At 37.6% G+C, this 252,792-nt stretch overlaps 2 protein-coding genes and 1 long non-coding RNA gene across 5 annotated transcripts; 1 reads left to right on the top strand and 2 right to left on the bottom strand.

Moving 5' to 3' along the window:
* Positions 1–110,920: 110,920 nt before the first annotated feature.
* On the bottom strand, positions 110,921–119,574 carry LOC115837499. Its single transcript, XR_004032527.1, has 3 exons — positions 119,564–119,574; positions 117,109–117,114; positions 110,921–110,992 (listed from the first exon to the last, which is right to left on the bottom strand). It is a non-coding gene; the product is annotated as an uncharacterized LOC115837499 (long non-coding RNA).
* Positions 119,575–130,216: 10,642 nt separating this feature from the next.
* Positions 130,217–241,109, bottom strand: PLPPR5 (phospholipid phosphatase related 5). Of its 3 annotated transcripts, XM_030825011.1 has the most exons (7): positions 240,543–241,092; positions 193,942–194,074; positions 190,449–190,699; positions 159,383–159,559; positions 152,444–152,563; positions 150,560–150,622; positions 130,855–130,937 (listed from the first exon to the last, which is right to left on the bottom strand). In XM_030825011.1, exons 1-6 carry the CDS (start codon positions 240,777–240,779, stop codon positions 150,605–150,607), a joined length of 936 nt encoding a protein of 311 aa, XP_030680871.1. In that variant the 5' UTR covers positions 240,780–241,092; the 3' UTR covers positions 130,855–130,937; positions 150,560–150,604. The 3 variants fall into 3 exon arrangements, with proteins under 3 accessions (XP_030680872.1, XP_012355858.2, XP_030680871.1); XM_030825012.1 differs by lacking the exon at positions 150,560–150,622 and having other exon boundaries at positions 130,217–130,937; positions 152,429–152,563; positions 240,543–241,109; XM_012500404.2 differs by lacking the exon at positions 150,560–150,622 and having other exon boundaries at positions 130,217–130,937.
* Positions 241,110–244,202: 3,093 nt separating this feature from the next.
* On the top strand, positions 244,203–244,667 carry LOC100579802 (60S ribosomal protein L5-like). The gene has a single exon (XM_012500316.2). It carries the CDS (start codon positions 244,341–244,343, stop codon positions 244,605–244,607), a length of 267 nt encoding a protein of 88 aa, XP_012355770.1. The 5' UTR covers positions 244,203–244,340; the 3' UTR covers positions 244,608–244,667.
* The last annotated feature ends 8,125 nt before the right edge of the window (positions 244,668–252,792 follow it).

Here is a 252,792-nt window from a genome sequence, read left to right as displayed (position 1 = left end):
CTACAGCAATTTATGCAGCCATTTTCTTGTTTATAGGTATTTACTTTGCTTTCACTTTTTCTTCACTTCTAAAAGAATCCCCATCCCTTTTAACTGTCACTGACTTAGCCCTCAACCCCCATCTCCCAAGGCCTAAGGAATCTTCTGTCTCTATAGATTTGCCTATTCTGGATATTTCATATTAATATAATCATATGTGATATTTTGTGACTGGCTTTCTTCACTTAGGTTCATCAATGTTGTAGTATTTGTCAATACTTCGTTATTTTTATGGCTAAAAATGCTCCATTGTGTTGTTATACCACATTTTGTTCATCTATTATGTTTATCCTTTCACTGATGGACATTGAGGTTGTTTCCAACTTTGGCTATTATGAATATTGCTGCTATGAATATTGATATACAGGATTTTGGGTGGACATATGTTTTCATTTTTCTTTGGCCTATACCTGAAAGTGGGATTGCTGGGTTATATTGTAACTGTTTAGCCATTTGAGGAGCTGCCCAATTGTTTTCCAAAGTGGCTGCACCATTTTACATTCCCTCCAGCAGTGGATAAGGGTCCTAATTTCTCCATGTCCTCACCAATACTTGTTACTATCTGATTTTTTTATTGTAACTGCCCTAGTGGATATGAAGTGGCATCTCATTGTTTTTTACTTGTATTTCCCTGATGCATCTTTTCATGTGCTTAATGGCCATTTATATACATATTTTTGGACAAGTGTCTATTCACATATTATTCCCGCTTTTAAATTCAGGTTTTGTGTGCTTTTATTATTGAGTTGTAAGAGTTCTTTATGTATTTAATATACAAATCTCTCGAATTATGAATTTCACTTTCTTGATTATACCATTTAAAGCACAGAAGTTTTTCATTTTGATGAAGTCCAAATTATCTATTTTTTCTTATGTTGCTCATGCTTTTGGTATCATATTCATTGCCAAGTATGAGGTTATGAAGATTAATTCCTGTTTTCTTCTGAGAGTTTTAGGGCTTTAGTCCATTTTGATTTAAAGTTTGTAGATGGTGTGAAGAAAAGGCCCAATTTTATTCGTTTGCATGTAGGTATCCAGTTGTCCCTGCACTCCTTGTTGAGAGACCATGCTTTGTTTCAGGATTCTTATCAATGCACTTGACAAAAAGCAAATCAAACTGCTTTAAAAAATATATATAAAAGGAATTGACCAGTTTACATAATGAAAAAGAAAAGGATATATTTGGGCATGACTGGTCCTAAACAGATATCTTTTTCTTTCTGTCTATTCACTACTTCTCTTGAATGGTTGGCCTCACTTTCTCCTATTGCTGCCTTTACGTGACGCTAATTCTGTGGTTCTCAGCTGGCACAATGTGATCCCCAAGTGACAATTAGCAGAGCCTAGAGCTATTTTTCGTTGTCACACTTGAGGAGGAGAGTGCTACTGGTATCTAGTGGATAGAGGTAAGAATGCACAGTAGAGCTTCCAACTACAAAGAATTTTTTAACCCCAAATGTCATTGCTGAGGTTGAGAAATCCTGGGCTAGATTAATGTCTCTAGTAGCTCCTGGTTCTCAAGTGCCCAGCTTTGCTACTAGGAAGGAGAGAGCTATTCCCTTCCACCTTCAATTCAGTTAAAACTCTTGGGAGAAGAACTGGCTTGGGATACAGCCAAAGCCCCTCTTATCCCCACCCCCAGGTCTCAGGTCAGTCTTTGTGGCTAGGAGCCAGTGTGCTATTATTATCATAGCCAAGGTCAGTTCCTACTTTTACACAAATTACAGTAGGCAGAGAAGTTATGACCAAAGGGAGATGGCAGTTTTCATTCAACCACCTTATGTGTTCACTATCTAAAAGAAGGGGCTGCTTTATCCAGAAGAAAGAAGAGTACTGGGGAAGATAGAGTAATACATGTCCACATGATAATTTTAAATGAACATACATTTTTATCTATCTAGAATTATATTAGTTCTATATATTTATATAATTAACACTTCTTACGCCTAAAATTCTTCAACAAGCAAGGACTCATGTAAAAATAGCTCTTCAAAGAATATCTATTCGAGATTACAAGTGTGAATAAACCATTAGTCCAGCACATATAATTACATAGGAAGTCAATCATAATTGTATTAGCTAAAAAATAAAACGACTGTGAAATTAGAGTTGTTAGTGCATTCATCTGTATTAAAAAATCCACCTTTACGTTAGAATTGATTGAATAAGAAGTTCAATATGTAAGAAATATTCTTATGTGGGAATACTGAATTCAGATTCCATTGAAACACATGAGTTGTTAGAACTAAATTCTGAACATACTGTAAAAAAAAAATAGTCATTTTAGCATTTAAAATTCTGAGCTTGTGAGTTAACTATTCTAGGCCCCAATTTCCCATCTGTGGAAAGGGGGAATTAATCTGCCAGATCTACATTGCTGGAAAGTGTAAGAATAAATTAGAAACAGCTGACTTTGACTACTTACTTTGAATTAAAAAACTTAAGTTCTGCCTCAGCTTCCCCTTGTTACCTACTAAGTCTTTGAAACTCCAAATCCCTTCATAGGTGAATCCTGAGATAAAGCAAACAATAGTCACATTTACCAAGGCACGTCATAGTAAGATATGTTCAGAATGTCATGCATATGTGTCAATAGAAATATAGATGCATATTTAAGCTCATATTTATATATATGGTATACATGTGTTATGTGGCGTGTTTGTATGCATGTGTGGTGTGTGAATGTATATAGTGATCAGTGGAAAGATGGGAATAAAAATCAATGGAGCAGGAAGCCAACTGCATGCCTGCTGTTACTTATCTCCCAGTCTTCATGTGTTACAGTTCACCTAGGTTTGATTATGTATTTATGTGCCTGTTCATAAGGTTATTGTGCAGTGAGATCCCTTAAAATGGGACAGCTATTTAAATGTGTTTGCCGTCACTTTTGCTTGTGTAATTCTTCAAGGCTATAATTACATACGTTCAAAAGGGAAAATTTGTACTTCTGCAATTCCTGTTTATATTTCTCTTAATGTAAATCGTGAAGATTGAAGAGATTGTTTGTGCTTTTTATCTTAAAACATGACAGGGTAATCTTTCGTAAGATCAGAAGAACAATGCTTTCCCATTTTAAGGGGAATCATCCCACAACATGCAATTTAATAACTAATCAGAGCTGGTTAAATGAAGTGTTTGATAATTATGCATCAGAAATTTTCTTTTCCTACTTGAAGCATTATGATTACTGATTTTAGGGTTAAATTAGTGTTGCTTTTAAGTGGTTTATTTGAACAATCTGAGATTCTAAATTCTTGTGAAGGACCTTGCATTAAAATATTATCCATGCATCCACTTATTCAGTAATTCACGAATTCCACAAATACTCCACTACTAATAGGTGCCAGACACCATCCTCTGTGTTGCTGTAAATAATTATGGTAAGTAAACATAGCCTACTCTCATAAAGCTAAAAGTCTAATGAGACAGACATCATACAATAAGAAATAAATCTCAATTAATGCATGTATTATTTCCTAGGGATGCCTTGTAATAGTATCAAGAACCAGGTGGCTTACAACAATAGACACTTGTCTCACAGTTCTCAAGGCTAGAAGTGGGAAATCAAGGTGTCTGCAGGACCGTGCTCTCCCTGATGGTTCTAGGGGTGAATCCTTCTTTGCCTCTTCTAGCTTCTGGTGTTTGCCAGCAATCCTCGGCATTCCTCGGCTTGTAGATCATCACTCCAATTGCGTGGACATCTTCTCCCTGTGTGTCCTCACATTGTCTTCCCTCTGTGTCTCTGTGTCCAAATTTCCCTTCTGCACAAGGACACATGTCTTACTGGATTAGGGCCCAGCTTAATGACATCATTTTAATTTGATTGCCTCTATAAAGACCCCATAGTGAAATAAGGTCACGTTCTGAGGTATTGAGGGTTAGGACTTCAACATATGTTTTTTTTGGAAAGGAGACACAATTCAGCCCATAACAGTGCTTAATTACAAATTGTGTGAAGTGCTGTGATGTAAGAGAGGGAATAATATGGAGCATCTATTTTAAATTGAGTAGACAGTGAAGCACGACTTAAGACCCAGAAAGTAAGAACAAACCAGGCAAAGGGGAGTAGATTGTGGCTGAGTGAAACAACACATGCAAGGGCCCAGAGATGGGAAAAAGCTTAATGCATAGGAGGAAGTGAAAGAAAACCAGGGTGTCTGGGCTGTAGTGAGCAAGAAAGAAGAGCTTCCAAGATGAGTTGTTGAAACTTACCGGAATTTGTTGTTGTTGTTGGTTTTTTTTTGTTTTTTTTTTTAGGAATTGTGAGCGATTACCAGAACTTGGTTGGGGATAGTGTGAACTTCTAAGGGACTCAATCAATATGGTTTTTGTTACCTCCTTTATAGTGAGTGACAAAGGTGGGGATATTGGAGGACATACGAAGCTAGGAACAGCAGAAGAATTAGGAAACCTAAAACATAAGTAAGAAAATCAGTAGAACTAATAGAAATTCAAGATACCAGGCTTCAAATTGTCATAAGTAGTGTTCATATTCAGGGAGGTTTGCACTAGTACAGCCATACTTGTTATTAAACTATTTGATGCTGTCTAGAGACATATGCCAGTAGGAAAAACAAATCATTTGAATGCTTTGATAATAATTGCTAAATAGCTGCTGGCATAGGCCTCCAATCACCCCACTGACTCGTCTTCTAGAACTGTCCCCAGATTGTCCCCAAGTTTCAGAAATGAAAACGTCTCATGAGACAGCAGGGGCCTAGGAGACCCCTGTATCAGCTCTTTATTCAGATTAGTTCTTTATTTAGATTAGTTCACCTGTGATACACTGGATTTATCATAGTAAGAACTTTCAAATGTGATATTCAGACATAAATATATAGAAAGGCATTTTTCTCTATATAGATATGTCTCTATGTCCATATATATGTGCATGTGTGCAAAAATATATATGCAAATATGTACACTTGCATATATTAGTGAAAATTAGCAGAATAAGCTTAAAAGTTAATTATTTTATATGTCTGTCTTTATATGCCCATGGTCTCTGAAATCTTAACGATCCACGGAGACGCAAAAGTGTTAACTGACAGGGTAGTTGTAGGGGCTAGAGACAGAAATGTAGCTGGGTAAATAAAGAAGCAGAAAGTCCAATAAACGACCAGGTAGAAGACTTTGATTCAGGCTGGTATTCACGTCCAAATTGGTCCCTTTCCACAGAGGAAATATAAGAAGTGGGAGGCTGAGGCAGAGGCAAAGCCCAGCGTCCAGATAAACAACTGCATGCCCATTCCAGGAAAGTAGCTGAGACATAAAGGACAGGATCCACTGCACATGGGAGGGAGCTGGGGCAAGGTGGATTCCAGGCAGGTTCCAATGTAAGTGGAGGCACGGAAGGCTAACACTCTCAAGTGGGATGCATTTGGCCGTGATAGGGAACTGACTCTAGCAGGTTTAAATGGAGAGAAAATGTATCCTCATTTAACTAGGAAGTCACTGAGTAGAGTGGGCTTTAAGATCAGCTTAATCTGGTTGCTCCACCCCTGTTTCTCTGCAGTTCCCTGGTCTGTGAGCATTTTGCTTATTGGCTTCCTTTCCTTACAGTATGAAAGTGACTTGGTGGCTTTTAATTTTGTATCCACATACATGGTATAGAAAGGAAACAGGAAGTTATCTTTTCCAATGGTTACTTTTTTAAGAATAGGAAAACTCTTTTCCAGAATACCCAACATTCTCTTTGTGTCTCATTTCTTCAAATTGAAATTTATGCCTATCCTGAACCAATCCCTGTGACTATTTTGTCACACAGTTGGCCTAGGCCTGAGTTTCTAAGCTAATTCCAAACTAGGGGAATGAGATTACTTTTACTCTGTTTAACTTACTCCTGGATGTATTACCAGTTTTTAAAATTATTATTTAGCAAAGGATCTTTTGCTTAGATCCTCTCTCAATTTTGTTGAAAGTAAATAATCAGAAAAGGATTTGATGCCCTGGTATTAGTGTGTCTCAGATTGGGAGGCAGACTCCAAGACAAAATTAGAAATGTCAAAGATTGATAGAAACTATGCGTAGAAGAGATAAAGAAGAGAGGGCCAGAGAAAGGTTTCAGACTGCCATGCAGGTCTGGATCTATGAGGGGAGAGGTGGAAGGAGAAGAAAGTGGGTTCAAAGGGCCTCAGAATACAGCACAATTCTCAAAAAGTCTTAGGCCAAAGAGATTCCCAGAGCAAAACTTTTCTGTTATGGATCCTGGCTTGGCAGAAGTGACCCCCAGCTCTGGTACCTCTGCCAGGCTGTCACTGGCTGAGAGCAGTCTGGGGGAAAGTAGGATGTTTGCATGGAAATCGCAGTGGATCTGAAGATGTGGTAGTCGGGGGCTGCCTGCTAACTACACCTCTTAGGACAGGGTCTCTCCTGGAAGAAGAGCTAAGCTACAGACTTAGCTGCTGTCTAAGTGACTGTCACACAGAGTTTTTCTTCTCTTTTTAGTTCCTGGAAAATAGCACAGAGTCTACCAAAACTTATTCAATGACAATGACTCATCTTTTACTCTTTCACTTTAGAGGCACCTTGTTTAACAGAAAAGGTTAGGGAAATTTAAATATTGCTAATTTTAATAAACCTTTGCTATGACAACAATTTTTGATAAAGTGCTTTATTCTTACGTAGTGTAAGTTTTTTTTGTCGAAACTTTGGAGTTAACAGACTTAGCTCATGAAATTTATAGAAAATGTCAGCCATATAACCTATTTGATCAAGCCAGCCCTCATTGTGAAGTCAATCATTATATTTCAGTTTAAATAAACATACAAATTCATATTTTCATGAGAATCATCTCCCTTCTGAGTTTTAAGATCATTACATGGACAGATAGGTGATAGCTGGGAGGATGGGTGCACAGATAGGTAAATAGATAGATCACCCTTGCTGCTAGCTTGTCATTTGCATAAAATAAAGCATCACAAGTTTTCACATTTCTTAATAGACTCATTGCTTTGCTCCCATGAGACACAGTCACTGGAGTAAAGCATTCTTTGATGATCAACCAGAGGCAGATGAGATTGAGGTCACTAAATGGAAATTAAATAAACCCTACCTCACCCAAAATTATTCTGAACATTGCAACATTGACAAGAATGCAGCATTTTTAATTACACAGCACACACACACACACCATATATATATATACGAGAAATATTTTAATTTTGTTTAGCGACTGGTGGATTTGCCCTCTAGGCAATTAGCCATGTAAAATTCCAGATGTGTAAGGGCTATGCCTCTCTTTTTTAAAGTGAGAGAGCATCTACTGTAAAACGGAAAGAAAGAAAATTAGGTATGACTTCTAGAAAGGAAGAATATTCTCAAGTGGACAGTTTTAGAAAAGAATAGATTTAGGAATTTAGTATCTAGAAACTGATAACCAAAAACACTACCCATACCAGAGTACTTTCTGGAAATTTTCTTCTGTAGCCCCAGGCTAGTTTGAAGACTACTGGTCTGAATGACCTTCCATACTTTTCACCTCCTCTAAAGTCCAATCACATAGCCTAACTTAGCATTCTCCAAACACAGTTGCACTTTCATTTTTCTATAATTGTGCTCATGTTTTTCCTTCTATTGATGAGTTCTTCCTGCCTGCCTTTCAAACTCCTACTCATTTAAGACCCACCTTAATGTCATCCAGTCGTTGATGAATTTTCCTATTATCTCCAAGAATCACTTCCCTCCATCCTCCTGTGGCACTTTATAGCTACGTTTATCTATTGTAACGTGTACCACTGTTCCTGAAGTCTACCTGCCAGATCATTCTGGGAATAATACAGTCACAGGAATAATAATTATTCTCTAATTCTCTGTGTCATATTCTCAGCCTCAAACTGTACTAGTTCTATGCCATTAGAGAAAAATATGAAAATGTTCAGTGTATAACAAACCGAAGAGCTATATTTGAAGCAAAGGCTGAGATGGTAATTTAGAATTTATTGCTGTAGTCCCCATTAGAAATTACTGAGATCTTAACCAAACTTGTGGTAATAGATATTTGAAAAGAGTGGCTAAAACATTAGGGGAAAAAAATCAGAATCTTATTTTGAAAGCTAAGGAAGGACAGAGTTTCAGGATACATAAAAAGTAAAGTGAATTGCTCCAAAGAGAACTTACAGGAAATGGACCTACTGAACTAAGCAATTAGGAATTACGTGCTAACTATAATGAAGAGTTTTGTTTATAATTCAGTGGCCAGATTTCACCACAAATTCAATAGCCAGTCACATAGCACACCTACCTTTAAGGGATACTGGATAATTTAATATTTATTTTTACACACAGCTTCCACAGAATAAAATTAGAGCTCCATTACTAGGGGAAAATGGAAGTCTAGGTATAGGGTGGATAACCTATCTGTAATACATCTGTGTCTGTAATACATCACAACCTGCGGTGGACAGTACAGAAATCCCATTTCTCACTGCTGTCAGTCTGCTGCAGTGAATTGCCGACCTGAAGACTGAGTCCTAGGAGATGTCTTCAAGCCTGATCCCAGACTTCATGATTGCCCAGAGCTCCTCTCAAAGGTCTTATAGATTCTTTCCCCACGGTTTATTTCTTCTGAATCATCATTGCAGTCACATAATTTTACTTTTGAATATTCTTTAATATAAAATGTAAACATTCCTTAGAATATCATCACAGTAACTTACCTTTTCCCCTTCCTTTCTCCATTCCTCTTTCCCCTTTATTTTCTTCGTTTCTTATCATCATTCTTTCTCTTGGTATTTCATGCTCCTGTATATTTCTGTCATAATGTAACACATCCCCCTTTAAAGGAATTCAGATTCTAATATTAGAGAGAATTGTGCTAAAATCAATACTTCCCTGGAGAGAAAACCTTTTAATTTAATTATCATATTACAAAAACATAAAAAACTCAAAGTGGCTTGATGGCATAATTTGTATCCTTTAATGAAGGCTTAAATACAACCAAAGAACTATAACATCTGCTTTTAAACTTTAAGATTCAAAATACGTAATAGCTGCATTTTCTTTTTCCTTCTGGAAGGACTTACGCAAATTCTTTCTAACAGGCAAGATTACTTTGTGTTTCTTTAGAAATATGTGATAGAAATCATCAAAAATTTCATTTATGAGATTATTATTTTTTTCTTTAAGGCAAGGATGCTATAAATACTGGAAGATATTTTAGTGAGTAATTCACTTTTAGAGAAAAACATCATCAAATTCTGTTACAGCAAGTGAAGGTTATAACCTTCTCCATATAAGAAACATAAGGTGTTATACTGTCATGATGTGGAATTCTAAATTCTGGATGGGACCATGGAGACAAGCTAACTTAGCAAATCAGTTCCTGAATTCACAAATAAATTGTGAATCCAGGTCGTTGGACACAGTATGTGATCTGTTTCGTTATGCAGGTTCCTAGGCTTACCAGGGCCCAACACTTGGTTTAATGCTCTGCTGTCACAGTCTTGGAAGTGTTAGTAATTTTTGAACAAAAGGCCTAATGTTTTCATCTTGCGCTGTGCCCCACACATTATACAGTGGGCCCTGGTTCCAGTTATTTGAAAACAGAGTCAGAATTAGAACTGTTCATCCCCTCTCTTCGTACTCTCACTTCCTTAGCGAAATATGGTTTCAAGTGAATCTCCTTACTCCTTGAAATAACTCTCCTCCTAATATACCATGTCCAGCTGCCTTGCTCCAGATAGTATACAAGCATCTAATGCCATCTTTCTTAATTACATCAAGTAAATGGCCAAGAGGTAGGAAGGGAGATGCTTTATTTACAGTTTCCTTGCTCTATATAGGAGGCATTTCCTTGCTCTATATAGGAGGCAACCCCTTTGTTTGTCGTTCATCATCAGCACAAGCTCAGTGCAAAGTACACTTCCACAAAAAGCTTTTAAAATTAAGGATCAGGTTGGGCATGGTGGCTTACACCTGTGATCCCAGTGCTTTGTGAAGCCGAGGTGGGAGGATCACTTGAGACCAGTTGAAGATCAGTCTGAAGAACATAACAAGACCCTGTCTCTACAAAAAAATACAAAAATTATCTGGGTGTGGTGGTATACACCATAGTCCCAGCTACTCAGGAGGCTGAGGCAGGAGGATTGCTTGATCTTAGGAGGTTGAGGCTGCAGTGAGCTATGATTGTGCCACTGCACTCCAGCCTGGGTGACAGAGTGAAACTCTGTATCTTAAAAAAAAAAAAAAAAAAAGTATTGCTAGTCTGATAGTAAATAGGAAATTTTATTTTTTAGAAAAATACAAGTTAATTTTTTTTATATATATTTTTTATTTTATTATACTTTAGGTTTTAGGGTACATGTGCACAATGTGCAGGTTTGTTACATATGTATCCATGTGCCGTGTTGGTTTGCTGCACCGTTAACTCGTCATTTAGCATTAGGTATATCTCCTAATGCTGTCCCTCCCCCCTCCCCCCTCCCCCCACCCCACAACAGTCCCCAGAGTGTGATGTTCCCCTTCCTGTGTCCATGAGTTCTCATTGTTCAATTCCCACCTATGAGTGAGAACATGCAGTGTTTGGTTTTTTGTCCTTGTGATAGTTTACTGAGAATGATGTTTTCCAGTTTCATCCATGTCCCTACAAAGGACATGAACTCATCATTTTTTATGGCTGCATAGTATTCCATGGTGTATATGTGCTACATTTTCTTAATCCAGTCTATCGTTGTTGGACATTTGGGTTGGTTCCAACTCTTTGCTATTGTGAACAGTGCCGCAATAAATATACGTGTGCATGTGTCTTTATAGCAGCATGATTTATAGTCCTTTGGGTATATACCCAGTAATGCATTGCTCTACGTATACAAGATGGGTGGGGAAATAGTCAATAATACACGAAAGATATTCAATATCTTGGAAAGATATATGTGTATATATAGTATATTTATAGCTTTATGTATTATAGATTATAAATATATGTTATATAATTGTTTAGGGAGGGATAATACCTAATTACTCTTTTCAGATATAAATCTTCCCTCTTTCCCACTTGATATCGATTGTTTTTTACATTTTACATTCTGAATGAAGATGCTTCTCTTCTTCTTTAGCTGTTCTCCGTCCATTTTGAGTAAATTACAGCCCCAACTATTACTAAGCTGAAGAGTTTTCCAAGGAAACATTTGCCAAATCTTTTAAAAAGAACTCTTTTCTCAGAGGGAACAAATGTGTGAAGCTGCCCTGACCTCAGCTAAGAATCTGAGGCACCTTGCTCCTGAAACGATTCAGAAGCACCTGGAGATTTTGTTTTTGCTTTTTGCACTGTTGACTGGTGGATACACCTCAGCCTCAGCACATGGGCCAGCTTGGGCTGCTAAGTCATTGGAAGTTTTCAAAATTTTCTTCGTAAAGTAAAAATTTTCTCGAAAATGTTCTCTACATTTTATGTCACTCAAGAAAAGAATGCTGCATAATCTCTTCCCTCTTACACGTAGAACAAGTATTTTTCTTTACAGCTTCATGCCTCCAAGATATTAATTTGCTTGACAATCCTTGAATAGACTGGTGAACAAATTTATCACCAATTATTAATTGTTGACCACCTAATGTGCCGAGCATGATCAAAGCCACAGAAGTACTTGACATTAGTTATGCAGATAAGGTAACTGGGTGCTCTCTTAACTAATGGTCAAGAATGAGGGCTCTGAGGTTAAGAATTAATCATTTATTATCTGTGTTACTTTGGGCAAATTTATCTGTTTTTCTGAGTCTCAGGGTTTTTATCTATCTAGCTAGCCATCAAAATAGTGCATTAGTTTGCTGGGGCTGCTATAACAATAGACCATAATTCTGGAGGCTAGAAGTCCAAGATCAAGGTGTCAGCAGGTTTGGTTTCTTCTGAGTCCTCTCTTCTTGTTTTTGTTTTTAAGGATCGCCACTTTTTCACTGTGTCCACACATGGTGAACTGTTCGCCACCATCCTGAAGCAGCTGGCTTGATAGAATAGTGGAATGGCCTTTTGAAGACTCAGTTACAGCAACATCTGAGGGGTGGTACCTTGCCTGGCTGGGTCAATATTCTGCAAAAGGCTGTACATACTCTGAATTAGTGTGCAATATATCATACTGTTTCTTCCACAGCAGACACTCAAATGTCCAGGAATCAAGGGGTAGAAATGGGAGCAGCACCATTTATAACCAACTAGCAAAATATTTGCTTTCTGTTCCTGTGACCTTACGCTCTGCTTGCCTAGAGGTCTCCGTTCCAAATGGGGGAATGCTTCCACCAGGACAGATAACAATGATCCCATTGAACCAGCAGTTAAGATTACCACCCAACCACTTTAGGCTACTCATGCCTCTGAATCAATAGGCAAATACAGGAGTTACTGTGTTAGCTGGGGTGATTGATCCTAACTATTATACCAAGGAGAAATTGGACTGATACTAAGTAAGAGTCGGTCTAATACAAGAGATCCCTTAGGGTTTCTGATAGTATTACTATACCTTAATCAATGTATTACTATATTGTACTACATTACTATACATTGATTAAGATCAATGGAAAAATAATCCAATCCAGATAGAACTGCTAATGGCCCAGACCCTTCAGGAATGAAGGTTTGGGTCACCCCACCAGGGAAGGAACTATGACCAGCTGAGGTGCTAGAATGCAGAATGGGCAGTGAAATAAGGTAATTACAGATCTCAGCTATGACCATGTGACCAGTTACAGAACTACGTACTGTAATTGCCATAAGTATTTCTTCCTTATTTTGTTATCAATATGTTTGTATGTATGTACATACATATGTATGTATTTATATATATATACATAAAATATATAGTATCTTTGTTTCCTTCCCTTTTCCCCTTATTATGTGATTATAAGATGTATTGACTTCATGTCATAGTATTAAGTATTGTTGACTTCATATCATAATATTTAAATTACAAGATATCTAGAAGAGTAAACACCATGTAAGGACTTCACATCCTTTTCTGGGAAAAGAGTTAGTGCATTTTCAGTTGTACGTAGGATAGTTGTGTTACACTAGATGGAAGAATGACCTTGTTATTGTCTTTATTGGAGATTAAAGTGCAGTAGCCCCCTTATCTGTGGCAGATATGTTCCAGCACCCCCAGTGGATGCCTGAAACTGAGGATAATCCCAAACCTATAAATAGTATGCATGAATTTCTTTTTACTTCTTCACAATTTCACAGATAGAACATTCATTTTCACTGCAGATCTTAACAACCTCAGCATATGATTTTTTTTTCTTTCCTTATTAAGTCAAGAACTTCCACTTTTTCACTTAAAGGAAGTACTTTATAACTTCTCTTTGGCATACCCAAATTGCCAGTATCACTACTCTTGCTTCTTGGGACCACTATTAAGTAAAATAAGGGTTACTTGAACACAAGCACTGTAAACCATGACAGTCGATTTGATAACCAAGTTAGCTACTAAGTGGCTAATGGGCAGAGAGAATAGACAGTGGATATGCTGGACAAAGGGAGGATTCACGTTTCGGGGTCAGAGTGGGACGGTGTGAGATTTCAGCACACTACTCAGAACAGTGTGCAATTTAAAACTTATGAATTGATTATTTCTGGAATTTTAATTTAATATTTTAGGACCATGGTTGACTTTGAGTAGCTGAAACCAAAGAAATCAAAACAATGAGTCTGGGGGGATTACTGTATGGTTAAAGATGTGTGTGGGCACCAAGTTCACATGGAGTGGACTTGTGATGATTAATTTTATGTGTCTACTTGGCTGAGCTATGGTGCCCAGATAGTTGGTCAAATGTTATTCAGAATGTTTCTGTGAGGATATTTCTGGATGGCATTTACATTTAAATGCATGACCTTTGAATAAAATATATTGTTCTTGGTGATGCAGGCCTGGATAGAACAAAAGACTGACTTGCCCTAGGCAAGAGGAAATTCTGCCAGCAGACTGCCTCGGACCTTCATCTGCAACATTGCCTCTTTCCTAGGTCTCAAACCTGCTGGCCCACCCTGCAGATTTTTTTTTTTTTTTTTGGCAGCCTTCATAATCTTGAGAGCCTTCAAATAAATCTCCTTGACTTACAATGGGGTTATATCCTGATAAGCCCATCATAAGTTGAAATATCCTATGATGGGCTTATAACCTACTAAAGAGGATATCTTAGTCTAGTGTACCTTAAATGCACTGAGAACACTTACCTCAGCCCACAGTTAGGCAAAATCATCTAACACAAAGCCTGTTACATAATATAATATTAAATAGCTCATATAAATTATTGAATATTGTACTGAAAGTGAAAATCAGAATAGTGCATGGCTACACGAAGTATGGTTTCTAATGAATACCTATTGCTTTTACACCATCATAAAGTTGAAAAACCCTAAATCAAACCATTGTAAGTCAGGCACCATCTGTATATAAAATCCTATTGGTTCTGTTTCTCTGGAGAACTCTTAACTACTACAATGCCTCATAGTCTGTGTGTTGTCTGAGTCCTAATCTGCTCTTCTTAATAAGCACGTTGGTCATATTGGATTAGAGATCACCTATATGAGTTCATGTTACCTAACTCATTTTTTTAAAGACCCAACTCCAAATACAGTCACATTCTGAGGTACTGAGGTTAGAAATTCAACATATGAATTTTGAGGGGGACGTAATTCAGCTCATAACAAATAGCGTGATAATAGTGCCTCAGAGAGCTCTGAAGTGAGAATTAAATACGTTAATACATGTCAAGTACTAAATACGATGCCTGGCACATAGCAACAGAAATACAATCACTAGAATTTTTTTTCCCACAATAACCTTTTGCGTTCACTAAAATTTTTATGAAAAACTTAATTTGCAAGGCTGATGAGTGTTGGAATTGTGGGGCTCTGTATATCTCAACATTTCCTGGGTTAAGTTAACATAGTAAATTGAGGTATCCCTTTTCTCCTTAGGCAAATCCATAGCAGTGATGAGTACTGGTGATCATTTTTGCAAAATATTCTCAAAATATGTCTCAAGAAAGTCAGAATTAGATAGACCATTGTTTTGGAGTTTTGTTTGTAATCTATAATGAACTAAGAAAGTCCAAATGAATTTATTCATAACACATGTAAAATATATTTTTAAGTAAATAAGAGCAACCAGTTGAGTCATTTATTTAAGAAATACTTATCTACTTATTGAATGATACTGTGTGCCAGGCACTATTATACACCGGGAGGAGCCAGTGGTGAAGAAAATGACAAAATGACAAAGTCTGCTCTCTTGGAGCTTATATTCTAGTGGAGAGGGATCTAGAGTAAACAAATGGGTGAATATTTAATATAATGGCAACAAGTACAGTGAAGAAAACTGTATCAAGGCAAGGGGCTAGAGAGTGGGGCAGCTATATGATGCAGGGTAGTCAGTGACTGTCTCTTTGAGAAGACAATGATATATATGAGGTAGTGATGAAGCCAGTCTTGCGGGTACAGAGGAAGGAATATCTCAGGAGAGGGAACAGTAAATACAGATACCCTAAGCCAACACTAAACTTGGTGTCTTCAAGAACAACAGGGAAGCCAGGATGATTGGAGCAATGTGAATGAGGGAGGGGAAGAGTGCTGGGGATGATATCAGAGTGGTCACAGGTAGCAGATTGCGTGATATATCCTCTGCCTTTCTGCACAAATTATGTTAAATCATTTTTAAATTGAAAATTTAAAAGATATTTTAAAAGTTTCCTTATCTTCAAATCTTCAAAGTGATCATGCTAACATATTATTGTGTATTTATGACTTTGAAAAGGTACGATATACATGGAAGCAGCCTACCCATTGAGACTATTCCAAACATTGTAGCTATTATTTAAAATATATATTAATCTCCATAATTCACAGTTTATGATTTATGTACTATTTGATTCAATAATAAACAAGTATGTTTTGAGTATGTGTACCAGTCACTCTCATTGGTGATGGAGTTAATGTTGAAAAAGACGAACCTCTCTGCTCACAGGCAGTCACCAGCAAATACCTTTCTACCAAGTGTGGGCACAGGGATATTAACACTATAACAGCACTTAGAAGAAAACCTAGGTATCAGATTATTAAAATCTGAGAAATTTAAATAAAATGGTTTTATTTGATTTTGCATTCCTGGTTTGTATTCTCATTATATTTGGAAAGATTTATTCTAGTAGTTATTTTACACCTGGCTATTAGATACTATTATGATATTTAGTCTAGAGCAAATGTGGATATATAGCTCCAAGAATCAAATGCATTTTATATAACTTTCAGTGTCCTTCTTTTAGGATAATGTAAACACTCTTGTCCTTGATGAGGATTACTGTACAATCATGGAAATATTAACAATCAGATAGAGAGAACAACTTTATTACAGATTTGGCACAGTTAATTTATTCCTTTTAGCATTCAGAAATCCTTCATAAAAGTAGATAACAAAGAGTCTAATGTATAATCTTGTTGTGAGTGGGTGGTTATGCATTGAGATATCTGACACCCAGTTGTTAGAAGATCAGAAAAATGCAAAACCCAACTGAAAGTTTAATTGTGTTTTCTTGTCACATGTGGCACAGCAGAAAAAGGGAGGCACACTGTGCAGGGAACACTCTTTCTGAAGGCTGAGAGCCATTCATTTTGCACCATGTCCAAGCAAATCTTATGGGGAAGAATAAATTTGTTTATATCATGCTCACCTTCATTCGATAATTTAATAATTCATTCACTCAAAGTTCTTTAAACAGAAATAAGAGAAACGTAATTTATATAAGTGATTACTATTCCAACATACATTGACTCTAGTTCTAGTACAGGAAGCAAAGAGACACTTGACTGAATTAATTCAGTGATTCTCAAACTTTTCTCTTTTACCATTTCATTCTCTCCTATTACACTGCTACACTGAGTTTTCAGGAGCTGTTACCAACTAGCCACACGGCTCTCAGCCCTTCTTTGAATCCAGCCTGTTTGAGGAAAAAGAGGATGTGAAGAGGGTAAAGAAGTGCAGAAAGACATTTTACCCAATTCCACGTTTTTTTTTTTTTTTGAAATGGAGTTTTGCTCTTGTAGCCCAGGCTGGAATGCAGTGGCACAATCTCGGCTCACAGCAACCTCCGCCTCCTGGGTTCAAGTGATTCTCCTACCTCAGCCTCCCAAGTAGCTGGGATTACAGGTGTGAGCCACCACGCCTGGCTAATTTTTGTATTTTTAGTAGATACGAGGTATGATCATGTTGGCCAGGCTAGTCTCAAACTCCTGACCTCAGGTCTCCAACTCCCACCTAGCTTGGCCTCTCAAAGTGCTGGTATTACAGGCATGAGCCACCACACCCAGTCCCAATTCCAGAATCTTATGGGTCATTGCCATCACCATTGGACTGGCATTGAAGCTCCATTGACACTATATTTTCAAGCCCACAGTTGTTTGAGAAACCTGTGACCCCAGATAAATATGAAACAGAAGTTTGTAATAATATGGTGTTGATTTCATTATGATGTGTTTACAATACTTCACACTTGATGCGTGACCATTTTTTCCATGGCTGACCCAATACATTTGTAATCTATAAAAATGTCATTTTCCCCCGTTGTGAATCCAGAGTAAAGTAAGGGCCTACCAGACAACAACGCTCTTCCAGGAAAAGAAACATAGGGGATGGGCAATCCTGTTTTATTGTGACAACGGATAATATTTTTTGACAGGTACTGGATTAAACACCTCACATGTGATTATTCCTTCTCAGTATTATGAAATTGGAACAATTATTGATTTATTCACATCAGGAAAGTAAGCCTTGGAGAAGTAAAATAGCTCGTACAATTTCACAAAACAATCAGTGTGATTCACACCTAAGTCAGTGCTCTTAACCATGCCCCTAAGTTCCCTTCCCCAGTCTAAGGAATCAAGAATTTATGTTGGAAGCATCAGTCACTTTGTGTTTCTCTGAAACATTAGATCTACAGTGATGGGAAGCAGTGGAGCTTTCTCAGCAAAGTCCCTTGGAAGATAGAAAGAGTGCCAGCCACACTATGTAGAGGCAGAAAGAAGCACTGCGTGCTGCCAGCCACAGCCAGCCTCCCTCACCTTTAGAAACCCTGTTGAACCTCAGGGAGGAGGACCTATCAGTGTTCACAAATTTGGTGATCTACCTGGTAAGTCTCTGAGAACTACTAACAATCGATCTGCTTGGGTGGACTTTTATCCTGTCTTCATGTGAAGTCGCTTCACTTCCTAGAATATCTGCAAAATTAGGGAATATATGAGCTGACTGTTGAACTATTTTCTAACTCTAAAGTTAATTGGATCTGTGAGATATCACATTTGGATAGTCATTTACCCTCACCTTTACCTCAGCCCTCATTTTATATCATGATATTTCTTTTCTAATGCTCTCAGTCCGGCCTGCATTCTTCTTTCTTAGCAAAACCACTCAGAGTTAGGAAAGAAACTAAACTAGTGAATGTGCAATTGTCAACTCAGCTTTAAACTACAAGATTTCAAAGAAAATATACTATTCTTCCCAGTTAAGCTTTGTCTAAATATTTTAATCCCCCAAATAACATCCTAAGCAAAAACCTCCTTCTTTTAGGAAGAAGTTTTAAGCAGGTCTATTGGTAACTGTAATGCTTACTGACTTTTCGGTGACAAGAAGTGCTGAGGTATACTTTGTAAATCTAGCATGAATATACTAATCTATTTATTGAATGCCATTTGAGGTTTCTGTTTAAGCTTTTCAGTGGTCCTTGGGTAAAGATTGGGCCAGTTTCTTGCTGGTGCATGTTTAATTTAGTTATAACAGGTGTTCTATTTATTGTGTAAATGGGATAATTCTAAGTTCTAGCTGTGATTTCCTCTCATTTACTATTATGTCTATAATACATGCCATGGACAATTTGCAAGTACCCAGCATCATTTCTCTAATGACATAGACACCTTAGATTTAAGGAGATTAATACTATTGTGACTTCAAAGTCCTTTGATGAAAAACAGCATAATTATAGGATAAAAAATATTCACAAATGTTTTCTTAGTTCTTTCTAGTACCCTTAACACCCAGCATGAGACTACTATTCCCAGATTCATGTTATAGCTCCACATACAGCCAATTCAACCATCTTTGATTAAGCAATCTGCCAGTTTCATACTATGTAATGATCCAACCAATTTAACTGAATTCTCAGGGATTTTGAAGCAACCAAGCAGTCAATTCAGGCCAAATAGCTCATTTTACCTGCAGGTATAGTCTAAGTAACTGATTTGAAGGTTTATAAGTTAGTATGTTTTCTCCACACAAAAATTATGTGTTATTAGAAAATATTGCCATTGCTTTATTGTGCTTTTAAAAAATATTCAAATATTTTTCTAAAATTAAGTTTGCAGAGAAGTATCCTAAATTTCAAAAAGAATAAAATGTAAAACCAGTAGTTTCTGAATTTATCTCTATAGTCTATTGAGAACAGCTTTAAGTTGGCAATGAAAAATCAAAATTAATATCTAGTGCTTTAATAAACATAGCTACTCAAGAATAGTATTAAAATATTAATTTTAAAAGGCAATTTTTCAAAAGATAAAGTGAGAAATATTTATTCAAAGCAATGCTCCTTAAACAAAAACAACAACAAAAAAAGCAATTCTGGTTGAAGCCATCTTTTTTTTTTTTTTTTGAGACGGAGTCTCACTCTGTCACCCAGGCTGGAGTGCAGTGGCGCTACCTTGGCTCACTGCAAGCTCAGCCTCCCGGGTTCATGCCATTCTCCTGCCTCAGCCTCCCGAGTAGCTGGGACTATAGGCGCCTGCCACCACGCCTGGCTAATTTTTTGTATTTTTAGTAGAGACGGGGTTTCACCGTGTTAGCCAGGATGGTCTCGATCTCCTGAGCTCGTGATCCGCCCGTCTCAGCCTCCCAAAGTGCTGGGATTACAGGCGTGAGCCACCGCACCCCCATCATTTTTTTTTGTTTTGTTTTTGTTTTTAGATTTTCTTATGTGAAGTATTTTACAAAGGAATATTTGGGTCTACGTGGTTGGTTAGACATAACAGTTGCTATGGGAATATTTTATTCATTATTTAGAATTTGAGGCTTACGAAGTTATCATTTAGAAGCAAAATGAATACACTTAGGGACATACACTTCACCCAACCTGAAAAATAAACAAATTGACAAAGTATTAGAAATAAAAGTTATCAAAACACTAGCATCGAGCAATGTAGGACAATGATCTCCGAGAGACAGGGGAAAATGACATGAGCCCTGTTATTTTCCTATCTTATTGCCTTCAAGAGTTTTTCAGGACATAGTATATGGAGGCAGAATCTAGGCAGAGCCGGACCAATTCTCTGAGTTGAAGAGACAGAGCTGAGAGTCTCTAGTCTGCTGGAGAAGAGAGAGCTTCACAGAGCGAGAACTCCGGAGGTCAACATCAAGCCCCTCCATGTCTTTAGCAGAGTGCTACTGAGTGCCCATGTATGAGGAGACCACCCAAGGACAGAGGAAAAAACTGCCTAAATAGACTAAAGGTGGCATTGCCTAGAAGTGACTCAAGGCTGGACATAGCACCCATTCCCACCAGCCAAACTGGAAAAATCTCATGTTTCATGGAACACTGGGTAAAGCACACTGACCTATCTTCAATAGTAGGAAATAATTAGGCTAAAACACCTTTCCAGTCATGCATAACAAACCTTAAAAGCAAGCTCCAACAGTATCCAAATAAATTACTCATGTATCAAGAAAAAAGCTCAAGAATATCTATAGGAATCCAAAAACATTTAACATCCAACAAAGTAAAGTTTGCAATGTCAGGAATTCAATAAAATATTATAAACGGGCAAGATAGTACAAAAATATGATTTATAATGAGAGGAAATATCAACTGAAAACCAGAACCAACATAGATATTACAATTAGCAAATAAAGACATAAAACACTTATATAACTATTATATATGTTCAAATATTAAGTATAGAAATGGAATTTATAAGAAAGACAAAAATGGGATTTCTAGAAAGGAAAACTAAAATGTGTGAGGGGAATGATATATTGGATGGGATTAATGACAAATGCAACATTACAGATGTAAATATTGGTAAACATGATGACATGAAAATAAAAACCATCAAGATAAAACACAAAAATAAAGGATAATTTTTTTTTAAAAAATGGACTATATAGATATGAGACAATTTCAAGTGGTCTAATATGCTTGTAAGTTAAGTGGCCAAAGCAAGGAGAGAGACAGAAAAAATATTGAAGAAAGTAAGTTTGAAAATTTTCAAATTTGATAAAAACAGTAAACTCACAGATCCAAGAAGCACAATGAACCCCAAATTCAAGAAACATGAAGACAGTTATAACAAACACAGTTCATCATAATCCAATTAATTGGGTGTTTTAATTTAAATTTTTTTTTGAGACACCCATTTTTTGTTTTTTCTCTCTCTGTCACCCAGGCTAAAGTTCAGTGGCACAACCATAGCTCACTGCTGCCTCAAACTCCTGGACTCAAGTAATCCTCCCACGTCAGCCCACTAAGTAGCTAGGACTACAGACATATGCTACCACACCTGGCTAATTTTTAAGTTTTTTGGTGTAAACCCAGTCTCACTATGTTGTCCAGACTGATCTCGAACTCCTGGCCCCAGGTGATCCTGCCTCCTCAGCCTCCCAAAGCACTGAGATTCCAGGTGTCATCCACCAAACCAAGCCTATAATCTAATTGTAAAAACCAATGATAAAAAGAAAATTTAAAAATATATTATTAATTTATATCCTCCCCAAACTCAATAAAAGAGAAACAATTTGCTTATTAAATATAGTCAAAAGATTTGAACAGATACTTCACCAAATAAAATATACCTTTATGGCAAATGAGCAAATTAAATAATAAACAATGTTAGTTATTTAAAAATGCCAATTAAAACCACAATTAAATAACACCACATACCTATTAGAATGGATTAAACTAAAGACCAAGCATATCAAGTGCCGACAAAAAAGTGGAGGAACTGAACCCTCATATACTGCTAATGAGAATACAAAATAGTATAATTGGGGGTGGAGCCAAGATGACCTACTAGAAACAGTGGTGTTCAGAGACACCCATCAAAAAAAAAAAACCATAATAAGCATGTGAATCCTTCACTAGCAACCAAAGAATCCAGATTCTCTCATCAGAACTGACTAGGAGGCTGACGTGACCCATGAAGAGAAGGAAGAACAGTGTGGTGCAGTGGCCCACCTGAGAGCCACATGGGGTGGGGGAGCCCCTTCTCCACAGCCAAGGAAGGTGGTGAGTGAGCATGCTACCCAGGCAGGGAAACCATACTTTTTCCACGGAACTTTGCAACCCATGGAGTGAAGGATCCCACTCGCAAACCCACACCACCGGGACCTAGCGTCCCAACCCTGGAACGTGCAGACTGTTAGCCTCTCAGCTGGAATTTGCTTAAGCCTACTAAACTTCTAGGCAGAGGGGTGACCAGCATCATGGGACTGTGGCTGCCTGCCATCTAAGCCATTTGGGCTGCTTCGGGGAGGGGCAGCAGCCAGCACTGGGACTTGCAACTGCCCAAGCTCCCTGGGCGGGGGAAGGGTGGCAACTATCTCTATAGTCCCAGGCTGTGATTTTCCCCTGCTGGAGCCAGGGAGGCTGGATGGCTTGGTCCTAAGACTTGTCCCCCACAGCCTAACACACCAGTTGTGGCAGTCTGTGGCCAGAGTGCCTCTTCGGGCCTGACCCTGACCCATCCTTCCCATTGGATGGGGCTTCCCTGCAGGAACTCCAATAACTCCAGCCAGAGGCTCAGGGACAGAACCTGGATCCCCCTGGGCATGAGCCCTGAGGGGGAGGGTGGCTGCAGTCTCTGCGGACCAGCAGACTTAGCCTTTCCTCCTGGTAGTTCTGAGGAATCTGGGCAGCCCAGATGAGTGGGTTTTCCCCCAGTGAGGAACACACCAGAAGCCATCCTACTGGCATCAGGTTGGTGCCCCTTAAGGTCAGAGGTCCCAGAACAAAGAGGAGGCACCCATCTTTGCTGTTCTCCAGCTTCCTTGGGTGACATCTCCAGGCTCTGGAGCGAATCATATGAATAGAGCCTGAAGTGAACCCCCAGAAAACTGCAGCAGCCCTACAGAAGAGGGACCTGATCATTGAAAGAAAAACAAATGAGCAGAAAGCAACAATAGCAGCATCATCATCATCATCAACAACAACGACAACAACAAATCCCCCACAAAAACCCCATCCAAGGGTCAGCAGCCTCAAAGACTGAAACTAGACAAACTCACAAAGATGAGAAAGGATCAACGAAAAAAATGCAGAAAACCCAAAAGGCCAGAGTGCGTCTTCTCCAAATGATCACAACATCTTTCCCTCAGGGGTGCAGAACTGGATGGAGGATCAGATGGATGAACTGGCAGAAGTAGGCTTCAGAAGATGAGTAATAAAAAGCTATGCTGAGCTAAAGGAGCATGTTCTAACCCAGTGCAAAGAAGCTAAGAACCTTGATAAAAGATTAGAGGAATTACTAACTAGAATGACCAGTTTAGAGAGGAATATAAATGACCTGATGGAGCTGAAAAACACAGCACGAGAACTTTGTGAGGCATACACAAGTATCAATAGCCGCATTGACCAAGTGGAAGAAAGGATATCAGAGTTTGAAGACCATCTTGCCGAAATAAGGCATGCAGACCTTACTAGAGAAAAAAGAATGAAAAGGAATGAACAAAGCTTCTAAGAAATATGGGACTTCATAAAAAGACCGAACCTATGATTGGAGTACCAGAAGGAGATGGGGAGACTGGAAACAAGCTGGAAAACACTCTTCAGAATATTATCCAGGAGAACTTCCCCAACCTAGCAAGACAGACCAACATGCAAATTCAGAAAATACAGTGAACACCATTAAGATACTCCATGAGAAGATGAACCCCAAGGCACATAATCATCAGATTCTCCAAGGTCAAAATGAAGGAAAAACTGTTAAGAGCAGCAAGAGAGATAGGCCAGGTCACCTACAAAGGGAAGCCTTTCAGACTAACAGTGGACCTCTCAGCAGAAACTCTACAAGCCAAAAGAGATTGGGGGACAATATTCAACATTCTTAAAGAAAAGAATTTTAACCCAGAATTTCATATCCAGCCAAACTAACCTTCACAAATGAAGGAGAAATAAAATCCTTTCCAGAAAAGCAAATGCTGAGGGATTTCATTACCACCAGGCCTGCCCTGCAAGAACTCCTGAAAGAAGCACTAAAGCCAGGTGTGGTGGCTCACACCTGTAATCCCAGCACTTTGGGAGGCCAAGGCAGGTGCATCACCTGAGGTAAGGAGTTCGAGATCAGCCTGGCCAACATGGTGATACTTTGTCTCTACTAAAAATATGAAAATTAGCTAGGTGTGGTGGCGGGCCCCTGTAATCCCAGCTACTCGGGAGGTTGAGGCAGGAGAATCGTTTGAACCCAGGAGGCAGAGGTTGCAGTGAGCTGAGATCGCACCATTGCACTCCGGCTTGGGTGACAAGAGTGAAATTCTGTCTCAAAAGAAGAGAAAAGAAGAAAAAAGTAAAGAACAGAAAAGAAAAGACTAAATATGGAAAGGAAAAACCGGCATCAGCCACTGCAAAAACACACCAAAATATAAAGACCAATGACACAATGAAGAAACTGCATCAACTAGCATGCAAAATAACCAAATAGCATCGTGATGACAGGATCAAATTCATACATAACAATACTAAAAATGTAAATGGGCTAAATGCCCCAATTAAAAGACACCGACTGGCAAACTGGATAAGGAGTCAAGACCCACTGGTGTCCTGTATTCAGGAGACCCATCTTACATGCAAAGACACAAATAGACTCCAAATAAAGGGTTGGAGGAAAATTTGCCAAGCAAATGGAAAGCACAAAAAAAAAAAAAAAAAAAAAAAAAAAAAAAAGGGATTGCAATCCTAGTCTCTGACAAAACAGACTTTAAACTAACAAAGATCAAAATAGACAACGAAGGGCATTACATGATAGTGAAGGGAACAATTCAACAAGTAGAGCTAATGAAATATATATGCACCCAGTACAGGAGCACCCAGATTCATAAAACAAGTTCTTAGAGACCTGCAAAGAGACCTAGACACCCATACCTAGACTTTAACACCCCACTGTCAGATCAATGAGAACGAAAATTAACAAGGATATTCAGGACTTGAACTCAGCTCTGGATCAAGTGGACCTAGTAGACATCTACAGAAGTCTCTACTCCAAATCAACAGAATATACATTCTTCTTAGTGCCACAGGGCACTTATTCTAAAATTGACCACATAAGTGGAAGTAAAACACTCCTCAGCAAATGCAAAAGAACTGAAATCATAACAGCCTCTCAGGCCACAGTGTGATCAAATTAGAACTCAGGATTAAGAAACTCACTCAAAACCACACAATTCATGGAAATTGAACAACCTGCTCCTGAATGACACCTGGGTAAATAATGAAATTAGGGCAGAAATCAAGAAGTTCTTTGACACCACCGAGAACAAAGAGACAATGTACCAGAATCTCTGGGACACAGCTAAAGCAGTGTTAAGAGGGAAATTTATAGCACTAAATGCCCACATTAGAAAGCTTGAAAGATCTCAAATTGACACCCTAACGTCACAATTAAAAGAGCTAGAGAGGCAAGAGCAAACTAATCTAAAAGCTAGCAGAAGATAAGAAATAATTAAGGTCAGAGAAGAATTGAAGGAGATAGAGCCATGAAAAACTCTTTAAAAAATCAATGAATTCAGGGGCTGGTTTTTTGAGAAAATTAACAAAATAGACCACTAGCTAGACTAATAAAGAAGAAAAGAGAAGAATCAGATAGACACAACAAAAAATGATAAATGAGATATCACCACAGACCCCACAGAAATACAAACTACTGTCAGAGAATACCATAAACACCTCTGTGCAAATAAACTAGAAAATCTAGAAGAAATGGATAAATTCCTGGAAACATACAGTCTCCCAAGACTAAACCAGGAAGAAGTCGAATCCCTGAGTAGACCAATAACAAGTTCTTAAATTGGGGCTGCAATTAATAGCCTACCAACCATAAAAACCTCAGGACCAGACGGATTCACAGCTGAATTCTACCAGAAATATAAAGAAGAGTTTGTATCATTCCTTCAGAAAATATTCCAAACAATTGAAAAGGAGGGACTCCTCCCTAACTCATTTTATGAGAGCTGCATCATCCTGATACCAAAACTGGAAAGAGACACAACAAAAAAAGAAAACTTCAGACCAATATCCCTGATGAACATCAATGTGAAAATCCTAAAAAAAAAATACTGGCAAACTGTATCCTGCAGAACATCAAAAAACTTATCCACCACGATCAAGGCAGCTTCATCCTTGGGAGGCAAGGCTGGCTCAACATTTGCAAATCATTAAATGTAATCCATCATGTAAACAAAACTAAAGGCAAAAATTACATGATTATCTCATAGATGGAGAAAAGGCCTTTGATAAAATTCCACATCCTTTCATGGTAAAAACTCTCAATAAACTAGGTACTGATGGAACATATCTCAAAATAATAAGAGCTATTTGTGACAAACCCACAGCCAATATCATACTGAATGGGCAAAAGCTGAAAGCATTCCCTTTGAAAACTGATACAAGACAAGGATGCCTCCTCTCACCACTCCTATTCAACATAGTATTGGAAGTTCTGGCCAGGGCTATCAGGCAAGAGAAAGAAATAAACATATTCAAATAGGAAGAGAGGAAGTCAAATTGTCTCTGTTTGCAGAAGACATGATTGTATATTTAGAAAACCTCATCATCTCAGCCCAAAAACTCCTTAAACTGATAAGCAATTTCAGCAAAGTCTCAGGATACAAAATGAATGTGCAAAAATCACAAGCATTCCTTTATGCCAACAATAGTCAAGCAGAGAGTGAAATCATGAATGAACTCCCATTCACAATTTTTACAAAGAGAATAAAATACCTAGGAATACAGCTAACTAGAGATGTGAATGACCTCTTCAGGGAGAAATACAAACCACTGCTCAAGGAAATAAGAGAGGACACAAGCTAATGGAAAAATATTTCATCCTCATGGATAGGAAGAATCAATATCATGAAAATGGCCATACTGCCCAAAGTAATTTATAGATTCAATGCTATTCCCATCAAGCTACCATGACTTTCTTCAGAGAATTAGAAAAAACTACTTTAAATTTCATATGGAATGAAAGAAAACCTCGTATAGCCAAGAAAATCCTAAGCAAAAAGACAAAGCTGGAGGCATCACACTACCTGACTTCAAACTATACTACAAGTCTACAGTAACCCAAACAGCATACTACTGGTACCAAAACAGACATATAGACCAAGGGAACAGAATATAGACCTCAGAAATAACACCACACATCTACTACCATCTGATCCTCGACAAACCTGACAAAAACAAGCAATGGGGAAATGATCTCCTATTCAGTAAATGGTGCTGGGAAAACTGGCTAGCCATATGCAGAAAACTGCAACTGGACTTCTTCTTTATGCCTTGTACAAAAATTAACTCAAGATGAATTAAAAACTTAAATGTAAAACCCAAAACCATAAAAACCCTAGAAGAAAATCTGGGCAATACCATTCAGGACATAGGCATGGACAAAAGTTCATGACGAAAACGCCAAAAGCAATTGTGACAAAAGCTGAAATTGACAAATGAGATCTAATTAAAATAAAAAGCTTCTGTATAGCAAAAGAAAATATCATCAGAGTGAACAGGCAACCTACATAATGGGAGAAAATTTTTGCCATCTACCCATCTGACAAATGTTGAATATCCAGTACTTACAAGGAACTTAAACAAATTTACAAAAAAAAAAAAACCATGAAAAAGTGGGCAAAGGATACAAACAGACACTTCTCAAAATAAGACATTTATGTGGCCAAGAAACATATGAAAAAAACTCAACATCTCTGATTATTAGAGAAATGCAAATCAAAACCACAATGAGATACCATCTCTTGCTAGTCAGATGGTGATTATTAAAAAGTCAAGAAACAATAGATGCTGGTGAGGCTGTGGAGAAATAGGAACACTTTTACACTGTTGGTGGGAATGTAAATTAGTTCAAACATTGTGGAAGACGGTATGGTGATTCCTCAAGGATCTAGAACCAAAAATATCATTTGACCCAGCAATCCCATTACTGAGTATATACCCAAAGGAATATAATTCATTCTGCTATGAAGACACATGCTCACATGTGCTTATGGCAGCACTATTCACAATAGCAAAGACATGGAACCAACCCAAATGCCCATCAATGACAGACTGGATAAAGAAAATGTGGTACATAAACATTATGGAATACTGTGCAGCCATAAAAAGGAATGAGATCATGTCCTTTGCAGGGACATGGATGAAGCTGGAAGCCATCATCCTCAACAAACTAACACAGGAACAGAAAACCAAATACCGCATGTTCTCACTCATAAGTGGGAGTTGAACAATGAGAACATGTGGACACAGGGTGGGGAACAACACACACCAGGGCCTGTTGGTGGGTGGAGGGTGAGGGAAGGGAACATACAGGACAGGTCAATAGGTGAAGCAAACCACCATGGCACACATATACCTATGTAACAAACCTGCACGTTCTGCACATGTATCCTGGAACTTAAAGTAAAATTTAAAAAAAATACCAAAAAAGAAAAAAATATTTATAGGTCTATTATATAGTTATAACTATTATTAATATTTGGCATAACTTACCTACTTTTTTGTACATAAGTACATGTTATAATAATACTATGTAAAACTGTGTATCTTGCTTTTTTCACTTGATATTAAAGAAGAAATTTTTGTACTAAATATTGATTTTAATAGCCATTATAAATTCAATCATTTAGACATACCATAATTTATTACCAATCTCCTGTTGCTGTATGTTTACATAGTTTTAAATGGTCCACTATTATAAATAATATTGCAGTATTCGTCTTTTGAATAAAGCTGCTTTCCTGGGAAAGTTTCTCTGAGTTGGAATTATTTTCGTAAGCATATCTGTAACCTAAAAATGTCTCTTTCTAGCATAAGAATTCATTATTATCTACTGAGCACTTACAATGCAAGATACCAAGATACCATTATGGCATAAATTATGCTTTGGGTGGTTGCATATCTACATGTGTTAAGTTGGTGCAAAAGTAATTGGTTTTACTTTTTGCAATTACTTTTGCACCAACCTAATATGTCTCTCCCATCAGACTATGGGAGTCTCCCGTTAGACTATGTCCTGAGGGCAGGACATTTGTCTTTCATCCTTGTATTTCTGACACTCAATGTAATATCAGGAAAATGGATTATAACCAATACTTGAACTGAAATTAAAATAAAAATGTGGACTATTATCAAACTCACACTTCACTTTCATCATAATCTCAGGTGAGGCCAGTAGTTCTGATAGGAACAGGAGGCAGGGAAGTTCTTGGCAGAAGAGAGTGGGTCCCCAGTGAGGGCCCCACCCTCAAGCCTGGCACCGCGGCCCAAAATGAGAACATACATTTCTGCTTTCCTGCTTCAATAATGCCTTTTCCAAAACCACCCGTGGCCTGCCCTGTCCCCCATCCTGTGCCCATTAAAAACCCCAGGCTCTCCAGCAGAAAGAGGAGGAGAGGGGAAGCAACAGAATGTCAGAGATTATGGTTGGATGTCAGAGAGAAGAGGCTTGACTTCAGAGGGATAGATTGATGGTGTAGCTTTGGAAAGTAGTCCCTCTGAGTAGGACTGGACTCCAGGAGAAGGTTACCTCCCCACTCCATCCCCTTTTCATCTCCTCTTCCTGCTGAGAGCCACTTTCATTGGCAATAAACCCCCCACCCGACATTTACCATCTCCAATTTGTTCCTGCAACATCATTCCTCTTGGACACTGGACAAGAACTCCAGTGCAGGTGCAAAAGGCTGTCACACTGACCCTCTGCTGAGCTGTTAACACTTAAGCCATCTGCAGATGGCAAGCTAAATGAGCACTGAGTGTAACACTCCTTCTGTAACACTCCTTCTGGGGCTTCAAGAGTCGCAGGCGTCCCCCTAGATGCTGCTGTGGGGGCAATACGGAATTAATTCCTGCTGGCACCCAAAAGTGCTTGCCCTGGATCCTGCACCTGCTCACCTGTGTGCCCCCTCTTGTGAGGGGTAGAATGTAGTGAGTTCAAGTGAGTGGAGTTCGTCCCTGCTGCCACTGAAGCACTCAGCTAGGTCCAGCGCCCATGTACTCCAGTTCCTGCCCACAAAGCTGTCAGGGAGGTTTCCTGCTTCAGTTAAGAGTTTTACCTTCACCCATATTTGACATTTTCCAGTCACTGTGAATTTGGCTCTTATATAGTCTGTGTGTTTTCATCCAATTCTATGGTGCTGTTTATTTAAAACACACACACACACACACACACACACACATAAGATATTCTCTAAATTGTGTAATAATATGCCTGCATTTTACTGGAGATGGCTCCCCACTGAAAACTATTAATCCCATCACAAATATGTTTACTTTTTGAGATTCGAAAACCAAAAATAGTGATAGGATCTTTGACTTTATCTTTGTGTTTGGTCTTGCTACCAACTGCCAACTGATTTTGAGATTCCAGAGGAAAATCTTTTCATATGTGCATTCTGAGCATTGTATACTTTATGTCCTAAGAATTTAGGATTCAACTAGCTCTGCTCTGAGGGTGGGGTGTATTGAGGCAGCAATGCATCAGCAAGTTTGTATTGGGAAGAGAGATGAATATTTCAAGCTCATATTCATCCTGCCTTGGGAGGAATTTGTAATCTGGATCCCACAGCTGTTGCTAAGTGAACCAATGGGGTCGTTTTCCTCTGGCTAAGCCAGTAGGGGGTTCCCAAAGCCTGTCTCTACTGCAAGATGCTCTCTGCATTTTTATTGCTTGCTATAGCCCTAACAACTGTGTTTGGAAATGCATGATTTTTTTAAAAAAACCCTCATAAATTATGTATGTCTCTATTGACTTAATATCACACTCATTCACAGGTTCTGTGGGAGAAAACAAAGAGCATTTGGATGGGGCTAGATTCTTAAAACATTTCTCAAGAAAGGGAGCTAAAAGGAAAGACTAACTTATCTGAGTATTATATGTGAGGGTTTTTGAGGTGATTTCATAAAATCTAGGGAGGGGGGAGTTGTGTGCCTAGCATGCTGAGATGGGATCCATCCGTTTTATCTGCCTCTCCTTGGTAGCACTGTGCTGCTTCAAAAATGGACTCTAGATCTTAAGGCTGGAAGGCTTTGTGATGGCATGAGGCTGTCAGCTAAGGGACAGCAGAAGGGATCACGTTTTAGAGGAAAGAATTTTTTTTTAAAGTAGACACTGGGGACAAGCAGTTTGTGCCAAATTTTCTATATCACTATGCAGTTCACAGCAAAACAGTGCTTTGCATGTAGTAGGTTCTCTGCAAATCTTTGTTAGTTGCTATCGTATTCTTTGGTTTTAGCTTTGAGGAATTCTTTGGGTCTGTTTAATTAGTTTACTTTTGAAGGATAAACACATAAAGCTATATTAGCAAGATAAGGTTACATAATATAAACATAGCAGCCTCTGAAAACACTTGCTGTTTTTTTGTTTCCATGAAACATGCTTTAGAAAGAAAAAAAAAATCAAGATTTTCCCTGATATTGTTCTTGTTTTTAGAGTTTCTCACTTTAATCTGAAAGGAGGCATTGAGTTCTTTGAGTCACACTGTTCTTATCCTTGACCCACTTGATTCCTAAAGTTGATTTCTTGTTTTTAAAATGCACATTACATCATCTGTTTGTATGAATAATTGCAAAAAAATGAACTTATGGTTAAAAATCCCCTGCGATTCAAAAAGCTGGTTTTTATGGCTTTTAAGTGTGCAATATTGAGTTGATGAACATCATAAGTCTTTTTTTAATTTAACAGCAATATGTTTCCCTCACTGAGCTTTGACTGGGCCTTATGAAGAGGATTCTTAAGTGGAGCCTCAGAAAGCAAGGCAGTCATTATTGACTTTACTAAAGGTTTTGTGAATACATGTTGCCACATCACCAACACTTCCGTGATTTAAATTCAACACTACATTGGCTCTGGTAATGTTAACCAACAGATTGGATGCAATTCCAGTAGCACATATTCTGACATCTAACGGATCTTAGCTGTTCTCCTGCAGAAATAAGTTTGGAGCAGGGCTGCAATGCAACCTTAATTATGGGGTAGATGGGCCAGCTACAATAGGATGTTCTGCTGCTAGATGTTCTGTTCCAGAGAAGGATGCAATCAGTTCAAGCTGTTTTTGACTGATGTTTCAGATTATGGTCTAGTAAACAGGTCTGAAAATAGCTACTTTTTTAAAGACTGTAGATTCCTGTAATTAGGGTATGATTTAAAAATTAACCCTAAAAAGAATAAGTGTTGGAGGATGGAGCAGCTTTCAGTTTTGAATTACTAGCTGGATGCAGTAGTACTCCATTCTTTAAAGACAAGGAAGCAGGTCATTAGAGGGAATGCATCTAAATGCTATGTGTCAGAAATGAAAGGAAAATGGAGTTTCTTTACTGCTGAAGAACTGTGTAATTAGCTGAGATAACAAGCATTGATATTTATTGTTGTGGAATGCAAGGAAGAAACTGAAAAACAAAACTCCTGGTGTCTCCAATCCACATCTGCTGAACTAATTTGGGGGTAATTTTATCATTTTAATCTGCATGTTGCTCTTCCCCAGTTGCTAAAGTACCCTGGTGCATACCAGATGTCAGACATTTAATGAGGCCTCCGAGGTTTAGGATAAATTTGATTGCAGGTGTTTAATGCCTGTCAGGCCTTTGGACAAACCCATAAGCTGGTGGTTCCTAGTTTGCAGTGATTCACAATACTCAACTCTTTAGTAAATGTTAGTGTCCATTTTGGCCACTAGGAGGAGCTGGAGGCTACTCCATCCACTTCTCAACATGCAAGACTGGTCCAGATGTAAGAGCAAAAGATTTTATTGTAGTAGGGTACTACGAAGTCAGTACTACAAAAGATGGAATTAGATCTCAGCCCATAAAGATATGACTTGAAGGAGCATATAGTGGTTAAGAGTGGTGGTTCCTAGGGTCTAGGTTTTAAATCCTGCAAAACAGCAAATTTTCCTAAGTCTCAGTTTCCTCAACTTCGAAATAAAGTTAGTATTAGTATCTATCCCATAGGTTGTTTTGAGCAAGAAATAAGAAAATCCAGGTAAAGAACTTAGCTACAGTGTTAGTACCGCCTCATTAAATTTATATATATATATATATATATATATAAAATGATCTGATGCTTAGGTGTTCACTTTATCTTGGGGAATCCTCTTCTGTAGATCTTGGATTCCAGCTAAGGTAGATGATGACTTGATCACCTATGCTAGGATCATCAGTTCCCTTCCAGAAGTTGTTTAGCCTAGTAGTTTGAAGCACAGATTCTAGAGGCATAGAGCTCTGAGTTGGTGTCCTGGTTTGGACCCTTAGTAAGTCTGTGACCTTGGGAAGGTTATTTAATCTTGTTAGATCTCAGTTTTCATAATCTTTATATGAATAAAACAATAATAACTTAATTACATAGTTGTTAGGATTACAATGAAATGACCCTTGGGACTATGTTTTCAGTAGTATCTGGTGCATGGTAGTACTCAATAAATGTTTGCTAGTATTATTATTCCTTACTCCCAATACTTTATTTACTTAAAAAAAAATCTTCTGTGCTTTCTATTATACTTTACTTCAAAATTTCAGACATCGTTGGTTATAGAAAATTTTTTTATAAGACAAGTAGGTCTTCCCATTTCCCCTGAACTAATTACAACTTTGATTCTGATCATCTCTACCTCGGTGACTTTAAGATTACAGACTGTTGGATCAAATTATATAGTGTTCATTTTCTTATTCTTAGATGTCTCACTTTTTATCTAATATACCTGGATTTGAAGACCTGTTAGATGTGATAATGTGAGAAAGAACTTCTCAACATTAGTTTCCTCATCCTTAAAAAGGGACTAATAATATCTAATTTATAGCATTGTATTTTAAAATACTCTTATTTGGGTAAAGCACAGTGCCTGGCACACGGTAGGCACTCAAAAAATGAGCCAGATTGCTGGCCAGGAAGGTGGGGGTTGAGGGGCCGAGGGGTTCACATACATTTTCACCTGGCTTCTTAATTTAATCCTTTCTCTTCCTTCCTTTGGGATAGATGTTTTCTCCTTTGTCCATTTTTATTTCCATTACTTTCCATGCCACTAGATCCAACCTCAAAATCTACCAGCCATTAAGTAAGGAAATGTAAGCTGGTGCCAGTTGTACTGATCACTGATGCTTTGGTATTTTCATTGCTGATGGGAAACAGTAAACAATAACTGAATACGTTGTTTAGATTCTCAAGAAAGTCAAACATTAGGGGACTGTCAGGCTAGGATGGAAATCCATGGACCATTATGGTTGGTAAAGGGCAAGGAGCCGATGGTCAGAGCCAAGTAGGAAGACACTTGGTGCATCGATGTATAAGGGACTCTAAAACAACTACAGCCCTGGAAGACATGGTGCCATTTAATTCAGGTTTCTACATGCAACTCCCTTTGTAGCTGGCTTCTTTCATAGTTTGGCTTCTGCCAAATTGAAGTGCACTTTGGAGTAAAAGTTAAAACAAAACAAAGCATTCCTTGCCACCTGTGATGGATCTCTGTTGAGATTTTTTCCAACAGGTGACAATCACTCTGAGAACACCAGTTTACAGCTGCCTGAAGTCAGCAGTTAGAGCTGAAGTTGAAAAATGCATGTGATAGTGCTGTTTAGTGAGAACTGAAAATTTTACCCCTAAACTTTAAATGCTCTGATATACCTGCCAAGATGTTTTCTGATTTAGGATATTGCAAAAGAAACTAAAAAGAAAGAACTACCGAGAAGGTAAAAATATTTTGCTGACATAAAAGAAAATAGAAAAGAGCTTTCGATGGTACTTTGAGCAGAACTTTGTAATGTATCCTTATAAGTTACTTCTATATTCATGCATATAAACTATGAATAAAGAAAACTACAAAAGAAAAGAATATTCCAAATTAAGTTAGAATATTACATTAAATACAGTGCATGTGATTATCTTAGTTATCGGAAATACAATAAAAGAAGTATAAGAAGACACTTTGTTTTTAAATAAATAATTGTTGGATGGATATTTTGGAGATAGTGGTTTAGATGTGCATGGAATTACTAGCTAGTCCAATTTATCCATATGTCTAGATGTGACTCTCGTATAGAGTACAGGATATTCTGTTATGAAGTTAGATGAGCTATCTCTGCTTTGATAAGAAATGGGCTACTAATATGTCTAGTGGTAGAGACGCTGAGAGTTAATCCTGGATAACAAATGAAGGGGAAATTAAGTGAAAATGTTAGCAACGCTGGACTCGACAAGGTTCATTTTGCTATGTCACATTCCGTTAAGTGTTGACTCATCATCTCTAACATATTCTCCAAATTTGGTGAAAATCCTTTTATCTGTTTTTAAGGGATGTGATCACAGACAGAAATTTTATTTTATGTATTTGCTACTTCTAGCATCTACAGCTAATTACTGGAATCTCTGTATTCCAATTAAAAGTTTCTGGGAATAAATGGGATGGGAGTGGAGAGCAGAGAAAGTAAAATGCCCTGTACGGATCAGGTTGAATAAGGCATGGGGCCATGAGTTAAAGTTCTTTAAGGGTAACTCATGGGTGGGGGAGGGAGAGGGGTTAAGAAGATGTGGTAGGCTGCGCATCCAACCCCAAGTGTGTCAAAAATACATTCCCTTTACAAATGAGGAAATGAGGCTCTGTTTTCCTCACTGTTTAGGATCTGAGTGCGATCTGAAGGCTCTGAGCTTTCAGGTAATTAAAAGGTAATTCAAGGTAATTCAAAGTGAGAACGGTAGTCATCGTTAAAATACATGTGGCAAAGTCCGTTAATGTGTTGATAACTACTGTGATACTTTTTGAAATATTAAATTCTTTCACATGTATTTTTCTTATTTTTGTGTGTGTCTGTTTTATTGTTCTCTAAGCATATCAACTGGGGAATAGGCAAGTCCTTCACCACTCAGAAGAAAATCCTATGCTACTCTGAAGGATGAAAAATGAAGGCACTGACTTTTAAGTTCTTTGTGGTTTCCTATAGACTTGGTCTTAGAAGAGGTCTTGTGAATTGGGGAACTTTTTTCCTAGTAGCATATGATAATATGGAGCTTTTTGCTTTCTGGTATGTAATGCCCCAAAAACCGTATTTAATGAGAAAATATAGCATGATTTATAATCCATTCGAAGACATTCAAACTCAGATTTATTTTTTATGTTAATTGAAGTTTGAAAACTTTTGTTGCTTAGATTAACAGTAAGCAGAGCTCTCAAATAAACTACTTTTGATGTATTGAGTTACAAATACATGAGGCTTGCCCTTATTTAAATGACCTGAGCTCCCTTTCTTTTTCTTTGGATAGGGGACAACTAGATGACATTGAACATAAGTGAAACATATTCAAAGTTAATTGTCTTTCCTTTTCTGTGATGACCAATCTTTCCTTTTTTGTATTTTTATTGATTTACCATAGTTGTACATATTTTGGGGGTACATGTGATATTTTGATACATGTACAAAACATGTAGTCATCAAATCAGAATAATTGGGACATCCGTTATCTCAAACATTTATCTTTTCTTTATGTTGGAAGCATTACAATTCTTCTCTTCCAGCTATTTTGAAATATTCAATAAATTATTGTCAACTACTATTTCCCTATTGTTCTGTCAAATACTAGAATGTATTCCTTCAATCTAACTGAATTTTTGTACCCTTAACCAACTTCTTTTTATCCCTTCCTCCTTCCCTTCCCAGATTCTGGTGACCACCGTCCTACTCTCTCCTTCCGTGAGATCCATTTTTTTTAGTCCCCACATATAAGCAAGAACATGAAATGTTCTCTTGTCTTTCTGTGCCTGGCTTATTTCACTTAATGTAAGGACCTCTAGTGACATCCATGTTGTTACAAGTGACAGGATTTCATTATTTGTATGGCTGAATAATATTCCATTATAGAATAATTTTCTGTATTCATTCATCTGTTGTTGTACACATAGGTTAATTCCATATTTTAGCTATTGTGAATTGTGGTGTAACAGCCATGTGAGTGTAGATATCTTGTTGATGTACTAACTTCCTTTCTTTTTCTTTTTTTCTTTTTTTTTTTTTTTGACAGAGTCTAGGCTGGAGTGCAGTGGCAAGATCTTGGCTCACTGCAACCTCCGCCTCCCAGGTTCAAGCGATTCTCCTGCCTCAGCCTCCCAAGTAGATGGGATTACAGGTGCATGCCACCACGCCTGGCTAATTTTTTTTCTATTTTAGTAGAGACGGGGTTTCATCATGTTGGCCAGGATGGTCTTGATCTCCTGACCTCATGATCTGCCCACCTCAGCCTCCCCAAACTAACTTCCTTTCTTTTGGATACATATCCAGTAGTGGGATTCCTGGAGCATATGGTAATTTTATTTTTAGATTTTTGAGGAACCTCCGTACTGTTTTCCATAATGGGTGTACTAATTTACAGTCTCACCAGCAGTGTACAAGCATTCCTCTTTCTCTCCATCCTCACCAGCATTTATGTTTTGTCTTTTTGATAGTAGCCATCCTAACTGGGGTGAGATAACATTTTACTACAGATTGCATTTCCCTAATGATTAGCAGTGTTGAGTTTTTGTTTTTGTTTTTTTTTCAGTTACTGGTTGGCCATCTCCTTTTTTTTCAACTTTTATTTTATATTCAGGGGTGCATGTGCAGGTTTGTTACCTGGGTTACTGACAGATGCTGAGGTTTGTGTTACAAATGTTCACATCACCCAGGTACTCTGAGCATAGTACCTAATAGTTACTTTTGCAAACCTTGCTCCCCCTCATCCTTCCTCTGGTAGTCCCCAGTTTCTATTGTTGCCATCTCTATGGCCATGAGTACCCAATGCTGAGTTCCCTCTCATAAGTGAGAACATGTAGTATTTGGTTTTCTGTTGCTGCATTAATTCGCTTAGGATAATGGCCTCCAGCTCCATCCATTTTGCTGCAAAAGACATGATTTCATCCCTTTTATGGCTTCATAGTATTCTATGGTATACATGTACCATATTTTCTTTATCCAGTCCACCATTGATGGGCACCTAGGTTGATTTCCTGTTTTTGAAATTGTGAATAGTATTGTGGTGAACATGTGAGTGCATGTGTCTTTTGGTAGAATGATTTTTTTTTTCTTTTTGATATACCCCAATAATGGAATTGCTGGGTCAAATGGTAGTTCTGTTTTAAGTTCATTGAGAAATCCCCAAACTGCTTTCCACAGTGGTTGAACTAGTTTACATTCTCACCAGCAGTGTACGTGTTCCCTGTTCTCTGCAATCTTACCAGCATCTGTTATTTTTTGACTTTTTAATAATAGCTGTTCTGATTGGTGTGAGATGGTATCTCATTATGGCTTTGATGTGCATTACTCTGATGATTAGTGATGTTGAGCATATTTTCATAAGTTTGCTGGCTGCTTGTATGCCTTGTTTTGACAAAATACATGGTTCCACATGTATTTTGCTCATTTTTTAATGGGGTTATTTGTTTTCTACTTATTCAATTAAATTCCGCATAGATTCTGGATACTAGACCTTTGCCAGATGCACAGCTTGTGAATATCTTCTACCATTCTCTAGATTGTCTTTTACTCTGTTGATAGTTTATTTTGCTGTGCAGAAGCTCTTTAGTTTAATTAGGTCTGACTTGTCCATTTTTGTTTTTGTTGTAATTGTTTTTGAGGACTTAGTCTTAATTTCTTTCTCAAAGTTGATGTCAGAATGGTGTTTCCTAGGTTTCTTTCTAGGATTCTTATAGTTTGATGTCTTACATTTAAATCTCTAATCCATCTTGAGTTAATTTTTGTATATGGTTAAAGGCAAGGGTTCAGTTTCATTCTTCTGCATATGGACAGTCAGCTATGCCATTTATTGAAGAGCGTCCTTTCCCCATTACTTGTTTTTGTCAACTTTGTCAAGATCAGATGGCTTTAGGTGTTCAGCTTTATCTCTGGGTTCTCTATTCTGTTCTGCTGGTCTATGCATCTGCTTTTGTACCAGTACCATGCTATTTTGGTTACTGTAGCCTTGTAGTATAGTTTGAAGTTGGATAATGTGATGCCCTTTGTTTTTTTGTTTTTTGTTTTTTTTTTCTTATTGCTTCAGCTATTCAGGCTCTTCTTTTGGTTCCACATGAATTTTTGAAAAGTTTTTTCTAGTTCTGTGAAAAATGACATTGGTAGTTTGATAGGAAGTATGTTGAATCTGTAGATTGCTTTGGGCAGTATGGCCACTTTAATAATATTGATTCTTTCAATCCATAAGCATGGAATATTCTTCCATTTGTTTGTGTTATCTGTGATTTCTGTAAGCAGTGTTTTGTAGTTCTCCTTGTTTTCACTTGCGTCCCTGTGAAGAGACCACCAAACAGGCTTTGTGTGAGCAACAAAGCTTTTAATCACCTGGGTGCAGGTGGGCTGAGTCCAAAAAGAGAGTCTGCAAAGGGAGACAGGGGTGGGGCCGTTTTATAAGATTTGGGTAGGTAAAGGAAAAAGGGGGGTTGTTCTCTGGCATGCAGGAGTGGGGGTCACAAGGTGCTCAGTGGGGGAGATTTTTGAGCCATGATGAGCCAGGAGAAGGAATTTCACAAGGTAATGTCATCAGTTAAGGCAAGGACCGGCCATTTTCACTTCTTTTGTGGTGGAATGTCATCAGTTAAGGCAGGAACAGGTCATTTAAATATCACTTCTTTTGTGATTCTTCAGTTACTTCAGGCCATCTGGGTGTATAGTGCAGGTCACAGGGGATATGATGGCTTAGCTCAGGCTCAGAGGCCTGACATTCCTGTCTTCTTATATTAATAAGAAAAATAAAACATAATAGAGTTGAAGTGTTGGGGCGGCAAAAATTTTGGGAGTGGTATGGAGAGATAATGGGCGATGTTTCTCAGGGCTGCTTGGAGCGGGATTAGGGGTGGCGTGGGAACCTAGAGTGGGACAGATTAAGCTGAAGGAAGATTTTGTGGTAAGGGGTGATATTATGGGGCTGTTAGAAGAAACATTTGTCATATAGAATTATTGGTGATGGCCTGGATATGGTTTTGTATGAATTGAAAAAGAATGGAATAAGGCCAGGAGAAAAACAGGTATTAAACGACTAAGAATTGTGTTTAATAGCAGTGTTCCATCTGCTATTCTACTAACCCTCAGGGATTATTCAGGCTCCCTCCCTTCCCTAAAGATCAAGCTCAGGGATTTGCCCCTGCCCAGGACTGGGAAATCGACTTTGCTCAACATGCCCTGAGTCAGGAAACTAAAATACCTCTTGGTCTAGGTAGACTCTTTCACTGGGCAGGTAGAGGTCTTTCCCACAGGGTCCAAGAAGGTCACCACGGTCATTTCTTCCCTTCTGTCAGACATAATTCCTTGGTTTGGCCTTCCCACCTCTATACAGTCCTATAACAGACTGGCCTTTATTAGTCAAATCACCCAAGCAATTTCTCAGGCTCTTAGTATTCAGTGAACTAATGGTCTTTTAAAAACACACCTCACCAAGCTCAGCCACCAACTTAAAAAGGACTGGACAACACTTTTACCACTTGCCCTTCTCAGAATTCAGGCCTATCCTCGGAATGCTACAAGGTACAGCCCATTTGAGCTCCTGTATAGATGCTCCTTTTTATTAGGCCCCAGTCTCATTCCAGACACCAGATCAGCTTGGACTGCACCCGGGAGGACCCGGGATATCCAACTAGAGAGTGCCTAAGGAGGTTCAGCATAGCCCTGCCAGCAAAGATTATTTATTTACTTTAAGAGTGGTGGTTTGGGGATAGCACCAGGAGATATCAGCTGCGATGGCTTGGAGAAACAGTGTAAACCAGCAGTGTAAGCAAGAGCAGGGCATTAATGAGTAGTTGAGAATGGTAAATAGGAGTATGACTAGACAGAAGATAGTAGGGATGACAAGTTTTTTTTTTTTTTTTGGTGGGGGATAAGAGGGTGCAGTCCAAGCTGATCTGGTGTCTGGAATGAGACTGGGGCCTAATAAAAAGGAGCATCTATACAGGGGCTCAAATGGGCTGTACCTTGTAGCATTCCGAGGATAGGCCTGAATTCTGAGAAGGGCAAGTGGTAAAAGTGTTGTCCAGTCCTTTTTAAGTTGGTGGCTGAGCTTGGTGAGGTGTGTTTTTAAAAGACCATTAGTTCACTGAATACTAAGAGCCTGAGAAATTGCTTGGGTGATTTGACTAATAAAGGCCAGTCTGTTATAGGACTGTATAGAGGTGGGAAGGCCAAACCAAGGAATTATGTCTGACAGAAGGGAAGAAATGACCGTGGTGGCCTTCTTGGACCCTGTGGGAAAGACCTCTACCTACCCAGTGAAAGAGTCTACCTAGACCAAGAGGTATTTTAGTTTCCTGACTCAGGGCATGTTGAGCAAAGTCGATTTCCCAGTCCTGGGCAGGGGCAAATCCCTGAGCTTGATCTTTAGGGAAGGGAGGGAGCCTGAATAATCCCTGAGGGTTAGTAGAATAGCAGATGGAACACTGAAAAGTTATTTCTTTGAGGATAGATTTCCACGATGGAAAGGAAATGACAGGTTCTAAGAGGGGGGCTAGTGGCTTGTACTATAGCATAGCCTGCCTTTGCTGGTGTGTGGCGATTAGGCCTGGTGAAACTGCCATCAATAAACCAAGTGTGATCAGGGTGAGGAACAGGAAAGAAGGAAATATGGGGAAATGGGGTGAATGTCAGGTGGTTCAGAGAGATACAGTCATGCGGGTCAGGTGTGGTATCAGGAATAATGTGGGAGGCCGGATTGAAGTCCGGGCCAGGAACAATGGTAATTGTGGGAGACTCAACAAAGAGTGAGTACAGCTGAAGGAGCCGGGGAGAAAGTATGTGTCAGGTGTGAGGAAGAAAATAGATTTTGGAAGTTATGAGAACTGTAGAGAGTGAGTTGAGCATAGTTTGAGATTTTAAGGGCTTCTAAAAGTATTAGGGCAGCAGCGGCCACCACATGCAGACTTGAGGGCTAGGCAAAACAGTAAGGTCAAGTTATTTGGACAAAAAGGCTACAGGGCACGGTCCTGGTTCTTGTGTAAGAATTCCAGCTACACAGCCCTGCACTTCAGCTGTGGGTAATAAAAAGGGTTGGGATGAGTCAGGGAGAGCTAGGGTGGGGGCAGTCTCTAAAGCTGTCTTCAAGGAACAGAAAGCAGAGTGGGGAAAGGATTTAGGATCTATGGGGTCAGCTAGGTTTCCTCTTGTGAGTTTATATAATGGTTTTGTTAGGATGGCAAAACCAGGTGTCTAAAGTCAAAAGTATCTAACCATGCCTAGGAAGGAAAGGAGTTGTTATTCTGTTGAAGGTGTTGGGGTTTGAGAGATCAGTCAGACATGGTCAGCAGGGAGAGCACGTGTGTTTTTATGAGAATTACACCAAGATAGGTAACAGATGAGGAAGAAATCTGGGCTTGACTGAAGTAATGGGGGATGAGCCTTGCAGCAGTACAGCCCAGGTAATTTGCTGAGCTTGATGGGTGTCAGGGGCAGTCTAAGTGAAAGCGAAGAGAGGCTGGGATGAAGGGTGCAAAGGAGTAGTAAAGAAAGCATGTTTGAGGTCTAGAATAGAATAATGGGTTGTAGAGGGAGGTATTGAGGATAGGAGAGTATATAGGTTTGGCACCACAGGGTGGATAGGCAAAACAATTTGGTTGATAAGGTGCAGATCCTGAACTAACCTGTAAGGCTTGTCTGGTTTTAGGACAGGTAAAATGGGGGAATTGTAAGGAGAGTGTATAGGCTTTAAAAGACCATGCTGCAGCAGGTGAGTGATAACAGGCTTTAATCTTTTTAAAGCATGCTGGGGGATGGGATATTGCCATTGAACGGGGTACGGGTGATTAGGTTTTAATGAGATGGTAAGGGGTGCATGATTGGTTGCCAAGGAGGGAGTAGAGGTATCTTATACTTGTAGGCTAAGGTGGGGAGATCCAAGGGGAGGATGTGAAGGAGGCTTTAAACTGGGTGAAAAGGCGGCAATGAGGTGTGGCTGTAGCCCAGGAATAGTCAGGGAAGCAGATAATTTAGTTAAAGTGTCTCGGCCTAATAAGGGAACTGGGCAGGTGGGGATAACTAAAAGGAGTGCTTAAAAGAGTATTGTCTAAGTTGGCACCAGAGTTGGGGAGTTTTAAGAGGTTTAGAAGCCTGGCCGTCAATACCCACAACAGTTATGGAGGCAAGGGAAACAGGCCCTTGAAAAGAAGGTAATGTGGAGTGGGTAGCCTCCATGTTGATTAAGAAGGGGACGGACTTACCGTCCACTGTGAGTTAACCCAGAGCATCTGTGATGGTCCTACAGGCTTCCAAGGCAATTGGGCAGTGTCAGTCTGCAGCTGCTAAGCCAAGAAGCTCTGGAAAGGAGTCAGAGAGCCTTGCGCCAGAGTTCCGGGGTGCTGGGAGTGGCTGCCAGGTGAGTTGAACAGCCCAATTTTCATTGGGTCCTGCATAGATGACACACGGCTTAGGAGGAATCCCTGGCTGTGGGCATTTCTTGGCCCAGTGGCCAGATTTCCGGCACTTGTAGCAAGCTCCTTGTGGAGGAGGTTCTGGGTGAACCCCTGGCAGCTGTGGTTCAGGCATTTGGAGTTCTTATGTGCTGGAGATGTGGCTGGGGTTTGTCTCACAGTGGAGGCAAGGAATTGCAACTCAGAAATGCATTGCTACTTGGCTGCCTCTTCTCTATTATTGTACACCTTGAAGGTGAAGTTAATTAAGTCCTGTTGTGGGGTTTGAGGGCCAGAATTTAATTTTTGGAGCTTTATTTAATGTTGGGAGTGGATCAGATAATAAAATAAAATGCATATTGAGAATAAGACGGCCTTCTGACTTTTCAGGGTCTAGGGCTGTAAAGTGTCTCAGGGTTGCTGCCAAATGAGCCATGAACTGGGCTAGGTTTTTATATTTGATGAAAGAGCCTAAATGCTAACTGATTTGGGAGAGGTCAGATAAAGAAAAAGGATCATTAACCTTGACTATGCCTTTAGCTCCAGCCACTTTTTTAAGAGGAAATTGCTGGGCAGGTGGGGGAGGGCTAGTCGTGGAATGAAACTGTAAGCTGGACCGGGTGTGAGGAGGGGAGACAATAAAAAGATTATAGGGTGGGGGAGTGGAGGCTGAGGAAGAATTGGGACCTAGCTTGGTCTGGTGAGGAGCAGTCTGGGGAGGAGGGGAGAGGTCAGATGGGTCTGTAGAAAGGGAAGATTAGAAAGACTCAGCGAAGCTTGGGGTTGGGACTGAGGGGACAGGCAAGAGGGAAAGAAGGAGGATTTGGGACGAGACTAGGGAGGGAACAATGTGTAAAAGAATGCCTGGACGTCAGGCACCTCAAACTGTTTGCCTATTTTATGACAAGAATTATTTAGATCTTGTAGATGGAAAAATCCAAGGTGCCGTTTTCTGGCTATTTGGAACCACTGTTGAGTTTGTACTGGGGTCAAGCAGCATTGCAGAAGAAAATAAGGCATTTAGGTTTAGGTCAGGTGTGAGTTGAAGAGGTTTTAACCTCTTCAGGCTAAGGGAGAAGAAGGAGGAATGGAGGGTGGAAGGCTGCCCATAGTGAAGGAGGCAAGCCCAGAGAAAAGAGAGAGTAGAGACGGAGAGAAGGGATGGGGGTGCTTGCCCCCCAGGAAAGTGGAGAAGGGATAGAGACATGGAGAGAAGGGGTGGGGGGGGGTTCTTGCCCTCCAGAAAAGCGGAAAAGGGGTAGAGACACAGAGAGAAGGGATCGGGGGGTTCTTGCCCCCTAGAAAAGCAGTACTTGCCGCTAAGGGTGAAGGAGCAAGGCAGGCTCCTTCATGTGGTCAGATGCCTCAGAAATGTGGGTGAATAATCAGGCAGGCGTCCCCGTGGTGATTAAACACTGAGGGAAGTCTGTCTTCCTGAGTCTGTGACGGCCAGAGTTTTGGGTTCATGGATAAAACGCGTCTCCTTTGTCTCTACCAGAAAAAGAAAGGAACTGAAATTAAGAGAAGGGAGAGATTGAAGTGTGGCGCCAAGATTGAAAGGAGAACAAAGTTGAGGGATAGTGAGAGAAGTTGGAGAAGAGAGTAAAAAGAGGCCGCTTACCTGATTTAAAATTGGTGTGATGTTCCTTGGGCTGGTCGATCTGAGGACCTGAGGTCGTAGGTGGATCTTTCTCATGAAGCAAAGAGCAGGAGGACAGGGGATTGATCTCCCAAGGGAGGTCCCCTGATCCAAGTCACGGCACCAAATTTCACTCGTGTCCATGTGAAGAGACCACCAAACAGGCTTTGTGTAAGCAATAAAGCTTTTAATCTCCTGGCTGCAGGCCGGCTGAGTCCGAAAAGAGAGTCAGCAAAGGGAGATAGGGGTGGGGCCGTTTTATAAGATTTGGGTAGGTAAAGGAAAAAGGAGGGTTGTTCTCTGGCATGCAGGAGTGGGGGTCACAAGCTGCTCAGTGGGGGAGCTTTTTGAGCCATGATGAGCCAGGAGAAGGAATTTCACAAGGTAATGTCATCAGTTAAGGCAAGGACCAGCCATTTTCACTTCTTTTGTGGTGGAATGTCATCAGTTAAGGCAGGAACAGGTCATTTAAATATCACTTCTTTTGTGATTCTTCAGTTACTTCAGGCCATCTGGATGTATAGTGCCGGTCACAGGGGATATGATGGTTTAGCTTGGGCTCAGAGGCCCGACACTTGTACAGCTCTGTCACCTCCTTAACTAGATGTATTCCTAATTTATTTATGGTTATCATAAATGGGATTGCATTCTTGATTTGTCTGTCCGGTTGAACATTGTTGGTGTACTGAAATCCTACCACAAAAACACACTTAAGTACATAGCCTACAGGCCCTATCAAGCAACTGCACAATAGAAACTACAAAGCAACAAGTTAATAACTTCAATATAGGATCAAAATTTTATATATCAGTATTATCGTTGAATGTAAATCGTCTAAATTCTCTCCTTACAAGGCATAGAGTGGCAAGTTGAATAAAGGAAAACAAGGTCCATCTGTCCACTCTCTTCAAGAGACCTATATTACACATAAAAACACCCATAGACTCAAAGTAAAGGGTTGGAGAAAGATCTACCATGCAAGTGGGAAACAAAAAAGAGCAGGAGTTACTGTTCCTAGATAAAACAGGATTTAAATAAAAAATAGTAAAATAAAAAGGACAAATAGGGCACTACATAATGATAAAGGGTTCAATTCAACAAGAATACGTAAACTAAATACATATGCACCCAACACCGAAGCACCCAGATTCATAAAACCAGTACTTATAGACATACAAGAAGACTTATACAGCCACACAGTAAAAGTGAGAGACTTAAAGACCCCACTGACAGCATTAGACAGACCATCAAGGGAGAAAAGTAACAGAACAATTTTGGGCTTACACTTGATACTTGACCATTTGAACCTAATAGACATTTAGATTACTAAACAAGTAATAGACAATAGATTACTCCACTCATCAACGACAGAATATACATTCTCATCTGCACACAGCAAATACTCCAAGATTGCCCTCATGCTAAAAAATTTGGCCATAAAGCAAGTCTCACTAAATTCAGAAAATTGAAATTATACTAAGCATACTGTTGGACCATGGTGGAATAAAACTAGAAATCAATACCAAGAAGCTCTCTCAAAACCACACAATTATATGGGAAATTACATGGAAACTAAACAACTTGCTACTGAATGACTTTTGGGTAAACAATGAAATTAAGGCAGAAATAAAAAAATTATTTTAAATAAATGAAAACAGAGATACATCATACGAAAATCCTTGGAATGCAGCAAATGCAGTGATAAGAGAAAGGATTATAATGCTAAACACCTACCTCAAAAAGTTAGAAAGATCTCAAGTTAATAATTTAGCATAACACCTAGAAGAACTAGAAAAACAAGAACAAACTAATGCCAAAGCTAGCAGAAGAAAGGAAATAATGAAAATCAGAACAGAACTGGACAAAATTGAGATCCAATATTTCATTCAAAAAATCAATGAAACCAAAAGTTGGTCTTTGGAAAAGATAAACAAGATCAATAGACTGCTAGCTAGATTAACAAAGAAAAAAAAAGAAAAGAAAGAGGTTCCAAATAAGCACAATCAGAAATGATAAAGGTGACTGCATTAGTCTGTTCTCATGCTGCTAATAAAGACATACTTGAGACTGGGTAATTTATAAAGGAAAGAAGTTTATTGACTCACAGTTCCTCAAGGCTGGGGAGGACTTAGGAAAGTTACAATCATGGCGGAAGGGGAAGCAAACATTTCTTTCTTCACATGGAGGCAGCAAGGAGAAGTGCAGAGCAAAGGAGGGGAAAAGCCTCTTATAAAACGATCAGATCTTGTGAGAACTCACTCATTATCACGAGAACAGCATGGAGGTAACTGCTCCATGATTTAATCACCTACCACCAAGTTCATCCCATGACACATGGGGATTATGGAAACTACAGTTCAAGATGAGATTTGGGTGGGGACACAGCCAAACCATATAAGTCCACCCCTGGCCCCTCCCAAATCTCATGTCCTCACAATTAAAACACAATCACACCCTTCCAACCGTCCTCCAAAGTCTTAACTCTTTTCAGCATTAACCGAAAAGTCCAAAGTCTCATCTGAGACAAAGCAAGTCCCTTCCACCTATGTGCCTGTAAAATAAAAAACAAGTTACTTACTTCCTAGATACAATGGGGGTAAAGGCATTGGATAAATACACCCATTCCAAATGGGAGAAATTGGCCAAAACAAAGGGGCTCTGGGCTCTGTGCAAGTCCAAAATCCAATATGGTAGCCATTAAACCTTAAAGTTCCAAAATGATCTCCTCCTTTGACTCCATGTCTCACATCCAGCTCATACTGATGCAAGAGGTAGTTTCCCATGGCCTTGGGCAGCTCTTCCCCTGTGGCTTTGTGGGGTAAAGCCCCCAACTCTTAGCTGGTTTTATGAGCTGGCATTGAGTGTCTGTGGCTTTTCCAGGCTCACACTGCAAGCTGTCAGTGGATCTACCATTCTGGGGTCTGGAGGACAGTGGCCCTCTTCTCAAAGCTCCACTAGGCAGTGCCCCAGTGGGGATGCTGTGTGGGGGCTCCAACCCCACATTTTCCTTCCACACTGCCCTAGCAGAGGTTCTCCACGAGGGCTCTTCCACTGCAGCAAACTTCTGCCTGGACATGCATGCATTTCCATACATCCTCTGAAATCTAGGTGGAAGTTCCCAAATCTCAATTATTGACTTCTGTGTACCTGCAGGCTCAACACCATGTGGAAGTTGCCAAGGTTTGGGGCTCTGAAGCCATGGCCTGAGCTTTACCTTGGCCTCTTTTAGCTGTGGCTGGAGCAGCTGGGATACAGGGAACCAAGTTCCTAGGATTCAGAGAGAAGTGGGGCCCTGGGCCCAGCCCAGGAAACCATTTTTTCCTCATAGATATCCAGGCCTGTGATGAGAGGGTCTGCTGCAAAGCTCTCTGACATGCCCTGGAGACATTTTCCCCATTGTCTTGGTGATTAACATTCAGCTCCTTGTTACTTATGCAAATTTCTGCAGCAGACTTCAATTTCTCACCAGAAAATGGGTTTTTCTTTTCTATTGCATCATCAGGCAGCAAATTTTCCAAACTTTTATTCTCTGCTTCCTCTTGAATGCTTTGCCGCTTAGAAATTTCTTCTTCCAGATATCCTAAATCATCTCTCTCAAGTTCAAACTCCACAGATCTCCAGGGCAGGGGCAAAATGCTGCCAATCTCTTTGCTAAAGCATAATAAGAGTCACTTTTGCTTCAGTTCCCAACAAGTTCCTCATCTTCATTTGAGACCACCTCAGACTGAACTTTATTGTCCACATTACTATCAGCATTTTGGTCAAAGCCATTCAACAAGTCTCTAGGAAGTTCCAAACTTTCTCACATTTTCCTCTCTTTTTCTGAGCCCTCCGAAATGTTCCAACCTCTGCCAACCACTGCCTGTTACCAGTTCCAAAGTCTCTTCCACATTTTTGGGCATACTTATAGCAACACCCCACTCTACTGGTATTTTGGGTTTACTTATAGCAACATCCCAGTTTACTGTATTATTCCATTTTCACACCGCTAATAAGGACATACCCAAGACTGGGTAATTTATAAAGGAAAGAGGTTTAATTGACTTACACTTCTGCAAGGCTGGGGAGGCCTCAGGAAACTTATAATCATGGTAGAAGGGGAAGAAAACATGCCCCTTCCCATGGTGACAGCAAAGAGGAAGGGGAAAGCCTTTTATAAAACCATCAGATCTTGTTAGAACTCACTTACTATCACAGGAACAGCATGGAGGTAACCACCCTCATGATTCAATTACCTCCCACTGGGTCCCTCCCATGACACATGGGGATTATGGAAACTACAGTTCAAGATGAGATTTTGGTGAGAACACAGCCAAAGCATATTGGTGACACTACAACCAATCTCACAGAAAAATGAAAGATCCTCAGAGACTATTATGAACACCTCTATGCACACAAACTGGAAAATCTAGAGGAAATGGAAAATTCCTGGAAACACACAATCTCCCAAGATTGAATCAGGAAGGAATTGAAACCCTGAACAGACCAATATTGAGTTCTGAAATTGAGTCGGAAATTAAAAATCTACTAACCAAAAAAAGCCTTGGACCGGATGGATTCATAAGTTCTACCAGATATACAAAGAACAACTGGTACTAAACTCTACTAAAACTATTCCAAACTCTACTAAAACTATTCCAAAAAATTGAGGAGGGGGGACTCCTGCCAAACTCGTTCTATGAAGCCAGCATCACCCCGATACCAAAACCTAGCAAAGACACAAATAAAAAAGAAAACTACAAGCCGATATCATTGATGAACATATACACAAAAAATCTTCAGCAAAATACTAGAAAACCAAATCTAACAGCATATCAAAAAGCTCATTCACCATGATCAAGTAGGCTTCACTCCTGGGATACAAGGTTGGTTTAACATACACAAATCATTAAATGTTATTCACCACATAAACAGAATTAAAAGCAAAAACCATGTAATCATCTCAATATTCATGTAAAAAGCTTTTGATAAATCCAACATCCCTTCATGGTAAAAACCCTGAAGAATCTAGGCATCAAAGGAATACACTTCAAGATAGTGAGAACCATCTATGACAAATCCACAGCCAATATTATATTGAATTGGAAAAAACTGGAAGCATTCCCCTTGAGAACTAGAACAAGACAAGGATGCCCACTCCTATTCAACACAGTACTAGAATTCCTGGTCAGAACAATCAGAGAAGAGAAAGAAACAAAAGGCATCCAAATAGGAAAAGAATTCAAACCACCTCTCTTTGCAGACAATATGATTCCGTACCTACCTAGAAACTCTAAAGACTCCTCAAAAAGGCTCTTGGAACTGATAACTTCTGTAAAGCTTCAAGATACAAAATAATTGTGTCTTTTTTTTTGAGAAATCACTGATGCTGAACACCATTTCTAAATACCCCACGCTTTCTGGTAGGTCAGCTGTCTGGCTAAGTGCATCAGTTTTCTACAGAGGAGTTCTTGAGGCTAAGTTCAGAGGGAGTATGAAAAGATGGCTCTTTCCTTACTTTCTCAATATGCTCATCAAACAAACAATTTTAGGCCATACCTAACAGTTTGAGGGATCTTGGACTCATTTACTTTTGTTATGTCTAGTTTCTACCACAACGTCTCACACACAGTAGGTACTCAATTGTTATTTATTAAGTGAATAAGATAATTTTTTCCTTAAGAGTTTACCTGAAATAAGACATTTATTTGGAAATTTCTGTCATTGGAAGGTGTTCAGACAAGGCACAGTAGTCCAAGTTGAAAATAAACCATAAACTAACCCAGAATGAGCACAATTCTGAGTGACCCTAGAAACCATCCAGTATTCATCATGCCCTTTTTTTCTGGGATATTGTGACAGATGCAGTCTTCCATATTCGCTCAAGGCTGATGTGATTCTAGGCCAACTCTGCTCATATGTGGCCAGAATATAGGATACAGAATAAAATAATTCATTTTCCACTATCTCTCTATATTTGTATTCTCTCTCCTCTTCATTCCCATTCTCTCACAGAATATTAATGATGTCAACAGTGTTGTGGGCTATGGGAACAGAAGTAGGTACCTACCTTCAAGGATCTTTCAGTATTCAAATTATAGTGGGAATTAATAGCTCAATGAAATATTATAAATCCTCTGATTAAGAGGTTATGGTTGGTACAATGCTTGTACAGAAAAAATGAGGTTGTTTTCATCTTGAAATTTGTAACGTGGCATCATGATATCTTTGTAAAGTTTGTAACACGTTAAAAAAGTCTCAAAATATGAATAGTTATTCTTTAGATATTTCTTAAAGTTTATGATTGTGTCACTTTAGAGGATAAAGAAAAGAAAATCAGGTGTTAACCTGTAAATGAGAACTTAGAAAAAATGAAAACAAAATATGATGACAAAAAATTGAAAAATATGAAATTGAAAACAAAATATGAAAAGAGAAATTGAAAACAAAATGTTTAAGGTTGTCTCCTTTTAAAGAGTAGTGCATGTCATACTAAGCCATCTGCTGCAGACATTTATCAGGTAGGCTGTGAAGTAGGAGGATATTCCCAAGCACAGAGGAGGCAATCAGCATGGTGTGCTTGGTGGGCACAAGTTGTCCACTACGAAACCCAGGTTGGAGGTACAGATGAGGCTAGAGATATATCTCTCATTTGCTGACATGGAAAATGCATGGCTTTCTTCTCTCAAATGTCTTTACTGCCTATCTGTATCTGAGGTTTGAATTCTGGAAGTTTTTGAAGATATTTAATGGCCATTTTCTAAGGTATGGCTATATAAAAATATAAGGAAGGCAGAAAGGAGAGAATACAATCACAAAATGATAAAATAAAAATTATAAGAATATATTTATTAGCTCTAAGTGCTATTCTCTAAATCTTAAAATTTCTAATGGGGTTTCAGATCATATGGGTTTTTTTTCCCAAGCAGATATTCATAGACAATTTCTACTTGCAAAAAGCTGTGGGAAATGTCCAACCAAAAGGATGCTGGAGTGAAAAATCTGTGGCAGGTTTTTGTTGATGAATTTATTCAGATTACAAATACAATTTACATACTTAGATGCTTATTTTTATTGCAAAAGCCTTTGGAAAAAAATATTTGATCTACTATTTAAGGCCTCTAATATCACAGATGTCTTTTAAATTGACCTATATCTAACCCTGCCTGTCATCTCAACTCAGCCTGTTCTATTAACATCACATTTTCTAAATCCATTGCATGGAATTTAGAAATGGAATAGTGTTCAAATAATATGATGAAAAGGGAAAACAAAGAGCCTTCTAAATTGGGTTTCCCAAGTGTTTTTTTATTTTTCTCATTGTGCTGTCTTTCTCACATTTGTAGAGCCAGTAACACAATGACATGATCATAGTTCATTGATCATAAAGACTGACTCATACTAACCAAATTTAAGTAAACTGATTTTTATTTCATCAGTTCACAATAAGGGATTTTCATTTCCAGCCATTAAGATATCCTTTTTCTACCCAAGTAAATTCCTACCCAGTTATAGAGTCTGGGGTTGTTGAATTGGCTATTAGGATGTTCATTGATAGGCACAGAATCAGAGAAAGAGAAACAGAAAGTTTGAGATAGGTTTTACTCGTCCATGGTGAGGCTCTTCAAATCTTCCCTGCTTCACAACTGGTTCCACCTCTCTAGTGAGTAAGAAATGTGTTTGTGAGATTTCATATCTGTTTTCTTTAGCAAGTGTTGAAGAACTACTGCCAAACTCATTCTCTGCTTTTCATTTTTCTATGACTCATAAAGATTGTTTCCACTTTTCTTAACACATTTCTTCTTTATGAAGATTTTTGTCACCCAGACTTGGAAGTCACATGGTGTAACTTCCACAGTACTCAGTGAGTAGAGGCAGTCACAGAGCCCTACCCATGTTCACTAGAAGGGGACATAGATACCACCACAAAATCACAGGAGACTCAAGATGACATTGTAAGATCACAGAATGAGAGATGCTGATGATGGGCATCTTTGCAAATACAGTTTGCCACAATCCAGGCTCTGGTCACAACAATTCACATTACTCTTATAGGTAAAATGCATCCACCCCTGCCCCAAGACTTCCAAACTGTAATTCATTACAGCATCTGCTCAAAGCCCAGTGTTTCATTATTTAGCTCAGGTCTATGTTCCTTAGATGCAGTTCCTCAAGTACAGCTTCTTCAGTACTTGAAGGAATTCAGTTCCTCTCAATCTAAACACTTTTGAACTAAAAGAGACAAATTATCTGTTCTCTACCTTTCTCCTCACTGCCCCAACATATAATTCTGGGACAGGAACAAGATAACTACTCAAAACCAGGGGATATAATAGACAGTATTCACTGGTTCATAGCAGCTCTAATATGCAATGGGACGTATTTTGCCAATTCTTTGATCAGTCCTATTCCTTGGGAGTTGTTCTCGATATTTCTCAGTTGTGTCTTCTGAGTTTCTCCTTTTCCACAAGAACAGGTCTTTGGTTTCATTTGAGGAGCCTTCTCAGCCTGCTCTCTGCCTGTAGAATATTGTGAGTACAAAGGTTTCTTCTCATCTTGTACTGTTTCTGCTCTTTTCCATGTGTGATCTCAGTGCTTGTGCCAAAACATTTTTTTTAAATGTTGTGACTGTTTTATGAATCTTATTACGGTTCACCCCAATTTTAAAAAGTCACAAGTGGAAGTATCTTTAAGACTGGCCCTTGTCTATCTTGGAAGCACTGAGGGCAGCTACCCACCAAAACACAAGCTTCATATTTTGGTGCAGAGGATCTGCAAGACATTCTCTTAAGCACTTGAAAGTGCTCTGTTTGTCTGAAAGCTTTTATGAGGCACTATATTAGAACTTTCTAAAGTTTTAACAAAATAGCTTATAGTCCCATCCAGAGTTTGACCTTTGGTGTGGTCTTTTCTTAATGTGAAAATCATTTCCAACCTGGAAACACTGGCAATGAAAAATAGTCTTATTTTCAAGCCCAGCAAGTCCTTACTCCTTTATATTTATTATTTTCTTATTCCTCAACTTATTCCTTTCATATTTTATCAAAGGCTTGGAAAGGAAGCCAAGTGACAATTGCAATATTCTGCTAGAAATCTCCTTAGCTATATCATTATATTCAAGAAGCACATGAGGTACATATTCTATTTTTTTTCACATTACAGAGGGCAATGGTGTTGATAAACTCTCCATCATTATGTAACAAGGAACACATTCCTGTATTTACAGTAGTTTTTTTTGGTTTCTGTTTTGTTTTTGTTTTTTTTCCATTTAAGCCTTCACTTAATAAGCTTCTGGGCTTGAGACCTTCTAAGTGTCTGTTAAAACTCTCCTCAAATCCATTTCACACATCACTAACAATCTTCTCAAGTTCCTTCCAGTTTCCGTTCACCACTGCACCCTCAAACCAATACCAGGTGCTGTAGGTTTTTGTCATGACAGTATCCATTTACAGGTATCAAGTTACATATTAGCTGCTCATTGTTACATAACAAATCACTCCAAATCATAAAGGCTTAAAACAACAAAAATCATTTATTTGGTTAACAATTCTATAATTTGGGCAGATGTAACTCCTTTTTGCTCCATGCAGTGTCAAACGGGACAGCCATTGTCATGAGGATTTACTCACTGGAGGCTACTGCCTGCAAGCTCAACCACAGTTGTAGGCCAGGGACCTTGGTTGCTCTTCACATAGGTCTCCCCATGTGATACTGGGTCTTCCTCCCAGCTGGGTTCCAAGGCTAAGAATTCCAAGAAAACAAAGTGTAAATATGTGACATTTTTGTAATCCTGACTCAGAAGACGCATAACATCATTTCAGCTGAAATCTATTGGTTGAGAAGTTTCAAGGTCATATTGTTGGAAGAATATGTGGAATGAGAGATAATTATACTGCCATGTTTGGAACAAAACTGCCTGCTACAATGAGTACTATTGAGAAAGGTCCTGTTTATGGGCCATTCCTGAACTACCTATTCATACCCATTGCCCATTGTAAAATCTTCATTTTTGACTTTTTATTGATTTGTATACATGCTTTGTATATTGAGAATATATTAACCTGTTGTCTATCATATCTGTGGCCAATATATATTTTTTTTCCTGAGGACATTTATTTTAATGTGGATTCCAGTGGCTTCTTAATGGGGCTACACTAGGATAGGCATCTCCAGCACATATGCTTGAACTGTGCTGTGGCTAAAATTTCTAGGAATATTCAATTCCATAGAGCTCCTATTACATATTTGAAAATAAATAATTTATAAGTTAAAATAAGAACATTATGCTTGCTTTGGGGTGGGGAAACAATATCATTCTGGGAGGACGTTAAAGGGAAGTATTTCCAAGAGTAAGTAATAAAATATATTTCTTATGTGTGAAAATTAGACAGTGCCTAGCACCTAGTAAGTGCTTGTTTAATGGCCAGCTTCCTTCCAAGTTCCCTTTCATCAGCATTATCTTAGTTTGGGTTCTCCCCAGATGAATCTCCCAAAAGCATTCACTGGGAGAAGGAGGTGGGTGTAAGTAGTTTATGTGGGAAGGTATTCCAACAAGCAGAGTGAGGTAGTGGGAACAGGAGACAGGGAAGAGAGGATAATGTTACACTGGGCTACCCATGTGGACAAGAAGGACTGTGTCCACTGAGGCTCTTTATAAAGTTAAAAAAAAAAAAAACGAACTCAGAATAATTGTATCAAGTGATGAGAAAGCTGGAGTACCAGACCATCAGATGTAGCCCCTCACTGGTTGTGTTACTCCTGGGATCATTAACCTATTGATACTTCTACCCTTCCATAAATGCAAGTGCTTGAGATAAGAAGTCATGGGCATGGACAGGAACTGCTTATGAAGCCACAGGTGACCTCTGTGGCAGACACAGGTATATGGGCAGGGCTGTGGCAGCATTTATTGCAGTGATATATTGGATAAAGTGAAAAAGGAAATAACATCTATAAAGATGAAATAACAGAAATGGAGCAAGGAAAAAAGGAAATTCATTTGTGGAGGAAAGATTAATTCTCCTATAACCTCTAAGAATTATGTAAAATCAAATACTTTTACTATAACTTTGGGGATCAAATAAAATAAAGATCTTCAAAAAAAGTTTTATATTATCTGAGATGAATGTGTGAATGGGTACATTTCTAAGTCAAAAGTAATGACTTTACTTGAGTTATCTACTTAAAAGCTGTCTTTTTGAATGAAATAGAAAAAGTATTAGAAAAGAGAATGCTGATTTACTACAGAGAGATGTGACTGACAAAACGAAAACACAAAATGAAAAAAATTCATCCTTCCCTTTCCCTCCCTCCCTTTCTTCTTTCTTTTTGAGAATGTGCAAATCAAAGAGAATGTTGTTGAAAAATGTATACAAAGATAGATTTAACCTTCTATAACTTTACCTTTAATTTATAAAGGACCTCTTAAGATAATAACATTCTTATGACTAATTGTTGCCAATCTTTTAGTATTTATTTGGCCCCTAGAAACTGTATACTGTTTACATTAGCTGCAAGCTGCCACAGTTTGATCATCATTCAGTGAAGATCTCCCTGTAAACGATACTAGAATTAACTTAACAAACATACAGAATAAAATTAAATGTCAACTTTTATTCCATACTTTTCTTCCATCTGCCAGAGTGACTTTAAATGCCAGCTTTAAAAAGTGCAGAGCAACCAACCGGCCTTTCAGCGGGGCTTGCACATGGCTGCCTATGGCGTGTGCTGTTCGGGTGTTCTTCTGCACACTGGCTCCCAGCACTGCTGAGCCCTAGCCTGGTGGTGGCACTGGGCTGCACATGGCAGTAATCCCTTGTCCATCTGTGCCCTTTCTCTGCCTGGAATAAGATGTTATGGTTGAACAGCTCTGTTTTGTCCTTCTTTTTCTGATGATTTCTTGAATTTTGTATCTTGCCTATTACATTGGCAAAAGTTCTGCTTTCCTCTTTCAAGAGAATGCTGTATCTTCTCTTTCCTTCTAGACTGCTGTATTTGTTGGTTGTGAGCCAGCATTATACAATGTTATCTTTTGGGATTTGGTGGTAATTATCTGATGAAATATGGAAGCCTGTGAGCTAGATCGTGGGAGGAAATGAGTTTAATTTTTAAATTTCTCGGTATAAATCAAATAGCCTAACCTGGGATATTAGTAACCTACCTGGAATAAATTACTCACTTCCATCAGATTCTACTGTAGCACTGTGCACACCCCCTTCACATTACTAATTGATACTTGCTTAATATATATTTTCCCCACTTGTTTATTTTTTAATAGTCGCATTAGAAGGCAAGTTCTAAGAAGACAGGGACTCTGAATTTCTTCTGTGCAGATATACATCCAGCATACCTGGTACATAGTAGGTGTTCAATAAACAAACCTTGAATAATTGAGTGAATGTCATCTTGCTGCCTGTTGATCTCATCCACCTCAAAGTGTGTTGTGTTAGGAATCAATAAAATGCAAGAACTATGCCTACCTTTTGTAAAAATATATCACTTGGAAGGGTCACTGCAAATTTGCCTCAGAACAGTTTTTTTTTAATCAATGTAGCATATAAGGAGTTTAAAAAATGAACAAATTAGAAATAATACACTATCTATTTCTAGTTAAAATATGTGTATTTTTCTAACAGCTTGCACCTACGTTAATCTGAATTTGTGGCTGGGAGGTACATGGTCACATTGCTTAAGGCCAAGTTTCACAAAATAATAGGTAAAGAGCCCCAGAAGGTAGTGATGTAGATATGAAAGCAAAACTGTTGAAAGAGAAAAAAATGCTAGCTAGAAAAGCCAGGGTCAAAAGCTGTGGGAACCAGTGAAGGGATCATTGGAAGGATATTTGGGAAGCTAAGGAAATTTGCCAGTTCACCAAAGGTGGTGGTGAGGCAAGGTGAGGGTTAAACTGCTTGGTCACAAGAGGTGGCTAATATGTATATTCTTGCTGCCATTTGAGTCAATAACACACACCTTCCAAGCAGCCTTGCTGGAGGTCATTCCTCTTCTTAAAAACTACTGCTTCCTCCAGGCTCTCTGTTGACATCCTGGCCTAATCACCAATGAAGCACTCTAATGCCTTCTACAATGTTCTCATAGTGACCAAATACCAGTAGTGCTCATTTTTTTAAGACCCCAAACCATCTTGGTATAGTTCTGATTGTTAAAAAAATAAAATTTATCTTTTGGTTTTAATTCTATTCCTTAGGAACTGATAGATCATATCTTGTTACTCTTATATATGACTGGCTTCTTAAAATACTTGAAGACAGTCATTATTCCCTGTACTGGTTTGGGTAATTATTGACCATATCAGACAAACCCTGAAATCTTAGGGTCTTAGAAAAATAAAGGCTTATTGCTTTCTCATGTGGGTCAGGATGCCTTTCCGAATCCTGTGCTATGCTTTCTGGAACATGTGGCCTTCAGGATTACTTTTCCAGAGGAAAAGAGAGATGGAAGCAGCAGAGTAACTGTTAATTGCCATGTCCTCGAAGTGATGTATCTCTCTGCCCACTGGCCAGAACTAGTCATGTGACCATAACCCAACTCTGGGAAATGTATGAGAGCACTTGGATATTTAGACAACACTAAATGTGTTGTCTGCTATGTAATACTCCCAGAGGTTTTTTTTTTTTTTAATTTTTTCAACTGGCTAGATTTCTCAGAACCTTTGATGAAATATTTTATTTTCTCTTTCAATTATTTCTTATAGGACAGAATCTCAAGTAACCTAATTCCCCAAAACCTCTAACATATTCTATATAGTTATTAACTGTACTTTAGTACAGTTTTTACTGTCCAACATTGTATCCAAGCACTTTCCTTCACATAGCTTAAAGACTACTGGGACAAGCAAATAGGAAATTCAAGTAGGATGTAAGAAGTATATTGATGATGTAAGTACAGAGGTCATAGCCACACACACACAAGAAATACCTAACCTCAACCTTGCCTGAATGAAGAGATCTAATCTGAAATCTAAGAAATTAATTGGAGTCAGCCAGGAGGGAGGAAAACTGAGGCTGCCAGTGTCAGGGCAAAGGGAAGGGCATGCATGAAATCCAAGGCCCAAGTGCACAGTGAACATGATGCATTCAAAGAACTATCAGAACTTCATTTCTACTGGAGGATGTAATGTGAATGGGGATTGGGCAGGGATGAACTCAGATTTAAGCACTGGCCCAATCATTCAGAAGCCTGGAAAATATACTTATGGTTTTTATTTTATAATAAAAGCAATGGGATTCATTGAAGCTTTCAAGCAGGGAGATGGAAAGGTCAGACATATTTTAGAAAGATTTTTTTGGCTTCAATGATCAGATCAGATTCAGACTAGAATGGGCTAAATTTAAAGGTAGAAAGATCAGTTAGGTGACATTCATAACAATCTCAATGGGAATGTACAGTATTCTGTAAGAGGATTTAAAAAAAAAAGATAATGAGGAGTTTAGGCAGCAGGTTTCCAAGATATCTTCAACCTGCACCATCCAGAACCGAAATCCACTCGGGTTTCTGACTCAAAGGAACCACATCCAATTAGGTGTTTCTAACCCACTGATGTTGTAACTAGCCACACTTTTAGTCTGAGTTTAAATAGGACACCTGAATAGATGTGTATTTATCCCTCTTTCAGCTAAAATTTGAGCTTATTTGGGGATCACATTTTATACCTCACTTTATTTCTATTTGCAGTTATAGGTTTATTATAAATAGTTTAATTAATGTTAATTTAAAACACATATATAGCATAACATATAAAACAAAACCAATTTGAAATCATTATTATTATAATGCACTTGTACATGTAAATATTATTATAATATATATTAATATAAAGCACATGTACAATGATGTAATGTACATGATTATGATAATGCACACATACATGTGGTTGTAACAATAAATAATAATGTCTTTCTCTGTCAAGTAATCAGAGATTATCTAATGATTATTTATTTATCCAATAATTGCTTGACCTTTCAATGCTGCTCTGGAATATATTTACAGTTGAATGTCTTTATTTACCAGCAGGAAGAAAAGTAACCAAAATATGGGTTAAGTTGATGAAGGAGACCCCCGCAGGAGTGATTTAGCTTAGAGGAAGGTTTGCATGTGATTATCTCTTTAAACTACTAATCTGGCAAGGAAAAAATATTCAAAATATTTAAGCTAGTTCATTCTTTGAAAATGGATTAGAAGTACACATCTTTAAAAGTAAATGAAACACATTTGTCATAGGAAACACTGCAAATAGTACAGTGTCTTTTTGATGTGAACTGGAAAAGAGGACAAATATTTACTTGATCCCCAGACCTCAAGGAATAAAGTGCCAACATCTAAGACAGGTATTGTTAACCACACCTTTACCACAAATATGGAGCTTCCTTGGTCATAAAATATCATGAAACACATGTAAGAAAATATTTGTTAAATTTGCGAAGCAGGTATGTGGCATATATGAGGCAGCCTCTTTACACACGTATCTGCAAGTGAGTGACATTCACCATTTGCCTAAAAAGAAGCCAACATGTTCTTGCATAGTGGAAGCTGATCACTCTGTTTTGGCAAAGAAATGAACGTCTCAGTGGGAGCTGAGCAGCACCACCACAGAGTTGAGATTCTTGTTAAATTAAGATTATCCAGTCTCACTGAGGAGAAAAATAATTTACATATTTATACCTCAAGCTCTTAATTTTCCAGACAGGTCTTAGTAAGAACTGTGCTTTATATAAGAAAACAAGGAAACTAAATATTTATCGCATTCTTTAATTTTTCCTACCTAAATTGTATAGTAAATACCAGAAAAATGTGGCCACTAATATTCCTAACAGGCTTCAATTTCCAAAGCATTTCATTTCAAATATTTAAGCTTCTTGAAGAGAACGATCTATTAGCATTTGTTATATTCTTACTACATACAAGGAAAGTGTTCAGTAAATATTCATAAAGTGAATATATGAATGAATGGTTTACATTGATCCTATTTTATATTTTGTTCCTAGATAACGCTAACACTAAGTAGTTAATTTTATGATGCTCTTATTCTAGTTAGGATTAGGTTTATAAAGCCAACACTATGTCTTATAATTAAGTACAAGACATAATTGTTTTAATTTTGAAATATTAATAAGGTCAGTTATAAAAAATCTATACTTTTTGCATCGATAAATATTTAATGGTGCTAAATCATTCAAAATGCCTCTTCACTTGATATTTTAAGGAAACATGTTCAAGGAAATGTTACTCCTTTTTTCTTTTACTGATTTATACATTGGCTATTGACAAAATAATAATCCCTATCATCATTATAAGAATTCATTTCCATAGATAGAACAATTCCATCGGTTTCTTAAGATTAAGAAGAGACTTTAGGTAATAGATTCTTCTTTGATTTTCACAAGGTCTGGGTGTGCATTGCAATATTTACTTTTAGGGACCCAAGAGGACAGGAACGTGGCATGTGTAGTTACATGTTCTGATTGAAGAAAGTTCCCAATTCAGCGCCACCAACCGAACATTTAAAATTCTGTCTGCCTAAATCTTCATTGTGCTAGCAGCTCTGCACCAGTGATTTAGTAGCAAATTGGCAGTAACTTTGTACCTTTCTTTGCTTTAAGTATAAGAATAGGAGACTCAAATCTATTAGCTATGAAAGTAAGCTGATCTCTTTTGAAAGCTACACTTATTGTGAAAATAATAATTATAAAGATTACTAAAAACGTGAAGTAGGATGTAAATATTAAGTGGAATAAATTTTATTAAAAATATAGAGGCAAATACACAAGGATTGGAAGCTAACATGCAAAAATTAAAATACCTAGTTAAGGTTTAGGGTTATAGGTAACTATTTTTCCTTTTACAAAATTATATTCAAGACTGTTGGAGCACTATCTTTTTTATTTTTAAAATGATACAGCAGGACAATCTGGTGCCATTATGGCACAAAAGATTATTCTAGAAACATCAAAAACATTCTCAGATTTCTTTGTAATAATGGATATGATGCCTTAAAATTGTTACAGTATTCTGTGTTTCTAATACAGGCTTTTAGTTCATACTACCTTTGCCCACTTGTCCAAAACCAAATCTTCTTCATTCATGTTGTAACTAAACTACTAAGTCCTGGCAAGTTTAATTGATAATAATCGTAAGCAAAAAATAAACTATGGGCAGTAAGTATCCAGATAAATTAGAAGATTAAAAGGACTCAAATAAAAACAATCATTAATGAAAAGGAAAACAAAATTGTCATACTCATATCAACTATTAATCTAAACAAATACTGAATTACGTTTTGAAATTATTAAAAAATTCTTAACCATTTTTATTTTTAAATCTTACACATTAACATGTTATTACTCATGGAATAGTTACCAGTTAGTGACAGATATAAATAATAATTTTTGTGATAATAAACCTTGAACTCATGTCTTTTGTATTTGCAACAGAGAAAAGATGAGTAAGTGGTATGTGATTTATTTCATAAGTGGAATAAAACTTCTTTTTCTTTTCTTTTTTCTTGAGACAGAGCCTCACTCTATTGCCAGGCTGGAGTGCAGTGGCGCGATCTTGGCTCATTGAAAAACCTCCTCCTCCCAGGTTCAAGCAATTCTCCTGCCTCAGCCTCCCAAGTAGATGGGACTTACAGGCGTGCACCACCACACCCAGCTAATTTTTTTTTTTTTTTTTTTTTTTGAGATGGAGTCTCTTGCTCTGTCGCCCAGGCTGGAGTGCAGGGGCACAACCTCAGCTCACTGCAAGCTCTGCCTCCCAGGTTCACGCCATTCTCCTGCCCCAGCCTCCCGAGTAGCTGGGACTACAGGTGCCCGCCACCACGCCCGGCTAATTTTTTTTGTATTTTTAGTAGAGACGGGGTTTCACCGTGTTAGCCAGGATGGTCTGGATCTCCTGACCTTGTGATCCGCCCATCTCGGCCTCCCAAAGTGCTGGAATTACAGGCGTGAGCCACCGTGCCCGTCACCCTTCTTTTTCTTAAAGTTATATTTCTTTTAAAACAATATGAAATAGTTATTCATGGGAAAAAAAGGCAACTTTTACATGTAAAATTACCTTGACATTTTTTTTCTGCTTTCTTATCCAGACAGAGATCTTTAATTTTAGTCAATACGGTAGTCCTGTCATCGTCTACAGCCCAAGATTAACCTGAGCTTTCATTCTCAAGAAAATTTGCAAATCACTTTTATATCAAAAATGAGAAATTGTTTCCTCTATCTCACACCACCAAATAACATCATGCATTAAAATTGCTGTCACTGATCAATTGAGATATATTGTAAGAGTTTACACAAGGAACAAATAGAAAATGACAACTGAGTTTGATGTATGACTGCTTAACCTGAAGAAACCAGGTCCTGCAAAGAAGAGCTCTTCTATGAAACACACACACACGCACCACAGCCAGTTAGAAGGAAATATTGATATTATTAAATACACTAGGGTGCCAATCTGCTCATGTAATACTAAGCATCAGAATAACATTCTGAGCATAAAAGATTTAGAAAGAAAGGGAATCATGGCTCTGGAATGAACAGTCAATAATATGACAACTATAAAAGGCCTATTTGGAATTCAGAGATCAAAAAGGAGCTGTAGTCTTTGCAGCTCCATTAGGAATTAGGCCCAAACCACTTCCCTTTTTTATGACAGTATTCAACTGCGCACTTCAGATCTTCCCAACAGAAAGCCTAATGAGCCCTGTGGAGGCCACACTACCTGCCTCCAAAAGCCCCGGTGACAGTATTTCTCAATGCTCAAAAAAAAACCTGCTGAAATGTTGTCACTCAAACGACTTTCTACCATCCTCCCTGGCAATCCTATAGAATGAAATGAGTGAAAAGCCAAAGTACACAAAAGAATCATAATTTCCAAATTTAGAAAAGAATAAAGTGCCTTAAGTCAGAAAATTAACTACTGACTGTCAAAGATGACCTTCAAGAAGCGTCAAACAATTCTGTCGTGGCTTCTCAAATTAGCCTAGCAGGAATGCTCAATACCTAAGATGAGGCCACAGTGATTTCACTCACTGTCCTGCTAATGTGCAACCTGTTCTTAAAATTCTTATTGCTGCTTCATTTTGGAGATATATTTTAAGACAAAATAATCTAATCCCTAGGTCACCGAGTGAGGAAATTTGGTAACAGCAATGTTACAAAAAAGAGAGCTTTCTTTTTCCATATTTTTTTTCTTTTTTTTAACCTCTTATTGGCCATTTTTTTTTCTTTTCGTTTAATCAAACATCAATATTGTTTTTAACCTTTATGTATGAAAAAAGAACAGACTGTCCTCTGGGGTATTCAGGAATCAGTATTTATGACCCTGATAAGGCTACCTCTCTAGATTGCCATTATAGAAATAAATGGAAATGCATCATGAGTAAGGCACCGTATCTACCCTCAAAAAGCTCGTATTACAGTTATTATATGACAAATATAGGGTACTAAGTGCTGTAGTAAGTCAATAATAGAGATCTAAGTAGTCCTATAAATGTATACCACGTTTAGTCTTGGAGAATTCAAGAATTTTTCTGGAAAAATGATGACTAAACTGAGACCATAAAAAAGAGTATGATATGGGAGGCTGAGGCAGGAGGATCACTTGATGCCGTGGTTTGAGACCAGCCTGGGCAACAAAGCAAAACCCCATCTGTACAAAAAATAAAAATAAAAAAAAGTTATCTGGGCATGATGGTGCCTGCCTGTAAGCCCTAGCTACTTGGGAGGCTGAGGCAGGAAAATTACTTGAGCCCAGAAGTTCCAGATGCAGTGAGCCATAATCATGCCACTGCACTCCCACCTCCAAACCAGATGACAGATGAAGACCCTATCTGTTAAAAATAAATAAATAAATAAAGGGGTGGTAGTTGCCTCTTAATGTGTCAGCCTTTGATTATACAATAAAGAACTTAGAAGATCAAAGTTGTGATTTCAGCTGGCAAGTCACTTAAGCTCTGTGTCTTGATTGTCTCTACTCTGAAAGTAATTTTTCCAAACTTTCAGGATTATTGTAAGCATAAGGAAGTCTGAGATTAGGAAACTAAAAATGAGTGCTCAGTGTGATATGGTTTGGATGTTTGTCTCCTCCAAATCTCATACTGAAATGTGACTCCCAATATTTGAGGTGGGCCTGGGAGGTAATTGGATCATGGTGGTGGATTGTTCATGAGTGGTTTAATAATATCCCCTTGGTGTTTAGTGAGTTCTCTCTGATAGTTCATGCAAGATCTGATTGTATAAAAGAGTCTGAGACCTCCTCTTGCTCTCTCTCTTGCTCCCTGTCCCAACATGTAAAATGCTGGTTTTCCTTTACCTTTCATCATGATTGCAAGTTTCCTGAGGCCCTCACCGGAAGCAGATGCTGGCACCATGCTTTCTGTACAGCCTATGGAATTATGAGCTAAAATACACTTTTTTTCTTTATAAATTACCCAGCCTCAGGTATTTCTTTATAGCAATTCAATAATGGATTACCATAGAAAATTGGTACTGAGAATGGGGTACTGCTATAAAGATATCCGAAGATGAGGAGGCAGCTTTGGAACTGGGTAACAGGCAGAGTTTGGAAGAATTTGGAGGGCTCTGAGAAGATAGGAAGATGATGGAAAGATTTCAGCTTTTTGGATAACTGGTTAAATAGTTGTGACCAAAATGCTGATGGAGACATGGACAGTGAAGGCCAGGCTAACGAGGTCTCAGAGAGAAATGAGGAAGTTATTGGAAACTGGAGTAAAGATCACTCATGTTATGTCTATCAAAGAGCTTGGCTGCATTGTGTCCATGGCCTAGGGCTCTAACGGAAGGTTGAGCTTAAGAGTGATTATCTGTGGCATCTGGTAGAAGAAATTTCTAAGCAGTAAATCATTCAAGAAGTGGCATAGCTGCTTCCAACAGCCTATCATTAGATACAGAAGCAAAGAAACACCTTAAAGTTGGGATTCTTATGTAAAAGACCAGTAGAGCACAAACATTTGGAAAACTTGCAGCTTGTCCCTGTGGTTGAGAAAGAATCCAGCCAGGCTGTGGAGCAACCACTTCCTAGAGAGATTTTCATGACTAAAAGGGAGCCAGGTGCTAATATACAAGACGATGAGAGAAAAGTCTTAAAAACATTTCAGAAATCTTTGAGACAGTGCCTCCCATCACAGGCCCAGAGGCCTGGGAGGAATAAGTGATTTTAGGAGCTAGACACAAAGCACTGCTGCCCTACACAGCCATAGAACACTGATCCCTGCATCCCAGCCACTCACCATTGCTCAAAGGGCCCCAGATACAGCTTGGGCTCCACTTTGGAGAGCACAAAATGCTATAAGCCTTGGCAGCTTCCATGTAGTATTGAGCATACAGGTGCCCAGAATGCAAAAGTAAGGGAAGCTTAGCATCTCTCACCTAAATTCCAGAGGATACATGGGAAAACCTGGGCACCTAGGCAGCCTGCTGCAGGGGCAGACCCCCACAGAGAAAGTCTACTAGGGCAGCGCCTAGGGGAAATGTGGAATTGGAGACCCCACATAGAATCCCCACCAGGGCACTGCCTATTGGAGCTGTGGGAGGAGGACCACTGTCCTCCAGACCCCAGAATAGAAGATTTACCAGCAGCTTGCCACCTCAGCATGGAAAAACCATAGGCACTCAGCCCCAACCCATGAGAGCAGCCATGAGGGTGGCATCCTGCAAAGCCTCTGGGGTGGAGCTGCCCAAAGCCTTTCACTAGTGTGCTGTGGTTGTGGGACGTGGAGCCAAAGAATATTCTTTTGGAGCTTTAATATTTAATGGCTTCCCTGCTAAGTTTCAGACTTGTGTGAGGCCTATTGCTCTGTTCCTTTGGCAAATTTATCCCTTTTGGAATGGAAAAGTATTTATACCACTATTGTATCTTGGGAGTAAGTAACATTTTCTTCTTTGACCTCACAGGTTCATAGGTGGAAGGAATTCATCTCCAGATAAGACTTTGGACTTGGGACTTGGGATTTAGTTAAGGCTGGAACAAGTTAAGACTTTGGGGGACTATTGCAAATCCATGATTATATTTTGAAAAGTGAGAAGGACATGAGATTTGCAGAGGACAGAGGTGGAATGATATTGTTTGGATGTTTGTTCCCTCCGAATTTTATGTTGAAATGTGATTCCCAGTGTTGGAGATGGGGCTTGGTGGGAGGTGGTTGGATCATGGGATGAATCCCTCATGAATGGTTTAGCACTATCCACTTGGTAATAAGTGACTTCTCGGTTAGTTCAAGTGAGATCTGGTTATTTAAACGAGTTCAGAACTTCATCCTCTTCTCTCTCTTGCTCCCTCTCTTGTCATGTGACATGCCGGTTCCCCTTCTCTTTTCACCCTGATTGTAAGCTTCCTGAGGCTTTCACTAGATGCAGATGCTGGAACCATGCTTCCTGTGCAGCCTGCACAACCATGTGCCAAAAATAAACTTTTTTTTCTTATAAATTACTCAGCTTCAAGTATTTATTTATAGTGATGCAAGAATGGACTAACACAATCACAATATGTCACTATATGTTTTATTAATTATAAAAGCTTACATGGTAAGCAACTTTTAAGATGACCCCTAAAAGTCCCACCTCTTGTATTCACTCTCTTGTATAATTTCTTTCTGATTAAGTATGGCCTGAATTTATTTACTCAGTTGTAAAGCAAGAATATAGCAGAAGTGATGGTATGTCATTTCCAAAATCAAGTAATAAAGACTGTGACTTCTGAATTGGGGTTCTCTCTCTCCTGCTCTCCCTTGGATTTCTTACCCCAGGAAAAGCCAGCTGCCATGTGATGTGGCCCTTTTCAGAGGCCCATGTGACAAGGGAACAAAAGGTCTGACAGTAAGCATGTAATGGTTATGAAATAGATGATACCTTCTCATATATCCACCCAGCTGAAACTTCAGATAAGACCACAGCCCTGGCTGACAGCCACCTTAATCAAAGATTTTGAGTGAGTTGTAACTGTTAAGCTGTGCTTGGATTTCTGACAGGCTTGTTAAACACTTTAGTGTTTTTATTGAAAGTCCAGAAGGACTATGGGGATTAGAAAAAGAACATGACCAGAACTAAAGGAATAATGATAAGATTAAGGGCAAAACTAAAATAGCTCCTTCCTAACAAAGCATAAAGTGAATGGCCTTCACTAGTTCAAGGTAATCAGGTAATAATTTACAGATAAATATCAATACTCTTCAGAGGTATATAACAGAATTCACACACTCCGCAAGTATTATCTAAAGTTTGCAGTCTAAAATTTTGAAGAAATTGTGAACATGGAAAAAACAGATAAGTAAGCAAGAACTTTAAAATAACTATGGCAAATATCTTATCATGTACTTATCATGTACATTTTGTACATGAAAAAGTAATATAATTATTGAAGTCCTGAGAAATTTCAGGAGATATCCAAAGCTACAAAAAGGAATCAAATGACATTCTTAGGACTGCAAAATGCAATATCTGAAATAAAAAATCCATTGGATGGAATCAACAATGGACTGGATAAAAACAGAAAAATGCATAAGTGAATTTGTAGATAGATCAATAGAAATTATTCAGGTCAAAACAAAAATATTGAAAAATGAAAGGAGCCTCAATAATCTGTGGGACAGCATCAAGCTATATAATGAACTTGTAGTCCAGAAGACGTGGATAGAGTGATGTACCAGAAAAACAGTTGAAGCAGAAAATTGGATTATAAAAAGCAAACTAGAAAATCAGGAAGCTAAGAAAACCCCAAGAAAGATAAAAATGAAAAGAAAGCCATATTTAGTCACTTCAGCATCAAACTTCTAAGAAGCAATTATAAAGAGAAAATTGTAAAAGCAGCCAGAGGGAAAAAGACATATTACACACAAAAGAAAAAGAATATAAGTAATTGCTGACTTTTCATCAGAAATAACAGAGGCCAGAGGCAATGTGACTACACCATTGAATAGATGTCTGGAAAAAAAGCCTGTCAACTTCGAATTCTATATCCAGTGAAAATGTATTTCAAAACTAAAGGGAAAACAACAAAGCTATAAGAATATGTCACCAGCAGACAAGCAATACAACAAATGCTAAAGGAAATTCTTTGGGCTGAAAAAAGTGACACCAGATGGAAATATGGATCAACAGGAATAAGTGTAGAGAACCAAAAATGGTAAATATCGAAGACTAATTTTATTTTTTCTTACATTCTTCTTATTATCTTTTTTGCTTACATTACTTAAATGTTTTTATTTTTTACATTATTTCTTACATTGTTTTTTCTTACATTTAAAGTAAAATAACTATTTACAAAACAGTAAGTGAATCTTTCAAAGTTGAAGAACATGAGTCAGTATAAAAAACAACTAAATTCCTATATTTAGTATAAGTGGAATATAAATAAAATGAAACAATATTATTTTCAATACTATCAAAATTATAAAGTATTATGAATCATTTAATAAAAATCTTCAATATTTCCACAATGAAAATTACCCATAAAAATTTAAAAATATTTAAATAAATGGAATACTATATCTATTATATTCATGGATTCAAAAATTTTATATTGTTGTTGTCAATTGTTGTTAATTATTCTCATATTGATCTATAGATTCAGTGCTAAATAATGAAAATATCTACAGGATTTCTTTTTTAGAAAAAATTGACCGTCCGACACTAAAGTTTGTATCAAAATACAAAGAAAGTAAATTAGCCAAATCCGTCACAAGAATGAAGTTGGAAAATATATACTTCCGTAAGACTTTCTTTAAAGAGTTAGTAATATATACACTGTGGTATTTAAAATAAAATAAACAAATAAATAAGCATACATTTAACTGAACAAGTAAATAAACAGGTAAATAATAAATGTGACACACTAGAGATTTCAGAAATAGACCCACATGTATATAACCACTTACATAGGTGCCCAGGTAATTCAACTGAGGATGGATAGTTTTTTCAACAAATGTTACTAGAATAAGAAGATATACAATTAAAAAAATTAAGTTTTACCCATACCTCACACCATACACAACATTAATTCAAGATGTATCATGGACCCAAATATAAAAGCAAAATCTATACAACTTCAACAATGTTGTAAATTCAAAAACATTATATATATAATTTCAATCAACATTATATGTACATAATGTTGATTGAATTAATGCAGATACAAAAAGACTCTACAGGTGTGTGTTGGAAAATTCTAAAAGAGGTTTTAACAACTAAACTGAGGCAAGTAAGAATATAATGCTACAACATTCAACTGGTGTATTGTAGAATCACACTCTCTTAACTGAAAGGAACCTAATAGATCAAATCCAATCTCCTTCTCCTACCCCTACTCCTCCCTCCTCCTCTGCTTCCTCCTTGTCCTCCTCCTTCTCATTCTTATTTGCTTGAATTTCTGCCTCCTGGGTTCAAGTGATTCTGCTGCCTCAGCCTCCTGAGTAGCTGGGATTGCAGGCATGTACCACCACACTGGGCGAATTTTTGTATTTTTAGTAGAGTTAGGGTTTCACCATGTTGCCCAAGCTGGCCTCCAACTCCCAGCCTCAAGTGGTCCACCCACCTTGGCCTCCCAAGTGCTGGGATTCCAGGTGTGAGCCACTGTGCCCAGCCAATTATTCTTTTTTCAAATGAAAAAACAAGGACCTAGAGAAGCAAATGATTTGGGCTGTCATCCAGTCCATACTAAATAACTAAATAATTTAGACACACACTAAAACATTCTATGTATATGACTTTTACAATGGGCAAATCTATACTTATGGTGATAGATATTAGAGCAGTGATTTCCTTGAGAAATGGGAGTAGATTTATTGGAAAGGAGGAGCAGGAAGATACTTTCTGTGATGATGGAAATATTCTACATCTTGCTTGCAGTATATCTGTTGAGTAAAACTCAGCAAACTTGGACATAAAATTATTTTTTTCATTTAATCTAAAAATAAAATAAGAGGAAGAATCAAAACTTCACATGTTAAAAATAAACATTTTTTATTAAAGAAAGGCTTGAAATTTACAACAAAGTTTTGTGTTAATCTCTTTGGGATTGTTTTATTATTTGTTTACCTTTTTTGCTATACATCTGTGTCCTCAAATTTTTCTAAAATTGGAATTCATTTATTTTTATTACCAACTAAAAATTTATTAGATTTTAAAGACCTAGGAAGAATATTTATTAAACTCATTCCTCTTGTGCAAAAGCTTGACTGGAACATCATAAATGTGAATGCTTATGAGTAGGAAAGAGTGAAGACCAGAAAAGAGGAGAAAGAAATAGGAGGATTAAAAATACAAGTGTGTATTATTAATAATATATTTTGAAGGTGTAGATATGATCAACCAGAATTTCGAGTTTGGTAAGGTGGAAACTAAAATACCTAATTATGAAAAAGTATCATTAATATATCCTCCAAGATCAAAGAGAAAATAAATGAGAGCATGTTGCAAAGTAAAAATATGCATAACAATGTAAAGTTTATTTTTTAAATGAGAATCATGAAGCCTAGCAGTTTATAAAAGAGGATGTGTCCTGATCCTAGGTGAAGTCTATTAGCAGAGGTACTATCTGACACTTTTACTCAGAGAATGAGGTAATGGCAAGGGATGCATTCTGTTGACAGCAACTAGTATTCAAAATCTTTTATCTATACTAATCAAAATTGTGTTTCACCTGGGATTTTTAGACTTGGAAATCAATGAAAGCAAATGTTATTTAGCTTCTAATTGGATCTCCTTCTTCATGCTGACTGTAAATGAATCCGATCTGGCAAAACAAGTATTTGGTGTAATTTGTGAGCAAGAAGAGTATATTTTTACATGACTTCAGGAGAGCAGCAGATCACTGCAACTTATTCTGCAAAGTCTCTAAACATTATTGACTAGTACTTAGTATTGTAATAATACTATGCATACCAACCTGGAGGTTTGTAACTGTCTTTTTTCTCTAATTTCATTACCCAATGTGGTATTTCTGCAATGAAAGTGAAATGCCTAATTTGTTATTGAAATAACGTACTGTGTAACTTTATTATAAACAACTGGCAGATTCTTACCAGTACAGGCATACCTCAGAAATATTGTGGGTTCAGTTCCAGACCACCACAATAAAGGAATATCACCATAAAGTGAGTAATACAGTTTTTCATTTTCTCAGTGCATATAAAAGTTATGTTTACCCTATACTACAGTCTATTAAGTGAGCAATAGCATTATGTCAAAAAATGTGCATAACTTTAATTTAAAAATACTTTATTGCTGAAAATGCTAATGATCATCTGAGCCTCAGGGAATCATAATATTTTGGCTGGTGGAGGGTCTTACATCGATGTTGCTGGCTTCTGATTGGTCAGGGTGGTCACTGCTGAATATTGGGGTGGCTGTGGCAATTTCTAAAAATAAGAGAACAAGGACGTTTGCTGTATCCTTTGACTTCCTTTCACCAAAGATTTCTCTATGATGGGATGCTGTTTCATGGCATTTTACCCATAGTACAACTTCTTTCAAAATTGGACTCAGTCCTCTCAAAGTGTGCCACTGCTTAATTAACTAATTTTATGAAAGATTCTAAACCTTTGTTATCATTTCAACGTTTGCGACATCTTCACCAGGAGTAGATTTCTTCTCAAGAAACAATTTTCTTTGCTCATCCACAAGAAGTAACTCCTCATCTGTTTATGTTTTATGAAATTTCAGCAATTCAGTCACCTCTTCAGGCTCCACTTCTAATTCTCTTGCTGTTTCCATTACGTCTCCAGTTACCTCCTCCATAGAGCTCTTGAATTATTTGAAGTTATCCGTAATGAATGGAATCAACTTCCTCCAAACTCCTGTTAATGTTGATATTTTGACCTGCCATAAATGTTCTTAATGGCATCTAGAATGGTGTATTCTTTTCAGAGGATTTTAATTAGTTTCCCCAGTTTCATCAGAGGATTCACTAGGTGGTCACAGCCTTACTTGATGTATTATTTTAAAGAATAAGACTTGGAAGTCAAAATTAATCCTTGACCCATAGATTATGGATGCTGTGTTAGCTGAAAAAACATTAACCTTATACATCTTCATCAAAGATCTTGACTGACTAGGTGCATTGTTAGTGAGCAGTAATATTTTGAAAGGAATCTTCTTTGAGCAGTAGATCTCAAGAGTGGGCTTAAAATATCCAGTAAACCATACTGTACCCATACTGTAAACAGATGTGTTGTCATCTAGGCTTTGTTGTTCCATTTATAGAAACAGGCAGAGGAGACTTAGCATAATCTTTAAGGGCCCTAGAATTTTTGAAATGGTAAATGAGCATTAACTTCAACTTAAAGTTGCCAGTTGCATTAACCCTTAACAAGAGAGTCAGCCTGTCCTTTGAAGCTTTGAAGCCAAGCATTGACATCTTCTCTTGAGCTATGAATGTCCTAGATGGCGTCTTCTTCCAATAGAAGGCTGTTTTGTCTACATTGAAAATCTGTTGTTTATTGCAGCCACCCTCATGAATGATCTTAGCTAGATTTTCTGGATAACTGGTTACAGCTTCTACATCATCACTTGCTGCTTCACCCTGCACTTTTATATTACGGAGATGACTTCTTTCCTTAAACCCCATGAACCAACTCCTAGCTCCAAAAATTCCTTCTGCAGTTTCCTCACTTCTCTGGGACGTTCATAGAATTGAAGAGAGTTATGGCTTTGCTCTGGTTTAAGCTTTGCCTTAAGAAAGTGTTGTGGCTGGTTTGATTTTCTATCCACATCACTCAACCTTTCTCCATATTGGCCATAGAGCTGTTTTGCTTTTGTATTTTTATATGTTCACTGGAGTAGCATTTTAATTTTATTCAATACATTTTCTTTTATAATCATAATTTGGCTAACTGGCACAAGAGGCCTAGCTTTTGGCCTTTCTCAGCTTACAATATGCCTTCTTCACTAAGCTTAATCATTTCTACCTTGCCAAGATAGAAATTGAGGGCCCAATAGGAGGTTTTGCAGCAATGCAAGTGAGACATAACGGTAATTTAGACATTGTTGTAACAGTGAAGGTGGTAAAAAATAATTAGATCCTGGATATATTTTAAAGTTAGAGCAAACAAAATAAAAACAATTTGGATGTGTGGAATAAGATAGAGATATCCCAGAGTGACTCTTCGTTTTTTATTTGAAGAACTGGAATTTCAGAGTACTTAATAATTGAGCCTCAAAATACATGAAACAAAAACTGATCAAACTGAAGGGGGAAATAGACAAATTCACAATTATAAATGGAGACTTAACTCTCTCCTAAAAATAACTAATAGAACAAGTAGACCAAAAATTCAATAAGGATACAAAAGACATAAGTAACACTATCAACCAACTTGACCCCATCTACTATTAATAAAACATTATGGCAAACAATTGCACAATACCATATCTTTTCTATTGCATCTCAACATTTTAAAAATTATTATCTGCTGCCCTGAGAAAAATTAAATTTAAATTCTCCCTAATAAGGTAAATTAAGTCTCAATTGTCTTTCTAATGAGAGAAATTAAGTCTTACATAATACGTGTCAGATAAGGTTGAGTTTTGGAGTGCCACACATCATTGTAATATTCAAGATTTTTTCACTTATCACCAATAATCAACTTTCATCCCCTTGAGGCCAATATCACCCTATTAAGAATATCACTCTATTAAGTACCCACGTACTGCAGAGTTGCAGTCATAAGGACAGTACAATTCCATGTATAGAAATTCTAGAATGAGCAAAATTAATCCTATAATGATAGCAATTATTTTAAAAAGTGGTTGCCTACGGGGGGTGGAGACACAGGTAAATTTCAGGAGTGATAGAAATATTCCATATCTGCATTGTCCGATTGTGATACTGGTATCCCATTTGTCATATCTCATGAAACTTTTTACTTGAAATCACTATATGTAGATTTTTCCTCAATTTAAAGATTGATTATAAATATCCTAATTTAACTTAAAAGAATATATTTTTATAAATTTGTGTTCCAACTAAATATGTACAAATTTTTGTACATAAATAAAATGTTAATTACATGCTAGTAAGCATATAAGAACTCTTGTTATTCAGTGATAAAATATTTTCACTCTGCTTTCTAAATATTATATGAAGATTAAATCCAAGAAAGAAGAGATGGCATAGAGAATAGTATATGGAAAGTGAAAAACAGAATGGCTGTATGGGCACTTGAAGCATGGTTTCTACTGAATGCATGTTGCTTTCACACCAGCATAAAGTCAAAAAATCGTAAGTCAGAGACTATCTATCCTTTTTGGTTTAGACACTTCTCAGGGATGGTGCTGTAAATGACCTCTTAGTTCATCTATATAGGAGCAGGGTTAGGTGAAAACATAGAACGATCTAAATTTCTTAGGTTCAGATGATTTAAGAGTTTCTTTTTTAATTTATTCATATATACACTCATGATGAGTTCATTCATCAGTCATTTTTCACTCCTTTCTCTAGGAAGCAACAGGAAGTTGCTTAAATTAGAATACCCAGATTCTAGTTCTATAATTTCAGTTTATATCAAAGCTCTTATGTAGGAAAAAAAAATTAGCTTGATGTGGTGGTAGGCACCTGTAATTCTAGCTACTCGGGAGGCTGAGGCAAGAGAATCACTTGAACCTGGGAGGCTGAGGTTGCAGTGAGCCAAGATTGCGCCATTGCACTCCAGCCTAGGTAACAAGAGTGAAACTTCATCTCAAAAAAAAAAGAAAAGAAAAAAGAAAAAGAAAAAGAAAAAAACCAAACCAACACACACACACACACACACACACACACACAGATCAGCTTTGAAGCTTGGAGGGCTGGCTGGCTATCACCAGTGATGCCGGTGACTGGACAAAGGGTCCAGTGATTTAGTGCCTATCTGTCATGCCTAAGAGGAAAATGCTGAGCTCTCTGACACTTTTGCCTGTTTTCTCTGGACTCTGCAGATTCTTTCGTCTCAGAACAGAGCATGGGCTGAAGGCAAATAGAGACAATGAATGCTATGAATGTGTAGTTTTCATTCAGTCTATTTGCTTCAGCCTCTTGAAACATGTTGAATTGTGGAAGGGGCAGCGGAAAGGGAAAATCTATGAGCAGAGACTTTATCTTGAACTCCACTATTGATTTTGGAATGGGAGCTGGAAAATGCTTATTTATGACCACCTGGATTCCATCATTAAAAATGAATTTTAGAGTGGAATAACTATTTGTTTAATTTTCTTGGCTTCGACATAACAATGCATTTGGTACATATGAAGTCATATTGCTTTATCGTGCAAGAGAAATTAATATAACCTCAAATCAGTCTTTTCAGACTCATTTTTCAAACAAGTATCCTGGTTTTGTTGGAAACTGATGTCCTATACATTAGCAATGTGTAGGAAAACTGTTAGTTTTTGATTGTGTGCAAAAGTAAATGAGATGTCATAAAATCAATCAGCTGTGTAAAGTATTGTCTGTCTTCTGTAATGAATGGTTTCCTCTGAACATTTGGTTAATTTTTCTTGCTGTGATTAAAAAGTGTCTCTTAAATTCAAGCTATAGATGATATATGAGATTAGCAGCCACTTATAATAATGTCACCTTGCTACTCTGACTGCTTTTGAAGTTGATTTTGGGCTACAACATATTTTTAAAAGGCCTTGTTTTAGTGACAACGTTGCCACCAGCTGAGGTTTCTTCTTTTTCATTTCTGGAAAATAACTGCAGGATCTTTGGGAAAACTCAAATTGCTGGTTCAACTGTAGTTTGAAGGAGGTACCACTTCCCTCTTCATATGACTGAACTGGGAGCCCTAGCACTAGAATAATGAAATAGAGACCTAAAATAATGGAGCAAAGAGAAGATAGACTCATCCAACCTAATCCTTTGTTTTATATCTCAGGTAACAGAGGTCCGCAGTGTGTAAATGGTTTCCCCAAAGTCATACATTGTATGTCTCCAGACTTAGCAACCAATCCCCTTTCCATAGGCTCTACTATTAAATAAATAAAAGTAGCACATAGAAACTTTATGTTTTCTTTGAGTATCATTTGTCCCCCAGGCTTAATAATATTTTCAGATAAAATTACAGATGTACCAATTTTTTATCATTACTTACAAAAAATAGCCTTTGAAAGAACATGAGTGAGGAAACTCTTCAGCCGTAAAAAATGTGTGTGCCACTTTGTTTTTTCATCACTTTCCATTCTTTTAAATAAAAGAAACTTTCTTTTGTTTAAAAATTAAAGCAATTTGGAAAGTCAGTGATATAAAATGTGATAACCATGAAATTATTATGCTTAGCTCTGTACTACTAGTTTCTGGGCCTTGATTATTAATTATAATATCTGGAGCTCTTGGGATAAGCTACTGGTTATAGCTCTTATGAACATGTCTACAGTTTATTTTGTTTCCCCTCTTACCATTGGTCAGGCAATTCATTCCTAAACCTTATGTTTTCCTCCTTGGAATTTGTAAACTATCATGTACTTTTTCTGTATTGGTAAAAGGTCTTCTTTTCCCTGCCATGGAAATGGTGGCCTTTCACTAAATGCTTAGAACCACTTAGATAGGCTCCTGTTTTACTGCCAGAACCTATTTCTTCCTAAATACGTAAGTCTTTGATTGTGTAACAAACAGGATTAAACAAACTGGACTCATTTCATCTGACTTAGCAAATAGAATGGCTAGCCATTGGATGCAACTGCTAAAACTTCAATAAGCAATTTTCTCACACTATAATTATTTCTGGTATACCAATTCTCATCTATTACTAGTTACCTTTTTGTACTAAATTATAGTGCTAGTGCTTTTCTTTGATGAACTTTAATGGAATTTTTAAATAGATTTCGAGCTTAATACTGCATTTTTAAGAAGGCTCTACTATTAAATAAATAAAAGTAGCACATAGAAACTTTATGTTTTCTTCGAGTATCATTTGTCCCCCAGGCTTAATAATATTTGCAGATAAAATTACAGCTGTACCAATTTTTTATCATTACTTACAAAAAATAGCCTTTGAAGGAACATGAGTGAGGAAACTCTTCAGCCTTAAAAAATATGTGTGCCACTCTGTAATTTCATCACTTATGATGGATATTAAAAAAGAAAAAAATATATATATATATTTGAGACACCCAGGCTAGATCATGCAGTGGCATGATCATAGCTCACTATAGCCTCAATCTCCTGGACTCAAGCAGTCCTCCCTCCTCAGCCTCCTGAGTAGTTGGGACTACAGGTGCACACCAGCATGCCCAGCTAAACTTTGAAAAATTTTGTAGACAGGAGGTCTCCCTATGTTGCCTATACTGGTCTCAAACACCTGGCCTCCAGCAGTTCTCCTGCCTCAGCCTCTCAAAGTGCTGTGAATACAGGCATGAGACACCACACCCGGCAGATTATATAATTTTAAAAGTTACCCAGGAAATAACATAAACTCTGCTCTTCTGTTAGGATAATATAATTTTAAATAAAAATTAATATAGTAATACAGTGAGTTATTTTCATATTGAATCCAAGTCTAAGTCCTCTAGCAAAGCATTTTCTATTGACTTACTTTAATACAGAACATTTAGCTCATAGATAAATTAATGCTGGCTATCGCATATTTCCCTTTGGATAGTTCCCCCCGCCTCGGTCTGGGACCAGCTATAAGTTATTTGGTTGTGTTTATTAGCTCTTAGAAAATGCTTTCACAACCTGGCAGATTTTTTGCATAACTGCATGCCATGCATTGCATCTCAATGAGTGACATTCTCAGCACTGAAATTTAGAGTTTCTTATTGTGCATTAACAAATTGTACAGTCGTGCTGCTGACCTAGCTAATTTGAGGAAAATGTCTTCTCTAAAGCCAAGTGCTGCTACTGAATACTAACTTTGTTTTAATGATCTTCTATCGAGCAAAATAACAACAACAACAAAAAAACCCCCAGAAAACTCAGTCATACCTCATAAGGTCAGACCCATCACACACGGAGTCCACATGTATTATTAAAGACTGGCTGTGCCAAGTAATTATGTCCAATCTGATTTGTAGCCTTAAACCATCAGGGATAAGTGTAAATAGAACCATGTGAAAACTCTTCACCCATGTCTAAATTCTTTCTTTAGAATATCGCTCTGGAGTACTATAGTAGTCACCACGTTCCTGAAATACAGTTTAGTAGCATTTCCCCTGCTTATTTCTCTCCTTCCTCTACCACCAAGTAGGATTTTCTACTGTTGATTACATAACAGACAGTGGATTTTAGAGTAGCCCAGAACCCCAGAGAACCAACTTGGAACTTTGAGAATGGCTAGTTTTACACCCAGACTATACTCTGTACTTCTTCCCCATTTGGAGCTTACTCCATTTTGTTGCTATATGTAGGTTTAGCTCTGTGACAGTAACAGATATGGCTAAGCTACATCTCCTCCTTTCATAGAATGAAGTTGTTGCTGGAAGTTCTACTGAGTTAGGACCTACATGTCCTGACCCTTACGCATCCAGGTTAAATAATTTTCATCAATGGAACATGAATGGGATGGTCACTTTTGGACCAGGGTTCCTAAAAGTTAGTTATGTCTTCTCCAATGTCTCTCCCACTCTCTCCCTTTTCTCTTCTGCTGGTTGGAGCAGAGGACACAGAACTTTTAAGGGAATCCAGTGCCACAAGACAGGAGCCTGGTTCTACAAATGACTCTATCAAGGAAAGCCTGTCAAATAAGGACTATCACCTTAGAGTTTTGCATAGGAAATATACATCTATTGGGTTTGGGCATGGAAATTTGGTGGTTTATTTGTTACAGCAGCTAGCATTTCCTAACTATAATAGTTTCATATGCTTTTATGTGTTTTCCAAGAAGTAAAAGTGACTCATTCATTTTTGAAACTTCTTACATGCTCAATTCCCACTCAGTATCTAGCACAGTATTTTCATACTAAATGGGTAACAATAAAACTATTCCTTGTTGAATACTAGCTATGTGGTAATCACTATGCTAATAGATTTTTTTATATTACACAATAATCTTTAAAACATGTCACAAAATCATTGCAAGGAAGCATGAAGAAATATAATCTTTCTGTGAACACAGAGAGATTGTGTACATTGCTCAAGGTTATACAGTTAATAAGAGTTTAAACCTATGTTGCCTAATTTCAAAGCATATTTCTTTTGCACTAAGCTCAACTGTGTCTTTGCAAATTTCACTTATGGAGAGATTTCTCCAGGCTAGCTTTTTATTTTGCACAAGTTGTCTCATTTAATCATCAAACAAGCATATGCAGAAGGTACTCAATCACAGAAAAGACAAGACTATTTATAGTGTAAACAATTAAGCATTTTTTGAGCACTTGCACTGCATACAGCTTAATAATATGTGAAATCCAAATAAAATAGATTTATTTTCTCTTTTAGAGAGTGGTTAGTTAGCCAAACACTAAACGCAACTGGAGAACTTAAGTAAGTCATAATAGAACATTAAAAGCAAGATAACCTGTAACTTGGGTGTGCAAGACTTAACTAGAAAGATATCACATTAGTTTGAGGGCTTCCATAACAAAGTACCACAAACTAGGTGGCTCAAACAACAGAAATTTATTGTCTCATGTTTCTGGAGACTATAAATCTAAGATCAATTCATTGGAAGGGTTGATTTTTCTGAGGGTTGTGACAGAGAATCTATTGTTCCATGCTTTTTGCCCAGTTTCTGATGGTTTGCTGGTAATCTTTCACATTCCTTGGCTTGTAGAAGCATTACCCCAATCTCTGCGTTCATCTTCACGTGGCATTCTCTCCGTATGCATGTCTATCTCCTAATTTCTCCTTTTCATAAGGACTTCACAAGGACTTACTTAATTAATGCATATTCTAAGAACCTCATTTTAATTTGATGACCAATAAGGTCACATTCTGAGGTACCTGAGGTTGAGGTTGGGTACCTCAAATCATATGATTTGTGTGTGTGTGTGTGCGTGTGTGTGTGTGTGTGTGTGGAGGGGACACAATTCAAACATAACAGATAGTGACTCATTTACTTAGTGAACACATAACCACGAAATACCTGCTGGATGCAAGGCACTGTTTTCGATGCTGGGAAAGTCAGTAGTGAACAAAACAGATAAGGTTTCTGCCCTAAGGACATGTTGTGTCATCAGTGCCTGTCTAGTCTAAGGTGCTGTCCACTGTGTCCCTCTGGACTCCTTATGAATTATCTCTTCACATTATTATAACAATTTAATCTCATATTTCAAATAGCTGGAAGAAGATACACTCTGCCCTTTCAAAACCTGGAAGATAAATAAATAATTCAGCTATATTTAATAAATAAATTCATTCCATCTAGTAGTAAAGTTTGCAAAGCTGCTTTTTTTTTTCTTTTGGGCCCCAGCATGACACTTAGTGAATTAATTTTGGCTGTTCATCAAATGACATAGCATACCACAAGGTAAGCAATTAACTCTTATTTAATGTAACATTGCTTTGCATTAATCTTGCATTTCTAAATTATTAAAATGCTTTAAACACTCCAGGCCTGATACTTCTGGTGTTAAGCAATTTGCAAAATGATATACTAATGACCTTTTAAAAAGTTATTGCCACATCTGCTCTTTGCCAAGTGCAACAGCCTCGTATATAGAAAATAATATTAAGCTCCAGGTGAATACAAGATAAAGGAAAGGAATATTGGGAAAAGGTTCAGCAGGGTTCAAAAGAAGGAGATTCTCATGGACAGTGACTAACAGGAGTTATTCTGAAAAGATGTGTATTTTAGAGCTTCTCCTAGAAGGAATCCAGGAATGGGCCTTTATGACATAACGTGAAAAAATTAACACTTGATACTATAAAAGTCTGCCAATTTCTTGAGAAAAGAAAAATAAAAAATAGATTCTCCTCAGATATCCTCTTGGACCAGTAAGTCTCAGCACTCACTATTATTGGCATCAAGGTGACATCTGTTGAATAGTAAGAGTGTTCCTCCATCTGAATATAGGACAGTTCTATGAAAACATTCTTAGAAACCCATTCCCAGACTTTTTTTTTTTTTTTTTTGAGTCAGAGTTTCACTTGTGCAATGGTACAATTTCGGCTCACTGCAACCTCCTGGGTTCAAGTGATTCTTCTGCCTCAGCCTCCCGAGTAGCTGAGACTACAGGCACAGGCCACCACGCTCAGCTAATTTTTTGTGTTTTTAGTAGAGACGGGGTTTCACCATGTTGGCCAGGCTGGTCTAGAACTCCTGACCTCCTATGATCCACTCGCCTCTGCCTTCCAAAGTGCTGGGATTACAGGCATAAGCTACCATGTCCAGCCCACTCCCAGACTTTTTTGTTTCTTCTTCCTAGAACACCTTGCCTTACCCATACTTATCTTCTATTTGCCTAGCTAATCTTCTTAGCTTCAGTTGACAAATTTGAGTTACTACCTTTGAGAAGTTCTCCCTAAGTCCTCAATTATAGATTAATGTCCCCTGCTATTTGATCCCCTGACACAGTGCTACTTAGCCCTGTCACAGTCTGCCAGCCTTCAGGGTAAATATCAACCCACTCATTTGTCTTTTCTACTATACAATGAACTTCAAGATAGAAATCGCATCTCTTTCACTGTTGTAAACCTGGTGACTCGAACATAGAATTGCTCAGTGTTAACTTGTCAAAAGAAAAAGTTACAATGATAAACACTGTATCCAATTATTTTTCTAATAACCTTGTTATATTTAACTTACACTAGAAAAGCACAGTGTAGAGTGAAGTCGTAACTAAATGAATAGGGATTTTCATTCATTCTTGCTGTTCTATTATTCATAGTTGGGTGAGATTTCAGAAGTCAACCTTGCTGAGACTTAGGCACTTCATGAGTAAGATATAAATAACAATAATAGTCTTACTTCACAGGTTGAAGATTACTTGAGACATGTATGTGAAAATGTTTGTGACAGGCTATGTAAGTATTAGGTTTGTTCTTATCACTTAAAAAAAAATGTCACACATCAGGAGGCATGAAATCCACTTTCGAAAGTAAGTATGCAAAGATCCCCAAATTCGTTTTTTTGCTAAAAATGCTTTTGGTAAATTATCCTCTATATCATCATCAACAAATATTTACTGAACTCATACTGGAAATAAAATTTCTTTCCTTGCATCAAAAACATTTGCATTTTGGGTGAAAGCACAGGAGGCTTGGCATTGTCAAATGCATTTTTTAATTAAATGATGAGTCATTTGACCCTTTTCGCTTTCTAGATCGCAGCCTTTGGAAGACATTTGTTCAGAATAGAATCTTAATGTTGTTGTTTTCTCACTAAGCTCAGAGAAACTTTCGTGAGATAAAGTAATGAAACCTACCACTCTTTTTGACTCTTTTTATTGTTATTTTTTCCTTGTGGCACAGTATCAGTTTACTGTTTTAGTTTCCTATTACTGCTGTAATGAATTACCACACAATCAACAGCTTGAAAGTACCCAATTTTTTTCTCTTACAAATCTGGAGTTCACCTAAACTCAAAATGTTGGCAGCACTGTGTAACTTCTGGGGGCTTCACTGGGGAATCAATTGTCTTGCCTATTTCTGTTTCTAGAGGCTGCCTGCATTCCTTGGATCATTATCTCTTTTTTTGTACCATTTGTATGTCTTGCTTCCATTGTCACATTTCCTGACATCTCATGACCCTCTTGCCTTCTCCTCTTAAGGACACTTGTGATTACCTTGGACCTACCTGTCTAACCCAGGAGAATCTCCCCATCTCAAAATTTTTAATGTAATCATACCTACACTCCCTTTTATAATGTAAAGTACCATATTCACAGGTTCTAGAGATTTAGACCTCCTTGAATCCTAATAAACATCTTTGGGAGACCATTATTCTGTCTACTTCAATGCTCAAAACCTTTTTTGTTTTTGAACTATTGCTTCTAAAAGCACCAGATTCACTATCATCTGTGATTATAAATACTCCTTTTTGGGTTGCATTAGGTATCTGAATTAGGTTGTATTACATAGCTTTAGTTGCTATGTAACAAATTAAAACTTTGTGGCTTGAAACAACAGAAGACAGTGATTATCTCACATAGTCTCTGTGGGTAAGGGATTCTGTGGTAGCTTAGCTGGGTGGTTCTGGCCCAGGTTCTCTCACGAAGTTTCAGTCAAGATGTCATCAGGGCTGCAGTCATCTGAAGGTCTCACTGGGCTGCAAGATCTGATTCCAAAATGACACACACACATATAGCAAGTTGATGCTGGCTATTACTGGAGGCTCAGTTCTTCACCAAATGGACCTCTGCATAGGCTTCCTAAGAATCCTCATTACATAGCCCTGAGTTCTCCTAGAGAGAATAATTCAAGAAATGCCAAGGTGAAAACCACAGTGTTTTTTGATCTACCCTTAGAAGTCATCACTATCAGTTCCACAGTATCCAGTTGACGACCCAGGCAAGCCATGAGTCAGGGTAGAGAGGACTATATGACATCATGAATACCAGGAGGGAAAAATCTTTGGGGGCCATTTTTGAACTTGGTTGTATACATAGGTTTATACAAATTAGTGTGCCTTTTGGTGTGCCTGAGTGGTAAATACATTTGAGATTAAAGGAGACACAGCTCTTTAATTGGTCTTAATACATGACAAAAGGAAATTATGAACTTTTTCTCAGACAGAACTTTATTTCTTAATATATCCAGTCACGTGTATAGTCTTTTATGTTGACAAATCATAGTTGTATATATTTATTGGTCACAAAGTGATGTTATGTTTTTAAAGTATAATATGAAAAGATTGAATTAAGATAGTTAACATATCCATCACCTCAAATTTCTAACTTTTTTAAAAACTTTTATTTTAGGTTTAGGAGTACATGTGTGGGTTTGTTATAAAGGTAAATTTTGTGTCATAGCAATTTGGTGTATAGATTATTTCACCATTCAGGCAATAAGCATAGTACTCTGTGGGAAGTTTTTCAATCCTCACCCTCCTCCCTCCCTGCACTCCCAAGTAGGCCCTGGTGTCTGCGGTTCCCTTCTTTGTGTCCATATGTACTCAATGTTTAGCTCCCACTTGTGAATGAGAACATGTGGTATTTGGTTCCTGTGTTAGTTTGTTTAGGATAATGGCCTCCAGCTCCATTCATGTTGTTGCAGAGGACGTGACCTCATTGTTTTTTATGGCTGCATAGTATTCCATGGTGTATATGTAGCACTTTCCCTTTATTCAGTCTACCATTGATGGACATCTAGGTTGATTCCATGTTTTTGCTTTTGTGAATAGTGCTGCGATGAACATGCACATGCTTGTGTCTTTAAGGAAGAATGATACATATTCCTTTGGAAATATCCCCAATAATGGGATTGCTGGGTCAAATGGTAATTCTGCTGAGTTCTTTGAAAAATCGCCAAAGTGTTTTTCCACAGTGGCTGAACTAATTTACATTCTCAGCATCAGTGTATAAGCATTTCTTTTTCTCTGCAACCTCACCAACATCTGTTATTTTTTAACTTTTTAATCATAGCCATTCTGACTGCTGTTAGGTGATATCTCATTGTGTTTGTTTTTGAGATGAAGACTCTCTCTGTTGCCCAGGCCGGAGTGCAGTGGCACTATCTCAGCTCACTGCAATGTCCTCCTACCAGGTTCAAGCAATTCTCCTGCCTCAGCCACCCGAGTAGCTAGAATTACAGGTCCCTGCCATCACGCCTGGCTAATTTTTGTATTTTTAGTAGAGACGGGGTTTCACCAGGTTGGCCAGGCTGGTCTCAAATTCCTGACCTCAAGTGATCCACCCACCTCAGCCTCCCAAAGTGTTGGGATTTCAGGAGTGGGCCATCATGCCTGGCCTCATTGTGGTTTTGATTTGCATTTCTCTAATGATCAGTGATGTTGGTCATTTTTTCATATACTTGTTGGTCATGTGTATGTCTTCTTTTAGTAAGTGTCTGTTCATGTTCTTTGCCCACTTTTTAATGGAGTTGTTGTTTTTTTGCTTGTTAATTTGTTTAAGCCCCTTATAGATTCTGGATAGTAGGACTCTGTCAGATACATGGTTTGCAAATATTTTTTCCCATCCTGAAGACTGTCTGTTTACTTTGTTAATAATTTCTTTTGCTGTTAGAAGTTCTTTAGTTTAATTAGGTCCCTCTTGTCAATTTTGGGGTTTTTTTGCAATTGCTTTTGGAGTTTTTGTCATGAAATCCTTGCCAGGGCCTGTGTTCAAAAAGGTATTTACTAGTTTATCTTCCAGGGTTTTTTTAGTTTTAGGTTTTACATTTAAATATTTAATAAACCTTGAGTGGATTTTTGTATATGGTGCAAGGAAGGGTTCCAGTTTCAATCTTCTTCATGTGACTAGATATTTAATCCAGCACCATTTATTGAATAGGGAGTCCTGTCCCCCTCCTCCCACCATTGCTTGTTTTTGTTGACTTTATTGAAGATTAGATGCTTGTAGGTGTGCAGCATTATTTCTGGGCTTGCTATTCTGTTCCATTGGTCTATGTGTCTGCTTTTGTAGCAGTACCATGCTGTATTGGTTATTGCAGCCTTTTTTTTTTTTTTTTTTTTTTTTTTTTTTTTTTTGAGACAGAGTCTCCCTCTGTTGCCCAGGCTGGAGTGCAATGGCGTCATCTCGGCTCACTGTAAGCTCCACCTCCCGAGTTGATGCCATTCTCCTGCCTCAGCCTCCCGAGTAGCTGGAACTACAGGCACCTGCCACCACACTGGGCTAATTCTTTTGTATTTTTAGTAGAGACGGGGTTTCACCATTTTAGCCAGGATGGTCTCGATCTCCTGACCTCGTGATCTGCCTGCCTCAGCCTCCCAAAGTGCTAGGATTACAAGCGTGAGACACCGCACCCGGCCTGTAGCCTTATAATACAGTTTGAAGCTGGGTAATGTGATGCCTTCAGCTTTTTTCTTTTTGCTTAGGATAGCCTTGGCTATTCAGGCTCTTTTTTGGTTCCATATAAATTTTTACAGTTTTTTTCTAGTTTTGTGAAGAATGTCATTGGCAGTCTGATAGTAATGGCAGTGAATCTATAAGCTGCTTTGGGCAGTATGGCCATTTTAATGATATTGATTTTCCTATCCATGAGCATGGAATGTTTTTCCATTTGTTTATGTCTTCTCTGATTTCTTTGAGCAGTGTTTTGTAATACTCATTGTAGAGAACTTTCACCTCCCTGGTTAGCTATATTCGTAGGTATTTTATTCTTTTTTGTGGCTATTGTAAGTGGCATTGCATTCTTGGCTTGGCTGTCAGCTTGGATAGCATTGGTGTATAGGAATGCTAGTAATTTATGTACGCGAATTTTGTATTCTGAAATTTTACTGAAGTTGTTTATTAGCTCAAGGAGCTTTTGGGCAGAGACTGTGGGGTGTTCCAGGTAGAGAATCATATCATCTGCAAACCATACCATATCATCTGCAAACAGGGATAGTTTGACTTTCTTCCTATTTGGATGTCTTTTATTTTTTCTCTTGCCTGATTTCTCTGGCCAGGACTTTCAGGATTATGTTGAATAGGAGTGGTAAGAAAGGCCATCCTTGTCTTGTTCTGCTTTTCAAAAGGAATGCTTCCAGCATTTGCCCATTCAGTCTGATGTTGGCTGTGGTTTTGTCATAGATGGCTCTTATTATTTTGAAGTATGTTCTTTCAGTGCCTACTTTGTTGAAGGTTTTTAACATGAAGGGGTGTTGAATTTTATTGAAAGCCTTTTCTGCATCTATTAAAGTGATCACGTATTTTTTGTTTTCAATTCTGTTTATGTAATGAATCACATTCATTGATTTGCATAGGTTAAACCAACCTTGCATCCCAGGGAGAGAGTTTACTTGGTCGTGGTGGATTAGCTTTTTGAAGTGCTGCTGGACTCAGTTTACTAGTGTTTTGTTGAGAATTTTTTCGTCTATGGTCATCAAAAATATTGGCCTCAAGTTTTTCTTATTTCTTATTTATTTATTTATTTTCCAAGACAGAGTCTTGCGCCGTTGCCCAGGCTGCAGTGCAGTGTTGCAGTCTCAGCTCACTGCTACCTCCGCCTCCCAGGTTCATGGAATTCTCCTGCCTCAGCCCCCTGAGTAGCTTAGATTACAGGCACACACCACCATGCTCAGCTAATTTTTGTATTTTTAGTAGAGATGCGGTTTCACCATGATGGCCAGGCTGGTCTCAAACTCCCGACCTTCTCATCTGCCCGCCTCGGCTGCCCAAAGTGCTGGGATTACAGGCATGAGCCACTGTGCCTGGCCAAGTTTTATTTTTTGTTGTGTCTCTGCCAGGTTTTGGCCTCATATGATGAGTTAGGGAGGAGTCCTTCCTCCTCAATTCTGTGTGATACTTTTAGTAGAAATGATAACAGTTGTTTATACATCTGGTAGAATTTGGCTGCAAATCCAACTGGTCCTGGGCTTTTTTTGATTGGCAGTCTTTTTATTACTGATTTAATTTTGGGACTTACTATTGGTCTATTCAGGGATTAAATTTCTTCCTGGTTCAGTCATCAGATGTTGTATGTTTCTAGGGATTTATCCAATTTATCCCTCTCTTCTAGATCTTCTAGCTTGTGTGCATAGAGGTGTTCATAGTAGTTTCTGAGGGTGTTTTTTTTGTTTGTTTATGTTTTGTTTTTTTTCCTGTGGGGTCAGTAGTAAAGTCCCCTTTGTCATTTCGAATTGTGTTCAGTGGATCTTCTCTCTTTTTTATGTATTATTCAAGCTAGTGGTCTATCTTATTAATTCGTTCGAGCAACAAACTCCTGGATTCATTGCTCTTTTGTATGGTTTTTCCCATCTCAATTTCCTTCAGTTCAGCTCTGATTTTGCTTATTTCTTGTCTTATGCTAGCTTTGAGGTTGGTTTGCTCTCATGTCTCTATTTCCTCTAGTTATGGTGTTAAATTGGTAATTTGAGCTCTTTCTAACTTTCTGATGTGGGCATTTAGTGCCATAACCTTCCCTCTTAACACTGCCTTAGCTGTGTCACAGAGATTCTGGTGTGTTGTATCTTAGTTTTCATTAGTTTCAAGCAACGTCTTGATTTTTGCATTAATTTAATTATTCACCCAAAAGTCCTTCAGGGGCTGGTTGTTTAATTTCCATGTAATTGTATGGTTCTGAGCAATTTTCTTAGTATTGATTTCTATTTTCATTGCACTGTGGTCCAAGAGTGTGGTTGGTGTGATTTCAGTTTCTTAAATTTGTTAATAATTGTTTTCTGTCCAATTCTATGGTTGCTTTTAGAGTATGTTCCATGTGCAGATGAGAACAATGTATGTTCTGTTGTTTTTGGGTGGAGAGTTCTATAGATGTCTATTAGGTCTATTTGGTCAAGTGTTGAGTTCAGGTTCTAAATATCTCTGTTAGTTTTCTGCATTGATGATGTGTCTAATACTGTGAGTGGCACGCTGAAGTCTCCCACTATTAGAGGGTAGTTATCTAAGTCTCTTTGTGGGTCTCTACGAACTTACTTTACGAATCTGGGTGCTTCTGTATTGGGTGCATACATATTTAGGATAATTATATCTTCTTGTTTAATTGAGCCCTTTACCATTATGTAATGCCCTTGTTTGTCTTTTTTTATGTTTGTTAATTTTCTTAACATTTTTTTGTGTTGAGAATATTACAATTATACTTTTAGTGATACTGAAATTTACAAATTCAATTATTAGCTATCTTCACGCTATGCGATTGATCTAAAAAATAAATCAGATATATTCCTCTTTTCTAACTGAGGAAGTGCTCTATATTATTCTTTTTTTTAAATTGACATATAATATTGTACATATTTTAAGGGTACATGTGATATTTTCATACCTTTACATATTGTGTACAGGTATTCATCTTGTCAAACACTTATGTTTTCTTTGTGTTGGGAACATTACAATTAATAGTTTTTATAAATGTATATGTAGAGGCATAGGAAGTAAATTTGAGGAACAAAAATTCTTTACATACTCCTGAAGAGAATTTTTAAATTTTTATATTTATTTCTTAAACTATGAATAAGTCCAATTTAAATTACATTTAATCAATTTTTAAGCTATGTATTGAACAAATGAAACTTACCAAAATAGAACTATTTCATGACATTATGACTATTCCAGAAAAATTAGAATACATATTTGTCATATAAATAATAACAGTTGTTTAAGGCACTACTTACAGCTAAAATGGTGAGTGGTCAGGTGACCTTGGACCCATGATGTGTTACCTCCTATTGGCTTTGGAATGGCTGGTTTTACAAATTAAAGAGGACTCCTACGTAATAATTTCTCATTAGTCTTTGTTGATAGATTGTCTAGATTTCTTTGAATAAATGAAGGCTTCTGCAACATTGCCCAGCAGGTAGAAGACACTTGGCAAATCCTCTTCGGATGATATATTATAGCTTCCATTCACATTTAAGATAAAGTCTAAACATATGCAGACTTTCATGACTGGGTGTCCGCAGTCCTCCCCCGGTTCATCTCCCTGACCTCTCCAGCCCTCCCTCCCAGGATACGTATTATTTTCTCTAACAGTATTAAATGATCAACATTTTTTTAAATTCACCAATCACTGTATCACCTCCATGACTTTGTATGTTCATGCTTCTTCCTGAAATAATATGCCTATCGTTTTTCCCCACTGATTTCTTACTGATTCTTTAGGTCTCAGCTCAGGTGGCTCTTTATCTGAAAAGTACTTCTTGAGCCTACCATTCTGAGTTATGTATCTCTCTTATGTGTCACGGCATAATTGTTATAATACTTATAACATGTACGATCATAATATTGTAAGACTGAAGCTATGGCTCGTAATGCCCTCTCTGCATTTCTTTGTATCCTAAACACAAAGTACTTGCTCACTAAATATCTGTTGAATGGGCAGATGATCAGTTATACGTAAAAATGAATGGCTAAAGTACTAAGTCCACCAGTTAGAAAGCCTGAATCAACCTGTAAAATTACCAGCTTGTGATTAACATTGAGGATGCACCTTATCTGACCTCGTATTCAGTGGGGTTATGATGTTAAGTGTTACAACAAAATAACCTAGTGAGGTAATCCATTCGTTATAATACTTAAAGAAGACAGTAAGGCATCTCCAAAAACCATGAGGTAACGTTTTGTCTCAGAATTCTGTAATTTAAAGTTTTCAGGGGACATTTATAAATCTCGTAAAATTTAAAGTAAGTTCTCAAATTCCTGGGGCTTTTTTGGTTTCTTGAAGCCCACTATTAAAAAGTGGTTAACAGGCCGGGCGCGGTGGCTCACGCCTGTAATCCCAGCACTTTGTGGGGCCGAGGCGGGTGGATCACGAGGTCAGGAGATCGAGACCACGGTGAAACCCCGTCTCTACTAAAAATACAAAAAATTAGCCGGGCGTGGTGGCGGGCGCCTGTAGTCCCAGCTACTCCGGAGGCTGAGGCAGGAGAATGGCGTGAACCCGGGAGGCGGAGCTTGCAGTGAGCCGAGATCGCGCCACTGCACTCCAGCCTGGGCGACAGAGCGAGACTCCGTCTCAAAAAAAAAAAAAAGTGGTTAACAAATCCTATGGAAAATAAACACTTGTTACTATGAGTAGTAAAACTTAATGGTGAATTAATCACGAATATACTTACGCATGGTTTCACTGTCCAAGGTTTCAGTTACTCATGGTCAACAATGGTCTGAAAATCTTAAATGAAAAATTCCAGAAGTAAACAATTCATACACTTAAAATTGCATGCCATTCTCAGTAGTGTGATGAAATTTTGTGCCAGCCTGCTCCATCCCACCTGGGATGTCAATCACCTCTTTGGCTAGTGTGTCTAGGCTGTAAATGTTACCTGCCTGGTAGTCACTTAGTAGCTGTTTCCATTACCAGATCAATTGTCATGTTATTGCCTTTCTTGTGTTCAAGTAAGCCTTATTTTACTTAATAAAGAAGAATAGTGGTGCTGTCATATTTTTATAATTGTTCTATTTTATTACTTATTGTTGTTAATCTCTTACTGTGCCTAATTTATAAATTAGATTATTATAGATATGTATGAATAGGAAGAAACATAATATATATGCATTTTGGTATTAGCTACTAGATGTCTTGGAACGTATTCTCTGCCAATAATATATGCTGATAATACTATTGTATCAGGAAACTGTTTGATGCATTAAGAAATCCTTCCTATTTGATAAATACTTTAAAGGTTTTGAAGTGCCCTTGTGTATATTGGACTCCATGATTCCATGAAGTTGACAGACTGGATCTGAAGAAACTGAAGTTTAGTATGTTATTTATCCAAGCCAGACAGGCAGACAATAAGCATTTATTGATTATCTTCTATGTAGATACTGGTAATATGAGTTCTCTGGCTTCATAGAGCTTGCAATTCTATAGGAAAGACATAAATTAATCAAATAAATAAAAAAGTATACATTTCCAGTAGAATGCAAAAGAGAATTTCAGGGTGCAATAGCAGACTATTATCAGAATAAGAAGTATACTTAGGGGGAAAATTTTCATGGAGAAAGAGATACTGAAAGTAAGATTAGTAGGATGAGTAAGAGGATGGTCCCACAGCAGAATCAGGGTTGGAGTTCCAATACCCTGATACGAAATTCAGTTATCTCTAATGCAAGACATGTTAGCAAGGAAAATTTAGTGAATGGTCCATTGCAAGTTATTTCACATAATTTCATCACACAAATGAGAGGAATTGATTTCTAACTGTAGTCTAATAATCTAGTAAATTAATCCCTAAGAACATTTTCCCTCTGCTGAGGAATCAACTTAAAGTGAAGAAATGTAGCAAACTCAAAAGGGAAATAGACATTTGGTCATCAGTGATTTTTCTTCTTTAATATAATTCTCATTTTCCGAGCCTGGAAGTCTCATTTTTCAGAATTCTCTCTTGTTGCTTTCGGAATTCATCACATTCTACTTAATGTGCTAGAGAATACTGACAAATTGCATACTTCAGTTTTATACGTAGTGTTTTCTCATAGTATATTTTTCTTATTTTCTGGTTCTAACAGGAGCCAAAAGTGTTTTGAATATCTCATCTTCTCTTCATTTGTCTTCCCTCTCTAAATGATAGAAAGGGTGGTAAGAAGAGAGAGGGAAGGAGGGAAGAAGTAAGGGAGCCAAAGAAAAAGAGAAAGAGAAAGAAAGAACCTCCATCTCATCACATGGAAACTGATTTTGTTATCAATAGGTGTGAAATCTTCAAAGTTGTTAGTGGTTCGGGGGTTGGTTGAGACTGCCAGAGATGCAGCAGAAACACTTTCTTATGGCACCATAGGAAGTGTCAAGACAGACCAGACACTTCAGCAGCCAGAAAAGCAGATTTGCTGCAGCCATTCTTTCCTGGGCTATTTATAGAGATCACGATTGTTGTCATCAAAAGTAAGTTTGAAACCAGGCTCTCTTTCGAATCTCTGTGAACATCTTTGAAGCTCTCCTGTGAATCTCTTTTGGGGTGGCTTTTCCCCTCCTGCTCTTGTAATACATCAGGGCCTAGAGGTGGTGCAGGAATCCCTTTTGCTCCTATTATCCCTTCCAGAACATTTTATTTCCTTTCCAAGCCCTACCCTTCGAGTGTTAATCTCATGTCAACAAATTACACTCAGATACAGCCCATCTACCAATCTATCTGCTAACTGAAGTCACCTTTTTCCTTGAAGATGTTAAATCCTGGCTTAGTGTCCATCTCTTCCACAGTACTCCTGTCATAACTGTGTGTGATTTCAGTATTCATATAGGCTATTTTTCTAAACCCCAACATTTCCATTTCCTTAACTGTTCTCCTCAAATGATTATTTTTCCTCTAAACCATCTCTGACATTCATTTCAATGACTGAAATCACTCCATGATCTTAAATGTAAGCATCCTAATCTCTAAAAGTTTCTGTTATCTTTTCTGCTCATTCCTACTATTGTTTTGACTTAGTGTTTCAACCCCCTTCAAGAATTAAATGCATTGATTCTACCAGCTTTTTACCTATCCTTATGTCCTCCCTTCTTTCCTTAAATTCCATTGTTAATCTTCATAATCATTTCCTCAAATACACATTTACCTTTCATGTGCTTGATTGAGACTTTGCCTCAATCCTGGTTAAATCGAAATCTCTGCCTATCTTGCACCTGTACCTGCTTAGATGAAAATGCATGGAGAAAAACAAACAACCAGGGTTACTGGTCTCACTTAAATTCACAACTGATTACTTTATTGTGCCTGTAAATGCTGCTCATTCATTTTTATGTTTTCCTAAATGAATACTTTATACTTCCTCTTCTCTCCTGAAACTTCTAACTTCCACCTCCTCTTCACCATCCTCATTCTCAGCTGATAAAGCAATCAGAATTTCCCAAGTTTCTATTATTTCTGTACAATCTGTGTTCCCTCCTATTATAATAGAACTGCCTGTCCTCTGTTTTAACGCCAACCTCTTTTTCCCTTTGGTGCTAAATCTCATCACCTTTTGCCCAATTAAAAATATCACTTCAACTAACTCTTTTTTTATATATCTGAATTGGTAGTTATTTTCTATTAGACTGTCGTTATTGGTATAGAAAAATGCTATTATTTCTTATATCTTAAAAAATTCTCTTAACCCAACTTTCCCATTATTTCTCTTCTTTTAGAAAAGCTATGCTCAAAACAGCTATCTCCACACACTGGCTTCTTCTGTATCCATTTTCTCTTACATTCACTATAGTCAGGCTCACACTCCTACTGTTTCACCACAAGCCTTTTTCAGGTCACAAATTGACAGGTTCTAAATCAAAGGTCAGTTCACAGTTTTCACCTTAACTTGACCTACAAGTGGAAGTTCACAAATTTGCTTCTTTTTTCCTCCTTGAAGCACTATCCCTCCTTGAAACGCTTTAGTAGAGACGGGGTTTCATCGTGTTGGCCAGCCTGGTCTCAAACTCATGACTATTCTAAATCAAAGGTCAGTTCACAGTTTTCATCTTAACTTGAGCTACAAGTGGAAGTTCACAAATTTGCTTATTTTCTCCTCCTTGAAACACTATCCCTTGGCTTCCACAGCATCACACCTCTTTTTCCTACCACCTCAGTCTCTGAGTCTTTCCCCTGGCTATGTAACATCGGGGTGCCTAAGGGGTAAGTCTCACTTACTCTATTAGTGATCTCAGTATGTAAATATATAGTATTTAATTTATTTTGGTTGTAAATTACATATGTGTCTGTATATATATCTGACTCTATCTCTATCTATCTGTCTATCTATTCCTCTCTCTGTCTCTCTCTCTTTATAAAAGTTTATGTCTCTAGTTTCAACCTCTCCCTTGAATAATGGACTCAAACCCAACTGTCTACTGAACATCTCTTAAGTGGATAACAAGCATCGTGTGTGTGTGTGTGTGTGTGTGTGTGTGTGTGTGTGTGTGTGTGGAGAGGAGAGGAGAGAGAGAGAGAGAGATGGAGTTTCGCTCTTGCTGCCCAGGCTGGAGTGCAATGGCGGGATCTCGGCTCACTGCAACCTATGCCTCCCAGGTTCATGAGATTATCTCTCCTCAGCCTCCTGAGTAGTTGGGATTACAGGCGCCTGCCATCACGCCCAGCTAGTTTTTGTATTTTTAGTAGAGACAGGGTTTTGCCATGTTGGCCAGCCTTGTCTCAAACTCCTGACCTCAGGTGATCCGCCCACCTCAGCCTCCCCAAATGCTGGGATTACAGGCGTGAGCCACCGTGCCAGGCACAAGCATCTTAAACTAGTAGTTGTGATCAAAACTCAGCTCATACTATTTCTGCTCAAAACCTGGTTCTTTTTTAATCTTCCTTATTTCAGTTAATAGTGGCTTCATCTTTTTGCATACTCAGGCCAAAATCTCAAATTAATCCTTGACTTCTCTTGTTCTCTCAAACCTCGTATTTATCTATCAGCAAATCCTATTGTCTATGATTTTACAATGTATTCATAATCTGACCAATCCTTATATTCTGTTACTATCCTCATCCATGCCAACACCATCTCTCACCTGGATAAATGTGATAACCACCTAACTGGTATCCTTATCTCTCTTCTTGCTTCTCTTTCTTGTCTATTCTTACATAGCAATCAGAGTGATTAAACATATTTTCTAATATTTATGACAATTCTTTGACACATTTATTTAGACGTGTGTTATTCAATTTTCATATCTTAGGGGACTTTAAAATTGATTTCTAGATTTAATTTGATTGTAGTTAAAGAACATACTTTCTGTGATTACAGTCTTTTAAATTTATTAAGACTCAATTTTATGAGCTAGCTTATGATCTATTTTGACAAATGTTCCAAGTATACTTAAAAGTAATATATTGTCAGCAGTTGTTGGGTGTAGTACTCCATAAATTCCAATCAGATCAAGTTAGGTAATAGTATTCTTCCAATTTTCCGTATCTTTATTGAACTTTTTGTCAGTTAAGTCTATCAACTACTGAGAGAAAAGTGTTAAAATTGTCAAGTGTATTGTGGATTTTCCTATTTTTTTTTTCTTCTTTTCATTTTTTTCAAATACTTTGAAACTGTATTATTCGGCTAAATGTATTTAGGGTTGTTATAGCTACCTGATGAGTTGACACTTTTATCATTATGAATTCTCTTTCTTATCTCTATTAATCCTCTTTGTCTTTAAAGTCTGCTTTGTCTGATATTAATACAGCCATAGAATTTTTAAATTGGTGTTTGCATGGTATATAATTTTCTATCCTTTTACTTTCAATATATCTATGTCCTTATACTTAAAATAGAACCTAAATGCTAAAATGGATCCTAAATGCTAAAATAGATCCTAGCCCTATAAACAGCATTCAGTTGGTCTTTTTCTAGTGGACAATCATTGTCTTTTAAATAGAGTGGTTTAGTCTATTTAGATTTATTGAAATTGAAATTACTGATGTGGTGGAGTTTAAGCCCACCGTCTTGTTCCTTGTTTTCTATATGTCCATGTTTCCTTTGTTCTATTGTTATTCTAATCAACGTGTTATTAGAACATTTTTAAAATAACCTTTCATATTTACCTTCATGTTTCCCATCTTCAGTACTCTTCATTACTTCTGGTAGGTCCACATTTTTATCTGGGAACATTTCTCTTTGACCTGAGAACTTCCTTTGTATTTGTGTAGTGTGCGTCTGCTGATATTGAACTTACTATGCATTTATTTGTCCAAAATATCTTTATTTTGCCTTCATTTTGGGTAGATATTTCTTGTGGATAGACATGTTTCCTGGATATATATATATATGTATTCATTCTAGGCTAGTAGACTTTTCCTTTCAAAATATTAAAGATGTTATCCTATTATCTTTTGGCTTCTATTTATTTATAATAAGAAGACAGCTATCATTCTTATGGTTGTATCCCTGAATACAATGCTATCTGCCCTTTGCTGGTTTTAAGATTTTCTCTCCCTCTTCTTTTTTCTTTTTTCATATGCTTCTGTTTCAGTTTGATGTGCCCCATGTGGCCTTTATATTTATTAAGTCTCCTGAAATTTGCTGGACTTGTGGGTTGATATTTTTAATAAAATTTAAAAATGTTTTGGCCATTATCTCTTCCAATACATTTTGTCCTCCATTTTCTCTCTGTCTTTCTGGATTCTAGTTCCATGCATGTCACACGATATGGAAACTTTAGCCTGCATTTTTCATTCTTTTATTTTTATTCTCTGTATGTGAGATTAGATACTTTCTACTGACCTGACTTTGAGATTACTAAATTTTTTTCTGCTTTTTCAAGTCAGCTGTTAAGCAATTCAATAAATTCTTTGCCATAGAGAGATTTTATTTTTAGTTTAAAATTTTCCCTTTAGTTCCTTTCTAGTTTTTCAGCTTTTTGCTGAAATTCTCCATCTGTTTGTACCTATCTGTATTGTTCACTGAAGTTTTTAACATACTTATAATAGCCCTTTTAAATCCTTTACTGCTAACTCCAAAATTTGGATTATGTGTGGGTCTTTATAAGCCACTTTTTTTGTTGTTGATGGATTTCAGCTTCTTGCTTCTTGCATATTTAGTAATTTTATTGTATGCTGAATGTTGCAAATTATATAGGTAGAACTTCTGGATTATGTCATTTCCAGCTCAAGAGAGAGCACTGTGCTGACCAAAAGTCAAATTTGTGGCAGATAACTCTGATCTAATTTGCTCTGAGTCCTGGCATGTGGTCTTTACTCTTAGGCTGTGGTTCTAACCCCTGAGGCATGGGCTTCCTAGGTTCTCAGTTGAATTCTCAGGTTGTTCAAAAAGGTGCCTTCATAATCCTTTGGGTATATACCCAGTAATGGGATGGTTGGGTCAAATGGTATTTCTAGTTCTAGATCCTTGAGGAATCACCACACTGTCTTCCACAATGGTTGAACTAGTTTACAGTCCCACCAACAGTGTAAAAGTGTTCCTATTTCTCCACATCCTCTCCAGTACCTGTTGTTTCCTGACTTCTTAATGATGACCATTCTAACTGGCATGAGATGGTATCTCATTGTGGTTTTGATTTGCATTTCTCTGATGGCCAGTGATGATGAGCATTTTTTCATGTGTCTGTTGGCTGCATAAATGTCTTCTTTTGAGAAGTGTCTGTTCATATCCTTTGCCCACTTTTTGATGGGGTTGGTTTTTTTCTTGTAAATTTGTTTGAATTCTTTGTAGATTCTGGATATTAGTCCTTTGTCAGATGAGTAGATTGCAAAAATTTTCTCCCATTCTGTAGATTGCCTGTTCACTCTGATGGTAGTTTCTTTTGCTGTGCAGAAGCTCTTTAGTTTAATTAGATCCCATTTGTCAATTTTGGCTTTTGTTGCCATTGCTGCTATAAAGACACATGCACACGTATGTTTATTGTGGCACTATTCACAATAGCAAAGTCTTGGAACCAACCCAAGTGTCCATCAATGATAGACTGGATTAAGAAAATGTGGCACATATACACCATAGAATACTATGCAGCCATAAAAAAGGATGGATTCATGTCCTTTGTAGTGACATGGATGAAGCTGGAAACTATCATTCTCAGCAAACTATCACAAGGACAAAAAACTAAACACCGCATGTTCTCACTCATAGGTGGGAATTGAACAATGAGAACACTTGGACACAGGAAGGGGAACATCACACACTGTGGCCTGTTGTGGGGTGGGAGGAGGGGGGAGGGATAGCATTAGGAGATATACCTAATGTAAATGATGAGTTAATGGGTGCAGCACACCAACATGGCACAAATATACATGTGTAACAAACCTGCACGTTGTGCACATGTACCCTAGAACTTAAAGTATTAAAAAAAAAAAGTGCCTTCATCTGGATGGATGGGAATGCCAATGTTTTCCCAGCACCGTGAGACCTTTGAAGTTTCTATTCACCTTTCAGTTCCCCAGCAGCTGTTTTTGCTTATCCTCACACAATCATGCCCTACACATGTACAACTTAGAATTTGATCAATGACTTGGCAGGAAACTTCTTTGCAAATTTCTCAGACTTTTGTAGATGTGGTTTTCTTTCTTCAGAGCCCTGCCCTAACAACTCCAAGATGACATGAAATCCTCACACTCTAATATCCGTCTTTTTAACCCACTTACCTTTTTCTCTATCCAGTTATGTAGAGGTGTTTTACTTATTCAATTTTCTGAAAAATAATTTGGAAATCTCTCGCAGACAGAAGGCCAGAATGAGTGAATGACTGAACGAAATTGACTCCATGAGGCTCCCATTTTTCAAGGATCACAGTCTTGTGCTGTCCATTGTTCAATATCTGAAAACAGTTTTTTTTAAATAATATTTTTTCCAATTTTATAATTCTTTATTATGTGAGGGTAAGTACAATATTAGTTACTTGATTGTGAACTGAATCATGATTTGTTATTTTTAATCATTTTCAACAGTTTTAAGTTTTCCCCTAGAAAAAAATTTCTAAATGACAATTTTTTTCAGTCCTAGGAAAATATGCTGTAGAAATTCTGAATATGTAATATAATGAGATCACGTTTTAAGTGCTTATGATGGTGGTTGTGGTAGAGATGGTGATGGGGTATGTATATGTGTCTAGGGTAAATTCTAAAGTTGGAATATAAGACATAAGTTATATGTGCTCATAATTGTTATTGAAAATCCCTCAGAGTGGAGATTCACATGTTGTCTCTTGGGAAGTCCAACAGATAGTTGCTCTGCTTCTTTGAGCATCAGATGACGAAGTTAGCTAGTGTTTATGGCCCATGTTATTAAAAAAGTTCTTTTATCCACAAGCCTTAGATCATAAAGTGCTTATAGTAGGAGGGAAACTTGGGAGATTGATGCCTACGGAGGAAACATTAGATTTATATTTCCTATGTTGTACCCTCCTTGGGGAATGCACTCTTTAGTAAAATGATAGACTTGTTTTTCTTCTATTTTTTTTCCTATTTAGTAGTGAATTTTATTCTCTCTCTCCACCCCTTTATCATGTGTGAATTTTATTCTCTCTTCTTTCTCTCTCTCTCTCTCTGCCCTCACATCCCCCTCACTTGAGTACAGGGCCAGTGGCATTTTTCACAAGTTAAATATGTAGACTGGTCTCCAGTAGTGTGCATAGCCAGAGACCTGTGTAGATGAATTGGTTATAGCATAGAGCTACAGGTTTGGGACCTGTTATTCTACAGGCTGATGAGTTTCTTTTCCCTGGTTGCCTGGCCACAGATATCATTCTGACATTCACAATTATATTCAGGTGGTTTTGTATAAGATCAGTAGAAAACCCATGATGACTATAATAATAATTCATTGCAAGTGCCATGCTACAGGTTTTCGGGTATGGAGGATGTCAGGACAGTCTCTTTGCTATTTTGTCCCTTGAATCATTAATTCTGGTCAGCACTGATGACCATCTAATTCCAGTTTGTCTTGAGTAATTGGAAAGGAGGATAATTTAAAAATTAGAAAAAAATTGAAAATAGTTTTTTCTGCCAATTCTTTTAAATTTGTCAACTTTATCTTCTTTTTATCATCTAATGATAGGTATAGTTTTATATAACTATAATTTTATTAACCCATTTATGCCTGAGGTTGCAATTTTTTGAATTTTTGCAGTCAAAACTTGGCGATGACCTTGAGCAGTAGCATATAAATAGCTCCCACATACTTAGCATTCCAGTAGTGGAACACTAGGCATAAATGGCTAAGATAAAATTAAAGTATAAAACAAGCACACATATAGAATGTGTATAACTTAATTTGCTTTGATACATGCATACTCTTGTGAAATTGCCACCAAAATAAAGAAAGTGAATACATACATCATCCTCCCAAATTTCCTCATGTCCCTTTGTAATCCATTCCTCCTCCACTCCCATTTCCATGAAACTACTGATTTGCTTTCTATCACTATAAATTGGTTTACATTTTCTAGAATTGTATATAAATGACATATAAAGTATATACTATTTTAATTTACTTCTTTCACTCAGCATAATAATTTTCATATTAATCTGTGTTGTGTGTGTCAATAATTCCTTCCTCTTTTTTTGCTGGGTAATTGTCCATTGTATAGACCTATCACAATTTGTTTTTCTCATTTAACTGTTGATGGGCATTTGGATTTTTCTGGCTTTTGTTTATTACAAATAAAAATTCTATGAATGTTCATGTACAAATCTTTGAGTGGACATATGTTTTTATTTCTTTTGAGTAAATATCTGGGAATAGAATGGCTGTGTGGATGGTGAATGCATATTTAACTTTTTAGGAAACTAATAGTTTTGGCTATACTGTTAGCCAAAATTGTGATACCATTGTATATTCTCAACAGTTATGAATAACATCTTCACTTACCCTACATGTTCAACAACATATGATATGGCCAGACTCTCTATTATTTTTTAAATGTAGCTATTCTAACCTATATGTAGTGGTAGCTCATTATAGCTTTAGTTTGCATTTTCATGCTGCCTAAATATGTGAAACATTTTTTCCTGTACTTATTTGCCATTCACATATATTATTTTGTAAACGTATCTGTTCAAATCCTTAGACCATTTTTTTTAGAGCTGGGATTTCACTCTGTTGCCCAGGCTGAAGTGCAGCTGCACTGTCATGGCACACTGCAGCCTAGAAATTCTGAGCTCAGGTGATCTTCCCGCCTCAGCCTCTCAAGTCATCATTTGTCCATTTTTTTATTAGGTTGTGAGTTTTAAGGGTTTTTTATTTATATAAATATAAGGGGTACAATAGCAGTTTTGTTACATGAATGTATTGTGTAGTGGTGAAGTCTGGGCTTTTGGTATAACCATCACCCGAATAGTGTACATTGTACCCAGTAAGTAATTTCTCATCCCTTTCCTTCCTCCCACTCTCCCACCCTTCTGAGTCTCAAATATCTATCATTCCACGCTCTATGTCCGTGTATTAAAATATATATTATTTAGCTCCCACTTATAAGTGAGAACATATGATATTTGGCTTTCTGTTTCTGAATTGTTTCACTTAAGATAATGGTCTCTAGTTCCATTCATGTTGCTGCAAAAAACATGATTCTTTTTTATGGCAGAATAGCATTCCATTTTGTATATGTGCCACATTATCTTTATGCATTCTTCCATTAATGGACACTTAGGTTGATTCTTTATCTTTGCAACTATAAATAGTGCTGTGATAAACATACAAGTGCAGGTACATTTTTGATGTAATGATTTATTTTCCTTTGGGTAGATACCCAGTAGTGAGATTGCCAGATTAAATGGTGGTTCTATTTGTATTTATCTGAGAAATCTCCATACTGTTTTCCATAGCGGTTGTACTAGTTTACATTCCACCAACAGTGTATAAGTATTCCCCCTTTCTCCACATCCTTGCTGATATCTGTTACTTTTTGCCTTTTTAATAGTAACTATTCAGACTGGTCTAAGAGGATAGATTATTGTAATTTCTTTTTGCATTTCTCTGATGGTAAATGATATTGAGCACTTTTTCATATGCTTACTGGCCATTTGTATGTCTTCTTTTGAAAAATATCTATTCACATCCTTCACCCACCTTTTAATGGGGTTATTTGTTTATTTCGATTGTTGTTTGAATTACTTGTAGATTCTGGATATCAATTTTCTATTGGTTGCATAGTTTGCAGATATTTTCTTCCATTCTGCAGATTATCTGTTCACTTTGTTGATTATTTCTTTTGCCATGCAGAAGCTTTTTACTTTAATTAATTTCTATTTATTTTTGTTGTTGGTAGTGGTGGTGCTTTTGAGATCTTTGTCATAAATTCTTTGCCTAGACCAATATCCAGCAGTTTTCTCTAGGATTTCTTCTAGTATTTTTATGGTTTCAGTTCTTACATTTAAGTCTTTAATCCATCTTGAGTTGATTTTTGTATATGGTGAGAGATAGGGGTCCAGTTTCATTCTTCTGAATGTGGCAATCCAATTTTTCCAGCACCATTTATTAAAAAGGGTATATTTTCCCCAGCATATGTTTCTGTCACCTTTGTCAAAGAACAGTTGGCTATAGATATGTGGCTTTATTTCTGAGTTTTCTATTCTGTTTCATTGGTTTATGTCTCTATTTTTATACTAGTACCATGCTGTTTGGGTTACTATAGCCTTCTAGTATAATTCGAAGTCAGGTAATGCTATGTCTCCAACTTTGTTCTTTTTGTTTAGAATTGCTTTGGCTATTCAGGCTCCATTTTGGTTCCATATGAATTTTAAGATTTTTTTTTTCTAATTCCATTAAAATGGCATTGGTATTTTGAAAGGGGTTGGATTGAATCTGTAGTTTGCTTTGGGCAGTATGGTTATTTTAGTGATATTAATTCTTCTGATCAGTTAGCACAAAATATTTTTTATGTGTTTGTCTTATCTACAGTTTCTTTCATCAGTGCTTTATAGTTTCCCTTGTAGAGATCTTTCACCTCCTTCGGTAAATATATCCCTGGTGTGTGTGTGTGTGTGTGTGTGTAGCTATTTAAGTGGGATTGCCTCCTTAAATTGTTTCTCGGCTTGATTGTTATTGGTGGGTAGAAATGCTAACAATTTTTGCACATGGATGTTGTATCCTGAAACTTTACTGAATACATTTATCAAGTCTAGAGTTTTGGAGGAATCTTAAGGGATTTTGGTGTAATATCATATCATCTGAGAAGAGAGATAATTTAAATTCCTTTTTTCCAATTTGGATGCCTTTTATTTCTTTCTCTTGCCTGATTGCTCTGCCTAGGACTTTCACTACTACGTTAAATAGAAGTGGTAAAAGTGGGCATCCTAGTCTTGTTCCATTTCTTATAGGACTGCTTACAGCTTTTCCCCATTTAGGATAATATTAGCTATGTGTTCATTGTATATGACATTTGTTATTTTGAGGTATGTTTTTTCTGCTGTTTTTCAGGGATTTTTTTTAACATGAAGAGATGCACAATTCTATCAGAAGTTTTTTCTGCATCTATTGAGATGATCATACAGTATATTAGTCTGTTTTCATGGTGCTGATAAAGACATACCTGAGACTGGGTAATTTATAAAGAAAAAGAGGTTTAATGGACTTACAGTTCCATGTAACTGGGGAGGCCTCATAATCATGGTGGGAGGCAAAAGGCACATTTTACATGGCAGCAAGCAAGACAGAATGAGAGCCAAGCAAAAAGGGAAGCCCTTTATAAAACCATCAGATCTTATGATACTTATTCACTACCATGAGAACAGTATGGGGAAAACTGCCCCATGATTTAATTATCTCCCACTGGGTGCCTCCCACAACATGTAGGAATTATGGGAGCTACAATTCAAGATGAGATTTGGGTGGGGACACAGCCAAACCATATCACATAATTTTTCTCCTTAATTTTTTTATGTCATGAATCACATAAAATGATTTGCATATATCAAACCATGTATTTATAGTATTCAAAAAACTATATGAGACAGTCACTATTATAAAATAGGTTTTGTGTTACATGATTTTGCCCAACAAGAGACTAATGTTCTGAGCTCATTTAGGGTAGGCTAGGCCAAGCCATAATGTTGGATGGGTTGAGTGTACTAAAGTGCATTTTTGACTTCAATATTTTTAACTTACTATGAATTTATTGAGATGTAACCCCATCATAAATTGAGGAGCATCTGCATATGTGTTCCAAATATTTTCTCGCAGGCTCTGGATTTCCTCTTCATTTTCTTAATGGTATATTTCAAAGAAGAAACTGAGGCCAAGGCAGGTAATTTGACTTGCTTAAAATTTCCCAGCTGAAAATATCAGATATGGAATTTGAATTCAATTCTTTTTGTTTTCCAAATCCTACCTCTTAGTCCTTATGCTTTATTACTAAAGATTCATGAAATTATTTATTTATACTAAAATATTTTAATAAATCCCTCCTATTTTGTAGTTTCAGCACTTGAGTAGTGGTTCTATATAAATGAACACATGGTCCCCATCTACTTTAAGATCCCAAACAAATATAAGGAAAAATAAAAAATCTAAAAAGATATGTTGAATGCTATCATAAAGGTAAATAGCACAGATAGGGAAAACAATTACTATCTGGAATTGTTGAGGAAATGGTCAAATAGAATTGCTGTTTGGTCAGTGTTCAAAAGATACAATGGGTATGGATAGCTGAAAAGAATAGTGTAAACATGATAAAGCCAGAGAGGTGTGAAAGCAAGTGGTCTCTGCAGAATTGGGACTAAATATTAGATTGTTTGAGAAAGTGGCAAAAACCATTTTAAATATATATTTTGTTCTGATAATATCACATGCTTTGATGCATAGATGTTATCCTACAGATAAGTAACTATGAATATTATGTGATTATGATAGGAACATAGATTTTAAATAGTTATTTGGGCATAAGTTTGAGTGACTGGCAAAATGAGCATGAGATTTGTGGTCAGGAAACCACTGAAAGCTTATTGTAATAGAAGAAGAGAAATTAAACTGACAGGAATTGATCGGGGAAGAGGAAGGGCTGAATTTTAATGAATAATCAATAGTTCAGGTATGGAATATATATCATCATCTTCAAGTACAATGAATGGGCCAAATTGAACTAGTTTATTAGATTACTAGCTATGAAAAACCCTGAAGGGAAAAAGTACCCAACACTTCACATATTAGGTAATTGGGAATCATTATGATTTTATAACATGGCTGGGCTATAGCACTGGCTCAAATGCCAACAAGCTGAAAAGAAGGCAACAAGGTCTGTAATAAGGAACCAGCACAGAAAACCCATATATGTATATGAAATGAGTGTATGACCCAGACGAAAGGTAAGGTCATTCTAATATTCTACAGTATTGCCAATAGCCAGGACTGTCTTAGGCATTTACATGAGCTGGGTGAAACTGCTGTAATCACTATTAAATGAGGGTGCCGCATGATACGTTTCTTGCCCCACACAGTCTGGTAGACTAATGTGTCCTAACACAGCTAGTCAAAGGTCTTAGACAGCCAAAGACTGCATATGTCCTGAGAAAAGTAACCAGAGTTATCATTATTTTAGAATTGAAAAACAACTGATAGCATGTTGCATTGGATACACAGACCTAACTTGTGTATCCTCAAGTGGTTTATAAAAATCAATCCAACTAAAGACTATAAATTTTCTCATAAAATCCAGATTTCTGGATTCTTTTGAAATATGAGATGATCCGGTGGTGGAGGGTCTTAATTCTGATATCACAACAATTGACAGGAGCTACGCATAGCAACCTCCACCACTCTGTCTGGGTACATACCCCTCATTCATACAATGAAAAACATATTCACAAAAAGACCAAGGTATCACTCATTATTGTTACCTTCCTGGTCTTGTAAGCATTTGCTTTCACAGTCTCTGATTTAAGGTGCAAGTGAAATCTCAAGTGCCAGAGTAATTCATAGCTGGATCCAATAGAGAAGAAACAACAGGACTCCTAAAGGATGAGTAAAGAAGTTGGAATTGCTTATTTTGAAAGATATAATAAGAAGTTTTGAGAAATATCATCAGCATGAAGGCTGACACCTGGAAAAGAAGATCTCAACTGCATTAAATTCAGTAGGCTTTCTGATGAGGTCCTACCTAAGGGAAAATTAACAAGTGGCCAAATTTTACTTAGTGTCTAAAAAGCCCCCTTTCCCTTTGCCCCTTTCTTTCTCTTCAACATTAAGCTATACCATCATATTTTCTGGTCCTTATGTAAAATGTGCATATATTTGTATATAATATATGTATTATACATATACATTTATAAAGTATCTTCTAAAATATTCTCAGTAGCCAAGAAGAATGGGATTCTATAATTATCTCTGGCTTTAATTATAGAGTACTGTCAAAGGCTTGGGTTTTAGATTCATTTATTCTTTCAACAAATATTTATTTAGTTCCTAAGGATCTAGTCATGGTCAAGGTTCTTTTTTTCTTGAAGCTTAAATTCTAGTAAGGGAATATATGTAATAATAATAATACAAGTAAATATTTGTGCATATTGATAAGAGTTATGAAGAATAAATGAGTTGTTGGGTTGGAGAGTGATCAATGGCTGTAAACAATGGCCACTTTCTGTGTAGCAAATTTCCCAGTGGAGATATTGTAGTTGGTTTTAAAAATTACTTAAAACAGAGTGCCACCCAGCCACCTAGCTAGGACTTTACTGTTTGACTATCTCATATTCACTACATGTAAGGGTCATCCCAGCAGTTATAATCTGCCATGTGTTGCTATACAAAGATTTACAGGATTCAGCATATTTAATTACCTAATTGGAAGCACTCCTTGCATCCAATGGGCATTTTTTTCTTGACACTTTTTTCCCTACTTATCAGATAAGCCAGCATTTTCTTAAATGTCTAAGGTGTGCTAAAGCCGAAAGGTTATTTTTAAAGCAATGAGTTTATAAATTACTAAGTTTTGTAGTGGAGGAAATAGAAGAAAAAATATATTTTGGAAGGGAATGAAGTATGGTAATCACTCTAGGCTGGCTTAATTATGGAGAAACTAAGAGGTGGGCATGTGGGAGGAGACTTGAAACTTAATTCAGTCTCTTCCATAATTTTGTCTGAGTTCAGCTGTCAATATGCTTAGGATACCCTGGCTTTCAGGCGCTCTGTCTCTAGGATTAATTTTTTCCTTCCAGAGAAGACATAATGTCATTAGAGTAAATCATGACTTCTCATATAATTGCTCATCTGCTGATAAGGAAGATAGGTCCACCTGATTCCAGCTATGAGCAGATCGTGCCTTCCCTATCCACTGAGATGCTGAGTTAAGCCTGATTCTGAAGCTGCATACAGGTGTTATCAGTGCCCTCTGTTCTTGTAATGTCTCAAGAAAGATTACAATAGAAATCAAGAGAGATCACCAGATATAGCAGCATAGAGAAAGAGAAAGCATTATTTTAGCTTGTGCACAAGGAAGTCGGCACCACAAAAGGAAAAGGGCAGGCTGCTCCTGGAGGGTAGTATGTGGATTCATTTTATGGGGACTTTCTATAGGGAAGGATTTCATCAGGGCATGTATAGGAGGGTTTTTTTCTAGCACTTGTGCAATGGCTCTACATGTTTCTTCATACACCACGTGTAATATTACCATTTTAAATCTCCACCACTGGCTGTGTGACTTTTAGTATTAAAATGAGGGGGAGGGGCAATTATAAGTTAAAGTTTAAGTCTACCTGCACATGTGGAGCCGAAGGGAAGTCCCTATCCCCCTAAAGCAGAAACTCGTGGTTAATAGCTTCTTGGGTTTTTCGTTGCTGATTGGCTGGAAGTTAGGTAAGCTACAGTTTGAGTAAAGGGCTTTTGATCTTTTCTCTAAACCACATCAAAACAGGAAATGAGCCTGTCTGCCTGTCTGGCCTACTCAGTGAGAATGGATTCAGTGATAGATTAGCAATATCTGCCATAAAAACAGAAATAAAAACAAAACCACGAGGGCTTGGGACATAGAGTTGTGGCAAAATGAATTAAGCGTGATTTATCAAAATGCTACCCTTTGGAGCTTCTTGACTTATATATAAGGCAGGAATAGTAGGAGCTAAGCAGGTTCCCAGACCGATTTCCCAGGATACTTGGTAGATCCTGGAATAAGCTTTTCATGTTGAAAAGCAAATAGGACTGAGAATTGGCCGCCCGGGGACGGGAGAGGCCCTGTACTCAAATTTGTCCCACTCCAAACCTGTCAAAAGTCAAAAATCCATGCTTGAAAGAACAAGTTTTCAGGATGTGTAGAGGGTTAATTAACTCATCCATTGTTTTCAGTGTGGGGAGATGGACATCACACAAATAGAATCTTATTTAGGGCTGTGCTAGAAATGAATTGCAGCCTGGCAGCAAGCCCTGTTCCTTTAAGGGAGACATGGGCCTTGTTTCCCTTTACTATTCTTAATTTTTCATCAACGATCTCAACAATGTCTAGTTTTTTATTTTATTTATTTATTTATTTGTTTGTTTGTTTTGAGACAGAGTCTCTCTGTGTCTCCCAGGCTGGAGTGCAGTGGTGCAATCTCGGCTCACCATAAACTCTGCCTCCCGGGTTCACGCCATTCTCCTGCCTCAGCCTCCCGAGTAGCTGGGACTACAGGTGCCCGCCACCACACCCGGCTAATTTTTTTGTATTTTAGTAGAGACGGGGTTTCACTGTGTTAGCCAGGATGATCTTGATCTCCTGACCTCGTGATCCGTCCATCTCGGCATCCCGAAGTGCTGGGATTACAGGCGTGAGCCGCCGCGCCCGGCCAACAATGTCTAGTTCTTAATATGTAAATGAATATTCATAGAGAGGCTGCCAAGTAAATGTTAGGCATTTTTATGAGTAACTGATAACAAACAATATATGATGTTGAAGTGTGGATAGTAAAGGAAGTCTTCTGTGACAGGCAGTTCAGCAAGAAGATGCACTGACTAATCTTTAAAAACAGTTTTTAAAAATTTTAATATAATAAGCATTATTTTTAAGTAAACTTTATTTTAGAAAAGGTTCACAAAATTCATACAAAAATTTGTGAATGTGGTATAAGAGAATTCCCATATACCCTAATAAACCCAGTTTACTTTATTTTGGATATTTTACATTAACCTGGCACATGTTTCATAGTTAATGAACTCAGTGATACATTATTAATTAAAGTCCATACTTTATTCTGATTTCCTTAGTTTTTACCTAATGTCCTTGTTCTGCTCCAGGATCCTATCTAGGATACCATATTACATTTGCTTGTCTTATCTCATACTCTTCTTGGCCATGACAGTTTTCCAGGCTTTCATTGTTTTTGATGATTTGGACCACATTGAGGGGTTCTAGCCAGGTATTTTGTAGAATGTCTCTTAATGGAGATGTGATTGATATTTTTCTCATGATTAGACTGGGTTTATGGTTTTGAGAAGACTGCAGAGGTAAAGTGCCATTCTCAGTGCATCACATGAAGAGTACATACTATAAACAAGATTTATGGCCATTAACATTATTTTTGATCATCTGGTTGAGGTAGTATTTATCATGTTTCTCCGTTGTAAAGTTACTCTTGTAAATCAAAAATAAAATGCTGAGCCCCTCTGACCATCTGTATGGACCCTTTCTCTTGGCCTAGAGCATTCCAAAGTTAGCCTGAAAATCTAGCTCAGGCCATGATGGGAAGGGGGAGTTGGACATGCCTCATTACGCCCACCTCCCTTTTGGAATTCAGGCCCAGCTGACTGGCATTAGCATCAACACAGACCTTAAGACTGATAAAACAGACTCTTTAAGTCTGATAAGAAACATTTACAATCTATTCTCTGAAGCCTGCAACCTGGAGTGTTCACCTGCATGTTAGAACCTTGGTCTCTACAACCCCTTATCTTAACCCAGACATTCCTTTCTATTGATTTTAAGTCTTTAGACAATAACTTAACTCTCAGCCAATTGCCAGTCAGAAAATCATTGAATCTACCCATGACCTGGAAACCCCCATTTCCCGTTGTCCCACCTTTTGGACCAAACCAATGTATATCTTACATGCATTGATTGATGTCTTACATCTCCCTAAAATGTATAAAATCAAGTTGTAGCCTGATTACCTTAGGCACATGTTCTCAGGATTTCCTGAGAGCTGCATTGTGGGCCATTGGTCACCCATATTTGGCTCAGACTAAATCTCTTCAAATATTTCACAGAGTTTTACCCTCTTTATTAACACTCTTTTTCATATAATCCTTTCTATATAGGAGTCACTATATGTAGGACACACTTAAGGAGTGCGGAGGTATATTTCACCTTTCTGAGAATGGAGTATCTACCTATTCACAATTATGCTGAATAGATGTGTCTATTCTTCCCTCATTTATTAATGTATTAATTCAATCATTGATTTACATCAGTATGGAATCATTGTTTTTCTTTTAATGTTTGTTGTATAATCTGTACAATATTATATTTTTTATTTCTTGCTCAAATTATTCCAACACTGGCCATTAGGAGATCTTTTAGTAGAGCTCTGTGTCACTTTAACATCCACCCATCACATATCATGGGGTTCAGGACATATTACTCAAAATATGACCTTGGCATTTGAGAAACAAGCAGAAGTAGGAGGATCACCCTCATCTTCCTGTCTTTCTTCTCTTCTGAAGCAGATCATAAAAGCATCATCCAGAGGTATCTCCTTAAGCCTGGTCCTGAGGCTGAGGTCCTGAGGTTCTGGTCCTGAGGTCTAGAAACATCCTGTCCTTGAAGACACAGAGACACTAAGAAGAATCTGAACCTAGGCCTTGCTAAATTCACTCTGATTTATTACCATAAGATCATCCCGCCCCCTTGTTTAATTATACTTCTGCACAAGTTTCCACTCTTTAAACCTAAGCATAAAAATACACAAATTTCCCTGTTTCTTTGGGTCTTCATTTCTGAAGGGTCCTTCTCAAGTCATGTACAAAAAGTTAACTTACATGCTTTTCTTTTGTTAATCTATCTTTTGTTATAGGTGCCCCAGCCATAAACCTTACAATAGGTGAGAAGAAGATATTACTTTTTCTTCCCTACGTGTGTATGTGTATGTGTGTGTGTGTCTGTGTGTGTCACTTCTTTACTGCTCCAGGCTCATCTCGTATATTTTCTGCCCCAGTCCTAGAATCAGCATTTCTTCCAGGAGCCCTACCTAAAATGTATATATTTTTATTGGAGAATGGTATTAAAACCAAGATAAAGGCACTGAGTGTGCTCACTGCTACTGAGGTATAATTGCTTCTATGCCATTCCCTTTAACCCCTGGGAAGCCAAGAGGGAGATTGAGATTAATCTCAACAGTTGTAGGAGAAATGGAAGGATAACATGCCACTGGACAGTGGAGTGAATGGGAAGTGAGAAATTCACAGTAACAAGTAGAAAATGGGACAGAGGAAGTGAGAGCTTGAGATCAAGCCTGGGTGGTAACAAAATGATCCTAGGCGTGTTTGTATCTGAAGCAAAAATTAAGTGACAATGGAGAAATTCAAGTCATAAGACAGGGCAGACAAGTAAGAAAGCTAGATTATTTTATCTGGAAAACATAAGCAAAGTGGAATTATGTTGTTATGGTTTTCATTAATATTCTTTAGGGAAACATGACAAATTAAAAATGTCAAAAGCAATTATGCATAAGCTATCTTATAATTGTCTCTACTTTTATTGGTAAGAAACTTCAGGAGATTTTCAAGTATGTGTAGGGATGATATTTATATGGTACTTTTTTATATACTTTAAGTTCTAGAGTACATATGCACAACGTGCAGGTTTGTTACATATGTATACGTGTGCCATGTTGGTTTGCTGCACCCATTAACTCATCATTTATGTTAGATATTTCTCCTAATGCTATCCCTCCCCCATCCCCCCTCCGCACGACAAGCCTCAGTGTGTGATGTTCCCTGCCCTGTGTCCAAGTGTTCTCATTGTTCAATTCCCACCTATGAGTGAGAACATGCAGTGTTTGGTTTTCTGTCCTTGTGATAGTTTGCTCAGAATGATGGCTTCCAGCTTCATCCATGATGCTACAAAGTACATGAACTCATCCTTTTTTATGGCTGTTTAGTATTTCATGGTGTATATGTGCCACATTTTCTTAATCCAGTCTATCATCGATGGACATTTAGGTTGATTCCAAGTCTTTGCTTTTGTGAATAGTGCCACAATAAACATACGTATGCATGTGTCTTTATAGTAACATGATTTATAATCCTTTGGGTAAATACCCAGTAATGGGATGGCTGGGTCAAATGGTATTTCTAGTTCTAGATCCTTGAGGAATCGCCACACTGTATTCCACAATGGTTGAACTAGTTTGCACTCCAACCAACAGTGTTAAAGTGTTCCTGTTTCTCCACATTCTCTCCAGCACCTGTTGTTTCCTGACTTTTTAAATGATCGCCATTCTAACTGATGTGTGATGGTATCTAATTGTGGTTTTGATTTGCATTTCTCTGATGACCAGTGATGATGAGCACTTTTTCATGTGTCTGTTCGCTGCATAAATGTCTTCTTTTGAGAATTGTCTGTTCATATCCTTTGCCTACTTTTTGATGGGGTTTTTTCTTGTAAATTTGTTTAAGTTCTTTGTAGATTCTGGATATTAGCCCTTTGTCAGATGAGTAGATTGCAAAAATTTTCTCCCATTCTGTAGGTTGCCTGTTCACTGTGATGGTAGTTTCTTTTGCTGTGCAGAAGCTCTTTAGTTTAATTAGATCCCGTTTGTCTATTTTGGCATTTGTTGTCATTGCTTTTGGTGTTTTAGTCATAAAGTTCTTGCCCATGCCTGTGTCTTGAATGGTGTGGCCTAGGTTTTCTTCTAGGGTTTTTATGATTTTAGGTCTAACATTTAAATCTTTAATCCATCTTGAATTAATTTTTGTATAAGGTGTAAGGAAGGGATCCAGTTTCAGCTTTCTGCATATGGCTAGCCAGTTTTCCCAGCACCATTTATTAAATAGGGAATCCTTTCCCCATTTCTTGTTTTTGTCAGGTTTGTCAAAGATCAGATGGTTGTAGATGTGTGGTGTTATTTCTGAGGCCTCTGTTCTGTTCCATTGTTCTGTATATCTGTTTTGGTAACAGTACTATGCTGTTTTGGTTACTGTAGCCTTGTAGTATAGTTTGAAGTCAGGTAGTGTTGATGCCTCCAGCTTTGTTCTTTTGGCTTAGGATTGTCTTGGCAGTGTGGGCTTTTTTTGGGTTCCATATGAACGTTAAAGTAGTTTTTTCCAATTCTGTGAAGAAAGTCATTGGTAGCTTGATGGGGATGGCATTGAATCCATAAATTACCTTGGGCAGTATGGCCATTTTCATGATATTGATTCTTCCTATCCATGAGCATGGAATGTTCTTCCATTTGTTTGTTTCCTCTTTAATTTCATTGAGCAGTGGTTTGTAGTTCTCCTTGAAGAGGTCCTTCGCATCCCTTGTAAGTTGGACTCCTAGGTATTTTATTGTCTTTGTAGCAATTGTGAATGGAAGTTCACTCATGATTTGGCTGTTTTTCTGTTATTGGTGTATAAGAATGCTTGTGATTTTTGCACATTGATTTTGTATCCTGAGACTTTGCTGAAGTTGCCTATCAGCTTAAGGAGATTTTGGGCTGAGATGATGGGGCTTTCTAAATATACAATCATTTCATCTGCAAACAGGGACAATTTGACTTCCTCTTTTCCTAACTGAATACCCTTTATTTCTTTCTCCTGCCTGATTGCCCTGGCCAGAATGTCCAACACTATGTTGAATAGGAGTGGTGAGAGAGCGCATCCCTGTCTTGTGCCAGTTTTCAAAGAGAATGCTTCCAGTTTTTGCCCATTCAGTATGATACTGGCTGTGGGTTTGTCATAAATAGCTCTTATTATTTTGCGATATGTTCCATCAATACCTAGTTTGTTGAGAGTTTTTATCATGAAGAGCTGTTGAATTTTGTCAAAGGCCTTTTATGCATCTATTGAGATAATCATGTGATTTTTGTCTTTGTTTCTGTTTGTGTGATGGATTACGTTTGTTGATTTTCATATGTTGAACCAGCCTTGCATCCCAGGGTTGAAGCAAACTTGATCTTGGTGGATAAGCTTTTTGATGTGCTGCTGGATTCGGTTTGCCAGTATTCTATTGAGGATTTTTGCATTGATGTTCATCGGGGATGTTGGTCTAAAATTCTCTTTTTTTGTTGTGTCTCTGACAGGCTTTGGTATCAGGATGATACTGGCCTCATAAAATGAGTTAGGGAGGATTCCCTCTTTTCCTATAGTTTCAGAAGGAATGGTACCAGCTCCTCTTTGTACCTCTGGTAGAATTCAGCTGTGAATCCATCTGGTCCTGGACTTTTTTTTGTTGGTAGGTTATTAATTATTGCCTCAATTTCAGAGCCTGTTATTGGTCTATTCAGCAATTCAACTTCTTCCTGGTTTAGTCTTGGGAGGGTGTATGTGTCCAGGAATTTATCCATTTCTTATAGATTTTCTAGTTTATTTGTGTAGAGGTGTTTATAGTATTCTCTGATGGTAGTTTGTATTTCTGTGGGATCAGTTGTGATATCCCCTTTATCATTTTTTATTGGGTCTATTTCATTCTTCTCTCTTTTCTTCTTTATTAGTCTTGCTAGTGGTCTATCAATTTTGTTGATCTTTTCAAAAAACCAGCTCCTGGATTCATTGATTTTTTTTTGAAGGGTTTTTTGTGTCTCTATCTCCTTCAGTTCTGCTCTGATCTTAGTTATTTCTTGCCTTCTGCTAGCTTTTGAATTTGTTTGCTCTTGCTTTTCTAGTTCTTTTAATTGTGATGTTAGGGTGTCGATTTTAGATCTTTCCTGCTTTCTCTTGTAGGCATTTAGTGCTATAAATTTCCCACTACACGCTGCTTTAAATGTGTCCCAGAGATTTTAGTATTACGTGTCTTTGTTCTCATTGGTTTCAAAGAACATCTTTATTTCTGTCTTCATTTCATTATTTACCCACTAGTCATTCAGGAGCAGGTTGGTCAGTTTCCATGTAATTGTGTGGTTTTGAGTGAGTTTCTTAATCCAGAGTTCTAATTTGATTGCACTGTGGTCTGAGAAGACAGTTTGTTGTGATTTCTGTTCTTTTACATTTGCTAAGGAGTGCTTTACTTCCAACTATGTGGTCAATTTTGGAATAAGTGCAATATGGTGCTGAGAAGAATGTATATTCTGTTGATTTTGAGTGGAGAGTTCTGTAGATGTCTGTTAGGTCTGCTTGGTGCAGAGCTGAGTTCAAGTCCTGGATACCCTTGATAACCTTCTGTCTCGTTGAGCTGTCTAACATTGACAATGTGGTGTTAAAATCTCCCATTATTATTGTGTGGGAGTCTAAGTCTCTTTGTAGGTCTCTCAGGACTTGCTTTATGAATCTGGGCACTCCTGTATTGGGTGCATATATATTTAGGATAGTTAGCTCTTCTTGTTGAATTGATCCCTTTACCATTATGTAATGGCCTTCTTTGTCTCTTTTGATCTTTGTTGGTTTAAAGTCTGTTTTATCAGAGACTATGATTGCAACCCCTGCTTTTTTACTGCTTTCCATTTGCTTGGTAGATCTTCCTCCATCCCTTTATTTTGAACCTATATGTGTCTCTGCATGTGAGATGGGTCTCCTGAATACAGCACACTGATGGGTCTTGATTCTTTATCCAATTTGCCAGTCTTTTAATTGGGGCATTTAGCCCATTTACATTTAAGGTTAATATTCTTATGTGTGAATTTGATCCTGTCATTATGATGTTAGCTGGTTATTTTGCCAGTTACTTGATGCAGCTTCTTCCTAGCATCAATGGTCTTTACAATTTGGCATGTTTTTGCAGTGGCTGCTACCGGTTGTTCCTTTCCATGTTTAGCACTTCCTTCAGGAGCTCTTGTAAGGCAGGCTTGGTGGTGACAAAATCTCTGAGCATTGCTTGTCTGTAAAGGATTTTATTTCTCCTTCACTTATGAAGCTTAGTTTGGCTGGATATGAAACTCTGGGTTGAAATTTCTTTTCATTAAGAATGTAGAATATTGGCCCCCACTCTCTTCTGGCTTGTAGGGTTTCTGCTGAGAGATCTGCTGTTAGTCTGAGGGGCTTCCCTTTGTGGGTAACCCAACCTTTCTCTCTGGCTGCCTTAGCATTTTTTCCTTCATGTCAACCTTGGTGAATCTGACAATTATGTGTCTTGGGGTTGCTCTTCTCAAGGAGTATCTTTGTGTTGTTTTCTGTATTTCCTGAATTTGAATGTTGGCCTGCCTTGCTAGGTTGGGAAGTTCTCCTGGATAATATCCTGAAGAGTGTTTTCTAGCTTGGTTCCATTCTCCCCATCACTTTCAGGTACACCAATCAAACATAGATTTGGTCTTTTCACATAGTCCCATATTTCTTGGAGGCTTTGTTCATTTCTTTCTACTTTTTTTTTCTCTGAAGTTCTTTTGTCATTTCATTTCATTAATTTGATCTTCAATCACTGACACCCTTTCTTCCACTTGATCAAATCAGCTACTGAAGCTTGTGCATGCGTCACATAGTTCTCGTGCCATGGTTTTCAGCTCCATCAGGTCATTTAAGGTCTTCTCTATGCTGTTTATTCTAGTTAGCCATTTGTCTAATCTTTTTTCAAGGTTTTTAGCTTCCTTAGATTGGTTCAAACATTGTCCTTTAGCTCAGAGAACTTTGTTACTACTGATTTTCTGATGCCTACTTCTTTTTTTTTTTTTTTTTTTGAGACGGAGTCCCGCTGTGTCGCCCAGGCTGGAGTGCAGTGGCACGATCTCGGCTCACTGCAAGCTCCGCCTCCTGGGTTCACGCCATTCTCCTGCCTCAGCCTCTCTGAGTAGCTGGGACTACAGGCATCCGCCACCACGCCCAGCTAATTTTTTTGTATTTTTATTAGAGACGGGGTTTCACCGTGGTCTCGATCTCCTGACCTCGTGATCCGCCCGCCTCGGCCTCCCAAAGTGCTGGGATTACAAGCGTGAGCCACCGTGCCCGGCCTTCTGATGCCTACTTCTGTCAACTCATCAAAGTCATTCTCTGTCCTGCTTTGTTCCATTGCTGACAAGGAGCTGTGATCCTTTGGAGGAGAAGGGGCGCTCTGGTTTTTAGAATTTTCAGCTTTTCTGCTTGGATTTCTCCCCATCTTTGTGGTTTTATCTACCTTTGGTCTTTGATGATTGTGACCTACAGATGGGGTTTTGGTGTGAATGCCCTTTTTGTTGATGTTGATGCTATTCCTTTCTGTTTGTTAGTTTTCCTTCTAGCAGTCAGGTCCCTCAGCTGCAGGTCTGTTGGAGTTTGCTGGAGGTCCACTCCAGACCCTGTTTGCCTGAATATCACCAGTGGAGGCTGCAGAACAGCAAATATTGCAGAACAGCAAATATTGCTGCCTAATCTTTCCTCTGGAAGCTTCCTCTCAGGGGGCACCTGGCTGTATGAGGTGTCAGTCGGCCTCTACTGGGAGGTGTCTCCAAGTTAGGCTACCTGGGGGTCAGGCACCCACTTGAGGAAGCAGTCTATCCATTCTCAGAGCTCAAACACCATGCTGGGAGAACCACTGCTCTCTTCAGAGCTGTTAGACAGGGACGTTTAAGTCTGCAGAAGTTTCTGCTGCCTTTTGTTCAGCTATGCCCCAGAGGTGGAGTCTACAGAGGCAGGCGGGCCTCTTTGAGCTGCGGTGGGTTCCACCCAGTTCGAGCTTCCAGACCGCTTTGTTTACCTACTCAAGCCTCAGCAATGGCAGACGCCCCTCCCCCAGCCAGGCTTGCTGCCTTGCAGTTCCATCTTGGGCTAGCAGTGAGCAAGGCTCCGTGGATGTGGGACCTGCTAAGCCAGGCATGGGATATAATCTCCTGGTGTACCATTTGCTAAGACCGTTGGAAAAGTGCAGTGTTTAGGTGGCAGTGTCCCGATTTTCCCGGTACAGCCTGTCGTGGCTTCCCTTGGCTAGGAAAGGGAAATCCCCCGACCCCTTGCACTTCCCGGGTGAGGCAATGCCCAGCCCTGCTTCAGCTCACCCTCCGTGGGCTGCACCCACTTTCTGACCAGTCTCAATGAAATGAACCAGGTACCTCAGTTGGAAATCCAGAAATCACCCGTGTTCTGCATTGATCACGCTGGGAGTTGCAGACCGGAGCTGTTCCTATTTGGCCATCTTGGAATGGAACCCAGGATGGTACATTTTAGCCGTACTATCACTTTGTTTCTCATTTTACTCTCAGAACCATCCTGTGAAATAAGATAAATCTTATATACTTTCACTTTACAAATAAGGAAATTTAGGGACAGAATGTAAGCAGCTAGCACAAGCCCATTCTTTTTAGCAGTGGAAATAAAGTGAAAAGCTAGGTTTCTCTATTCTAGCTTTTTTTTCACTGCCTACTCCAGGGTTTCTCAACCTTGGTACTACTGACATTTTAGGCCAGATCATTCTTTGTTGTGGGAGTTGTCCTGCAACTGTACCGTACATTGTAGGATGCTTAGCAGCATCCCTGGACTCTACCCACTGAATGCCAGGAGCAAACTTCATCTCCCCAAGTTGTGACCGCAAAAATGTCTCAAGACATTGCCAAATGTCTCCTGGGGAATAAACTTGCTGTCTTTAGAGAACTACTAGCTTTAGTACATACTCCACTTTTAAGCAATGAAGGCAGAGATGGCTTGCCTCCAAACTTCAGTAATGTGGATATCAAATATCTAAAAAATTTTAATCTACATTTTAAAATAATGTATTAGAAATATGTTGATATGAGTTATCTTTGTGTCCCCTACCCAAATCTCACCTTGAATTGTAATGCCCGGGAGTTGAGGGAGGGTCTTAGTGGGAGGTGATTGGATCATGAGGACAGTTTTCCCCAAGCTGTTGTCATGATAATGAGAGAGTTTTCAGGAGATCTGATGGCTTAAAAATGGCAGTTTTCCCTTCTGTCTTCTGCTCCCATGGAAGACATGCCTTGCTTCCCCTTTGCCTTACACTACAATTGCAAGCCCCCTGCAACCTGCCCAGCCATGTGGAACTGTGAGTCAATTAAACCTATTTTCTTTATTAATTACCCAGTCTTGGGTAGCATCTTTATAGCAGTGTGAAAATGGACTAATACATACATTATAGCTTATTATATCATTCACTAAATTGCAGATGTATTTGTTTAAGAAATAGGGCACCATTTGCAACAGTAATTTAAAGTAGAAATCACAAAAGTGCTGATTTTATGATTATAAATTAGTATAGAATAAAGTTCAGTCAGATTACAGGATATAGATATTAGGATTTCGGTCAAGATCAAATCCATTGAATGGGAAGGCACTGTTCTCTGTGGTCATTTTAATTATATTTTTGAATTAATTACATAAACAGTACTGTAGAATTGCTTGTTAAAGATTTGACAAAGGTAAAGAAATGACAGAAGTATTTTTTTAAATGACAACAAATTTGCACATTCCAGATTTCATTTTTCCATGTTCACTTTTAATCTCACACATTTACATTTATGATTTTTACATAACAGTAATTGTAGGGTATAATTTGTATCTTTTTAACATAAAATTATATCATAAACATTTTTCCTGTTGCTACAGAATGTGCATAATTATCATTTAATGCCTACATCATATTCTATGTAATTGGTAAACCATAATTCATTTAACTGTTCTCCTATTGCTGTGTATTTAGGTTGTTTTTGCTATCACAAATAACACTGCTACAATCATCTTTGCGATTATTACATTATATTACTTTTGGAGACAGATTCACAGGAATGAAATTACTGAGTCAAGGTTATTCGCATTTTAGTGGCTCATGAAATGTAATTCCAAAGTGCTTTCCAAAGGGATTTACACTGCCAGCAGAAATATATATTTGCATCAGAAATATTACATTCTTACCGGAATTAGGCATTTTAATCTTTTCTGTGTTTTATAACTGAATTGTTACAAAATTTATTTTGAGTCTTTCATTTTTGATGCCGGAATACACACACACACACACACACACCCATGCACACACACCCCAAAATTTAAAAATAATTGCCATGAGTTTATATCAGGATATAAACAGTATAAACAATTCTCTGACAACATCTGAATTAACCTGGATGTAAGAGAATTTAGCTTACTATTGCTTCTGTTATCCTTCCAATGTTCCTGGGAATTTGGTGAATTAGAAATAAAAAGCAATAATGAAAAAAAATAGTTGAAAAGCAGCAATGTTATTTTTCAAAATATATGTTGTTAAAGTGAACAGTGTTAGAGTTTCAATTGATGGTGGCCCAGCTGTTACGTCTATATGTCTTCAGTATTTCAAGATTAGGACCAAGTACTTGGAATAAATATAAAGGCATCTGAAAAGGTATGGATCTGATCCCAGATACTGTCACCATATGTCTTATGAAATTCCCATTTAAAAATACGAAGTCTATATCATTTGACTTATCTGGTATAATATACAAGTTGTTCTCCTATAACAGAAAACAATGAATCATAAATAAAGCAAGCTAGCTAAGATTGCATGAAATTTTTATAGCATTGAAGCTTCACATTCAATCACTGCAATTTAGAATCCCAGAGGTTTAAATTTCATTTGTAATAAAACTGTTTTAACATCGAACCATATGCTAGAATCATTCTCTAAGAGAGCAAATATTATTATCTGAGATCTGTTTGGGCGCTTGAAGATTATTCTTCATCATGACATCCATGAACCTCACGTTTCACTTTTTTACTTTTAGTAGTGACAAAAAAAAATATTCGCCCTAAAGATATACTTATCCACAATCATAGATATACTTACCCATAATCATAGTACCACTTTTGATGATCAGATGACTTTAATTTGAGCCATAAATAAAGGGCCATCTGAAATCAGAAGTACAGCAAATAAGTCAGAGCAGCAGCAATGAAAACATCCATCACAAAGCCCAGAAATTTTATTTTATATGACAGATGTAGAGTCCATTTCTGCCTAATTGACGTAATTTTACATACAATAACACCATGGTTATCTGTGTTACATTGGCATCCTTTAGTTCTTCTGCAGGGCATAACTATAAGAGATGAAATTTCAAGACAGTGGATAGCTGTTATGGATTGAATTGTGTTTCACCCCCCAAATTCATATGTTGAAGTCCCAATCCCTAATGTAACTGTGTTTGGAAATTGGGCCTTTATGGAGGCAATTAAGGTTCAATCAGGTCATAAGGATGGAGCCCAAATCCTATATAATTGGTGTCCTTATAAAAAGAGACACCATAGATCTCTCTCTCCATGTGTGTATGGAGAAGGCGGTCATCTGCAACCCATGGAGAGAGCTCTCACAAGACACCAATCCCTCTGGCACCTTGATCTTGGACTTCCAATCTCCAGAACTGTGAGAAAATAAATTTCTGTTGTTTAAGTCACTCAGTCTGTGATATTCTTTTATAGCAGCCTGAGTTGACAAATACAATAGCAGACTGGAAGTAGGTGAGCAAGTTTCTAAGATAGTTTTCAAGACAAGAAATAACGAGAATTAACAGCAGAGGGCAGATAAAGCCATAAAAAAAGGCGAAGAGAAAAAAAAAAAATAAACAATCATAGTTTCTGAGATTCTTTAGATCAAGGGACTCAACTCCCCTATATAGCTCTTTATAACTTTCAAGAACTTCATTAGAGCACCAACAAATGGTTCACGTTCAAAAGGTGTGTTGGGTTAAATTATGTGTGTACGTGTACCAAGCCAGAATGTGAGCAATATAATCTTAAAACATGGTTAAAATATTAAATACAGGCTGGGTGTGGTGGCTCATGCCTGTAATCCCAGCACTTTGGGAGGCTGAGGCGGGTGGATCACCTGAGGTCAGGAATTCGAGACCAGCCTGGCCCACATGGTGAAACCTGTCTCTACTAAAAATAAAAAAAGTTAGCCAGGCATGGTGACAAATGCCTGTAATCCCAACTACTCAGGGGGCTGAAACAGGAGAATCACTTGAACCTGGGAGGCGGAGGTTGCAGTGAGGTGAGATTGTGCCACTGCATTCCAGCTTGGGTGACAAAGTGAGACTCCATCTCAAAAAAAAAAAAAAAATCAAATACAAATAACTTTGAAAAAAATCACTTTTCCTCATCCTCCTTCCTCTGAATAGCTGAAGTGATACTCTAATACAAACCCTTTTCTATCCATTGATCAGAACAGTATTTTTAAATTTGGCCATAGGAAAATAAGTGACCAAGAGAAATAAATCTAATAATTAACAGTTAGGAGACTACAAATTTCTTTGGTGTGTATTAATATAAAGTAGGGACAATATTTATTTTAAAAAGAAGGCATATATATATGGGATTTTATTCATATATATGGGGTTTTATATATGTGTATAGGTGTGTATATATGTATTAAAAATAAGTGTATATCTGTATGTATTAAAACATATATGTATCAAATACATATATATGCATATATGCATACACAGCCCCATATATATGTAAAGACAGGACTGCCTGTTTATATTTACATATAGGGATATATATGTGGGTGTGTGGGTTTGTATATATATCCCTATATATAAATATCGACAGGCAGTCATATACACACACACATCTATGTATCCCTATATATAAATATAGACAGGCAGTCCTTACTTTGTACAGCAGTGTGAGACCAGAAAAAGACCATGCAAGCTGAAACCATGCAAAGTGATCTTAATAAGCAGTGGAAAAAAATTATAATTAATGTTACCTTTAAACATTTTGTTAAAGTATTTAAAACTCTCTTACTGACAGTTTTAAATACAGAGAAAAATAAAAAACAGCTGGTATTTATTCCATACTTTGTTATCTAAAACAGAAGTGTTGAGAATTAAATGTCTTATTTCTTTGTAAAAATTTTATTGAGTAGTTTTGTTACAGACTGAATGTTTGTGTTTCCCATAAATTTGAATGTTGATGCTCTAATCTCCAATGTGATGGTATTTGGAGGCGGGGCCTTTGGGAGGAAATTAGGTTTAGATTAGGTCCTGAGTGTGGGGCCTTCATGATGGGATTAGTATCTTTACGAAAGGAAGAAGAAACCAGAGCTCACTCTCTCTCTCACCGTGTGAGACAGGTAGAATGCACAGGGAGAAGGCATCTGTCTGCAAGCCAGCAAAAGAGCCCTACCCAGAACCTGACCATTGTAGCTGGCACTCTGATTTCGGATTTCCTAGCCTCCAGAACTGTGAGAAATAAATGTCTGTTACAGTCAAGTGCCACATATTGATGATGTTTCAATCAGTGAGAGACCACACCTATGACGCTGGTCCCATAAGATTATAATACCATATTTTTTACCATAACTTTTCTATGTTTAGATACATTAGATACACAAATACTTACCATTGTGTTACAACTGCCTGGAGTATCCAGTCCAATAACATACTGTACAGGTTTGTAGCCTAGGAGCAATAGGTTATATATCTTATAGTCTAGGTATGCAGTAGGCTGTAGCATCTAGATTTGTGTCAGTACACTCCATGATGTTCACATGGCAAAATAGCCTAATGATGCGTTTCTTGGTACACGTCCCTGTCCTTTAGTGATGCATGACTGTATTTAAGCCATTCAGTCTATGGTAGTTTGTCACTACATCCCAAGCTAAGACAAGTTTCAACAGTGTTTACCACCACCTTCTTGTCATATAACTTAGGATATGGCGCAAGCATCTTTTCTGTGTCTACGCTAATTGCCATATACTTTTCTACATTTGGATCCGTTACTAATTCATTTTTTATCCTTTGTATTTTCAGTGTTGTGAAATATCTCCAAGAATTCCTTTAATGTGATTTTTTTGAATCAGAATTATTTCCTCTACAATATTTTCATCTTCTTCATCACAAAGTTTTCTCCCATTTATATTAATAAGCTCACTTTCACTAAGTTTCTCTGGATGCATTTCTAGAGTCTCTCAGATGGTAGTGGTAGTTTCAGCATTTCCAAGGTTGGCTATGCTATGTCTTTTATAAGTGTATTTATGTTCAATATTCAAATTTCACTTTCAGTATTGCCACCTTTTTGTCTTTGCTGTAGTTCCATTTTTGTTGACCAGATCCTGGTTAAATTATGCATTCTTTTGCAAGATGTCATTTGGATTTATTACAGGGAGACAAGGAGTCAACACATACATGCTTTGCTGTCTGTGCATGAACAGAATAGCAAATATTCAGTGACAGATCACTGGAAGACTTTGAAGGAAGTGAGATGACTGGTCACTAATCATATGTGCATTTGTTATTTTTATAGTGATTTCTGGACTGAAGAACTGGCAGCAAAGTTTGTACATTTAATCGTTACTCTCAGTTATTATACTGTAACTAAAATTTGAACGCTGTTTTGGGGGGAGTAGTGTTATCTAATCATAGTAACTGAAATTTCTAAAAATCAGAATTATACAAAGCAAGCACATGCATACATATACACACACACATCACACATACATATATAGAGTCAATGTGTCGTAACCTGATCTTATATTTTAGTTACTTTCCTATTCTTTCCGCCTAGGTGGTTTTTCTCCTTTATTTTATTTCTGCTTGTAAAATTATGTTCTCTTCCTTCATTATTGCCTATTGGAGAAGATCTAGGAGATTTGTCTGTAAACAAAACTTCAGCAAGCTCCCTGTTGCCATCAGGTGCTGGGCAGACAGTTCTCTAGACAGAAATCACAAAGGCATTTTGGGATGCACTCAGTGATTGGTGGCATGGCCATTCTTTTTCAGTTACAACAAACTTGCTTTCTATTGTCATTTGTGGGTTTCTCATGTTTATCAGAATAAATCGGTACTTGACAAGTTAGGAACTCAACTCTGGGGAGTACTGCTTGAACAAGTTTAGCAGCAGTAAAAGTTTATGATATATTGAATGCAAAAATGGCCCTTGTTCTCCACCCATCTCTGTGTTCGCCTCTTTGTAATTTGACTTTGTAGCTCCTCCCTCACTTCTTGAATCTGGCTGGCCTTGGGACTTGCCTTGGCCAATTGACTGAGATGGCCAAGTGACAATGTACTACTACTGCCTGGCATGCCTCTACTCTCTCAGTAGAGCCTAAAAGCCTACCTAGCCTGATGGAGTTTGAGAGACCACATAGAGAAAAATTAAGTTGTCCCAAGAGAAGCCATCCTAGACCAGCATACAGCCAGATGACTCCCATATATGAGACAGCTCAGTGAAGATCAGCCAGAGCCTACCAGCCCGATCATGGCTGCGTGAAAATGTCAGCTCAGACCAGAAAAGGGACTTGGCTGAACCATAGACTTGTGAAGGATAGTTAATGTTTATTATATAGAATTTTGGGGTTTTAAAAATTACCAATAGTTGAATAATACAATACTGTTTATGGGGGCACTGCTTTTTGTTTTCTTAAATTAACCTAGCTGCTATTGTAATCTATAAAAATGCCCTTTCTTTAGTCCTCAGCAGCAGTAACTCCAAGCCAGTTCTCCTACTTGAACTTAAAACAGATCTCTTACAGCTCCATCATCAGAGCAGCTGAAGTGTACAATCTGGAAGGGCAGAGGCCAGATCTTTCCGTGTACTGTTTAGTCAGCACATTGCAAATTATCTGCTTCACAAGATCATTCAATAAATATGCCAAATGAATGAAGGCTGAAAGTGCTTCTTGACAAGGAGCAATACATCTAGGGATACCTGATTAATGCTCAAAACATCTTACCATTTTGAAAATGTTTTCCTTTAAAACAAAATTCAATTAAAATTTCATTTTTGCTCCTCCTGGGAAGAAAAAATAATTCTTTTTCTACAAGCAATAGAGTTTCCATGCAAAAATGAGAACATATTTGTAAATGAAATAATATGAAGGTAATCATGCCAGAGGATGGCACCTGTCCATATCACTTGTCTAAAGAATGAGGCCTTTGAGACATGGCTTTGAGTTTTCATGTGAAATGCTAAAGGCGGTTGTGTCCACTCATCTGTATTTTCTTATCTGAAGCTCCTTTGTGAGCAAGGCCACAGTTCTGAAAGATAGCAATCTGAGTTTAGAATTTAGATGCCATGATCCATTCATGGCTCCTAAGACTTGGGGTAAAGAGAGCAGACTTATTTTATTCAATGTTGGCCATGTCCTGAGGCTCTATTAGGCTACGATCAGACTATAATCTAAAGTGGACAGGAAAGAGGAATTTGAATACTTGCGTTTTTCTTAAAAGAGATTCATTCACTTAAAGTCTGGAGGAAATTCCCTTAATTGATATTCTAAAAGAACTGTTATTTGGAAAATTCGTTAGAAAGCCCATGCCTGGCAAATTTTGAGATCAATATTTTCAAAGCATAAATAGAACCATTTGGTATATTTCCAGGGCAACTTTTTAGAGCATGCAATCAAAATATAATAAATGGTGTCTTAGAAGGCAGGAATATGCTAATTTACATCCAATCTTAAATGTTTTGCTCAACATAGAAGTGAGCCTATATAGTGGATCATATACCTGCTCAGTGTCTCAAATAGCTTCTAGGGAGTCATGATTTGGAAATAAGGATGTTAGTAAGATGCCAGGATGGTCCATGAGATGCAGAGGGTAATTGAGCTGTCCAAGGAACTGGTCTAATCTGATCCATTGTGATCCATTTCCAAACATTCTTCAGCCACTCTGAGAATTCTTTCATGCACATTAATAAGCATTCCTTATTCCTCTACCGCCTATCAAGACCAATATATTACAAAGTCAAAATTCAGTTTTCAATTGAATTTTTAAATTTTTATTTGAAAAATACAATACACAGCAGAGAATTATTTCCTCCCCTACTGTTCTTTCACAAAGGAAACTGTATGGTAAATGTAACTGAGATATTTGGCTAGGATAGATCCTGAGAAAAGAGAGGCCCAGTTAGAAGTGGAAAATACAAAGTCTGTCAAAGAAGATTCACCTCTCTTTTAACATAAAAGAGCCTTTTAAGTTATCATAGGAATCAGATAAAACATGTGCAGAATTTCTGCCATGCAAACAGAGACTACTGAAATTTTCAAGTTGACCAAATTATACTGACCTGGGCCCCAAGTAAGTAGAATAAAAAGGATGTTTTTATCAGAAAGATATGTGTTTGCCTGCTTTTACTAGACTACATATGTACATATTTACATATTAATATTTTCTGAAATATGATTTTCATTCTCAGTAATAGCATCATGAATAAGGGCTATTTTCTGGCTTTTGCCTTATTCACATATATCTTGCCTTTTTCATCTGATTTTTCCTCATGACAGCATCACTCACTGTACAATCTTGAGCCCATGATGTGTAAATAGTAGAGGTGACTTTACTCTGGTTCTCGGTTAAATCTGAGTTTTTGAAGAATTTATAACTCCTGCATTCAGATTAGGTTTAGCAAGGTACAAAGAAGCAACCTTGACATACGAACATATAGCTAAGGCTTCCAGCAGGAAAAACATTCCTGCTTGGCTCCTTGGAAGTCTGATGTAGAATCAATAGAACTGATAAAACTCTGGAAGCCTTACTAGTAATCTAGCTTTCTTTACATTGTGATCATCCCATTCACTTTCATTCTCAATAAGTGAATTCCCTATTACTGTTATTGCCTAAAAAATCTTTAAAAAGGGGCCGGGCGTGGTGGCTCACGCCTGTAATTCCAGCACTTTGGGAGGCCGAGGCGGGCAGATCACGAGGTCAGGAGATCGAGACCATCCTGGCTAACACGGTGAAACCCCGTCTCTACTAAAAATACAAAAAATTAGCCGGGCGTGGTGGCGGGCGCCTGTAGTCCCAGCTACTCGGAGAGGCTGAGGCAGGAGAATGGCGTGAACCCGGGAGGCGGAGCTTGCAGTGAGCCGAGATCGCGCCACTGCACTCCAGCCTGGGGGACAGAGCAAGACTCCGTCTCAAAAAAAAAAAAAAAAAAAAAAAAAAAAACTTTAAAAAGGGTCAAGACATTCAAAGTTTCTTCATGTTCTAAATTTCCAACAGGACTGAATCACTCTAGAGGTCCGAAGCTAGTAGAAATTTTCTTTGCTTTTCTTTTCTTTTTCCTTTGGCCCTAGTAGAAGTGTTTTAGCTTCCACAGTGATAGAAATGGGCAACTTACATCTATCTGGGGAGTAATGGACAATCTTTGGTTATATTTATTTGCTGATCTCTGTTGAAATTACAGAGACAATTAAAAGTTTGCTTTCTTTAGTACTGTAAAGTTTAGAAAGATTCATTTCAGTCAATTACTGCCAAAGTTACTTTGCCATATAAGCCAAAGTTACTTAGGGTAGTTTTAATTATTGCAAAGTTATTGTTGAGGAGCTCACCTTCCTTATATTATGGCGATTTTAATCCGTAATTCCACATGCTAAATGTAAGGTATGTCCCTTGGGCACTCTCCTGAGTGGGGGGCTGGGACCTGAGGCTGAGGGTGGAAGGGGAGATGCTGAATTTAGGCTTCTCTTTTACAAACAGCCTCACATCTAGACTCTTGATATTCATTATTTTAAAACTGGATTACAATTATTATATAGTTTTATATTTGAAAAGTGTTTATTCTTAAAACAGAAACATTTAAAACACAGCAGAGCTTTCATAATTGTATTCTGGCATTTCTTTATTTTTTGAACCATAGGTAGTTGCCCAGGATTCTACTGAGCTCTGAAAGGCCTCAGTGTCCAAAATGAGACGACAGCTGTGCTATATTAGAAAGGAATATGAGTTCAGGGTCAGAAAACCTGAATTTAAGCTTCAACTATGTCTCTTACTAGTTTGTGATTTGGCATGTTATTTACCCTGTCTTGGCTTCATTTTTCTTATCTATAAAAAAAAGCCATACTCTTCATGTTTATACCAGGTTATTATGAGGATTACATAAAATAATGGCTGTAAATATACTTTGTAAACTATAAAGTACTACACAAATGCAAAGTAAAATACATTAACCATATTTCTAGCATTTATATAATTTAAATTATGTGTCAGGGTGTAGTTCTTTCCCACTTAAATTATGTGGAATCTTTAGTAGTAAAAATGCCTAAGAGTGGAGCCTTTGACCACTCTTGAGACACTGCTACCCATGGGAAATTACTCAATAATAAGGTACCAGTGCTGAATTTACTCATTTAAACTATTCTAAATACTGCCTGCATTCAAAAACAAGTCATGAATTAAGCCACAATTGTCAGGAGAAGAAGTCCAAATAAATAATTTTTAATTATGATACATTACTTATTACAGTAAAAATTGGCATTTTCCCCTTCAAAAGCAGAAGCACCAGTCTTAGAATGTATAGTATGAATGGTATTTTAAGTGAAATATAACATGATGTGGAAACATTATTTTACTATAGGACATACTTTCTAAAAGTAATTTCACACACTGAAATGTTAGAATGGAAATAATGTCATGCTGAATAACAAAATAAAAACCCCCATGACTTTCAAAGTCCACTTCAAATTAAATATGGCATACTGCTGAATAGACATACGAAAACTAAAAAAAGTAACTAGCCCAAAATAGAAGGTTTTCATACACAAATACGATTTATGTAGAGATTTCTCTTAACATAATTGCAATGATTCTGTGAGAAACTGAAGCGAATGTTTTATTTAAGAATTTTGTTCATTTGGTCGTCACATTTTTGTTGAACACCTACTTTGTGCTAGGCTTTGTTGTAAGTGCTGGGGACACAGAAAAAAAAAAGACAATCCTGCCCTCGAGGAGCTCACAGTCTAGTGGGGGAAACAGGTTGACATTGATTTTAAAATTATAAAAATTATTAAACAACTTTATAAACTTCCTTTGCAATCAAACAAACTTTGGGTGTTATGAATGGATGGTAAAAAGGGATGATGTCCAATGTAGTGAAAAACCATCTGCTTCAGTATCATGTGACTTCTGCGAAGGCAGTGATGTGGTTCTGCAAAAAGAAAAAGGAATGACAAAGTGAGAGGCTTGGGAACATTAGCTTTGTAAAACATGTAGTACCTTTACAAATAATCATTAGCTTATATGCTGAATGTTGAAGTTGCCAAAACATCCAGCATTATTAAACTAAGTTTTATGTATTATTACATAATTTTCCCTGCTAATTGCATATTTTACTCAATAATCTTAATTATACAAATAGATTAAAATGTTATACCTGCTTTATTCAAAATTAACTCCGAAATTTGAAAAGATAAAAATGGCAATGCCAGACACGTTAATATTCTGTTCAGTGTTAATGGACTTTTAATGCTGCATGTTGGAGTTTCAGATTAATTGCTCCCTGAGAGACAGATGGTGTAGAATGAGGTGGTGAAATGCTCAGACTAAAATGGCATTTGCTAGTTGACAAAAATCTACTTAAACACTTCATTTTTGATGCATGAATCCTGACTCCAGACTGTAGTCTCTGTTGTTTACCTCTGCCATAGAATTCTTTACAGAGCCTTTTTTTTTTGGAAATCAACAGAATTATGTACAAAGAAACTCTGTGGAATGGCTAATATTTAAATAGATTCAGGCAGGCAACAGGCCATGTCATGCCTGCTGAAATACTGCAATGAAAAACCACTATTACATAATTAATCACGCTACATATGGGCTTATGTCAAGATCTAATATGACTGACAACCCCAACAAATAACATCAACATTACAAAAGGGTTCTACCATCATACTACCCATTTTAAATGTGTTTTGTATAGTTTTTGTATGGCTTTTGCATTGGCTTTTATAATAAATGATATCAGAAACAGAATTTTGTATGATGAATGTATGCTATAAAATTTTCTCAACATACATATAGCTTTTTTCAAGTTTAAGTATTTTAATTCATCAAAACATATTTAAAATGTGTGTAAAGAAATTAAATTCATTTTCATTGAATTTAGGCATATTAAACCACATGAAAAGAATCTCATTGACTACAATTTGGGACATTATCTTCTAGGCTTGACCCACTTAATACTAGAGAAAAACAAAATTAGTAAGAATCAGGAGTGAGCAGAGCATGCTGAGTTTTTCACTAACTCCTGGTAACACTTTAGAAACTTTAATTTCCCATTTAAAAATGCATCATGAAAATGCCTGGACATTCAGTAGCTCATCTCTAAGTTTTCTTGAGTTTTCCTTACAAAAGCTCAGGCATGACTTCAGGGTAAAGATGACTTGTCAGAGTTATATAATGCACTATGATTGAATTAAAACAATAAGAACTATGGAAATAATACATCACAGTTTTATTTCCAGTGGCCCCACGGGTACTTGAAACCAGTGAACTGAGAAAATGCAATTTGATATAGAGTGTTTCAGCACAAAACCGTCATGAACATCACACTTCTTAATAGGATCTAGAACAACATAATTTCTGGAAAGATGTTAAGATAGAAATTAAAGATTCATCAGTCAGTGACAACTGGTGGGTAGGAAAAGGGTCAATAAGGGGCAGCAGAGAGAAAAGAAAGGAGGTAAGAAAGAACATGGATAGTGTCCCAAAGGCCACTGGCCTAGGCCTCAGGGTTCCCATTGTTGACCCAGATAATGAAGGGAGGGTTCACAAGGCTCATTAGATTTGCTGAAGATGATCTTTAGGGGGCAACCACCAACCTGGAAAGCAGAATTAAATACACATTAAAGGACTTTAATAAACAGAGAAATAATCAGAAGCAAACCACTGATGATCAATGCAGAGCTTGACAGAAATAGAGGAAAAAACAACTGCACAAGTGCAAGCTGGAGAGTGTAACAAAGAAACTGTAATAACTGTAGGGTGACCATATAATTTATCATCTAAATATGGACATGTGGAAGGGGGAAAAGGGTGCTAATACTACACAAGGACAACAGGCTTAAATGAGGATTGTCCCAAATAGTAATATAAAGTCACCCTATACTGTGGTTTAATGTGTCCATTAAAATGCACATGTTGGAAACTTAATTTCTAAGGCAACAGTGTTGATAGGTGAGGCCTAATGGGAGGTGATTAGACCACTAGGGTTTTGCCCTCATGAAAGAATTAATGTCCTTATTATAGGTCAGGGTTTGTTATAAAAAAGCAAGTTTAGTCCCCTTCTCTCTCGTTCCCTCTTTTTGTGCTTCCATTATGTTATGGTGCAGCAAGAAGGCCCTTACCAGATGTGAGCACCTTGACCTTGGACTTCCCAGCCTCCAGAATCCTGAGCCAATAAATTTCTGCTCCTCATAAATTACCCAGTTTGTGGTATTCAGTTATAGCAGCATAAAACAGACTAAGAAACCTTAATAATGAGGCATGGAATGTATAACTGTAGGTGAGCTATTGAGATCTAGAAAATACTGGAATTCAGTCTTGGCATTTAAAATCACATGCTTCAGTGATCACTAGATCTCCCTTTAACTGCCCATAAATTTTAAGCCATAATACTCTTTTCCTATGCAAAAATATTACCAAGTTAAACTACAAGGACAACGGTTGATTTCTAGACTGACTATTTTTAGATCCCAGGATTCTAGGGAAAACTCTTGCCCCCTCCCCCAAATTAGCATCTTTCCATTTCACATCACTTAAGTTTTAACTTCTGAGGTGCTTTCATTTTTTCCTATTTGACTGGGATTAGAGGTATCCTGCTTGGGGCTCATCATTTTAGTTGCAGTTAGCAGACAGATAAACAGACAAAAATAAAACACTGAAGTGACTATGCCTAGGGAAGAGAAAATTAAGGGGCAATTTAATCGTAGTACATGAAAGAAGTGTACAGACAGATCAGAGAGCTTCCGTTCATTTACCTTACTGTTTAAGAGCAAATGAACCTATATCATAAATGAAAGAGATGGATTATTTATCTCAGTAGTTTTTTTTTTTTTTAAGTTTAATTCTCTTCTGGCACAGGGGTGATTTTCCCTGAAGGAATCTAAAGAAGGGCCAAGATAATTACTTGAGGTCCTTTTATAAGAATCTATTATATGATGGTACATTACACAACTTACATTACCAAGGTATGTACATTCATAATTTGAAATACACAGATGGCCTAATTCCTGTGCAGGAAGTTATTGTCTATTCACTTCCCAGCAGTATTTTTCCCATTAACATGGAAAACCAGAATTGTGTTTAGTATTTTCAGATTGCTGTCTTGAGAAATGGACTGCCTATGAGGCAAAGTAGTTGACCAAGTGTTTCTCTTTTTCAATATGGCTAAATTCTTAATATGCAATACTAAATCTTATTAGTAGATGATAGTGCAAAAAAGCAGTAGGCAAACCAAAAGCTCATGCTTAAAAGTTCTATTCAGAATCATGAGAAGAAAGTGGCCATATAATTTATTGTCACAATTCCTGGTACCTTCTGCAATTACATTAACAGAGGCTTACCATGGAGATGACAAAGCTTGACCCCAAATAGTTGAAGATTAGAATATGCTACATGAAGCATCCATTAGAAAGTGTTCACTCAGGTGCACAGCAAACCACTGAGCAAAATACTGAGTCTGGTCCTTGAGTGCAGGGGTCACAAGAGAAAGCAAACACGTTGTTTCTGGAAAGTTGTACTGGATACTTAAATTTAATAAATTTTAAAGTCTCTATAGCATGTCCATTTTAAAAGCTCTAAGTTCTGCATGAAAATCTCTATTTTACTATTTATTCTACACCTCCACATAGAAAATACAGTCTGTAATTTAAAAAAAATGTTAATTAAGACAAAACTGTCACGATTCATGACACGAAACTTTGGTGATGACTTGCCATCTGGCAAGACCTGTCACTCAACAATCAACAAATAAGGGGAAAAGTATGGGAAAATGCAAAAAGGATACTCCAGGGAAGTCTTTGGAATTACAGCTATAGGAAAACAAGTAAAATGCCATTATTAATGGCTTCTTAGTTAAGGAATGCTAAATTCATGTTAATGATTGAAAAATAAAATGTATTTGAAAGATTAATAATTATAACTACAACAGCAGCAACCAAAAGCTCTAGTTCCTATATTGCTTTTGGTTGTAAGGAAAACCTGCACAGAAGGACACATTTTTCTGTATTTGTCTTAGCTTTGCAACCCAATTCCAACACCAGTGCGCTCCAGCGCACATACGTTTATTGCCTTAATTGAAGGTGTTCACAGTGGCTTATTCTCATTATCCAGCTGAAGAGCCTGGCAAGACAGTCTTTAAAGGACCTTTCCTGTGAATTTTCTTCTTGACCATTCTCAATAGGTTGATTCTGGCACACCTACAAAATGTGTTTTACATATTACTTAAATGTTTATTTAAATATTGACTTAATTTATTCAAAGTACTGGTTTATTTAAAGTTCCATGTTGTTACATTGTTAGACCAAATGCTGAGATTAAATATTATTCCAGTTTCATTCTTTCAAGAGGATTGATGATAAAAAGCTTTTGTATTTGAATAGGAGAAGCTATCAACGATCAGCATAGGGTTTTAACCTAAACATAAAATGGGATCTGTGCACCTGTCTTTCATGCAATGATTTATGTCTCTGACTCTGTTGCTGCAGAAGCTGTGTGGTACAGTGGTCTTTGCAGTCAGGTCGTCTGAATGTCAAGTGTTTAAATGTGGTCCCCATCACAACTGAAATTTTAGCAAGCAATTTAACCTTTCACAGACCCAGCTTTCTCATCTGTGAAATAGAGATAAGAATACATACTTTTTGAATGGATTTTTATTAGGATTAAACGGGATTATATACACAAGGGTCCCTGTCCCTACTCAAACATATTCATCATTTATTTATAGTTACTTATAAAAGCCACAGAAACAAGCTATAAAGGAAAGTTAAAAAAAGAAAAAGTAAAATAAATAATTTTTAAGTAATTGGTTAGAATTTTACAAATAAAGCTCACTATTTGAATATAAAATACACTATTCTACCGATCTTCAATGCTCATATCCAAACAAAGTTTAAAACTCAACAAAATGTTTCTTTTAAGATTGGCTCAAACTCATTTGGTGGCAAAACCTGATCTGTTGTGAGGCAATTTATACTCCATGTTTTGCTGCAGAAATACTCATCTGTGATTACAGTTGTTGCTCCAGATGCTGCTTGTGTAACCAAATATACATATTCCTAAAATATAAAATATTTTGAATTCTGTAAAAACATCTGACACTAAGGATTCTGGAGAAGGAATCATGGTCCAATAAATTAATCAACAATTCTGACATAGCCTACATGGCATCAGGAAAAGATAGGTGGATGTCATAATCTCAAATATTGTCCCTGTTTATTTTGCGATTTGCTTCTTTAACTCATTCATTTGCTTCATTCACTGTGTGCTTTGAGGAGGGGAAAGTGAGCAGAAGAGAGGAAAAAAGCAAAGTACACGGAGTATGTGTTCATGTGTTCGAAGGTTCTACTTTGTCACATTGTTTTCCTTCTGGTAGGTTGTGAAGTTGGTATTTTAGTAAAGAGAAACAATGTTAGAACTATTGAAGAAGAAATTAGTTAAATTCAGATTTGAAGCTGTAAAACTGATTCTAAAATTTATGTTGAGCAATTTCTTGTTGTTTTAAGAAGTTGGAGACATAAAAGCTATCATGTGACAGAACCAGAGTTTTCTTGGGAAAGGTGACTTTTTTGGGGGACTGTTAACCTTTCTGTACAGTGGTTCTGTTTCAGTTCAGAGTTTTATATTGGTTCAAATTTTTGTTACCATTTAAAAAAAAGTTTCCTTTTTTTTACTATTCAGAGAAAAGAGCTAACAGCTACCTTCTAAAAGAATCTCTAAGCAGCTTTCTCTGATAATTAAACCAGAGGCAGGCCCAGTTTTTAGGAGAGCATTAGCTACAGATCTTATGAAGTACTTCCAAGTCCTGAGAAGCCAAAGAAGCTTAAGGCTTTTCACACCAAATCTTTAGAGGCACTGATTCTCTACTGTGGCTTCATGCTGGGATCACCCAGGATCTTTAAGAAAATACTGATGCAACCCCAGAGACCAGGATTTAATTGGTATGAGGCATGGCCTGGTTACTGGAATTTTTAAAGGCTCTCCAGATGATTGTTATGTACAGCCAATATTGAGAACCACTGTGTCAGAGGTTCTGCAGGCCCAGCTGTATCCAGATCAAGTGCTGACTCCACATCCAGATCACCTGATATGACTGATGTAGCACAAGTCCTGGGGCCCAAGCCCAGGCCTTCTGGATCAGAATGTCTTGGTGTGAAACCCAGATATCTTCTCTTTTTGCAAGTGCCACAAGCAATGGATTGTCTTTTATGCCAGTCTGAGTACCACTGCCTAAAGTTGAAGAAAAGTTATTAATGGAGTAAGCATTATCAGGGATGTAAAATCAATTCCTTCTTTAAGATGCTGTCCTTTCACTGGCAAAAGAGTATTGCTTAAAAAATCAGTGAACCGGAATAATTCCAAAAAATAAATCTTTGAATTCAAGCCTTTTGACATTAACTGCACATTATATGTCATGCTTAGAGTTACACAATGCATAAACGTGTTAGGAAGACCTTCAGAAAATACCTGTTTATTTCACTTTTTTTTTTTTTGAGACAGAATCTCGCTCTGTCGCCCAGGCTGTAGTGCAGTGGCGAGATTTCAGATCACTGTAACCTCCGCCTCCCGGGTTCAAGCGATTCTCCTGCCTCAGCCTCCTGAGTAGCTGGGATTACAGGTACACACCACCACACCCAGCTAATTGTTTGTTTTACTTTAACTCAATGTTTCCCAAATGTATTGACATGAAATTTCATGGAAGTCTATGAATGCTAACGTGTTTATGGTATTTGGTGGATATGGGTATCCATGCACTTTGTCTTCTAAGTTTGTTAACCTCCTCAACTATAATAACCTTCCTCTCTACCACAATTTTATCACATATTCATAGCTATATTCTCAACCAGTAATCATGTTTGAAATGTAAAATCCCAACTTGCCTCCTGTCTTACCTCCCTCACACAACAAGGTTCCTTTGGCCATGAGGAAATTTCCTGACTACTAATTTATCCATCTGTTCCAGTCTATCATGCTCCTTATGAATTCCGCTTCTTTTTCACTCCTTTTGGACCCCACGGTTGATCATATGATCAATCTTTAACAGCATCCTCAAGTTTCTTGCCCTTGTGCCCTTATCTCGCCTGCTGAACAAAACCATTGCGTGAGCTGGAATCTCCACCTGGACCATTCTTCTCTCTTGTCCTCACTTGGCTCGTGGTCCTGCAGATCCCCCCTAAGATGATGTTTCAAGCATTGCTAAGTTTAGACAGATCTCCCTTTATGTGTTCCTCCAGTATAGCCATCATCATCTTCTGTATATCGTTACAAATTTCTCTCTCTCCCCACGAGACATATCATAGTGCTCTGTATTTGATATTTGTTACATTTCATATATTACAAATCTGATTATAAATAAAATTTCACTATACATAACAGCTGATGATAAGATAACTCAACAGTAAATTGTATCCATGCCTTGTTTTATATACTAACACTTTAACCTATAAAATTGGCTGCTTCTTAGTTATTTCATTTTCCTTTAACTTTTTAAAATGCTTTAGATTTACTAAATAAGCATCCTAACACTACTTGACAGAGAAGAATCGGAGGATGTGGACAATGGACCAAGTGCATGATAAATTCTTGTAGAACCAGGAGTTGATTAAAACTCCTCATTTAAAAACTTGCTTATTTTCACAAAGAGGCACCAGTTGATAAAAATCTGAATGAGCTACATCAAGATTCATCTCAGAACCACTCAAAATCATAAGGGTCATTAGAAACAACACAGATAACTTGAAAAATGTTTTATAAAGGTAAATATATGTTTACCATACAACCTGGCAATCTCACTGCTAGGTATTTATCTAAAAGAAATAAAATATATATACTCCCAAAATCTGTATATGAATGTTTATATCAGCTTTATTCATAATTGCCAAAACATGGAAATAACCCAACCTTCAATTGGCAAATGGATAAACAAACTGTGGTGCATCCATACAACAGGATACTACTCAGCAATTAAATGGGAAAAACAGACTACAGATGCATGTAACAAATAAGTCAGACTCAAAAACTCAAAATGCATGAGTCCACTTATATAATATCCTGAGAATGGCAAAATGCGAGGAACCAAAACAAATCAGTGGTTTCTCGAAGTTGGAGATTGAAGGAGGGATGACTACAAAGGGGAAGGCTGAAACATTTGGGAGTCACAGAAACATTCTCTGACTTGATTACGGTGATAATTTCATGAAAGTATGCATTCGTCAAAACTCATAAAACTATATGCCAAGAAAGGATGTAACAGGATGCAAATTATGCTTTAATAAATCCCAATTAAAAAAAATTAGGCCCACCAGCCATAACATGAAGTCTAAAGGCCAAGACATGTCTAAAATTTGGTTTGTCAGTTATTGAATTATTGTTTTATCATCTGGTTATTTCAGTACAAAAGAAAAATACAAAATAAGTTTATTGAAAAATATTCAAAAATATAAATTGAAATGAGAACTTTATTTATTTTTGGCCTATAATATTGTAAAGATTATGAAGAACAATGTTCTCCATTGTTGCAGAGACCATACAGATATGAATTCAACCAAAAGCCTTTAAAGTGTTCATACTCTGTTTCTGCAGTTCTATGTCTATGAATTTATCTTAAATTATTAATTGAGCTTACAAAAATATATATTTAAGGAACATTTACCTTAGTAGTACTTATAATTGTGGAAAATTGGAAGTGGAAGCAATAATCTATGTTGAACAAATGTAATGGTTAGAGAATTTATATGGATTATAACTTTTAATAATATAATGTTATTATGCAGCACAGTGATTATGATTTGGAGCTCTGAAGTGACAAATATGGAACATATTTCTTTGAAAATGGAAAGTAAGGATTCATATTCTTGTTTCAGAACACAGACCAGTTGTATGACCTTGGGTGTATTAACCTATGTCCCTTTCTCCGTAAAATGGAAATAAGACACACTCAAATGACTTCACATATTTCATATATGAAGTTCTCTGCATAATTCCAAGCACATATTAAGCTATAATTGAAGATTATCTCTTAATAGTATGCCTGATATGACTGGTATATTTGTTGATCTGAAATCATATCTATGATGCATTGTTATGTGAATAAAAGCAATAAAATATACAGGGAAATTCTGTATTCAATACAAACTCATACACACGTTCATTGGGTCTCGAAGGTTATTTTAAGAAAATGTTTCCTGTGATTGTTGTGATGACCCCATAGATACTTCCTATTCATTTTTTGTTTTGCTTATTCAGATTTTCAGATCATAAATATATGATCTGAAAATCATATGATCTGAAAATCATATGATTGCTTCTTTAATCAAAACTGTGAAAAATAAACTGTTTCATAAAACTGTGAATTCAGTCATTGCTTATTTACCTAGTTTTAGTCAAATAAAATTTTTTATTTTTTCAACAAAATGTTTTCACAGAACTGCAATCTTCTGATTGATTTTGAAGGCCCTCCATAGTGTCTCCAGGATGGTCCCCAATAAGGAAATAGACCTGAAAAAAGAGGGAGATGAATGGCTGGGATCAGGTTCCCATCCATGTGTAACTATGTGTGCATTGGAAATGATTTTTAAATCTATCACTGATTATTCTCTCCTTAACTAATGACTGAATGAATCATATAATTTAAAGATACAGTCATCAATTCTATATTTATTCACATAAATCAGATGAGAAAGCTTCTAGTCTATATTCCAAAGTAATTTAATGAAAGATGCTTTTATAAAAGGCCTGTTAGATAACTGAGGGGGAAAGCTGTCTTTTATTTTTCGTGTAGTATGTAATAATTCATAAATAGTGTGGAAAAATAGATTCTGAGTATACTGGAGTACAAATAGGAAAATGACATATGGCAAAATAATAACAGAATGTGCTAGTATTTTCAACCTAAAATGTTGATGCCTGTTGGACATTTTTAAGCTTCTACTTTCAATTTCCTTTTTTTAAACAAAATTAAATTTTACAAATGAGAACACAGTATAGCTTGTAAATATTGATTTACTTCAAATATTTTTAATAAATGCTCAGAGCTTAGATTAAGAAAAATGCCTAAATATGAACATATTTAGTTTCACTAACTATTCCAATATCTAATCACTAATAAGATTGTTTTGACAAGGTCCTATATAACATTTATATTACAGTTCAGCAGCTCTGTAAAACAAAGATTTGCATTATAGAAAATCAACTCAATCTTAAATAGATTGCCAGCGTTACGCACAGCATTCTGAAACCTGAAAGGAATTTATCACAGGGAACACAGTAATGTATAATCATATTTGTCTTGGCAAGAAACCACAGGATTGTTTTGCTGTTGCTATGACACTAATATATGCAACATTTTATACTACAGTATTTCCTGCATATGTGCAATGTATGAAATAGACAATCTGTATAAACTTTTAAATCCATGAAGTCTTTGTATGGGAGTATCCTAGTGTGAAATTAAAAAAAAATCCCATTAAAGAAATGATTGTTGCGGGAGGGAACTAACTCGTGTGAAGCACCTACTATGTGCCAAGAAGTTTATCTGTGATGTGTTAATCCCAACAATTATCCTACAGGGAAACCATCACTGTATCAGTTCTTCAGATAAGGAGAGGAGTGATTTGTCTAACTCCACTTCATTATTATGCAGCTGAACCAGGCTTCAAACCTAGCTGCAAAATCCAAGCTCTCTGTCCACCCATCACTCTGACTACATTCCAGTTCCCGTTTTACCATGACCACTGTAATCTTATAAAATCTACAAAATAGTCAATCAATGTAAAGTTCAATTCCTTGGGTCACCGTGAGCTCTTTCAGAACATTCCTATCCATATAATTTTTTTTGCAGTTGCCATGGGAATTAAACATGGTAATTTTCATCTGTAATAGTACATATTCATTATAATATTTCTAGATTTTGGAGCTGTCATCACTTCTTATCACTTTCATTCAGCTGATGTGTCTGTTAAGAGGGGTGTGCTTTTACATGATGAGCTTCATTGGGTAGTATAGGTTGGTGAAAAGCCCCTTATCCTAAGTATAAAACTGAATCTTGTAAATTATTCCTATCATTACTTTCCCTTTCTTTTTGGCAAGAGAGAATTCCCTTTGGTTCAACTGATTAGGAGCACACCAACCTAAGAAAAAATAATGCCTGGGTTTAGATGGAAAAAATCATTTCCTCAAAAAGCATTTTCAAATTAGCCAGGAGTGGTTATTGTGGCCTGCTGTACCTGCCTTAATAAAACTATATGGATATTAATTTCCCTTAGATCTATTGGAAATATCCCATTTTCTATCAAATCCTATTCATTCTTATATTTGTTTTTAAATATTTTTGTTCTTTTACCAGATAAAGCCTTTTTCTCTATATTTTCTATATGGCATCAGTTAAAATGGATAATTCATACATTATCTCCACGTGCTGACCTATGTCAGTCTCATAGACCCAGCATTGGCCCTTGGAGTGAGAATAAGCACAGGCAGGAGAGAGAGAAGGACTACAGAGCTCAGTGCGTTGCTGTTGGGGTGACTGCAGTCTGACCTATGAGGATCATCTGGCAGGACTGCCAATCCACACCTTATCCGTTAGTTACAAAGGAGAGGAATCCGTGAAGAAAGAACGGGGAAAGGCCATAGATGAAGGATCAGCATATACTATGGGTAAAGGAGAGGGATGGTTTTCTTAGTGACACTCTGGCTGGGAGCCCTTTTGTACTGTAAATCATGAGGTGAGATAAGTCCTCTAAATCAGCACCTAACAGCAGACTTTGCCAAATGACATCTCATCAGTCAAAATGGCGTAACGTGCTGGGCTTTACTAAGATTAAGTAAGCATCATCTGCAGCATTCAACTGGATTCTTACGATAGCCTTTCCGATTCTTTTGTTCTTCCATGCTGCTCTCTTATTCTCCTCTCTGAACAAGCCATTTAGGAATTAAACTACTCACTTCCTTAAAGTCCCTTTATGGAAGGACTTTAAGGAAGTCCTTTTTGGAAGGTACCCAATTGCTTACAGGATAAGAATCAACTTCTTAATGTTGCATAAAAGATCCTTCATAACATTCATCCAAAGTCACACAGAACACTTTTCCATGTATTTATTTCCTAATTGTATTTACTCTCTAATGATTTGCCTATTCATGAACTTTACCAATTAGGATGTTTTCTATATTACAGACATGAACTTTTTGACATGTGTGTTGTTTATATTTTATACTTTGTAATTGGCCTTTTATAAATCATTTTAAACTACTCTTGGTAACTTATTTTTTAAAATGCTTGAACATTTTTCCTAGTTAGAAATGCCAAGAATGAAGCAGTGATAATGAGTTCCACCTTTATGAAATCTGGAGAATCTTATACTTTTACATTTTTGCTGGTATTATCTAGAATTTGTCTCATTTTGTCATCTTAGATAATTTTCTTTTCTGATATATCTTCTACTTAAATTTTATAGTTTTTTACAGTTTCTGTTACTTTATTTTACCACAGTTAAATCTAATTAAGTTTTATATTTAAATGGTTTCTATTCTTTCTGCCAATTCATTCATATCCTAATTTGATCTCTAGTTACTGGTGTATTACTCAGTTAATTGCTAAACATTTTCTGTACCTTTTTGTGATTAGTGTAATTCCTAAATTCTTGCATAGCTGATATTTTATGGTTATTTTAATACTTAAATGACCTTTTGGGTGGAAATAGGATTATGTCACAAACTAATTCCTTAAAAATTCTGGAGACATTACTCCATCTACATTAGAGTAGGATAGATCTTGCATCCAATGTTATGCAGACACAAGTCTGAGACCAGCATGCTATCAGCCTTGGGTAGGTAAACAATTCTTTCTGTCGTTGTGGTTGTATTAGTTTTCACTAGGTAATGCTATATACCTAGTATATATACGGTGTGTGTATATACACAGTGTGTGTGTATGTATATACTGGGTATATAGTATTACCTAGTACTATATATGCACATATATATGTATATATATACTGTGTAACAACCCCAAAGGCTCAGTGGCTTCCAACAATAATATTTATTTCATCCTCATACTACATGTTGTTGGCCAGGTTCTATGAATCTGCTCTAGGCCACAGGTTGGGGGCAGGCTGGCTTCTCCTGTCTTTCCATTTTACAGCCCAGGCTGAGGCAGCAGTACTTGTCTGGAAAATGATCTTTTCCTGCAAGAAGGCAGAAGCAAGAATACTGGCAGAAACTCATGATAGCTCTACATGTTTCTGATTAATGAAGTTTATATCAAGTCTATTCACGTGTTATTGACCAAGTCCAAAGTAACTGGAGTAGGGAAGAACACTCTGCCTAAGGAAGGAAATAGCTAACAACTGGGAACAATACTACTACCTATCACGGAATTTATAGGGTCCTTTCTCCAGTACTGAAATTCAAAAATTTCACTGAGAAACATCTAATTCCAATATATATATTTCCATAGGTGTTTTGTATCTGTTTAACCCTTGCAGCTTAAATATTCAAGTATTTATTTGGAAGAAAAGTTTCTTTAAAGTATATTTCGGAATATTGCTATTGCCCCATTTGTCATCTTCTTCAGATACGATGATTCGTATGTTAGGATTCTGTGGTGTGTCCTCCATATCTATCATCTTTTCTCAGATATCAATTTAATTCTCATTTTTTTAAATTATAAAACCTGTCAGTAATATAACCGACAACTTTTTCCAGCGTGGACTTTGTTCTTTATGGTTTCCAGTATAGTTTTAATCCCACCATGGCATCATTTGTTTTCTTATATTACATTTCTGATGTGTCAGCTATCTTTCATCTGACATTCATTTCACATGTTTTCTTTAATTTCCTTGTCTGTGGAAAGAAGATGCTATCTATAATAAATTTAATTATGTTTATTGTAATCTTTTTTTTTTTTTTTTTTTCTGATGAAGTCACACTCTGTTGTCCAGGCTGGAGTGCAGTGCCACGATCTTGGCCTGCTGCAACCTCTGCCCCCCGGGTTCAAGCGATTCTCCTGCCTCAGCTTCCCAAGTAGCTGGGACTACAGGCACGTGCCACCATGCCCAGCTAATTTTTGTATTTTTAGTAGAGGCGGCGTTTTGTCATGTTGGCCCTTGAACTCCTGACCTCAGGTGATCCACCCGCCTTGGCCTCCCAAAGTGCTGGGATTATAGGTGTGAGCCACTGCGCCCAACCAAATTTCTTATAATCTTTTTCTTTTTTTTAATGCTCTATTAAAATATCTCTCTCTCTCTTCTGTGTTTTTTTAAAGGATTTAAGTTCTTGTCCTGATTATTCATGCTTGAAATTGGACAGATTTAGCTCAGTTGATTTTCCTAAAATGAATGGGAAAAGATTCATCAGTTATCTCTTAATGATAACCATGAATTGCTAGGGAATCCTCCACTTAGATCCTGAGCAGAAGAGCTGGAGGATGTAGTTTTCTACCATCAGTCTGAATGGATTGTGAGAAGCTAAGACCGTGAGCATTTTCAGGAAGGTCACTTTGTTTCTATATAATTTTTCATTATGTTTGTTGAAACCAGGAAGACTACTGATTAGTTCAGTCTAACTTCTATTCCAGGAGTATGTGTAATCCTTGGAGGCAGCTTTTGGTTTTGAATAAAGGTAACTCCCCATCCAGGTGTGGGGTACCCATCCAGTTCACAAAAGGTTTCCTTCATCTGGCATGAACCCCTAATAGTGAGAAGCCTATCCAAGGACAGCTTCTTGTCTGAGAGCTTTCTTTCGGTATTTGCTTATTTGCTAACTCTGTCTCAAAATGGTGTTGATCCAAGGTGTTGAGATGTCCTGGAAATGAAACGGACTCCTTATTCTGTTAGAGATTGCTCCTAGCTGTCATTCTCCCTCTGGAATTTTGGGACATTATTGAGGCTGCATAGAATTTTAGCTACACATACAGCATTGTAGTTCTTTAAGAGCAAAGGAAAAATTGAATTGTCCTTTGTGGGATTTCCTAAAGCTGGATTTAGTTACACCAGATCTAGTCAAAATGCCAAAAAAAAATTTTACTTTACTCTTCACTCTTGGTGACACAGCTATTAAGATATTAATTCCTACATTATTTTTGATAATATAGGAGTGTAAATGATAAAATGTAAACATCTCCATCTCTATTTCCTAGAGTCAGAAATTTGTTTCTTGGACTCCTAAGGATAATTAATAGAGTCTTTGTGTCCGGAGATATCCTGAAGCCAGCAACACCGATGCTTTTTTTTTTTGAGATATGTGGGCCATTGAAGACTCGAGCCAGAAAAGCATGAATTTGAGAGAAAGGGGTGGTGTGACCCATGAGGAGATTTGGCTCCCTGGGTCCTTGGGTAGATGGGGGGTTTGTGGATCTGTAAATGACAAGCACCTGCACACAGCTCACATGAAGGGCCCCAGGGCTAATGGTAAGTAAAATGGGGATGGCTGCAGATGCCACAGAAAGCTGAACCCTGGGCATGAAGGTGGGAGAGCTACCGCCAAGATTTCCATGCACAATTTGGCAGAGAAAAATAAATCAAACACTTTCAGAAAGGTCGTGTGAGCCCTAAGGAAGTACAGGGTTCTAAATTACCCTGGGGGAGTTTTTCTGAGGGCCTTTTGTCAATCTGAACATATCAGCAGTCAATCCAATGAGGAAGCACTGGAACCTCCTTAGCAGCTTAAATAATTGAATAATTTTTAAAAAGATAATGATTTTCAGTCATAAAATTATTCACGAATAGTATAGTAGGAAAAGTAGGCAAGAAGGAAGGAAGGAAAGAAGGAAGGAAGGGAGGGAGGGAGGGCGGGAGGAAGGAAGGAAGGGTCAGGAATGTGGATAAGGTCATGGTCCACTAACCTCAGTTGCCTCCTTAAGTTTAAGCATTGCTCTGACTGGTGTCTGTTTCCCCCTCCCCTCCCCTCCCTTCCCTTCCCCTCCCTTCCCCTCCCCTCCCTTCCCTTCCCTTCTTTCTTTTCTTTATTCTTTTCTTTCTCTCATCCACATGTTCCTTTCTATACTACTAAAGATAAATAGATGGTATTTCGCATAATTTATTTTATTATATATACATTTAATATACATATAAAGTCTTTTTAAAAAAACTTTCCGATATATATTGGAAAACTTTCCATGTTTTGATTTACCTCATCCATCTTAGCTGTTAAATAATAATAATAATTATAGTTATGATTATTAAGGGTTTCACTGGTACCAGACACAGTATAAGTGCTTTACCATTAACTTATTGAACTCATATGATGATCAATTTATGAAAGAGAAAACCGAATCACCAAGCATTTAAGTGAGTTGCCTAAGGCCAAAATTATCCAAAATTCTCAGCTAGTTTGCCCCCAGAACCTACGAGCAGAAGCACTACACTACGATGTACTGGACCCCATTGATTTAACAATTCACTACGCATGTATATTTTAGCTTATATATTTTCATATGACAAACAGTCATAAAAAAGTTACTAGTAACCTGAATATTTAGTGGACGTTGGGATACAATGGGCCAGTTTCCACAGATGATTAATTCTTTTCACAAACCAAATGTAATGAATGTTCAGATATACTTGTCTTTCAGAAAAATCAGGACTTTTCCTCATAAACTATGGTAATTAACTATATGAAAAACTCCTATAATTAAGGGATAAATTGCTGGTGTAAAAATAAAGAATGCTTGTATGCTATACTATAATTACACTGCAGCTTATAGTTTATCAAACATGTACTTTGAACATAAAAGGTTATATAAGTACATAACTTCTAAACGAAACCCTTTGCCTTCTCCATACAAAAGTGACAACCAGAAAATGACAGCTTGGCATAATAATGCTAACTCTTGGTCATACTTGCAGACCTAACTTTCACACCAGGCTCCCTTACTTTTTTCAGAGGGCCAGCTTTAAGGTCTAATGTCACTCTCCAACTATCAATTATTAAGATCAAAGTACTGGGAAGAATTTTGCATTTACTTGTTTACCAGTATGAGCCATGATGAATCCAATAAGGTGAGTACTCACTTAGTGATGTTGACAGGCTCTTGGAAATGAAGTTTAAGTAGAATGAAGTATAATGAAACCAATTTGACCATAGGCTAATTGATATAAACAGGAATTAAGTTTCTATGGCATATTTCTGGTCACAAAGACATCACCGAACTTCTAAATAAAGACCAAAATGCTTCTAGTATAAAACATTAGAATAAATGTGATTATACATATATTTAAGAAAGATTAATAAAAACAAGCATGATAATTATCTGCCCAATTATTTCAGTTCAGGGTAGCAGGTGGCCAGAGCCTAGGATAGCCACTCAGGGCACAAGGCAGTAACCAGCCCTGGACAGGATGCCATCCCACAGCAAATGCACTAACACACGCATGTCACACTCACCGACACTGGGACCATTTAAACATGCCACTTCACCTAATAGGTACATCTCTGGGAGGTGGGAGGAAAACAGGGTAGAAAAGCCATGCAGATATGGGGAGAACGTGCAAACTCCACACAGACAGCAGCCCTAGCCAGAGAGTGTTGTTTTTTTTTTTTTTTTTTCTCATCGGTGTTAGAAAGAAATGATATTGAATGAAACGATGTAATTCGAAGACCTGCTGTGTATTTATCCCAAATGCTCCTTATCACACACGAAAAGAGAAAGCTATTGTAGGCTTCCCTTAAGTGGTAGCCCTCCTCCCTTTCTGCCTGATGAACACAAATACATGTCCTCTCAGCAGCGCAGTTACAAAGGCAAGCCTGAGATGCATTCTCAGCACCTGGCCTTGTCATCATCCCATGCTCTGTGTGAGCGCAGGGGGCAGAACCTGCACTGTGCAGACAGCATTCTGCCTGGGAACAGGAATAAAAAGATGGGAGAGTAAAGCTGGAGCTCAGCAGGGTGTGGTGCCAATGCACTATAGCGAGTAAGGGGGGAACCAAATCAGATTCAAACCATTTTTATTTCCTAGCTACCGGAGTGAAAACGGAGCACATAAATTTGTTATGAACCAAAAAATTAATAAAAGAAACATGCCACTTAACCTAATATGTACATGAATACATATATTAATGAATACTAATCTCTAACAATTTATAGATGAATAGAATATTTTTGCTTTTACTATCTAATATTTCAAAGCTCACTATAAATAAAAATGAACTAGCATAACATCAACAAGAACCTTTTAAATAATTTAATACATACAATGATGTAATGATATATATGAATATTTGGCAATGCTAGAAAGCTACCAAAAAACACTCATGCAAATAAATGTTAAAAAGTAGACGGCAGTGATTATTATTGAAGATAATTTCAGAGGTACACAAAATGAAAAGGTTGTAATAGTTGCCCTGACCAGATTATTCAAAATATGTCTAAGATCTCTTCCTATATTTCACAACCCCTTTTTTTTAGAGATGGGGTCAGGGATGGGGTCTCCATCTGTTGCCCAGGCTGGAGTACAGTGGTGTGATCATAGCGCACTGCAGCCTTGAACTCCTGGGCTCAAGCAATCCTCCTATCTCAGCCTCCTGAGTCTCTAGTACTACAGGCACATGCCACTGCACCTGGCTAATTTTTTTTTTATTTTTTGTAGAAATGGAGTCTCACTATTGTTACAGCCCAGGGTGGTCTCGAAATCCTGACCTCAAGCGATCCTTCCTTCCACCTTACCCTCCCAAAGAGCTGGGATTACAAGCATGAACCACTATCCCTGGGCTAAATTCTACTATTTTTAAACTTTATTTAGTAAGTTAAACAAGATCTAATTTTGTACAGATTATTCAGTTTTTAAACATATTTTCTTACATAGGTATGTGTCTCAAAACATTACATTGTATAATTTTTCTCAGCTGCTTATCAATGATCTGGACTTTTGCAAATTACTTAACCATTTGGAAGTTCAGTTTTCTTAACTGTAAAAACGGGAATATGCATTACAATAGGATATCAGCTAAGTCACTATAGAAAAGAAATTAGAACAATTCAATGGCTTAGAGAGAAAGTAGTTCACTTCTTTCTCAGAACCATCTAGGCTGGGTGAAATCTGCTCCATAAGCTCATCCAGGGACCCAGACTACAGGATAGATTGGTCATCTTACAAAGTGATTTCCAAGGTTGCTCCAGTCATTACCTTTTTCATTTGGTGAGAAGGGGTAGAGAATGTCCAGGGCAAGAGTCTTCAAAGAGATAAATCAGAGGTTGAACTTATCCCTTCTGCTGACATTCCATTTGTCTAAACTTGGTTTCATGGTTACACCTAACTGCAAGGGAAGCTGGGAAATATAGATTGTAGCTGGGCAGTCATGAATATGGCTAAAATTAGGGAATTCAATTACTTAAAGGAAGAAGGGGAGACGAAATACTGAGTATTAGCAGTTCTTACCAGTATAATGAGGATCGTGTTTAAAAATTGCTGTGAGGACTGAAATTGTATTTGTAGAGCACAGAAGTATTTTGTGGAATTTATATAAACCATCAGCACAGGACTTGACACATACTGATGATCATTAAATGGTAGTCATTATTAGTGTTAGTATATTATTATTATTAAGTATTTCTATCCTTACCTGAACGCTTGAATTCTCTCCAAAGTATCATGGGCAAGTAATTATTTAGCTATTCTGGAATTCCTATAGTAAAAGGAAATTTTATCTCTCTTAAGGCAGCCATTTCATTTTCAGAGTTTTTTCTTCTTTCTAGCCATTATTTATCTTCTTACACTCACTTTTCTTTGTTTTGTCCTAACTGTTATCTCAGACACCCTCCAGAACAAATCTCATCCCTCTGTCATACAAGAGCCCTTCAGATTCTTATGGGAAGCTATTGCTTCTTTCATGAGTTTTCTTTAAGCATGTTTTTGTTCCTGCAACAGTCTCTCATAAACCATGATGTTGAGTACATCCTAAAGACATTAATTCACTCATTTAACAAATATTTATTGAGTGTCAACTATTTTATCAATGCCCACTTTAAAACTGTGTTGTCGAGATCAGTACACAATATTCAAAGTTGGTCTGACCAGAGCCTAGCAATGCACGCCATCAATCCCCTCATTCAGGGTATCATTTTCCCCAAGTGGGCCTTAAGATCATTTAACTCTTTTGGCAGCCTTATCATGCTGTTGACACATGTTGATTCAGTGCCTATTACACCCCAAGCCTTTTTCATTTGTGCAATTAACCTGGATGTACCCTACTTTATACGTGAAGTTTTAAAAAAATCCAAATACAAAATGTTTCCTTTATTTCTCGTTAGTTATGAATTGTATCTTATTGCAGTGACTGAAGAATTTTTATTCTTTCATTGAATATGTTAATTATCTCTCACAGATTCACACAATCTGAACACCTGATTAGTGTGTAACTGACTCTTCAGCTAAGATATTGACCAAATGTGGAACTGAACAGGACTGAAGAGAAGCTACTAGTAGCCCTTAGAGCAACCATTTAACTAGTTACAAATGCACATAACTGCACCAACATTTAGGAAATATTATCCTATGTGGTTCACAAAAGTCTCAAGAAAAGTATTTACCTGGTTTCTGTGCTCACTGCCATGCCCAATGAGGCCTTGGCCTACCAGTCCAAGTGCTACCCTCTGGCTGCATTCAGCCCAACAGAGTCTCAGAATCTCCCTGATTAGGAGAGCACGACTGGTGTTTTCCTGATGTCAGACCTTTGTGCACTGAGATTCAACAAATATTTATTGAACTGTGAATGTGTGCCAGGCATTGTGCTGAGCACTTTCTCATATAAATGGAGCATGGAAGACGTGGAATAGATTTTGTAAAAAATGCATATATCCACAAGTAGAACTATCTTATTTTTCCTCTGTGTGAGACCAGTACACAATGTTCCTTATTTAGAAACTACAGCAAAGTACTAAATGGATTTCACACACAGGTACTCCTCAGCTTTTAGCATGAGGAAGACAAACAGATATTTGATTTTTTGATACGGAGTCTCACTCTGTTGCCTAAGCTGGACTGCAGTGGCATGATCTTGGCTCATTGCAACCTTTGCCTCCAGGTTTAAGTGATTCTGGTGCCTCAGCCTCCCAAGTAGCTGGGATTACAGGTGCATGCCACCACGCCCAGCTAATTTTTGTATTTTTTTTTGGTAGAGATGAGGTTTCTCCATGTTGGCCAGGCTGGTCTTGAACTCCTGGTCTCAAGTGATCTGCCCGCCTTGGCCTCCCAAAAAGCTGGGATTGATTACAGGCCAGGTGCGAGTCATTGTGACCGGCCTACAAACAGATTTTTTAAATGTGATATATATTTTTCTATGATTATCTCTTTAGTGGCTAAATTCTTGCTAAATATCACATTACACTAAGTAAATCAACATAAACTGTGTGGACATGCTCCAGATATACATACAGGAATAATGATTCATTTGCTCTAGTTATTATAATTTAGAATTTAAATTGTGAATCACCTGTACAGATGTTACCTTTTCCAAAGGACTTTCTACTCGAGGAATGCTGATCATTGGCATCTGTGCCAGATTATCCATGTGTATATGCTCATTTTCTGCTTGTCTTCCTTTGAAATTATTTACCACGCACACAACCTAAAATTTCAGAAAACAATTACAGTTAAAGCAAACTGTGCTCACTGTGACTTTCACCCGTTTGAGGAGCTTAATAAATCCAAACATGTAAGGAAGTATTAAAATTACTTAAATATTACATGTATATGAATTTATATCCAGATTTATTGTATACATTTATTGTAAAGTTTATTGTATAAATGTTAATAGCTACTCCAATGCAGATATGTTTAAGAAAACTCATCAGTTAGTATTAAGCTCACTTAATTATGACAATTTTAATATTTGAAAATTTTCATTACATTATAGTCAATGCTCAAATCAATCATAACACCATAACCTTATAAAAATTCATAGCAAGCTAACCTTTTCCTAATATGGCTAATCTACAACTGAATTTAAATGCTAATTGTTTTTCATTGCTTCAGTATCACTATATTCATAATAAACCTTCTACAATTGGCACTCTCTAATTTAGCAGCATCCCTTAATTAACCTAGTTTATCGTCTATTATTGTGTCCTATATATACTTGGCATTCCAAAAATAGCTTACTGGGGCTACCACTGAAATAGAAAACCCTCTACATAAAGAAAATTGACCCTTGTTTCAATGGATTATATCTCACAGGTGACAGAATTTGAACTAAACCAGAGGTTCTCATCCTTAATGTGCATAAAAATACATTTTGGCATTGTTAAAAATGCATATTCCTAAACCCTGCCCTAAAGATTCTGATTTAGTAAATGAAGAATGGGGCCTAGGAGTTGGCACTTCAAAAATGCATTCGAGAAGCTTCTAATGCAGGTGGATCATATTTAAGAAATAATGAATTAAACATACCAGGAAGATTATTTGCTACTGTTTGCTTACACAATAAACAAGGTATTCTTGGTAAAGGTATTCTTGAGTTTTATTTTGTTTCACATTCTATTACAAATCAAAATACAGGCTTCATTTGCAGCTATAACTTAACATTCATTTTGTAAAGTAAGCACTTAATATATACATTTACATTTCATATTTTCACAAATGCTACAATGAAAAGCCTTTTCTTTAGTAGAGTTCATTACTGAATATCTTCAAAGGCCAATTAGATCAATTAGATCTTTGTTGCTTTCCAGTTTTTAAATAAAATTTACAAATCTACAAAATAATAACACCTACTGAGATTTTATGTCAGAAAAATACTTCTTTGCAAATTGTTACAGATTTCTTATCCTTCCACTTCCCAGAAGAACTACAGATTAGAAACATAGATCAAAGCCTGATAATCTGATACCTCAACTTTGCAGTTGCCACTTTAAAGATCTTCAAAGTAAGGGGACAGTAAGGGCTTGGAGATGGGTACTTGATAAAGCTACTACCTCATGGTGTTACCAGCTTCATGACCCCACAAATGTCTGATACTGATTGCTCTAGAGATAAGGTAAGCAAATTTTGTCTGTAAAAGGAAGACAGTAAATATTTTTGGCTTTGCAGCCTTACAACCTTGGCAGCAACTATTCAACGCCTCCTTTTTGGTGCAAAAACAGCCACGGACAGTTTATAAACAAATGGGAGTGTCATTATTCAAATATAACTTTCTTTACAAAGATAGGTAGCAGATCAAATTTGGTCCGTGGGAAGCAGTTGGCTGGCTGACCACTACTCTAAAATACAAAGGATATAATCAAGAATTTTAGCCAACATTAACAACGATGACTATTCTTCTTACTCTTAGTATTTTAATTATTAGGAAAGAAATTACCTAATCCTCTGTAGAGTTATATTCCAATATTTAATAAGTCTTGTCTGCTAACATTTACAATATGGAACAGATGTCTTGTCTGTAAAAATGGTGATAAGAAAAAGTGAGGGACCTGGTTTTTGATCCTGGGCATGCCTGAGTCTATACATTCTCAGACAGTTCTCTGCGTCTCAGTTTTATCAATTAGAAAGCGAAGAGGTTGCAATAGATCACTAAGTTAACGTCATTTCTTTGGCTGGCAAAGGTATGACAATTCAACAACTACTCAAAACTAAACTCAAGATCTGCCCTCTCCAGCACCCACTCCAAACTTGATCTTTTCTCTGGACACTTTCAAGGAAAGGCAACATGCCACCCCACCCCCCAACACCCACCTCCGCCCCAATGCAGATTCACAAGGCTAAAAACTTGAATTAATCCTTTACACTTCTTACACTTGACCAGTTACTGAATCTGCTCAGTGTTACTTTCTAAATATCTTGATACCTAAATATCTTGATTTCTTATATTTGCTTCATCTTATCTCCTCCACCAACTCCAAAAACGAAGCAACCACCACCTGTTGCCTGGATTCCTGCACAGCTTTCTAAACTATCTCTCTAAATCTAATCTTGGCCCCTCTATTTCCACCATAATGTGAGAATGATCTTTCCAAATGCAAACTGGATTATGTTACCCCCTTAAAGCCATTCATTGCTTGGCTTTCCATTTTTCTTAATGTGTAAACTCTGGCCCAGCCCCACTTTTGCAGCCTTCCTTCTCCGTTTTCAAAACACTTTCTGTTACCTTTCACTTCCTGCTGTTTGGATACTCCTCACCTCCACTGTCTTTGGATGCCATATCTAACTCAGCCGTGATATCTCATCTCAGCTTCACTTCCACGTGGATGCCTTCCTTGAACTCCTAGCTGGGATGGTTTATTTTGTTTTTGTTTGTTTGCTTTTTGCTCACATGGAGCTGTGATCGTTTTTATCAGAGCACTTAGTATGAAACTAAACATCATTTAAAGTAATACTTTGATTGATGTGTCTCTTCCAAGTTCCACAAATGCAAAGATGCTCTTTTTTGCTCACTGCTGTGTTCCCACTGTCACAGTGAGGGATCAGATTAATGAATGAGCAAGCATCTAGGACAGAAATTCTCAAATTTTCTGATGTGCTTATATAATTTAACATTGCTTTCAGATGTTCTGGTTTTACTTTAGTGATTTCCGCGTGTATAATTCTTGTAATTCTATTCTCTCCTACCAAGATGATATGAGTAAATCATCACTACCTATATATTTTCTTTTTCCTGTCGTGATAATAACTTAATCTGATCCATTCTTGTTCATTTTCACTCTTTGTGGCAAATGAAACATCATTATTGCATGGGGTTAAGTGCATGGGCTTTGGGGTCAAACTGGTCTGGATCATAATCCTGGATCTCTCAGTTACTAACTTTGTAAACATGGGCAAGCTACTTTATATAATCAGGCTTCAATTTTTTTAAGCCTGCAAAATGAAGACAATAAAAACATTTCACTGAGCTGTCCTGAGGGTTAATTGCATTAATGTAGTAAAGAGCACAATAACTATTATTGTTGTATATGATAACATGACAAACTATTTTTGTGGCTCAATAAACTTGAGCTATTCTGCCTGATGCTGTCATAAATATCATAATCTACAAATATTGTTCAACTAGTATTTGTCTTGTATTTTGCTAAGTACGGTGATTCTCTCTAACCTGAAACAAAATGCCCATGAGATAATAGTAATACAATTAACACAGCACATAATTCCTTATTAAATTATAAGAGGACAGACTGAAAGAGTGGTTGAAATTCAGGAAAAAATGGAAAAAATCAGCCAAACAGGGAAACTTCCTGGGGAAACTGGATCTTGTCTGAGCCAAATCTCAAGTGTGTAAAGGGTTTGAATATAGTCATCAAACGTGAACACTGTGGTATTCAGTGTCTTGTCTGCACTAGGCTTCACTTCTTACATGTGGGATTTCACTTAATCCTTAAAAGAACTCCGGAAAGTAAATAAAAAATTCTTTAATCATTCTTTCCTGTATTAATTCATTCATTATATATTTATTCAGAACTTCCTCTGTACCAGACCTTGTTCTAGTTATTGGGGATAAGCTGTGAACAAAACAAAGAAAAAGACTTCACAGAGAGCTTACATTCTAGTGGGATTGATAGCAAAGCAAAACCAAAAATGTTCCATTTGGTATATTGCACAGTAATTTATTACACATTAATTAATATTACATATTAAAAGTTGAAACATCCTATGTAGAAAAGTAAAGTAAGGAATGAGGAAAGGAATCCTCAAGGAGGAGAAGTCATTTTAAACATGGTTCAGGGAAGGCCTCACTATTTTAGTAAGAAGCAAGAATGTCTACAATTCAAAAGTTATGGTCAGAGAGCAAAGATCCAAGACATGGAAGAAATATTTTTATAGTGGAAATGAATCTGGCCTAAATGAATCACTGGTGTGTGGAATGAAACAGGAGAATGAGCCAAAGACCAATGTTAGCCATTGAATCTGGGTGACTGGGTGGTCTGGATTCCTTTAACTGAGACATAGAGACCTGGAGTAGATTAGCATTAATTTTATTTTGGAATCACTTTAGAATTCTGCACACACTGCAAGATAATTAGAAACACCCTAGGATATTACAACATACTGCAGGCCAGAGCTGGAGTTACTGCTCAAAATAAATGTGCTGAGTTTCCCAAATGAGAAAACTGGGAATCATCATAGAAGGCTCCCTGTGCCTCGTTCACATCACCTTCCATGTTCCACCAGGCTCCAAACCATTCCACCTTAAATATCCTGGAGGACATGATGGATACCCTCCCTCTTTGTGCCACTGAGGGCCAATTTGCACCATCCTGTTTCCCTGGTTCCACAAAACCCATCTCTTCTATCCTCAGCTTTGTCTTATCATCCTGCAAATACATTTTCAAAACACAAACCTTACATAGGGTAAAAGGGACTGAGAGGAAGCAAACTATAGTTTATGGAACTTTTTCCAGTCATTCACGTAGTCATTCGCTGAACATGCACTATTTTGTTTAACCTTTATAGAGCCTTATAATGATCCTTTAGGGAGGCTGTTGTTTAGCCACATTTAAATATACCTATAGGCATTCACATTCATAAATGGTTGTGAAAGAATGCATAAATGCATTTTTAGTTATTATATAGGCATTTTTTACATATAATCTTTTCACGAAGTCATTTTCCTGGTAGTATGGGAATGTTCAAAGGGCTATCATGAAACGTTCTCAACATGTGCAGTTGGAGGGTCTTGAGCTCAAGGGGGATCCAGAGCTCAGCTCAACATTCACCAGACAGGGAAGTGACTTGGAAGGCACCAGCATTCTGAGGTTGGCCTTGTAAGGTAAGGTGTTCACTGGAAGTATAGGGAAGGTGGCAACAGCTACAGATAAACAAGAAGGCTGATGAGATGCCAGTGAAGATGTTATGGACCCACAGAGCTGAAACACAGTTGCATCTGACACTACTAGTGCTTTGAAATTTTGGCTACTTATATGCTCTTGGCTTTGCCTATAATATTTTTTAAGGATTTATGTAAAGTTTGTTGTTGGTTTTCCTTTTTGAATGCTAACCAGTTTCAACTGTGGTGAGTGAATGCAAAAAAAAAAAAAAAAAAAGGTTTTGGTTCAAGCCAGGGCCCCAGTTTTCACGAGGCTACAGGATATCTCCAGGAAAGAGAGAAGGTTGAGTCTAAGTCTTCCAGGGACCTTGGGAATCACAGAGTGTGGTATCAAAAAAAAAAAAAAAAAATGGAGCACCGGATGCAGTACAGAGATGAGGTCATGGTGACTACTTTACCGCAGGAGATTCTAGAGGAAATAACTTATTTAAAATGCCCAGTACATAAATTATGTTTCAACATTTGGTAGCTGGAAAGATTCACTAAAGTGTTTGCTTACTGATTATTAACTAGTAAAATGAAGCTAATAAAGTTAAGTTACATGTAAGGGCAATTTAAATGTAATCAAAATGGACATAAAGTATTTTTTAAATTATAATGTGTCAATGCAAAAATATGTTTTGATTCATAGTCTACACATTGTTTCATTTGAGTAAAATGTGATATACTCATAATGATTAGTGCACATGAATAGAGGGAAGTTCAGGCTGTTTATTGTATACTCATACTTATAAAATGTTATACACTCACAACTTATACTATACTTTAATAGTATAATCAGATTTTGTGGTATAAACTTCAGTCAGTATTTGGTACTGATAATAAGTCAGAAAAATACTTAGAAATGCATATAAAGCCTTGACTATTGCCTCTGGTTAAATAAATAATGATGAATTCTAAAGTCAGACTAAAATGCATTTTCCAACAACAAAAACCTATGGAAATAGTCCTAGAAGATTTTATAATAAGATAAATAGAATGCTTACTTCATTAGAAGTCACTGTGTATGCTCTTTACTATGTGGTGAAATATGATTTGACATGGTACGGTCTTGGAAACTATTCATGAGTTTTTAGTTACTGACGTAAAACGCCTCATCTCACAGGTGAGGCTGACCTGCTAGCACTGGGACATGGAGGCCCAGGGGAAGTACAGCAGGGAGGCACTAGGGGACTTTGGGATGCTCTTGATACCCCAGCATGCCAACTTCCCTGAGGAATCTTTAAAAAATATCCGAACCAGTCCTGAAACTCACCTATAACATTTTTTAAGGATTTATATAAAGTTTGTTATAAATCCTTAAAAAAATATTATAGGCAGTTTTTACCCAGTCTTAAAAACTATTTGGGAGGGACAGTATGTTTTTAGGCCAGCTCTATTTTATATGAAAATATATTGTTCAACTCTAAGTGTAGGATTTGTATTTTTTTCATCCCCAAACCTGACTTGTGGCAGAACAAATGGAGGAGGAGGAAGAAATGAATGACTTAAATGATTTGTTTTATATACTTAAATGAATGATTTGTTTGATATACTACATTTAGACAAACCCAGTGATTCACACTTGTATTTTCTCACAGGTGATTATGCAAGTTAATTAAAAAGCCAATGATATATAAATAAATTTGTACTTACCAGAAATACTGCTATAGATATTCCAACCAGAAAGCCTGCTATAACATCTGACCAATGATTTCGATATTCTGCTACTCTGTTGAGTCCAGTAAGAAATGCCAAACACATTAAGCCCAAGCATAGAACTGGCTTAGCAAGTCTGGTTCCCTTGGCTTTGATTGTGTTGGTAATGTACATCTGAAACATTCAATAAAAAAACATGACTTTTCATGAAGGTATTTCCTTTATTAGCATAGCATATTATGTGTATGTACAAACATATATTTATAGACATATATATGCCTGTATGATTCAAATCATTAAGTGGAGTTCATGAAGTTTTTGAAATCAGTTTCTTAAAAGCAGAATTCAAGAGTAGCAATTATTTCATTTTACTTACCTTATACGGCAATCTCTTACAAATGGCCAATTCTTAGCATAACATTATTAATCATCTAGAAACACCAAGCACAGATAGTCCAATTGTCTTTTTTTCTTTTTATTCTTACTGTATCCGTTCTTGTTTTATCTGAATTTTCATTTTAGATTAACCTCAACAATACTGTTAGAAGGGGGAAAACTGATGAAGTGTTTAAGTGTTTTTAATGTTTCCATTTGTGTATGCCATATTCAGAGGATGCATACTTGATAAAAACCAGGATTGTGAATATAGCTAGAAAAAATAAAGTGGAAAAGATTTCTACCAAACAGATGTTACTTTGAAGAAAGACTTTAAGATTCAATGCAATGCCAAGGTTGCTTTCATGTTGTTAAATGAAATTGTGAAATTACTTTGTTTAACTACATTTTATCAGCCAGAATTAGGACAATAAAACACTTAAGTAGGCCGGGCGCGGTGGCTCACGCCTGTAATCCCAGCACTTTGGGAGGCCGAGGTGGGCAGATAACGAGGTCAGGAGATCGAGACCATCCTGGCTAATACGGTGAAACCCTGTCTCTACTAAACATACAAAAAATTAGCTGGGTGTGGTGGCAGGTGCCTGTAGTCGCAGCTACTCGGGAGGCTGAGGCAGGAGAATGGTGTGAACCCAGGAGGCGGAGCTTGCAGTGAGCCAAGATCATGCCACTGCACTTCAGCCTGGGTGACGGAGCGAGACTGTCTCAAAAACAAAACAAACAAACGAAAAAACACTTGAGTAAAATAAGGGAAATGTGTCAACTAAAAACAAAACAAAACAATGAATAGGTACCTACATTTCTGGCATGTGGACATATGCTAATGAATATATGGTGTCAACTGATTGCAGCGAATGAAATGTCATGAGCCACTATGCTCAAGAATAATTTGGTCCTTCCCCCATCTAATTTATTCTATAGCTCAACTGCTCATAATTTTATGCATTACTTTATAAGCAAATTTGTTGACTGTATTCAATTATTATTTCAAGTCATTAGTAGAGCAATTGTAAAAGAGATGACTTTGATAATATAATCAGATTTTATGGTATAAACGTCAGTAAGTATCTGGTACTGATAATACACTCAGAAAAATTCTTAGAAATGCATATATATCCTTAACTATTGTCCCTGGTTAAATAAACAACACATCTGCCTAAGAGAGTAAACCAAAATCAGAATTTAAGTTTTTAGTTCATATTAGCCATTTTAGAACACTATGAAATCCAGTAATTATCTTCGCTATTTTTTTTTTTCTGGGCAAAGTTTGCAGCCCTTGTAGCTATCAAAAGGGGCTGTAAAAATATGTAAGCAGTCCAAGTGATACAAGGCATCTCTCTAGCCAAGTTCTAGCCTTTTACAATCCATCCCAGGTCTCAATACTCTGGAGCGGGGGGAGCTGAACTGTCTCCATCTTGGCCTGTGATCTTCGGAGCTCGGTCTCTGTGTCTAAGACTGTGTTTGGAAAAACTTGATAATTTCAGTTACGGGGGATAAGTATATATGAGAGGGGAACAGGAAGAGATGAGAAAGAGAAAACGATGCTTTTGCCATTCTGAGAGAATGTGTTAAAGAGTTCTGCCCATATGAATAACAAGGCCAGGCTATCACATCACTTCAGGTTTCAGTGATGCAGCTAATTGAGTAACTCCGTGTATGACGAGTGCGTATGAATAGACAGGGAAATTCAGGCTTCTTGTGAGGTTTTCTTTAACACAGCTATAAGGCTGGTTAATTATTTCTTACTTTTGCATTTCTTTACATCTGTTAATACTCAAGATATTCTGTCCTCATTGAGACAAAATAAATGTGAGAGGATAATTGAATAATATTGATACTGCTAATATCAATTAAAGCTACCATTTAATGAGGATTGCTCTTCACGGCAATGTTCTAAGCATAACAAATTACTTATTCAATCTTCAAAACAATCATCGAAGTTAGATATCATTATTACCTACATTTTATAGGTTAAAAACGGAATCAAGATAAAGCTTATTATGAAGACTACACAATTTGATGATTGCGGTGGCACTGTTGAGAAAAGACAGGCGTAAATGGAAAGTAGAGGGAAGGCACTTAGGTATCTCCTAATCTTCCTTACTCTTTCATTGATTTCTTGCTTGGAGGAAATGGCCAATGAGCATAAGTTGAGTACCAGTGAATGCAAGACAGTCAGAAACTAAAGACAGGAGAAAGGAGGCCACCATAGAATCATAGGAGTAAGGCTACATTTATGCTCTGCTATTAGGGAGAAGTGGGAAATAGTGTAAATGTGGTCCTTGTGCAAAATACCTTACAGAATGTATATGGCTTCAGAAAACATTTGCCTTTCCCTCACCCCCGAAAGCCATCTCAGATACAGTCCATCCCTTACTTGTCCAAGTTGTACGAGCCCATAGTAAAACGTGGGCTCGGGCTACATCCCTGTGAAGTTTCTCCTGAATGTCGAGTTGATCGTTAAATTGCCCTAAGGACTCAAGCAAGGTTTATAAGGAGCCCATAGACAGTCTAGCCACAATGCAAACTCATGAAAAAGCTTCTATTTTAGGAATAGCCTGGTATTTGGCTTTTCCCTCCATCAGAGTGGAGAGTGGACAGTGGCTGAATTTCAAGGGTTATGTGAATTTCAAGCATTATAGATTTAACTTTAAAGTAGATCATAGCAGTGCTTTATGATGCACAAATTTTTCTGCAGCATAATCAGTTGGCATGGATGTTACAAAAGAAAAATTAAGAGAGCTTTCACTTGTACTCAGCAACTCTTTAGTACTTTATGAACATAAGTGCCTTTTTAGCCGGTCTAATTGTGTTATCCTTACAGAAAGTCTATTATTCTTAATTTGCAGAAGAGGAAATTATGGCATAATAATCTATTAAGCATGTTGGATACAGAACAGGAATTGATTATTTATGCTCTCTTGGTTTTTAATTCACTTATGAAACCATCTAGGTTAACCAGATGTCAAAATGTAGCTAAAATAAAATACAAACAGCAGGGTGTGTGATTTGAGCAGGATGGTATTCACTCAGTCCTCTAGGGTCAGTAGATGCTCACTATCTCGCAGGCCAATCCATTTAATCATTATTAGCAGAGCTTATTCATCTATTCCACAAATATCCATTAGCACTAAGATGCAGAAAGCCAAAGCTGATCATTTGCTCCCTGTTAAGAGCCTGGTGTATAGTCTTCTACACTTTTTCTTTGCTTATACAAATATATACAATAATTAACACACATATAAAAAAGTTTTGCTTACTTGTTTGCTTTTACTAAAATATAATCATAATGTCCTATTAGTCTATAATATGCATTGACTCACTTGTTATAATATACATCCTTTTTGTGTAAATTGAGAAAACACTGAACTATTATTAATAATAAAACAATGCTATTATAAAAATAAATGAAAATTTAAAAACACAAATATTTATTAAACACCTACTATGCATCAGAGGCTGTGCTAGGTTTCTTCAAAGAGGAGACATCTATGGTTAGATCCTGAAGAATGAGCATGACAGTTCCAGGCAAAAGGGAAGTGGTAGGGGAAAGGTGTCCTAGACAACATACACAATCCTCCTCTGTGTTCTCAAAGCACCTTGTTCCTCATCTGAGAACACTGGCCACAATGTATGGTTATAATTTATTTTCATTGTTTCCTTCACTAGAGTGAGGACATAGAAGCCAAGTCTAGGCTATTCATTGTGGCCTAGCTTTTGGAGAACCTTTTTCCTTCTCTTGTTTTCATGCTTCTTTCACCTTTTTCTTATGCTATTTACCCCTAAAGACATCTACTAATTGTTTATTTGCAGATGATTATACCTATTCTTTTACTATTTGCCTCTTCTTTTCTACAGATCAAACAGCCTCAATTCCCCTCAGTATGGGAATAACTCAGTGGCCACATCCCTCAGCACTCTGCACACTCTAGTGCTTTTGACATCTGTTAGTACTTCTCTCAAAGAGTACAGCCCAAAATTAAGCAAACCAGTGCCCACTACAACTGACCAGCCCAGAGTGCAGTTGAGACTCTTCTAGATTGCACCCTATAGTCTTAACTCATTGATTCGTATCTCATAGTCAAGTTAGGATTGGATTATCTTTAAACCGATTTCCAGATTTTGATGACTTTGATTAATGCAATCTAACAGGGCACTAGTTTGATTAGTGTGTGTGTGTGTGTGTGTGTGTGTGTGTGTGTTTTAATAACTTCATAGCATTATTGGTCAAACTGTGTTTGTGGTCCACTGAATCTTCCATGACTTCTTCACATGAAATGATGCCTTATCAAGTTCCCCTTACCCTGGGCTCCTGAAATTGTTCAAAAAATCAAATTTATTATTGTTTTCAAAAAATATTTTACCCTATCAACACCATTTTGAACTTTTATGCTGGCATCTATCATATTATATTAGTTATCTTTCTCCCAGATTCTAGTTAGCTCCAGACAGATCACCAATAACAGGACAGCATCAAGGACAGAGCCTCATGGCACTTCGCCTGAGATCTGTTTACAAACTGCTACTGACATTTTTCGTATAAAATTTTTATTTAAAAAATGGGGCATTCATTTGTTAATCCAACTGTGTAGTGTCCTGAAAGTTTTATTTATGTAACTGGACTTGATATTCTTGTTACACTGATAAATTTGCCAAAGAGCAATGTAAAGGTGTCTGATGGGGTGTGTAACAAAATTGTGATGCAATGGTGGAAAGACCATGGACTTGGCCAGACAGACCTGTGTTCACTTAATTCAGACCTTCAGGACTGTGATGGGGGCCAGGGGTGGTAATGGTGGTATAATAAGCAGTGGGATATTGAAGTCATAAATTTTCTACACAGTGCTATAATCTAGATTGTATAAAACATGCAGTAACTCTAGTTTCCATAACTGATCAAAACTTCATCATAAGCACCCATCTTCCACTGAACAGAAATGGGATGGGAGGAATTCTGAATAAATGCTTAGTTGTTCTCAGTTTCTCACCATTCTCTCTTCTGGAAAAACAACAGTGGGGTCTAGTTGGAGGCCTGCAAGACCTCAAGGTCAAGGTGGGGAGGCAACCCACCAGCCTTCACTGGCCTCCACTGCCAGGTGTGTATCCCACTGCTTCATTGGTGCCCTACTGACAACAACTGCTAACGTCCTTGTGGCCCCATACTGACTTGGTCCATCTAGACTCACAGGACATAAAGATCCTTTCATCTCCAGCACATCTTCCTTGTAGTCCCAGGTGGGCTGCCTACCCTCCCAAGCTCTGCTGCAAGGTCCCTGGGCTCCCACTGTCTTCTCTGCAGCCTGACTTACCTGCTGCAGGTGTACTAAGAGAAACTGTTCTCCCAGTTTCAAGCCCTTCTTCTTTCTGTTATCTCCACAACCTCTCTGGAGTTTCTGTTATCCAGTAATCAACTGCCTTCTTTGGGTTTCTGACGTAAGGGTGCTCACCTACATGGGCACATGTGCCATTCAGCCCTTCCCTCTCCTCCAATCCTCCACTTCTTAGGACAGGAAGTACTTCCTTCCCTGCCCCTAGGTTGGTGGTATCACCCTTTATAATTTGTGTTTTCTCTATAAAATACTCAGATAATAAAATATAATAATAAGACTTACATTATATATAATTATTATATTTTATGCTCATAATAAAATATTCAGATATTCAAATTTTGCTTTTGATATGTAAAGCTTTGATATTTAGAAATTCCTGTGCTCTCTTGACAAAGCTAGCCTCATTTAACTACTGAAGCTAAACACTTCTTTTTCTTCTTATCCTGAGGTCTTTCTCTGAGGCACTGAACCGATATGGTAGCCAGTAGCTACTGTAGCCATTAGCACTTGAAATGTGATGAGGCCAACTATGGTACTAAATTTTCAATTTATTTGGTTTTAATGAAAAGGATTTCAAAAATGGTACTCGATTAGATAATTAGAAAATGTTAATATATGTTTGAAACAAATTGGGCTTCACATCTACTTTTTACACTGTAAATTTTATATCTAAATACAGAATAAGGATTTCAGATGAAAATTTAGTGTCTGAACTGAAATGTATTTTGCAAGTGTCAAAAATACTGGATTTAGAACATTTTGAGAAAGAAAAATGCAAACTATCTTATTACTAACTTATATTGATACATGTTGAAATGGTAATAGTTTGGATATACTGGGTTAAACAAAATATTAAATATTAATATCACCTTTTTTACTTTTAAAAAACTATTAGAAAGTTTTAAATCATATATATATATGGTTCACTTTCTATTTCTATTGGACAATGCTGAACTAGACAAGAGCATCATAATTTAAAGGGTATGCAAAATGATCAGTGAATATTCCAAAAAAGATTATACCCATTTCAGCAGTTACTGCTACTTTATTATTTTTATTTATTATATTGCTTCGAGTTGGGCACTGATCCTAAAACCATTTTCCAGGCTGCCTGAGCTGCGTTAGGCAACATTTACCTGCATATTTTTATCTACATCTATTTTTAAATATTTGTTAATATATTACCATGTCAAATGGTAAACAGTGCAATAAAATGATAGTATCATGGAATTATTTAGAGTTTTCTAAGTTAAACTAATATATATTCCCTATTTTTTCAGATTCTAATTATCATAATGGCTACTTTTGAAAAATGTTACTTCGTCAAAGTTAACCAGTTGTTTTGTATTTTATTGATACCTTTAGAGACTTGGGAGATTCCGTATTTAGTCAGTGTAAGCTATGAGGAAAAGTTCAGCTTTAGGAATTTAATAGTCAGGGTTAAAAGTTCAATCTACCACCAATTAGCTCTGTGACCTTACACAAATTACTAAACTTCTCTGACTCTTAGTTGTATCACTTGTAAAATGAAAATAACTATGATAATCTGTAGGATTTAGAATGGTAATCACATAAGAAGTGTAAGTTTCATTGCCGTCACATGGCACCATGAGAATTTTTGTTCGCTTTGTGATTAGAATAAATTAAATGGATTAAAACAATATATTTGGATTAAAACTATACATGTGTTAGGAGAAATAATGTATTCTAACTTATGGGCATGGGGATAAAGCTCCTTACTGTATTTGAAAATCAAGAGTAAACATCCACTTTCTTTACAATATCCTTAACGGGTACCTAACAAAAGATTACATCATCATGAACACAGAATTTATCCTGTAGCTGATGTCCTTGAATGAAAAACACTAAGGAGTCACAAACGTGATGTAAGTAACAACAACCTCAGTGTTCAGGACCAGCTGGTACATGAAGTTAAGATCTGAATATGCTCAGTAACTCTGCTGCCCTCAGCACAAAGGCCGATTGATGGTTTGGTTATGAATAACAGCTCCTTCATCATGGACACATTTACCTAATCCCTAAAGTGCAGCCATGGCTGATGTTACATGGAGACTATTTATCTCCAGTATGACTCCCCGCCAACCCAATAAATACACTGCCCATGTGGCACGTCATCCATCAGCTAGAAGAACAAACACACTTTTGCTTGACATTATCATCTATGAAATCAAGAACCACACATATTCACCACTTACCATTTGTTTTCCATACGCCAGATAGAAAGTGAGATGATATTTACATAAAGATAGCTTGTGATACGAGCAAAAATAAATAAATAAATAAGCTATATAACATCTGAAGAATTATCTGCAAGAAAAATATATTTGATTGCTATAATTCTATCCCATCATCTCCAAGATTTAAAATTCCCTGACAAGCAAGTAAGGAACTAAAATCAATATGTAAAAGACAAATCTGGAAATTTTAAATACTACAAAAATAAGCACAAGACATTTGGGCGAATTGAAGGGTTAGATTTGGTATACCTTACACAAAAATGAATTAGAACCTGCAAAACTTAAAATACATAAATAAAAAATTTAAGTTTACTGTCAGGGACAAGAAATTAATAGTATAACAATAAAAGCATATTTCAAGTATCTCTGAATAGTCCTTAAAGCTGTCTGAAGTACTTAAATCTTTAGGACTCAAAATATTTCTCAGGATTTCTTCAGATAAGGAAAGAAACTATAATTAATGATAATGTGATAATCTATATGTCTGATCTTTGTATGATCTACTATGTACATAATATATCATATAGAACCAGAAAATTTTAAATATTAAGTCACAATTAGATTCTAGATTATGAGATACTGTTGAGATACTATCTTAAATTATATAATAACAGAAAAAGACTCATCATACCTTAGAAAGATAAATATAATATTGCAGCACATTATAGGTTTGTGATCCGCAACAAAATACTTTATCAGCTCCACACTAATTTCAATAAATATAACTAATATTAATGACAGTGTGACATTTCAAAGGATGTCCTAAAATTTAAGAGTGTGCTTATAACATATTTCTGACCTCATTCCTAACCCTCATCAGTGAGTAAGTAAAGGGCAGGGGAGAAGTTTTCCAGGTTGGGTCCTCAGGAAGTGCTCTTCTTCCCCCCTCTAAAGGCTTGCAATTTCCCTCCCCAACTCCTTTAATTTTCATTCAACCAAAAGCTTCCTACATCCATTCCCACTGAGTCCCCACCCAGCTTCCAACTCTCACTTTACACCCTTTCAAGAAGGAGGAAGGTGATGGGGATGAACCTCTGTGACCTCTCTTCTCCCACACCTACCAGATTCTACCATTCACAACAAAAACTGCGTTTAAGGCATGTTAAGTTATCAGAGGTGTCAAAACACATCTCTTTGCCTAGTGCCTGCTTGCACCTCAAATCACATCCTCAGCCTTAGTGCCAGCTGTTGGAGGAGCAGGATGACTCTTTCTCACTTTGCTACCAGTATTCTGTTCATAATTATTATAAAAAGAGTTATTTTTACATAAAAATATTTATCTTTTTCTCCCATGCTAGCTTATATGGGATAGGAATATCCTTTTCTCTTTGTAACCTCAGCACCTGGTATGGTTCTTGGCTCACTCTCAGTAACAGCTAATCATAATAAAAGTTAAAATTTCATGAATGCTTACTATGTGTCAAGAACTGTGCTCAGTGCTTTACGTGCACTCAATCAGGTAATCCAAACAATTCCATGACATTGGTACTCAACAACAGAGGTAACTAAGACACAAAAAGGTTAAGTAACTTATCGATGGACTTAAGGCTAAAAGGTGATGAAGCTGGGATTCAAACTCAGGCAGTTCAGTTACAGAGCCCATGTGCTAACAAAGATGCTATTAATATATGCAGTACAGGAGTCAAGGATCCTTTCTCCCTCAGCCTTGGAGAGGAAGGCAGGGCTGGAGTAGTCCTCAAGCAGAGGTAAGACTACTTACCTTCAAAAGCATGCCTGAAGGAGGAGCTGAAAATGACTCAGTGTGTCAGTCTGAAGGTTGTGTGGGTCGGGGCGGGGGTGAGTACAGAGGGGAATAGCAGGAATTAGGCCAGAGAGGTTAACGGGGGCCAGGTTCAAAAAGCTTTGTGTGCCAAGTGAGGGATTCATATTAAAAGGAAAATGGGAGGCCGTAAAGGGGATATGATAATGTGACAGGAGTACACTTGAATTTTAAAATACCACTTTAGGAGAAGCAGTTCCCAGTGCTGGATCATCACATCTTGAACTAGAGTCATGGCTGCAGTTATGAACAGACTGGAATATTTAGGATGTTAAACTGGCCAGAATTGTTGGTTAATTGGATGCGTGCTTACGTGCACCCATGAGTTTGAACTGGGTGAGGTCATGGGTGGAAGGTGAAAGTGCAGTGAGGGAGGAATAAAACATAACAAGTCTCAGGCCTCAGTGGCCAACAGAAGTTTCTAGGCAGGAAATCTATAGTTCCACTCGGAAGTACAATTATATCCAGACGTACGACAAGAATCAAGATGTTCCACCTGCTTTCTCGTGGAAACACTGTACCTCATGGTAGTCCACAATTAATAATATATTTGAAGGCTGAGTTGGATATCTAAACTCTGTGTGTGACATGATTTCCATCAGGTCACAGTTTCAAACAACTGTTAAAACACCATCTAGGCCTCCGTGGAGACAGGAGTAATGTTTGTTTTGCCGCTTACTCAATACTCGGCCCTGGCACAGGGTCACTCAATGGGTGAATAAAGGAACGTACTGCTTTGGAGAGCTGGGCTTGTGTATATCACACTGCTTATATCTAATTAGAACAAAAATATATACAAAATGTACAGCAACTCTCACAATGAATAATCTATGTGACCTTTCAGCCTTAAGCATTACTTTAGCTATTTTTTAGGTGTGTAGTAGTTACTATATTTTGGAAATGACCTCTAAGAAACTGTATTATTTTCCAGGAATCTATTGATTTTTCTAAAATCTAATGTACTTAACAGGCTATGGTAAAAGAATCTCTACTTCCCCTCTAGCCTGCAGTAAGCATGCACATTAGTTGGTTATAATGAGTGGATAATGGCCCAGATAGCATCAGAGGATCTGAGTTCCAGTCTTGATCCTTCAGTACATTAGGGCTATGATGTTAGGTGGGTGATGACTTATCCTCATTGAGTCTCCTCACTGGTCAAATCTGGAAAGCAGCAAGGTCTTCTTTACTACAGCTCCACACTCCTTTATCTGAGCCCTCAAGTAGAGAAGTATTTCAGCACTCAGAACATTTTCAGATTTGGGGTAATATGATCTATGTACTGCCCATTGATACCTCCAGTGTGGTCAGGGCTGCACCCTATAATAAAACACATTCACATGTCTACCTCAAAACAGATGGCTACTCACAGTAAGCAGAATAAGTGAAGAACTCCAATAAATTCAGGTCAGATAAAGTTTTTCATCCAGGGACAAACAAAACAAAAATTTGTCTTGCCTTGCATAGAGAGGGCTTTAAAAAAAAAAAAGGTTTCAGTGGCTCATGCCTGTAATCCCAGCACTTTGGGAGGCCAAGGCGGGCGGATCACAAGGTCAGGAGATCGAGACCATCCTGGCTAACACGGTGAAACCCCGTCTCTACTAAAAATACAAAAAACAAGCCAGGCGTGGTGGCGGGTACCTGTAGTCCCAGCTACTCAGGAAGCTGAGGCAGGAGAATGGTGTGAACCCGGGAGGTGGAGCTTGCAGTGAGCCGAGATCACGCCACTGCACTCCAGCCTGGGTGACAGAGTGAGACTCCGTCTCAACAACAACAACAAAAAAAAATTCAGAATTAAGAATAAAGGATTATGAAACTGAGCTGTTCTGAGGACCAGATGAGATAACGACACTAAAGAACCAAGTGCAGAGATGAAAAGCTGAGCTTTGCATAACCCAAGCTGGTGCTGTAACTACTTGGCAGCTCCAATTATGGTGGCAGGAAGGCATTTACCTCTAGCTCTGAAACCTGAGAAAGTACTGAAGACATACTGGCCATTCGAATAGCCAGAGAATGTTGGTTGATTTGGGAAGACCTTTCCTGGTAAAGGGGCTGCCAGGGATGGATGGGGTTGTCTCTGATGCATGTAGTGATGTGAGGAAAGGCTCCACAGGGCATGAAGTCAGGCAAGATTTGGGCAATGTGAGCAGATGTATCTGGCTAAAGCTGGAGAATCATGGTGGGGAAACTAGCTTGGCCTTGAAAGCTGTGTAAAGGAATTTGTTACTTATGCAAAAGGAGAGGGGGTAGTGTCCTAGGTGCTTGAGGGGCTAGAGGAAGATGTTTCTGGCAGGTGGTGCAGCATGGGCACCAGGGGAGGAAGACAGAACACAGGGATCCTAGGCTCTCATTGGCAGCATCAGGAGACATAGAAGTTGGAACCAGAAGGCAGAGAAGTTTAGCTATGCTTCTGGGATAAATGTCCATGGGAATGTGGGATACGGGATAAATTATTTCACAGGCCTGTTCCCCCAACTCTTGCTTTTCTGGGACCTGGAGCTTGGGTGGCAATAGGACATATAGTGAGGGAGCAGAGCAGGCATGTGCTTGCTGATAGGTAGGAGCCAATGGATGCAAGCTTGTCATCCCTGGGCAAAACACAGAAAGGAAGAGTGGATGCAGACTGTGTGTTTATGGCAGATAAGAAAAGATTTCCTACAATACCACTGAATAGATAGTATATAGAAAAAGCTATCAATTAAAAGTTTAAAAACAGCTTGAGGCTTCATGAGAAAGCAAAAGTGTACAGAATACATTAATTCATTCCCACACTCATTCATCCAGTTTCAAATACTATTTATGGTGTCTTTCCCATGTCCTGGATAATGAGCTTGGGCTAGCAATATAGAGATAGGGAAGTCTGTTGCTGCTGACCTCAAGGAGCTCTTAGTCCAAGAGAAAGGAGAGACGCGTAAAAGACTAATAAGAATAACTGAGGTGTATGTTGAAGAGCACAAATCACAGAAATAATTCACAGGAAATAGAAGTCAGGTTGATCAACAGTTTCTTCTTAAGTCTCAAGTATAAAAAGACTCTTTCCCTCAAGCAGAATGGAAACAACCACCAACCCGGACGTGAGGGGAGTGTTAGGCAAAACTTCCTGTAGGGGCCATTTTTATGAGAGACTTAAAAGTGAGGGAACAGGAGAAGAAGAGTGAGGATCATTTTTGAGGTGTTTGTGTAAACATTAGGTCCGTGACATCCCTCCAACTGTGAAACACTTCATGGTTCACAGAATTTAAAAAAATTAAAGCGGAAGGAAGTTTACAGAAAATCCAGGTGCTTCTAAACCACATTCATGAATTCTTAGGTAATTCACAGAGGGGCTTCTGGAGTCTTTATGGAGTTGGGGGTGGATTACATGATTGTATGTTCTAGGACTGCATATATAATTTGTAGGATCTAGTGCAAAATGAAAATGAATGACAGACCTGTTTTTCAAAAATCATTACAAATTACAAGATAGTGACAGCAGAGCATCAAACCAAGTGCTGGAGACAGGACCTGAATCAGGTCACACATCCTTGAAGCCAGGTCCACGTATCATAATCTCCATTTTAGAAAGTTGTGTAGACAATTATATAAAGAATGAATAATTTCAACCAGCAGGAGTAGGGGCTATTAGGAAATTATTAGCAATCCAGGCAAGCCATAATGAGGGCCTGAACTAAGTTTGTACAAGTGGGAGAGGAGAGCAGTTTTATCATCCTAGGTAATACGACTGTTCACCTTTACTATTTAATTTTCTTCATTATATTTGTAATAACCCCCATTTATGATATCAACACCACAGAGCTTCATGAAATAGAAAGTACCCAATAAGAAAACTTTATAGGATAAGAAAAACCAATTATAAGAACAAGTCAAACGTCCCTGTGATTCTATGTTAAAAATAGCCGCACTGAATTAGTGGGTGTCACTTTAAGTAAGTTAAACTTAAAAGCAAGGAATATGAGAACACAAGGGCCATTAAGAATAGTTAAATATAAGAAATATGCTTGCTTTATGTGCAGTGGTTCCTTTCGTGTTCCTTATCTGGCAGGTGCACGTTGATTACTTGCTCGCTGTTTACTGAGAAGCCAGCAGTGCCAGTACACTGCTTTATGCCATGGCCATGTGATTAGCAAAGGACCATGCTGGAAATCAAAATCCCACTCTCTTCCAAAAAACTACAGAGACATTCGCCACCCAGAACAAAGTGCCCAGGGTAAGGGACCTGGTATTCTGCATGGTCAGCCACCTCAACATGCACCTGGGTTTACTGGCTGCAAGGGGGAGGCAATGGAATGAAGTAGTTCTGAGAATAGACATGGGGGACGTTCTGGATTCAGATCCTGTCTCCAGCATATACCAGCTGTGTGACTGTGGGCAAGTTATTGAATTTCTCTGAGCCTCAGTTTTCTCATCTTTAATTTGAGAATTATAATAGTACCTATGGAATTTGACTATAAGGATTAAATGAGATAATCTACGTAAAGCACTTAGCACAGTACTGGCATAAATAATAGAAGGATATTATTTATTATTCACACAAATACAGTGTAACCTTCTGTGAAAAAATAAGAGTTAAAAGGTCTTAAGTTTTAGGGCTTTTTAGAGTGTGTAAGGAGCATTCTGAAGTGGGCTGCTGAAGCATCCTGTGCTGTGCAAGATGCTGACATGGCCATAAGCAGCCATAGACTCAGCTAGAGACAAGGAGTCCTCCAGTCAGCATCTCCAAACCCAACCCAGTTGTCTCCATGTCTACAGGCATGTCAGAAGTACTCAGAATTGTTTACGGGTGTGCAACAAAATTTCCTGATCCTCAGGATGTGCATGGATCCCCCTCAGGCAGTATCTCCAACTGTGGGATTGCTTAAAAGTTTTCCCAGTTGAGACTGGAGTGGTGAAGAGGCTTAGCAGGAGGACATGTGGGGTCTTCTATAAATGCCAAGGTGTATCAGACAGTCTGTCTTGGCTTTAACAGAATTGCCAGAGAAAATGCAAATGGTTACTTTATTTAAGGAATTAGACGTATTTATTCAGAACAATCGATCCAATGCTTTGTGTAGGCACAGCCTCTAAGTCTTGGGTATTTTTCCTGCATCAGAATACATTGAGACAATGGATTTATTAGAGGAAAAGGGCAAGTCATCTATTAGAAAGTCTTGCTTCCAAATAATGAGCACTGAATATATGGCTGCTGTTGTTTGAACCAATCAACCTATTTTACTAAGTCTGGGTTATATTTACGCCCCGGCTGGCGTTGTGACAGCTATAGAGAAACAGTCTGTAGCCTCAGAGATGTTATAGTCTATATGAGGTAGGAATACACACATGATAACTGGACAAGGGTAATCTCTAACCTTTTTAAGAGCCACATTACCAAGGCCTGCAGAGATCAGAACATGGGCAGTGGCAAACTAAGGGTGGGCATAGCAGCAGTCTGCCCAGGTGCAGGCCATGAGGGGATGCAACAGTAAAACCTACTAAATGTCTGTCTGCTATTTATTGTTGCCATGCTCTAGCAATTCCAAGCAGTGTCAGTGATAACATACTCCTGCCCTCTAAATCTCTTGTTGGTTGTGGCACACTGTATTCTCCAAAGATGGCTATAACAGTCTCTAACCCCTTGCACTATTGAATCTTCCCTATCAAGAGGTGGAGTCAAATTCCCCTCCCTCTCAATCTGAGCAGCCTTAGCAATTTGCTTGTATCAAGAACATGCAGTAGATGTGACACTATGAGCTCTTAAGATTGAGCTCCTAAGACACATTTCTGCCTGGTTCACTGGAACACTGGTGCTTGGAGTCCTGTAGGAAGCTGCCCTCCCCGGAGCTGCCTCACTGTGTGGAAGCCAAGGCATGTGAGAAGATTATGGGTAGGCTGTTGTGGTCTTCACCTTCTCCTAGCCCAGGTGCAGTGAGGTGAATGAACAGTCCTTCAGATAACTGCATGTCCTGGCTATCAAGTCACCTTTGAAGTCAGCCTTTGAATCTTCCCAGTTAAGGCTGGAAACACCATGGAGAAGAGAAAAGATAGCCACATTTTGCCTTTTTCACATATCTGACCTACAGAGTCTGTGAGCATAGTAAAATGGTTGTTTTATGCTAAGTTTGGGGTGGCTTGTTATGGAGCAATAGTAAACAGAACATTGATATAAGTTGAAATAACTGTTGCAGTTATTGTTGAGTATTAAAAATATGTATGTAAGCTTTAAGTAAGCACACTTTTGTTACATAATCTGTAATAAATACTGCATTACACATGGAAATTAATTCAAAGAATGCCCACCTATATACATTTGCCCCCTAGCAGACATGTGGACTCATCTACTCATATTCATCTGGAGAGTAAGCTCATAGAGGGTGGGAATCATTTGTGGCTTTTGCTACATTTAGTGTCTCCAGCCCCGGTGGTGGTGCATTTAAACAGTAGTTTTGAAAAAAATGAAAAGGAAAAAAAAAAGACATGATAGCATAGTAATTGTAAAAGTGAAGAAAGAGAACTTGAGCTATTTCAATTCTTCCAATCTATGTGACCATCTGAAGTTTTTATTCATGTCTAAAACTTAAAACAATAAACTAGTGTGAATGCAAAGTATAGTATTTTATTTGAGAGGCTGAAGTGGGAGGACTGCCTGAGCCCAGGAGTTCAGGGCTGCAGTGAGGAATATACAAATAATTAAGCAGCCTGAGAAACAGGGCAAGATTGTCTCAAAAAAAAAAAAAAAGTATAGTATTTTTACTGGGTAAGTGCAAATTTTAGTGGATACATAAAATAGCATATTGAATATTTATAGCTTTAAAATTAAAATGCATTTATATATTTATATAAATGTAAATATATATTTATTTAAATTACTTATTATATATTCAAAGTAATATATATCATTCTATCACAAAGACACATGTATATTCACCGTACCACTACTCACAATAGCAAAGACATGGAATCAACTATAGGCTCATAAAAGAAGATGAAGTTCTGCCTGGTTCACTTGAACACTGGTGCCTGAAGTCTAAATTCCTATCAATGGTAGACTGGATAAAGAATATGTAGCACATATATACCATGGAATACTATGCAGCCATAAAAATGAATGAGATCATGTCCTCTAAAGGAACATGGATGGAGCTGGTGGTCATTATCCTTAGCAAACTCATGCGGGAACAGAAAACCAAAACCAAATACCACATGTTCTCACTTACAAGTGGGACCTAAGTGATGAGAACACATAGAGAGGAACAACACACAGTGGGGCCTATTGGAGAGTGGAGGGTGAGAGGAGACAGAAGATCAGGGAAAATAACTAATGGGTTCTAGGCTTAACACTTGGGTGATGAAATAATTTGGACGACAAACCCCCATGACACATGTTTACCTATATAGCAAACCTGCACATGAACCCCTGAAATTAAAATAAAAGTTAAAAAATTAAATATATATTAAATTTTTTAAATTTAACCATGCATATATAGTATATTTTTAAAATATACTTATTCTTATCTTAAAACTAAAAAGTAAATCAATAAAATAATGATTATTATCACATAGTTATTACTGAAAATAATTTTTCCATATAGAGGAAGGGATGCTAAAAGTGATTTGCTTTTGTGTCAAATATGCTAGGTGCACCACTGAAGATGTGCAGATTAATTTTAAATAAAAAGATGAGATAAAGCCTTAACAAGGGGACCAGCCTTAATCTAGGTTGCAAAAGTAAAAAGAATTTTTTTCCCACTACTTAGCATCTAACCCCTTTCTTGTGATTGGGAAATTCTCCATATGTATTGTCTCCTGTGTGGGAAGCATATATTCTATCCCACCACCAAAACTAAACAAAAATCTGAGTGTGGCCTTCCTTAAAGCCTTGGCAGGCAGGCCACTGGCACGTGATCCACACTTAACCAGATGCTCTGCAAATGATGCAAAGAAGCGGGTGAAGTGAAACATCCCCGCCACTGGCAGCCATAGTGGTGGCAGTGCAGCTGGAGGCATGGAGAAGCAGTGCTGCCAGCGATACCTGGGTCCTGCAGTCACAGCCGTGTATCCTTAGCGCGCCCTTCCTGTTGTCTGGTCTTGGCTGTGGTTCTGGCTGCTTAGGTTCTATCAGTTCCTGCTCATTCCCTGAGCCTCATTTTCGAGCCTCTCCTTTCACCTCATTTTGCTTAAATCAACTTGACTCATTTTCTATTATTTATCGTAGAGAATGCTAATGGACACACAAAAAGGTGAATACAATTTTGATGGGTGATTATGGAGGTTGGAGGCACTGGAAATGTAGGCTGAGAGAATAGCAGAAATAGTCTAGTGTAAACGAGTGGACTAGAGTGATCAAAAGTAGTCTAATATGGACTGGGTTCACATGAAGTGAGAGAGGGCATTATACAGTAAGGGAGGGGGGTTCAGGTTGGGCACCATGACAAAATGCCATAGGCCAAGTGGCATAAATGACAGAAGTTAATTTTTTCATAGATCTAGAGACTGGAAGTCCAAGATGAGGGTGCTGGCATACTTGAGTACTGGTGTGGGCTCTATGTGGCTTGCAGATGCTGCCCTCTTGCTGTGTCCTCACATGGTGGAGAGAGCTAGGAAGCAAGCTCTCTGCTGTCTCTTCTTATAAGGACACAATCCCATCATGAGGGCCTTACCCCTTCATGATCTCATCTAACCCTAATCAGTTCTCAAAGGCTTCATCTCCAAATATTATCACTTAGGGGTTAGGGCTTCAACATATGAATCAAGGGAGGACAAAATTTAGTTCATATCTGGAGGGAAGACAGCTTTTATCCAGGGCTAAGAGGGCCTTGTATAGCACACGTAGGAGTGTAACGCTTGAAAGGGCTTTCACTGGGAGGGCAGGCTATGGAGAGCTTTTATGCAAAGGGATAAGTGCTTATAACTCATGCTTTAGGGGTGTTACTCCAGTGGCAAAGTGCAGAATGGACAAGGATGAGAAAAGAATTATGTTAGGAAGCTTATTGGAGATGATCCTGCAATAGTCAAGGCAAACAACACAAAGAAGGTAAATTCGACCAGTAGAATAACATATATGAAGAGTCTGGATTTAAGAGATATTTCAAATGTGGACCCAACAGAATTAATCAGACATCTGGATGCAGGGGTGTGGAAGAGGGAGGAGTTGAGAACGACTCAGAGATTTCAGGCTTGGGTAACTGGAGGGTAGGAATGTCAATAATCAAATCAGAAGACACAAAAGCAGGAGATGGCTAGGAGCAGTGGCAAGATCATGGTTTCGGTTTTTGAAATTCTGCAAGTAAGGTGCTAATGAGACACTCCAGAGATATGTTCAAGTTAGGCATAAAGTCTGGAGCTGAAGAGAGAGGTTAAGGCCAATGAAGGAGTTGTGGGGTTCACTTGAAAGGCATTGAGGTGGGAACAGCTGAGATCACTGTTGGAAGGGATAACAGAGAGAAGAAAACATCTGGAACAGAAACTTGGTAATTGCTGGTAACAGTTTTCTGACATTGCAATGAAGCACTTAATGAGAAGAAAAGCAAATTTGAAGAATATAATGTTTCCAACATATTAAAAAGAGAAAAACTCAAATAGAGGGAATAATTAAGAGTATCAATGCTACTGAGAAGGCCAGCAAGACAAGGATCTGAAGAGGCTCTTGATAAGATCTGGGGGATGAGGTCTGAGGAGTGGTTTCAGGAGAGTGAGTGTGCATATGTGTGTGTGTGTGTGTGTGTGTGTGTTGTGGAGGTGGAGTGGGCAAACCCCATGTAACTGGTTTATAAGGTGAGAAAGTGTAAAATAGTCTTTCTAGAAATTTCTTTCAAAGATGCCAAGGTAGCTTGAATTAATGGAAATTTTTTGTGTGGTTGTGGGTTTTTTTTTTTGTTTTTTTGATAGTGGAAGTTTTAGAATGTCCAAGGAGAACATATTTCCCTATAATGTATAGAAGTTAATAGCATAAGTCTCTATAATAGAAAGATGCCTGATTAATGTATTTGACAGAACAAAGCAGTAAATACACTGTACATAAAGTATTTAGCACAGTAAGAACTCAATAATTATTTTTATACCTCAAATTGCTGTATTACTATAGAGAGATTTCTACTTGTTCTTTGGAGGCTTTTGTTCTCCTTCCAAGAGTTTAAATGGCATGAACAAACAAATAGCTCAAAGCAGACTGTGCTTATAAGAAGAAGGTAACCTTTATTGTAATACAACAGAAGAAGTACCAAGAAATCTCCTCAATTTAAATGCATCCTCAATTTAGAAGGAGTTTGATAACTGCAATTACAGATATATATATACACATATATATGCATATATATGTGTATATATATGTATATATGAGAGATAGAAAGAGAGAGAGAGAGGAAATCTCGCTCTGTCGCCTAGGCTGGAGTGCAGTGGCGCAATCTCGGCTCACTGCAACCTCTGCCTCCTGGGTTCAAGTGATTCTCCGGCCTCAGCCTCCCGAATAGCTAGAATTACAGCCATGCACCACCATGCCCGGCTAATATTTTTTTTGTATTTTTAGTAGAGATGGAGTTTCACCCTCAAGTGATCTGCCCGCCTTGGCCTCCCAAAGCTCTGGGATTACAGGCATGAGCCACTGCGCCCGGACTACATTGCTATATATGTTTTCCTATATGTTAAGGCACTTAAAATGTAAATATATTTGACACAGGGAGGATCAGAGAAGATACTGCATCACGCTATTAATCTCTGGCTGTGCATTAGCTTGTTAGATCCTCTCTGCATTAGAACTAGGTGAAAGCAGTGTGGCAGCCACAGAGGTCAGTTTCGCTAATCTCTATTTCAAGAAATACTGTGTCATTGTGCTGTAAGGAGACCAGTGAGCTGAGTTTCCACCTCTAGTGCACTGGATGGTAAAAACTCTCTGCTGGGCTGGCCCCTACAAGCATGGAGAAAGTGACAGCTCTATCTGAATGAGGGTGAATTGCCTGAATTGTCTTGGCAAATGGGTAGAAGAAGGAATTACAAGGCTCCAGGAAGTGGGCATTGCTGGAATGTACACATCATGTGAGAACTGAAGGCCCACCAGATGATATTAGCCTCGAGGGGTGGACACGTCATTCACTGAGGCATCAGAGTGTACTGGTGAGAGGGACACCAGCATCACTCAGAAGTTCAGTGATGCCTTTCCTCTGCAAGTCAGGGCTGATGGTAGGGGAAGCTGTCACAAAGCTGGGTGTCTTAATATCCATGGGGATTACAGGGTCCCTGAAGAAAGAGAAGCCAGGTGCTGGGCTTAACCACCAAAAGCCAGTGGGTCCCAATTGTCATAACAATGCACAAAGCCAGAGTAACAGCCAAAGGGACTTAATACACAGAAAGTTATAGAGGTGGTTTATAGAACATAGCACCCCTTAGGGGCAAAATAGATGGGGAGCCACGAGACTACCTAACATATATCATCCCAAGAAAATGGGAATGTATGACCTGAGGGTGGGTGCCCCAGGGAAAATCTTCAACCCTTTGCACAGTTAAAACACTGAGTGACTTCATTGCCTGAAGAGGCATCAGGTCCCCAGAGGGAAGGACCCTGAAACACTACAGGAGGTATACACTGTAATGATTTCCCCAGTCCTGCTTCAAAAAGACCCACAGCCATTTACTCAGGTTTCCATACACTGGAGAAAAAAAAAATCCAGGTATTTTGAGGATGACTGGACACAGGGTCTGTGTAGACAATGATACATGGAGACCTGAATTAGTGTCATCACGGTCCCCTGTTAGAGTAGGGACATATGAGCCTAGGTAATAAATGAGTCCAGGCCAAAGTCTGGCTGAGAGTGGATCTACTAAGTCTCTGAGCATATCCAGGGGTCATTTCCTCAGTCCATGCGTGCATAAATGGGGATGCACAATACCTGACAAGAGGAGTAACTACTTATTAGGGGAATTCAATTGAAATCTTCTGAAACTCCAAGATAATAAATAAAAAATACTACTACATTATTGAAGGGAGGATGGTGAAGATTTAATGTCACCTCTCAAGATCTCAATAATGCAGGAGTGCTGGTTCTTCTATTTCCATGTACTTCACAAGACTGTTCAGATCCTGAAGGATAAGTGTAGACCACTGAATCTTCAACCAACTAATATTGGCCATTGATTTGTTTAATGGGTTCTTTCCAATTCCATTCAAAAAAGAGAATGAGGAACAGTTCACATTCACCTGGTACACGCAATTCCTTACATCACAGTCGATGTCAGTGCTATATTAACCCTCCCACTCTCTGCCATAACTTAGACTAAAGAGATAGAGATAGTTTGGATGTCCCACAGTTTAGATGTCATTGATCATTTATATACAAGACATCATGCTGACAAGATAAACAAGAGGTGGCTAGCACACTGTAGGCCTTGGTAGGACACATGCATTCCAGATTTGGGTAGATAAATCCTACAATATTCAGGGGCCTAATGACATCAGTAAAGATTTTAGGGATCCAGTGGTCAGCAGCATGCTAGACATTCCTTCCAAAGTAAAAAACAATTACTCCGTCTTGTACCCCTACCACAAAGAAGGACCCACCGTACTTTGTAGATCACTTTGGGTTTTGGGAAAAATACATCCCATACCAGTAAGTATTGCTCTGCCCCGTATACTAAGTGCTATCATCTGAATGTGTGTATCCCCCTCACAAATTTATATGTTGAGATCCTAACTCGCAAAGTGATGGTATTAAGAGGTGGAGTGCTTAGGTTTTGAGGGCAGAGCCAGAGACCTAGCTCATACTTTCCACCATGTGAGGGTACAATGACTAGACACCATGTATGAACCAGAAAGCAGGCCCTTGCCAGACACTAAATTACCAGAGCCTTGGTCTTGGACTTTCTAGTCTCCAAAGCTGTGAGAAATGAATTTCTTTTGTTTATATGCTATACCCAGTTTGTGATATTTTGTTAGAGCTATCTGAATGGACTAAGATACTGGGTGGCATACAAATCTGCCAACTTTGAATAGAACCTGAAGCAAGAAAGGGCTCTGCAGCAGCAAGTACAGGCTGTGGGGAAAGCAGCTCTGGTACTTGGGCCATGTGATCCAGCAGATGTTCTAGGGATTGATGTGTCAGTGGTGGGAAAACACAGACTCTGGAGCTTATGGCAGGCTCCAGTGGGGGAATCGCAACGTATGCCCCAGGGGTCCAGGAGTAAGGCCATGTCACCTGCAGCAGATAATTGTGTCGTTTGAAACAGACTCGAGCATGTTACTGCGCCTGACAGCAAATGACCATGTATTCAGAGCTGCTCATTATAAGTTGTTGTTGTTGTTGTTTTTCTGTTCTACCTTGTCAAAGTGATATTACCTACCATGGAATTCTACCCAGCTATAAGGGCTGCCAGTGTTAGTTTTGTTGTTATGCAGTCAATTGTTGCAAATGGAAAAGAAGTTAAAAATACTTAGAAGTTGTCACTTTAAAACGCAAAGTTGTTTAACACCTTAGATGATATGCAGAGCAGAACATATAAAAATTATAAAATATGCATTCACTTAAAATGAAAGAACAATTAAAATCCAATAATCAAGACTATTTGTATGGCTTTTAGTGCTTGAGCTACCTGGTCACCTGGAAGATAGGACATAAGACAGGAATTTCTGGAGCACACACATTTTCAACTATCTTCCTAATTCATAGTATGCATCATTTAATTGAAATCAACTAACAAGTTTCCTTCACCTACTGTGTGTGAGGCACTGCACTCTGGGGATAATTCAAAATTTGGCTGCCTTCTTTTCAATGGGGGTACATTCCAGGAGGTAGTGTGATGTGAAAGGCCAAATGTCGACTTTGGAGTCACAGTGGCCTGGGTCACATTCCTGGCTGTAAAACAGACTAGCTGAATAACCGTGGACAAGTCAACTAGCTTCTCATAGTCTCAATTTTGTTACCTGTGAAATAAAGACAGCCATACCTTCCTTTCAGCCACTCTAAAGAATCAGCCATATAAAGAGGTAAGGTAAAGTAACTAGTACGACAGTAAGCCAATAGTCACTTTTCAGTAAATGGCAACTGGGACATGGGTTTGAAATAAAACAGCAGAACAACTGGCCCATGAACTTGGCCACATTTAGCCGTAGTGTAGATGGTTTAGAAACTCTGAGGTGTACACTGCAGTACTGGCTCTAGGTCTACATCTGACTTGCCCATTCCTGTGCTTTAGGAAAAAGTGCTTAGAGATTCCCTAGCAGCTCCAATCTGTACTCACCCTGCCATGGCTCAGGCTTGGCAGCTCACAAAGTCCCAGCTTACTCCATTCCTCAGAAACTATGACTTTCATTTCATTTCTTCTGGTCCTGGTCACATCAGTAGAAGGGCTCCCAATCTTAAGGAAACCAGCTAAATCCAAATCCAAATCCAAATCCTGAGACTCTGTCTAGGGATTTTGATTTTATGCCCAAGATTCTGTGTTGATCTTCTTAAAAGCTTTCCCTTGCCTTTAGTTTCTTTCAATTTTAATTCTCTCTTTATTCTCTACCAGACCATTTTTAAGCTGCCAAAGGAGTTTATATCAGTATGTAGAGACTTTATGCATTCTAGGTATTCAATATATATTTATGGAATTGAATCAAACACAACCATTCTGAAGCACTGCTTCTGTAATGTCACTTCTCAGTTCCACATTGCTTTTTAATTCAAGTCATAAAGCCTCAGGTTGGTTTACAAAGTCTTCCTGATTTATTCACCCTTGCTAATCCTTAAATCCCACAGTTCCAAATATACACCCCCGTGCTGAGGTTTCCCCTTACCTGTTTCTGATTGTTTCGGTGTTTCTTGTTCTTTGCCTTTGCTCCTGCTATTGCCCTTCCCTGGGATACTTCTTCTCCCCCTATTCAAATCGTGTCCATCTTCAAGACTCACCCCAAGTACCACTCACCTCTGAAGCACCTCCCGTGATGCTTGCCAGCAGGACCTCATCCCTTCTGGACACTGGGTGGGACTCGTCATTACCAGATACTCTAACAATCATATTCCGTAGAGAACTTTATTATACCCCCTCCTCAGGGCAGACTAATCCAGCATTACAGTAAGCACAGTACCTAGGGCCCATGACACTTTGAAGGACGCGTGAAAATATCATAACTTTTTTTTTAGAAGCAGAAGGTAAATGTGAATTTTTAGGTTTAAAGAAAATGTTTAATGTATAACATTTATATATTATTTTTATAGAAATACACTTGTAAAATATCATTTTTAATTTTATTTATGGTGGAAGGGGCCCATGAAGGCAAAAGTACCTAGGGTCCATGGAAGTCATAAGACAGCCCTGTCTTATAGTCCTAGAATAGAAAGTCCTAGAATAGAAAGTCCTTTTTTCTTAATTAGAATGTTCAAGATGCTATCAGCAGTCCCCAACCTGACGTTTGCTAACATAAGAAACCCCAGACACATAAATACAATTCTGTGACATATTTTTCAATATTTCAAACAGCCTAATCAAATAGTATATTTACCCATAACAAGCCCACATGCATTAACTAAAACGTCAATGTTCTTTGCTTTTGGCTGGGAGTACACTAAGTAATTTGGCAACACTGGTGATCTCATGCTGCTTAGTGGTTGTTGAAGACACGGGAATTTCTGTGATGTGACTGAAGAACCAGAAAACCATTATTAAGCCACACGTCAATCACAGAATACCCAAATATAAGTGTCTTTTACAGAAGCCAAGTAAAATTAAGGTAAGGATGCAGAGTATCCCTAGGTCTTTAGTCATTTACTTAACTCTTTATTATCATCCAAGCCATTTTAATAGTTGTATGTGCGTAACTGCAAAACAGCATTATTATATTTTATGATTACGAGCAATTATTTAATATCTGGGCCTAAGATACAATGGGAAAGTGTTTTAAAGATTTTAAAACACGCAGTTCACAGAGTAGTGTGGGGAAAGGAAGACAGGGTTAATAATGAAAGGGGTCCATGGTAGTGAAAATATTGGAACCCAGTGGATACTTCACAAATGTCTTTTGTACTCTCCCCCAACGACATCAATAACACTTAGCTGAAGGCTAATAGGTGAAACATCAATCGACTAATGATAGTGGTCATGGCACCAGTAGTCATAATAATAGTATAGCAGTCACATTATGAGTGCATGCTCAGTAAATATTTTTGATGTATTACATAGTAGATGCTTCATCAAATTTGCTTGTTTGACATTTAGAGCACAGGGACCTTATACGTTTCAGCATTACATTATTCCTAAGCAGGGAGCTTTAGAGGAATGGCCTTCTGATGGCAGCTAGATCTCATTTGCCAGTGAAAAGAAGTACATGATGGCAGCCCGGAGCTTTTCCTTTGGCTTACCCTATTGTTTCTACTCCAAACACAATCCCTAACCAGTCTCATGAAATCACCTGCCACAAGGAAACTGACATGCACCCTGAATCCTTATACCTCTGAGTGACGGCTGGCTCATGCTCCTGTACAGAATTAGGTAATAAGTCTCAAAAGAAGAGGGGGGCAAACAGACACTAGTGGGTTGTGTTTATTTAACCCTTGTCTCAGCAGCCTGTGAGCAGTGGTTGTTGTGCATGGGACTTTGTGAGCTTATTATAAAAGATGGCTGTGTGGGAAGTGAGAGTGGGATAATGCCAACGACTGGCCACCAATGAGGAGGGGGAGAGAGGGAATGATATTTTAGAGTTTCCACCAGTATTTTGGGAAAAGACTAGGATAAATTGTTTAATGCCACAAATTCGTCCCATCCCAGTAAATTCTCCTCATTACAGTGCGACTTTGCTGCACCTCCCATCTCTAGGTGGAATCTATTTCTCTACCCCCAACAATCTGGGCTGGCCTTGTGATTTCTCTGGACAATAAAATACAGTGACAGAGATGTGTAACAAGCTTAGGAACCTAAGTCTCAAGATACCCTGCAGCTTGGGTCATTACCCTATTGGAAGGCGGCTCTGAAATGCCATCAGGGAAGATGACCCTTGTGAGAAAGACCTCTTGAGAAGGAGAGAGGCCCAGCTATTTGTGCTGTCTTGGCTGAGCCCAAACCCCAGATCTCTGAATTAGCTTAATGTGTCCTATGAAAGAAGCAAGGATTGACTAGCAGGAAAACCACAGGTCAACCCTGTGTATCCTGACAGTAACAGATTGTTGTTGTTTTAAGGTCTAGGGTGGTTTATAATGCAGCAACACATAGCGGAAACAGAGGCCAATAAATGTAACTGACCCTTTTTTCTTGACATTTTCAAAAATCTAAGGTCAGAATTGGAAGTGACCCAAGGAGGTCATTTCATGTCTGTCTGTTTCAACAATTTATGAGGTTAACTGGAAATTCACCAAACATAATTTTTCATTCTCAACATTGAAGTTCATTTGCTTTTAACTGAGAAAAACTTTACCCATTTATATGAAAAGAAATACCACAAAGGTAAATTTAAACATTCTAATGTCACTGAGCACTGAATTATAAATTTGATGACTGAGGGTTAAATAACTCTCACAATTTTTTTTTCCTGGAGAACCAACGGTACTTACAAAAATAGGAATAGAGCCTTTTTTTTTATTCCTGAAAGTTTTCAGTAAAGCAAAATAAACCTCCATGATCAACTTAGCACCAAAGCCTTAATTAAAGTCAGATGTTAAGGGAGAGTTCAAATTCCTCAGTTTTATTTCCTAATCCACACAAAGAGGCATCAGAAACATATTTCTCAGTTATTATTTACGTACTCCATAACAGGGCTCATTGATTTTTATTTATGTATTTACATATGTTTATAACACCAACACTAAATTAAATAAATATGCCTTTAAATACAGCCATAAGACCATTTCCACAGAGGATATTGAATATATGGCTGTTTTCTACTATTTACTACCCGTCAAAATTCTGGCAAGCATTTCATGAGACTGCATTAGTTTGAAACACCCCAACATTCCTATTATCAAGTTTTCCCAAGGTGTCTCTAGTGAAAGTGGGAAAAAATATATTTGTATGTAAGTTCAAATATAACAGCAAAGCCTGCCTATAAGGCTTACATTTGCAGCAGGAGTTATATTCAGAGTTGCCATAGCAGCCACCCACACTCACACACACACAAAAGGGTGGTGGGGTAAGACAGAGAAACAGCAGAGAACAGAATCTATTGTTAAAAAGACAGAAGTACCCATCAATGTAATTACAAGCAGGAATCCTAGTTTGTAGTCTAAACCAATGTTTAATGGTACAACATTTCCCAGTGCTGGAGTGTCTATTAACGGATTTTGCTCTAAATGAATCTACCATCTGCACCCTTGGCTTTACAGTTTACTGGATGCTGGTATTATGCAGGAAAGAATTCAGCTGCAGATTATTTAGCACACACTAGGGCTAAAATAATCTAATGTTTCCTTCTCTGGAACATTCAGAAACATTGCCACAAGAAAAATTTGTGGTTCTATAGATCTGAGAAAGTTACTTTACTTTTTGAGTCTCCTTATTTATAAAATGGGTAAAATAATATCACATACTTAGAGAAAATGTTACAAGGATTCAATAAATTATCACAAATAATCAATTATTAAATCAATAATAATGATAAATAACTTTAAAACTACAAAGGAATTAGTAAAGTATTAACTAAGTTAGTAAAAGTGAAGCAATTGGTGCCTGACACATGGTAAATGTTCAACAAATGTTTGTTATAATAATTATTATCATTATTTCCCAATTTTTATTATAGAACAGTATGATTTATAATTCAGAAGTTTATAAAATAAATGCATGCTGGTGGCCAGTAGACTGGAGCAAGACAAGATGTTAAGATTCTTCTAGTGCATAAAAAATAATACTTTCTCCTGTAGCAATGCCTTTGAAACACTATTTTGCCAGAATAAAAAGGCCAAGCATATTATCATAGCAGCACAGTCAACACCACTGGCAAACATTGGTTACACAGCAAAATCTAACATGTACTGTGTTTTAAATTTTTATTTGTTTATTTATTTAGAGACAGGGTCTTGCTCTGTTACCCAGGCTGAAGTGTAGTTGAGTGATCATAGCTCACTGTAACCTCAAACTCCTGGACTCAAGAGATTCTCCCGTCTTGGCCTCTCATGTAGCTGGGACTACAGGCATGCAGCACCACACCTGGCTGAGGTTTTGCTTATTTTTTTTCTTTCCCTCTCTCTTTTTTGTAAAGATGGGGTCTCCTAGGTTGCCTAGGCTGGTCTCAAACTCCAAAGTGATCTTTCTGCTTTTTGGTCCCCCAAAGTTCTAGTATTACAGGCATAAGCCACCATGCCCCATCTGAATCTAATGTCTATTAGTATTAAAATATTTGTATAAGAATATTTGGGGTCAGACAGCATTCTGGAATTTGTCTCCCATCATTGGCTAGTTCATGTATTTATATGCAGATATATTTGCAATTCATACCCAGATACAAATATGAACATCAAATTTAGACATGATGGCAATGAGTGAAAAGTATTTTGTGACTTCTGATTCACTCAAGTTTCAATCCCTGTTTTAAGGCTAAGTGCTTCATATTCTAGTAGAGGTGAAACATGTAGTCAAGCGATTTCTTGAATAGGAAAGAATATGCATGGGCTACCATACTTCATATCAGGCCCAAAGGTACCTTAGAATGTGCAAGAAAAAGCAATGCTGATGGGCTAAAGAAAACAGGGGAAATTAGAAGAACAGAGTTTGGGGACACAGTGAGATGGCAAGGAGAGAGTTGTAACAGACAAACTTTAGAAAAGTTAGGAAGCAGTGGAAGAGAAAATAAATAGGATAGGATTAAGGAAAGAATCTTTGACTCCATAAAAAGTTTCTGGATGGGATTTTTAAAATGTCCAGGCAGTGAGGGATAGAATTAACTTGGCTTAAAAACTTTAAAAAATGTTAAAATGCATACTCTATGGTTCTAAAATTATCCTGCCATTGTAAATGTTATGTGTAATGATGTATTTCTCTTCCTAAATTGTCCTTTTATTCAGTAACCTTTATTTGAATCTCAAGTAGAGATGTCACAAGGTATTCCATATATTCTTTCTGCCTTTAGAAATAACATGATTGTATTGAAAACATTTCCATTATCAAATAGCTCTTTGAGGGTAAAAAAAATAATTCCAAGTTTTTCCAAGTCATTAGAAATAATCAAATTTGGTTTCAAATTGGTCCTGAGACTTTACAGATCTCTTGTTAATGAGCTGAAATTGGAAGGAAGTAGATTTGGCACCACTGGGAAGGAGAACCCCAGAAGACATTTAATTCTCTGATCTGGCCGGGTGCAGCAGCTCACGCCTGTAATGCCAGCACTTTGGGAGGCCAAGGTGGGCGGATCACTTGAGGTCTGAAGTTTGAGACCAGCCTGCCAACATGGTGAAACCCCATCTCTACTAAAAATACAAAAATTAGTCGGGTGTGGTGGCACACACCTGTAGTCCCAGCTACTCAGAAGGCTGAGGCAGGAGAATGGCGTGAACCTGGGAGGCGGAGCTTGCAGTGAGCTGACATTGCACCACTGCCTGGGTGACAGAGCGAGACTCCGTCTCAAAAAAAAAAAAAAAAAAAAAAAAAAAAAAAAAATCTCTGACCTTATTGGGGTTTGTGGAAAAGCCTACAGGGAACGCTTTAGGAGTCCACCTCCTGAGCTGCAAGGCACATCCTTGTGAGGAGGGAGAGGTTGATGGTACCATTGTTGGGGACAAGAGCTGCCTGCCAAAGCTGCCCTTCTTTCTCCTTCTGCATATGGGTAATGCACTCACTCACTTCCAACTAAAGGTCCTAGGATAGCTGCATGGGGGCCTGGCTCTTGCCACTAAGATGGTGGCCAATACTCAAGACTAAAGGAAAAAATAGAATTTCTAAGGACACTTTGGTTAGTTCTATGAGAAAACGTTAAATGCTAATTGAGATATGATGAAGATATAGTTGCCTGTAATAATAGTGCTTTCTAGAAAAAAAGAGTGTCCCTTTCATCCCCGGCAGGGACTATGAGAGCTTGGGTAGGCAGCTAAGAGGCCTAGGTAGTTCTCTTAATCGTGCTATTACAAGTTCATGGGGAATGCTACAACGAATTTGTTTCCACTAAGTCCTGTTTAATATAAAGACAAATGTATTCTCAAATACAAATGCTAATGGCTACATTTTTTAATACAACCAACTACCCACACATAATCTCATGAGAGTCAACTGACTTAATTTTGTTCAGAGTACAAACAGCTATTATTAAAAATAGATTAAATGGCCTACAGAAAGATATTAATGTGCTTTAAGTGACTTTCACTATGGCAGAGAAAAAGAATTTCTACATTGGAAAAATTAACAGTAATACAGACTAAGACAACAAATTTATAATCCTTACTTACGGTCAGATACATAGCTGCATAGACACTGAGAGCTGCTTCTTTGGATGGAAAGGTTTTTCGGGCTCTCATGATGAGATCTGGGTTGCCAGTACAGGCCTCTTCCCCACTGATGAATTGTGTATACTGCTGACATCCAAGTGCTGTATAATTGGGCTTACACAGGGCAAGGAAATGTGGGGCCAGATTTCCTGTGACTACTTGTCCAGCATTTACAAAGATATCTGTAGCAAACAGTCCAAATGTATAAATTCCTGGGGAAGAAAACAAATAATTTTAACTTCTTGCGTGTGTGTGTGTGTGTGTGTGTGTGTGAATTTCAGTTTACAATAAACCAAAATGGAAATATTTTAGAAACTATAAAATATTCCATACATATACATAGTTCCTTTCATTTCACCCCTCTCCAGTTCTTTCCTTGGCTTTCTGGAGTGGTGAAAGTGGTAAATATTGTGCTGTCTACTACTGGTTTTTGTGCATGGCAGGTTTATAAGACATAAGATAAAATAACATGTATTCTCAGACTCCAGGCAATGCAATTGTTCATGGAGTCATGTGTTCCTTGAGAGGGTATAGTCTATCATGCTCTACTAATGTTAGCAATTTCCTTTTTTCCCCCATTTTTTGAAAATTTTTTTATCTCACTAACAAAGCAAAGCAGTTGTCTCTCTTTGATTATGCTGTTACTCCCATTCAGACTGATGTTAACGCGGCTGGAGGCGCCAATTAGCAGTAAATCCAGTGCCATCAGTTTTCATTTAAATATGGAAAATCTTAAGTAAAGCAGAATGCTTTCAGAGTAATCTCTACATTGCCTTCAGAAACACATTTTTTTTAAAGTCATAGAATAGCTAGTAATTTATTTCCACCTTATCTTTTATGGACTGGCTTTCAATTGATCCAATGTTGGCTATTTAGCAAACAAGGCAATCAAAATTATAGGTTATTAATTATTTTTACAGTTTTAAAATTTATTTGCTTTGGTTACCTGAAGGTATAGAGCTAAGTGTGTAGATATTTTTTTCCTCCTTTGCTAAGGAACTTGCCAATTTACTTGAATACCAAAAACATTTTCTAAATTCAAAGTCATTGGTTATTATTGTTAAAACTTATTTTTCTGTTATACAGGCAAAATAATTTTGGGCATTAATTTCAATTAAAATCTTCAAGGATGTGGTACCAATGAAAGGAAATTCATCCTTTTATAATTTTGGGAATAAAATCCAACAGGACCTTTTAAAACTATCCCCAAGTAATACTTCTAAAAGTACTGATTTATTAAAATGTCATATACTTAGGTTACAATAATTAGATGTTTTTCTTTTTAGTCATATATTTCTGGATTATTTGTTTCCCAAGACTTTTCATCATTATTGGCTGTTGTATAGTATATCACCATAAAAGTTGTACCGGATCAAATGATTTTCCAGTATTAGATGCATAGCTGTTCTTTTAAATTTTTGAAATATTATATAAGATTACAAAAGGTTTACATACAAAAACCCCCACACAGCAAAACTCTATGTGTACACAAATGGAATGAAACAAAGATATTAGTTCACTCTTTATCTAAAAAGCAAACAATAAGAAGCCCTTTCTTAACATCTCACCAGCATTGTATGAATCATACAAAGTAAAGGTTATCAAAATCAGAAATTTGAAAGAGGAAGAGAAATTAAAGAGAACTGAGCTCAATAACACTTCTTCCAAAATCTCATGGCCAAGCATGGGAACCTAAATTACAAGTCTTCTTCATTTGTACACCTTTGAAATCTAGGCTGTTTGCTGTAACGGGTTTTCTTGTTTATAACAGAGAGAAATATTTGATAAGAATGTGGAAATGTCTCTTGACACTTTAAAGTTCCCAAATGTGTTTTGGAATTAAAATGTCAGTGCATCAGCCCAAGGCTAATACTATAGTTGACTACAAAGATAATTATTAAAGTGAGATCCTGTAAGTGTATCTATTCCACTGACCTAAAGAATATAGTCACTATACAGAATGATGTCCTATTATACAGTGATGCTTCGCTTACATACTTCCACTTTATTATAGCTAGAAACATCCAAATCATAAAGGAACAAGAAACAAATGGGCTTTCGTATTTTATAAAATCATATATTAAGAAGCATGCAGAGACTTAAAAACATACTGTACTTTGAGCCAAATATTCTTTAGAAATATGTGTGCAAATGCAGAAAAGTATTTTACTTAAATAGGCACAATGTAATTTGCTTAACAGTATTTAGGAAAGTATCAATTTCTTTAAATACTTTTAATTCTAAGCATATTGTTGTATATGGCTTTTTTAAATTAAATGACTTATACAAAAAGAAATTAGTCAAGAACACAGTATTGATACATGTGAAAAAATAACATTTAAGGTTTCATTTAAAAGTTGTCCCTTCAACAGGATAAATGAGGGCTTTGGAGATACATAACTTGATGTCAGTAAAAATAACAACCTTGGATATGAAAGCCTTTCGTCTTCAGAGAGATCCAAAAGCCTTATGACATTTGGCTAGTCTTTAATGGGTTTATAGATAGATTAGGTGATCTATGCATAATATCTTCAAAGTCTTCATCCTGATCCCTTCAATATGAGAAATATGTCGAAGAGTTCCCTTCAATATGAGAACTATGTTGAAGAATTACATTATCTTTAGTGCATCTCTTAATACTAATAAAAATTTATCTTAAATGGCATTTAGTATATACAGATATACTTATTTTTATCTGATAAATCCAGGAAACAATTATTTATATTAAATTGTATTGTGTCAGTTAAAAAATGGGTCTGGGCTAAGTTCTGAATTAAAATGATTTTCAATAATTCATTCATGCATATATTTATTTATTGCTAGTATTTGAGATTGAAAGTTAAATTATTAGTGAATCTTGTCCTCTAATAAAATCCCCAAAACTTTTTTGTTTATATAAAAATCAACTTAGAAGTAGTGCATGGAGTGCTACATTTCTTCTATTTACCAAGTTGTTTTTCTTATCCTTCGTGATGTTCAACAACCTACCTGGATTATCACCACCCTCCCACTAAGTACTGTTCAAAGATTTTCATAAACACAGTAATCACGTAATTTTTGGCTCTTAAAGAATATTAAACATCCAAAGGTGGTGTTCCTTTTGCCTTAAAAGAATGTGGAAATGACATCCTAAAGTGGGATCTTGCTATATTAAAGAGAAAGTAGTATGTAATGTTTGTTTTTAAAATTTTTAATTTATTTTTTGTTTCAGTAGATTTTAGGGGAACAGGTGGCGTTTGGTTACATGAGTAAGTTCTTTAGTGGTGATGTCTGCGATTTTGATACAACCATCACCCAAGCAGTGTGTCATGTTTATTTTTAAAAGCAAATTGAAACATTTCAAAGAAAAAAACCCCTAATATTTGCAAACAGTTAACATGTGGGTCATTTTAAGGTTTAGCTTATACATAGACACTGTTTCAGAAATATTAAAAATAATTTAATGAACACATACCAAGAAATCGGACAGTTCGGCGCACCAGCGGGTTTATGTAGCAACAGTCTCCAGTTAAAATAGTTTTTTCCTGGTTTTCAAAATCCCTTGTGGCTAGTTGTAGGCAAAAGACAGCAGTTTCTCCAACTATTATCTTGAAAGAAAATAAAAGATTAAGGCATATTAGAATTTAACCAGTATAAATGTAAAGTATTTTTATTTTAAAAATGTAAAATGGAGCCCCTTTGAATGGTAATAATCTCAGTGTAAAACGGAGCCATAATCGATTTCCTAGATCCTTTGATTATAGCCTTGTCCCTATGTATGTAAACCATATTTTTCTCATATTGAAAAATTATGAACAAAAATAGACAACATTTTTTGTTTCCTAAAAGTCTTAATTAAAAAAATAAAATATACAAAAGATATGTAAGGAAGTACTCATTTATTTTTGGTGTATAATTAAATTCCATGTTTTATTTTTTAAGTTACTGTGTCTTATTTAAATTTGACTGTGTTACAGAATTCACAACAGATTCTCCATGCAAATATTTTTTAAAGCATCTGATATACACATACTAATTTAAAATCATATTAATACTTTTATAAATAAGAAAAAATAAATCTGCACACGTTTGACCTTGAGAGCCTCCTGTTCTGAGACATTACTAGGAATTGTCATAATTAATATACTACTTATACTTTAGTATAAATGTTATTTTGATCTTCATTAAAACCATATGAAACTAGGAACAGCATCCTACCCTTTTTACAAGTAAAGAAATATCAAGACTTGGAACACAAGTGAGTTGCCCAAGAACAAGGTTCTGTTACAGATGCTTTGCTCTACTCTGCTGACTTGTTAAAGGACCTGGCTATCTTACATCGGTATTTGTACCATTAGTAGTGATTTTTATACATAGTCCTCAAAATCACCTAGTAAGGTATTACAGCAAGTATTAATATTCCATTTTACAAATGAGGAAATGGAGATTTAGGGAGGTTAAATAATGTGTTCCCTTTAAGGCCAGTTAGAAGCCAAGCAGAAATTTCTGACTCTATTTAATACTATGAACAACAGCATGAGAAATAAGATTAAAAGCAACTGGAGCTAACAGTGTGTCTACTAATTTGTCATTGTGAAGTTTGCTTTTATTATGTCTTGTCAAGCTTAATTAATATGCTATACAGGGAGTCCTGACATTCCCTGGGGAAGTGCTTTTAGGGTCTCTATGAAAAGTAATATCTATGATTACAAGACATTCAAAATAGAAAGTGTGAGGTAGAGAAGGAGGTTACAGGAGATTAGGTGTTTGACCTACTTTTACCTCAGTGTGAACAAAAGATTATGAGATACCTCTTCACTTTCATCCTTCTTTCTACCCCCTTTTCCTCTTTTTTTTACTATACTTCTTTTTTTTCAAGTAGGCCAGGGTTCAATGTTAAATCAGAAGACACTGAGTGGAACTAAATTAAAAGAGACTAGTCTTGCCTATTTGGTGAGACTGGATTGAGTTGGGAGAGATAAGAACTTCCAACTTCCTCCTGAATTTTAACTCTGGCATTGGTGAAGTAGAGCAGATGTGTGATGAAACAGTTCATCCAGCCAAAGGATGCACAAGAATTATTTTTCATGAGTATCTGGAGAATCTGATAAGTAGATGAACTGTGTGTTTGATACCTTATCTCTCTTTCTGAATAATGTTTTTTCTCATGTCCTACCTCCTCTTCACTGCACCTTGAAAGAGATTACCATGATGATGCTTTCTGGGTTTTCAGATTCAACTTCTTCTGGGTCTGTTTTACCACAGAATGTTCCAAATTCTAACAATGCATCATCCACTCCACTTTATGAGCTGACCGGCTCCGCACATGACGGCTGCCCTCTCAGCCTCCTCTTCTCCACTGCAGCTTCCACTGGGTCTCCATCCCCAGGCAGGCCCCACCCCATGGTACACTGAACCTCAACTCAGGCTACCATGCTAAACTCCCTAGAATGTAGTAGGTACCCAATAATTCTTATTTAATGCATAAAGGAATCACATTTTCAAAAAACTCTCAGCTTCAATAGATCAGAATGTCCTAGTCTGCTATTAATCTTTTGCCTGACTTCTAATAACCAACTTCTGGCTTGTTCCTATGATGAAGGATCTATCCTGTACCTAGTTCCTAAAACTGGAGCCTGTATATGAAGTCCCTGACTTGATAATTCTTTTTAGTTACCAGGGTCTTAACAGACCAAGAACTGCCTTGTTGGGGCCACTTTTCCCGGGGCTGTCTTCCCAGTGGCTTTCTAATGCTGACCTCCTGCTTGCCTGCATCTCAGCACATTTCACGTTGCTGAATTTCCGATTTGTGTCCTGAGCATTTATGCCAGAACAGTTTCTCAGTCACTATCATTTGGCTGCTACTATAAGAAACCCACTTGAACTATGTTAACCAAAATAGTAAGTTTATTCTAGAGTTAGTTTCCTCAGAATTGAAGGGCAGGGAGCTTGGGGATTAGGCCCATGAATGGAAAGTCCTCAGGAGTCCAGGCAACAGCTGTCACCATTTCATTCTCCCTCTTTCCCTGGAGTCACACTGTCTTTCATCTCAGTTTCTCTTTGTATGCCTTTCTGCCAGCCAGTGCTCCTGATTCCGAGCATACATGATTTCCCCAATTGTCTTCAAGAAGCTTGTCTTGAATTTGTCAGCTCGGTCCAAGGAAACAGTTCAGCTGATAAGATTTTCTAAACCTCAATTCCAAATTCCCAGGAGGTTTAGGTTGAGATAAAGCATCTCCCTCTGTCCAATGAGCCAAGGTTAAGAAGGTATGTCACGGTACATGAAAATGTCACTGTGGGTAGAGAAGGTAGTTTTCAAACACAGAGTTGCTGTGATTAGATGCCAATGTCAAACGCCTGTCCATCACATCTTGCTGGACCCTCCGGCCAGTTCTTGGTCTAGACTAGCTCTTTCCAGCATGTTCTCTGGATACTGTATTCTGTCCACCTACTTGGACTTCATCTCATCAAATGCATATGCCTAGGTGTCTGCTTTCCTCCAAGAGTATGTCTAATTCACACACCCCAGTTCTCTTTCCCCCAGAGCTCACTGTGATAGCCATGGAACCCCTCATCAAAACCATATTCTTTCAACTTCCCCCACCCAACTTCCTGAGTTAAAACTCCAATTGTTTACTGCTCTCAGATAATTGTTATTATTTTTTTTTTTGAGATGAAGCATAATTCTGTCACCCAGGCTGGAGTGCAGTGGCGCAATCTTGGCTCACTGCAACCTCCTGCTTCCAGGTTCAAGCAATTCTCCTGTCTCAGCCTCCCAAGTAGGTGGGACTATAGGCACATGCCACCACACCAGGTTAATGTGTGTATTTTTAGTAGAGATGGGGTTTCATCATGTTAGCCAGGCTGGTCTCAAATTCCTCACCTCAGGTGATCCACCTGCGTCTGCCTCCCGACGTGCTAGGATTACAGGCATGAGCCACCGTGCCCAGCCTGCTCTCAGATAAATTCAAATAATGAAAATAAAATAATTAGAATTATGATGAATGTATTTATGTAAATGCCTTCTGAGTTAAGGGCACAGTGCTAGACACTAATGTTTGAAGAAAGGTTTATAATTTAACGGGGTAGACACAAGCAAATTGATTAATAATGGTACAAGGTTGCATAGGCTGAGCTTTATTTGACTGGTTTGGACAATACATGCTAGGAGAACACTTAGGAAGAAGTGTCACTGAGTCACTGAGAGAATCTGTGGTGGCAATGAAACACGTCACTCAAATCTCCCACTGCAGAGATGTTTACAGACAGATGGCCCCGGCTGCTGCTCCTCTGGATCCAATACTGTATCCATGCTGAGGCCACACTTCTACAGGCTCCTCCTAGCCAATGACTAAGCATGGTGGGAGTGAGCCTAATCTTCTGAAACATGGGATACCTCCAATTGGCAATTTTGGTTCAAAGATTCTCCATGAGCCTGACCAAATCCTTGTTAGAGCCATGCTTCCTATACAATCCCACTACCCCAATGAGACTACCTAACCTAGTCTGAAGTGTTTCCCACCCAGTCTTCCTTCTTTCTCCCTCTTGCGCACGGGGGGCAGACCTCCATCACAGTCTGAAGGCTCTCCTTGCTGTCTCTGGCTTACCCCTCAACTTCTGTTTTTCACAGATGTTTTTTCTAACAACTCTTGTACTTCTAATCTCACTTGATAATTGCTTCTAGGAGAATATAAACATATACAGCATCAAAGATAGGGTGTGATCCTTACTACACTTAAAGCTTGTTATTAGATAAATGTACAGAATTCAAAAACAACTCCAACTAGAAAGCATTTGGAGAGGAGGAGGTAGCCTTTCTCCTATTAGCTCTCAGCTTGACCTCAACAGAGGCTAAAGTAGATTGAGTTTGCCTTGAAGGCAGAGAGGCACAGTAGGTAGCACTGTCATAACTGTTGAAAAAATCATTGGCAACAAGAGCATCATTAACAATAGCAATGTTGCTATTAAAGCCAACGGCATTAGTAAACAGTCTAATATATATGTAATTGTATGCAGTTTATATTTCTATTAATAATTGATATTCATATCTATTCTTTCTTCCTAAGCTTAGCACATTACTAGGCACAAAGTAGGGAATTTTCATTTTCTACTGTCCTATATATCTGTCCTTATGACTAATTTAATACCAGGTTATATTGACTCTAAGATATACATTTCTCTTTTTCCTCTTGAATTTGAATCAGAGGCTCTGGTCAGTGAGTTACAGACCTAAGTTCTATATTATCTGGTATTTTATTTTGGCACCCTTTTCCTGACAGAAGCTCTCCCTGGTGGACTTCATTCCTCCTAAGACTTTACCAACCCCTGCTCCACTAAGGAATCCTAAATCTGCATATTTCCCCTAAACCCCAGATGCAGGTCTCCATCCACCTATTAAACAGTAACATCTCAACATGCTCATATCTACCTATTGGAAGGCCACACAGCCTTTACATCCAAAATAAAATCCATGTGTTCCTCCTGCTCTTCTGTGTCACCATCTCAATTAATCCATTCAATTTCTACTTGGACTCAAGCTAAAACTCTCATATATTTACATATCATGCTGACACCTCTAGTTCCCTCATTTATCTCTTTTCATCAATTGCTTTTATTTATATTATTTTTAATTGACACAAAATTATATACATTTATGGTGTGCAACATAATGTTGTGAAATATGTATACATTAGGTAATGGTTAAATCAGGCTTATTTAACATATGCATGACCTCACATAATTAGCATTTTTTTGGTGAAAACACTTAGAATCTACTCTGTTAACAATTTTTAAGTATACAGTACATTCTTATTAACTATAGTCACCATGTTGCACAAGAGATCTTATTCCTTCTAACTCAATCTCCATCAATTGCTAAATCCTGTTGATTATATATCAAATAAGACCACTTTTATCACTACCTCCATTTTAAAATCCAGTCCCTCTTCACTTTTTTCCTGCATTAAAGCATACTCAGAACTTGCATTTGTGCTTCCATCTTCTCTGCTCTTCAAACTGTTACTGTCAGATTGGTTTATTGAAAGCAAATTTTGTATAATCCAAATTTTCTTTTCTTTTTCTGGAGACAGGGTCTCCCTCTGTCACCCAGGCTGGAGTGCAGGGGTGCAATTATGGCTCATTGCAACCTTTAATTCCTGGATTCAAGCCATCCTCCCACCTCAGCCTCCTGGGTAGCTAAGACTAACTACTAGAGGCGTGTGCCACCATGCCCAGTTAATTTCTTTTATTTTTTATTTTTAGTTTTTGTAGAGAGATCGGGTCTTGCTATGTTGCTGGTCTTGAACTCCTGGCCTGAAGCAACCCTCCCAAAGCACTGGGATTACAGGCATGAGCCACCACACTCAGCCCCACATTTTCTATTTACAATTTTCAGTGTGTCCTCATAGCTTGTGGATTAACCAAAATTTCATAAGAGATCATTTACTGCTGAGCCTAAACCTATCTTTTACAGCTTCAGCAATTCCTACATAGCCTTCAGACACTCTGTGCTCTAGTCACAGCTAGGCATTTTCATTCTCCAACATATCCAGTATTTCCATACATCCAGGTTTTTATGCTTGGTCCATGGCTTAGTATATCTTGGTAGGCAATGCATGGTTCTGTGCTTGAGACATGATTTAAATATTGCCTATTCTATTGCAACTTTATTCTATTCCTGGTGCAGTTCATCCTTCCCTTCTCTGTGTTCCAATGGCACGTTGTACATTTATTATGATAATTTCCATATGCTTTTATAAGTATCAGTAACATCTGTGTCTTCCACTCAGTTGAGAGCCTCTCTGAGGTAAGGATTGCATAACATTTATCTTTAAACTTCTACTATTATAGCACAGTGACTGACAATAAATATGAATACTGCACGAATGAAGAGAATGCAGTTCAATCTTCCCATCTCCATAGATAAGGAAACCTCCAGAGAGAGACAGAGAGAGAGAGAGAGATTGCACATGCCTGAGTCACATGGTAACCGGCACAGCCAGAGTCTGAATCCAAGTTCAGAGTTTTATTTTGACCACAGCCTCTGCCTGGGAACTTGTGAGCCTCTCCTCCAGCTTTTCCAAGTTAAGATAGGTCAGTCCCTGCTGCCCACTTACAGGTCACACCCTGGAGTCCTACCACATTCCTAGCATCTCTACAGTTTCAAAAGATAGGAGATAGGGCACAAAGCACCTGATTAAGGACCTCTGGACTCCTCTGCTGTCCAGGTATAAGAGAGCCGAGTATAGAAAAAAAGATTTTCCTGATTCTATTAACACACAAGCCAGTCTTCCAACAAATACCAAAAACATTCACATTGCCCTTTCTAACTCCATTGCAATTTTTTGAGACACTTTTTTCACTGAAATGTCTTCATGTCTTCTTTGCATATCCTTGGCTCTTAGGTGCCATTGAGGATCTGGTGTTTTGGTCGTTTTCTTACCTTTATCAAGAAGGGGTTCTTAATTCTGGAATCACGGGCTACCATTTTCACTAGATTCCCAAAGCATCCCTGGGGCAAAGAGCATAACTGGTTTGCTTTCCCCGCTAGGAGTGGGAAATATGAGATTTCCAGGTCACAGAAGCCAGAGATGGAGATGCTAAAAGCTTTGTCACTTCATAGTTTTCTTTGATAAAACTTCCTTTCTTCTGTGAACTAACCAATGAACGCTGTTTCTAGACAGAGTTGAGATGATGAACGGTGTTAACTGAGATTGACTGAGAAGCAGCATGGCCCCTCCTGCCTCCCACAGGCACCAGCTGTCTATAGAGCTGGAGAAAGAGGCAGAACCTTGGGAAGGACACCTGTGGTCCCAGTGGGAAGGATCAACTGGCCTCCCATGGATCAGCCTTTCATGGAGGTACTCCTCCCCCACCTCAGCAAAAACTCTCCATTGCTTGGGACATGAAAGAAAAAGGAGGGGAAAAAGGACTCTGCTGGTAGACAGAGGGCAGGCTGGCACAGTCAGTGCAGAGCTGCCAACCCTTACCTCGTTTCTCTTACATCTGCCTTCCAGCTCCCCTCATCTGGGCTCACTAAACTCAACCCATCCCTACTCCTCCTCTGCAAAGCACCTGTCTGTTCCCAGTTGTACAGGAAGCCCTCAAACAACCTCCAGGGAAGATTAGTGACTGTTCATTGTCCTTATCAATCTGATATGGAATGTGATGAGATGCCCACCAAGGGCTCAGAAACTAATACTGAAGGGCTTTCACTGCTTTATTTATTTATTTTGGAAGCAGGATCTTGTTCTGTTGCCCAGGGTGGAGTGCCATGGTGCAATCACAGCTCACTGCAGCCTCGACCTCCTGGACTCTAATCCTCCTGCCTCAGCCTCCTGAGTAGATGAGACTACAGGCATGTGCAACCATGCCCAGTTAATCTTTGATTTTTTTTTTTTTGGTAGAGATGGGATTTCATTATGTGGCCCAGGCTGGTCTTGAATTCTTGGGCTTATGCAATCCGCCCACCTCAGCCTTGCAAAGTGCTGGGATTACAGGTATGAACCACCACACCTGGCCTCACTACTTCATCTATGCATTCAGAGCTGGGTCTGAGCAATTGTGGTGTTTCTTAGTCACAGTCCCCTCCCTATTGCAATCTGACAGTCTACCTCATTGGGAGGAAGAGATCTGCTCCTGAACCCCAACCTAATAGAAGCCTTGCACCCCACTGACAGACCTTCTCAAACTTGAGTATCACATTCCTTATTACACCTCATCCCCTTGCTGGACATTACATTATGCTTTATTAATCCCAGTGTTGAACATTATGAAGCTCTTCGAATCTTGCCCTGCCTAACAAGCTGGATCTACACACTGTCTGTCCCTTCCTAATGACGCAACTAAGTTTCCATCATGTCTTTGAGGACAGGTCTGGTATCTGGCCCTGTTTTTTGTTTTTTTTTTTTTAATCAATTACCTTCTTTGGTAATGAGTAAAAGGCCCCATTCTGCTGATGAATAGCAACCTACAAGAATGAGAGTGTGAATCATAAATGTCTCCAGGATGCACACATCACTTTGTTCTCATACCTCAACCTTTGTTATGCATACTCCAACTTTGTGATCTACAGTCTTTGATGACAAAATACTGAAGTTTTACTAGGAAGAGAAAATTGCTGTAGATTTTCATCAAATGTCAAACTCCAAATAGCTCTATGTTTTCATTTATAAGTACACAATCAGAAATTCCTCTCCCCTCTAACTGGTGGTGACTCAAAGATATCCATGCATCATTGATTTGAAATTGGTACAAGAAAACCATTTCAGATGTAATGCAGCAAAACAGAAGTTAGGTAATCAGTGTGACAGTATTTGGCATGTGTTTCACATCCTTCAGAGATGTGTGAAATAATATCCAAAAAGCAAAATGAATCCACAGAAGTACAGTCATGGGACACACCTAAACTTTAAACTCTGGATGTGCGAATCCAGTGAAATGTGGGGTTTCATTTGTTACAGAAGCTGGAACTTGCTAATTTCCCTGTTTTTAAAAAGAGAGAGAGCAAGTCTCAGTCTCAGGGTCTTTTCCAGAAAACAATGCCTGGCTAGAATTTCTAAAACAATGTAGGCTTTTTTGTATTTATTTTATGGTTCCCTTCTACTTACCAAGTGATACTGGTTTTCCACTTGTAGTAATAATAGAATGTATTCTTTTATAATAATTTGTTAGTAAAGTGAACTGATTTTAAGAAAAAATGAATGCTAGCTGAGTTGGTATGCAGCTATGATGTAAGTCATGAAGGTGATGTCCTGAGAGGAAAATTTGGGAAACATTTAACATATAATAAAACTCATTTACACTGTTCATGTACATAGGGCTTAGGTTTTAGGCACTGTTCTAAGTGCTTTCCAAATACTGGCCAATTTAATCTTCAAAGCAATCTGATGAGGTAGATGCTATTATTAAAATCCAGTTACAGAAGAAGAAAATAAAGAATAAAGTAACCTATATATGTTACTAGCCGTGGTTATAATTGTGGGGATGTGGCAACCAGGAAGCCCTAATACTCTGGGGAGAGGACAGTGTAAGGGAGGTGGAGGGACAAAGGCCGCTTTGATGGAAGGATATGAGGTCAAGAATTGGATTTGATCCTTTGAGTTGTGGGTCTGAACCTTTGAGTTAAGATTCGCAGTCTTTAGGAGACCCCTGTTAAAATGTAGATACCAGAGGATAAGAAACACATGAAGCTACCATCCCAGCCACTGGGTGGGATGAGCTTATTAACTCACTTTTCAATTGGGAAAGATACATGTCTATTTTGAGAGCTCTACAGACAGTAGCTCTCAAATGTGGTCCCTGAACCAACAGTATAGGTAATCTGGGAACTTGATAGAAATGCACATTCTCGGGCCCCACCCCTACTGACTCAAGAACTCTGGGGGTGGGGTCTGGCCATCTATGTTTCAACAAGCTCTCTAAGCTCTATAAGATATTTCAAGGTGTCTAAAACTCCTTTTTATTACATTGTAAATTTGTCAAGTTTATGTTAAAAGGGATTTTTAGATACTGATTCAAACAAATAATTATTATGTACTTGTACTGTGCAAAGAGCTATTCTAGGTATTGCAATAAAAGGATGAGACTATAGAAAGAGAGGTTAAATAAATCTAAAGTAAAAACAAATCCAACACTCTCACTTTCTAGATATTTTAAGTGAAATATGAAGAGATGAACTGTCCTGAGAAGGATGGCTCACTTAATCAGTGCTCAGCACCCAGGAAGGCCACTCACATCCTCTGCGAGTCTACTGCATGGCTCACTATGCTTAAAATGGGGAGGCCATCAAAGAAACTTACAACTTAGCTTGCACTTATTTATGCATGCATGTGCCAGTACAGACACATGTAAAAATACTAGTAAATAAATGAAGAAGGGATGAGATTAGGGGTAAGTGATAACTGACAACTGAGTGTGCAACTCACCAAAACTTGCACAAAAAGAAACTCAGTGCCTCTTTTTGAAACAATCTGGCAGAAAGGTATCCAATCTTTTCCAGCCTCTTATTAGCTGAATGAACGTAATTAATTAATTAAGTCATATAAATTCCCTTCACCTCAATGTTATCATACACAAAATGGAAACAATAGAAATAATGCCATCATGGGGCTGTTTTGAGGTTATTGTTATAACATTCCTAGAAACGAGGTTATTGTTATAACAGTCATAGTAAAGGGGCTGGCACAGAGTAAGCACTACATAAATTTTAGTCATTATTAGGTAGCCCTGAAGGCTCTTTCTAAGTCATATCTGCAATGGATTAGTGTTTGTGGTAAGGGAGTAAAGGAGTCTGGGATGCCTAGAATAGGGTAATAGAGTTGTTTGATAATTTGGAATAAAGTAAAAGTCCTGACAGTAATCTTTCACTGCACATGTAGATGCAGGGTCAGTGGGGAGATACAGAAAAAGGAGATTCAGTCTGCTGAACAAGAGCACCAAGATTCACAAGCTACGAGCATTCTTTTTAAATGACAAGAAGCTGGTGAAACCGTTAACAAACACTTCCCTAGCAAAAACAAATGCTGCTGATTAAACTTTAAGTGATGTTTATGCTTTGCCCAACCACTCACATAAATGTAGCAAACATAAGCTCTAAGGAAAATGAATAAGAGTACTGTAATATACACTCATGTTATATACTTATAGTTTGTTTTTAATTTTAATATATAAAGTCAATGTCTCCATGTTCACAGATCTACTGTTGGCCAGTACTGTTATAATGTACCTATCATTCCTCAAAAGAGCGAGCTTATAATTAATAAAAAATTAGTATGTAGGTTATTAGTAAGCTTTCCAGTTTTTCTAAAATACCCATTAGAATCATTTTCCCCTTTTCCTTATCAACAATAAAAAAGCAACATGATACAATTTAAATACTCTCTGGGAGTTAAAGATGATGGAGATTTTAGAAATAAACCTTTGAAGCACAAGCAAAATTTAACTGTCCCTAGGTCAATGTTTCTCAAATAATATTTATGTAGCAGGATGTTAAGTGATATTTTCCAGGAAAAAAAATTTTGGTGAAAAAACATCAGCTAAAACCTTACTTGTTCATCAAGATTTACAAATTATATTACTAGGCATTGTATGCCTGTATAAAAATATCTCATGTACCCCATAAATATATAAACCTACTATGTACCCATAAAAGTGAAAAACATTTAAAAAAATGTAAAAAGATTCATAATTTCCAGCAGCCCCATGATGGCATTATTTTATTGTGTTCAGCATATAGATAAGGACACAATGGCACACAGAGATTATATGACTTATGTAAGGTCATCAGCTACTAAGATACAAAGCCAGACCCAATCCCATGCAGTGTAGTTTTGGAGTTCAACTTGACATTATAATATTTGATTATTTGCTTCATTCTAGGAAGACAGGCCTAGTAGCTTAAGCTTTCTCGTATGACATTCTGAATGCATGAGTATACTTTCCTCCCAACTACTTTCCCTGTATGAACCAAAAGCATGACAATCTGTTAAAGAAAATTGTTAACTTTATTGTCCAGTGTTTTCCAAACTTATTTGAGGCTTAGAAATATATATTCTAGGGACAACCCTAAATATCTGGTAGAGCTAGTGTCTCAGAAACACTACAGGGAATATGCAAAAGCAAAAGTCTTCTTCCTTTCTAGAGGACAGAAACTTAAATTTAGGAAAGATAGGCTAGTGTAGTTATTATATGATAGAGAAAAGAATTAGAGGTCTTCAGAAGGCAAAAGTAAAGCTGAGAAATGCTGTCTTTAGAAAGTGAAAAACTCATTCACCACTTCCCCGGTTATTAGAAAAAGAAGAGAGGGAAGTTTAAAATAAAAGAGAGCAAATATTAATTCACACAGTGGGAGAGAAAAAATATGATTCTAAAAGGTAACCCAGGTAGGGAACTAAAAAGGCATTTAAGTAGAGTTTTGAGATTTATGTGCAGCAGAAGTGGCTAGGGGAGGATATAAGGATTTACCAGACCTTTTGGATCTATGGCTTAGAAAGAATAACATTCTTTTTCTTATAGTATGGAAGACCTATACTTTTCCTCACTGGACTTCCTTGGAGTGTCTCTGACAACTGTATCTGGGGAGAATTATCAGGGACCTGAATCAGTGGCGTGGCTCTTTGCCAGTGTCTGGTAGCAGACAGTAAATTCTACCTCTTTTTCTCCCCTTCCTTCCTTCCTTCTTTCCTTCCTTCCTTCCTTCCTTCCTTCCTTCCTTCCTTTTTTGCTAGTTCAGAAAAATCTGTGTTGTCATATGGTTGAGATGTCCTCAGTTCCAAAATACATGTTTCTGTTGTACAGTGGTCACCTGTAAGTGCCCTGCCACTGCATTCAAGGAATATATATTCAATTGACTAAACTGTGATACTCTGAGTAACACTCTCCTTTTCAAGAAAATAGGCTTTTGAGGTGACAGCTCTGCCTAAGAAAGCAGAAACAGTATTCCTTGCAATTTCAAATTCATCATACAGATCATTCCCTTGAGGCCATCTTCTGGTTTTCTTGGCTTTCATCTCTCCCATCCTTAAACAGACTGCCAGAACAAATGTCTTTTAAGGCCACTCATTTTTACTGAAAAAAGGACTAGACATTTGAAGGACTTTATTTTTAAAACGCTTTCACAGGAAGAGTAAATGTTGATTACATAGGAAATCCTTATATTTTACCAAGCCATTAAAAATGTTTGATGAGAATACACAAAGAAAAGCATGATTGAAACCCAAAAATAAATGAATGAGTCTTGGAACATAAACTCATTTTGCAGTCTGGTCTCATTTGTGCTTGGGATAAATGCAGCTTTCCAGCTTACTGCTCACGTGTACTAGGAAAAGGTGCAATTATAATTTAAATGTGAAACTCTAACAGCTTGGAATGGGTTGAATTCATTATGCAAGCCAATTTAAGGGTTTCTAATACACAATGGGAAATATATTTAGAAAACAGATTATTATTCCAAATGCCTTTAATTTCAGTTTATAATATATATGTATATTTATTATATAAATTCATAAATATATTCCCCTTCCTTGTCATTTTAAAAAGTGACAAACAGCACTTACCTTAGGCCAAGTACTGTTGTAAACATCTTACATATATTAACTTGACTTGGTCCTCACAACTACCCTATGAGGTTGATATTATTACCTCATTTTACAGGTAAGGAAACTGAGGCACAAAGAGGTTAAGTAATTTTCCCAAGGTCTCACAGCTAGTAAATGACAGATCTGACAGTCTGACTTCAATTTTAATATTATATTCATCATAAGAGATTTTTGTAGGAATGGAGTCAAAGCACTCTATGAGATACATATTAACCTACTTTATCACTCAATGTCAAACTTGACATTATAATATTTTATTATTTTGTTTTATTTTAGGAAGAAAAGTTAAAACTTTTTATCTGAACTTCTGCACTTATGAGTATAATTTCTTCCAATAAGTTTTTCTGCATAAAGCATAAAAAATGCTTGATAAATAAACCAATAAGATGCTCTAATAAACAGTGACATTTATTCAAATGAGAAGTAGAGAACAAAGTCTGTATTGGTGGGCAGTGTGATGAGGCCTGGAATGTTCATTTCTGCAGTGTTTTCCCACACTACTACATCTTATTTTTAGAAGCAGTCAATTGTTTGGACTGAGCTCCTGCTGCACTAGGCCCAGTGAACCAAATATTGGTGGTGGGGCAGTTTGGTGAGAGGTGAAGGAAATAACATGATTTCTGATAATACTAACAGGAAGTTCATTTATGAAAAATAAACTTTGGAGAAGAGTTATAGATTCATATTACATCTCAAAGGAATAATGATTATATTTATTTGCAGATGTTGCATAGCATAGCAGAAGCCCATAGAAGTGGTACGTAAGCTTTCCTATTGATTCTAAATGTTAAGGAAAAAAAAAAGTATGACTACACTATCTCTTTCACATATAACTTACTCAGTTTTTATCTGATTTACCCTCCCTTCAAGATTCAGAGTAGCATTTCCATTTTTTTTGAACTCTGAGATAGGAATCCTTGACTTTTATACTCGTAAGGCAATCTACCCTATCTAGCCCCTTCATCCTTGTGAATATTTGTCCAAATGTCCAAATCATGCACAATCTTAGATTCTGCTTTTCTGCTGAGTCCTATTGTGGGATGCTAAAATATTGAGAGTCATCACATCCCAGCAGTTAGCATGAGTGTTGCTGAGAACATAAAATGCCAGCTGCAAGCCCCCTGGCACCAAGGTCTGTAACTCTGAGCAGCAATGCCCAGTGAAATTTTTAGAAGCAGATTCTCTCTGTTCTGTTCTTTCCATTTCATTCAAAAACAGAATTAGTCTTTCTGACCCCTTCATTGTGATGAATATTTTCATGTTAAGAGTTCTCATGTTGACCCAGAGCAGGCAAGGCTCCCACCATGGTCTCCCCACTGGGACCATCTGTGTTTCTGACTGGTGACAACAATTCAGAGGCTTGAATGAGCCCCCATTTGTAGAATACATACTAACTTCTGTGCCACATTCTCCAGCTGCTACCTCTGACATAACTATGGGGGATCATGAGTGGTGTTGGGCCTGAACGAACCCTCAATGAGAAGAAAGAATTCATAAAGGGTGTGAGAGACAAGGATCCTCATTTAGCAGCCTCTCTTCCCAAGCTCCCCTTGGTACCATAAGAAATTTCAAAATAACAATTTTTTGACCAATTGTTGGTCACATTTCACAGCTGGCAGATATCTGAGAATTCTGCAGTCCAAAACCAAATGGTGAATTTGCAATATATATTTGAAATCCTATGAACAAATACTTAGACACTGCCTCAAAAAGCAACAGAAAACAATTCTACGTAATGAGCAATTCTGAACACAGTTTGCTGGCCAGCAGTTTTAGATGGCTATTAAAATCTCAATCAAGTTTTCTTTCAAAATCTTAATTATAATCTCCCCATATGAACTTAAGTAAAATAATATTAAAGTGAACCTGTTATGTGCAGTACTGATACTGTTTAAAGCCTATTTAACATCAGTTTTTATAATTTATGATACCACTAGAATATTGAGGTAAATCAAAATTCTTTACATTCCGAAGTCAAACTAAAGCCCTATTTAATAATTATTAATTGAGCTTAAACTTATAAGTAGCAATGATGTTGGCCTAATCAATGTTAATTATCTTTCCTTCTCAAACAGCCTTAATTTTGTTCAGTTACCAACCTTCTTGAATGGCTATGATCTTCAGGGGAGTCAGGGCCATCTTCTGCCTCAAGGGATAAATGATTTGTCAGGTCCTGATGGCCCTGATCTGGGGCTAGTGTAGGCCTGGGCATGGCATGAGATTCTGCCCAATGAAGCATGAGGAGACTTCTGGTAGGGATGGATGCTTCTGAAATAGGGGTTTATTTCTTTTAAAATGACTCACAGAATACTTTTTTTAATGCTAGACATCCTTATGTTTGGATGTGATGTTTAGAAAAAGGGTGATCGTTGTGCAATCACGAGGGGAGTCAGCCCAGAGTAGAACAGACACATACTGCAGCAGAGTGGACAGAGAAGAGACACCTGGATCTTTGACCTGTTGTTCAGATATTGAATTAGTCATTTCTGAGCCACCCTAACTTAACACTGCTTGTTATGTGACAGAATAAATTTTCCTAATTGTTTAAATATCTAAATCAGAGTTTTCTGTTATTTGCAGATGAAAGCAATTTAATCATTACAAAGACCCTGAACCTGTGAAGTACCATAGAAGATAAAATTTTAAATATACAAATAACTATCTATAAATACAAATAACTGCAATGCCATGTTGGTAAATGTAGGGATTGACAGTAGGAAGAGAATACCTTAAATTAGGGACAGTAGGATGGAGAGAGAGTAAGAAAGTCTTACAAAAGTTGATGTTTTCATATGGCACATGGCTTGAAAGGACAGGGTTATGTTGATCACAAGCAAAGTTAAACAGAGTGGAGACTGGGGAATAAGACTCAGAGAAGCAACAAGTGGAAGAGCTTTACAGATAGGGCCATCATGTAATTTATCATTCAAACTACTATTTTTGAGTTTGAAATGGGAGGCTTAATAATATTGACACCAAGACAAAAGAAATAAACCAGGACGGACCCAGGCAAACCAGGACATAGGGTTGACACAATTATAGTGCAAAGAAGAATATAAATGAAGTCTCAGAGGAGGAGAAGTATAGAATGTCCTTGAAGAACAGCAAGTGGGCCCACTTGGCTGGCATGCAGACTAGATACAGGGGCCTAAGGGACATTATCCTGGGACCATGATGTAAATGGTTTAAGATCCAAGTGAGGTGCTGGTACTTAATTTTGTTCACAGTGGGAGGCCATAAAAGTTCTGGGCAGGGGAGGGGTGAGGTCAGACCTATGCTGCAGGAAAATCAATCTGGAAAAAGGCAGGGAAGACTGGAGAGAGGAAGTAGAAAGCCCAGGAAGTGTCTGGTGTAGTAAATCCTTTCCGGGTAGTGAACCATGCTTAAAGCCGCGGGAAAGCAAAAGGGCACATGCAAATAATGAGGAGAAAAGAGCAAAGGGAAAGGAAGGCTCCAAAGTCAATTTTTAGATCACTTACACTTGGGGAGTGGGCAATAAAGAGAAGCAAACAAGAAGCAAACAAAGGACACTGGGCAGAAGTGTCAGCAAGTAGAGAAGAAAATTATCATGCCATGAAAACCAGAGGGGACAGACTTTCAAGACAGGGGTCCTCGATCAGCCACATTCAGTGTCACAAAGAAGTGGAAGAAGTAAATGTTCAAGCAAGGAGGTTGTCATTGGTGACCTCTGAGAAAAAGCTTGACAGTAATGAAAGCACAAAACTTTTTCACATTGCCCTTGCCTTTCAGAAAACTTTGTTAGTTAAGTCAATGGAAGAATTCTCCACACACACAGCAAATTTGGCATTAGATGACCTGGCAATGGGTTTGACTTAAACGATGAAATCAATTAGGTGAGGAGTAGAAAATGGAAGAAACTCTGAAATGGATCACAGGTCCTTCATCCTATTTCATTCTTAGCTCTGTCCCACCATCCCCACTCTCTTCACAAAGTCATAGGTGCTTAAATATATTTATTTTCCCTTGCTCCCTAAACTCTCTCTGATCTCTGAAAACTCTGATCTGAGGCAGGAGAGTGTTATAGAGCTATAATCCAAGCTGTGATTCAGTATCAAGTCTCCTCTGCTAATTCAGGTTGTATATTCTGGCCTATATTTGTTAACAAGATGTATGCATTATTCCTGAAATGCAATTTCTACTTTGTACCTGAATTCCATTAGCAGATCCCTATTCCTGAGTTTTCGCTTTGATCACTTACTTTGCACCTCAGTTGCTCTAAGGCTGGGACTGTCTGGGACTGTGATTCCTGTCTGTCTTACAGGCAGTGAAGTTTTGCTGCTAAACCCTATATGGTGGCTAAGGCACTGTTCTCTTATTTAGCAAAAGGTTTTCTTAACACCCACCTGCTCCTAGATTCCTGGGAGCTATGTTCTGCCCACCTACTAGGACATGTCACTACTCCCCACAAGACGTCCCTGATGCAGCCTCTTTTGTAACTGTTCCTTTCAGAGATCATGTTCTGTTGCAGGACCAGATGCCCATAGAATCATCAGGAGAGTCTACCCTTCTATGCCTTGACTGCGTCCATGCTTCAAATGTTTCCACACCCTAGTTCTTGCTGACTTAATTCATTTCATCAGTTTATGGAGTAGGACTCTGCCTCACCCTGTCCTGATGCATAATAGGTTTTTGTGTCCAATCCCATCTTTGCATAAAGTATTCAGGCATGTGGTAACACTTGTAAATTGGAACCAGAGGAAAACAGATTTTGCATTGTTCTCTTCCATCGACAGAAATCACGACATGTGATTCATGTCCTTGGAGATGTACAGGAAGCAGGGAGAAGCACTGATCCATGCATACAGATGAACTGAAGCCTTTTAAGGTTTCAGCTGAATATTTGTTGCCAATATTTGCAGTACAAAAAAAGTTGTCAACAGAAGTACAAATATAACCTACATGTTATTTGGAGATAGCAAAGCACTGACTTCTTTCAATATCTATCCTATCTGATCTGATGCCTCTGACAATTATGCATAAATACAGATCTAAGCTTCCCCTGATAGGAGCATTTACCTGGAAAAAGGGTCAGCTGGAACCCATACACATGAACATACTTTGTACCTTTAAGAAAAGTCAAGGAAGAGGGGGACACTTCCCGATTTCCAGCAAATCAGGATATCTCGACCCAAGCTCTACCGAGCCAACAAGGAACAAGTAATATGTCCTATTAAGGATAGTGGTGAACAACATATGTTAATATTTGTAATCTTCTTGCACAATTTTTCCACTAATGTGAGATCATTGAGGACTTCCTTTTCATTATTGGATCCCATGCCTAGCAAGCTGCCTGGCATGTAATATATACACACACTAAGAGTTTATTAATGAATCCATATGTTAAATGGACTGTGATAGAGTCAAGGCAGTTGTGGCTCCAGGGAATACACAGGCCCTGCAATCTGTAAGGCACGTGCTGAAGATGAGATCATCCTACTAAAAAGTGAAAAAAAAAAAAAAAAAGGCTAAATGATGCCATGAATGACCTTTCTCAAACAACTTTTTTTTAACATATAAAATGAGCTAACAAAAGGAAGAGGGGTTGGGGAGAGAATCCACACATAGTAATGAATCTTTTCCTCTCACAGTGAGATACATCAAAGGGAAACCTGTAATATGCCTTGATTCAAGTTTAAGCTTCAAAAATGTTCTAATATTTTCACATCCTTCTCTATGTCCTAACATTGATGAAAAAGTGTTTTTATAAAAAGGTGATGTAAAAATCATATTTGAAACAGGTACAGTAAACCAAGTATTTGAGAAAATGGCTTTAAAAATCTATTCAGATATATCTTCTAAAGTACAGATCAAAATAGTACGTATCGGCCGGGCGCGGTGGCTCACGCTTGTAATCCCAGCACTTTGGGAGGCCGAGGCGGGCGGATCACGAGGTCAGGAGAACGAGACCACGGTGAAACCCCGTCCCTACTAAAAATACAAAAAAAAATTAGCCGGGCATGGTGGCGGGCGCCTGTAGTCCCAGTTACTCAGAGAGGCTGAGGCAGGAGAATGGCGTGAACCCGGGAGGCAGAGCTTGCAGTGAGCCGAGATCGCGCCACTGCACTCCAGCCTGGGCGACAGAGCGAGACTCTGTCTCAAACAACAACAACAAAAAAAAATAGTGCGTATCAATTCAATGGTATTTCCTAAACCCGCAGAAAAAGTAGACTAGGAAACCACCAAGTTTCTTTAATTAGCAAGAAAAAAAAAACTAGATCTACCCTGTCTGATGAAACTGCCACTTGCCTTGAACATTTGGCAACTGAGCACCAGAAAGGTGGCTAGTCCAGATTGAGGTGTGCTGTAAGTGCAAAATTCAGACTGGATTTCGAAGACTTAGTACAAAAACGATTAACTTATTAATAAAAATAAAAGATAACTTATTAATAAATGTGTATATTGATTACATGTTAGAATATTTTGCATATATAGAGTTAGTAAAATAAATTATCAAAATTAATTTCACCTGTTTCTTTTTAAAAATGTGGCTACTAGAAAATTTAAAATATGGTTCACATTGTATTTCTATTGAATATCGTGTGTCCAGATTCTCTTCTCATGTCCCCTGGCCCATCATAGCATCAGACACGTACTCCACAATAATAATTGCTCAATAGGTCCCAGGTTTAAAAGGAGCCAGAGTGGAGGAGACAGCTGCATAGGTATCATGGATATAGATTTTTGAGGCCTCTTTTGGCATGCACATCTGATTGATTTTCTGGTAGAAATATAAATATGAGCAGAACTTTTAGATAAATTTCATCTTGTTTCTTTTTTCCAATGACTTGGTCTTTAAAAGATAAAATGCCCTATTATGGAGACTCCACCAGGCAACTGAGCATACATTTGTGGATGGATTAAATAAATACATTTGAAACTCTAGTGTATTCGATGGGCATTTTAATCAATTGTCCTAATATTTTTCATGTTCCTGAATTAGATCCAGCTTAAACATGTCAATCACATCTGAGGTCTAATCTGTAACAATCCATGATCCATTATTCTCACATATTCTATAATAACTAAAACAAATAGATCACAATGGAGTCAACTCACAAAATTTGTTTCTTATTTTTTTCTCCCATCTTCCTGCCCCAAAGCAATGTTCTCATTGGTTCTATGAATGTATGCTAATATATCTAGAATTTATAACCTGTTTTTCTTATTATGACTATTTGCTTTTCATCTAGGATGCTAGGATGCTTAGATAATAAGCAAAAAAGACCATCATGTTTTTATTGACACAAGTTATTTGAAGGCAGCAAGTTCAATACATTCTTCTTTGTGAATGTATTGAACCTTATCTGGTTCCTCATGCTGACATTTGAACATACCTTCTTCCTGGTATGTTTTTATTGAGGTTAATTTCTCTATACATGGTGAACCTAACATTTGCTTGGAAGAAAGTTTTATCTTCTGGTAGAGAAGTAGCCTCTGACCCAGAGAAGGCTCTTAAGGAGCATTCACATCATCTACAGTAAATACATATACTATAGCAAATGGGGCTTTAGAAAAGTACCTTTTCAATCAGTCTTACAAACCAGTAACCAAAGAAAATAAATAATAATGGCATGGTAGAATATCAAGAATGCTAACTTTTTCAAAATGTCCATGCATAATCAAATCAAACTACCTCTGGTGGTATAGCTATGAAACAGATCATGAATGTGACTTTAGATAAAAGTTGTAAAATCTTTTGCTTGCTCCAAATTTTGTCTGTCAAATGCAAGGGGAGAAAAGTAGAAATAATTTTTAATTCCTCTGGCATCGACAATGATTACATTTGACAATGAATTCCTGACTCTATCTTTGTATCACTAGACCTCTGCCCAGTTCCTCACATAGAGAAGAAAATCAACTAATGATTGCTAAAGAAGGAAAGAAGGAATGAAGGAAGAAAGGGAGGGAGGGGTGCTACATTTTCAACTGTATATTTCAATTGTTCAAATAGTGCTACATTTTCAATTGGTCTCTCAGTCTTTGATTTTCACATAGAATTTTTATCCCATCTTCAATCTTCTTCTTCTTCATTAATGATGGTTCGATGTTGCATTGGGATTTGTTTCAGCTACATGTAAATTATTGCTCTCTTCATGTGTTCATAGCTCTCTTTCTCTTTCTACAAATTCCTCAATACTATAAAATGGACTAAGTAGAATAAACATGCTCCTTGTCTTCAAAACTCCCCATGGACCCCTGGAACACATCTCTTGCCGTTACTGGAGAGTGATGGAAAAAGAATGAATTTTGAAGCCAGGCAAAACTGGTTTCAAATTACTTAACTTTATGCAGATTACATGATGGTTTTTTAATCTGTTTCTTCTTCTGCAAAAGGGTAAAGATAATACAAAATGACAGATTTGTTGTGAAAATTAAATCAGCTCCCCTCACCAGAAAAATTAAGATGTTCAAAAACATTAGCTTCTATACAATGAACACATACCATAAGGAAACTGAGAATCAATGAGGTCAAATAATTCTTTCCATATTACAAGAATTAGTAGGAGAACCAAGACTCAAACACAGGCATGTCTGATTCTAAATCTCTCTCAATGAATATTAGTTATCTTTCCTTCCCAGCCAAATCCAAATACACCTGACAGGATGACATGAAAACATCCTGTCACTGAATTGCTAAAACGCATGTTCTCAGAGAAGGCTTCTCTATATCCTGAGTTCAAATTGATTATTTTCTTCACTGGGCTACCCCAGCATTTCACCTGATACTCATTTATACATAAAACAGTGACTGAGTACCTCCCAGGTCCCAGGCATTCTTCTAGGTACTGGAGTGAATTTTTGAAAGTTTAGCTTCTCATTTAGGTTATTTCTGTATGATTTGTATGTTGACTGTAAACTTCCTGAGGTCAGAAGAGCCCTTCTAATTTATCTGCAGAGCAGTTTTCTTGTTCTTTACTCAATGCAAAGTACTTAACAAAGGTTTAAAAATGCCAGGTTTATGTTCTAGTTTAAGTTCTGCTACTGTTTTGGTTGCAAGACTGTGAGCAAGTCTAATTTTTTAAGCCTCAGTTTTATCATCTCGAAATGACTGTAATATCCATGCCATTTGATTATTGTGAGCTATTCGCTAAGTGATAGAGCCTATACATATGTAAGGGGCTATGTTGTTGCTATTATAGACATCACATTATTATTTAATACATGAATGCTAGGATGAATGTTCTGCACTTAGCTTCTGTATTAGCAAATGTAAGATCAGATTGTTTGGTTCCATATCAAGGCTTTCATAATTATATTACCTCACATCTGTTGCTCAGACTCTCCTCAGAATCAGTTTCTGGTCCCAGGTTGCAGATTTCTGCCTCCTGCGATGGATTTCTGGCCTCTGACTGCTGGTAATCTGATGTGGGGCTGCCAAGCTCTGCACCCCAGATCGTGTGCCTGGGACCTCATCTCACCACCATGTTCTATACTTTGCCCCCATTTGACTTTGAATCTGACCAGCCTGCCTCATCTTACTAAGGTGTCTTTTCTCAAATTCACCACATCTTTGCTTCTTCCAGACTGCCATGCTCTGCCTTGCCTCTCAGCATCCTGGTTCCAGGCTACCCTCATATCCATAACTCTGGCTCAGCACTGCTCTCTCATGTCCAAGTGACCCCCCTATTAGAGCTATCTTTCTGATGCCTGACTGCCTGCCCATAATCCAAGCAGCCATCCTTATTTTGGTCTTCCTGGCCCTAAATGCACTACTGGTTTCTGTGACAGTCTCTCTAACCAAACCCACCTCAGGCATCAGGGATGCTCTAGACCCTTTTTCTCTTGAAAGAAGCAACAAAATATTGTGATCTGTCTGAATCTTCAGTTTCCTTCTTCCTATGCCCAGGTTTTCCGGCTTGACCTGCCTATATACTGCCAAAGCTTTTACTACTTTTGTTCCTCATACTGTGTTCTTGCCATGCCATTAACATGACTGCTTTTACCTGCTTCCTTTGCAAACTTTTATGTGTTTTCTCTTTCAAACTCCTTTAAGTTCTCTCTGATAAGTGAAAGAAGCCAAGACTCTAGTATACTCACATCATAAAACTTATGCAAATCCAATTAATCCAATCAAAGCTTATTTGTGTAAAAGCCTGTCTTATGTGCTTTTTGAACTCATTTCCCATGAATGGAAATCTTAATTAGATGACTAAACTTAGAAGGATAGTGCATCTTGCAAGAAAACCAAGTACATTTAATCCTTAATAGTATAAACTGGAAAAACTTGAGGTTTTTTTTTGTTTTTTTTGTTTTTTTACCTACCAGGAATAGTACTGTTCGACTTCACATTAATTACAATCAGTGTTTTTCTGAAAGAACTGCAGTATCATATCCTCAAATTTATAGAGCACTATATAGGTGTATGTGTTACACTTTAATTTTCAATTTATAATGAGAAGATTGAAGATATGCATTACACAGGTGAACACACCTGTTATGCAATTTAGAAAATGCAAGTGAAGATGACTTAATTATAGAAGCAAAACATAGCCAGAGAAATAAAAGTAAACTTGCCAAGTTGAATTTTAATTCTATATTTCCAACACAAACTTTCATAATTGCACAAATGTTTATCTTTTAGCATTGTCCATGACGCAAGTAACAGTTTAACATCACATAGTATGTTTGTGACAAAAGTTAACTTCTTAGTAACCATCTAATTAAAAATGTATTTCACAGTATTAGTTTTTATTTCAAAGTGAGAAAAAGCTAAGAATTCTGCAACACACTTAGCAGCTGAGATCCATGTGCTAAATATTGCCCTAGAGTCCTTAAAACTCTAAACCAATATTATATTTTTCTCTTTAGTTTACTAAACTGAAATTGGTCACAGAAACAGAATTACTTGTGTGAGAGAGGTAGTTTTAGAAGCCCCATTTTGCAGATAAAGAAAGTGAGGGTAAGATGTTAAATTGTGTATTACAGGTTTACCTTTCCAAGCTGGTAAAGGAATCTTGACTTCAACCTCTTAGTATCATTGTAATACATTTTCGACTCAACAGCTGTTATGTTCTGAACCTAACTACCTCTGTGCTGAACACCTTCCCAGTCTAGGCATTGTTGTAGTTCCTTCAACCTACCAAGCTTTCTTCAGCCTAAACAACTTTGCATGCTGTTTGCTGGGAACACTCATCCTTCACTTCCCTGACTAGCAACGTCACCTCCTCTCAGAAATCTTCTCTTTCATGATTGCCTCTTTCATTTTTCTCACTCCACTCCACCTCATTCCACTTCCAGTTATACATACCTCCATCAGGATTAGTTAAAAATACACTAATACAGGGATCCTTTCTTCTATCTCTGACTATCGAGAACCCATTACACACAGAAAAACTTGTCCGAGAAAGACTTGGTAAATGTTTTTAATAACAATATGAAGGATTGAAATTACTGAATACTAACTTAAGCATGCTTAAGTCATTGTGCTTTAACATGATTGCTAATAGGCCATTTCATTTTGAACCCATATGATAAGGGGAGAAGCTACTTTGCACTTGTTTGATATTTCACAAATTAGGAAATCCTGAATTTCAATGAACAGTATCTATAAACAATAAAATCCTAATTTTATTTTATCTGTTCTGCCTGAAGTTAATTGAAGTTGTACGTGATTGCCTGCCCAAGCAGCACCGAATCTTCCTTTACTCATTAATGTCAATCTCTAAAGTACCACTAATTTTTATCACTACCCAAGGAAAGAAACTTTTCTCAAAAATAGTTCCATGTATTGAGTCAAATGTTTCAACTCTTACTCTATGATTACTGATGAAAATGTACAGAGTATGATTCAGAGATCCTGAGTGACAATAAAATCATGACTCATCTCATTTAGAAACTCTGCCAGCTATCTGAATGCACCATGAGAACAACATCCAAAAAAGTGTTCTAATTTTATCATATATACACATTTTCAGATGTAAATTTTACTGATGGCGTTAGGTAAAATTTATAGGATGCCAATGGTTTGGACTGAGCTCCTGCACTAGGCCCAGTGAACCAAACCAAAATGGAGTCACTCATACTAACATACCATGTCATCAAACAGAAACTAAGTTGTTTATCTGACCTTCCAAGAAATCAGAAGTGTAAGAGATAATAGCCAATTCCTCAAACAAGCCAGTTTTAGCTGGCAGGATAAGGAAGTCCCTTCTGCTTTAACCTTTCTACAGAAAGTAGCTTTGAAACAACCAATCTGCTTTTTGTTTTCTATTTCTGCTTTCTTCGGCCCTTTTCTTTCCATAAAACCAAACTCCTCTGCCTAGCTCATTGGAACACTCGCTCTATTTTATAGAATAAAGTGTTGCCAGATTCCAGCATCACAAGTAAAAGCCAATTAAGATCTTTAAATTAAATGTGTTGTAATTTTGTCTTTTGACAGTTTTTGCAACCAAAGGGACCTGAATATCATTGCTGACAACTCCAGAGATCTCATGAGGAAAGCAGGAAAGGCACTGCTGACCCTTTTGAGGTCCCTTGTCTTCCTCATGGAGCCCCAAGGGTTGTAAGTTCCTCTTAGGTAGGACTCTGATCTTTTTGCATCAACCCGCTGATTTTATGGGCTTTTGAAGCCAGACTTAGTTTGTGCTGTGAGAAGACATTTGATCTTGGGTTAGGTACCGAGGGTTAGTTAGTGCTGTGAGACAGCACATAACCTTTGGGTTTGGGGTGGCTGAGGAGTCACTGGTAAGAGCTGCAGTTTTAAAGCTACCTGATAGCTGTTGCAGTAAGTGCTTATTATTGCAGAGGGCATAAACTCCATTTTTTTTGTTTTTGAAATTCACATGTAATTTGAATTCTATTCTCTTAATTTCTTTTTATTGTGCAATTAGGTAAGGCAGGCCTCAGGTTCCTGACTGAGTCAGACAGAAACTGGAATATCACTAGCTAAGCTGCTCAAGTGTATCTCAAAGCCAAAGCTGCAACTTGACTGGTGGGCTCAGTTCAGGAACTTAAGAACTATTAAAGCAGCCTGGCAACAGAAAATAAGACTATTATGTTAGGATAAGCTGGACATGGAACAGGGCAGTGCCCGCCAGCATCAAGAGAGTGTCTGTGCAATGGAGGGCTCTCAAATTAAGCCCACTCAGGAATACCTATCATGTGCAGAAGCTTCTAAAAGGATTTCAAAACATTTTATTGACTCTTTAAAAATATTCTTTTGCAAAGGTGAATAAAAATCTTAAGTGACTAATTGATAAGAAAATTTGAATCTACTAACCTTTTCCCTTAGTTACTATCCTATCCCAAAAGTGAAAAGAAATCTAAGATGTTTATAAAGGTTAGGACCTCAGGTAGAGCAGGTTTCCTTCTTTTTCAGAAGTACCCATGCTGAGTCCAGGCAAAGAAAATACTTTCTTTGATCTATTTGTTAATAGGTTCCACCCTGAAGTTGGTAATCTAGTAAGGAAACAAGCTAAGTTGAAAAAAAAACTACCTAGCTAACTAAATTTGTCTCCAAAACATATCTTTCTTGTATTGAGCTGGCTATGTAAAAACTCTTCACAAAAATTTATATCTATAAGAAAAACCACTCAAAATTCTTACAACAGAAGAGCTCATTGGTCTCAACAAGCCTGACCTTTGACCATTTTGTCTTAACTTGGCTTCCTACCTACACCTTTTCTTGTTTGGAATGAAGGAGCTCTTAGAACAATAGATGACGGCTATCTAGGTTTGGTGAAGTCTCCTCTCCTTTAATAAAAGTTAATTGTCCCTAATTGCTGGAACTTCCTAGCGAGAGGATTGATAATAACTGAGTTCCTCTGGGATGATCTGTCTTTAGGCAGATAAGGGGAATTCAGAAAGCTCCACCTTGCATTATGCTGTTTTTCAGGTGCCCTCAAACTAATCAACAGAGTTATGTGCTGCATAATAACATTGTGGTCGTTGATTGACTACACAGATGACTGTGGTTTCAAAACCTTTTTAGTGGAGCTGAAAAATTCCTTAGTGATATTATACCATCATAACATTGTAGCACAACCACTTTATTTTTTAAAATAAATTTAGTGTAGCCTAAATGTACAGTGTTTATGAAGTCTACAATAGTGTACAGTAATGTCCTAGGCCTTCACATTCACTCATCACTCACTGTCTGAATCACCAGGGCAATTTCCAGTCCTGCAAACCCCTTTCATGATAATTGCCCTATACAGGTGTACCATTTTTTAATCTATTATACCATATTTTTACCGTACCTTCTCTGTTTAAATATGTTTATATAAACAAATACCACTGTGTTACAACTGTCACAGTTTTGAGTATAGTAACAAGCTGCACGTATTTGTACATAGCCTAGGAACAACAGATTATTCCATATAGCCTCAGTGTATATACATTATGCCATTTAGGTTTGTGTAAGTACACTTCATGATGTTTGTACAATGACAAAATCACCTAACAATACATTTGTCAGAAAGTATCCCTGTTGTTAAGGGACGTATGACTGTATACAATGCAACATATTTTGAGGTGGCATTTCCTGAATTCCTTCAATGGCTAGTTTTGTTTAAGGAACAACTGAAGTATAATTGTTAAGGATGAGTAAATTTGGATAATGTAAATGGGATAAAAGTTTACAAATGCACTTGTCACCGTTTCAAAAATATTTTTTCGTAACTTGAAACCTTAAAGTCACATTATATTAAATTAAGTAATGGATATTTATGAAATGTCTGAGTCATTTCTAAGTTAGCTAAAATACTGAAACATTAATTGCTGAACATATGTTTAAAGTATATATACTTTGGCATCTTATTTTCATATGGTATGGAGAAGCTAAATATATTTAGGTATGTTAGTAAACATGAAAAAATTGTTCTAGAGGAAACACACAATTTTAAAAATTATAAAACGTACTAACATTCATAAAATGTTAGTATAAGACACGGAGTTCAAAATTGCTTACTTCCTAGGTTTTCACTAAAACTTAAGGTTACCAGGAATTTAAAATTCTAATTAACATATGGTAACTAAAAGTAGAAATAATAAGGGGAACAACTCTGGATGTGATTAAAGTAAGGCTTTTTTTTATAAAAGAAGTTGTAAAGTATGAGGATATATTTTTGTTAAAGGAATAAGGGAATAATCTTTGTTCCAAAGTAGAGTGGTTATTCCAAAATGAGAAAATAGGAAAAGTATAGGCCAAAAACTGAATGGATAAGAAAACTGTAGAATATTTGTGGAAGATGAATCTTGTGAAAAGAATTTTATGCGTGATAAAGCTGGCTAAAATTAGAAGGTAACTATGTTTTTCTAAATAGAGAATATTACACATCAAAAGTACACTGATGCAAAATTAAAATTTGGTCCTCTGTTACAATGACAAGGTTTTCTTGGAGTGTTGATCTGCTCTTAATAGAAAATAGTGAAATGGGTGGTTTTTTTAACCTTTTAGGTAATTGGCCTAGGAAACAGGGATTCTCTGTTATCAAGATGATTCCCTATGCTTCAAATTTTCTTTATTAATTCTTTGATTACTTAAGAAAATTGATTCTTCTCCATATTGAAAGAGCTAAGATTTTCTGACATCTATATAACTTCCTGTATTTGCCTCTTAAAGTCTTTCAATTATCACTCTGGATAAATAAATGACTAGTACTTTACAGTGATATGTAATATTGTTTTGATCAAGTGTTTTAACTACTTTGATACTGACAAACTTCCCAAAATCACATGCTAAATTAAGTCTTCCTGATCTCAAGTTAACTTTGGGATTTTCCACTTAAGCCCTGGAAAAACCTCTAAGGATATGTCTCTTACGTAGTATAAGAGAGGTATTAAAATAATTAGGCTTATTTGATATGTTAAATTATATGAGAAGCACTTTCAAATATTAAGTGATTTTTCTTTAAGTGATATTTATGGGTATGTTACTAATGAGCGTCCTAAAATATTGTATGAAATTTCTAAAAATCTGATCTGTTATTAGTCATAATTTTGGTTTTATTTTAAAACGTGGTATACAACAGAAATACCATATTTCCCTATGAGTTGTGCCATTATCATAATGAACTCAAATCAGATCTTTAACTATGGTCATTTTAAGTCCTTTTGTCCACAGTTAATTGCTTTATTCTAATGCTTTTCTGAAAGCCTTTTGCAAGCAACTGTAATCCTAATGTGTTATACATTCAAATAAATTCACGGAAAAGACTCTGACAAATACTGTTTTCTGATAACTTTAGATCACACCATGGGACTGGGTAAGAATTTCTATCACTCTAATGAAGAAACCAGTGGGTTCATGAAACTGTTAACCAAAGGCAAGCAGAATAAAAATTAATTATATGAGATGAAATAAACTGATAAAGAATTACGCATTTTACACTTTTTTTTAACATTGCTGATTCTGTTGATTTGTTTTTCTAGGTTTAAGAAAATACGTTTTTTCTCTTAAGCTACCAAACATTTATAGCAATTTGGTATAGTATACTTTCATGAACAAAAATTGCAATATTTACCTTTTCTCCATAACCAATCTCTCCAGAATTTGGAAACTATTCATGGGCATTCTTTGATGGAAATAAAGTTATTTGCACAAGTTCACTAAGAGTATGTTCTGCTTATAACAGTATAGAGTCAGAAATATTGGTTATATTACCAAAACTTTGACTGGAATGTGGTATCTGAGAAAATACCTAGAATGAATCTGTATGTACTGCAGGTCAAGTCTAAAGTCCACTTTGATTTGGCTTCCCAGCCTTGAGAGGTTTTAAAAAGTCAAATCTGAAATTCTTTGTCAAAAGTTGCAGCAAAGCAAACTTGAAAAGAGCCTATGTTGGTCAATCACTATCCTTGTTTCATTTATGTATTCAGGCCAAGTTTAATGAGATTAGACCTACGTTGCAAACAAATTGGTCTTACTCTAATTATCTTTATTATAAATGGGATAACTGTAGAGAAAAAGCTTATGTTTATGAAGAAAAAATATACTATACCTGTTATTAGGTTATAGCCCTATTCATTGTTTTCAAGACTTATTATCAACTTGTAGACTAGACTATATCCTGAATTATCTAGTTTCCTCCAATATTGGGCTACAACTCTCTAAGAACAAGATCTGCTTTGTTCCTGAAGCCCCGTAAGCTAAAACTGGACAACTCAATTTAAATTTCAAGGAATAAGTCTCATGCCTGATATGTGGGCCATATTGAGAGCTCACCAAACACCCGATACCATAACCAGAGATATTGACACTATAAATTAGGACAAGAAGTTGATGACTTCATGTAGTATACTACTTTTCTCAAGATGTCTGGACATATCATAATGAGATTCTTGCTTCTCTTAAGTTTTCCTTGTTTATGCCTATATTTTTCCCTTGGCAGGATCATGCTATAGTTGTAATTTCACAATCGGTGCCTTCTGTGGGTAACTTGATGAAATATTGGATTTGACATGCCAAACTCAGATCATTATATGAACTAAGGAATCCTTTAGTCCACCCAGCATGTAACTTAGCAACATCCCTAACACAACTGCTGTTCAAGTTGTACCAGTGGTTCCTTTTATAGAGTAAGACTTCTAGATCTGTTTGTTCTCACTCCTCTTTAATTTAACAGAGTCATGGGTTGTCAGATTACCTACTAACTGAACAGGGAGGAGTCTGTGCAGTTGCTGACACTTCTCGTTGCACATGAATAAACACATGAAGCATTGTAGGAACTCAGTTGCAAAAAGTTAATATTAACAGCCTATTTGGTTAAAATGGGCAGAATCATCATATGCTCATTCTTTGATCTGTTCAATTTTAGTTGGTTTGGTTCATGGAGACCCTGGCTAAGAAACATATTCCAAACTCTTGGAATTATTCTCCTAATAATCACAATAGTACTCTCCTTGGTATACTGTATTATCTCAAGTTTTAAATGTTTGCATTCAACTATTCATGGAATGTCAAGTGGTCTCTTTGGCTGGAATAGAAAAAAAAAAACTCAAAGAAATGCTTAATCATGAGGACCCTGAAACCCACAAATGGTGTGTTAAGACTAGAAATCCAGAATAATAGTAACAGAGTTGTGGTACTGCTCCAGCATACCAAAAGTAAGAGTGCAATCAAAAAAGGAGAACTGTTAAATAAAATGTACAGAACACAGGCGTGGACTGAGCTCCTGAACTTGGCCTAAGGAACCAAACTAAATGTAATCATCCATGCTAAAGTTCCATGTCACCAAGCCAAAACTAAGTTATTTATCTGCCCTTCCAAGAAATCAGGAGAATAAGAGACAATAACCAAAACCCCAAACAAGCCAGTTCTGGCTGGCATGATACGGAGGTCCACTCTGCTTTAACCTGTGTAAGAGAAGTGACTGTGAAATAACCAATCTGCTTTTTGTTTTCTGTTTCTTCTTTCCTCAGCCCTTTTATGTCTATATAACCAGACTCCTCTGCTCAGTTCATTGGAACTCACTCTGTTTTATAGAATGAAGTGTTACCCAATTCTAGAATCACAAATAAAAGCCAATTAAGATATTTAAACTAAGTTTGTTATAATTTTTTGACAGTGGTTTGATTTATGAAAGTGAAAGAAAGATGATCTTAAGTCATCTGATTAATTTCAGAAAAAAATTGTTAAAAAGTGTACAAAGTATATAAAATATCACCCTTGATAAAGAAAGAGCAGGCCAAGCATGGTAGCTCATACCAGCACTTTGGGAGGCCAAGGTGGGTGGATTACCTGAGATCAGGAGTTTGAGACCAGCCTGGCCAACATGGTGAAACCCCATCTGTACTAAAAATACAAAAATTAGCGAGGCATGGTGGTACACGCCTGTAATCCCAGCTTCTCAGGAGGCTGAGGTAGGAGAATGACTTGAACCCAGGGGGCGGAGGTTACAGTGAGCTGAGATCATGCCACTGTACTTCCCCCTGGGTGACAGAGTAAGGAGGCTCATCCCAAAACAAAACAAAACAAAAACAAAAAAAGAAAAAGCAATACCGTACTATATAAATGCTTAAGTAGTGAAAATTTGAAGTTATGAATATATGTGCTATGTACTATTAAAGACATGGGAATGTGAAATAGTAACTACAGAGGCAAAATATGACAATGTTAAAGATTTTTAAAACAAAAGAATGAGTATGTGAAATATTCTCCATTTGAAGTAAGTGAGATTTATTTTGGACTGTCTCATACAGCTTGGATTAAATGAAAAATGAAATGAATATACATAAGGAAAATATTAGAAATCAGCGATGATTAGGAAATAAAGTAAAACTAAAGACTTGAGTTTTGGAAAAATAATTTGGACTTTATAACCTAGGCCTCTATGGATGGGCAGTACACCTAAATATATTTTCTCATAAAAATTATCTTTTATTCAAGTGCCCAGGAAATTATTAACAGTCTTAAAGAAACAAGAGTATCTAAAATAATTTTAATTTCTATTGATTTTATTTTTTTAAATACACAAGTATTAACGCTACTTATATCTTCCATTTTAAAGGCATTATGGTAGTCAGGATGTGGTGAGCAAGAAGCAAAAATACGCAAGACAAATATGCTAGTCTATAGGAATTTATAATCTTTTGACAGCCAAAATATGTGTGTATGTAATTAACTATAATGCACAACCATGTAGTATACTACATCATATATACTACATACAATTGGAAGCATTTTGATAATCATCTGATCCCAAGACAGTAAACCCAATTAGATGAGGTTTCCTGGAGTGTTCTCTTAAGGTTTAGAAGCCCAGCTTAATCTCAGCAGGAGAGAAAATGCCATGATCTCTCAGCAACATTTACTGTGTTCGTGAAGCAGGACAGTGTCACCATATTGTGTTTTGCCTATTTGGAAAAAAAAAAGATGAATCTTCTCTAAGGATGAAATAAATTGACCACAAGGTGTCTTTACACCCACCCCAAGTCTAATGCATTGAGAAAAAAAAAATAGCATGCAAAATAGGTACACTTTCTACTCTATTTGCAAGAGTGAAAGCACACTCAAAATACATCATTCAGTAGTGGTGACAACAGTTAAGAACATAAGACATCTTGTGTACAGTCAGATATGGGCAGCCAGAATAGTAGAAGGGACTCATGTCCGTGTTATATGAAGTTAAAGATTCTCAGTTCAAGAAAAGAAGAGTCAAAGAGCTGAAAAGTAACTTCAAACACTATGAAACCACCTAAGTTGTTCCAAATAACTTCAAAAGGTTGAGTGAGGTCAGTGAGGAGATTCAGAGAGACAGACTTTATTTCACTGGAAGGCAGAACATCCCAATAATCAGACTTGATTTTTACATAGAAACAGCTGCCTGGGGCAGCAATGAGTCAGTATCCTGTCCCAGTTGGAGTTCAAACCTTTGCTAACCAGATAGCTAATGATACAGAGGCCGAAAAACAGGACTAGACTTTCTCAAGGGCTTAAAGCTAGTAAGCAGCAGAGCAAGGAGGAACACTTACGTGCCTGCCTGTCAGGCCAGTGAGTCACTGTTCATTTCAGTTGTCTTGCTTTCTCTCCAGCAATCCATCCCATACCCACAGGTACCCTCTTGTCTTATGCAGAGTATATAAGGTAAGGGAAAAATACAGGAGTTTATAGAAAAGATGGATTACTGTTGAGTAGAAGCATTAAGGAAAGAGTTATGAAAGAGATAGTATTGGAGCTGTCTAAATTAAAGGATGGAAAGTGTTTAAATAAATCCAAATTAAGAACAGTGAAAACAACATCAAGTACAGTAGCTCATAGAACTGCTTTCTCAAGTCACTGGTGCTTCCCAGGAAATGGTACCAGGACTGGACCAGTCCTGCTATTATGTTTGCTATTATTTTGAGAGTACTCCTAAGAACAGATTGTGTCCCTTCAAAAATAAATATGAGTTCAAAATATAAATATATAAATGTCTATGCTTTTCTTTTAAATTTATACCACTGAATAACTCTTATACCTCTAAGTAGCTGCCAAACTAATGACTGTCTCAGGTACAATAGATATTCCATATGTTACTTATACTGTTATATTATGCTATGTGAAAATCACACTGTAAGAATTCAAAATCTGTGCATCAAAAATGGGTAGATTTTGGTTATATCCACTTGTAGCAAGTTTCTAATGTAGTGTTACTTTTTGTCTGAAAAGATTTGATGTTAGAAACAAAAAAGCATCATCATCAAGCCAAATGACGTGAGTGGTAAATGCTCTTTTTCCCTGTCTTTTGCTACCTCTTCACTATCACAGTATTTAACTATAAATACAGTATTCAGTAAAATCTTTTGGGACAACAGTATAGTCACTCAGAAAAAACTCTCATAGTAATCACATACTCTTCACCAATTAATACTGCCATAAAGAAAGATTCATTGCAGATGGCCTTAACATCTCTAGGAAATGGCAAAAAATAACAGTACTAGTGAGAAGGGCCATCCGTGTATTAAAAGCACATATGGAACCATTCTGTCGAGGTATGTCACTTCCTTTATGTGGGGTCATAGGTTAGTCGCTTAATCTTTCTGTGCCTCAGTGTCCTCATCTGTAAGCTGAAATAACAACAGGGTCTCATAATGCTGATGTAGGGGCTACATCAGCTAGTAAGGGCTAGTTAATATGTATAAAGTAGTTGAAACAATGTCTGCTACACAGTAAGTGCTCTATATATGTTAGCTGCTTGTGTATTTGTGTTAGCTCATTCGTTGCATAACCTTGGACAAGTCATTTAGTCTCTCTAGGCATTGATTCGAAAATTATGAGATAAAACTATATAATCTCTAAGCCCTTCTTCATGACTAAAAAGTTCCAGTTATGAAGAAGCATGTTCTCTTTCACACTGGATTCACGAATCTTTTCCAAAAATGGGATGACAGAAAGAGCCTGATAGTGTGGCTTGAAAAAAGTGTCTACTGGATTCTCATATCTGTATTCTAGATTTAGCCCAGGAAAAATAAAAAGGGAAACCTAAGTAATCATGTGATAAGGAGCCAGAGAGAAGAGGAAATAAAGATCTCTTTGTGAAAGACCAAAAAGATTGTCACATAGTTTTGACTAAGTCTCTTCATTCATTTTAGTGACTGAGCAAACCCAACACTGTGAAGGCACATGTGAAGGAAGAGGACATTGTCACCAACCCAAAAATACTGTCTAGTATTTTTTTAATTGGAAATTTTAGGAGTTCATTTTAAATTACAAGATGAATCCCCAGGTGCATTATCTCTATCCAGGACTGCTCAATTTTGGTGTGTGTGAGAACATAGCGTTCTGCTTTGATGAGATCTCTGGAAATACAAGACGTTTCTGAGTGTAAAAAGTGCTTCTGTGAACCCCAGTGTGAGAAAACGCTAAATATGAAATGGATATTAGAAAGTACGGTTTCTTCTGGTACTATCAAAAGCAGCCTTTAAAAAAGGGATCACTTCACTAGAACACAATTTACTCAGCACAGAGGTTCTGGTTGTATCAACACAAATTCAATTTTCATTAGAGAGGAAACGCCACATGTTATTTTAGTGTTATGCAGATATGTCAGGGGTACATTTGTACATAACTGCTCTATAATTTCATAAGTATTTTATTTCCAGATATTTCTTTGAAAGATTTGAAGAAGGAGTGGTGGGGGCTGGGCTTTATCCTAGTTTTAGGATTTGGAACTAGTCACTTAACCTCTTTAAGCCTTAATCTCAAGGTATGGTGCACATAGAAGGTGCTCACCAAATATTTGTCCAGAGAAAGGAAGGATGAGAGAGGGAGTGAGAAAGGAAAGAAGGGGGAAATGAAGGGAAAGAAGGAAAAAAATGGAAGGAGGGAGGGGAGAGGGGAGAAAGAATGGAAGTAAAGAAAGTTCCCTCCCTTATTCTCCTCATTTTGTACTTCCATTCTTTCCACACTGTTTCAATTCCAAGTGTTTTAGATATTTCCATACCATGCCAAACACAAAACAGGTCATCAACAAATTAATGAAAACTTGAAAAATTCAATAGACTAGCAAATGTAATTGTGGCAATATGGCAAATAAAATTCAATCACTTCCACAATTATTAAGTTATCCATTAGCTAACAAATTTTGTATGTCTATTCTAGAAATAATGAGGACAAAGAAGACCTAGTTCCTAAGTCATGAAGTCTGTAATTTACTTTAAAACACTTCACCATAATCTGTCTGATATGTATGTACCAGTTTGTTTATATTCTGATTTAAGGAGTAGTCAGCTAAAATGCTATCAAAGTGCCAAGTCCTAAATAGTCACCAGCATTTTATCAGAATGTCCCACTCCAAAGTCTTTTTGCTATCTGCATGTTAATTACCAATGATTTAATTAGCTTTGTGGATGTAAAAAAGGATTTTTCATTGATGAAAGTAATGACTGAATTTGCATGATGAATGCTAAAGATGAACTCACTGGTAAAATCAAAGATTTTCAAAAGAAGATATACTTGCAGCCAACAAGGATATGAAAAAAAGCTCAACATCACTAATCATTAGAGAAATCCAAATGAAAACCACAATGAGATACCATCTCACATCAGTCAGAATGGCTATTATTAAAAAGTCAAAAAATAACAGATGCTGGCAAGGTTGCAGAAAAAAGGGAATGCTTATATTCTGCTAGTTAGAATGTAAATTAGTTTAACCATTGTGGAAAGCGTTTTGGTTTCTCCAAGAACTTAAAACAGAATTGTCATTTGACCCAGCAATCCCATTGTTGGATATATACCCAAAAGAATATAAATCACTCTATCATAAAGACATATGCACATGTATGTTCATCGCAGCACTATTCACAATAGCAAAGAAATGGAATCCACTTAAATATTGAGTATATATGGACACAAAGAAGGAAACAATAGACACTGGGGCCTCCTTAAAGGTGGAGGGTGGGAGGAGGGTCACGATCAAAAAACTCCCTATGGGATACTATGCTTACTACCTGGGTGATGAAATAATCTGTACACCAAACCACTGGGACATGCAATTTACTTATAACAAACCTGCATATGTACCTCCTGAACCTAGAATAAAAGTTTAAAAAGAGACTTTCAAGCTATGTGGGTTAACTAAAATAGTTTGGAGATACTTCCTACTCTTGAATGAATAGGGTACAGGACTCTAGTAAGGCCTGCACCCTCTCCCTCAATGGCTTATTCTTAATGAATTTAGAGTCCAGCCCTTGGTTTAAAAGGGTTTCTGCTTGGAGCATGTCAACTTGGGGGCCCAGAATCCCACTGTGGCTGTGCCCACACTTTCATACAGGATTTCATGAACTAAAAACTTCTCAAGGACAGAGAGCTGGGAATTCATTGAACTTAGAGAACTTAGAGAACGGAAGAATATGTAAACCGTTGCTTAATAAATTGTTATTAAATAAATATGCACAGCAGAATTTGTTCTGACACTTGAATTTAATTCATTATAACATCATCACCACGAACTTCAGTTGGTGCCTGGATACCTTATCTAGTAAAAATAACCTAAAAGCTGGGCATGACCAAATTGGCTTGAATCAGGTAACACCACATGACTTTGAGATGCTCAAGTCTAGTTATGGAAATGTAAATAAAATACAATATAAAGTATAATATAAAGTTATTTCAGTTTCACAACTTGTATAAACGATGAAAGATCATAGAAGAGAATGCAGTTATTCAACTGAGAGAGTCCAAGAGACCTACCTAAAGGCATTGGTGCTAGCTTGGAAGAATATATCAGAATATTCCAGGAAGCTGTTTTTTGGTTTTGTGGGGGTGGGGGAAGCATAATAGAGGTGAGAAGAAAGGAACATAAAAATGAATTCATACAAGAAATTACAAATGTATTATACACACACACACACTACCCCCACCCACACATACATACACATGCTTAACTCATACATGTTGTATCAGTGAGAAAAGCCCACAATAAATTATCTATAGAGTTTTAAATGTACCTGGCCTAGAGAATAAAACTCTAGAATCCTGTTTTTGCCACCAGAAAAAAAATGGTGATTTTACTGACAGTGATTCTCAAACTACATCTGTCATAATAAGACTAAAAAAGTAACCAGCCTGCTGAGTGAAAACTGGCATTCTCATAAAAAGTTTAAATAGTACTGAATATAGAACTCCACTTCACATATGTTAAAATATCTTTTATAATAATGATACTCCTTATGATTTTCCAAAGTCTGTTATAAGGGTGCTGCTAACTATAGGTTAAGATCCTAACTCTGACCTCAGAACTTACCTTCTCAACCTGTATAAATGGGAATGATGAGCTGAGAAAATTTAGTTCTACTGGCTATTCCACTGGTCTTAGGAATCAATAGAGTTTTATCTTTAAACACAGATTTTTTTCCTCTTTTTATGTTTGGCTGTAACTAAACATATATTAACAAGCATGTGGATACTGTAAAGAACATATTGATGTATACTCAATATGTTTTAACTCTCCCTTGCCTGCTAGAAATGCCATCATTTATGCTATAAATCAAATCAGTAGGCAACTGCAGCCAACAGAGCATTGGACCTGAAGTAATAGGTTCAGATCTTAGATATGTCATTTACCAACTGGAGCAAATTGCTAAAAGCTCTCTGGATATGTTCCTATATATGATATCTGAAAAGATTAAAGAGTAAATGGTTTACCTCATTCATTCAACAAAAATGATTAAGTACACATGTCATTTGCTCTGCATTATCAATAAAAATTATTAGCATTTATGTTAAACAACTAGCTATCACTTACTGAGCACTTAATGCATGTAAATATTTAACTCTTATCAGGTAACAGGTTAAGTATTATCTCAATTTTACAGATTAAAAAAACTGAGGCTTGGATATGTAATTTTAAGTATTTTTGTCTGAACTTCCGAAGGGCAGAGATATGCCTTACTTACTTTAGAAGCCCAGGCAATAGCACTATACCTATTACATAGTAGATACATTGTCAACTTTCAGAACTTTTGCAAATGATGTGTTGTGGCACAGTACCAGTTTAAAAATTAATATGATACACGACATACTTAATACATGGTATCAGCTATGCTCCCTAGAAATGTTATTTCAAATTACAAAATGAACGAGATGATTCTTTCTAATCATGTTGACAATACTCAGAGCTTATTGAAATATTTTGAAAACGGCCTTGGGTATTGCATTAATAATTAGTTAGGAGACCATTTTACATTTTTTTTTATCTTTGCTATTCTTTCTACAGGAAAATCAGGAAAAAAAAGGTATAAAAATCTTACTCATTTTTTCCACACCACAGACTAAGGCTGGCAAAGTAGTGCTGCAAGCAGTGCTAACCATCTCCAATGACCAAGTAGCTACATAACCCATGTAACCTGCTCACGTTATATTTTCCTTATATGTATGAAGTGATTTATTGTCCCCACAGTGTTTTCTCAACCATTTCATTCTCACAACAGCACTGAAAATAGGAAGAAATAAGTCAATATTTTTCAGATAAGGAACTGGCAAGAGAAGCCACATGGATAATGAGCAATGCAAGACAGAGGGAGAGACAGGAACAGGAAAGAGAGAGAAGGGTGGGAGAGGTGAAGGGAGAAAAAAACACTAATTGGTGTTATGGGTCTTTGCTTTTCCCTCAGCATCACCATCTCCTTAGCAGTATGCAAAGGAGAGACAATAAGTGGAAAAAGAGACAAAGAAGAATGGAGAGAGAAAGGGAAAAAGAAAGGGAGGGAAACAGGAAAGAAGGGAGAAAATAAATGAGTATGAGTGAAAGTATCTAAGTGAAGCAAAATCCTAAGAGACACAAGAAGGAGTCTAAACAGACCCACATATCCCCAAAGAGTAGTTCTTAACTTTTAGGGGATTTTGGATATATCCGACAATCTATTAAAAGCACAGAGGCTCTTACTAAAGAAACTGCATATGTACATACATACGTGCAATATTTTACACACAATTTCCTTGCAATCACTGCACCCCCAAATCTAGTGCCAGGTCTCATTTTAAGAAACATGCCTTAGAAACAGAAGTACCTCCACCTCTCCATATACCACGGTTTGCAGATCTAGAACCAGAGGGTGGTTCCACATAAATGTGGTGCTTGTAGCACTGTAGTAGTGTGTGCTACTGAGATGAGACTCATGCCTTTAAATCAAAACAATAGAAATATCTTTGAATCCCTTCTGCTGCCACCTACTCCTCTACAACATTTCCAAGCTTAATAGGAAACAAACGATTTCCTACACCACCCATTGAAATCATCATCTACAATAGAACACGAAGTTTTCCATCAAAGCAGGAAAATTGAAATCGAGGATAAAAGGTTTGAGAAAATTTTGACTCCTGGTATTGAATTACTATGAGTAAAATCTTTAAAGACTAATTAACATGTTAGGATAAAAGTATATAACAAAAAATGAAATGCACAGCCTTTGGTGATTCTGCCATTGCCATCATGGGACTCCAGATTGGTCATCTAATCTCTTCCAAATCTCTTTCATAAATTTGTTGTGAAATTGATTACATTAATGAATTTAAATAATTAGAGTCTGACATACAGTAATCTCACTAAACTTCCATTTCTCATTTATAAAATAAATATATTTAATGTTAGTCCCCAATATGTTTAAGGAAAGTACCATCCTGGGGAGTATTAAATGGAGCAATGCGTTAAATGCACCTAACACAGTGGCTGGTGTGTAAGAAATGCATGACCAATTTTAGCTAATGTTAGCCCACTTGGACAAACAGAGGAGTCACCAAAGATAGGAATCATTAATTTCATTCTAAGAACTGAATTCTGCTTAAGTTTTGCTTTTCTTCCTATTCAGACTCCCAATTTGAGAAGGTCAGTAGACTAAACTAGGTGGTTTCTATCCACATTTAATTTCTTACCGGCCTTGGAATACTTACTTACACATGTTAACCCATTTCATACTCAGTAATCCTGTGAGGCCAGTACTCATATTTACCTCAATTTTACAGTAGAGAAAACAGAGGCACAGAGAGGCTAACTGGCTCAAATTCTCACAGCTGGAAAGTAGCAGATCTGGCCTTCAAACCAAGAAGGCTCCAGAGTCTGTGATCTTAACCTGTACATGTACTGAGTCTCCAAGAGGTGGGTGTTTTTATGTCCAGTTTATGAATGAGAACATTTTGACTGAGATCACATGGCTAGTAAGTGGGAGAAACCAGGATAAGAATCCAGACACATCTGAAACCCATGTCTGTGCTTTTTCTCCTACACCACACCACAGGAATGTTCCAGGAATGGGGATGGGCAGTGATGCCCAAGGCAGGGTTTGGGGGAAAAGAGGTCTATGGGAAAGCTTTAGGCACGTTGATCCAATGGGGAGCTCTAGGTATGAGATGACTTTCTATCATCTATCTTCACCACATACAATGATGCCAGCACCCTTGGGATAGCAGCAGTAGCTACATTTCTCAAATCTGAGTCTCCAGGTCCAGAGGGAGCTTCCTGGAGTGGCAGATATAAATAATCTGAGATGTAGCTTAACGTTCAAACCTGCCGTGCTCAGTGTCAGGGGCTGCCTTGGTTGGTGCTGGTTTTCTTTATGTTTATTCTAGCTTTGTGAAGATGGTGATCTAGCTTCATCTCCTTTAAATCATCTATGTTGCTCAGAGATCTGAGGAACAATAGCTCCTAGTGGCCACTGTATCCAAATTTGGGGAGCAGAAACTACTGTCATCACCAGTTCTTTTAATCAATGAACACCAAGGATCACTAACTAAACCTCTAACTGTACATGCAATGTCCAGTGCTCTGGCAAATGCCATACAGAACAAACTGAACGGTACCTATTTTCAAACAGTTTATAAGCTATATCATCTGTGTAAATAAGCCCAAATTACAGGTGTTTTCTGAAAACGCAATTGAAATAATATTAGACAATGCAAAATAAACTTGGAGATGAGAGTTTGAAATTATGTATTTTGATAACATTAGAGTCCTATACACTACTACCTAAAAAAAAAATGTCCTAAAACACCACCCATCAAACTTTATCTCTGCTAAATTCCTACAAAATTGAGAGAATCTCTCAGCCTGGCATGGCATTTCAATGTGACCCCAGCCTTCACCTTCAGATGTATACACCCTTTTCCCCACACACCACTCTTAGAAACAAACAAACCAACTGCTGTTTCAAGAGTACAGTCTCCATTTGCGGCCTCCACAGGGTTGTTCATGGAGCTGTTCACGGAGTGATGTCCTAACTCAAATTCCATTTCAGCCCCTTTCAAGACACATCTTAAATACCACCATCTTCTCCATGAAGCCTTTCCTCATGTCTCCAAACAAAAGTGATCTATCTCATCCTCTTCGGAACCACTAGAGGTCTTTGTGGTATATACAGATGCATGTATATGCGTATATACATACATATGTATAACTTCTGTCATAATTACTTATATTATGATCTGTGGTATGTTTATCCAATTTCACAAATTAGACTAAATGCCTTAGGATCAGTTACAATGGTTTACTTCTGAAGTTGCCTTTATAACCTCTACTTAGCCAGATATAATGCTTAGAACACAGGAATTCAATAAATTTTACTGAATTATTATTTTCTTAATAACAATAATGTTAATGATGTAGTGAACTCTTATGGAGTATCAACTATGGGCCAAAGATGACATTTACATATTATAACTAATTTGATATTCAAAACCATGTCACTAAGGGAATTGAGGCTTAAGGAGCTTAAATACATTGTTCAAGGTTACACAGCAAGTAGAGTTCCCAACTCTTTTTTTTTTTTTTTTTTTTGAGACAGAGTCTTGCACTGTCACCCAGGCTGGAGTGCAGTGGCGTGATCTCGGCTCACTGCAAGCTCCGCCTTCTGGGTTCATGCCATTCTCCTGCCTCAGCCTCCCGAGTAGCTGGGACTACAGGCGCCCACCACCACACCCGGCTAATATTTTGTACTTTTTATTAGAGACGGGGTTTCACCATATTAGCCAGGATGGTCTCGATCTCCTGACCTCGTGATCCACCCGCCTCAGCCTCCCAAAGAGCTGAGATTATAGGTGTGAACCACTGCGACCAGCCCCCAACTCTTAACAATGCAGCAGAGTGTACTTTGGATTTAAATCCAAATTTACTAGACTCGAAACCTGGGCCCTAGTCAGCATTATATAAAAGTGATAAAATTCAAAATATATATTGTTTTTAATTTTTACATAAATGAATTTAGCAAGCATGAAAGAAATCTGTAGATTGTGGTAGTGAGGAGAACGACTTTTCAAAATTACCCTCAAGAACTAGAAATGAGTTTGAAAGTTAAAGATATATATATATATATGAACCTTTATTTTATATATATATATATATATGAACCTTTATTACTACAGGACAAAAAATGTAAAAGAGACTTTTTGAGGCATTTATTTAGAAGAACGATTCATGAGCAAATTGAATTTTCATCCTGTAATAGAAAAACCACACTTGAGAGTATGATAGAGTAAGGGGAGAATTCTGGGTGTAACATTCTTAGCCTTGGTCCTTGGAGAAGATACTTAATCTTTCTAAGCCGTCATGTTCCCAAATGTTAGATAAGAATAATAATTATTGCTTTCAGAGATAATGCAAATATCAGAAGGATATAAGGTATGTAGAAAGTTTATTAGAGTATACAGAAGAAAGTAATAACAAATGATGGGTACTGTTAATATTATTATTATTATTATTTTGATGCCCAAGTGAGCATGCTAACCCAGTGTTCTTGAGAGGAGTGGAGAGGCAGAGCTGCCCCTACTGCTCCCAGCTCCTCACATGGTGACAGAGTGCACTATTCCTAGAAGCAGAAGGGAAAACAAACACCAGCAGCACAGCTATCCTCCAAAACCTACCACTTCCTTCTCTTCTAAATTGATTCCCAAACCCATTCTCTTGTACCTAAAAGAACTAAAGCCAAAACATAGAAATCAAGTTGGATTCTGACTTCAGAAAAATCTATCCACTTATATTCTCAATGCCTGCCTGACCAGCCAGCTTCCACCTTCTTTCAGAGAACAAGCTCTTTGGGAGCAGTGGAAGTCACATGGCATTCAGGCATCAGTCCTATAGGCATACAAATGCCATACCCACCTTTTTTGGTTTGTTTTCAGATACTCCTTATTATCTGAACTACACTTTCTTCAAATACTAATTGGAGATAATATCTCCTGAAAGAGCTGCTCTGAGAAATATACGTGACTATGACTATTCGGTACCCAAAATAGAGTAGGCACTAAATAGTGACTAATTCATTCTTTTTCTCCGTCCTACATTCCCCCTAAGTGCAGAATCATCCAAATCTTTGGGCGAGTGTGTTCTTGTCTCTAACTAGCACCTGCCACCATGATTGGATGGTTAGGACTGAAAAGTGCTATCTGATTTAAATAAGACATAGAATGGTAATTCAAGGATGAGTTACAGACATTATTGATTACAGCTATGACCAAACCAATGAGCTGAAAGTGACAGGCTCTTCCCTTTTTCTTTAAAACAACCCTTGAAAAATATCTGAGCTATTTAGTCTCCTGGAAAAAATGTACATGGGAAACCCCGATCTCCAGAAAGCAAAAAGGGCCCCAAAAAATCGACCAATTTTTTTTCCTCTGCCAGCTTGTCAAATGGAGAAAAGAGAACACAAACATGAAGGCTGGATTTGGGGCTTCTAACAAATTTTAAAAACTTATTTTACATATATATATGTAAAACATTATCTGGGGCAAGGTCTAAAACATTTCAAACCATTATGATAGAGGCAATTTGAAGTCAACTATCACAGGACATGTGATAAAGTTACTTTAAGGTTATCAAGAAATTCCTTGATTTGTTCATTGAATTCTATTTTGTGTGTTAGGAACTTTTCATTATTTTACAAATTAGTAAGTCATTGCTCCTAAAATTAAAAAAAAAGATGAATATCCAAACCTAATGGATTCAACAGACATTCTTAACATTCAATTTACACATTTAGCTACTGAAAATAAAACTTCATTTTTCCTTTCCCCTTCATTTTCTTATTTCCTGTTTGTTATCTGTTGAGGGAGAGAGAGAGCGCGCATCACAGGAAGGGAACCTCCAATACTTTGTCAGTATTAAAAGAACCATAAAATACCAGGTTTTCTAAAGAAACGCCAACAATTCTAAGAACAAATATGCAGCATATTCACATATGTAAATTACTATAATAAAATTAATATTATGTGTAACTTACCCCAATAATTTCATATGTATATATGTGACGTGTATATATATATATATATATATATATGCGTGTATCTGTATAGTCATTCTTTCTCTCACACACACATAGACTCAATAAATCCAAAAGGCATGCTCTGTGAGGTCCTAAGAGAAAAGGACTTAAACTGCCCAGGGAGCAGAGCAGCCTTTAAATAAATCTGAAGTGCTCTTGCAATTGAGGTACAGCTCCTGCTTTTCAGCAAAGCACTGGTGCTGAGGCCTCTTCATTTAGAAATTCTCAAATTCTTTTTTCAGATATTTGTTCCCTGGTCAGCTTATTCCCATTGGCACTTTCATCTGAAAACGAGGGAGGTGGTGAAATAGAAATACGTGCCCCGACTCGGGAAGCGGGAGTCCCTTCCACACCCCAGCAATTGATCCCCTCTCTCCTCGCCGGCCCGCGCGCCGCTGCTCTTCTTCCAGGCGCAATCGAAGAGGAGGCAGTTAGCGAGTCAAGGCCACAGAGTGGATGCAATCAAGGTTCACCCCCAAAGCTCACCTCTTTTGCAACCCGGATCCCCGCTCCTCACCACCTACGGCCCCTCTTCCCTTCCATCCCCGCCCCGTCACCCAACGCTGAAGCCACCGCGGGGCGTGCGGGGGTAGCGTGTGGGAAGAGCTGGGGGCTTCTTTCGCACCCACCCCTCACGCGCCCTAGAATGTCCTCTGGGGAAGGGGCTGCCCATAACTTGGAGGAACTTAGAAGGCAAAACCTACTGTGCCCCAACCCTCCGAGGGGCCTCAACCCCGAAGGCGAGGGGCGAGATCAGGGAGTCGGCGGCGAGGGCGAGCGCCCCCGGGCTTACCACGAGCACTGGGACCCCGGCGGCCAGCGAGTAGAGGAGCACGGGGGGCACGGCGCTGCTGTCCTCCGGGCCCGGGTAGGGCTTGCGGTAGGCGCTGTCGTGGCAGAAGAAGCCCTGCACGTTCACGGTGAACGTGTCCGTATACTCGAAGTAGTACGCCAGCATCACCGTCCCTGCCATGATCACCATCTGGAAATAGAGCATGCTGCTGGTGAGCGCCGCGGGCAGCAGGGGCATGCACGCCTCCCGGGCCGGGCCGAGCCGAGCCGAGCGGGCGGCCGACGCGGCGGGCCCCCTCCCCGGTCCGCCGAGGCAGCCACCGGGGGCGCGGCGGCGGGGGCGGCGGGAGGACGAGGCGCGGGAGGCGGGATGGAGCCGCTGGAGGAAGAGGCGGAGGCAGGTCCGGGCTTCGAGGCGCCGGCAGGCTGCAGAGGAGGCGGCTACCACCGGACGAGCCCCCTCTCCCCTGCCCGCCCCCTGCCCGCCGCAAGCGCCGCCCGCCCCGGCGCGGGGTCGCGAGGGAGGGCGGGGAGTCCCGGGCGACGGGCAGCGGCCGCTGCGCCCCTGCACGAGACCATTCGAGAAGCAGCGGCGCTAGGTCAAGCCCCCAGGCTAGCCCGAAGGAGGCGCTGCGTGGGCGGACAGGGCGGCAGCAGGCGGGACAGCGGCACCTGTACCCCTCAGAGGGCGGACGCTGTGGGGCTGGAGAAGCTCCTCGCGGGGGTAAAATCAAAAAGGGGGGAGGGGAGGCAGTAGAGATGGAGCTTCCAGAAACTCTTCCTAGGCACCAGCTGAGAGATTTAAGAAATCCGCACAACGCCCGGGAAAATGGTGCGTGGACGCGTCTTCGGAGCGCAAAGCCCACCAAGGCGCAAAGTGCCCATGCGGCGCCTAGAGTTTCAACCGGTGCGTCCAGCCTGCATCCCTCGAATTCCTTGACCCAGCCCGGGGCTGGAGCCTGGCGGTGGTTTCTAGGCGCTGTTAGAAAAATCTCAGCGAGGTTTCTTTGCCTCCTCTGCAGCCTCCTAGGGCTTTGTGTATATATATATATATGTATATATGAATAATAATAGAAATCATAGCCCAGTAGCTCCCGAAGCATCATCTCTTGTACAGCGGCCCCTTCCTGGATCCATGCATTCTCTTTCTCATCTTTTCAGTCTGTCTTTATTAGCTGCTTGTGAGAGGAGGCATTGCAGATTCCAGGCACTGAGCGGTCCCAGCCACCAGGGTAGGAAAAAGGACTATTTGCCTCATCTCGTTATTTATTCCCTGAATTCCAGGGAACTGCAGGGATTCCTCAGGGGTCGGGATAAAGGAGAAGGAGACCAATGCTGGCTCACAGCACATGCATACAAAAATTCATACGTCCATGGCTATCCACGCCTATGCGTGAGTATGTAACTAACTGTGGAACTGCATATATGCAAGGAGCCCGTTCTGTCATGCCATGTGGGTCCCTGCTGCAAGCTTGGTCAGCAGACTCTCAAGGGGTCTTTCTTTGAACCTCAGGCTGACACTCCTCTACTCCAGTGAGCAGGTGAGGAAGGATGAATACAAGCAAGAGAAGGAAAATATTTTTAGAACCCTGCCCTGCTCATTAAAACCTGGAATCACCTTAGCAGGGTGCTAGAATGTTGGTTCATTGTAATAGGCTGTAGCTTGATGAATTTTAGAGGTGGGCCTTTATCATCAGGAAAAACAAAACAAAACACTGTTGGCTTAAAAATCTGTTGAAATTTGGCCAATGATTGGTAGTTTGGGGATGGGATAGTAATAGCAGCGTGAGTTTCTTTAATGTAGTATTATACATACCTCACCCTCCGCATTGTTATAAACATAATTCCACAACTAATTACTTAGATCTACAGGATAGACAACGCTAAGCAATGTGTATAACAAGCAATTTTGGGCAGTGGGAGTAAGCTGTTCCAAAATGGACATGAGCAGCTTATATTATGAAAATATAACTACTACAAAGATACATGTTTTAAGGCTTCATTAAGAAAATCATTCTAAGACTGTAAGGGTATTTAAACTGGTACTCTGGTTCTAAGTAGGAATCCCCCCAAACTATCTCATTCACTGAGGAATGCCCCTGAATGCCCCTGAAGTCTTGTTTATAGACGTTTTTTCCAATTTTTGGAAGAATGATGTTAATTTTTAAGGGCAACTCATTTCTTCAGTGTAATGAAAGTGTGCATTATTTTCACAATTAAGACTCATTGTAATGCGTTGTTAATGTGTATGGAGTGCCCAGCACAGTACATGCAACACAGCAGAGTCCTTGTCTGACCTGTTCACTGCTGTGTCCCCAGCGTGAGCACTGCACTGCATTGCACATTATGGTTATTTAAGAAAAATTTGTCGAGTAAATAAATGAACTGACTCCTCTAAGAACAATGGGAAACTGTTTTCACATAGAAAATTTGTCAAGGGTTAAGGAGTCAGAATCCGGATAAACACAGCCCACATACTTACATGTTCACACTGAAGTAAAAGGTGTTAAGTTCAGCATAAGAGCAGTGACTCTGGTATTGCCTCAGTGCAAATGCTAGCTCTGCCACTTACCACCTCTGGAAGCCTGGGCATGATGCCTCAACTCTTTCTGCCTTCGTTTCATCACCAGTAAAATTGAGATAATACTAGTACCTAATTTGCAAGGTGGCTGTAAGGATTAAATGATGCTAAGATTATTATGTCTGGCACAGTTTGTAAAATTTAATTTCTAGACATAAATATATCTAACCTACCTTAAGTAACTCAGGGCATTTCAACAGCCATCACCGGTCACTTTCTTCTCATTTGATTGCTTACAGAATGATTCTGGTTGAACCCATATTTTTGTAAATGTGCAAATATTTTTTATAGATTTGTGCACATTCTGTCTTCTTCAAATGCTATCCATCTCAGGAATAAGATATTATATTCCTTCAGAATTCTAATATCCCCTATTATTTGTCTGTTTTAGATGGTGAAAGAATGTTGTTGACTGATTCATGGTTGGCTAACCATCCAGTGATGAAATTCAAAGTTAATATTGAATCTTAACACATGTTATAAGTATACCAGTATTAAATTCACCTTTCATGAATATTTGAGCAGACTAGATATTCACAGAAGTGGTTCAGGGTGGATGAAGGAGCATGAGTTACGTGCCCTTGGGCTAATTCCTTTACCTTCCTAAGCCTGAGCTTCTTCGGAGGCAAAATGAAGTAATTTTTTTTAATGTTTGGGCTAATTTTGGCAATTAAATGAGAATATGTGAGCTACCTGATCCAAAGTAGGCACTTACTTACATGTTTCTTCACTTTATTTTCTATTAAGTCATTTAAGCTAATTCTTTTCCAAAATATATCTTTCCAACTGCAAAGAATCCCTTGGAATCCTGCCTCAACTTTTACTTAAGTTTCTGGCTCTTTCTAGATGAAAAACAGCACTACTGATATTTAATCCTTTACAATCCTGCCTGAATCCTTAATTTCATTCTTAGGCACATCATTGTGCTTTCAAATGTATTATAGCTATCAGTCTTAGCAAAACACTGTCTTGTCCTTCAAACTGTCCCTATCTCAGCTGCTACCAACGTGAATAATCTAGATTAAAAATGTGGAATTTATAACTTTTATTTTCAAATTTCTCATAATTCATATTATAGTTAGATGTGCATGACTTAACCACTCCCACTCCCACCTTGTTTCTCCACCATAAAACATGAACCATGGTAAATGTTAAGACAAATCTTGGGAGAAACATTTATCAATTCCAACACCTCTCCTCTCTCCACCCCAATACTATATGCTCTTGGAAGAAGATGAAGATGCTTACAAGAAACAGTTCTCTCAATACATAAAGAACAGCGTAACTCCAGACATGATGGAGGAGATGTATAAGAAAGCTCATGCTGCTGTACGAGAGAATCCGGTCTATGAAAAGAAGCCCAAGAAAGAAGTTAAAAAGAAGAGGTGGAACCGTCCCAAAATGTCCCTTGCTCAGAAGAAGGATCGGGTAGCTCAAAAGAAGGCAGGCTTCCTCAGAGCTCAGGAGCGGGCTGCTGAGAGCTAAACCAAACAATTTCCTATGATGATTTTTCAGATATAGACAATAAACTTATGAACAGCAACTAAAAAAAAAAAAAAAAGAACTAGTAAGGTGCTCAACTAGCATGGGAAGATACAGTCCTCGTCCACATGGTTTATAACTCTTCTTTCACAGACAGAAGATGGATGTACAAAAAGTCAAGGTGGAGGGGACCTCTATCTTGGTAGGAAGTACAAGGACAAACTGAATAGTCCTTGGATGGGCGAGCATTGAATATTTGTGGATGGCTTAGATAAGTGAGTGTATTCTTCCTATTTAACTTTGAAAAACCTAAGGTGTCTGCTAGAAGAGTACAGTACATCTGTACCTGGCTCCTCAAGATTATTATCAATTGGGTTCTATACAGCAAATCTTTTATTGTTGAGAGAGCTAGATTGAGATTTTCCTCTAAGGGCCGAGGATTTGACCTTCATTGGTTTATAGACATAATGTTGTTGGCAAAGACATAGCTGAGCATTTCCAAAAAAAAGTACAGAATGTTAAATGTTGATTTCCATGTGTTTTGGGTAAATAGTACATAGGCCAAGCCATTTTCCTGAAATGTTCTCATTCCATATGCAAAAACAGAGAAAAAAATTATAGCTGAGATGGTGGAATATGAAGGATTGAGACAGTTTTACATAAGACAAACTAGGGAAGCATCTCCAAAAGAATAGATTTCTCCTTTAAACAACAACAACAACAACAACAAAACCTATATTCATAATGTCAGACCTGAGCTAGAGATAGTTAAGGAGATTCAAGGGTGCACAAAGTTAGATGAGTATGAACTAATGAAGAACTTTAAATATTAACATATAGATTGGTGGAAGATCTCATGAGGGAAAATTTGGAAAGATATTTTTAATAGACCAGGTAACTGCTTTCAGAATAAGTAAGGGTATCTAGTATTTTATTCTAAAATTATTTAAAAGCCTACACAAGGCAGTATCTAGCAGCTTATTATTGGACTGAATCTGGAGAATGAGCAAATACATTAGTCTACTAACTCCCAGACTACTTGATATGAGGAATGCCCTTGAAGCTTGAATAAGAGAAATAAGATGTAGAATCTGGTTAACTCAAGAAATGTGTGCTTAAAGACATTCACGTAAATTCGAAGATACAAAATTCTGAAAGGCAAATTTGAAAAGATAGAAACAGTTGGGATTACACCCTTGACCTCTTCATATTGACATCATACGGTACTATATCCTCACAAAATGATTTCCAGTGCTTAATTTAGGTCGTAGTTGCTTTCTTAAGCAAACAGGAAGAAAAATGGCTAGGGTAGTAATTGGAGTGTCTGTCTTTGAGTTTCCAGTTATTATGGGATATTTATCTCAAAGGCCAGATGCATCTGACCTGGACAAGTAATACTTATCTTGATCTTGGGACCACTGAGATGTCTTTAAAATGCCTTACTCTGCGTCTGTATTATAGCTTATTCTGTTCTACATTTCCAGTATTTTAAGTTTTCACTTTTAACACAGTTATCACAAACAGAACATATATTTTATTAGAGAATCTAGTTATATTTCACTGAAGGTACAGATGTGAAATTAATGGACCAGGTGAAAAGAGCTAAAATAACATAAAATGTTAAGGCTGGAAAAGAAATGAAATACTTAACTAATATGTAAGGGGACACTCCTATGTGAACATAACATTTTTAAATTATTAAGTTAGCAAAAGTTAATTGGAACATGCTGATAATGTTTACTGTGTAAACCTGGCAATTACTTAGTCTCTCTGAGTCTCAGTTTGCTCATCTCTAAAATTGGGTGAATGAATCTTAACTATGCAAAGATGTTGAAAGGCTTATATTTATAAAATGCTTCATAAATAGTAAAGCATTGGGAAAATCTGCATTAGAAAATATGTGATAGAGAAAAGAGAATGCCTAAGTAGGTCCTGGGTTTTCTTCCCATCACTGGGTTCCAACTCACAAAAACTCAGATTCATCACTGCCTGGTCTGTTTTCACATCTGTGAATATTGGATTGTTTACTATATGTTTTAATCATAAAAATACACATTGTTAAGTATAAATCCATGAGTCTATAAAATCAGAGGACGTTTCAAAATATTCAAATTCCCTGAGAATAACTTTAAACAATTACTAAGAAAAGTACATAAGAGTGTGTCAGTGAAATATGGTGGTTAAATGCAAGGATTGGGGATTCAACAGATCAGAGTTTGTATCTTCACGCTGTAGAATCATGATTGTGGGGCTTAACCAGGTCATTTCAGTTTCTCAGTGTCTACAGTATCCTAAAATGAGGATAATGTTTCCTACTTCACCGAAATGCCATACAGAGCCTAGGCCATTCATGATAGCCACTGATCATTACCGTGATTGTTATTCATCACCTACACTGGTATAATTCTGCCACTGCTGGATCAGCAAAACTTTCATTGATCCATTTGGAATTGTGGCAGCATTCCTACAGAAGTGTTTTTGTAACTTCATGTTTCTTGAAGACACTTGAAAGTCATTATTTGTGTTATGATAAATGAGGACCACTTTAAACTAAATCACAAGTCCTGTTAATACTTTAAGAAACAAAGGTTCTTTAGCACTGATACAGAACACATGGGGCACCTGAGCTGATGACAGCTGTAGGTTCTTTGTCAAAGCTACAGACTATGAATGCTAATCAGCATTTGCCTGGTTGTCCTTCAGTGTCCTGTACTAGGTAAATGACTGAAATAAAAATATGGCAAAAACTAGGCACTCAAAATCATTCTTTATGTTAATACTTGGACCATAATCAACTATTAATTTTCATCTTTAAAAATTGGGATCATGAGCAGATGAACAAATCAAGGTTCATAATCTTGATTAATGAAAACCTGATTTATTCATAACTGGACCCCCTGCCACACTGGAAGCCTCAATTAAATGGAGAACATTTAATAGTATTCTACACACCATTTTTTGAAAGAGAAGTAAACCAAAACTAATGCTGATACACCTCTTCAGTAAAGTGGAGATGGTTGTGAGGATCAGAAATTTGTGAGTAAAATAGCACCCCCCCCTTCTGACGTATAGTAGTCACTAAATAGTCTTCTTGTTGTTTCAAAAAAAAAAGAAAACCATATTTCAGGCACTTTTTTACAAAATGTCCAGAGTTTACCCTGCCATCAGCACTTAAAAAATTCAATCTTCTACATCTTGTTCTGCTACAGTAATGAACAGTAAGAACTGAGCATTAAAATAATGATCCCTGTGTGAGATCATCAAAGATAAATGCAGTATATTCAGCATGTTTTGATGACTAATTTAAGAGTTCTGACAAAAAAAGAGGGTTTCTATTAATAGAAGCTGTAGTTCCCCAGGATACCCTCTTTTATGAGACTTTTATGAAGTTAATTGAGTTTTTACTATTCATGTTCTTCTATCTTTATTAGAGATCTATATAAGCCTAAAGATGTATTAAAGCAAGTCATCAGTGACTAAAAAAAACAAGTGGAAATATTTTGTACTTATCCATTAATTAAACATGTAAAGCATCATTACACATTAAAGCATTGGTTATAATGGTTGATTGATACAATGAAACGTCTTTAGAAATACTCATACAATAACAGTGATACTCAGAAAAGTAAACAAAACAATATTCACAGTGATATGCTTCTCTTCCAAATATTTCCCCCAACTTGCTTTCAAAATGATTTTGTTTAATTTCACAGTGGTATAGTATATAAATACTTATTATTAATTATTATTATTTTGGGACAGAGTCTTGCTCTGTAACCCAGGCTGGAGTGCAGTGGTGTGATCATGGCTCACTGCAGACTTGACCTCCTGGGCCCAAGCCATCTTCCTACTTCTGCCTCCTGAGTAGCTAGTAGCAGGTGTGCACCATTATGCCTGGCTTATTTTTTGACTTTTTTGTAGAGAGGACATCTCACTATGTTGCCCAGGCTGTTCTTGAGCTCCTGAGTTCAAGCTATCCTCCTGCCATGGCCTCCCAAAGTGCTAGGATTACAAGTGTGAGCCACTGCGCCTGGTGTAAATAATTATATCTATATATATTTTTTTGAGATGGAATTTTGCTCTTATCGCCCAGGATGGAGTGCAGTGGTGTGATCTTGGCTCACTGCAACCCCCACCTCCTGGGTTCAAGTGATTCTCCTGCCTCAGCCTCCTGAGTACCTGGGATTACAGGCGCACACCACCATGCCCAGCTAATTTTTTTTTTTTGTATTTTTTAGTAGAGATGGGTTTCACCAGGTTGGCCAGGCTGGTCTTGAACTCCTGATCTCAGGTGATCCTCCCACCTCAGCCTCCCTAAGTGCTGGGATTACAGGCGTGAGCCACCGCACCCAGCCAATAATTATATTTTTAAAGTTAAAATTTTCCATGACTTAGTATCTTCCAATTCGACAATTAAGACATTATTTTCTTTCCTTAATGAAAATTCTATTCCTTGCTTATAGCTGTAAACTCTTGGGGAAAATATAGCCTCATAATTTGGTAATCCATTCAAGTGTGATGAAATTTAGGGCAGGGTTTTCACCATCACCAAAATAGCATTCTGAAAATCAGCTGAAATTTTTTTGGAAAAATGCCCTTGAGACAATTGCAATTCGTCCACCTTTTCATTCTTCATGACAGAATACCTCATTCAAAGCGGTTGATTAGGAAACTAGACAGAGCATGAAGGAAGGTCTGTTTTTCCTAAGTCTGTTATCATTCTCAAAGACAAGAAGAGCCAGAAGCGAACCTTGGATTGAGCTACAATTTGAATCCCATTCATCTTAAACAAAGAAACCAGTCCCAAAGTAATTAACTAATTGTCTGAGTTCATGTAACTACAGAGCAAGGAAGAGAACCTCTTGGTTTTCTAATTTCCAGTTTACTTTATTACTGTTATTATTTTCAGCAAGACAAAGTCATGTTTTTATCATAATCAAGTAGCTTAGTTCTTTGGACTGAGTGTATCTGTATCTGTTATATTTAACTCTATCTAAATGACTTTTTATGAGAAAGGATTCCAAGCATGTCCTATATCTAGGTTCTCTGAATCTTAGTCCAGGTGTTCTTGTACTGTAAAATATTGCTTCTTGGCCAGGTGAAGTGCCTCACACCTGAAGTCCCAGCACTTTGGGAGGCAGAGGAAGAAGGATCACTTCAGCCCAGGAGTTTGATACCATCCTGGGCAACATAGCATGACCTCATTTCTACAGAAAAAAAAAAAAAAAAAAACTAGCTGAGCATGGAAGTGTGTGTCTATAGTCTCAGATACTCTGGAGGCTGAGGCGGGAGGATCGCTTGAGCCCCAGGAGGTTGAATGCAGTGAGCCATAATCGTGCCACTGCATTCCAGCCTGGATGACAGAGTGAGATACTGTCTCAAAAAAAAAAAAAAAAACAACTTCTTTATGTATCTACCTGATTAATATAAATGTTAAGGAATAGAAGTTTATGTGGGAAATTTCAGTTTGCATAATGGGCCTAACAACAATGTGTGTTTTTGGTTGAGAGAAATAAATGAGAGAGCATATACAAATATACTTTGTAACTTGTGTTGCAAAGGGATTTGCCACAGGTGTATTTGCAGTTTCACTTTTAAGCCCTGTTAATTTTTAGGAAATAAGTCACTAATGGTGGCATGTCAGGGATGTGGCAAAGTGAATTTGGGGCAAAGTGGACAAAATACATGATAAGCACAGGACTTCCGTGTGCTGTTACAGCATGCAATACAGAGACCTCAGGAAATTTCAAGCTTGAGTCTGCAGACTTTTAAACCTGACATATTTGTAATTCTACAAGAGCATAAAATTACTCTTTTGGAAATAGAAATGGAAGTTGCTCTTGAGTGACACAGAGTTTTCATTTTGGTGTTCAGTGGACCTGCAGATAAGGCTGTAGGTTTGAAGAGTAGGTGCCCCTATATCCCTTTAATATTTGATAATCTGTCTTGGTTACTAACCAGGAGATTAGAGGAGAATTGGGTGTAGACACCTGTATCAGGGTCTCCTCGAGCTGCCATAACAAAATAACAACAGACTGTAAACAACATAAATTTATTCTCTCATATTTGTGAACATTGGGCGTCCAAGACAAAGACACCCATCAGGATTGGTTTCTGGTGAGGCCTCTCTTTCTGGCTTGTGGATGGCTGCCTTCTTGCCCTGTCCTCACATGGCCTTTCCCTCTGTGTGTGCACAGAGAGACATTGATTTCTGGTGCTGTTGCTTCTTATAAGGACACACGTCGAACCTGATTAGGGCCCCATCCTTATTACTTCATTTAACCTTAATTACCTCCTTAAAAACCCTGTCCCCAAATACCATTACATTGGAAGTTACGTCTTCACACATGAATTTAGGGGGATACAATTTAGTTTATAACAGCTCCCGGAGTAGCTTAGACTCTACTTGGGAGGGTGTTACACACTAAATTCTACTTAGAAGGACCCACAGCTCTCCTAAGTCAACATCTTAGGATGTTTTATTAGGTTGAATCATGTGAAGTTGCCATTTCTTTACGTGAAAAAGACTTGCTCACTGACTTTAATTGCATCAGTCTATAAAAGGTCATGTAGGTATGCTTTATTGCTGAACTATCTAGGTGATCTCATAAATTATAACATTGAGAAATCTATCATATGTACTCATTTTTAATGATGTCATGCCTCCCAATCTGACAGATTTGAACTCTTTAAAGTTAAGTGTGAGACAACGTTAATTTTTATTACCTCATTATAAAAGTCAAAAAGCATGAGTTAAAACTGAATTAATGGCACATAACTCTAATGATTTATTTGGCAAAACAACTCCACTAAAACCTTCTTCAATGTGATTTTCATACTATAAATATTGATAATGAAGGTCACTCTTAATCACTTACATATAGCCAGAAGTAGGAAATGGCAAAATATGAGGAGTTTGGAATAAGCACACTCATATTTTTTATCTTTGGATTAGAAATTTAATTGCATCTTCTTGCTCATACTGATAAAGTCATATGCTATGCTTCAGGAATTGCAACAAGTCAATTACTAACAAGTGATGGGGTCCAGTATCAACTGAGATAAGGATGCTTAGAACTCAGCTTCATCAGAAGACTTTCCTAATGCTGTCTGGACCACCCAAGCCTTTTTTGCACTTAAGTTTTGCTTCCTTCTTTCCAGTTGGATATGACTGCATGAAAAGGAACAGATAAAATTTGCATCAATCACTTATCAGCATCAGATTACATGGTGTCACCAGTTCTGCTGGTTATATTTCAAACAGATTTACCAAATTCCTGGCCTCTAGGAACTCACTCCATAAGATAACCTTGTACTAGAAATTCAGGCAACCTAGTGTTTTTCACTTGTAGAGAAACTTACTTGTTAAGAATTTATGATATGCAAAGATCTCTATTATGCATAGTACAATAGATTATCTCTGGTCTGTTAACAAAATCATTCATAAAAAAGTCAATATTAAGAGTTTCCCCACCTATAAATCAGGATGATAAAAATTTCTAAACATATATACCAGGCTACCTCAACTTTATGACAGATGGGAGGAAAAATAAACATGTTTGGCTATTTGCTATGTGACAGACACTTTACATGCTTTAATTTTATTTAATTATTTTGAAAACCCTATGAAATTAATATCATTACTCCTTGCTTTGCAAATTTTGAGTGTCAGAGTACTTTCCTACTTGCCCACAATTCCTAAGTAGCAGAATTGATGTTTGAATCGAGATCTGGCTAGTTCCCAAGGTATTTCTATTGCATCATACTGACAATTTTTAATATGTTATACCAATTCCAAAAAACCATTATATGTATTCAACAATATATTTGAGTAAACAAGCTGTGATATATCCATATAATAGAATACTAATGAACAATAAAAGAAAAAAAAAACTCCGTAATTTGGATGAATCTCAAAGACATTATACTTCAGGAAGGAAGCCAGTCTCAAAAGGTTATATACTGTACTGTTCTGTTTTTATATCATTCTTAAAAAGACACATCTGTAGTGGCAGAGAGCAAATCAGTGGTTCCCAGGGCTTTGGTGTGTCCATGAAAGAATATCACGAGGAAGTTCTTTGGATTGGTGGAACTGTCTTGCATCTTGGTTGTTATGGTGATGATCTGAACTATATGTGTATTACAATTTATAGACGTGTATACCAAAAACATCAAGGAAAAATATCTG

Source organism: Nomascus leucogenys, chromosome 12 (genome assembly GCF_006542625.1).
Source record: "Nomascus leucogenys isolate Asia chromosome 12, Asia_NLE_v1, whole genome shotgun sequence".
Taxonomy (NCBI): domain Eukaryota; kingdom Metazoa; phylum Chordata; class Mammalia; order Primates; family Hylobatidae; genus Nomascus; species Nomascus leucogenys.
This window is presented reverse-complemented; position numbering and strand designations above follow the sequence as displayed.

Coding starts and splice junctions, on each gene's coding strand:
- PLPPR5 (XM_030825012.1), bottom strand. CDS start 240,779: ATGCCCCTGCTGCCCGCGGCGCTCACCAGCAGCATGCTCTATTTCCAG. Junction 194,075..240,542: donor CCGGGGTCCCAGTGCTCGTG/GTAAGCCCGGGG, acceptor TTTTCTTTCAAG/ATAATAGTTGGAGAAACTGC. Junction 152,564..159,382: donor TATCTATAGCAGTATTTCTG/GTAAGTACAAAT, acceptor CTGAAATTTTAG/GTTGTGTGCGTGGTAAATAA.
- LOC100579802 (XM_012500316.2), top strand. CDS start 244,341: ATGCTCTTGGAAGAAGATGAAGATGCTTACAAGAAACAGTTCTCTCAA.